Below are 278,236 nucleotides of genomic sequence, written 5' to 3'. Positions count from 1 at the left end.
ACGCTGTTATTAGGGCCTTTCTTTTCAACAGGTGAAGAAACCAAATGACTTGCCTAGGGCCACACAGCCCCTTAGTGGTGGGATTTGAACTCAGTTCTCATTGCATTCTCCCCCCCTGTGCCACCTGACTGCCCCCGAAGGTTGAGCCAAGCCCCTACAGGTCAGGAGGCGGTTTCTAAGCTGCCCAGTGTCTGGGAGGCAGCTGGAGCGCCGGGCCTGGCCTCAGGAAGCCTTGAGCTCCGATCTTTCCCCAATTGTGTAAAGTCACTTCCCTTCCTCAACTCTAAAGTGGGGACAGCAGCCCCAGTCTCGAAGGGCGGTTGTGAGGAGCAAGGGAGAAAATATTTGAACAAGGGGTTAGCATGATGCCTGGCATACAGTTGGTGCTACATAAATGGTATAATAAGAAATCAGTGCCCTGTCCCCTTCCTTCTACCCCTCCGGTGCACCTGGCTGCCACCACATCTGTCACTCCCTCTTCCTTCTAGAGGAATTGAAAGGCTGCCTTCTTCCAGGCTCATGCTCCCCGACTCTCCCTCAGCCCCTTTCAGAGCTTTCTGCTCCCTCGATTCCCCCAGGCTGCTCTCTGTGGAGTCACCGATGCTGCTCCTTCTGGCCAGAAGGAGCCACTCCATAAGAACGGCCAGAGTCCGTTCTTCAATAGGATTTTATTTTCCCAATCCTTGCAAAGGGAGTTTTCAACATCCCCCTCTGGAAAACACTTGTGTTTCCACAAGCTGTGGCCCTCTCTTTCCCCCATTCTCCTCCTGAGACGGCAAACAATCTGATAGAGGTTAAACAAGCCCAATTCTTCTAAGCATATTTCCGTATCCACCATGTTGCATAAGAAAACTCCGATCAAAAGGGGAAAATATGAGAAAGGGAAAAATCCATCAAACAAACAACAAAGCTTTGATCCACATCCGTCGCCATGGCCATCTCTCCGAGCACTGGGGCCTCCCAGAGTCCTCCTGGCAGCGGGCCCTTGGCACGGCCCAGGGGCCGAGTGTAATTCCGGTTCTGCCCCAGGCCAGCAGCAGGTCACTTTCCATCCCAAGTCTATCGGAATTGACCTGAATGACGTCACTGTTGAAAAGAGCCACGTCCATCACAGTTGATCAGCACATAATCTTGTTGCTGTGCCCAGTGTTCTCTTGGTTCCGCTCACTTCACTCAGCATCAGTTCCTGTCAGTCTCTCCAGGCCTTTCTGAAATCCTCCTGCTGGTCGTTTCTTACAGAACAATAATATTCCATAACATTCATATGCCACAATTTATTCAGCCCTTCTCCAACTGCTGGGCATCTACTCAGTTTCCATTTCCATCCAGCCCCAAACATTTTTTGTACATGTGGATCCTTTTCCTTTTTTTATGATCTCTCCCTCTTTTTATGATACAGACCCAGTAGAAGCACTGCTGGATCAAAGGGTATGCACAGTTTGATAGCCCTTTGGGTACAGTTCTGCTCTCCAGAATGACTGGATCATTTCACAACTCCACCAATAATGCATCAGTGTTCCAGTTTTCCCACATCCCCTCTAACATTAATCATTATCTTTTCCTGTCATCTGAGAGGTGTGAGGTGGTACCTCAGAGTTATCAGTCTTTTCCTTCTTTTTTCCTTTTTCATTAAATACTGTGTAGTAAATAAAGTCAAACAAAGCAGAACTACTTCCCGGCCTCATCGTGCACTTCTGGGCTATCCCCTGGCCTCCAGGAGGCAGGCTCCCGCTGTTCCCCATCTTTCTTCTCTTGTCCTGTCATTAGCCTCATTGATTGAGTTCTTCACAGTTGTTTTTAGCCACCATGGCTTAGTAACAGCATGCACTGTTCTCCAGGTTCTGCCCATTCCACTCCATATCTGTCCCTTCAAGTTCTCCTGGCTTTCCTGGAACGCTTTGTTCATCCCCCCACCCCCACCCCCATAGCACAATAATATTTCATTACATTTATATAACATAATTGGTTCAGCTCAATCAGCCTCTGGTGGACCCCATTTTGATTCCAGGTTTTTGCCACAACAAAAATAGCTGCTTTAAATATATTTGTGTGTGTGTGTGTGTGTGTGTGTGTGTGTGTCCATATGTCTGTACATGCCTATGAATCCTTTCCCTTTCTTTTGAAGGAAGGGAGTATATACTTACTAGTGGTGTCTCTGTGAAAAGCTAGGCAAAGTTTAGTGACTTTTTAAAGAATAGTTCAAACTACTTTCCAGAATGGCCGAACTAGTTCACAATTCCATCATGTGTATTAGTACACCCTTCTTCCCATATTCTTGCATGAGTTCAAATCTGCCCTCAGACACTTAACTACTGTGTGACCTTGGGCGGGTCACTTAACCTCAATATCCTCGCCAAAAAAGATAAAAAACAAAATTAAAAATTTGGGGCATCTGAATAGCGCAGTGGATAGAGCACTGACTCTGGAGTCAGGAGGATCCATACTCCCTCCCAAAATGATCATTTTCTTTTTTTTTTTTGTCATCTTTGTCAATCTAATAAGTGTGAGGAAAAAGCTCAAGACATTTTAATTTTTATTTCTCTTATTAGAGACTAACATTTTTCATAAGGTTGGTTTTAATTCATTTTAAAATTTTTCATATGCTTGTTTGTAGCTAGCTTTTCTTCTTTGGAGAAGATCCTTTGGTATATATGCATATATATTATATTCACTATTAGTTACTTATCTAATGAATGGCATTGATTCCCTACATATTTTGGACATTAAACCTTTTTTTATTATAGCTTTTTATTTGCACGATATATGCACGGGTAATTTTTCAGCACTGACCCTTGCAAAACCTTTTGTTCCAACTTTTCCCCTCCTTCCCCCGACCCCCTCCTCAAGATGGTAGGTAGTCTCATACATGTTAAATATGTTAAAGTATATGTTAAACACAATATACGTATACATAGCTATAATTATTTTGCTGCACAAGAAAAATCGGACTTAGAAATAATGTAAAAATAACCTGAGAAGGAAAACAAAAATGCAAGCAAACAAAAATAGGGAGTGAAAATGCTATGTTGTGGTCCACACTCATTTCCCAGAGTTCTTTCTCTGGGTGTAGCTGGTTCTCTTCATTACTGAACAGATATTAAACCTTTATCCAGGAAATTGGATAAGAAAACTTTTTTTTCCCATTTAACCCCCTCTCTTCTAATTATCACTGCATTGATTTTGTTTGTGCAAACTCTTTTACATTTCATCTAATTAACCTTATTGGTTCTGCCCTCTGCAGTCCCTGTAATTTGTTTCATCAACAATCCAGCTGGTGTTAGTTGAGAAAGGCATTTCCTTCCTTGCTCCCACAATTTATGTAGGATATAACTAGGAGTAGCTCCTAGGGAAAATGTAGTAATTTCTGAGAAGTTTTCCTGGCCTTGAGGTGCCAGGAACAGTGCTGGCTGTCAGAGAACAATCTGTCGATCAGGAAACCATAGAATTCAATGATGGGAGCTGCTCCACCTCTATTCAATACTCTTCAAAGAGCTATAGAATCCAATAATGGGTGCAACTCCACATCTCCCACTCCTCAATTGTACCTCTGAGTCATACAATTAGCACATCGGGGACTTGAAGCTGATCTCTATTTCTCTTTCCAATAAAATTATCTTCTTGCTTCTGGCTCTTTGCTAAATTCCCTTGGAACTTAGCCTGAAGAGAAATAAATCTTTGTCCCTTAACTTGAAGATAAACCGAATTTGTGAATTTTTTTTGCCATACCTGCCACACCCGACCCGGGGACCCTAATATTGTTGGGGTGTCTTTTACCTCAATATAACCATTAAAATATAAACCCCATCTCTTTCTGGAGTTTGATGTCTGGTGTGAGATGTTGGTCGAAAACTAATTTTTGCATTCTAGTAGCTTTTATCTAGTAGTGAATCCTTTTTTTTTTTTTTTTTTTTTTTTTTTAATTTAATAGCCTTTTATTTACATGATATATACATGGGTAATTTTACAGCATTAACAATTGCCAAACCTCTTGTTCCAATTTTTCACCTCTTACCCCACCCCCCCTCCCCTAAATGGCAGGATGACCAGTAGATGTTAAATATATTAAAATATAAATTAGATACACAATAAGTATACATGACCAAAACATTATTTTGCTGTACAAAAAGAATCAGACTCTGAATTATTGTACAATTAGCTTGTGAAGGAAATCAAAAATGCAGGTGTGCATAAATATAGGGATTGGGAATTCAATGTAATGGTTTTTTGTCATCTCCCAGAGTTCTTTCTCTGGGCGTAGCTGGTTCAGTTAATTCCTGCTCCATCGGAAATGATTTGGTTGATCTCGTTGCTGAGGATGGCCTGATCCATCAGAACTGGTCATCATATAGTATTGTTGTTGAAGTATATAATGATCTCCTGGTCCTGCTCATTTCACTCAGCATCAGTTCGTGTAAGTCTCTCCAGGCCTTTCTGAAATCATCCTGTTGGTCATTTCTTACAGAACAGTAATATTCCATAATTTTCATATACCACAATTTCTTCAGCCATTCTCCAACTGATGGACATCCATTCAGTTTCCAGTTTCTAGCCACTACAAAAAGGGCTGCCACAAACATTCGTGCACATACAGGTCCTTTCCCTTCTTTATAGTATTGTTGTTGAAGTATATAATATATAATATATATAATGATCTCCTGGTCCTGCTCATTTCACTCAGCATCAGTTCGTGTAAGTCTCTCAAGCCTTTCTGAAATTATCCTGTTGGTCATTTCTTACAGAACAGTAATATTCCATAATTTTCATATACCACAATTTATTCAACCATTCTCCAACTGATGGACATCTATTCACTTTCCAGTTTCCAGTTTTTAGTTTTTAGTGAATCCTTAGACCAGGATTTGGTGTCTATACTTATTGAACTCTAGTTCTTGAAAAACACAAAAAAACCTTGTATGGACCAGAAAGAGTTCCCTTTCCCTCTTTCCCTTTCCTCTTCTGTCTTCCCTCTTCCTTTTCCCCTCCCCTCTCTTCTCTTCCAGAGTTATTTCTGGATGAATTTGTATGTTTGCTTGTGGCTGAATTAGGAAATTCATGGGGCAGCTAGATGGCACAGTGGGTAGAACGCTGGCTGTGGACTCAGGAGAGTCTGAGTTCAAATCCAGCCTCTGATATGTCATACCTACTAGCTGTGTGACCCTAGATCAGTCACTCAATCCCAATTGCCTAAACAAAAATACAAAACAAGAAAATTTTATCCTCATTAAATAGCCCTTTATGGGGACTCATAGTAGGGAAACTTCCCTTACTTGTGCCTCTGTTCTGTAATTCTCAGGGGAACTGCTTGGGGCCCCTCCTCCTGCAGATACACAATCCTCAGAGAGGAGTGACTTGACCTCTGGGTTTCTTGGCTGTCATGCCAACTCTAGCCACTAAGGTGCGCTGTCTCGGGCAATGATGTTGGATCAATTATTTGGGTATCCTCACGATCTCATTCTACTCATCTTTTCAATGGCGCTCAGACAGAAAGAGCCCTGGGAGAAATCCACATTCTGCTGATGGTGTTCCTTGATATTCTATGTTTTATGGACTATAATTGCACAGATGGATCAAATGACGATTTTTTTTTTACAGTCGAATAAAACAATTAGGATGACAACTCATCCTCTGAACGCTCCCCGAAGGCATCCGTCGTACTGGATGTCGGGAGGACATTAACTGTAGCCTGTAGCTGTTATTATTGTCATTGTTGATGCTCCTAATAAAAATGAGAGCTAACCGATGTAGAATGCCTTCAGCTTGGCTAAATGCTTCACCTACGTCATCTCATTTGATTCTCCCATCAACCCTGGGAGAGAGGGATGCAGACACAGCATTAGCCACACTTGGATTAGGAATCAGATGTTCCGGGTTCAAATCCTCACTTTATCCTTTACTGCCTACATGACCCTGGACATGTCCCTTCCTATGAAATAAGGGAGTTGGAGTAGACGGTCTCTTTGTGCTCTGAGTCTATGAGTCCGTGAGCCAGGGCCTGGACTGTCTGTACTGGAAAGAGGATAATGGATAATGCCCCAGGAGTAGAGATCAGGGATGACCTCGGGTGGGTGGAGGAGAGTTTACAAGCCATTGGGCAGCATGCTGCTTTCAAGGTGGGGGGGGGGGATGTTTAATTGCTTGTGCGAATTACTCCTTGGGCACCCTCCTTGCATAAGCGTTGTAAATGATGCATCATGCAAGAGATACATGACTGAAGCATGGGGGAGTATGGGAGCACAAGCACAATTCGGGGTAAGTTGTAGGGAATGGACATTTTTTCACTGGGGGAAGAAATGTCTCTGCCCCAGCCAGGGACTCCACTGTCTTTGCCTTTTCTTTCCTTCTGAGGCTGCACCCTGATGGAACCCAGCCACAACTCCTCCGGGCTCTTCCTCCTTCCCATTACCTTCATGACTTAGGGTGAATCGAATAATCAAAGCTAGTTTCTTCTTGCATTTCTTCAGGATTTAAATAGATAATTAGGGAGAAATTGGAGTACACGGGCAAGGAGGAACACGGAAATTTTTGTTGTTCAGTTGCCGGCAAAATCTTTGTGAACTCGTCTGGCGTTTTCTTGGCAAAGCTACTGGAACAGTTTGCCACTTCCTTCTTCAGCTCATTTTACATAAGGAAACTGAGTCAGAGAGTTTTTAAGTGACTTGCTCAGAGTCACACAACTATTAAATCTCTGAAACAGGATTTTAAATCAGATCTTCTAAGGTGGGGGCAGGCAACTAGGTGGGACAGGCCCGGATCAGGAAAACCTGAGTTCAAATCCAGCCTCAGATTCTCTGACTTAGTCTCCTTATCTGTAAAATGAGAACAATGAGGGCATCTCCCTCTCAGGGTTGTTGGGAAATTAAAATGAGATAATATTTGTAAAGTGCTTTGTAATCCTTAAAGCCCTCTGTAAATGCTAGCTAATGATTACATTGGGATACTCTGTTAGAACTTTAAGAATCTCTGAGGCTTATTTGGGTAAAAACATTCCTCCTTGCAGGGTCTGAAGGAGAAAGCCCAATCGGGCCTGGAGTTATCATATCCCAAACTGGTACTGAATTTTTTTTCTGGTGAGGGAACAAGGCGCTTGGAGTTTCCAGTTGAAAAGAGAGCACATCTTGGAGTTTCAAGCCATTCCATAGGAACACCAGGCCCAGATCTGCAACTAAATGAGACCCCTTAAGTTTGAGCCACTGGGAGTGGTCCCGGGCTAATCTTCAACTCAATAGAGAGCGAGACCACATCTCTGGCCAGGTAACTGGGAAGGTCTTCTTTTCCCAGGGGAGGAGCTGAGACCCCAATCTCCCTTCCTTTACAGATTAAAGGGGACACAATTTCAGGGTTCACTCCATCAAGCCAACGGTCAAAGGGGTGGCAGCAGCTTCAGTGATAGGGGGAATCATAGATTTTGAGCTAGAAGGAAAATCAGAGATCGCTGAGGACAGTTGATAGACGGAAAACTGAGGCCTAGCGATCTGAAGGGACTCGCCCAAAGGCACAGTGGTAGAATTTGAACCCAGGATCTCTGACTCTCAAGCCATTGCTATCTGTCATAACAAATGACAACTACATTCAACAACAATACTATATGAGGATGTATTCTGATGGAAGTGGATATCTTCAGCAACGAGAAAATCCAATTTAGTTCCAGTTGATCAATGATGGACAGAATCGGCTACACCCAGAGAAGGAAATGAGTGTGGACTGCTTGCATTTTTGTTTTTCTTCCCGGCTTATTTTTACCTTCTGAATCCAATTCTCCCTGTGCAACAAGAGAACTGTTGGGTTCTGGCCACATATATTGCTATCTGGGGGAGGGGGTGGAGGGAGAGTGGGGAAAAATCTGAACAGAAATGAGTGCAAGGGATAATGGTGTAAAAAATTACCAATGAGTATGTTCTGTCAATAAAAAGCTTATAATAAAAAACAAAACAAAACCAAACCATAGGACAACCATTGTTATCACACCACCTTCTCTTTTATCCGATGGTGTTTCTCTGGGGTACTCTAGAGATTTTTTTCCTCTAGAGCCAGTGGGTAGGGGGTCCAATGACAGAGACAAACTTGCTTTGGTGGGGCATGGGTTTGCCTACTGACCTTTTTTATTTCCCAGTGATGGGGTGCAGTTTCTAGGAGAAACATGTCAGCGAAGAAGTCCCCTGACCTTTCAAGTGCTTCTGTCCTAACAACCTGTGGATAATTCTCAAGTCGTCTGCCTTTAGAATCAGTGATCCTGAGGTCCCTCGACCTTACAGTGCTACTGTTCTAATAATCTGTCCATCAATGATTGTAAAACTCTTCTGGCCTAGGAAAATAATAATATTTCTTCCCTTAGACTTTAGGGAAGCTATGTTAGTGATCCTGAGGCCCTGTGACCTTAGGATGCTCTTGTTCTAACAATGTCAGTTGGGTTTAGAACAGTCCTATAAACATTACTATCAGATAATCTGTTGGTCAATGATAACCAAGTTCCTGAGACAATAGTGAATAGACCATCCCTCCACCCTACCTGGAAGCCATAAAATTAGCAAATAAGTAACAGGAAGCTCTGATCTAACTTTAATCTATCTCCTTTCTCTTGGTTCTTTCCTAAATCTTTGCCCCTTAACTCAGAGACAAACTGAGTCTGTGGATTCCTTTGCCAGACCTGCGACACTGACCTGGGGACCCCTAACATTGTTGGGGTGCTTTATCCCTCAACACCAGCAGAATGAAAGCTCCCTGAGGACAGGAGCTGCTTCATTTTGTATAGCCCAGAACCCGGTATGGTGCTTGTTAAATTGAATTGTACTGGGCTTCTACTTGCCACTAAACATAACTCTCCATTGCTATTTCCCTTCATCCTGTGCTCACAGAGAGGGGCTTGGTTGTTGTTTCCCTCAATTTTCTGGGTGGGGGCAAAAGAGAAATGGGAAATTCCCCAAAGCCAGCTGGACCCCTTTGGTCCTTTTCTTTAGCCGTTGTTCACTTGTGTCTGACTCTCAGACACCCATTTGGGGTTTTCTTGGTAGAGGTAATAGAGCCATTCACCATTTTCCTTCTCCAGCTCATTTTACAGATAAGAAAACTGAGGCAAACAGGGTTAAAGGACTTGGCCAGGGTCACAGCTAGTAAGTGTCTGAGGCCAAATTTCAACTAAGGTCTTTGTGACTCTAGCCTGGTGCTCTATCCACTATGGCTCCCAACTTGTGCCATAGGAATCATTAACATAGGGTTATATAATCCTGGAAAGGTAGCCTAGAGATAAGTGGTAGTTGAATGCCAGAGTAAGGAGTTTGTTGTTTATCCTCGAGGCAATAGGGAGCCATGGAGAGAACCAGGGTGACGGGATCATAGACATTATATACATTAGGATATAAATTAGGTTACTTTTGCAGGTTAGTAGATAGTTCAGGCTCTTACAGTCATTTTCAGGTTCTCTTTGTAGCTCTTTCTGACCCTGATTCACCCTCACCCAAAGCTTCCTTGCTATCCTGTCTTGGGGTTTTCGTTCAGGGCTACACAGAGGATGTTGCACGAGAAATTTCCCAGGGAGTGAAGTGGGATGGGAAGGACCCAGGTCTCTTCTCTGGGAAGTAGCTGGGCTCATACTCCCAGGTTTTCAGTGCTATTTCTTTCCCAATAACTAGTGTGTCATAAAATATTCCAAGTGGGAACCACCCCAGACTCTCAGGAAGATGCTGGGCTGGTACAACAATTTTTTGCCCCAGTGGTCTGTGAAATCCTTCACAAAATTTCTAGCCAGACGGCTAACCCTGTTTAGCTACGGAGGAGTGCCTGGTGCAAGGTTCAGCTGGCTCTTGGAGAAGGTGCGACTCCTGAATTCAATTAGGTCAGGGTTCATATATCGATTTATAAATCATAGATTTACATTTCTATGAAATCTTAGAGATTGTATGGTTTAGAGGCTCTGGGCTCACTCTTCCAAGCCAAATTCAGATCATTAAGTCAAGTTCTCAGAGGTCAGTTAACTACTTAGTCCCTTGGGCTTCTAGGATTAACAACAAGAACTTGGCGTATGTTTTCTAATACTAGCCTTTATTAGCACCCCCATTTGATATCCCATTTCTAGCAGAGTTTTGGGGGGAGAACTGGATTGTTTTTTCTTCCTCAAGGTTCATTGTTCACTTAGCAAAAAACTGGGGGCTAGTGGTCAGAGTTACTTGGGGGATGCCCTGAATCAAGTTATTTTGCCATTTCTGGTGAGGACCCCACTTTTCTGGGATGCTGGATCTGTGGGTGTCCGCTACAAAGGTGGGATAGGCATGGAAGAGGCTGCTAGAGTAGGATTGTTTTGGGGTTTTTAGAGGTGTTTATATCCTCAATATTGCAGAAGGAATTGGTGTAACATCTGGCCAGGATTAAAAAGTCCGCTTCTTTCTGTGTTGCTCCTATCTCTGCTCCTGTTTCTGTCTATTTGTGAATTTGCCTCGTCTCTGTGGTTCAGACCAACTTGGATTTGTTCTAAGTTGAGCTTTTCTCCTTGGAGGAAAAGTTGGAGGCTCAAGACTGTCCTGATTTGATCACCATCTTGATTAAAGATCTCTGCAGTTTGTGGGTATGTCCAACCTCTCTGATATTTGCTAGGCTCCCCTTGGTTTTTCTCTAGATGGGGACCTCCTGTGTCCCCAACTTCCCGAGTCCCACGATCCTCTCAGGACCCCAAGTGCGTAAAAGGGTGTGGCTTATTGGATCAGCCATCCTGAACCCCTTTCCCCTTCAACCCTAATGGCAGAAGGACCAAAAGGGAAGTTTTCAGTCACATTAAATTTGGGGCTGTGTGTGTTTAAATTGGAATTCTGATTCTGTATAATTACTATCAACTAGTGTGTGCTAAAATTGTGAACCTGTTTATTCTGGTTTAAGAGCTTAGAAACCGGGATGCAAATACTGAAGCATTATCCCGGAAATTTAAATCTGTATTTGATATGATTAGAAGCAAAAACCGAGTCACGTGTTTGTGTGTCCCAATTGGATGAAATTAGAGTATTATGTAGCTTTCTACATTGTACACTGTGCAATTGTAAAATGTTATGAGCTATGTTTTAAAATTTGATCAGTCCCATTAGACACGTGATTATTTTATGATGTTTTTGCTCAAAATTATTTAGTTATCATCTAGGTTCTGAGTTTTAAAATTGTCTTGTTTCTTTAATAAAAAACTATTAGTTGGGCAGCGAGGTGGTGCAGTGGAGAGAGCACCAGCCCTGAAGGCAGGAAGACCCTAGTTCAAATCTTACCTCAGACACTTAACACATCCTAGCTGTGTGACCCTGGGCAAGTCACTTAACCCCCACTGCCTCAGCAAAAAACAAACAAACAAAAAACTATTAGCTGAAACTTCTCAGTAGATATTTACCAAGTTAATGGGTTCTTTCTGCGGTTGCAATATTGGGATAAATTATTCTCTTGTTATTTGATACAGTGAAGACTTTACCTAGACGGATTTTATTCTTGGATCTATGAGCCCGTTCTTTGTAGCAGCTAGCAAGGTCATGAGCCTTGGAGGTGAGCTTGGTACGGACTGTGAAATTCCCATACAAGAAAGTACAGATGAAATTTAGGATCGAAAATTCTGTTGTAGTTTTATTGTAGCTCAGTTGTCATAATTCTATAGGAAGGCATAGTCCACCCTTCTCACTGAGTGTGGCTGCTCCTAGCCGGGCCTGAGCCCTCCCCCACCTCCCTGATTACTGGGAGAGATAGGAAGCACCCCACTCTGCTCAGCCCTTCTTTGGGCCCCGCCCTGCTGGTCCGATGAAATGTCTTTAATTTTAAACATTTCCCCAACAGGACAGTTGCTCATTCTTCAATCCATCATGTGGAAGTTAGCAGTAGCCTTCTACCAAGCTACCCACCTTGGCACACTTAGAAAAAACCCCTAGGTGGCGCAGTGGAGAGAGCAGCAGCCCTGAAATCAGGAGAACCTGAGTTCAAATCCAAACTCAGACACTTAACACTTCCTGGCTGTATGACCCTGGGCAAGTCATTTAATCCCAATTGTCTCAGCAAAACAAAACAAAACAAATAAACAAACACAACAAAAAACAAAGCCCTCTATGGCTACCTTTACAAGGTGTTAATAAGTGAATGTTTGTTTTTATTTTTCTAGTCTGTGGTTGTTGTTTTTAAGAGCAAAAAGATCATTTAGATAAGATTCTATATCTAGGTTCTACTACTTAGTGATACAAGGAAAAAAATTTTTTTAATTAAAGTTTTTATTTTCTGTTTTTTTTTTTTTTCCTGAAGCAATTGGGGTTAAGTGACTTGCCCAGGGTCACACAGCTAGTAAGTGTTAAGTGTCTGAGGACAAATTTGAACTCAGGTCCTCCTGACTTCAGGGCTGCTGCTCTAACCACTGCGCCATCTAGCTGCCCCTAAAGTTTTTATTTTCAGAACATGAATAATTTTGATCTCCCAAATCCTGTTCCTTTCTATAAGGAATGATTCCCACCTATTTCTGACTCTGGCAAGGGAGTGAAATTCATCTGTGGTCTTCATACCTGAAGTCAAACAGCTAAGGATGTTTTGTCCCCTCTGCTTTTCTGTCTTATAGCAAGTCTCCATATTCAGAGCAAGCGAATTTTAAGCTTTAAATTCCTTCCTCCCTCTCTCCCTCCCTCCCTTCCCTCCCTCCCTCCCTCCCTCCCTCCTTCCTTCCTTCCTTCCTTCCTTCCTTCCTTCCTTCCTTCCTTCCTTCCTTCCTTCCTTCCTTCCTTCCTTCCTTCCTTTCCTTCTTCCCTCCCTCCTTTCCTCCCTCCCTCCCATCCTCCCTCCTTCCTTCCTTCCTTCCTTCCTTCCTTCCTTCCTTCCTTCCTTCCTTCCTCCTTCCTTCCTTTCCTTCCTTTCCTTCCTTTCCTTCCTTTCCTTCCTTCCTTCCTTCCTTCCTTCCTTCCTTCCTTCCTCCTTCCTTCCTTCCTTCCTTTCCTTCCTTTCCTTTCTTTCCTTTCCTTCCTTTCCTTCCTTCCTTTCCTTCCTTCCTTCTTTCCTTCCTTCTTCCCTTCCTCCCTCCCTTCTTTCTTTCTTTCTTTCTTTCTTTCTTTCTTTCTTTCTTTCTTTCTTTCTTTCTTTCTTTCTTTCTTTCTTTCTTTCTTTCTTTCTTTCTTTCTTTCCACTGCACCACCCAGCTGCTTCCAATCTCCCAGTTTTCTCTCTGAAAATGTGTGGTCATTAGGTAAGTGACTGTTTTCTATCATTGGGTAGGTGAATATTTGGCCTGGTCATCTGCCTGTTACTAGAGCTATATCTTTATTAGAAATTAGAAATATGTTTGTACAAGGTCTCTAAATCTTTCAGACTGTAAGAACCGTTAGCTACTGAGTGACGGTCTGGGAGACCCGGCTGCTGTTCTCATGCAGCATGAGAGAATTTAGTGCAGATTTTTAAAAATGTAAGTTGAGAGGTTTTGGTTACATCCACATAAAAAGTCAATTTTCTTGGTGCTCTCTCAGGCTACCCCTGTCCCTCCCGGAGGGCTCTGACAGCTCAGTATAGAAGAAGTTTTGTTCCCCCCGGGACAAAGTCTGAGCTCCGTTATCCGGAACATTTGGTACATGTGTCCTTGGCCACCCAAGCGACCCTTTTGCTGTTTGTAACACTCCTAACCTCTGCTTCTCAGGTTTGTTTTAGGCTTTGGTCACTTTCAAATGAGCAACATTCGAATCTGCATTGAGCAACTCCAGGCCCTGACTCAGAATTCACTGCAAGAGCTCACTTCGCTCCCCTCCAGGCCTGCGCCTCCAAAAGAGCTCGGTGTCTCTTCCCAGCAGAAAGTAGTTTCCGAAGGTGAGCTCATCGCCCCATAACCCAAAGGACTTTGGATCCTATCTGTTTGGAAGGAAACTGACTGTTGAGGTGAATGCACCCCAGCAAACTAGCAGCCGGTGTCTGAGTGGGCCCCAGTAAGGTGCTAACTGGCTTTGTGTTACTCTCTGCTATTGTGCCCCCATGTGTACTTGGTGTGTAACTAAATTTGTGCCCCCATGATATCGCCACACTTTGGGTCCAGTTCTTCTCTGTAACACTCCAATCCCATTGACCGCTGTATTTCACCATGTTTCCTGTGTTTCTGGACACTAACTGGTGTCCCAGGATTTGGCCTTAAAATTTCAGGGTCCTTCTGTTTGGGGAAACCCCGATCTACTTTTCAAAAGATTTCTCTAATAAATGAAAAGAGTGGGGAATGAAAATAACATCAAAATGAGTGTTAGGTGTGATTAGCAGAAGAATTGATCAAAATGGATCCCTGAGGCAACAGGCAGAAGGCTCTGATTGAGATCAGTTTAACTGTAAAGTTTGGGGCAGTTGGTCTAGTCTGAGATCCAAGTTTTGTCAAACTCCTGGGACCCACCTCTGGAGAGATCCCAGTCCTGTCCCTGAGGTTATGTTTTCCCTCTAAAATCTACTTGTGAGCTGCTCCCTCCATTGGGCCCCCCACGGCACTCTGCCTTGTGCTGTCCTCCTTCCCCTTTCCTCGTGTCCTGTGGTGTCTCCCCTAACTCCACTGTGCTTCCCAGGCCCACTTCTCCCCCTTGCAGCTAACTCTTTTAGGGCGCCGAGTCCCTTTCAGGATTTAGCCCGCAGCTAAGGACACGTCTCAACGTCACGAGGGGCTCCCTTCCTCCTGGGTAATTGTGAGTTGCACTGAGGAGCTTGTCTTTCATACACTCTCTTGCTCTATTTCATATTTACCCTTCCTGGTGCCTATTGTATCCCTTCATTTTGTCTGTAACCTCTTCTCCTAAATAAATCTACCCTTTGCCCAAGAGAACGGCCACTGGGAATTCCGGCTCTGAGGCCTGTGCCATCTGGGGCCAAACCCCACATCACAGATCACATCACAAATACATCTTCTGACCTTTTGAAGTTTTCAAAGTCAGCCTCTGATCAAAGGAGTTGGGGGGGGGGTAGACAGAGGCTCTCTTTGCCCCCAAACAATTCTTTCTCAGGGGCTTGGCTGAAGCTGTTCCATTTCCTGGTGGGCTTGCCATTAGAATTTCTGACTCCTCTCTCTCTCTCTCTCTCTCTCTCTCTCTCTCTCTCTCTCTCTCTCTCTCTCTCTCTCTCTCTCTCTCTCTGTCTCTGTTTCTCTCTCTCTCTTTCTGAGGCAATTGGGGTTAAGTGACTTGCCCAGGGTCCCACAGCCAGGAAGTATTAAGTGTCTGAGGTCATATTTGAACTCAGGTCCTCCTGACTTCAGGGCTGGTGCTCTCTCCCCTGCCCCATCCAGCTGCCCCCTCTTCTCTTTTTTTCTTAAAACCCCACATGACTTGGTTGACAGCCAGTCCTAATTCACTTCCTACGTAGCATCACAAAAATATTTATTGCAGCTCATTTTGTAGCGGCAAAGAACTGGAGCTAAGAAGATTCCATCGATTGGAAAACAGCTAAACAAATTATGGCACATGAAAAGGGTTTGTGGTGGCCCTTCTTGTAGTGGCAAGAGACTGGAAACTGAGTGGCTGCCCATCAGTGGGGGAATGGCTGAATAAATTGTGGTACATGAATGTTATGGAATATTATGGTTCAGTAAGAAATGACCAACAGGAGGATTTCAGAGAGGCCTGGAGAGACTGACGGGAACTGATGCTGAGGGAAGTGAGACGAACCAGGAGATCATTGTACACGGCAACAAGACTGTATGATGAGCAATTCTGATGAACATGGCTCCCTTTGACAATGAGGTGATCCAGGCCAGTTCCGATGATCTTGTGATGGAGCCGTCTGCACCCAGAGAGGACTGTGGGAACTGAGTGTGGATCACAGCATCGCACTCTCACTGTTTGTTGTTTGTTTGCATTTTATTTTCTTTCTCATTTTTTCCCAGTTTGATTTGATTCTCCTTGTGCAGCAAGATAACTGCATAAATATGTCTGCATAAACGTGTGCATTATGGCCCATGTATACCATGGTTTTCATTCAATTAACCTCACTGATATGGTGGATTGATTAATTCAATGCAGATATTCTCTATCAGAGGCAGCTGGGTGGGGCAACGGTTAGAGTGTTGGGCCTGGAGTCTGGGTTATCTGAATTTAAATCTAACCACAGATGATTATTAACTATGGGACATTGGACAAGTCATTTACTCTCTGTCTGCCTCAGTTTCCTCAATTATAAAAGGATCATAACAGCATCTATCTCACAGGGTTGTTGTGAAGATTAAATAAGACAGTATTTGTAAAAATCCTTAGCAGAGTGCCAGGCACATAGTAGGTGCTTAATAAAAGCTGATTGACTGATCATCCACTCATGACTCTGACTGGCCCTTTGGTCTCCTTTACCCAATGCCCCAGAAGGACGTGGCTTCCCACTGAGTGTGAAATGTCACCACACTTGGGTTGACCAAGTCAACAACAGAAAATTGGTTTTAGAGCCACTAATAAGATACCCAGAGGTGAAGGGAGCCCTTTGGGGGAAGGGAGTTCTGTTCCCTCTCTCACCCCAGGAACAGGCCAGAACTCAGGCCACCCCGGCCATCCAGGTGCATATACACATGTCTCAAACCAGAATAAGTAAGGAAGCCTCCTCAGTCTCTCTGGTTTTTACTCCGTTCTTACCGAATTTTCAGGGAGTGGGATGAGCGGAGCTTTGAGGGGCTAATGTGTGGAGCTGGGCACATGGAAGTGTTCATGGAACCAGAGCGTGGGGCTGGCGTGTCCCACACATGAGGAGTAAATGGAGAGAAAATGATGGAGGGAGAGCCAGCCAAGATGAAGTGTGTGTGAGTGTGTGTGTGTGTGTGTGTGTGAGAGAGAGAGTGTGTAAATGTGCATGTGTGTGAGTGTGCATGTGTGTGTAAATGTGCATGTGTGAGTATGTGAGTGCATGTGTGAGTATGTGCATGTCTGTGTAAATGTGCATGTGTGTGTGTGTGTGTAAATGTGCATTGTGAGTGTGTATGTGTGTGAGTGTGTAAATGTGCATGTGTGAGTGAGTGTGTAAATGTGCATGTGTGAGTTTGTGTGTGTGTGTGTGTGTGTGATCATTTTGTTCTGGCCAGCACTGCTCTCCATAGAAGTTAAGGGTCATTTCTCCCTGTTTCCTTTGCTGAATTATTTGGTAAACTCTGGGAGGGGTACAGAGTATGTGATTTTTATTACTCATGAACTTCTTTGGGACTCAGTTTCCCTTTCCTGAAAAGAGATAAGGTCTGTCTCTCTGACCCCTCTGGGTTCAAAATGTGCATGTTTTGAAAGGACTAGCAATCCTTCTTTGAATGTTTTAATTATTTTAAGATTTTTTCCATTAATAAGGATCATTTTCTCTCTACCTAATTAACCAAAACTTTTTTGAAAAGGAAAGGCAATCCTAACAAATGAGTATGGCCAAGCAAAACAAATCCACACACTGGTCACGTCAAAAAATGATATTTCCTTCTGTATCTCGAGTCGCTCATTCCTCTGAGAGGATCTAGGTAGCAGGTTCCATCATCGAACCTGTGGTTGGTCATTGTGGCTGTTCAGAGTGCCCGAGTCTTTCCAAGTTATCCATCTTCCTACAGCTCTTTTCAGCGTATCACTTGTTTTCCTGTTCTGCTCATTTCATTGTGTGTCAGCTTATAAAGATCTTCCTTATTTTCTCTGAAACGATCCCACTTTGTCATTTTGCCCAGGTAATATTCCACGATGGGCCTGTGCCATAATTTAGTTAGCCATTTTTCAGTCGACGGTACCTTCTTAGCCTCCAGTTCTTTGCCATTAGGAAATGAGCTGCTATAAATATTTTCTGGTAGTTCTGAGTCTTTTTCTCTTTTTTTGATCTCTTTGCAGCGAGATGGCTGGGTCAGAAGGTATTCACACTTTAGTAGTTTTCCGGGCATGGTTCCAAATTGCTTTCCAGAATGGCTGGGTCAATTCACAGTTCCATCAACAGTGCATTAAAATCCCTTCCTCTCATTGTAATTTTTCTCCTTTGTCTTATTTGTCAAACTGGTGGAGATGAGGTAGAACCTCAGGGATGTTTTAATTTGCGTTTCTTTAGTTATTATGATATGAAGCTTATTTTTTTTCAATTGGCTGTTGATAACATGGATTTCTTCCTCTAAAACGATCCTTTTTGATCATTTATCTTTTAAAGAAAAACAATTAAATGGAAATTTTTTGAATTCATTTTTTGTTTTCGGCTCAGAATTCTCACTCTCTGCTTTCCCTTGAGAAAGCAAGAAAAATAAAACCCAATTACAAATATGTATTGTCACACAAATTCCCCCTCCTCCATTTTGCCATTTATCTAGTGGGGAATGGCTCCAAAAACGCTTCCAAAACAACATATGCTGATAAACAGGATGCAGGAATGATGACGATCCGATTCTGGCTGGACCCGGGAAGGGCGTCTGAGGCCACGGAGTTCAACCTGTGCCCAGAAGAGAGGACCCTCTCCAACACACCTGGCAAGCGGCCATTCGGCTTCTCGTCTCCAGCCGAGATCAGCTCCCCGCCTCCCGGAGCAGTTAATTCTGATTTGGGGACTTATTTGGATTTTTGTTCATTATTAAAATGTTCTTCCATTCATGCGATCTAAACTGCCTTTTTCACCTTCCAACCCCAACTCCCCCCCACCAGGACGCCTGGTTCTGCCCTCTGGGCTAAGCAGAGCAAAGTTAATTAACCCCTCCTTCATGGGACTGCCCTTCACATACTATTCTAACTTCAAGGAACCGCTGCAGGGAGCTCTAGGTGCTTATATACAACTTAAGCACAGCTTAGCTTTGCTTTATATCTTCAGGGACTAGTTCAGTACTCAGGGGACCCAATGGATCGGGTACGTTAGTGTGCTCGATTCAGCACGTTAGTGTGGTTCTAGAGCCAAAGCTTGATGCTCAATCACTTCAGTCATGTCCGACTCTTTGTGACCCCATTTAGGGTTTTCTTGGCAAAGATACTGGAGGGGTTGGCCATTTCCTTCTCCAGCTCATGTTACAGATGAGGAAACTGAGGCAAGCAGGATGAATTGACTTGCCCAAGGTCTTACAGCTTGTAGGCATCTAAGGTCACGTTTGAACTCAAGAAGTGAGGGAGCGATACTCATCCCCCTGCTCAGGGAGCAACATTTGCCGATTTGGGATTGCTGCTGGAAGCCAATGAGCTGGAAGCTGAATCTCTTTTTTAAGGGTCCACCGAGTCATTGTCTCCTGGGGCCCGGCTGCCAATGAAGGGATCGCACCATTGTCTCAGAGTGCCCACATCTGCGAGCATGAAGGTGATTTTTGAAGCGGGTTTGAGACACAAATCAACAGAGGGAGACAAGGAGGCCATTTTCCAGACACAGGAAGGCCTCTGTAGAAGAAGAGAACTTGGAGGAATCTGTTATAGAGAGAACAAGAAGAGATCTTTGCTAGGAAGAGTAAAGAGGGAAGAAATGGGTTCAAGGCCCATGGAATTAATCTGAAAGGGACCAGGGAGCCACTAGAGATTCTTGATTCCCTTTTGCCCATGGGATCAAAGGCAAAGCACTTGGCATGGCATTTAAAACTCGTCACAGTCTGGCTACTTACTGCTTTCTCAGGCTTATGGCACATCATTCTTTTTCATGGACTCCACCTTCTGGTCAAACCGGCCCATCTGCTGTTCCTTGAATTTTGTTCTCCATCTTCCACCTCAGTCCCTTTGCACATGCAGTCCCCCAGGCCTCGAATGCCCGCTTTGTTCATCTTCACTTTTTCTTTCGAGGTTCAGTTTAAGTGATAATCCTATGGCGGTCCTTCCTTGACCTCCCTTAAAGTATTAGTAAATTCTCCCTCCTTAAATTTCCTCATCTTCTTATTTGTGAACATGTTGTACTATTTTCAGTAGAACGTAAGCTCCTAGAGGGATGTAGTAGATTTTCAATTTGTCTTTGCATTTCCAGCACCTAGGACAGTGCCTTGTATACCCAAGGCATTTAATAAAGGCTTTTATTTCTGACTGAATTGAACAGAGGGAGATGATACATTGTTTGAGGATAGAAGCACGGTTTCTTCTTCTCTGCAGGACCACAGAGGGTGGCACTATCTGCCTTGGGTCTGGAAGGGGCAGATGGAGAGAAGTTGTCTAGAGTGCTACAATCTAAGGGCTCTCCTGGGCAAGGAAAGGGCCTTCTTCAGTCTATTGGGAGTCAGAGGAAACTAAACAAAGACAAGGACAAGAGCTTTCTTCCCGGAACCTGCCAGCTGATTGCATGTCTATGGTGACCATAGGACCTCTCGCCACAAGGCTCAGAGGCAGGGGCTTGGGAGGAAGTCCTGAAATAGAATTGCTATAAAACCATATCCCCGAGTAGAGCAGCTCAAACCCAAGGAGACTGTTTCTCTCTCCCTCCTCTCTCTGTCTCTGTCTCTGTGACTGTTTTTCTCTGTCTCTATATCTCTGTCTCTCTTCTTTCTCTTTTTGTCTCTCTTTGTCTCTGCCTTTGTCCTTCCTCTCTTTATCTCTGTCTCTGTCTCTTTCTTTGTCTCTGCTTCTATCTCTGTGTCTTTCATCTATGGGTCGGGGCTGAGAGCCCACAGACTGCTGTCTCAAAGACGGGAACCTTTACCTGAAACATAACATGGATGCCAGCTTGCATCCCGAGTTTGTGGGGTCCCAAGTTGTGGGCACAGCAGGGGATGTTGCTGAGGGGATTGCTTGCGTATTCCTTTCCCCCCAACCGAAAAGAAGAGGCTGAGTGGATCAGTGGAAGGATCGCTCTTTGGAGTAATAGAACAGAGGTTCAAATCCCATCTCTGTCATTTACTATTTGAGTGACTTTGTACCAGTCTTTTTATTACCATGGGCCTTGGGGTTTTTTGTGTGGATAAAATGAGGGGTTGGACCAGAAGGCTTCTAAGATTCCTTTCATCTCTAATTGCATGATCCTATGAGTGTTTTGAGGTGTTTAGGTGGTGCAGTGGTTGGTGCAGTGGATAGAGTGCTGGGCTTGGAGTCAGAAAAACTTGAGTTCAAATTCAGCCTCAAAACTTCCTCACTGGGCAAGTCATTTAATCTCCTTTTGCCATTGGGGGAGGAATGGCAAACCATTCCGGTGTCTTTGCTGAGAAAACCCTCATGGATAAAGGGCCATGGGATCCCAAAGAGCTGGAACTGATACGACTGAACAACATATCTTCCTTGGGACTCCATCTGCAAGGCAGACAGAAGACTCCCTAACAAGGCATCTGAACATGGTGATTGTCACAGGGCCGGGTACTGTATCTCTGCAATTTTGGTTCTTGCAGTCAATGTGTTTTAGACTATGATGTGAATGTGTTTTCCATTTGGGTTAAGCTGAGTTGGGAAGGAGATCAAAATCCTAATTCATGATACATCCAATTTGTGAAAGATCAAGGTCAAGGCTGAGCTGAGATAGAGTTGTGACTCGGATTGTTTGACTCACAGACTTTTCTAAATGGAGCTGCTCCCATCATTCAATGCTCTGCTTGGATTTATTCTTTGTTTTACTCTCCCAATCTCAGTAACACTGAATTTCTGACTGTCCAGAGGTAACCACACCTTTCCTCAACCACATTTCCCATTGTTTCATCGCCATCCAAACTCAGCCCCGCCCCTACAATATATTGCCCTGCCTGTCATGTCTGTGCCCCCTGAAACTCCTATTCCATAATGAACAAGTTCCCTTTTAGACTCTTTCAACTCATGTCCTTTCTATTCTCCGGAGCCCTGGCTCCCCTTCGGTGACACTGCATTCATGAAATCTTAGATGCAAATTGAAAATATCAAACTGAGGTGAAAGGAGCCTGGCCAAGGGAGGAGGGAGGGAGGGTGTTTCTGTACTTAAGCAAACTTCCCGAATCTTTAACTGCTTCCGCTCCTATTGCCTGTTACCCAACAGTCTCCAGGACCTTCTCCTTCCTTTCTCAACAAGTTCACGGTTTCCCTCTCTACTCTCTTCCCCTCCTTGTAGGGGACTTCAACATTCCCATAATTATGTTTAGTCAAATACTCTAAGCTTCCTGTTCCTCAATCTACCCAAAATTCATGACTCACTTCTCCACTCACCTCAGTCACCCCAGGGGATGGTCACACCCTGGATTTTGCCGTCACCCACTGATGCTCACTTCCTTGATGAAGAACTCTGAAATGACTTTATCTGATCATCATCTCCCATTGTTCCATCTCTCTTTGAACCTCCCTCCTAACCCAACCCCTTATTCTCCTTGTGCCTCTATTCCCTCCATCCTTTGGTACTTTCCCAGGCCATGGTCCCTGCTGCTCTCTGTTCCTCTTCCTCTCCAAACATGACAGTCAACAAGTGATTAAACTCCACACCCTCCTCCACACTCAAATCCCTCACTTCTTATCTATTGCTTCTCCTACCTGGCTAAACCCCCATCACAGATTACTCCCATTCCCTGTCTCTTCCCCTCCCACTCAGGGGCCATTGAAAGAACTGGAAGAAGACATTCAGTTGAGCTGATGGGGAAATGCTACTGGACTGAGCTTTTGCTGCATCAAGAAAGTCCTTTAATTCCTTATTAATTATCAATTAATTAATTCCTCATTGATTAATTACTACTCACCACAATGGCTATTTCAAACCATCTCTCCTTTTCAAATCATCCATGGGATCTCTTCTCCCTAATCTCTCAGAAAAAGACTTCACCTCACACTCTTTGGAAGAAACTGGTACCATTCACCGTGACTTCCCCCTTTTCCCCTTCTCCCAATCCTTTGGCAGCAATCCTTATCCCCTGCCCACCTTCCCTCCAGATCCTGATGGAGAGCTGGCTCTCCTGACCAATGCCAGCTTCTCCACATCCTTGATCCCAGCTCCTTCTTCCTTCTCCAGAAGACCACTGTCTATGAGCCCTATTCTTTTTGGTGTTTAATTGTTCCTTCTGGGTGGGGTGGGGGCAGAGGAAAAGCAGGGACTTGAGCTCCCCCAAATTTTCCCCAAAACAACTTTAAGTAAAAATATTTGAAATAAATGTCTTAACATATTTAACTTGTATAGGACTGCTTGCCAGGGGGAGGGAGGGGAGAAGTCGGAACAGAAGTGAGTGCAAGGGATAATGTTGTAAAAAAAAACATTACCCAGGCGTGGGTTCTGTCAATAAAAAGTTATAATAAAAAACAAACAAACAAAAATAAAATTCACTAATCTAAAAAAAAAAGAAATAAATGTCTTAAGAAAAAAAAAAGAATCCTTCAAAATTAATTCTGGAGTGACAAAACCTACAAAAGGACAGGGGGATACAATTTTTCAGCCTGAGACAGATTGTCAGGAAAGGTTTGTTGTATCTCTTGGAGGTGGGAGTGCAGATAATATCCAGGCGAGCCAGCAGCAAGCCTTGGGGACAACTAAATTGGCAGTAGCAACTTCTGGAGCTCTCAGCCTACAGATGGTAAGGGTGTCAGTCATCATAACTGTGAAAAAAAATCTTTACATCAAGTTTCTCTAACAAAGATCTTATTTCTCAAACCTAGAGAAAAGTGAATTAAATTTATAAGATTGTAAGTCATTTTTCCAATTGATAAATGGTCAAATGATATAAACAGGGAGTTTGGAGATGAAATAATCCAAGCTATCAAAAGTCAAATGAAGAAATCTTCTAGATAGATTGATTAGAGAAATGAAAATTAAAACAACTCTGAGGTACCATCGCCATGCCTATCAGTTGGCTAATAGGACCGAAAGAGAAAATTACAAACGTTGGAAGGATATGAGAAAATTGAGACACTAATGCATTGTTGGTAGAGTTGTGAATGGATTCAGCTATACTGGAGAGCAATTTGGAACTATGGCCAAAGGGCTAAAAACCCCTGCATCTTTTGAGCCAGCGTGAATTTATAAATTCATCCCGGGAAGATTTTTAAAAAAAGGAAAAAGATCATAAGCACAAAAATGTTTAGAGCAGCTATTTTTGTGATGGCAAAGAATTAGAAATAGAAGGGATGCCCATCAGTTGGGGAATGATTAAACAAGCTGTGGTATATGATTGTGATAGAATTCTATTTCACTGTAAGAAATGATGAGAAGGATGCTCCCAGAAACACCCGAGAAGAGTTATGTGAATCGATGCAAGGGGAAATGATCAGAACCAGAAAACACTGTATACAGTAACAGCAACACTGGGATGATCAGCTGTGAATGACTTAGCTATTTCCAGCGATACAAAGATCTAAGACAAACCTAAAGGATTCACGATGAGAATGATACCTACCTTCAGAGAAAGAACTGGGGGAGTATGGATGCAGATCAAAGCATACTTTTAAAAACTTTATTTTTTTGTTTCTTTTTCTTTTACAACATGGAAAATATGGAAAAACACATGGAGGGGAAGCTTGAGAGAGTACTGGCCTTGGAGCTAGGAGGATCTGAGTTCAAATCTGTCCTCAGAAACTGACTCACTGTGTGACACTGGGCAGGTCTTAACTCTGATTGCCTCAAAAAAAAAAAAAAGGAAAGAAAAACGTGGAAATATGTTTTGTATGACTGCTCATGTATAACCTATATCAAACTGCTTGTCTTTTCAATGAGGGGTCAGGGATGGGAGGGATGGTAGGAGAGAATTCGGAATTCAAAATTTGAAAAAAAAAGTGATTACAGTTGTTAAACTGGGAAAAATAAAATACTATTTAAAAACCCTCTCAATCTGCTGTAGACATGTTGCATAAAACATATTCAAGCCTCTTTCATCCTTTTAAAATTCTATCCATCTATTTATCTCTCTATCTACCCACTTACCTATCTAATCTCTCTTTTGAGCACCAGTCTGAAATCACTAAGCATACATAGGCCCATGGCTCATGGCCATGGCAAAATCAACATATTCAATATAGAATTCCTTATCTTTCTCCTCCAAGATTTCCCTCCTTCTGAACTTTCCCTTTTTTGTTGAAGACACCATCATTCATTCCTCAAGTGTCCTAGGTTTGCAACATTGCTTTTATCCTCAATCCTCCAGTTTTCCTTATTCCACAAATCCAATGTATTGTCACCTCGTGTGATTTATATACCCACAGCATCTTTATAAATGTGTTCTTTTCCCAGAGATATTTTCCCGATTCAGGCTGTCATCACTCCTTGTCTGGACTTCTGAAACAACCTTCTTCTAAAAAAAAAACAATTAGTATTTTTTCAATTAGCAAAATTAACCTCTCCCTCCTGCTCTCTACGCCCACCTCCAGTTGAGAAATTAAGAAAGACAACACCCTCATTATAAACATATAGTGAAGCAAAAAGCTTTCCAAATTGGTCATGTAAAAAGATGTCTCATCGTGCATCCCGATTCTTCCACATCACTACCAGGAGGCAGGTAGTTTGTTTCATCATTGATTTTTGGAATTAGAGTTGGTCATTAAGCTGATCAGAGATCCTAAGACTTTCAAAATTGTTTGACATAATATTGTCATTGTACAAATTATTTTCCTGGTTTTGTTCACTCCACTCTATCAGTTTATAAAAGTTTTTCCAGGTTTCTTTTAGGCCATCCCATTCATTTCTTATGGCATAATTCCATTCATATATGATAAGTTGGATTGAATATTCCTCACCACATGCTACTAAGTATTTGTATGAATTGGGGCAAATCCCTTCATCTTTCTTCTTGAGATGAAGGGTTTGGAACAAATGACTTCTTAGACTCTTACTCTCTAGCTCCACGATCTTAAGAGGTAAAGACTAGAAATGGGATTTGAACCCATGACAACTTGTTCCAAATTACTACTCTTTCCAGCCTACCCTTAGTCGTTTATGTCATTTTTGATCCAAATACCCCCAACTCAAAGCTGATTCAAGTCTTTAGAGTGGCCTAGTGGGAATAATAATGTCATATTTGTATAAAGCTCACCACACATTATCTTGTAGAATTCTTATCACAACCTATTCTACAGATGTGGAAACTGAGAGGGTAAGTGTTGATGTTTTTGTTCTTTAAAATGTGGTGTTTTTTTCCCAAAACACAGCCAGGTGATAAAAGTTCAGATCTTTTATTGTTTTCTTCAATATAGCCTGGTTAGCTCAGAGGCCTATCTCTCTGCTTGGTTCCAAGAGATCTTTGTCCTTGGCTTCTGCCTCTGCCTTCTTCAGCCTCCAGCCAGCACCAAGTTGGAAGATGCAATGAATCTCTTTTGCCTCGAAGATAGGGCTTGTGGGCTTCCTCCCAGAGTGCTCCTCTCCGACCCCAGTCAATGTTCCCAAGAAACTCCTCAGCTCTAAGAGCTTCCTGTATATATATGATCTCCCAAAGGTTAACTCCTCCTTCTGGAGAGAGAGGGATTCTGGGTTATCTCCCAGAGTGCTCTCTGGCCCTAAGGGAGGTGTGAATTCAGATATTTCATACTAATCCCTGAAATCTCCCAAATGTGTGAACTCCATTGAGTACTTAGATACTTATGAGCTCCCTAAAGGTGTGAACACAAGCATCGTTTCTATCAGTTGTACTTAGTACCTTGTTTCAAGTTCCGGCCCAAAATATCTTCTTCTAAGATCAAATCAATCATATTAAACCATTACAAATGAGATAATTATTCTCTCTATCAACTCCAATGGCTTAACAGTTTGTAAAGATTCCAACAGGTAAGTGAAGTTAAATGAATTACCCAGGCGCAGACGACTGCTAAGTGTCAGAGGCAGAGCTAGAGTCTAGGTTTTCCTGATGCCATGTCCAGAGTTCTTCCGGTCATAGTATAAGAATATAGCTCCATCACAGCCTTTGGCTGTGCATTCAAAGGCTGTATAACCCAGCCAAGTCACCCTGATTATTGTGGTTGGCAGGAAAATATTCCCGAGTCTATCCTTGTAATTCTTCTAGGCACAGTATTGCAGGCAGATCCCAAACCTGAGCTTCTGTGGCCTATCTTGATCATAGCCCTTCCGGGCTGCCATCCATCTGCTGGTTAGCTGGACTTTCTGATTAGGAAAAAAATATGGCCTAACAGGGACCCAGATTCTGATCATCATCCTTCCCTGCCCCAGGAATGATGATAACAATCATTCCCTTTTCTTCTTCGGATTCCCACACAAGCAACTCCTTGGATGATCCTGACCCTGAGGGTCTAGAATGAGAACTAGATCTAGAATAGAAGCTCGTTTCTTCTTCCCGGCATCCTTAGAAAACCCTATATATAATTTTTTTAAAGAACATTGACAAACTGAGAGCAGAGGAAGTCACCGAGGGCCATGAATTTATATCACATGTGGATATATTGAAGGGACTGGAGATATTTAGTCTGGAGGAGCCTGAGGGTGGGGGACACGAGAGAGGCTTCCTGTGAAGAAAGGTTTAGGTTTATGCCTTTGACTCCAGAAAGAAGGCCTAGGCAGAGTGGGGAAAATTACAAAGAAGCTAATTTAGGCTGAATGTCAGGAAAAACTTTGTAACAACAGGTCAGAGTTAGCAAGTACTGACTTGCCTCACTAGAGACCTGCCCGGCACACATTGGGTAGGTTATGGGGGGATTTTGGGGGGCATCTTCCAATTCTCAAAATTCTCCGATTCTGTGATCTTGTTGCCCGTCCCTCTGGCTCTATTCAGAAAAGACGGCTTCTGCAGCGCTCAGGAGGGGCCAGTGTGCCTGGGGACTGAGAGCACAGGCTTTTTGCCCAGCAGAGTAGGGAAAGCAGGGCCCGGCAGGCTCTCACTCCCTTCTGCCGCCACAGCCTGTCTCTGGCAGATTGAGACGATGAGCTCAGTCATGGAAAGGGGAGAAAAGCACTTACTGCCAAATCTGGGATTACAAAGGCAGCTATAGTTTATGCAGCCATCCAGCTACCCAGGATCCGCGCTCAAGTTCTTGCCAGAGACCACCCCCACCTTGCCATCACCGATGCCATCTTTCTCCCCATCTCCCTGGGGATTCTAAAGTCCTTGGTGAAGGAAGAATTGGACACGGTAAAGACCCAGCCCACTGTGTCAGACTATCAAGGCAGGAAGCCCAGGGCTTTTATTCCATTCTGCACGTAGGAGGGCCTTTCAGAATCCTTTCAAAACTACTCAGATTGTCTTGGCAGGAATCTCTCTATCACACTATGAGTTTGTGTTTTGAGTGTCTCTGTCATCATAATAGCTTGTTATGGTAGGATTCTATTTTTTAAAAATTTGCTCATTCTTGCAGCCAACTTCCTGACTGCGGACTTTTTGCTAGGATCAGGCTCCCTGCATTTTTGGAGGGACTGTCCGGGATGCCGCCGCTGTTGCTTTTTTGGAGTATTGGGTGCTGTGCTTATTCTGGCCAAAGTCTGGGGGCCTACAAGTTTTCAGGGTCATCAATTGGTCTGATCCGGGGCAAATATGAAGACTGTCCTCCACGATCTGAACTCTGTAAGTCTCTGACCTGGATTTGGGCCTAAATAAGAGGCTGTGGGCTTGCCCATTTCGGAGTTCCAACAGAGGCGGTTTGCTCGACTCAGCCTCTATCAGCCTCTGAAAAGCTCTGTTGTTTTAGGGTGACAGAAATATAGGCTTTTCTTTGATTTAGGATTTCTGTCCTGGTTATTCCTCTGTGGTACTTACAATGGGCTAGAAATTTGAACTGAGACTCTTCTCTGCTCCTCAATTCTGAGTTTGTTCCTAGATCAGTGCAATGTAGATCGGTGCCCCTACTCCTCAGCTCTTCATTTAAATGTTATTCCCTCCCCCCCCCCCCCCCCCCCCCCCCCGCCCGCCCCCATTAGATTGTAAGTTCCTTGAGGGCCTAAACTGGCTCTTTTCTTTCTTGTATCCACAGTACTTAGTCTGGCACATAACATATGCTTTTTAAATGTTTATTGGCTGACTGACTGATGTACTTTTCCCTCGTTATCTCTCACCTAGAGTGTTATCCTTGGCAAAGATCTCATTCCTCTTCAATCCTGCCTGCATTGCCTGTAAAACAAAGATTTTCCTTAATTACATCTCATTTTGAGTATTGCTTTCAAATCTGGGCACCATATTTCAGGAAGTACTTTGACCAACCGGAGCATTCAAGAACTGGTAAATTTGCCTTGAAACTATGCCTGGCTAAAGGATATGGGGAGGGTTTTCCTGGAGAAGAGAAGGTTCAGGGAACACTTGAGAGCTGGCTTCCAGTATTTGAAGGACGATTGACTGATTCGACTTGTGTTATGTGGTCCCAGGAAGGAAGAATTCTGGGTCAATAATCAAAGCTGTAAAACTTAAACTTGATGCCAGAAAAAACTCCCCAACAATATCTCTCCCATCTGTCTCCTCTCTATTCATATCCTATTCAGGCCCCCATTATTCTCCCCCACCCAGATTATTATTATTATTTTTTTTATGGTGAGGCATTTGGGGTTAAGTGACTAGGAAGGGTTAAGTGTCTGAGGCTGGACTTGAACTCAGGTCCTCCTAATTACAGAGCCAGTGCTCTATTAACTCCCCATCTAGCTGCCCCTTTCCTCTGATTTATCAAAATAGATTCTTGACATCCTCTCCTTTTCAAATTCATCCCCCACAGTTACTCAGTGATTATCTTAAAGTCTAAGTGTGTCCAGGTCACTCTCCTACTCAGTAAACTCCAATGGATCCTTGTCTTAGGATGAAGCAGAAACCTTGGTTTGGCTTTTGAAGCCCTTCACGACCTGGCCTCAACTAACCATTTGAGATGTATTGTACATCATTTGCCTTTTTGCACTCTATGAAGCAGTCGGTCTGGTTTCCCATCTCTGGCCCTTTGCCCAGGTCACACACTGTACCCTGAACATTCCCTCCTCATTCTTGTTAAGAATCCCTTGCCCACGCTCCTCTAAGTTGCCTTCAGACACGCTCCCTCAGTGCATTTATTTGAGGGGTATTTCCCCCTCTGCCCGCTGCTCTTCTTGTATCAATGTCCCTTTTATCCCCCCTTTTTGGGCAGATAAAATGTCCGTGCTGTCTGGGTTATTATGAGGATCAAATGAGATAATTGCTGCCAAATGCTTTGTAAAACTTTATGAGATGGTGCTGTGGCTAGAGTACTGGACCTGAATCAAGACCTGAATTCAAATCCTGACTCAGGAGTTTCTGTATGTGGCTTTGATGAAATCTTTTACTATCTCTAAGCCTCAGTTTTCTCACCTGTAAAAGGGGATAATAACCTTACCTACCTCATAATAAGGGTGACTAGGGGACACAATAGTACACAGAGCACTGGACCTGGAGTCAGGAAGACCTGAGTTTAAAGCCAGTTTCAGACACTTCCTAGCTGTGTGATCCTGGGCAAGTCACTTAACCCTGTTTACTTCAGTTTCCTCAGCTGTAAAATGGAGACCCTGGAGAAGGAAATGGCAAACCCTTCCAGTCTCTTTGCCAAAAACTCCATAAAAATGGAGTCACAGAGTCAGACACGATTAAACAATGATAACAATAGACAACAAACAACAACGAGAGCAATAATACAATAATAATCATTTATATTATAATAATAAGTAATGAACTCAACAGAATTCCTGTGAGGAATTCTTTGTCAACCTGAAGACATGATGTAAATATAATAATTTTATTATATAATATAATAATATTATTATATATAATATATATAATAATAATAAATATAATGATAATTACTATCATTAATTAATTAATTATTGGCTAATAATGGTAATTAACTAAGAGAAATGTTGGTTAATTAGTATAAATCAATGTCATTATATATGAAAATAGAAATATACATATAAGAAGCTGTGCTTATTCTAAATATCCTTCATGCATGTAATCTCACCCAACAAAACACCTCCTCAAGCGTGGAGTTTGTTTCATCTTGTGCCTGGTGCACAGTAGGTGCTTAATAAATATTTGTTGATTGTTATAATGTTAATCATAATAACTATTATTAATAGTGCTTAAAATATGCAAAGTATTTTACAGACATTATTTCATTTGATCCTGGCGTATTTGGAAGGGTCAGAAGTGTCAGGTGACTTGTCCATGGTCACATGACTATAAACACCAGCGGTGAGATTAAAACTCAGGGGCTTCCTATATCCAAGTCCAGACCCCTTTGTTCTGGACGATATAGTTCAGAACCGAATCTAAGGTTAGAAAAAGTTTTTCAATTCTTTATGATAACGAGCTTTCCCAAAAAGTCAACATAGGAAGGAAGTCAGGCCTTGGATATAAAGCTTGGTGGTTTCCTTTCCCCATTAAAGAAATATTGATCCTTGCACCTAAAAATGACGTCCCTTAGATGAATAGTACTTAAGGGAGCAGGTAGATATAATTTTAGCCTTAAAAGAAATGATTAATTCTCTCTCTTTAATAATCAATTATTGAATTAGGACCAAGATTTTTTTCAGAAGTCCGTAGGTTGTTTGGGCTCTGAAGGACATCGCTGATCATGAAATTGGATTAACTTTCTCAACAGTTTTGTTTCAACTCCACTTGGGTTCTATCGGCTTTGGGTGGAGATAAATCCTTTATTAAATTGCACCAAACTGGGAGTGAATGACACGATCCCCCAGCCCCTCATTAGAATAGGTGCACCTTCATTATAATAATCATTTTCTCTCATTCCTTGTTAACCCATCAGAGTTGATTGGCACCCTGAGGAACACCCACTCCTTCAAGGGCCCATAAAGTACCCAGTGGGTTCCATGATTGGTCTTTGGCACTCTAGAATGTCTCAGACTTCTTTTTATTAATCATATGCTAGTATCATTAATAAAATGATGAATTACTTTAAATATTCCAGCCCAGAAGCCAAGAAGCCCCTCTCTGTGAGGAAAGTAGAGTAGCCAGGCTCGGGCCTAACTTAGCCAAGCTTGCATCCCCTCCCAGCAGGACTGAAGGCTCCTTTGGCGATGAGTAAAGGACCCTAGAAATGTCTGTCCTGACCCCATAGGGGGCGAGCCACCTACAACCCCCCATACGATGTTAAGGAAATTGAAGTCGAGGACATGTTATGGCCAAGCTATCCCACAGAATACCAAGTATCAGAGAAAGGTTTGGAGTCCATGTTTCCTTGATCCTCTGCCTAAGAACTCAGTCCCAATTAAACCATCTCTATAAAATTCAGCTATTCTTATTCAGGGCACGTGTTTCCGCCGCTCGCCAGAGGATTTGGTCAACACTGATGCCAAGGAAGGGATACGTGCTCAGTCCACTCTCTCTCTGTCCGCTTGACACTCAAAGCCCTGTGCTGCTGCTTGAGGAGTTGGGTTCAAATACAGACCCATGAAACCCTGAGAAATCAACTACTTCCTTTCTCTCTGCCTCCGAGAGGCATAAAACCAGGGGAATGGCCTGGCTCCCCTCCGGCTCTAAATCTTCAGGGAGACAGTTTCCTCTCTGTGTCCCTCCACAATAAAATCACAGGTCTGGAAAACAACAACAACCTGAAGCAGTGAGATTAATCTATCCACCGACCACCAAGCAGTTATGAAACCCAAGGGACAAAAGTAAAAAATAGTCTTTGTTCTCACCGCTGATAACACTGCTTCAGTAGGAAACTGAGTCGAGTCTCACCTTGGGAAGCTTTCAAACATTTGATATGGTAAAGATAATGATAATAACCGAGGACAATACTAATTATGATAATTATTAATAACAACCATTTTTTATTTGGTTGCTGGAAAGTTTCCAAGAGGGAAGATTCGTTCCCTCAGGAAGAGAAAATGGTGACCTTGGTGTGAATGGGCTCAATGGGGCATCCTTTATTCTACCGGCTCCAGTGCTGGGGAGAGGGGTGGGGGTTCTCCATTTTATTTTATTTTATTTTTTACTTATTTTTCTTTTTTTTAATTTATTTTTAATTTTATTATTTTTCTATTTCTTGCAGCAAAGGCATAATTAACTTAGAACACAAAGCATCTAGTGAAAGGATTATGGTCATGTCTGACTTTCTGAGCTCCTATTAGGGTTTTCTTGGCAGAGATATTGGAGGGATTTGCCATTTCTTTTTCCAGTTCATTTGCGAGATCAGGAAACTGAGGCAAACAGGGTAAAGTGACCAAGGTCATTCAGCTATGAAGGCTGCATTTGAACTCAGGTCCTCCTGACTCCTGGTCCTTAACGATAGGATGATCATCCCCATTTCACAGAGAAAGAAACTGAGGGTTAGAGTCCTAAGGACACCCACTTAACAAGGAGCAGAGGCAAGACCGGCCTATGGTCAGGGTTGCAGGGTCTCTGGCTCTGTGGCCAATATCTTTCCACTTTTTTGCCATGTTAATACCCTGCGTGAGAATCTTCCATGGCTCCCTATTCCTACAGGAAAGAAAAGGCCTTTCTCTGTTTGACTGTGGTCTGAGCATGCTCAGATGGTCCTCCTTAACCTGGGGGGAACTGGAGCCTTGAGTTGCTCCCCTTGGTGTAGGAGTCCCCTGGAAGAACTCGAGCTTGGCGCGCCACCTGGTGGCTTGCTCAGGAAGCGCACCCCCGGGAGCTGGGCGTGCCCATTGATTGCCTGCTATTCCACCCGCACCGATCCATCATTTCGGGCTGGAGGGCGCGCTGGGAAGGGGAGTGGGGAGAGTTCTCCTGTGGGCGGAGATGCCTGAGCTGGGCCTCGCGGGAAGCCAGTGCTTCCAAGCGGCGCAGAACGGGGGGCACAGCCTGGGCAAAGTCCCAGAGCGGGGAAAACAGCAACTCTCCTGTATATTGTGGCATGGGACAAGCTCCGGGAGCCGGGAAGCCTGGCGCTTCCTTGTCCAGATCGTGAGAGAAACGAGTCCCTCGAGGTACCACGTGCCCAGGGCTCTCCGCCGGCGTGGCCAGGGCCGCCCGGAACGGCGATGGGCCTTTGGAACCTTTTAGAACCTTCCGTCGGAGAAAAATGTCACTCCTGGACGGGGATCGACCTGCAGCCAGGTGGGCCCGAGGGGGGACTGACAGGATCAGAACCCGGACTGTGTTAACGTCCCCGTCCAAGTCCTTCGTGCTTTACACACTTACTGGGTGGTTCTAGACAAGTCACTCAATCTCTCTCTGCCATCGTTTAGGGCGGGGGCATGGTAGATCTAGAACAGAAAAGAATTCTGGGCCTTCGAAGCCAATCTGGGGACTGGGAGGTGGAAGGGGCTCTGCCAAGGAACCCCACAGGAGTTCTCAGAACCCGAGTCACTATGGTTCCCCTTCAGCACCCAGAGTCTCATGGATCTTTCCTGAAAATGGAAGGAAAAGGCAGACTCAGACCAAGCCCTCCAAGGCATAAATCTCCACCTCCTCACTCAGTCCAATTCTCTCATTTTACAGGTGGGGAAACTGAGGCCAAAAAGGTGCAGAAACTTGATCAGTATTCTAATGTGGCAGACTTGGGATTTGGAGCCTCTGACTCCATCAGAGATAGCTTTGGTTTCCACATCACCAGTGATTTACAGAGAATCCCTCCTTTCTTTCCCTCCTGGAGAGCAATCCTTTACAATAAAGATTTGTTTTTTCTTAAAGCTTTTTATTTTCAAAACATAAGCACGGATAATTTTCCAACACGGACCCTTGCAAAACCTTGTGTTCCAATTTTCCCCTCCATCCCCCGACTCCTTCCCCTTGATGACAAGTAATCCAATATATGTTTAACAGCAAAAATATATGTTAAATCCAACATATGCATATATATTTATACAATGATCTTGCTGGACAAGAAAAATCAGAGCAAAAAGAAAAAAGAAAACAAAATGCGAGCAAATGACAACAAAAAGAGCGAAGGTGCTATGTTATGATCCACAGTTCCCACAATCCTCTCTCTGGATGTAGATTAGATTTTTTTTTTAAATGGGAAAAAAAAGACTTAAGAAAAGCCAACTAGCATTTGGAAGAAACCTGATGATAGATGCAGAATCCCATCTCCATAATTAATGATAAAAGTAATAATAATAATAATAATAACTAGTATTCATAAATCTCTTTAAGGTTTGCAGAGCACTTTGTCTCATTTTATCCTCACAACAACCCTGGAAAATAGATGTTCTTAAATATGGGACTATCCAAGGGCCCGGCTCTTCCTCTAGGTGGCAGCTAAGAGACTCAATGGACAAAGCACAGGGTCGAGCATCCAGAGAGCTAGAGTTCAAATCCAGACTTGGCCATTTTCCAGCTGTGTGATCTTGGGCAAGTCATTTAACTCTGACTCCAGTATTTTTCATTGACCTTGTAATAGATGCTGTTTCCATTAGCTCTGTTTTACCAGTCAAAGAAAGGACCTCAGAGGTCATCCAGTCTGATTCCTTCATTTTACAGATGAAGAAACCGAGTTCCAACAGTAAACTTGGCTAAAGTCTTCCAGGGAACAGGTAGCAGAGATACCTCTGACCCCATATCCAGGGCTACTTCCATTATCCCACATCATCTCCCCATTCTGAGGGGTATAATGGCAGCCTTTGGGCTGCAGCAGAAGATTGTTCCTTTTAAGGGAGGAAAACAGGGGGGCTCTGGGACCACTCTGCCCGTATCTTCACACGGATGCTTTTTACAATTCTTCCCTTTGCTCTTATATCTCCTCTTGGGATTGCTTTGCGAGTCAGCTAAGCCACCAGAGGCCATTAGTATGCTGTGAATGTGCCAGGAAGTGGCCTATGGGAAATTTCTCCTAGTTGATGGACTGCTGATTCATCAGGCCCGAGGCTCTCTCTCGTCCCTTTCAGCTCTATTATTTCCTGTGATGACTATAAGTTTGACTGTTGGGTAAAGCCCCCTGCTCCCACTTAGAGCATAGTTGGATGAGAAGACCACTGGCTCTTAGTCTTGATTATTGCTGCCTGTATAAGATGAGTAAATTGCTTGGCTTCCCTCGCCTCAGTTTCCTCATCTATAAAAATTAAGTGGTTGGTCTAGATGACTTCTAAGGTTCTGAGTTCAAATTCCTTGTTTCTATCCCACATGACCTTGGACTGGTTATGGATTTCCTTGAGCCTCAGTTTCCCTATCTGTAAAAACAAAGTGGTTGCACTAAATGACCTCCAAGATTCCTTTCAGCTTCTGGGTTCTACACTTGTGGAAGGTATACTTACACCAACATAATGAGAGAGGCAGGGTTGTACTGTGGATAGAGTCCGAAGATCTGGGTTCAGGTCTCTTGTTAGCCACTTGTTAGTATCAGCCCCAAAATATCGGGGTCTCTCGAGGTAAAGGATCTGGAAAAATGCCCTCGTGCTGTGAAGGCTCGGGGACACTCGGAATTTCAGATTGAGCCCCAAACTGGGCGCTGGCTGAGTCTGATGTGAGAAAGCAAACACTCCCCAGAATGTGAGCCAGACAAAGCCCTCCCTTTGGTTCTTCCTGGACTTAAGTTTTAATCAAAAAAGGAATCAGATGGAACTTTGTTCTGACACAACACAGGTTTGCAGTAAGACTAATGGGAAACAGGATTCCTCACATTTGTCATTAAATCCAGCCTTTTCTCCCCAGCTGGGGAGCTCATGGCACTGGGAGATGTCATTGGCTGAGCAAATCAGTGTGATGTCTGAGATCCTGATTCCGGGGAATGAGCAGCAGGCAAGCTCCTTCCTGGGAAGAGGTTTTTTTGGGGGGGGAGGGAGGGGAAGGCAATTGGGGTTAAGTGATTTGCCCAGGATCACACAGCTAGGAAATGTTAAGTCTGAGGTCAGGTTTGAACTCAGGTCCTCCTGACTTCAGCTGCGCCACCCAGCTGCCCCTCTGGATACTTCTTGGCTTCTGAAGCACTGTCCTGACATTAGAAAGGAAACTGGCCACCCACTGATGCCCCCTGTTCTTCAGAGCTGACCATGACATGTTAGTGGGGAGAGGATGAATTGACAGATCTGTCACTCACTTCCCCAGAATCCTGAATGTGTGATTGATCTTCCTGTACTATTGACCCCCATCCCAAATCTCAGACTTCCATGGCCTTTGCGGAGTTCTTGGATCTGACCTCAGAAGAGTTCAGATCCTTAAAATGTTGTCCCCTTTATTCCTTTAATGATAAAGGAATACCTCTCACCACTTTGCGGGAGACTTTGCTGCTGCCGTTCCGACAATCACTCCTGGGTTCGTATCCTGGATAATACCACGCTCCCTGCCAATTTCCTCCACTCCCAGTGGCAACTCTTCTATTTGAATGAGACAGACCTGAATACGAGTCAGCTGGACGCAGACCCCTGCCTTGATGGCTGGCTATACGATGGGCATTTTTACTTCTACCACTGTGACTAAGGTAACAGACCTTTTCTGTTCTTGATGCTTTCTGTTCTTTTCAGATTAGAGGAATATGAGGTTTTGATCATTTTTTATTTAAACACTCTTATGTAGCTCTTAGGGGTTTTCAGGTATTTAAAAAGCAATCCAGGTACTTAAAACAGTAGTTCAGGTACTTTAAAAAGGAGTTCAGGTACTTAAAAAGGAGTTCAGGTACTTAAAAAGCAGTCCAGGTACTTAAAACAGAAGCTCAGGTACTTAAAACAGAAGCTCAGGTACTTTAAAAAGGAGTTCAGGTACTTAAAACAGAAATTCAGGTACTTAAAACAGAAGTTCAGGTACTTTAAAAAGGAGTTCAGGTATTTAAAAAGCAGTTCAGGTACTTAAAACAGAAATTCAGGTATTTAAAACAGAAGCTCAGGTACTTTAAAAAAGAGTTCAGGTACTTAAAACAGAAGTTCAAGTACCCAGATAACCCAGATAACCCAACCCAGGTTCTAGATAATTTGTGTGTTCAAATGCACTAAAAACAACATAGTTTATGAGCCTCCAGCAATGTGTTTGCTTTTACTGGCCAACCAGAGGACACACAATTCAAAGCAACAACATTTAAATATTTAAATAAATAGACATACTAAAGGAACATTCATAGAGGGGCACACACATAGGGGAACATCAATGGTCATAGAATAGCATGAAGAGCACTTGTGATAATAATAACAATAATAACTAACATTTATATAGCACTTCAAAGTTTTCAAGTGCTAAATGTATGCGTGTTTATGTGCAAATATAAATCTCATTTGAGCCTATGTTATCTATCTACCCATCTATCTATCCATCCATCCATCCATCTATCTCTCTTTCTATAGAAGGACACACTGAAAGGGAGCACTTATGATCAATGTGTATTCTCTCTTACAGGAGAACATCGGTCAAGATCCACACATATAGGACACGCGTCAGTAGGAAACAAAGGGGCAGGAGCGAATAGAGGGAAGAGAGAGACTAGCTGTGACCAGGGCACATCAGGATAGCTCCTATTTCCGCTGGGCTTGCTGCCCCTGGACGTAGTGGGTAGTCTCTGTCGGTAGAGTGTCCATCGAGTGTTCTTAACAATAGCTACTAATAATTATATAGCTCTTAAAATTTTGAAGAGCACTTTATAACTATGATCTCATTTTAGTATCACAACAATCCTGGGAGAGAGGAGTTATGATTATACCCATTTTATAGATGAGGAAACTCAGATTGAGAAAGGTTAGGGAATTTACAGAGTTACATAGCTAGTGAGTATTGTGAGAACTTTTAGGATCCCTTGCTGGCCACTGCATTAAGGCTGCATAGAATTCAGATGAGAGGCAAGTCAATTTTTAAAAAATTATTTATTTATTTATTTTAAACATATTACTTTATGAGTCATGCTGGTAGAGAAAAATTGGAGCAAAAGAGAAAAATCCATGGGAGAGATTTTAAAAAAGTAAAACAGAAAAAAGAAGGGAACAGAGCATGTGCTCATTTATAGTCAATCTGCAGAGTTCCTTTTCTGGATGCAGACGGCGTTTTCTGTCCGAAGTCTATTGGGTTTGCTTTGGATCATTTAACTATTGAGAAGAACCGAGCCTTTCGTAGCTGATCATCCCACGTTCTTGCTGTTACTGTGTACAGTGTAGTCCTGGTTCTGCTGGTTTCTCTCAGCATCAGTTCATATAAATCCTTCCAGCTTTTCTAAAATCAGCTTGTTCATCATTTCTTATAGAAAAATAATGCTCCATCACCTTCATGTACATATATGTGCATGTGATATTTAATATAGTATGGGTGTCTGGGTGTATATACGTTTATCTGTGTGTGTCGCTGCTCAGTTATTTTTCAGTGACGTCCCGCTCTTCTACCTGAGTCGTTTGCCGTTTCCATCTCTAGCTCATTTTGTAGTTAAGGAAATTGATGCAACCGGTTAAGTGACTTGCCTAGGGTCACACAGCTAACAAATGTTAGAGACTCATGTAGAATGAGATGGAGAAGGAAATGACAAACCATTCCCCCAAGATCTGAGTTCAAATGTAGCTTCAGATGCGATGTGCAACTTTTCTTTCCAGATGGAGAATCTTGCCTCAGGAGAATAAATCCCTTTAGAATACAGAATAATCTGGTAGTTAAGGAGACACCACAGGTTTTTCCTCTGTTCTGAATCTTATTTCCTCCTATTCATTAATTTAGGGCTAGAAAATCTTTTACTTTCCGTTGAACCCTTTATCATAATAATTTCAAAATTCTATGTAGCGACGTCCCTCTCCCATAAACACTTATTTAGTACCAACTCTATGCAAGGCACTTTGCTGAGCACTTTAAAAGTATTATTTCATTTAATTAATTAATTAATCTCATGGGGTTTACCCACATTTTACAGAGGAGGAAATTGAGGAAAAGATGGTTAAGTGACTTGCTCAGGATCACACAGCTAGTTAAGGGGCTGAAACTGGAGTTCAACGCAAGCCTTTCCGCCTGCAGCTCTGGTACTCTATCCACTGCAGAGCCCCCCAGGAGTCCCCAGCTTGGAAAACTCAGCTTTCCAGGGATCCTGGGCCTCCGAGGCTAAATTGTGGTGCGGGTTCAGCTCGGTGAAAACGCTCAGCAAGGGGCTGAATCACTGGCTTCCCCGCTTTCCCCCTAGTTAATTGGCTCCCTCATGTAACCAAAGGGAAGGGGGAGGGGACCCCCTGGGTCAATGAGTTCCACTTTAATCCTTATTTCCTTCCAAACTCCTGCTGTTCTTGTATAAATAAATTGCCAACAGCTGCCCTACATCTAAACCTGAAATAAAACATGAAATAAAGGAAGCTCTTGAGGGAGAGTGAAGTTGGGTCTTGGTTAGAATCATGGGCCTGGAATCGGCAAGTCTTGGATTCAAATCTTTATTGAACCTGGTGAAGGCAAAATGCTTGTTTAGTTGCATTTCTAACTTTCAAGTCTCCAGCACATTTCCCTCCATAGAACCCTGTGAGAGGGAAAGGGCAAAGGTTAAAATCCCTATTTTGTATAAGAGGAAGTTTAAGACTCAGCTGGAAGGGATGTTAGAGACCCTCGGATCCAAATTTCTCATTTTCCAGAAACTGAGGAAACTGAGTCCCAGAGAAGTTTAGTGACTTTAGGGTGCTGGGAAGGACCCTTGACTAGGGAGGCTCAGCCTGATCGGGCCTCTAAGAGTTCTCCTAAGCCTCTATACATGATCTGGGATCTGCAACCAAGGACCGGACCTCCCTTACTCTCCGGTTTGGAGGCCGTTTCCCTCCTTGGGATGAAGGCGAGCCCTGCTGACCCTCCCCGCCATTTCTCTCTCCAGCCGGACAGACCATGGAAGTGGCTTTTACAGTGTTTGGGGCTGGGGTCCTTGGCATTTTCATCTACAGAGTGGCCCTTTACCCCAAGGTACCAGGCAAGGCGAGGGCGCCCGGTGCGGTTTTCTTGGGAATGGCCTAAGGGAAGCCCTCCCTCCTGGGTCAACGGATAAACATATTGAACTGAACCGTGATTTCCTTCCTTGCCCAGGGCTGGATGTTGTGCAAACACTCATTCTGGGGGTCCAGATCCTCTTCCTTGCTGGGTGTTGGGTGAACTGTATGGGGCCCTCACTCCTGAATGCTCACAAGTGAGTCTGCGGTTCACTAAGTTACGATTCCTCACTACAAAGAAAAGTAGTGTATGGTGAGCAAAAAAGAACAGACCAGAAATATAGCTCTTTATATAGGAATAGAAATATAATATAAAGCGTATGAACTAATGGAAAGAATAGGACTGATCTGAAATCTCCACACTTCCAGTTCCACACTAATAGAGCAACTTGATGAGGAAATTGAGTAGAAGTCCAGCTTTCATTTCAAGTATAATTTGCGAGTTCGTGATCAAAAACTCGTGCTTGATCTGATTCATTTGCTTTCTCCTTCTCTGAGTAATCTATTGTGTCTTTTCCCAGAAATCTCCAGCACAAGAGACAAAGGTCTTCTGGATAATTTGCTTGATCAAGAAAGACAATCTCCTGCCAGGGAAGTGGGAAACAAGATGCCTGATTGAATTCAGAAAATCCTTGTGTTCTTTTAAAGCTGGTTCCCTTTTATTGGGCTAACTTGGAAGAGTTAACCGTATGTCGATTGTTAGCCTTTGCTCCCGAAGAGCTCCAAAACGACATCACCATGGTGGAGTCGGAGTACAGAGGGTCCCACTGGCTGCTCAGACTCAAGCTTAGCACGTTGCGCCACAGGTTGGGCACAGACAGTCCCTCTGAACATTTGGAGTGGAGATGGTTCTAAATTGGTGCCACTCACATCTCTTTTATTTTATTTTATTTATTTAATTTCTATTTTATTATTTATTTATTTTATAGCTTTTTATTTACAAGTTATATGCATGGGTCATTTTTCAGCATTGACAATTGCCAAACCTTTTGTTCCAATTTTTCCCCTCCTTCCCCCCACCCCCTCCCCTAGATGGCAGGTTGACCAATACATCACATTTCTTTTAAGCAATTCTGCTGTGTTTGTAGAGGACAGAGCCTTCTGAGATGTGAGGGGATATGCTGGGCTCCTGTGTCAGTGTCTTCCCTATCACAAATTTTTTCCAAAGTTCTTCAGAGACTCAAAGTATTCTTATATCTCTTCTTCTGACCTTGATGTGAGGGCTTGCCTCCTATGGGTTCTCTGTCTTTTTTTTTTTTTTTTTTGCTGAAGCAATTGGGATTAAGTGACTTGCCCAGGGTCACACAGCCAGGAAGTGTTAAGTGTCTGAGGCCAGATTTGAACTCAGGTTTTCCTGACTTCAGGGCTGGGGCTCTATCCATTAAGTCACCCAGCTACCCCCAAATAGTCTTTTAATGTACTTTTGCCATTTGAACAACATGGTCAACATGTGCTTTCTGCAGCAGAGTTTGAATGTTTGGCAATTGAGCTTGAGAAAGCCCCTTGGTGTCTGGTATCTTACCCTGCCGGGGGATGTTTAGAATCTTCCTCAGATAATTCACCCAGAAGCGATTCAGTTCCCTAGCGCGGTGCTGATAACCCGTCCAAGTTTCCCTGCCATCTGACAATGAGTCCACCATGGCTCTAGAGCTCCAGTGTGGCCACCTGCCCTCTCCCCTTTTCCCTAGGAGCCTCCTGAACACCGAGCCAGCTCTGGCAGTTTGTGCGTCATCTGTGTGGATCCCTGGAGAGAAAACTGCCGAGGGAAGGGACCTGATCCACAGCTTTCAAAAATCTCTCCGTTTGCTCTGAGGGTTCCACACATGGATGACGGCTGGTGGAAAACCCTTGTTTTCTCTGTGCTATTTGATAGGCCAGAAGTATATACACACATGCAGAAGATATATTAAAGATATACCATATATTAAGATATATTATGTTAAGATATATTAAAACCTTCAAACTTATATCAGCATTTATTAATTAACCAATTTGATAAGACAATGTGGAAATCAACTTCCCCTCGCTACCCTCTCCCCACCCCAGGACCCATTCAGATTTGGGGTTTTGACAAACTCTTAGGTTGTTTAAGTTGTTTAGTCTTCATGTTTTTTTTCCCAGGATGAGGCTTTCAGTTCATGCCTTTATACTCCTTTTCTTTTTAAGGTGCTTTTCTTTCACCTAAATCAGAAGATCTTTCCTAGATCATTGTCACACAAAACAGAAAAATCCACTTTTCTAAAACCCGCGTTGCTAAGGCTCCAATTGGAGCAGAAATGGGCTGATGGTTCTTGGGGACGAGGATGGTTCTTGAGCGTTCCCTCTCCTTTAGTTACAGATCACTCTCGGATCTCAGAAGCCTTCTGGAAAATCGAAAGCTGCTGGACAGATCCAGGTAGTCCAGGAGAAGGGAAAGACAGCACTAAGTGACTGGGAATGTTCGTCGGACTGAACCAGCACCAGAACCAAGGAAATCCAACTTCCCAAAACAAGCTCAAAAGCGAATTCTCTGGGCAGGAAATCCCCGCAGCTTTCATGGCAGACTCACACAGACCCAAGCTAAGTTCAGAAGGCACAGAGCTTCCGATCAATAGCAAACGGCCTGCCCGGTCCGGCCTGCTAAACAGGAGGATCCCGGATCACTTCAAAGCAGACACAAATATACCAAGATCCAAGAAGCTGGCTTAAAGGCGGGGAACATCTAGTCTTAGATATCAGCAGTGGGGGTACAGGGAGTCTGGCTTGGGAAGGCAGAGAGAAAGAAAAAAGAGGAAAAAGAAATTTATGGGGCAACTGGGTGGTGCAGTGACTAGACCACTAGCCCTGAAGTCAGGAGGACCTGAGTTCAAATCTGGCCTCAGACACTTAACATGTCCTAGCTATGTGACCCTGGGCAAGTCACTTAACCCTGATTGCCTCAACAACAACATCAACAACAAAATTACACAAGAATCTTCCTCAGAGATTTCACATAGAGGAGATTCAGCTTCTATTTGCACTTTCATGTGTACCCATCTTTGTTACCATACATTGAAATGCTTATTTTATTCTATAAATTAAAAATAAATTATTAAAAAAGGAATCCGAACAATTATCCAATGTTTAGCCAGCCTACATTAAACAGCTCAGCTATGACAGGGACAGTCAGCACTCACTTGCAGAGAGCTCTTCCCGAAGAATGTGTTGACCAAGATGGGCCATCTCAAGTTCTCTGACACTGGGAGCCCAGATAGGGGACCCGTCCTCACTGAACCCCTTTTTAGAGTTCAGAAAAGGAACCTGGGATAGTTCCCAGCATGTCAGATACTAAAACTGAAGTGGTGAAGAATTCATTCCTCCTCTTTTTTTCTTTCTCCTCCTCCTATTTCTTCTTCTTCTTCTTCTTCTTCTTCTTCTTCTTCTTCTTCTACTACTACTACTACTACTTCTTCTTCTCTTTCTCCTTCTTCTTCTCTTTTTTTTTTGCTTAGATTAGGCATTCTTTATTATTACTTATAGGGAGAAAACCTTTAAAACACATATATGGAGTCTTAATGCTCTGAAGAAGCTTCTTCCTTAAAACAAGGGGGAGGATTTCCTAATCCTTGAGGACAAAAAATCAGACGAGAGTGCTGCGAAGGTAAGAGACTGATGGGGGTGTGTAAAAGTGAGTCAGTGAGACTCGGCAGCAAAGCGGAATTTTTTGGAACATTTGGAGGCAGAGGTTTGAATGAATAAATGATGATAATCAATAGTGAGTCAGTAAGCATTTATTAATCATCGATTTTGCGCTAAGTGCATGCCGGGGAGAAAAAGAAGGGTCAGACAAAGCCCCTGCCCTCAGGAAGCTCACAAGCTAATAATGGAGACAACATGTAAATGACCACGTGCAAACAAGCTTTATACAGGATAAGTGGGAAATAAGAGAGAAAAGGCCCTAGAATTAAAGGGCACCAGGGAACACTTCCTGTTGAAGGTAAGAGATGGAGATGAGGAGGGGGAAATTCCAGATTTGGGAAAGTCGGTGAAAAAGCCCAGAGTCAGGAGATGGAGCGTCTTAGAAAGAAACAGCCAGGAGAGTGATGTCACTGAAGAGCAAGGAGGGCCCATGTTATGAAGGGCTTTGAATGTCAAACAATTTTGTATTTTATCCTGGACATGAGAAGGGGCCCCTGGAGTGTGTGTGTGTGTGTGTGTGTGTGTGTGTGTGTGAGAGAGAGAGAGAGAGAGAGAGAGAGAGAGAGAGAGAAAGAGACAGAGACAGAGACAGAGAGAGACAGACAGAGAGAGACAGAGACAGAGCGATATGGAGGGAGGGAGGGAAGGAGACAGAGAGACACAGAGAGAAGATATATATATATATATATATATATATATATATATATATATATATATATATATACAGAGAGAGAGAGACAGAGACAGAGACAGAGACACACACACAGACATGGTGGAATCTGTGCTGTAGGAAAATTTTAGAGGCTGCAGGGAGGATGGACTGGAGCAGGGAGACTTGAAGCAGACAGATCCCACAGTAGCTCTCCAGGGCTGAGGTGACAAGAGCATGACCAGTATGGTGTCAGTGTCAGAGGAGAGAAGGGGCAGAGGGGAGATAGCGAGTTAAGCAATTGCTTTGCATTGTTTTGCCTGGAGACTGCAAAGTTCCCCAGGAAAAAGTCTATTTCTTTATATTCCTTCAGGGTAGCAATCTTTAACTTACCCACAGGCCTTTGCAGTAATGTCAAACTCTGTGGAAGCACAACCAATGAGGCAAGTCTAGATCCCCGTTTCCATAGCACTATCTAAGCAACATCCCTCTCTTCTGCGTGTGCTACCCTCCCCCACTGTCCTTTGTGCATCCTTTCCTTTACTAATCTCTTTGAGCTCGCTTGGCACTAGGAAGAGAAAAGACCATGTGCTTTAGTGGAAAGAGCTCTGAATTTTAATCAGGAGAAAATTGAATTCAATTCCCAGTTCTGCTACTATTAGGTATATGACCACCTACAAGTCAGCTAACATTTCTTTGTTTTTCAAATGATTTTTATTTAAATTTTTATTTTAAAATTATTTTTATGTATATGTATTTGTATTTAATTTATTATTCTTTTAAAATACTTTCCTTTTTAAACTGAGTTCCAAATTCTCTCTCTCCCTCCTACATTCTTCCCTACCAACTGATGAGGCAAGCGATATGATATCAATTATACATGTGAAACCTTGCGAAACTTATTTCCATATTAACCACATTTCCAACAAAGCAAGAAAAATAAAGTGAGAAAATTCTACTTCAGTTTGAACTCAGAGTTCATCAGTTCTCTCCTGGAGCGTATAGCATTTTTTTCATCAAGAATTCTCTGAAATTGCCTCGTATCATCGTTCTGATCAGAATCGCCAAATAATCGTTCACAGTGGATCAGCGTCACCACATTCCCGTTACTGGGCACAATGATCTCCTGTTCTGCTCCCCGCACTTTGCGTCTGCTCGTGTAGGTCTTCCCCTGTTCCTCTAGAACTATCTTGTTGTCATTTCTTATAGTACAGTAACATTCATCACAACCATATACCACAACTTATCCCGTCATTCCCTAATTGATGAGTGTCCCTTCAATCTCCAATTCTTCACCACCACAAAAAGTGCTAGAAACACTAACTCTTCTGAATCTGAATTTCCTCATCTGTAAAATGGGGAGAATAATAACTGAAGTTCTTACTCACAGTATTATTGTGAGGGTCAAAGGTGATGTCTTCCATGACTTCTGCGTGCCTGAAGAAGGATGGCTCCGGAGGGATGAGGGCCTTCAGCTCTAAAGGATTCTGAAGCTTTTCTTCTAAGGCCGGCGGTTTCTCAAGGTCACCCAGTTAGTAAATGCTAGAGCTGGCTCTCAGACCAATCAATGAGCTTTTATTAGGCACCTACTGTGTGCCAAGGACTCTGCTAAGTGTTAGAGATACAAAAACAAAGATTCAAAACCTTGCCATCTCTAGCTTATGTCATGGTCATCTCCATCTTGCTGGAGGCTTGGGTGGTCCACCTTGGTAAAGAGAAGGGCCACTTCTTCTGGTGAGACAGGGCTGAAGGAAAAGGCAATGGTGGAGGGCGTCAGAGCCCTCTGAGATGACAAAGGGAGAAAAGGGAACTCGGGATGTGAATGGCCTCAATCTCTTCAGTGCCATAATATGAGGCAAGGTTCTCAGCTGAGGGAGAAAAAAAAGGAGGAATCATGGGAGTTGAGAAGGTTTGAAATGGGGGATGACAAGGCTTGGAAGGGTTGCTATGGTAAGATGGGGAATGGGTTAGGGGAATATAAAGGAATTGCCTTGTACAGCAAAGGCCCGTCTGAGAGTATGAGACATAAATTTGCAGCAGACCCTGTTGGAGGATTTGTGATTTTCTCCAGTTTCATTCAACAGCACATATATCGGAATAAAGGCGATGATGATCAGAGTAATTGAAGGCTGGAAGGGCAAGATCAGTGATAGGATAAGGAGAGAGAAGACTCTCAAGTGTAAAGTTGAACTGGTTCCCAAGGGGTCAACGTGTCGAAAGGAGGAGAGGGAAGCCATTGAAGGGGCGATGGCCTGGGAAAGAATGAGGGGTGGAGGGATTGGAGGTCACAGGGAAGGTGAAGAATAGGGGGAGACTCGGAATGACCACAAATGTCATCAGAGAAGGGAGTTTCACCTCTTCTTGGCCTTTTGGGTAAGATCAGGAATAGAGAAGGGGAATTCAGAATTCAGATTCAGAACATGGAAAGGAAACACTCGGGTCAATGGCAGGATCAAGGGTATGCATCTTTGTGGGTAGCTGAGATGGGAGGAGGAGGAATTGTGGGAAATGTGGAGGAGTGCCCTTAAAGCCCAGCGTCGGAGGCTTCGGCTCCTAGAACCCGGCAGAGTTGAATTTGCGTTTCCCGGCCGTGGTGAGTGCTGAGCATCGAGGTCCTTCCAGATTACCCCAAAGTCTGTGGCAGAAAACAGGATTTTCTCCCTCTCCCCATCCCGACAAAACCAGCTCATTTTATGTGCAGCCACTTTGAGAGGGGGCTCGTCTAAGCACGATTATCCTCAAATTACTGTGAAACAACTGAGACCCAGAGAAGAAACTCCTTAGTCTTGGACGTGTCAGGCAGGAATCCAAATCTCCAGTCAGGGCTCAGAGCTCCTTTGACTTAAGATTCTCTTAAATGCCCTCTGCCAGCCTGGCAAAGCCCCAAACACAATACAGCGAGTGAACCAGAAAGTGCTTGGAGGCGGGTAAAGGCACAGGAGTATTTTCACTCTCACACAGGGAGCCACCTGTACACAAAATGGAGAACAGTCCCGACGGTAAAGCTTGAAGCCCGTTGCTGGGTACCCACGTGGCAGGGCTGCTTCCCAGCCGTGTGTGGTCCGAGCATCCTCTGAGTCATCTGTGGTCAGCTCTAGGAGTCACACTGCAGGAGGGACCCGGGCAAGAACCACAGGAGGGCAGCGAGGCTTCGGGAGGCTTTATATGAGAGGGCCCAGGGGGCATAGCCCTGGCTCTGGGTCTGGAGTAAGCAGCTCTGAGTTCCGATCCTGCCTCTTGGTATCTCTGTGATCTTGGTTTTTTTCCAGAGCCTCAGTTTCCTCATCTGAAAAATTAGGAGGTTGAACCAGGTGGCTTCTGCTGTGCCTTCGAGTTCCATGTCCATGAGCCTCCCCATGAGAACCTGTGCTCTCCCTGGTAACTTCTCAAGGAGCAGAGGGTCTTTGCTTTTTCCTCCACACATGAAGCTATGGAAAAGCAAGGGAAGGACTTCTGGGTTCGAAAGGGACGTGGAAGCCAGTAAGTCATTGGCGTAGGGATGGTAATTAAGCCCCAAGTTCCTGTCGAGGCCACTGAAAGGAGAGTGTAGAGAGAAGAGAGCAGGGGGGGGGCTCTGGGACAGGTCCTGGGAACAGACACAGTTAAGATGCATGATGACCAAGCGGAGGATCCTGAGTAGTTGGGTAAGGAGTAGAAGAACCAAGAGAGAGCTGAGTCACAACAACCCAGAGAGGAGAGAGTATCTGAGAGGAAAAGGTGCACAACAGTGTCCAAGGCCTACTACTGGTTAAGGAGGAGAAGGACTGAAATAAGATCACCAGATTTGACTATTAAGAAATAATTGGATATTGGACGACTAGCCAGGTGGGGGAAGGGGGGAGGGGATTGGAACACAAGGTTTTGCAAAGGCTAATGTTGGATAATCGTCCATGTGTACATATATATTAATATATAATATACATAATATATATATATAAAATAATTGTTCAGGCAATTAGGGTTAAGTGACTTGCCCAGGATCACACAGCTAGTACGTGTTAAGTGTCTGAGATCAAATTTGAACTCAGGTCTTCTTGATTTCAGGGCCACTGCGCCATCTAGCTGTCCCCCATGCATATGTTCTGAAAAATAAAAAAGCTTTAATAAAGGAAAAAAGAGAGAGATAATTGGTGCACCCTACCAGATTCCTTTTTCTAAGTTATAGTCCTAATACCTAAACTGGAGAAGGATAAACACAAACTACAGATTTTTTAAAAGTTTTTTAAATTGTTTTATTTTTTTCTGATTATACATGTACATTCATTTTAAACAAAACACATTTTTTTTAATGAATTGTGTTGGGGGAGAAAAAGCAGAACAAAAGAGAAAAACATGAAAGAAAAATAAGCAGAAGAAAAAGAGGAAAAAAAGTGAACCTAGCATGTGTTGATTTACATTCGGTCTCCATCATTCTCTCTCTGGATGCAGATGGAGTTTTTTATCCAAAGTTTATCAGGATTGCCTTGGATCACTGAACCGCTGAGAAGAACCGAGCCTTCATGGTTGCTCATTGTATAATCTTGCTGTCACTGTATACAATGTATTCCTGGTTCTGCTTGTTTCGTTCTGTATCAGTTCATGTAAATTTCTCCAGACCTTTTTAAAATCAGCTTGTTCATAATTTTTAAAATAACAATTATATTCTATATATGCTCATGTGGGTCCTTTTCCCTCCTTTATGATACAGTCCCAGTAATGGCCCTGATGGCTCAAAGAATATGAATGGTTTTATAGCCTTTTGGCCCAGACTATAGATTATCACCAAGTATCTTTAATGAAAATCGATTCAAGCTTTTAAAATAAAATTTTGCCAGAGACAGTTAAGAAATCATTCAAATGAGCAAGTTGGATTTATATTGGGGATAGAAGGATGGTTCAGCATGAGGAAAACAATCATCATAATCATATTAAAAGCAAAAACTTCCAAAACCACATAATTATCTCTATAGGTACAGTTATTTCAATAGAAAAAAATCATTGACACGACACAATCCTCGTTTATGCCAAAGCTCTATAAAATATAGCCAAAGAGAGATATTTTAATATCATAAGTAGTATAATATATCATTTCTAAAACCCAAAATAGCATTATATGCAACAGAGATACAAGAAGTTTTCTTAACAAACACAGGAGTAAAACAAGGATACTCTTCACTTTTATTTGACACAGTTCTGGGAGTGCTAGAAGTAATAAGAAAACAAGAAAAATAATAAAAGGCTTACATATAGGTAAGGAGGAGTTAAAACTATCCCTATTCGCTGAGTAAGATGATGTTTACTTAGAAAATCCTGAGGAATCAGCTAAAATATTGATTGATATAGCTAATAGCTTTGCAGGTTATAAAAGAAACCCTCAAAACCCAATAGCATTGAGGCAGTTAGGTGGCAGAATAGATAAACCATTGGCCCTGGAGAACCTGAGTTCAAATTCAGTCTCAGATATTTCTCAGCTGGGTGATCCTGGGCAAGTCACTTACCTCTATTTACCTTAGTTTCTTCCTCTGTAAAATGAGCTAGAGAAGAAAATGGCAAAGCAGCTCCATATCTTTGCCAAGAAAATCCCAGATGGGGTCGTGGAAGAGTTGGACTTGACTGAAACAACTAAATAATATCAAAATAATAAAATGAATGAAGAAAGCTAAAAGATCTAGAAATAGCAAGGAAGAAATGTGAACAATTAGGGATAAAAAGGAAATCATACTTCTGGACGTCAAATTGTATGATAAAGCAACAGAAATCAAAACCACCGGGTATTGGTGAAAGAAATAGACAGATAGAGCAATGTAACAAATTAGATAAGAGAGAAACACACATGATTTAGTAAAGAACTCCCTTTTTGATAATAAAAAAAAAAACTCCTGGGAAATATAGATAGCAACACGGCAAGAATTAGGTTCAGAGCAATACCTTACATCATATTCTATGATATATGACCTTAATAGTCACAGATACCAATTAAATTAAAGATACAGATTAAAATTAAAGATTGTACTAAAAAAAATTAGAAGAGAAGCAGATCATATATCTCTTTTAGCTTTGTGCAAGAGATGTATTCTAAAACAAAAAAGGGATAGCTGCAATTACATGCTATAAAATAGATTACTTTGCATGAAACCGGGAGAATTCTGCACAAGCGAAATTAATGTACTAAAGATAAGACAAGGAGCGGAGTGAGAAAAAATCTTTGTATTGATTTTCTCTAATAAGGGCTTGGGATGCAAGATTGCATTTACAATTTGCAAATACACACACACACATATATATATGTATGTTTCTATATCTATCTATTTAGACCCACACACATTATATATAATATAATATAGATAAATGTTAAAGGATATCGACAAACATTTCTCAAAAGAAGAATCGCAAACTATTAGCAACCATATGAAAGAATGCTCCAAATCACTAATAAGAGAAATGCAAATCGCAATAACCCGAGGTTTCATCTCACACTGTGCAAATTAGCAAAAATGACAAAAGCTGGAAATGGTCAATGCTGGAGGGATTGTGGGTCTCTTGGCCCCCTAGTGAATGGTTGGTGGAGTTCTGAATCACTGTAACTATTTTGGAAAGCAATTTAGAACGGAAAATGAAATGACTAAAGTGTCCAAACTGCCAACGATGCTTTGCTCGCTTCACTTTGAATCAGTCCACAAAAGGTTTTTTGGAGAGCTTTTTGCTTGTCATTTCTTCTAGTACAATAGTATTCCATCATGAGCAAACACCACAGCTTTTCCAATTGTCCAACTGAAAGGCATCCCCTCAACTTCCCATTCTTTGCCACCAGCAAAAGAGCTACTATAAATGTTTTTGTACATATAGGTCCTTTTCTTTTTTTAAAAAAAATATTTTTAGGATACAGACTAAGTAGTGCCAGTAAGGGGTCAAAGAGTATAGTTTTTATAGCCTTTTGGACATAGTTCTAAATTGCTCTACATAATGAGAGAATCTATTCCCAACTCCATCAACAATGCATTAGTGTTTCAATTTTCCCACCTCCCTCCAATGTTTGTCATTTTCCTTTTCTGTTATATTAGCCCCGTGGGGTGGTACCTTCGAGTTATTTTAATTTGCATTTTTCTAATAGTAGTGATCTAGAGCAGTTTTTCATATGATTATAAACAGCTCTGATTATTTTGTTTCAAAGCTTCCTGTTCATGTACTTTGACCATTTATAGTTGGGGAATTGCTTTTTTTTTAATATATAAATTTGATACTGTTTTCTATGTATTTGAAAAACAAGATCATTATCAGAGAAGCTTCCTGTAAAATTTTCAGATATGGTCACTGTGTATTTCTCTCTGATAAAGTCCTGAATGTTGGGTGTGCTGGGAGAGAAGAACCGAAGAATTGATCCCTGAGGCAGGCAGGGAGAAAGCCATGTCCTGTCGGAGATCCCAATCATGTGTCCAAGGTTAAGTTTTCACGATAAAATCTACTTGTGGCTGTGCCATACTCACTGCCCTCCTTTGGGTCAGTCCACCACTGGAACTCTGCCTGGCGGTGTCATTACCCTTCCCCCTTCCCCATGCTACATGGTGTTTTTCCTAAAGCCTCTGTGCTTCCCAAGCCCACTTCTCCTCCTTACAGCTAACTCTTTTAGGGCGCCGAGGCCCTTTCAGGATTTAGCCTTCGTGCCCCACCTCATGGCGGGACTCCCTTTCTACTGGGTAATTGTGAGTTCCACTGAGGAACCTGTCCTTCCATGTCCTTCCATGGTCTCCCCTCTATTTCATATTTACCCTTCCTGCTGTCTCTCCTATCCCTTCATTTTGACGGTAACCTGTTCCCCCAAATAATTCTACCTTTTGCCAAAGAGAACGGTCACTGTGAATTCTTTACATGACTGAACCCCACATTTGGTGCCCACCACTATCTGTATCTACATCAGCCACATTATCTCCAGTCCATTTCCTTCTGTTTATCGTACTCTTTCACCCTGTCCACTCTCAAAAATGTTTTGCTTCTGACTGCCAGCCGCCTCCCTAAATATTCCTTCCCTTCTATTAGCCCCCTGCTCTTACCTACTTCTTCTCCTACTTTCCTATAGGATAGGATAGATTGCTTCTGACTGCCGCCTCCCTAAATGGTCCTTCCCTTCTATTAGCCCCCCTTCCTTTCTTCTCCTACTTTCCCATAGGATAGGATAGATTTCTACACTCAATTGGGCATGTATGTTATTCCTCTTTGAGCCAATTCTGATGAGAGTAAGTATTAGGAGCTTCTCTCAATTCCTCATCTTTCTTTCTTCTGTGAAAGCTCTTTGGGGCCTTTTATATGAGATAATTTATCCCAATTCTATCTCTCCCTTCCTCTTTTTCCAAGTGCATTCTCTTTCTCACCTCTTAATTTTACTTTAAGATATCATTCCATCATATTCAACTCACCCCTAAGTTCTCTCCTTCTAGATGCCCTAATAATGAGGAACTTCTCAGGAAGTATCACCTTCCCCTGTAGAAATGTAAACAATTAAACCTTATGCATCATTTAGGAGTTCTCTTTCCTATTTACTTTCTTAAGGTTTCTTTTGAGTCTTGTATTTGCAAGTCAAATTTCCTATTCAGCTCTGGTCTTTCATCAGGAAGGCTTGAAAGCCCTTTATTTTATCGAATATCCATTTTCCCCTTGAAGGATTATACTCGCAGGGATTCTTGGGTATAATCTTAGCTCCTTCGAGCTCTTTCAACCCCTTCGAAGCTGCTACATCCTGGGTTGTTCTGACTGTGGCTCCAAGATATTTGAGAGGCTTCTTTCTGATTGTGTTGTCATGGGAATGGGCAGTAGTGGGTGATGAAATGAAAAACAAAGCTCACAGCCTCTAAGACTCATTGTTGCTGGACAAGGGTCTGGTCTTATCTTTTAGTAGACATCACAATTATTTCCCTATATTAGAAGACTTAGCTCATGGGAGGGAGATTTGACTAGTTCTTAATATTCTTTTTGGTCAAAACCAGTGCGATGGATAGAAGAAGTTTCATAGAGGCAGATTGAGGCTAGATGGTGGAGAGAAAACCTCCTAAGAATTAGAGAGATCTTAAAATGTCATGGCTGAATTGATCCATGATGGACAGAAGCAGCTACACCCAGAGGAGGAACACTGGGAATGAATGTAGACTACTTACATTTTGGTTTTTTTTTCCCCTGGATTATTTTTACCTTCTGAATCCAATCCTTCCTGTGCAACAAGAGAACTATTCGGTTCTGTGCACATATATTATATCTAGAATATACTGTAACCTATTTAACATGTATAGGACTGCTTGTCATCTGGGGGAGGGGGTGAAGGGAGAGAGGGGAAAAGTCGGAACAGAAGTGAATGCAAGGGATAATGTTGTAAAAACTTACCCTGGCATGGGTTCTGTCGATAAAAAGTTATAATTATGAAAAAAGTCATGGCTGCCTCAGAAGATGGTGGGTTCCCTCTTAGTAGGGACCTTCAAGTAGAAATTGGAGGGTCTCTTGTCAGAGATGCTCCAACTATGGCATAGGGAGTCTTGCTCAGGTTTGGATAGAGTGGGATGGCTCCCAAGGTTCTTTTCACTCTGAGAAGCCTTTGTTTAAAATGAAAATAATGGTAGTTCCTTAATTGTCTTCTTATGGACCTAATAGCCAAGGTCTTCAAAAGTAGGGGTAGGGGGAGAGAAACAGAGAGTCAGAGAGAGACACAGAGAAAGAGAGAAGCTTTTCTACTCATCTACATTTTTTATTTTGCTAAATATCTTTCAATTAAATGTAAAAGAATTTTAACAATAATTTTTCAAAAGTTGAATTCCAATACAGATTTTTATAAATGTAAATTTTGATCAGAATTCTGAAGCAAAATTATTAATTAGTTTAAAATGATACACATTTTAGAGAAAAATTTAAGTAAGTACAACCATCTGGGTGCAATTAGCTTCCATTCTCATTCATCTTCCACTGTTATGAACCACTGCTTAGATGTGATCCTGGTTCTGTACTTTCTGGCTAGAGCAGTAATAAGTCATCCAGAAACTTTCTTGATATTTGATCTCCCCGGTACCATTCCGTGGTTCGGGCAGCATCAGGCAGCTTGGTATCGACGTTCTTGCAGGCAACTTCACTCACTTATCAGAGGCTTCCATCTGTTCCAGCCACGCGTGAGATTTTTAACCTTATTTGGCTGATGGCACTAATTAAAAAAATAACCTTACCCCGTACTCTGGCTCCTCCATCGCCTTCTTTCTTCCTCTTTTTTTTTTTTTTTTGGTGGCGGGATGCTTCTTCCCTCATAGAACATGAAAAGTGCCCAGGGAGTCTGTCCATCAACACCATGAATCCTCATGATGACCTTTCTCTAATTAGAGGGGAATAATCTCTCCCTCTCTCCACCTGCTCATTCATTCTGCTCCATCCCATTGGATATTCATTCACCTTTGACTTATAGCCAAGAATCCTCTGATCAGACAAACTCAGTGGGTAAGGAAAAAACCCTGCTTTTAACAAAAGGAATAGACTTTCCTGCAGTAGGCACTGCAGATCCCAACATTTACAAATTTCTCTTTTATGTTAATCACAGTCGTTTCTGGGGCTCTTGCAGCATGGCGGCTGGTTCTAGGCTTAAGAGGTAAACAGCCCCCGCTCCCAGAGGCTGATGGTCCAAAGAGGGCACCACAAGGACAAATGGAAATAAGAAATGCAGAGACAGGCAGTAGCTCCATCCAAACTTGGGGAGGGAGGACGGGAGAAAGTCAGGGAATCAGGGAAGGCTGCCCACAGAAAGTGCTGCCGAGGAAGAGGAGAAGGTGGAGGGGAGGAAGGAGCACGTTCTAGACACGTGGGACAGCCAGAGGGGCAACGTTGCTTGTGAGGAACTGAGAAAAGGACGGGTGGCTGGGTCATAAAGTGAGCCTAAGGTCCCATGACTTGGGTTGTGGAGGGACACTTGTTAATTGGTTCTGATCCATTAAGCACGTGGTGAGGAGTCACTTTGATCAGGGATGGAGCTAGAGCTGAGCACCGTTCCAAGGCTCTATGTCTGGGTTTGGCTTTTTCCCTCCTGACATTGGGATGTGGAGGAACAAGCTGAGCTCTGATGAGAAGGAGATCTCAGGCCTCTGTTCCTTCTGGAGCTGCCGGGTGCTGCACAATTTTAAGCCTTTGGGTGCAGCCCCAGATTGCTCTTCAGCATGGCCGGACCAGGCGCAGCCCCACCAACAGCGCATCAGTGGCCCTGTTTTTCTCCATCCTCTCCAGGATCTTCCTTTTTTTGGTATCAGTCAGTCTGATGGGGATGCAGCGAAACCTCAGAGTTATTTTAACGTGCATATGGCTAATCAATAGTGAGTGAGAGCATTTTCCCACGTGATTTCTTCTGAAAACCACCTGGTCAAAGCTATAGCCATTTATCATTTGGGGAAGAGGAGAGCATAACGCTTAAAAACATTTAAATGGAGCAGCACAGATTTCTGACAGAGGTGGGGGCGCTTCCTCAGTAATAATCATTTCACCCAAACGGAGTGAGATGGAGTTCAGAGGGAAAGAAAATCTATGTGGACGGATATGATCACTGAAGGCTTCCTGGAGCAGCCAAAGGGAAAAGGCCCCGGGAGGGGAATGCATTCATTAACGGCAGGGAGAAGAAGTCATGCCTTGTTAAAACACAGTCACTCTTTAAATGTGAATATTCGCAGATGAGACAGTCCCGGCTCAGACCAGAGTTCAAACTATTTGAATGATTTCCATCGTGACCCGGCTGGTTAACACGATGTTGAATTTTAACACGAAGAACCTTTTGGATGTAGTGAGGAGAGCAAAGTCCCTCCGGTGAACCTGGTCCCGGAGCTTGGAGTCGGCGTGGATGGAGCGCATGGAGAACAGATGGGTTCTTGGGATACCAAGTCGTTAATAAGCCATTTTCCTTACCCTAGTACAACCAGAAGGTTAAATGGGGAAAACGACATTCTGGGATTGGGGGAAGGCAGTTATATATGGATAGAAATTGAATATAGGAGCAATGAGATGTCTGGTCAACCTAAAGTAGCTCAACCATATTAGATAAAGCTCAGCACGGTGCTTAGCACAGAGCAGAAGCTTAATGAATGCTGGCTGATTTGTTGACCCCTCCCCCCAAAGATGGCACACAGGCCGGGTCTCTTTGACAAGACAGTAGGCAGCCCACAGATGTTTTATGGTCCTCCCTTTCTGCTCTTCTTCCTTTGACCCCCACCCCAAGTGCTGTGGACATGCTGGCGAGGCTCTCTCTATGTCGATAGACACATCCCTGCCCCGTGTTGGTAAGTACTCCCTTCCACACCTCTGGGTTTGGAAAGGAAAGAGGCTGGTCCATGGCTAAAGAAACTTCAACAGAAGTGAGTGCAAGGGATAATGTAAAAAAAAAATTACCCATGCATATATATTCTATCAATAAAAATTATAATAATAATAAAAAAGAAGCTTTAAGACGGCTCCCATCCAAAGTCCTACTATGTGCAGCTCTCCCTGTCCCAGAAACAAGCACTCCCTTTCAAAACCTCCTGATGGTGAGACTAAGAATAAAGGACCAGCCTCATCCCCGATTCCCAGCCCTTTCTGTTCCTCTGTCGAAGGTTTTTCAGATGATTGAGTGAATGAGTCTCTGTCCTTTTCACCTGCAATGCTCATGGTGAGGAGCTACCAAAGTGTCTGCTAGTGTCTGCCCCGGATAATCGGATGATACGGGTGGTGAAAGTGGGGACGACAGACGTGTCTGTGAAATGAAGCAAACTGGATTGGAAGGAGTCGGTTTCACCAGCACAATCCAGGACTTCGAGTCATTTGGATGTTCATCTAACATGGGATTTTTAAAATTAAAACTTTTTATTTTCAAAACATACTCAAGGATAATTTTTCAACATCGATTCCTGCAAAACTTTCTGCTCCAAATTCCCCCCTTCCCTCCCACCTCCTCCCCTAGATGGCAAGTAACCCAGTATATGGTAAACACGCATATTTATAGCTATTTCTACAATTATTATAACCCAGGATTTATTAGACGCTGATTAAATAAACAAAGGCAAGTGAGCAGACATGTACCCGGACTGATTTTCCATCACCGTTAGCCCAGTGTCGGTTCTGGTTCTGAGGACCTGCCCGGAACGTGACCTGCTCAATTCAAGAAGCCCACAGAGGTAAGACAGGTAGAATCTTACACTCAGGAGAACAAAGGAAGCTGGAGCCTTTAAAAATGCATCAGTCTAGGCTGAACAAAGAGTGCTTCAGACCTGAGTGATTCAGACAAGGCCGGACACCAGGGTTGGCCCAATGCCTTCTGGGGCAGGGGTGACGTTTAATGCACTCACCAGTCTTTTCAGAGATCTTCATTTATATATTTCCCCTCTTTCTCTTGGAAAGAGAGCCCGTCTATAGCAAAGTCAGAATTGGTTAAATGACCAGAAAATGTCCTTTTCTGCCAAGGGCAGCATTAGGAAGGAGTGGACCATGACACTGCAGGAATCTAGCCTGGTTTGGAGTCCTCATTAAGCACTCATGTCCCAAAGTCTCCCCAGGATGCTGAGTCACTGAGCAGTAAGGATTTTTCTCTAACCCCTTCTCCTCTGGCTCTTAAAAAATAGGGAAGCCAATTATCCCCGTGGGGCTTTCAACAATGGAGAAATTGTTCAAATTTGGTAATTCAACCCAACAAGCATTTATCCAACTGGATTCAAGCCAACCTAGAGACCCGGCCTAGAGTCCTTGCTCTACAAAACTGTGGCTGAAGCGACAAAAGAATCTGTTAAATACAGTTTGGACTGGACCAGTCTCGAACTGGTGGACAGCCAAAGCTGAACAAAGCAGGGCAGAAGGGGGTGAGTCAGAACCAAATAGTGTTTTAACTTCAGCTGGAAGAAAATGACTTGTAAAGGAAATCCACTTTCCTGGGAAGGAGAGTTTGAGGGCCGATGGAGGGGGTAGGATTTTTTAAGTATAAAATCACAGAAGTTTGGGCCACAATATGGTCATTCTTGGGTCTTGAGTAAGCAGTCTCCATAGCAGGCCCATGTGTGCAAGCATTTTGGGAACAGTAAAGGCATTCTTGGGTCCTGTGGGAACAGTCTCCAAGTCATTAGCTGTAATGTTCTGGCTAGTTTTCTGGAGGTCTTGGTTTCAGCAGAATAATCACCACAGGAATAGTCAGGAATAAAGTCCAAAGTCTGCCTTCCTTCCTTCCTTCCTTCCTTCCTTCCTTCCTTCCTTCCTTCCTTCCTTCCTTCTTTCCTTCCTTCCTTCTTTCCTTCCTTCCTTCCTTCTTTCCTTCCTCTCTCTTTCTTTCTTCATTTATTTATTTATTAGCATCAATGAAATTTGTGATTTCTCAAGTCATTAGGGTCATTGAGCCTTCTGATCATTCAGCAGGGTACAGAACCAGAGTCAGCGTGCTAGGAACAGAAGTGGAGTACCTGGATCACTTCACTCTGGAGTTACAAACGCAAAGAGATTTGATCAATCACTTTCTGCTGCAGCAGTTCAGCTGTACTTTGGGTCAGGATCCCCTGGGAAATGGGACGATTATTATGAAAATCATAAACTCCAATTTGGGGATTTTGCTGTGGCTGAGATTATCTATGGGGTGAGTACAAGGGATTGTTGTTATATCACGCTCAGGGCATAGCTTGCTTGTTGGGCCTTAGCTCTGGAAAACAGGGTGTCTCCTAATATCTTGACATTTCCCTGTTTTGGCCAGAGGAAGGGGATCTGAAAAAAAACCCTCCCTTCTGGTCCACAAGCCTAGATGCTATGAGAGGCCAGTTGAGCCAAGATAAGATGTCCAGGGGGTTAGGAAGTATGTCCCAGGTGTCACTGGTAGTCACTGTTTGCCTGCAAGCAGAAAAGAGAGGAGAGCCAAGAATATAGAGGGAGAAAATGCCAAAATACATTTGAGTCGGGGCCTTGGTGGTTGGGCACATAACAAAAGGAAAGAGGGGAAAAATTAGGATGGGGTCATCAGCCCTTGTTTGGAATCTTAGGCCAGCTATTTCATCTGATTGTCGACTACTTTGGGATCTGCACTAGATGAACCTTGAGGTCCCCGGAGGGTTCCCCCATCAACTCAGGAGCAGAGGCTTTTTTCAGATGATCCAGGAGTCCACAAGTTTGACAACCATAGGTGTAATCAGAAGGACCCTGAAGGGGTTGATAATTATGAGAAAACTCCTTGTATCAATCTTTGGATGGTACACCCTCCTAGCCACTCACGGCTAGGTTCAAATAATGCAATAAACTTCTCCTCATAATTCCCATAATGACAAAATTACATTGTCAGTTACAGATCAAATACTTAGAGCGATCAGAATGGATTAGCTCTGAGAAGGGAGATTTACATGTCACTGAGGTAATCAAGAAAACTTAAACATATCATCACTATTAATTAATATCAATTCTCCCTATATTCTAGTAACCCATTGTCAGCGCAATCCCTCTAGCCAGCACATTTTGAGATGTCTCGCGTAGTTGGGTCCCTAGATATCATTTCTCGGACAATAGGCTTTCTTTTCCGAATAGCTCTCTGCTTCCCTGGTTCCTAGATATTAATATAAATTAATATATTTTAGTACAATCATTTCAACTTGGTTCTTCAATTGTGAGACTTCAAAGAATTCCAGTTTACCTACCATTTGCTGAATCTCTTTACCTTAATCCTTTATCTGAAATAAAAATCTTTTAAAATTTATGTAAAATGAACTCATCTGCCTTTTAAATTTATCAGACAATAAATTAATAATAGGAAAAAAATTCACTTTCTCTACATTATCACCTCAATTTATGTGTGCCTTCCATAATCCTTAATTAATAAATCCTTAATCCAATTCTGAGAATTTATTACCAAAATATGCTCAAAGCCTGAATTTCCGCGAGAGATGATTTTGGAAGCCGATCGTATACGTCTGTATATAGTTCTTAGAGAAAACAGTCTAATCCCGTTGCTTTTCTCAAAATGTATTATTCCACTTAATTAGAAAACTTTCACATTATGTTTTTGTTATTACTTTGTTTAATCATTTGCCCCTTAGGAAATCAGGTTATCATCCTTATATTATAATTTGACTATAAATACAGGTTAAAATGGTAAGATGCTCATATTTGCATCCTATTATAGTAAATTAGAAATATTCCATTATCAATCTATTACTTAATAGATTTAATATTGTACTTAGAAAACTTCTTGAATATAGAAATTTGGTATGAAAGGAAAAAGAGGAACATAATTATACTAATGTTATATATCACAACAGAGGGAAAATCTCCTTGGGCTCTGTTTGATTCCAGGCATAAATTATTTCTGACAGTCAATCACAGGGCATTAAAAGCAAGGCTCCGAATTAATCAGGGGGAATAGTGTCTCCAATTTTACAATATGAGAGAATTTAGAGATACAATCATACTACAAACAATATCATGTATATGAAATGAAACTTCAGGTGACATCAATCGCGTTTCCAAATTATATGAAAATCCTTAATCTATTTCCTATGACATCTGAAAACCATTTTAGGCTTATGAGGTGTGGAACAATTACATTCAATTAAAGAAATAATAATAATGTCATGCTCAATATATACCAGTTACTGTTTTACGTATCTTAAAAATCATTTTATAATTTTGATCTCATAAGAATCCTGGGATGTGGATATCGTTAGTATTTTTCTCTTTACAGATCAGGAAACTGAGGCAAACAGAGATTAAAATAATGTGCCCAAGGTCACCCGACTACTACATTTCCGTAACTGGAACAGAGAAGGGTGGACTCACCAAGGGCAGAGCCTTCCTGGCTCCCCCACCTCCTACTGTCCAACTGGGAGCTTCCAGGGCACCAGTGGCTGGGCCTGCCGAGGGAGGGGTTTGCATGGAGACCCTGGGCTTTGTGGGGATGGCAAAGGGCCCTGGTTGCAGAATGGGGCTCCCAGCTGCTGGATCTTTGGTGGTAGCTCCTGGTGGCAAGCATTGCCAAAAAGAAACAAGGAACAGATGAAGAATGTCTCAGAAAGGGAGTGTGATACGGCGGAAAGTGCTCTGGACTTGGAAGGACACTGGGGTTTTCCAGTATTGGCTCTCCCTTTTACTTGCTTAGCTCTATCATCCTGGACAAGCCATTTTACTTTTCCGAGTCTCAATTTTCTCATCTGTTAAAAAAGGAATAATAATAACAAATGGACTGTGAACCTCACAGTGTCCTTGTGAGGTTTAAATCAGAGACTGTATTTGGGAAGCACTTTGTGGAGGAAAAGAGAAAGCTGCCTGGAGGGGAGTGTGACCTGGTACAGAGCTCCCTCCCTCTTCCCTGGCTCCCTCCACAGCATCCCACACCTGACCCCATGCCCAGGAAGAATTTGTGCCCCAGGGCACTGAACCCAAGAGGGGGGCCGTTATGGAGCTGGCTTTCCGGAAAGCCCCAGCTTTGCTTCCCTTCCCCACCTTCCTCTTTTCTGTAGCATTCCTGCTGGCATCTCCCCATCATCCTGTGGGCCCTTTCCTTTCCCCATCCCTGAAGTTCTAGAATCATGGAGCATGATGAAAACACTAGCATTGTGCCTGGATGGGATGTGCCAATCTATTCTCCCAGGGCTCCCTTTCAGCTTACTGGGCCAAAGTTTCCTATTCCTGGCCAGCAATGACCTATGTATGGTTTCCCTTATTAGAATGTGGGCAAGAATTATATTTATATACATATCTCTAACCCTTTGCAAGCTCTCAGCACATAGTAGGTGCTTAATAAATTTCCATTCATTCCTTCAGAAGGCAGCACCCTATAAGTAACTCTCACATCTCTCCTTTTCTCTCTGTTCCCTGCTTAAGGGCCTCACCTCCACATCCCCAACAGCCTCCTAATTGGTCCCTCTGACTCAAAGCTCTCCCTGTCTCTGGTCTATCCTCCATAGTTCTAAGCTCAGATCGTGTCATTCCCTTGTTTAAGAACCTTCCCTTTGGCATTCTGGGCTTTAGGGTAAAATACTTTAGCATTTCAAGTCCTTCCCAATCTGACTTTCTTTCTAGAAATATTAGCTTACTTCTCCTTGTGTACTACATTTCAGCCAAATAGACCTAGAAGTGGCTGGAGTCAGGAAGAACTGAATTCAAACCCTGCCTCAGGCACTGGGAAAATCACTTGTCTGTACCTCGGTTTCCTCATCTGTAAAATGCCTACCTCTTCGGGCTGTCGTACCGGCTGGGTTAATCTAACGCACGATGCTGCTGAAAGCAGCCCCACTTCGTGGATCTCAAGGTTTTTGCAGACCTCGGTTCATTCGGTGAATGGATTCAGGTTTTGTTATCCCCAAGGAAGGAAGCTGAGACTCAGAGATGGAGGGTCACAGGGATTCGAAGGGCAACGTGCCTTCAAGAAGAGGTGATCCAGGGCCCCTTCACTGAAGTTCCTCAGGGGGTCCCTAGGCTTGGGTAGGAAAAATGCCAGCTTTATTTTCCCCATTGGCATTTCCCTCAGTTCTTTAAATACATGATTTTGAGAAGGGTCCATGGCTTTCCCAGACGGCCCCCCAAATCCTAAGGATCAAAGTGGGATAAGGGGAAATGGCCTTTAGTTGCCAAAGAGGAATCCCAAGAGTGCTGAGACCCAGGAGCAGAGTCAGAGGCCCAGAGATTGGAATCTTCAGGCAGATGCCCACCCACTGGCTGGGAGGCACCTGCAGGGATGTGGGTGAAGTGTTTATTTACGTCATGGCCTGTGCCAGGGTTAGTTAACCCCAGGGTTAACCGGGACAGGAAGAGGACTAACCTCTGTCCTACAATGTAATTTAGTAACAGGGTGATCTGGGAACAAGAGGCAGTTTGCTAACATCTCCCTGCTTGGATCTTAGCTTTCCCATGGATGCCAGAGTCTGGCATTGCCTCCAGGCTGGCCCTCCCTTGGTTTGAGCCGGAGCCACCAGGACCCTCCCGGAGCACCTGAGCCAGGTAAACAGAACCTTTGCGAGTCCTGAGCCCCTCCCTGAAAGAGCTTCTCTGGACAAACCGACATCAGGGCTCAACTCGAGGTCAGTGTGTGGGCGACCTTGAGGGTGTAGATCTTGAGGGAAACCAGAGCAAGGTAAGAAGCAGGTGCCACCCAGGCTCTCCAGGCTCCTTTACAGGTGTGGAAACCGAGGCCCCCGCAGGGGAATGGCGAGGTCCCATAGGCACTGGCCGAGCTGAGACTGGACTAGGGGCCTCTGACCCTGCAGCCCATCCGGAGCACTCCATCTGCCTCTCAGGGCTCACTCGGGAAGGACTGCCTTGTCCCTGCATCCCCGGGCATCTCCAGCCAGGCCCCATGGCCTTTGCAGAGCTCCTGGAACAAGTTGGCAGCCTGGGGAGATTTCAGATCTTCCAGATCATCTCTCTGGTTTTTCCCATTGCATTTGTCACCTCTCACAACCTGCTGGAGAACTTCACGGCAGCCATCCCCGCCCATCGCTGCCGCATCCCCTTGCTGGACAATGCTACTGCCTCTCCCAATGTCACTGGGGGCCCGGGACCTGAGGCTCTCCTGAGAGCCTTCATCCCGTTGGACGAACACCAGAAGCCGGAGCGATGCCGTCGATTCCTTCACCCTCAGTGGCAGCTGTTGGAGCCCAACACGTCGGACCCAAACGCAAGTGTGGCGGGCACCGAGCCCTGTCTGGACGGTTGGGTCTACGATCAGAGCAACTTCACCTCCTCCATTGTGTCTGAGGTGGGAGTCCCCTCCCTTTCTCTCTTGCTTCTTCCTTCCAACTTCTTTCCCCCTCCTCCACCTCCATTTGTAGCTCTTTGGAGCTTCACCAAACACACATAATTGGCCCGTCCACATGGCTTATTTAGGATTCGTTCCCATCACGCTCCCCCTGACCTCTCCCACTCTCGGTACAGAGGGCCTAGTGAAGCTTTGGGTTCCAGCACCGGTGCTGCTATTAGTGACCTGTGTGAGCTTAGGGAAGCCTTGTCCTCCCGGGCTCAGATTCCAACTGGGTAAAGGGAAACGATCCTTCCCAGCTGACATGGGGGGCCCTTCTCAGCCCCGGTGGTCCATGCTCCGGGGCCCCCCAGCCCCGGCAGTTGCTGAAGCAGCTCCTCTTAATCTCTGCTGTTGGCTTTCCTTCTGATGCAGTGGAACATGGTGTGTGATTGGCTATTCCTGAAGCCCATGACTCAGTCCATATACATGGCGGGCATCATGATTGGAGCTCTCATATATGGCTCCTTGTCTGACAGGTGAGTGTTTTCTGCTTTCTCTCTGCCCTCACCCCCATTGAGTGCCCTTGGCCCCAGTACCCGGTACCTTGGGGGGCTCCTGCCCATCCCCCTCCAGGCCATGGCATCTTTGTCCCATGGATTGTCCTAGATTCGTTCTTGTGGCACAGGTTCGGGCGGAGGCTGGTGCTGAGCTGCTGTTACCTGCAGTTGGCAATCAGTGGCACCTGTACTGCGGTTGCTCCCAACTTCTCCCTTTACTGCTCCCTCCGTTTCCTATCAGCCTTTGCTGTGGCTGGCATTATGATGAATACCAGCACACTCTGTGAGTATGACCTCATGAACCTGCTCCAAACCCTGACATCGAATCTAGAGACCTCCCTTCGGACCCAGACCCCAGAAGTGGCGAAAGTTGGTCGAGGTTCTCCTCGCTCTTTGGCGTGGTTCAGATGCCATTTCTCTAAGCTCTGAACCTCTTCCCCACCTAGAACTTAGCTTTCCATTCTAGTCTTGTCAGTGTCCTCATGTATGCAGATGTTCTAATTTACATGGTTTTTCTGTGTCCATCTCTCATCTTCCTTACTAAACTGGGGACCCCATTGAAGGCAGGGAATGTATCTAAGTTTAATTTCTCAGTATTTAGCACAAGGCCATGCACATAGTAGGTCCTTAATAAATGCTTCTTGAATTACTGAAAGACTCAAGGGAAGCTTGCATGAGGAAAGTATGGAAGGTTGACTGAATGGATGGATGAGTGGATGATGGATGGAGAGATGAGTGAACAGATGGAAGAATGGATGGTGGGTTGAATTAATGAATGAGTAAATAAATGGATAGATGGAAGAATGGATGGTAGGCTGAATTAATGAATGAGTAGATAAATGGATAGATGGAAGGATGGATTCATCGAAGAGTAGGTGGATGAGGAGATGAATTTATAGACAGATGGATTACATAGTGCAGAACACTACAGGAGAAAGCCATTCATTTGTGTTGACTGTATTCACGAGAAATTTATGATTTATAATTTCAATTGGATCATTACTGCTGCATGGTAACACTTTTATTTTTCCATGATTGACTCTTGATCCTACTCTCCATGGATATTGTTCCAAAGCCTTTCCGCTTTCTTTTCTTCTTCCCACCTCTTCTGGGCAGAGAGCCTTGACTCCTATTCTTCTGAGCAAATAGAGGCTTCCTCTTCTCTTCCACTCCATATCCCGAAGCCCCTCTTAGTTATTCCCCACTTTTTCTTTCTTTCTGAAGGAGGGGTGACCCTTTTCTCCGGCAAAGCTAAACTCTTCACTCGTGCTCTTGATTCCATCTCCCTTCTTCTCAGCTAGGACCTTGGCTCCTCAGACATGTTTTTCTTCCTCTCATCTTCAGTCCAAGCTTATCCACCAATTTCTCAACTGTAAATGTGTCCATTCTTTCCTCGTTCTGAAAAACGATCTTACCATTCTTGGACCCCGTTGTCTCCTCCAGTTACCATCTTATGTTCCCTCCTTTTCACTTGGAGCCAAACTCCAAGAAGGGGCTTTCCTCCCTTAGTTTCTTTTATTATCTCCCCACACCTTCCTCAGTTCTTTGCAGTCTGGTTTAGGACCTCATCACTTGATTGAAAGAGCTCATTCCAAAATTATTGATAATTTCATTCAAATTGAACGGCCTTTTCTCAGTTCTCCTCTGTGACGTCTTTAACATTTTCTATACCACATCCTTCCCTCCCAACTGTATCTTATATTCTCTGTATTGAATTATTCCTTAGTCTCCTTTACTAGATCTTTCTCCTCTTCCATTTACGAAGATAAATGGATAGTGCAGTGGCTCGAGCACTGGATTCGGGAGTTAGGGAGACCTGAATTTGAATGTGACCTCAGACACTTACTAGCTATATAAATCTGGGCAAGTCACTTAACCTCTGCCTCAGTTTCCTCATCTGTGAAACTTGGATAATATCACCTCCTTTCCAGGGTTGTTGTAGGGATCAAATGAGATAACATTTACAGCACTTTATAAACTTCAATGCACTATCTAAATGCTGACTATTATTATCCAACAGGTGTTGCCCAAAGATCTTTACTTTTTATTTCTCTTTGCTCTTTGATTTGATAAAGCCATCCACTCCCGTGAGTTTGTGTGGAGGGCTGGAACTCTGGAGAAGTACATCTGAAACAAGGTGTTAACTCAGTGGAATTGATGAATAATGGTTTTCTAGTTCCCATATATACTTAGTACTCAACATGGTGATGTCACGGTTCTCTAGTTCCCACATATACTTAGTACTCAGCACGGTGATGTCATGGCTCTCTAGTTCACACATGCTCAGTATGCTGTAATGATGTAATTAGAATAAGGTATATAAGGGCTAAGAAGGACTAGAAGAGAGACATTCCATCTTTGACCATCCTCCTGTTGGCTCTCCTGCCTCCTTCAAGTTTGAGTCCCTCTAACTCTAACCCTGACTCTAATTCCCATAAGTTTGATAGCTCCCATATCGAAATATTTAGTGTACCCTCTCTCCCGAACCCCAGTTGCATGTTGCCACCTTCCTGCTGGACAGCCTCCTCTCGATGTCCCATAGGTATCTCCAAAGTACAGCTTCTTATCTTTTCCCCAAACCCCTTTTTTCCAGAATTCCCCACTTCTATTGCAGGTACCGGCATCCTACTCTCTGAGGTGGGCAGGTTCAGGATTACCTATTGTCCCTCAGCCCCCACCGTCATTTCTTTTCTCTTGGCTCCTCGCAGCATCTTCTGCCCAGTCTCATCCTTTTCACACCCCACCCTTGATGGCCCCCAACCTGGTTCAGGTCCTCCTCACCCCTCACCTGCTAGAACTGGATGTCTAGTTGATACAGTTACCTTTAGCGTTGTCCCACTCTACAGCTGCCGGTGATATTCCTGACACATGTATCTTTGACCAATCCACTCTCTACACTAAAAAAATCACTGCTGCTTCTGGGAAAATACAAATGCCTCTGGTTTTCATTTATTTAAAACCATTCCCAGTTTGGTTTCCACCAATTTCTTTAGTCTCGGTTAGTGAATTGTGGGAATTGAATGAACGGCACCGACTATCTTGGAACTCAATTCTGGATCGAGCTCAGGAGCCCCTTTCTACGGTTCCCCCCTCCCCCACTCATAAGTGCTCTCTCCCTCTTGAAAGTCCGCTGCCATATTTCATATTTACTCACCTGGATAAATATTGTAAGCCCCTTCCCTTGGGAGAATATGAATTCCTTGAAGATAAAGATGATTTCATTTCCAAGTAAACCCAGAGGCTTGTACCTAGTAATAGACGTTTGTCAGACTGGATTGAAGTGAATGGATAAATGACTGAGTGAACGAGGGGATGAATGAAATGAATAAATGAATGAAATCGTTCTTGTGTCTGGGTTTCCTTTCAGTGATGGAGTGGACGAGAACCCAGGCTCGAGCCAGAGTGATGACAATAAATGCTCTTGGCTTTAGCTTTGGCCAGGCCATGCTGTCGGGGGTCGCGTATGCCATCCGAGACTGGTACCTCCTCCAGCTGACTGTGTCTGTGCCCTTCTTCCTCTTCTTTCTGTCTTCGTGGTCAGTGTCATTGACGGGGGGAGGGGGCTCCCTTTGGGATGGATTCCTTGCGGCTAAGGCGACCCATGTGGGGAATTCCTCCCTCGTGGACGGCAGTGAGACGGGCCACAAGTGACCAACACTGCCGTCTCTGTGTTGTCCACCCATCATGGCCAAGACACCTTGTCACTTGGCCATCGATCACTTAAAGTACCCAGGAAAAATTGGTGCAGTTTGATTGGGGGAAACTGAGACCCAGAGCAGGTGCCTGAGGTAACGGCAGAGCCGAGGCTAGGGCCCAAGCCACCCGAGTCCCGATCCAAGGCTCCTTCCGCCAAAGCTCATCACCTCCCCATCCCATCTGGCACAAGCAGGATGTTTTCCAGTGCCCGCTGAGATGTCTGCTTGGAGAATGCATGAGCCAGAAAGGTGGCAAAATGCCAGCAGTGGAGAGGGCCATGTGTTCTCACCTTCAGAACCAGCGGGGCAGGTGGATCCTATATGTTACACAGGTGGCTTGCCGAGTCTGCCCGTTGGCTCATCATCACGGGCAAAACCGATCGAGGGCTCCATGCGCTCAGAAAAGTTGCAGGAATCAACGGGAAGAAGGATGCCAGAGACACTTTGACCACCGAGGTAAGGAGGAAAGATCAGGCTCCTTTGGGGCACTGAGGAATGGGGCTGGACGTATCCCACTGGGCCCTATTCTGGTCCATCAGGCAGCCTAAGAGTTGGGCAGGGTGAAGTTCTGCTTGGCCCCTCCTCCCTTCCTTCTCCCCCTTCCCTTTCTCTCCCCCCCCCCCCAAGGGCTCCTGCTGGATCAGGATGAAATTTGAAATCAGAAAACTAGCTGGGAAACGGTGAGCAAATGTCTTCCTGCCTTTGAGCCTCAGTTTCCTTTAAAAAAAAATCTGAGTGGGAAAGAACCTCAGAAGTCATTTGATCCAAATAATTTCTGACTTTTATAGGTGTGTATGTGTGCATGTATACACACATATGTGTGCAGCTATCACTTAATATATAAATTATATTCATATCACATTATACATAACATATAAACCAAGGTCATTCAGGTTCCACACACATATCTCTCTGTTATGTACATATGTGGACATGACACATATTACACCTCCCCTCCCCCCCCCCCCCCCCCCCGCAGCCAGTCCCCCCATTTCTGACAGCTCAGATTCTAGGAAGTTTCCTGCTCCTTGCCAGCTTCTCTCACTGCTCCCAGGCCCGGTCCCGTGTGCAAGGGGAGTGTTACACCTCTCCTTGCCAGGAGCAGCTATTAGCTATCAGTGACGGATTCCCCCCCCCCCCCCCCCCCCCCCCCCCCTCCTCAGCTTCTCTTCTCTGAGATAAACTTTACACTTTACATGTGGGGAAACTGGGGCTCAGAAAGGCGAGAGTTCTGGGGGCCCCAGACAGCGACCACACCCATGTTGTCCCTGGGGTTTTCTTGGCAAATGATCCTGGAATGGTTCAGCTCTTCCTTCTCCGGTGATTAAAGCAGAGGCTCAGGGGGCTCGCCCGGGATCCCGCAGCAGTAAGTGTCCGAGGCTGCATTTGACTCCAGGGCTTTAATGCACTGTGGCACTCCCTGCTGTTGGGCAGTTGGCGCTGACCCCAACCCTATGGCCTAGTAGGCGCAGGTCCTAGAGGAGGTGGGATTCTGTGTTCTCTGGGCCTCCTGGAGGCTGCAAAGCCTGGAGGCTTCAGCTCCAGAGACTCCCAACTCTTTCCTCCCCATCCTCCACCTTCTCTCCAGTTTTCCCCAGGTTGGGGACAGTGGGGGACCCTTGTGCTCTTTGTCCGGGGCACCCCCTGGTGGCCAGGACTAAGCTCAAAGAGTTGGAGCATGTCATCCAGGCTCATTTTATGGAGGAGGACTAGGAGACCACACAGGTGGCGCAACTTCCCCTGGGGGACATGGGCCAAGGGGTGGAAGTGGGATTGGAACCCGTGTTCAGCCCCACCTCATCTGTACTGAAGGGTGGGGGGAGGGACCCCAGCATCCCAGGCAGAAAATCCTAGTGGTCCTTGAGTCACAGGCAGCTGCATCTGATCAGTGTCAGGGCAGAAGTGCTTTACAGAAAGGGAAACCAAGTTCCAGAAAAGGCACAGGACCTACAGGGAGGGTCACAAAGCAGGTCATGGCAGAAGCCGTAGTTCTGACTCCCAGGCTAGGACCTTTGTCTTGAACCCTGGCCCAGAAGAGGCCATGGGCCAGGACAACAGAGTAAATTAGGACCTGGAAGGCCCCGGTCCAGAGAGATCTCTCCCAATGACAGTCATAGCCATGAAGATGGCGCTTCTTCTGAGACCTGGGGGTCACTATGGCTTCCAGCTCTTTCTCTCCTCAGAGACGGCCATCTCCTTGGTGTCCCCCTTCCTAGATCGTGCTAGCCACCATGCAGGAAGATTTAACGACAGCCAAAGTTCAGCACTCAATGGTGGATCTCTTTCGAACCCCTGAGCTGCGCAAGCGGTTTGGCTGCATGCTCTCTCTGTGGTGAGTGTCTCTGCCCCACTGGGGGCCTTAGAGAACAATTCCTGGCTTCCTAGTAAGAAAGGTCCTAAGCCTGGGGCGGGGGAGGGACCTTTCTCAGCTCCCTCGCACCCATGCCAGCCTGGCAGGAGAGGGGGCAAAACTCAGCCAAGCTATCCCAGCCTTCCCGGAGCCAGCTACCCGTAAATAAGAGTGCTCACTGGGCGCCCTGCCTCAGCAAGCCAATACGTTCCACATTGCCTGGCAGGTGGGCCTGTTCTGGGAAGTCCCAGCAGCCTCCATTAAACCAAACCGCCCAAGCTTGGGCTGGGGGAACCTGAGGCCAGAGAGTGTCAGAGTTGGGAAAGAAAGACCTCAGGCTAGAACAAAACCAGATTTGGGGGTGCAGGGGGAGGTGTCAGGACAGGACCTGGGAGGAACCTTAAAACATGGACTGTCTCCGGTGGGAATAGGGGCCCTGGGCAAGCTGGAGAAGACCCCAAATAGCCACAGTGGGCAGGGGGAGAGGGCCTCACCACCTGCTCTTCCTGCTGCCCTCTCTCCTAAGGTTTACCTTTGGTTTCACCTTCTATGGCCTTGCCCTGGACATGCAGAGCCTGGGGAGCAATATTTTCTTGATCCAGGTGCTCTTTGGGGCCATTGACATCCCAAACAAGATGGGCGCCTTCTTCGCCATGAACCACCTGGGGCGGCGCATAACCCAGGCGGGTTCCTTCATCCTGGCCGGCCTCTGTATTCTGGCCAACACGGTGGTACCTCCGGGTGAGTCGGGAACACTCCCTTTGTGCAGCTCACCAAGCGCTTGTAAGCACCTACTATGTGCCGGGCACTGAGCCGGGTCCCGGAAATACAAAGATAAAATGAAATGGAATCCTCAGTCTACTGTGAACAAGGCCCTGGGTCTCTGACCTTCGGTCCTCAAGGACTAGGTTCCCCTCATCCTTTGGGGCATTAATGTGCCAAGGAACTGTCCAGCACCTGGTTTTAGTGCCCAGTCTCAGGAGCATCTGTGGGGCGGATGCGAGACCTCAGCTCGGCCTCTGATACTGGAGATTCTGGGAATGACCGGCCAGGGCCATTCCTGTGGCCCCCGCCCAGCATCCCCCGGGGGGAATGATGGCGCTGGGCAGCTACGCCAGCGCTAATAATGACAACTGGCAGGGACGGAGCCCTTGAAAGCGCCAAGTGCTTTATACACCCCGTCCCATGGGATCCGGGCAGGTACAGGTGCGCTTGTTAACCCATTTTACTGGAGACAAAGCTGGGGTTAACAGCAGGAGGTTAGCGTTCACGGAGGGCTTTGAGGTTTACAAGGTATTTCACAAAATGATCTCAACGTAAGGCAAACCCGGGTCTTCCTGAGTCTGGCGCTGCCCTCCCTCTTCCAGAAGATGATCCATTTAAAATGGGAAGGAAACTGGGAGGCCATTTAATCCGGCCCCTTTATTTTACATCTGAGGAGACTGAGGCACAGAGAAGTTAGATTACTTGGCCGAGGTCCCACAGACAATAAGCGGAGGAGAAGGGATCGGAACTCCATGCTTTCTTTCCACCTGCTTCTTGCTCAGCAACAAACTTTCGTGAGGTTTCTGCTGTGCCCAGGCACTGGGCTACCTGCTGGGGATGCAAAATGGACCGTCCCCTCCCTCAAGGAAAGCACGCGCCCCCCCAAGCACGCGCCCCCCCAAGCACGCGCCCCCCCCAAGCACGCGCCCCCCCAAGCACGCGCCCCCCCCAAGCACGCGCCCCCCCCAAGCACGCGCCCCCCCAAGCACGCACACACTGTGCTGTTTTATCCAATTTATGGAGATAAATGTAGAGAGACTCAGAACATCCTCTGCCGTCTGGGAAGGAGCTGACTGAGGCAAGGGCACTTGAACGTGGCTGCCTGGGCTCTCCACCCCTCACACATCCCTTCCCTCCCCCTCCCCCCTTCCCCGCCCCTCCCCCATCACGCCCCGCCTTCCTTCCCGCCGTTCCCCACAGAGCTGCAGACCCTGCGGGTGACCTTCGCCGTGCTGGCCATTGGCTTTGTGGGCTCCGCCTTCACCACCCTCGTTGTCTACTGCAGCGAGCTCTTCCCCACCGTGCTCAGGTAAGGGCAGAGGAGGGGGCGGGGCCCGGAGCCGGGGGGGGGGGGGGGGCGGGGCCCGGAGCTGAGGGGGAGGGGGCGGGGCGCCTCGGAGCGGGGCGGGGCCGCTGCTCCCTCGCCAAGGCCTGCTGGCCTCGAGCTGCCACGTGGCTTCCCGGCATGCTCAGCCAGGGCGCGAGGCGTGAGCCGGGCCCGCGCCCGTGTCTCCTAATTCCCTCTCCACCGGCGACGCGCGCGCGCGCGTGCACACCCCTCCCCCACTCCTCCCCTCCCAGCCCCGTCCGAGGCCCCGAGCGTCCTCTCCCGAGGCCACGTTCTCCCCTGACCCTTGGCCCCCGGAAGTGTAACCGGCTGGCACCACGTGCATGCACATCTGTGCCTCGGGCGGCCTCCCCGGCTCCCTGGCTGTGGCTCACACAGCTGGGGCTTCCGGACTCCGGGGCCCGGCCTGCTCCGTGTCCCCACATCCCGGGGCCTGGGCGGCTGCCAGGGAGGAGCCCCCGGGGGCGGGAGGCGGGGATGGGCGGTGCTCCGGGGGGGCGGGGCCCAGGGGCGGGTGTGGGCGGGGCCCGGGTCCAGGGTGGGCGGGGCTCCGGGGGCGGGGATGGGCGGGGCTCCGGGGCGGGATGGGCGGGGCTCCGGGGCGGGGACGGGCCCCGGGGGCGGGCGACCTCCCTCCCCGCGAGCCGCGCCCATCGGCCCCCCTGCCCCGCAGGATGACGGCCTCGGGCGGCTGCCAGATGCTGACCCGGCTGGGCTCCAGCCTGGGGCCGCTGGTGCGGCTGCTGGGCCCGGTCAGCCCCTTGCTGCCGCTGTGCGTCTATGGGGGGGTCCCGGTGCTCGCCGGCCTGGCCGCGCTCCTGCTGCCCGAAACCCTGCACCTGCCGCTGCCCGACACGGTCCGCGACGTAGAGAGCCGGTGAGCGCGCCCTGCGGGGGCGCTGGGGGGGCGGGGCTCACCCGCGCCCGGCTGCACGGCCCGGGGGTCCCCGAAGCGCCGCCGAGGGGAGCCGGGTGTCCTGGGCCCGCACCTGCCCCGGGGCAGACGCTGGCCCTGGCCCTTAAGCGGCTCATCCTCTGTCGGAGGTGACGTCTACACCTGGGAGTGCCGGGACACAGCTCCCAGGCCCACGGCAATTAGGAGTCAGTCCAATAAAGGGCCTACTGTGTGCCGGGCACTGCTGTGGGCGAGACACATAGAGACGAAAACTCACAGTGCCACGGAAGGGGGAGGGGCTCCCTGGGCCCCGTCAGTTGGACTGAACAGGCGGGATTAGCCTCAGCTTTATCAAGAAAGAGACTGATGTTCAGAGTTTCACCTTTGCACTGAGCCAGGGGCGCGGGCCAAGGCTCAGCCAGCCCCGAAATGTCAGGGCTGGGACTAGAACTCAGGTCTCTGGAGTGCAGAGTCCGTGCTCTTTCCCATTACCATTCATTGCCTTCTGGGGGGCTTCTTCCCTCCCTTCCTTGCTTCCTTCCCTTTTGTCCCCTTCTTTCCTTCCTCTGTCTCCCTCTATCCCTTTCTCTCTTTGTCTCTGTCTCTCTCTGTCTCGCTGTCTCTGTCTCTCTCTGTGTCTCTATCTCTGTCTCTCTCTGTGTCTCTCTGTCTCTGTCTCTCTCTCTCTGTCTCTCTGTTTCTCTCCTGTCTTTGTCTCCCTTTCTATGTCCAATCCTGACTATTACTAATCCTTCCAGCTGGAAACCCTCTGACAGCAGCTTCCCTTCCTCTCTCCCTTTTTCTTTCCAGAGTGAAAGGTGCCGAGCCAGAGCCGAGCACTGTGAAGTCCACGCCGTTCTAGGACCGCTGGGGGAGCCCCAGCCCCGAGAGCCCACGAGCCCCGGCAGCTTGGGGAGTGCTCACTTACTCGAGAGTGGGGAGCACTCACGGGCGCTGCCCTCTCGCTCCCCACCCTTCTCACCAATCCCTGGGATTCTGACCCATTGGCATCCTCCCATCAGCCTCCTCCCTCTGCTGCCCAAGAGCTGGGCCTGCTTCCAACCTTAGCCCCGGATCTTTCTCTCTCCCCTTTTCCTTTCCCTCTTCCCTTCCCCCCCCTTCTCCCCCTCCCCCTCCCTGCACCTCTAGTGTGGAGGATGGGGCAGGGGAGCAGGGCACTAACTTTCACTGCTGATGGGGGCTTTCCTAAGACCTCCTCTCTCCCCACACAAGGAGCCCCTTCTGGCTTCCCTGCTGACCAGTGTCCTGCTTCTGCCTTGGACGGGCCCTCAGCAGAGCCGGTCTGTATCCGGGTTAACAAACCTTTACCGAATGGATGCGTCCTAGTCCTTCCCAGTAGAATGGAAGTTTTGGGAGGGCAAGAAATGCTTTGTTTAGCCCCCGCAAGCGCTTGGTGCATAGTAGGTGCTTAATAAATGCTTGCTGCTTGAACGACTAATAGATACCACTGTAGGAGAGGCCCCGGGCTGAGCCTGGCTCTGTGCTGAGTCTGAGTGTCTGCAGAGGGGACCCCAAAGCCTGCGGAGTCAGAAACAGCCCCCCCCAGTGTACAGGTGTGTGTGTGTGTCTGTGGGTGCATATGTGTACATCTGGGTGCGGACACATACAGAGGCCCAGATTTAAATGCAGAGACTGACATCCGGGGAGCAGCTTCCAAGGCAAAGCAGACAAGCCCCTGGCCGGGGTCGCTGGGAGGGAGGAGGAGGGGGTTTTCAGCTGGACAAACAGGTTTTCTGGGGGCAGCGGCCCCAAAACTGGGCCTTGGAGGAAGGAAGGAAGGGTCCCGCGCCCAGGCAGTGAAATGGGTGAAGGGTTTGCATTCACAGATGGGCAAGTTGAGGCGGGTGACCTCACCTGGCCTGGCTGGACACAGATTGTATGAAGGAGCCACCATGGCCAGAGATCTGGGAGAGTCTCTTTCTCACATTTACATCCCAGTATTTTTGTCTTCTTTTAAGATCCAACTGGGGGGGGGGGGCAGCCGGGCTGTGCAGTGGGTAGAGCCCCAGCCCTGAAGTCAGGAGGACATAAGTTTAAATCTGGCCTCAGACACTTAACACTTCCTGGCTGTGGGACCCTGGGCAAGTCACTTAACCCCAGTTGCCTCAGGGGGAAAAAAAAGACTCAAGTGAGCTTCCCCCCCTCCTCTCTGGTTCCCTTAGCTGCCAGCATCCTCTTCCTCCTCATGCCAGTCTGTATTTATCTCTGCACATTTTATGCCCTCCATGTGTCACACACCCCAGTTAAGGAGAGCGCAGGTTCCCAGAGGGCAGAGCTCCCCATTTTTGTCTCTGGATCCTCATCACCTAAAGCAGGAGCCTACTAAATGCTTGTTGAATCGAGCCCAATCAGAATGAGGAAGAAGAGGATTTCTGCCTTTGCCCATTTGGAAAACAGGCAAAAGCTGAGAGCCAGTGGAGGCAGAGGAGGGTGGAGGAGGGCCAGGTTAGTGGTGGAGGAAGAACAGGAGAGATCCTGAGCTGAGAAAAACACAGGAGGCCAGGCCGGCCTCCCTCTCCGGCCTCCCAAGATTCCTTGTTTCTTCTGCACTCTTTTCTGGGCCTCTGGTCTACACTGGCCAAGCAGGTTGGGTGGTCCGGCCTCTGGGTCTGAATTTGCTTTCCTCCCTTCCTAGCCTTCCTGGCTCCGGGACTCCTTCATCCCGACCAGGCTGGACTCTGAGCTCTCTCGGGCCGTCCGGTTCTGGTCCTGGGATTCTCCCATCTTCCCCGGCTCTCTGACCCCCGGAGCCTCGGTCTCTCCCCCGCCAGCTCCCCCATGCTCGCCCCTCCTCGCCTCTGCCTGGGAGGTACATGGGAGACAGGGAGGCTCCTGGGAGTCATGTTTCTGGGGGCAGGATCGGCCCCGGGAAGGGAGGGCCGGGCTCCCCGCCCGCTCCCGCTGCCGCGCCAGGCCGGGCCCTGTGTCACCATATGGAGCGGGCCACGGGGGCCGAGCAGCCCTGGCTGACGCAGATGAGCTGGGAGGTCAGCCCGCTTGTCCCAAGGTGCTCCCTCCTCCCTCCCAGGCCTGGTGCCCAGGGGTCACCGCTGCTGGCAGGGGGAGGTGACGGCCTGGAGCTGGCAGGACGCCTCCCCAATCATCACCCCCCCAGCTTGCAAAGGAGGGTGGGCACTTTGGGACCAGAAAAATCCAAGGGGGCCTCTGGGCAAACCTGCCGTTCTAGGAGCTTGCCTCAGTGGCAGAGCCGGAGCTGGGGGGGGACACAAGGAGGGGGGTAATTACCAAGCACATGCCCCCCCTCCAAGGGCGTAGAGTAGAATAGATGCAAATCTCCAGGGGATGAACCTCTAGCGGCAGGTTTTTGGAGAGCAGTGAGGAGATTTATGCTAGGGTGATACTGGCTGCCTGAGGGGGACCCCAGTCAGAGGGCCGGGCCTTGGCCTGGAAGCCTCAGGGAGGGGGCTCTCGCACTCCCCTGCCCACGTAGCTGGGAAAGGGACCCGACTCTCTCTAAGGTCACGAGGGAGTGAATCCCTCAGTCTGACCTTGGCCCCAGCCCCTGCTCCCGCTCTCCCTCTTCCTCTGCTTCCTCCTCTGTCTCCCTGGTTCCCTGTGCCTGCCCCAGAAGTGCAGTGAACCCAGCATCAGGAAGATCTAAATTCAAATCCAGCACAGACACTTCCTGGCCGAGTGGTTTTGGGAAAAGTCACTTTGTGTCTACCTCGGTTCCTCATCTATAAAATGGGTATAACAATGGGACCTACCTCTTGTTGGCTTCTATGCAATGTACGGGGGCTGTGAGGATAAATATTCCCATTGTTATTCCCCCACACAAGGAAAGACCCCTGCCTGAGCGGGGGCTGTTGGCGTTTGGGACGGTGGGGAGCTCCCCGTCACTGCCTGGCTCTCAGTAAAGGCCGGGATGTTGCAGGTAGGTGTGGGAGGGTCCAGCGCTGAGGTTTTCTGACTGGTGGAGGGCGAGGGACCCCATTCCCTGTGGGACTTTAGGCCAGGGCTCTTAACCTCTCCGGTTTGTTTTTTTGGGGGGGGGGCTTTTTTTTTTTTGGTTTTTTTATGGGCTTTTTTTTTTTTTTTATGGGCTGTTTCTCCCAGGAGAGCTTAAAGCCCTTGAAGGCAGGAGCCACCTTTCCTTTTCGCTTACAGTGGAACCCCTCCCCCCCACCCCCCACCCCCAATGCTGGCACAGAAATGCTGGTTAGCTCGCTGACCCCTCCCGGACCCCTTCGGCAGCAATCTGGAGAAAGCTCCATTCCCAGAATCCCGGTCTTAAAGCCGTTCCATCAAAGGCGGAGGATAATAAAGGAGCCCAACAGTTTGGAAATTAAAATGCCATTTTCCCGGCCAAGTTCAAGGCTGCCCCGAAATCTGCCCAGGGACCCCTGGAGCCAGATCAAGAACACTTTCCTAAGCGGAGGGACCGGTCACGTCCGGCTCAGACCCAGAGGTGGAAGAGGAAGCCGGGGACTGAGTGTCAGAGGCCTGGATGGGGGTCAATGTCGGGGGAAACCTCAGCTACCGGAGCCAGCAGTGGGAGGGAGGGAGCTCCTCAAGGGAGACCTTTAAACAGAGCCTGCAGGGACCACTTGCTGGGGATGGATGGTGGGAAGGGGGCCGACTGTTAATTAGGCGCCGGTCAGGTGGGAAGGCCCTAGGTGTCTCTGGGAGATTCTGCGACTGCCGACTCATGTGACCTCCATGGGCAGAGGACGGGGGCTGAACTGCAGCATCGTTAAGTCCTCCCAGCTCTACTGTCTGTGCTCTGCTGATCATCAGCACTCTCTCCCGTGGGGCCCACTAAGGCCGGCCCACCCACAGGCCAGAGCTATCCCGAAAAGGGCAAGGAGCCTCCGTCCCCCAGCTCTGGGGGGACAAAGTCGGCTCTCTCCCAGGAGGCCCCGGCCAGTGGCAGAACCCCAGGGAGGGCCCCAGCCCCTCTGCCCGCTCAGCATCCCAGGGAAAGCCCTGAGCGGGGAGAGGAGGCTCAGAAAGGGGTCTCTCCTCTTGGATCCCCCCTCCTCCTTTCCCTATGGGTGGGTGACCTCGATTCAGGAAGACACTCACTGCTAGCCAGTGTCCCCTGGGGACATCAGAGCCACCAGCGGAGGCCCCGAGGAGGGAACCAGGGCCGTCCTCCAAAATGGCCCTGGCAGACCCTGAGCCACGTGGCCTTCCCCCTCTTAGACTAACCCCAAGAGGGTCTTCCTCCCCTCTCTCTCCCCTCCCCTATCTCTCTGCCTCTCCTTTCTGTCTCTCTGGGTGTGTCTGCGTCTGTCTCTGTCTTGTCTTTTTCTCTTTTTTTTCAGCATCTGTCTTTGTGTCTTTTCTTTCTGTGTGTCCGTATCTATTTCTCTTTCTCTCTCCTCTGTCTCTCCTCTGTGTGTCTCTGTCTCTCTTTCTCTCTCCTGTCTCTCCTTCCACACCCACTTTTGTCTTTTTGTGGTCAAAGAAGCCCCTTCTCAGATCTTCAAGCCAAGGCAGGACAGCCGCCTTTGGGTGCTCTGCCAAAGGGCTCTTTGGGTATGAGCTGGACAGGAGGGTCCTTTGGAGCGCTGAGAGCCTGGGAGAGAGGGGGGGCAGGCAGCAAGGAAAGCCGGAGTGGGGAGTGGGGACAGTAGATCTGCACCATGTTAGGTTCTGTCAGCAACCAAGGCCCAGCTCAGACTCATCATCAGCTCTTTGGGGGCAGCCTCATTCTCCCTGTTGCTGTTTCTCTCTGTCTCTCCCTCTCTGTCCCTCTTTGTCTCTCCCATCTGTCTCTGTCTCTATTTCTTTGTATCTCTGTCTTTCTTTGGCTCTGTTTCCCTCTGCCTTTGTCTTTCTGTCCCTATCCCCCTGTCTGTTGTTATCTGTCTCCCTTTGTCTCTTTTTCTGTCTGTCTCTATCTCTCTGTCTCCCTGTCTTTTTGTCTCTATCTCTTTGTCCCTCTCTCTCTATCTCTGTCCCTCTTTGGCTCTGTTTCCCTCTGCCTTTGTCTGTCTTTCTGTCCCTATCCCCCTGTCTGTTGTTATCTGTCTCCCTTTGTCTCTTTTTCTGTCTGTCTCTATCTCTCTGTCTCCCTGTCTTTTTGTCTCTATCTCTTTGTCCCTCTCTCTCTATCTCTGTCCCTCTTTGGCTCTGTTTCCCTCTGCCTTTGTCTGTCTTTCTGTCTCTATCCCCCTGTCTGTCGTCATCTGTCTCTCTTTGTCTCTTTTTCTGTCTCTATCTCTCTGTCTCCCTCTCTGTCTTTTTGTTTCTATCACTGTCTCTGTCTCCCCGTCTCGGTCTCGGTCTTTGTCTGTCTCTGTCTCTGTCTCCCTTTCTCCTGCAGAGTCAGTCACAGTACAGAGGGGCACCTGCTGCTGGTCTCCAGCCCTTGTCCCCGGGGCGTGGCCATGGGCTGGCCCTCTCCCTTGCTTTCACTCTCAGGGTCCCTGGCACAGGGTCCTATGGGCCTCTCCTCTGGGAGCCTGTTCTTTAGCTCGAGAACCTAAGGCAGAAGCCAGTGGCCATTCCATGGGAGGCCCTCGGAGATAATGGAGGCACAGAGAAGGGTCCCGCCCGGGAGTCAGATCACCTGGCTTCTGGTCCCCCTTTGTGAGCAGTGAGTCTTTGCCCATCACCCCAGTTCTCTGGTCTCCTCCCCTTGGGGTCTGCACGCTTGCTTTTCACTGGAGTCGGGAGCTCTCTCCACCACGGCAACATCTGCCTTTTAATTTATCTGACAATTGCTGAGCATTTATTTCATGCACCAGACACTGGGCTATATTTAAGAGAGCTGCCTGGGCTAGGATAGCTCAAGTCGGTCACCCAGTGGCACCCATCCCATCCCATCAGAGACGGCGCTGGACCCCAAGTCTATTTACCTGGGTCTTTCCACAACAAAGACTTCTCCTCATATCCATAAGGTGCGGATGATAATCCCTGCCCTGTCTATTTACAGTCATTGTGAAGACCCAGTGAGACGGAAAGCACCACGTAATTATAAATGTCTTGGTAACGGTGGCAGAATGGATAAAGGGAACAAAATCGGGCGGTGGAGGTCAGTCACTGCCTGCTCCGCGGCGGGCCCCCGATCCGATGCCATTTGTGGCCTGACTCGGTGGAACAGAAGGACCGCAGACTGAGGCATTCTGGTCATCCCTGTGCCCGTCTCAACTGCCCCAAGGTCAAGGGCACAGTGGGCCAGGATGGTTCCCTGGCTCTTCTCTGACCACAGACTCAGCTCCCTTGAGGTTTTCCCTTTGAACAGGTTGAAAAAGTGCCGTGACTATCACTGGAGAGCTCTGGCCTCCTATTGGGGGGAAAAACTTAGGGCTGGGGGAAGTGACACGGTAGGGGCTTGGGCCCAAATTGGGGGCCTGGCTCTTTCCATGGGTGGGGAGCGGCCTGGGAAGCGAAGAAAGCTTCCTTTCCTCCTCTAATCCGGCTGCCTCTTGATCCTTCCTGCCTCAGTGTGGAAACTGAGGCAGAGGAAGCTGGGAGGGAGGAAAGGAGGGGGCTCCGGGCCCTCCCCGAACAAACCGCACAGGGCCAATGGAGTTTGGAAAGTTTCTTTTGTTTCTCCCACACATTTCCGGAATTGGGGTGTTTTCCAAGACTCAGACACATTTGTTAACAAAGAGAGAGAAAGAAAAAATAACAATGGGGGACGGGAGCCCCTTCGGCAGAGAACTGTCCCCCCAGCAAGTCCGTGGGGCCGTTCCTCCCGGCTCCCTCTCGCCCGGGATGCCACAGGTTATTGATATCTAGATAATTGTCTTTAATATATATCTGCATTTTCCTTTCCCCCCCCCCCCCCCCCCCCCCCCCCCCCAACCCGACACACGCACAGATGCTCTTCTCTGCCAGATCCCGAATGCACGTCGCCCGAAAACTCAACTTGTCAAGAGACCTCCAGGTCCTCCCCGAGGCGGGCAGGGCAGGGCACCAGTCTGTCTAGGGAGCCTGGCCTCTGTGGCTAAGCCTCCCTTCTCTGCCCGGAGTCCTGGCCCTAAGGACTCACCCCAACACACTGTGCCCACCTTCCCCCATCTTGACCCAAACCCCATCGAAGCCCAACCCTTCCCACGTGGTACTGCCAGCTGCTGCTGCTGCTCCCACAAACCGAAACATGGAGGGGGAGGGGAGGGGAGGGCAGAGAAGGAAGGAAAACATGAGAAAAGGGAGAGGGCAGGAAAAGGGAGGAGCAGAAACAGACATAAAGGGAGGAAGAGGCACAGCCAGTGAAAAGGGGGGAGGGGAGGAAGAGAAAGGAGAAAGAGAGGGAGAAAGGAAAGAAGAGGGAGAGGAAAGGAAAGAAAGAAAGGAGGAAGAGAGGGAATGAGAGGAAGGAAGGGAAAAAGGGAAGGAAAAGTAGGAAGAGAGGGAACGAGAGAGGAAGGAAGTGAGGGAAGGTGAGAGGAAAGAAGAAAAGAAAGTAAGAGAGGGAAGGGAGAAAAGAAAAAAGGGATTGAGGGAAGGAAGGAAAAAAAAGTAAAGAGAGAGGTAGGAAGGGAGTAAGGGAGAGAAGGAAGGAAAGGAAGAAGAGAGAGGAGGGAGAAAGGAGGGAAGGGAAGAAGGAAAGATGGAAGAGAGGGAAGGGAGATAGGAAGGAAGGGAGAAAGACAAGGAAAGATGGAAGAGAGGGAAGGGAGAGAGGAAGGAAGGGAGGGAGGGAGGGAGAAAGAAAGAAAGGGAGGAGGAGAAGAAGGAAGGAAAGGAAGGGATTAAGGGAGAGAAGGAAAGAAGGAGGAATCGGGGAAAGGAACCGGACGAGAAGCGAACACTTTACAAAACCCCTGCCTGCCTTCCCGCCCCCACGCCCCCCCTAAATAAAATCACCCCCCCTTTAAAAAAATAAATCACTCCGGGGCCGGGTGGGAGGGGGAGCTCCCCGGGCCGGGGGAGGGGCGGCCAGGAGGGGCGTTCCTTTCTGCCTCTGCCCTCGGCGGCGCCTCTGGGCGCGAGGAGTCCGCGGCGGCGGCCGCTCACACGTAGTACTCCTTGTCCTTGTTCTTCTTGGCCTTGCCGGGCGCCTTGGGCGCGGCGGGCGCCTTCTCCTTGACCACGGCGCCGTTGCTCTGCGCCGAGTTGCTGATGTAGTTGCGGCTCTGGTCCACCTGGTAGGAGCCCTCGTCGCGGTTGCGGTACTTGTACATGGCGTAGAGCAGGATGAGGATGCACAGCGCCGCGGCCGCCACGATGCCCACCACCATGCCCGTGGTGCTGCTGGACTCGCGGATCACCTCGACGGCGCCGGGCGGGCCCCGCTCCCCGGGGCCCGTGGGGTTGGCTGTGGGCACACGGGGGAAGCCGGGGGCCGCCGTCACGCCCGGGGCCGGGGCGGGGGGCGGCCGGCGCGGCTCGAAGGCGGTGGGCGCCCCGGGGCCCCCGGCCGCCGCCACCGGCGGGTTCTCCAGCAGCGGCTGCAGCGGGTCGCGGTGGTTCATTTTGCCCGCCGGCAGGTTGGGGGGCAGGGCGGAGGGGGCGAGCAGGACCCCCGGCGCGCCCGTGGCCCCGTCTGTCCTGAGGTTGGGCCGGGGGGGAGGAGGCTTGCGGGGGGACAGGAGGGTGGTACGGTCCGTGACCAGGGGGAAAGTGGTGTAAAAGTCTTCGTCGTCCGTGGGGGGCAGACTGGAGTCAAAGACCTCCCCCGAGGCGAAGCCCGAGGCCTCGATGGGCTCCTCGCAGTCGCTGTCGTCCTGCTCCCCGCCCTGGCACGGGGGCGGCCCGGCCGGGGGCCGCCGGGCCCCGGGCGGGGGCAGGGTGTCTTGGGTGGCCCCCATGCCCGTGAGGAAGGGGTAGAAAGTCGGGGGCGGGGGCACGAAGGGGGAGCGGGTGGCCACAGGAGGGGGGTCTAGGGAGTCCTCCGTAATAATGGGCAAAATTAACTCGCCTCCTAGAAGAAGAGAGAGAAGAGAAAAGAGAGGGCATCAGGGGCAGCCGGCGGGGCTGGGCCTGGGCACAGAGAGAGAAACAACAGGCCTTTACAAAAATCGCAAATCGGTTCCAATTAGCTTGTCCGAAAAGGCTGCCTAGGGCTTGGACCCGGGCCGGCCCAGGGGGCCTTACGAGGCCCGGGCCCGCCCACGGGAGGGGCTCTGCGCTGTGGGTTCTCGGGTCTTTTTTTTTTTTTTTTTTTTTCTCTTTCAATTTTTGGTTCGTTTTTAAGAAACCAAAAGGAAAAAACAAGAAAAGCAAATGGAAAAGAAACGAAAAAAAAAACGAAAACAAAAAAAGTCTACTGCTTTGGTTACTTTTTTTTTTTTGTCTTTTTTTTGTTGTTTGTTTATAAAACAGCTTTAAATAGGTCAACAGCAGCATTGGCACAAGCCTACTGGCAAGGGGGGGCACTGGCTAGTTTCTCTTTGGGGGGGGGTCTTTGTGATCGGTTTGGTTTTTAAAAAAGAAGAGAGCATACCACGGAATTCAGGTAACTTACATCAACAAATAGGCCCAGTGATTTTAGCATGAAGAAAAAAATTACAAAACAGAGCTGTGTAAGAGGGTTCTCCCGGATGAAAATAAAGACAACTTTTTTTTTTTTTCTTTGCTTTGCTTTTTCTTTTCCGTACAACTCTTTCTTTCTGTCTGTCTGTCTGTCTGTCTTTCTGTCCTCTGGCCCTGGCACCTCCCTTATTCACCACTTGTCTCCTCTCCCTGACTCTCCCCCTCTCTCCTCACTGAGCAGAACTGGAACTCAGGGCAGACCTAAGGGGTGGGGGGGCCACAGTCTGAGGGCGGAGGGGAGGGGGACACCGAGGCTCCGGGTGCTCTGGCAGGGCATGAGAGATGAGCGAGAAGGGAGAGCTGGGCGAGTGGGGATGGCTGTGGTGCAGGGTATGGGGAGCCACCGGATGACCGGGAGTTGCCCGGGCACCAAGGGGAAGGAATGGAAGGAGGATGAGATAGAAGAGAGAGCTGGGGGAGTTGGGGTGTCTGAGCAAAGTACTAGGAGAATGGGGCAACCAGTAGGGATGCAGCCCCAAGGGCAGCCAGGGGAGGGCCTGAGGTGTGGGCCTGGGTCATATGTGAAGGTGAAGGTGTGTCTGAGGGTGAGGTGAGGCTGGAGAGCCAAGGTCAAGAGCACAGGAGGGGGAGGGGGAGGGAGAGACTACTCCTGAGCTGGCCCTGACTACCCAACCTCCTCTCCGCCCCTTCCCACTGCCCCTCTAGCCTCCCCCCCATCCCCAACCCCTCCCCAGAGCCCCAGCTATAGAGATATATATAGGGCTGCCCCAGGGCTCGGCTGCCTCAGGCCCTTTTAGGAAAAACAATAACAAACCAACAGAAAGAAGAAGAAAGCAAAAAAAGGAAAGGAAATATATATACACACACAGCCGTCTAGGGGAGGCTCCTGCTGGGAGGTGGGGACCCAGGGGAGGTCATAGAAGGACTCGCCCTCCCCTAACTAGGGCTGCTAACTGAAAACCCACGAATGGGCGGAGGAGGGAGCTGACTACTTGTCTGAGCTGTTGGAGCACCACTCCCTGTATCTCCTAATGAGCCGGGCTACCCTTCCCAGCATCTCCTAGGATGAGAACTACAACTCCCATCAGCCCCGGTGAGGACCGTCACCCCTTTCATCAGTAGAATGGGGGAAGGCTACCTCTCCCATCTTCCCCTACAACTTCCATCATTCCCTAGGCAGGACATGCTCTCCTGGCCCCCTCTGAGTTGGGGACTACATGTTTTTCGATGCCCTCAGTGGACAGAGCTCTTCCACTTCCTGTGACCTTCTCTCCATTTAGGGACTCCAACTCCCATCATCCCAGGTTAAGATACATCTTCCATTGCCTCAGAATAGCCACTCTTCCTACACCCTGCCCAGATTCTGGACCTTTGGCCCCTAAGCTGAGCCCTTTAGGAGTAGAAATCTTGCTTGGCTAGAGGAGGAGGCGCTGGAATTCTCATAGCCGCTATTTCCTCTGATCTTTGGCCATTTTCTCTCCAGAACAACTCTCCCGACTCCTGGGACTTACTCTCCACATAGATTTGGGGAGCGTCTCCTCCAGGAAGCCTGCCTGGATTCACACTCCACAGCCTGCCACCTCTAAAGACAATTGGTCTCTGACTCCCCATTTGTTCTCAAAATGGTCCATCAGAACCAGCTTCCTCCCAGCCAAGCCCTGGGATGACCAAGCTCTGAGCCAGATTATGGGAATGGATGAAGGCTAGCACAGTGGGAGGGAGTCCTGGAGCTCCTGGAAATGGGCTTAAAATGGCACCTTCGCAAGCTCTTTCTAGCAGACCCTTCAGGCCCCTCTCCCACCATCTGCACTCCAAGACAGGGTGCCTGGTGAGGCAGGCCGCCTTCTGCCTTTGGGTCTTTGCTGCTGGAAAATGTCATCTTCCTCCCACTCCTGAGAACCCATTTATTTCTACACAAATCACATTTATATGTCACAGGGTGACAGAACCTCAGAGCTAGGAGGGGCGGCGGAGACCGAAAAGCTCCATCCCTTCCTTCTGCAGATCAGGAGACCGGAGAAAGGCCCTACCCAGTCCCTCAAGAGACATCTTGCAAAGAGCATTGGATTGAGGCAGAACCTTCACAATGGTTACCTCAGAGAAGAGGAGGCTCGGGGTGGGGAGGGAAGACGTGGCCGGGCTACCACACGGGATCGAGGTCGGTCTTGTTCTAAATAACCCCTAAGGACAGAACTCTGAAGACTTGGTGAGGGTTGGCGGGGGGATCAGTTCAGGCTTTATGTCAGAAAACTCTTCCTCATGTCGGAGCTGGTTATCTCGGGCTGCCCGAGGAGCCAGGGGGTTCTTGAGCTCCCAAGAGGAGGCTGGAGGATCACACAACAAGGAGGTATGGCCCACATACAGGCGGGCCACTGGGGTCCCTTCCAACTCAGAAATCCCGTGTTTCTAGGATCTGATTTCCGACTGTGAGCTAGCTGTAAGAGCTGGCAAGTCAACCCCCCACCAAAAAGTGCGAGTCACCATAAGCCCCCCCCCCCCCCCCCCCCCCGGTCTCATCAGATTCCCTATCACTAACCAGCATGCCCCTGGATCTGGACAGAGCCCGCCTTGATCACTAAGCTCTAAATCCTCTCATTTCCTGTCACTGACAGACTCCGCCAACCTCCTCCCTGCCGCCTGCCCAGATCACCCAGCCCTCCTCCCGCTCCATCTTCAGAGAAGATATTATGGCATGGCGAGGGACGCCCGGTGCATGGACTGGCAGCCTGCTCAGTGGGAGGCTCCTGAGGGCAGGGACCGGGCCTTCTATTTGTGTCCTCATGTGGAAGGGAATGAGATGCCCAGGAAGCTCCTGATCTAAAAATTGCAGCTTGGAAAAGGGCCCGAAAACCAGTAGGTTAACCTGTTGGTCACAGGAAGCTGAGTGAGAGAACTCTATGATGGCCTGGGACAGGGCAGGAGCCTGAAATCTCCCTAGGATAAAGGGAGGGACGGGCACAAAGGGGGAGGAAATGCATTTAGCACCTGGAGGCCTGAGTTTAAATTCTGCCTCTGCTGTTCGCTGCCTGTTTGATGCTGGACAAAGACTCTCAGCTCTTTGGACCTCAGAGACCAGAGAACCATGTTCTTATAATAAAGGGATGACCTGTGAATGTGGAATTAAACTAGCTCTTGACCTGAGGGCAGCAGCAGGAGCAAAGGTGGTGGGGGCTGCTTCCACAGGTCGTAGACCCCCGCTCCTTGGAGGTTTGGAAGCACTTGCGCTTATCAGACATGTTCTAGTGGGGATTCCTTTTAGGTTGGACTAGAGACCACATACTTGCTGGGTGACACTGTTTGCCTCAGGTTCCTCATCTGGAAAATGAGTCAGAGAAGGAAATGGCAAGCTAGTGTTGGACACAAGTGAGAAGATCGGGGAGTCTCCCTCCAGCTCTGAATCTGAGACTCAGATCTGTGAGCAGTGAAAGGAAGAGTCAGATTGGAGGATCTCCAAGACGCCTCCCAGCTTACAGTCTGATTCTGTGAAATCTGGCCCCTTGGACATAGAAACCAAAGCTACACGGAGTAAACAATCCTGATACTTATGGGATCTTCCCACTTATACCTAATAGCTAAAGCTGGCCAATCTGAGCGCCCCCTCGTGGGACCAGCCGAGGGACAGAATCTCGTCTTGCTCCCCGTGGGCTACGTGCCCCGGAGCTCCAGACTGAGGGGGTCTTGGCCAGCTGGAAGCCTGGGGACAGACACAGCCACGGGGAGTGTTTCAGGGAGCACAAGGTGCAGATTGTCAATCTCCATTTCTAGCTCAGCTAGTAGCAGAAGTGGGTCATGACGGACCCCCAAATTTCTTACAGAAAATTCTACTCATAAACACTCATCTCCTTTCCCCAACTAATGTGGACACCTCATTGCTCCCAGTCTCACTCAGAAAATGTCGCCACTTCCACGCCTTTCCCTTGACCCACAATGCCTTCTTTTTCATCTCTGACTTATGGAAATATTGCCCATCCTATAGCTCCAGTCCAGGCTCCCCCTGCTCCTTGCAGAGCAATCCTCTCCTCAGCTCTTGAGCCGTGCCATGGCGGTTGCCCCACAACGGCTCACATTCTGAGACAGCCAGGTGGCAAGCGGAGAGAGCGCTCGTTCAGGAGACAGGAAGACCTGAATTCTAATCCAGCGGCAGACAATGACCAGCTGTGTGACCCTGGACAAGTCACTCAATCTGTTGCCTAAAAGAGAAGGTCCCTCCTGGATCACCGCCTTGTTGTAGCTCAATGAAACTATGAGCCGTGCCGTGCAGAGCGACCCACAATGGACAAGTCGCGGTGGAGAACTCCGGCAAAAACCAAAGATGATCCACCGGAGAGGGAAATGGCAAATATGCCAGTGCGCTGTGATGCCTCCATTTTCCGCACTCTCTCTCCCGCTCTTTGCGCTCCCGCTTCCGACCTTCACTGCTGCAGTGAATTCCCCCTGCAGTGGCCATGACATGCACAGCGTGCACTGTACATCCCCCGTGCCTGTCTGTTGTGGTGGCTGCTGTTACTGTACAAGGCCGCGGGCCATCAGTTCTCCATCTTCTCCATCTCTGTCCCTTCCCCACACTACACACCCGGACCTGGGAACTCACCTCACCTTGGTATCACCTCACACTCTGTCTCTGCCCCCTCAGCCCAGTGCTGGAAGTATGCATTGCTAATGCGAGTTTAGGTCAAATGTCACTTCCAAATGTCTCCAAGAAAACCCCAAGATAAAACTAGTCCATGGGGTCACAGAGAGTTAGGGCTTAATGACCAAACAAACCTTGTATTCTAGAGTGATGAGCAAGAATCCATCCCTCCAAGATAGTGTGGTACAATGGAAAGAGCACCAGGCTGGCATCTAGAGACCTGGGCACCAACCCATACTTGACATTTATTTTCTTGGTGGCTTTGGGTAAAATCGCTTCCCTCTCCAAGCCTCAGTTTCTTGATTTGCAAAGTGATGGGACTGGACTAAAAGACCTTTTCTTTTTAAGGATAAAAGTAAATATGGACAAATGTAAAAAGTCTGCATTTGTTTTCTAAAGATGAACTTCTTAAGAATAAGATAAGGAAAATGAGACGAGAGAGAAGGGGAGTCTGAAAAAGTTATGGGGTTTTAGCTCAAGCTTAATGGCAATTAAGAAAACAGAGAAAGCAAAATCACACTGGAAATTATGGTCCCACCTTCCTCTTGCCCTGACTCAGATCTATGTACTATGGGATGGAATTCTGGGTGCCAGATACTAGGAAGGACATTGAAAAGCTAGAGAGATGGCTCAATGGCTTGAGTGCTGGACCTAAAGTCAGGAAAACCCGAGTTCAAATCCAGCCTCAAGCCTTTCCTAGCTGTGTGACCCTGGGCAAATCATTTGTAAGTGCTGTCTGCCTCAGTTTCCTATACTGTAAAATGAAGTACTATATGCTGGTCATTATTACCTCTTAGAGAGCAAGTAGAACCTAAGAACTTGTTCTGAGAGAGAATGGCTTTCTCCCTTCTCCCCTGCTCCTCTGGCTTTGGTCTATGTGAGTGGATGGCACCATCCCTGGCAAGGGGATGTTGTCATTAAGCCCTTCTGATGCCCACCAAGCCCCCAGACCCACGCTCGGGCTGATCCTGGGCTGCCGATTGGTGGGCAGGGGCAAAATGGGTCAGCCCTAGATATCAGCCAAGGAGAGCCTGAGTCAGGTGCCAACCCTCGAGACCAGGCTCGGGAAAAACCCCTCCTTAAAAGCCCGGGCTGAGCCCAAAGCAAGTGGCCATCCTGGACACAATTTGGGGGAAGTAATCTCAGCATTTCAGATGCGAGGACAAACGTAGCTGGAGATACCGGGGCAAGTCTATTGGCTACGGTAGATTTGGGAAGGGCGGATTTCGGAGTTCAAATCAAGGTGAGGAGATTTCACAGGCTGAGAATTCACAACAGAAACTGGAGCTTCTGAAGAACAAAATTCTAAACCCTTAAAAAACCCACATCTCTGGTGAGAAAGAAAAATGGGAGCCGGGAGTCAGGAAGCAACCTCTGTGCATGGGCTAAAACCAACAAATCCTCATTATGAAGACACAGACCCAGGAGGGGGAGAGAGCCGAGGATGTCTGCAAAGGACACCAGAACCCCCGTGCGTCAGCAATCATGCAGCTTCAGAGGAACTGAGGGGGGGAGACATGCTGCAGAAAAATCCAGGGGCCTTTTGAGCTTTCCTGGCAGCAAGGGAGGGAGGGAATGAAGTGATGGAAGGCTCAGAGGAGATGGGATAATGAGAATGGAGCAAAAAAGAGCAGAATTTTTTTTTTTGGGGGGGGGAGTTTCTTCTCCTACCAAGGAGAATGAGCCAAAGAAAAGAGGAACCAAGATAGTCAACAGAGAAATGGAGCAATAGGAGGAAAGGGAACCCCCTTGGAACCTGGGATTGTGGAGAAAGTGTAGTTGAGCCTGTGAGCTACTTCATGGAGTCCTGAGAGATTGTGGCCAATATGGAGATGCTACAGAATAGTGGGGAAAGTGAAAGAGTCTGCGAGAAAGTGAAAGAGTGTGAGAAAGCAAAAGTCTGTGAGAAAGCAAAAAAAGTCTGAGAAAAAGTCTCTGTAAAAAAGAGAAAAAGTCTGAGAGAGCGAAAAAGTCTGAGAAAAAGTCTGCGAGAAAGAGAAAAAGTCTGTGAGAAAGTGAAAAAGTCTCTGCGAAAAAAGAAAAAGTCTGCGAGAAAGAGAAAAGGTCTGCGAGCCTGAGCTTCAACTCGTGAAAAAATTCTAGCAAGTGTTGGTGAAAGGAAGGAATGTGCCTCCTGAGAAAGAGAAGCAGCAGTCACAAAGAGCCAGGGTCCATGCGGGCCTGGGGAGAGCATGGGGCTCAGAGGGCTATTACTGGTAGGATCTTGGAAGGCATTGAGTTCAGCCCCTTTGTTTTACAGATGAGGCAACTGAGGTCCACAGAGGTTCAGCCGAGTCTAGCGGCTGATCCATTACAAAGATCAGATGAACCTTACTTTCTCTTTATGACAAGATTACCAGAGAGACTACAGACACCTGGGTTTCAGCAAAGACAAAGTCTCAATATCCACGGGGATCAGCCGGAGGGATGTGGATCCGGTGCGATGCAGTTAGGTGGATCCATCACTGGCGGGACAGCTGGGCTCAGTCAGCTTTGAGTACTGGAAGGCCCATTGGTGGGTAAAGTAACTCATCTCTATCTACAAACCAACTCCTCCTCTAGACAACTAATGGCAAGGGAACGATTTCTGTCCCCGCTCCTCGCTATCGCTTCTCGAGAGAACGCTGGACGAGTTAACCATTCATGAGGCAAGTTCCTCTGCAGGCTCCACAAAGAACTCTCCCCTGCATTTCCAAGCTAAGAGGCCCAGTCTAAATCACTTATCGACAGGGATGAAGGAATTGTCGCTATGTCCATCGCAATGGGAGGGATAGCGACCACACTGTCTAATGGAACTGGAATCCCCAAAGATGCCCCAGAGCTAGGACGATAACCTACACATGAGGAGATACGTTCTAACAGGGAAAAGTATCTTTTAAGAAGTCAAAAGCACAGGATGGAGGAAGAAACACTGGCTGGCCAATGGTCTACGTGAAAAAGATCTGGGACTGGGAGTGGGCCGCAAGCTTGATAGGACTCGACAGCATGATGAAGTAGCAGCCAAGACGTAACTTGACCTTGGGCGACATTAACAGGAGACTGGCCTCCGGAATGAGGAAGGCGACTGCCCCAGTGACAGTTCTCTCTGGCCAGAGCCCAGCTATGGATTATTGTGCTCCATTTGGACTATTCCATTTTAGGAAGGATGTAGATGATTAGAATATTTTCAAGAGAAGGCGGGTAAATTCAAAGCCATGTGATGTAAGAGACCCCAGTAAAGAGTGTTTAGCCAGGAATGAGAAACTTCAGAGAAAACCCTGCAGAAGAGGGATTAGATTGGTTCTGCCTAATTCCTCTCTCTCTCTCTCTCTCTGTTGGGGGATGGGAGTTAGGAGGCGACCACTTCAGGTGGATCCCAAGTAGGACATAACAGCTCAAGCTGCTCAAACCATCTTGACTCTCTTCTGACTACAGAACTTTCTCCCACAATGCGCCAGAAGACTTGGGTTTGGAGCCCCCCGATGTCACTTCCTACCCATGTGAACTGAGATGTCATTTGAGCAGCCCAGGCCATGGTTTGCTCCCATAAATGTCGAAGAGTAGACCAGATGGTCTCTGAGGCTCCATTCCAGGTCCAGAGCACTGATTCTCTGCTCCTTTCCCACAATCCCTCTGGGAAGATGGCTACCCAACATGGCGCCAGCAAGCATCTCCATGAGCTTTCACTCTGGTGGGGATCTTCAGGCCAGACTTCTCCCCCGAGTTCCAGACCCATCTCCAGCCTCTTCCCTGGATATCAAGCCCAGCACATCTTAAACGAACCCCCCACCTCCCCGTCTGCGCGCCGTCGCCTCTCACCATATGGGACGAGAGCAGCCTGAAGGTGAGTGGCCAGTTTGGACATCTCCAGGGTATGGAGCAAGGAGCCGTGGAAACTGCTGCTCCCATGCCCATTCCCATCATGCTCTTGTGCACAGAGCGTCACCAACCCTAAGCAGACCCTGGCAGGCAGGGCCACCTCCCGATGCTTGGGCCATGGAAACAGACTCATTGGACTTCCTGCCTCATCGCGGCTCTGCAAACCAAGCTCCCCACAGCAGCCAAATGGATATTCCTAAAGGGCAGCTCCCTGCTGGCTCCCTGGGGATGGTAGGAAACATTAGCTCTTGACAACCTGGCTCCGGGCTCTCTCTGTAGATAGATTACTCTCCCCTCCTCTCCGGTTCCAGCCCAAATGGGCCACCTACTGACCCCCCATGTGATGTCACGTAGCCCACCTCCACACTGGCACATGGCCCCCCCGCTCGGGATGAGCTCCGTCCTCATCACCTCTTGGCCAGAATTCCCAGCTTCCTTCAGGGCCAGGATCCAATGTGTCCTCCTACACAAACGCTTCTGGATCCCAGTTGTTGGTGTTGGCCCATGAAGTCATTTTGGATTTAATTATACTGTTTGTGTCATTCTCCTCCTTATGGGCAAGCAGCACTTTGCTCTGACTGTAAGCTTGGAGTCTGGGACAAGGTGCAAGCTGAGTAAGTGTTGGCTGACTGATTCAGCAGCGCGTACTGAAGCGCCCACTATGCACACTAAAGCGCCCACTATGTGCCAGGTTCTGGGCTGAGTCCTGGGGAAACCGAGAAAGGCAAAAAGCTTTGCCCTTGAGGAGGAGGGAAAATCACATGCAAACACCTCCAAGTCAGGTACAGGTCCTAGACAACGTAAATCATTGACAGAGGAAAGGCGCTAACGGTGATGAGGAGTGGGAGTGCTTCTTGGAGAAGGGGAGACTTGGAGAAGGCAGGAGAGAGAAGAGGAAAAGGAGGATTCTGGGTAGGAGATGGGAGATGGAGAGTTGTGTACAAGCAAGGGGCAGGAGGACGGTGTCCTAGATCATGGAGTATGTGGAAGGGTCTGAGGTGTAAGGAGACTGGAAGTGGGGCCAGCAAGTTATGGAGGGCTCTAGAAATCAGATTTTCTGTTTGATTCTGGAAGTGATAGGGAGCCACTGGAATTTATTGAGTGGGTGTGCGTGATTGTATATGTGAGTGTGTGTGTGTGTGTGTGTGTGTGTGTGTGTATAGAGAGATGGAGAGATGGACAGAGATAGAGACAGAGACACAGAGAGAGACACAATAGGGAGAGATGGAGAGATGGATGGGGAAGAGAGAATGAGAGAAAGAAACAGAAAGAGAAAGAGAGAGAGAAATAGAGATACAGAGACAGAGAGAGACAGAATAGAGAGAGCTGGAGAGATGGACAGGGGGAAGAGAGAATGAGAAACAGAGAGAGACAGAGAAAGAGAGACACACAATAGGGAGAAATAGAGAGATGGACAGAGAGAAGAGAACGAAAAAGACAGCGAGGTACAGAGACAGAAAAATAGAGAAACAGAGACAGAAACACAGAGATAGAGACACACAGTAGAGAAAGATGGAGAGATGGACAGGGGGAGGAGAGAATCAGAAAGCCAGAGACATGCAGAGAGAGACTGGGAGAAAAGGAGAGGAGAAAGGGAACGATTCAGAGAGGAGAGGAGAAGCGGGAAGAGGAAGGGAGGAAGGAGGATCAGGTCTGTGCTTCAGGGAGACCGCTCTGGATAAAATATGATCTAGATGGGGAAAGCCTGGCCTGGCCATCCCTGCCTGCTCTGGTCAGGGACTACCCGCTGAGCCGCCTTTCCTCTGTGGCCTCGGTTCGCTCTCTGGTGCCCGGCCCATGGTGGTTGTTCAGTAGTTTCAGTCACGTACGACTCTCCACGACCTCGTCTGGGGCTTTCTTGGCCAAGAGGCTGTAGTGCTTTGCCGTTTTCTTCTCCAGCCCATTTGACAGATGAGGAAACTGAGGCAACAGGGCAAAGTGACTTGCCTGGGATCACACAAGCTAGCGAGTATCTGAGGTCAGACTCGAACTCGGATCTTCGGGTACTACTGCTGCACCTAGCCACCCCCACCCCCACCCCCCAGCGCACAGAGGGGCCGACCCGGACTTCACGCAGGGGTGACAGCGGCTCCCTGGCAAGGGCCAGCTGCTCCTTTTTCACTGACCCAGGGTCCTGCTCGGCCTTGTCCCCCACTGCCGGCCAGGCTTCCCCTCCGCCGCAGTCGTCGTCTTCTCCCCCTTCAGCCTTTTCTTCCTGGAGCTTGACTCCGCCTGTCTCCACTTACCCCATCTGAGCCCCAGTCGTGGGGTCACCAGGTAGAGCTGGAGGGATGCTGGGGTCAACCGGTCCAAACCCCTCGCTTATGTGTGAGGAAACTAGGCCGGAAAGAAGCGGTTCGTCCAAGGTCGCCGTCACGTTACCCGCGTCCAGATTTCCCACCACTGGGCCCCGCACTGGGCCCTCCACTCTTCATTTCCCCCTTCGGCTGATGCTCGTTGCCAAACTATGTTGGCCTCCGGGCTGCTCTCCACTCTCCCGCAAGGATTTTCTCTCCCAGCTCACAGTTTTCTCTGAACCCCAACCTTCCTCTCACACGTGGGGACTCAATATCTGGTCTCTGCCCTTCCAAGCACCCGAGACCCCCAGTTTGTCACCTGCATCACCTGGGACCTTCACGGACAACACTCCCCCTCCCCCGATAAACATCCCAACTGACAGATTGGGGACCTTTCCATAGCACGGTCCCCCATAACTGACCTCATGACTGAGAGTTTGGGATATTTGGGATTAAATGACCTGCCCGGAACCACCCCTGGTAAGGGTTAAGTGTCTGAGGCTGGATTTGAATTCAGGTCCTCCTGACCTCCGGGAATGATCCAAAGTTCTAGTCATCCTCTTCCCTAATATCTTCCTTCCTCCCATCTCTCTCTTTTTAAACCTATGTCTACTATGACTTTTCGTCTCTTCATCCCTCTGGATTTAGCAGTCCACCATCTTTGTGCTACTTTCACTACTTTCACTGGACTTTATGGCTGACCGAATCCCTCATGGTTCTTTCCTTGAATCCGCTTGCCCACTCACCAGTCTTTAGATCCCCCTTAGCTCTCCTCCCCATTGTCCACCTCTGGCTCACAGTTCTCCTAGCACACATTTTCTCTCCTCTCTAGATGAACAACACTAAAAACAATGGGTAAGTTTTGCCCAAAACCTCAGCCGGGCTCTCCCTTCTGAGGCCCCACCAATTTTTTGCCCCCCAATTTTCTCCTTATCACCCTCTCTATAACAGCTATCCTAAAGGTCGCTTCTTTCATGAAGTCCTCCATGGCTCCCTCACCTTTTAGCAGATAATCTTGCCTCTCACTTTGCTTAAGAAATGGAAGCCACCTGTTCCGAGTCCCCCCTTTTTTCCACTTTCCCACCCCAGCACCCCAAGTTATCATCTCCACCTGGATTTTTCATCTGCATCTCAAATTCAACAGGACCACGAGCTCATTATCTTTCCCTGTAAATGCACTTCTCCTTCACACTTCCCTGTTGCTGTGAAGGACCACTCTCCTTCCAGTCGTCCAGCGCCACCTTGGAATCATCACCGACTCATCCACTTTTCTTACTCCTGTCACGGTCATGTTGCTTCGACCTTTCCAAATCCTCTCATGTCCGGTCCCATCTCCCCCCCACCCCCATTACAACTCCTCTTGCTCAGGCCGATTTCAATCTCATAATGGTTTCCTAATTGGACTTCCAGTCTCTCCTCTCTCCAATTCTCCATAAAGTTGCCAAAATGGTCTAAGACAATTCGGACGGCTCCCTTCCCTCAGTACTGGGGACTTCGCCGCCGCTGGGCCGTGGGGTCCTATGGTCACACCCTACTTATCCGGGAAGCCCTGCATCCTACCATCTACTCAGGGAAGAAGTCAGACCACCCTTTCTGCTCCGGATCTCACACCTCTTTAACGCTCTCTGCCCGCGGCTCACCCTGGTTGGAGGGTAGAGAGCTCCGCTCGGGACGTCCGTTTAAGGACACCAGGGCATCCTTTCCCAGGCTGCTGCGCTGCTCTGGGCTCCCATCATATCCCCAAGCCGGCTTGCTCTCCCCCAACTTTTCAGCTTCCATTTGTTTTTTCCCGTTAGGATTGGAAGCTCAAGAGCCGGGGCTTTTTGTTTGCACTCCCCAATCTAGCACAGTGTCTGGCACATACTCAGCGCTTAATCAATGTTTATCGACTGACAGACCGGTTCCCCGAGGCAGCTGGTGAAACAGGATAATCGGCCGAAGCTGGAGTCAATAAGTCCTCAGCTGAAATTTGATTTCGGACACTAACTAGCTCTGTGACCTTGAGCAAGTAATTTTCCTCTATTTACCTCCGTTTTCTCAACTGTAAAACGGGGAGGGAGGAGAATAATAATAGCATTACCTCATGGGGACCGTTGTGAAGATAAAATGAGGTAATAATATTGGTAAAAGCACTTGGCACAGTGCCTGGCACACAGCAGGCACTACATAAATGCTGATTCCCTTCTCTTCTCCCCCCCCCCCCATTGCCCCACTGCCTCTGGTATCAAATACACTTTTCCGCTTGACACCGAGCACCCCTCACGACTGGGTTCCAAGCCACCTTCGCAGACTTCTTTTACGTTACTCACCTTCCCACCCTTTCCAGCCCGGCCCCACCGGCCCATTTGCCGGGGCCCCCTTCAGCTGCCTCGCCTGCCAGCCTGTATTCCTGAAGGCGTCTCTGTCTCACAGCTGCAGCTCTGGGCCAGCTTCCTAGACCCCAAGACGGCGTTTCCTTGGATCTACTCAATTATCAACACTCTTCCTCTCCCCAGATGGTACGTACGCAAGGGATGGAGTCTGTGCACCCTGTCCCAACGGGGCGTGGACTTTTCCAGAGGAGAGACTCCTCTTGGTCTTTGCCCGGCTGCCTTTTTTTACCTCAAATTTCCCTGCCGGAAATCTTCCCGCCCCTTGTGCAATTCCTAGTTAAGAATAATTTGTGCCTTCTCATGCTCATTCTGCCTCCCCTTTGTCTTTGGTCACCCCGAGTTTTAATTATTCAGACACTGCAGTGCTCCATGACTCACAGCCACATCCCATAGTTCAAAGGAAACTGGTATTGGAAAAAAGGTGGGCATTTGTTTCAGGGAGAAGCTTGGGGTCCTTAGAACTGTGAGGTTTTTCAAAGTCAGCCTCCGGGTATAAAGGCTCTCATTAGAGAAATGTATGATGGGAAAAGAATACGGGGAGAGACAATCAATGGACAGGCTCCAGGTGTCCAGCGAGCTCGGCACATCGGGCGGGATATGGGCAGGAGGGTCATGGGCCAGGCTGCAATTTGCGTCACCGGAGGAGAAGGCCACAGCCATGGCACTAGGGATCCAGAGGAGCCTTCCCGGGATCCGGCACAAGATCCTGCACCTAGTAGGTGCCTAATTCTGCAGATCTGAACCGGATCCCAGGCTCCTTTGCCAAACCATCGGCCATACTCTCCTTGCCAAGATCTCCCCCTGTCTTTCTCAGTCTCCCTGTGTGTCTGTGGTACTTCATTGGTTTAAGGAGGGTCAGAGCCGTAGAGAGAAATTAGCCCAAGCTTCTCAGCTTATCAATGGGAAATGGAGGCCCAGAGAGGGGGAGGGCTTTTCAAGGTGACACCTTTTAGCTCCCCAAGCAAGCCTTTCCCATGTCCTGGGGCTGTCGGCGCTCTCCCTGGGCTCACTACTACCAAAACTCCCAGCTCTCCTCCTTCCTGTCCAGCTTGGACTCGGTTGCTGACTCCTAACGGGAAGTTCTGATCCTGCCCACCAGCCGTTCCCAACCACCAACGGGATTTATGCCGAAAGACCAGAAACCCTCTTACTACACCCTGCAACTGCCCAGTCCTGTCTCCCATTCACCCCTTTCTTGTGACACACACTCTTCCCAGGCTGGGCCCTCGCTCCTACTTCTGCACTCGTGTCCAAACTGTGCCCCTGCCTGGCAAGCTCCTCTCCTCTTCATCCGATTTCTCCTGCTCCCTCCGGCCCTAAGCGCAAGGCTCACCTCCCCCAGGAAGCCCTCCCTGACCACCCCAGGCCCCGGCGGTCCCTTCCTTCTCTAACTCCCTGGGCACTTACAGTCTGGACCCCAGTTTGCTACAGTCACACGTGGGATTAGTCAGATGCCAGGTCCAGAAAGCCCGGGGAGCAGAGCACTCTTCTGCATGGTTGGGATTAAGAATCACCATTTATATGGCTTTGGGGTGTTACACACTACAAGGCATTTCCACGCTGGCTGTGCCATCTGGCCGTCACTCCTAAGAGCCCTCTGGGAATGGGCGACAAGGTCCCCTTCTCCCATTTTACAGAGGAGGAAACTGAGGATCAGTTTCTTTTTACAGAAAACTGTGACCCAGAAGAGAGAAGGCAGCTGGCTAAGATCCCCGATGGCTGGACACAGGGCCAGGACTCGAACCCAGCTCCCATCTCTAACAGCAGTGAGTATTTTTCCCTGCCTCAAGCTACTTGGGGTGTCTCTTTCCCAACACGGCTGGGCCGGAAGCTCATCAGTCCCTCATTAAAGGCGACTGGCCTTCCCTCTCCGAGCCTGGGAATCGAGACATCCAAGGTCACCCAGAATAACAGGATCTGAGTCCCAAGGGAGCCAAGCCCACCTGGCGCCGCTGGCACCTCTAGAGCGCCCGCGGGAGCCCGGCCAACAAGCGCTTCTGCAGCTCCCAGGCCCCCGGTCCCGGCCGCCCACTCCCCGAATGGCCCTTGGGGGGCAGTGTGGCCTGACGGACAGTGTCAGAGATGACCTCAGGAAGACCTGGATTCAGATCCTGCCCTGAGTGACAGGGGGAGGGGGGAAGGGCCAAGCCATCGTGCAAAGCTGGGAACTGCCCTGTCTGTACTGAGGCAACCTGGACCAGCGGCCGGGGTCCCCTCCTTCTCTGAAGACCTGGGACCCCGGGGGGGTCTCGGGCACATGACAAGCTGCAGGCTCGTTGCCCATCTGCAGAAACTGCCTACACCTGTCTGGACCCAGAACGGAGCCGTTTCTCACAGGATGGGGGGAGGCTTGAAGGAGAAAGTACCTGGCCCAGCTTCCGCCATTTTGGTTAGAATGCGCTCCTTGGAGGCAGAGGTGATCGTGTCTTCCCAGTGCTTAGCACACAGTAGGTGTTTAATAAATATTTCTCAAGTTAGACTGAATCGTGGGCTTCAGAGAAGGTGCCCTAAGCGCGGTCAGAGCTGGATCCCGAGTCAGATAACCCGCCTTCTCCAGCCCTGCTCTCCTCCTTGCCCGCTGGGATGGCTGGGCCCCTGGGAGAATCCCACCAGCTCCACAGCCTCCTGTCCCCTCAGGCCTCCGGCCCCTTACCTGACCACCGCTCTTCCCTGCCAAGCGTGGCTCCGCCCTCCCTCCCCTCTCCCCCTGCCCTAGCTCCCACCCTGCTCCTGAATGAAGGCCCTGCCTGGGGCCGCTCCCATCCCCGTTACAGTCTCAGCCAAGCCGGATCCACTCACACCTGCCTCATCAGCCCCTCTCCCCTCCCAGCAGCTCTTGCAAACCTTTCATCTTTCTTCAAACCTCCTCCGCCTCACACTTTGCTGGGGAAAATGGAGTCATTCACCAAGAGCCCGCTCAGGTGCCTCTGCCGCGCCTCCTCCTCCATTCCTTCCTTTTGCCAAGGATGGCCCCCTCCCCAGCACCATCCCCCCCCCTCACTAATCCGCAAACTCCTTGTCCACTGGCTCCTTCCCTGCTTGCTTCGGAGGTCTCCCCGACCCCTCTGTCCCTTCCCGGAGCTCTCCTCCCTTCCTGGTGGGAGAACTTCTGGGGAAGGTCACCCACAGCGGGCGCGTCTGCTCTCCCTCTTCTCGGCCCCCCAGGACGACTTTCTGCCTCATTGTCTCGCTCTTTCCAAAGCCACCAATAACGTCCCAAACCCAGCGGCCGTGGCTCAGTCGCCATCGCGCCTCTCGCCCTCTCGGCAGCCACCATCTGCCCTCTTTCATTGCTACTTCCTGTCCAGTTCTCCTCCCATCAGCCTTTGCAGCATCTCCATCTTCCCCCAGCTCACACCTGCTAACAGTAGGCCCTTTCCCCATCCCCCTCCTCCCGCTTCGCTTTGATCAGCTCCCACAGACCCAGTGATCATCGCTAAGCTGAGAACTCCCAGGCCTGCAGAGGAGCCCTGACCTCTGTCCTGACCCCCAGCCTGGCTTCCCAAATGGTACCAAGTGTGGTCAGCTCAGAGCCGCCATGTTCAGAACTGGTCATCCTCCCCTCCTCCCTCACTGTGGGGGGCACTGCCATCTCCCCAGTCACCCAAGCTCCAGAGTCACCCTCGACCTTCGCCCTCTCTCGTCCTCCCCGTCCAACGCGGAGCCAGATCCTACTAATTTTGCCTTTGCACCATCTCTCACATCCCCCCGTCTCTCCACAGCCTCCATCCCAACCGGGCCCTTCCAGCTCCTGCTCGGGGACTTCTCATCAGTTTCCCCGCCCCCGCTCCAAGCCCTTCTCCTTGCTTTGTCGCACATGTCTGACCATGGCAGCCCTTCCCCAATCAGCCCCGCGGCTCCCGTCACCTCCAAGGTTAAATGGAAAAGGCCGGGCTGGTGCTCGAAGCCCACAGTAGCCCCCCCTTATTCCAGTCTTCTCACACCTGGCGCCATCTGAGAGCCAGGACCCCTGCTCCCTGCTGTTCCCAGCACAAACATTCCCTCTCCCACCTGCATGCTGCCCCCCAAGCCTGGAGGAGCCTTCCCCACCCCCAGGAAGCCCTCCGGGATTGTCTACATCCTGTCCTATAGCTACCTCCCTGTGCCTATGTGGCTCCTGAGTCCATCGGGGCCCCTGAGAGTGGGGACTGTCTTTTGCCTTCCCGTGCTCCCAGTGCCCGGCCCCGTGCCCGGCCCATGGAGACGCTCCCTAGTCCCACCTCCTTGCCTGGCCTTGCTCCCTGGTGGCCGGGGCCGAGGCGCCTTGGGGTCAGACCCTGCCCCAGCCACCGAGTGGTCTGAGGTTTGCATTGCACCATGGGAGGTGAGCACGATTTTTATTCTCATTTTACAGATGAGAAAACTAAAGTCAAAGGAAGGAAAAGCACTTGCCCAGGAGCATCTGAGGCGGGTTTTGAACTCAGCTCTTCCTGCGGGAGCTGCTTTGCCACGCTTCCTAGCTTGGCTCACTTTAGGCAAGCCAGGTAACCCTTCTCAGCTTCAGTTTCTTCATCTGTAAAATGGGTAATACCTAGCTCACAGGACTGTTGTGAACACAATGGTGGGAAATACTTCTAAGTTTAAGGTGGTACAAAATGCTAATTATCCTCATCATAACCATAACCAGGCTCCCTGCTTCCAGATCTGCCTGGCCATTGGTGACACTGGACGAGCCCCTTCCTCTCTCTGTGACTCAGTTTCCCTCTCTGTCAAAGCAAAGGGTTGGCCCTGAGGTCTCCCCTGACTATGATTTCGAGCCTTCAGCCTTGGTATTGGGATCAGAATCACTGAATGTTCCCCAAGGTCCTGCTCCGAGTGGCTCTGCCATTAGTCCGCCCCCACTGCATTTATGCCCACCTGGGGCACCACCTCTCCCTCTGCCTTTCGGTGTGTGCGTGTGAGTAAGTGTGTGTGTGCGCCCTCATGCTTGCAGCCTCACATGTATCTGGGGAAGCGGGAGAGCAGCTAATGAAGCATCAGCTACACTTCCCAGTGAAAATTCCCTGTGGCTCTGCAGATGACCAAGTGATTTCAGAGAGCTGGAGGGGGAATTACTGGCTTATTACGGATCCAATTAAGGAGTCTGTGGGCTCCCTCCGGACTCTGCAGCACCCCTGGGTAAGAACTCTGTCTCAGTGGCCCAGGCCCACGTGTCCGCATGAGGCTCCCACCGGCTCCTGGTGGACTGCAAGGCCCGTGCCCAGCGGTGACAGCCATTCCCAAGCCCGTCCCAAGGAAGGACTGGTCCCCTGTTTCGAGGGCCCGGCCCTGTTGGCTGTCTGTAGCTCAGAGCCTCAGCGTTCGCCTAGCCCAGTCCTTTAAGAAAAGAGGCAGGGAGAACCTTATGCCAAGAAGAGCTGCTAGCCCTGAGCACTGTCCAGAGGGGACCAGGTAGCCCGGAGACTTTGCAGGGGGGCTCCCTCCCCTTCTGCCTTTTAGAAAGGAATGATCCCTTTTGGGGAGTTATTCTCAGGATCGATTTTGGGGTCCCTTCCAACTCTCAAATTCTGATTCTACTGACACTAAGAGCTAGAGAAGGGAGCGGCTCCAAGTCTCAGACGTAAGAGTCAGGATTAGAACGCAGGCCTCTGACTGACACCAGTCCCCTCTCGGAGAGGCAGCGTGCTAAGCATGAAGACTGAAGGATGGTCAGGAGGGCAAGTGTCCCTTAGGGAAAGATCTGATCGCGGTGAGCTCTGTGCTCCTGAGCATTCAGGGAATTGCGTCCCTATCCCTTCAGCCGAGGTGACACCTCCTCCAACAAGCCATCTTGGATTATTTCCCATCCAGGTGAAAGTGAGCCCTGTCTGCTCACTCCTTCTAGCCTCTGTGAGGATTTCCCCAGAGACTCTGAAGGGCTTTCTGTTTAGGTACAGAATAGATGCAGGACTGGATGTACCCCAAGACGCCATCTGCTTTGGGATTCTGGGAGATGTTGAGCAACAGAGTCAGGCTCCTAACAGATCTGAAGGAACCTTAATATTCATTTTAACTCCTCATTTTATCATAACCAGAAAAAGCAAAGATTAAAATCTGACATAAACAGGAGATGAGGAAAGTGAATCCCAGACACGAGAAGTGATTTCTCTAAAGCCGAACGAGTGATCACAAAACGGGGATTCCAATTGGGGTTCTTTGGCTCCAAATCTGTACCCTTTCCCTTAGAAGGAAAATAGAAGATATAAAAAGGCCTCCAGGCAGTTCTATAATGAAAGATCTGAGCAATGGATGTGGTCTTTGAGAACGCTCCGCGCCACTGCCACAGCCTCTCGGGAAGCGAAAAGCCAAGTCGTCCCTCACGGGGCAGCCTCTAGCTGGACCCTGGGAGTGAAGGAGATGAAGCCATTTGAAATGTAGATGATGGTCTTTTTCTCCTCGATCTAATATAATTCAGCAAGCGTTTATGAAGTTCCTATTAATGCAAAGTACTACTTTGCCGGAGCCAGAAGGGCTGATGAGTAGACCAGAGGCCAAACCACCATCTAGCATCGAAGAGGAAGCTAGGGAAGGGTTGGGCTTGTGGTTGCTTCTTCATATTCCTCTATGGAAGGCAGACAAGGGGAATGAGAGCGGAGGGATGCAGACGGAACAGTCTTGAGACCTCTCAAGAAGGGTTTCCCCAGCCCAAGATGGAGCTGTGGTTGGGCACTGCTCCTGTGGACCCAAAACTTCCAGAGGAGATTCTCAGAATCACAGGGTCATGAAAATGGGAAGAGAACCAGCCGTGACCTGGTCAAATCCATCCATGAAAGGAACCCCCACTATGGCACACAGGTGTATGCTATGACAAGAATCTGTCTCGATTTAAGGTCAGCCATTGAAAGGTAAAGCTGCTCATTGGGAGGAAGAAAGAGGAGGACTCCGATGGAATCCCAAGAGGAAAACATAAATGCTCAGCTCTGTCCCTAGGTAGGGCTAAAACAAAGAGACTTTGACAAGTGACTTAATGCCCCTGCGTGGATGCTGTCTGGAGACTGGGAAATGAGATCCTGACCTGGGGATTTTTCTCCTCCCATCCCACCCCGAGGCTCAATAAATCCTTCTAAAGCAGGAAGGCCATTTCTCCCCCAAGAAATGTCGCTGAAGTGCTGCTACTGGGTTTATGCCCCAAAGAGATACTAAAGAAGGGAAAGGGACCTGCATGTGCCAAAATGTTTGTGGCAGCCCTTTTGTAGTGGCTAGAAACTGGAAACTGAGTGGATGCCCATCAATTGGAGAATGGCTGAATAAATTGTGGTATATGAATATTATGGAATATTATTGTTCTGTAAGAAATGACCAGCAGGATGAATACAGAGAGGCCTGGAGAGACTTACATGAACTGATGCTGAGTGAAGTGAGCAGAACCAGGAGATCATTATATACCTCAACAACGATACTGTATGAGGATGTATTCTGATGGAAGTGGATTTCTTCAACAAAGAGAAGATCTAACTCAGGACAGAAGCAGCTACACCCAGAGGAGGAACACTGGGAAATGAATGTAAACTGTTTGCATTTTGGTTTTTCTTCCTGGGTTATTTCTGAATCCAATTCTCCCTGAGCAACAAGGGAACTATTCAGTTCTGCACACAGATATTGTACCTGGGATATACTGTGACATATTTAACATGTATAGGACTGCTTGCCATCTGGGGGAGGGGGTGGAGGGAAGGAAGGGAAAAGTCAGAATAGAAGTGAGTGCAAGGGATAGTGTTGTAAAAAATTATTCAGGCATATGTTCTCTGTCAATAAAAAGTTATAATTATTTAAAAAAATAAAATTAAAAAAAAAAAAAAGAAATGTCGCTGAGACAGACTGAGAAAACAAAAGGCTCGGAATGGGTGTCATTTTTAGCAGGAGGCCTTTCCAGGTTCCCACAGCTCCTAGTCCCTTCTTGTCTCCTCCACAAACAGAACTATTTGTGTGCATGTTGTCTCCCCTATTAGAATGTAAGCTTCTCAAGGCTCTTTTCACTTTCTCTTTGTATCCCAGTGCATAGCCCAGAGTCAGTAAGTGCTTAATAAATGCTTGTTGATTGGTTGACTTGGGCCCTTCTCACTGCTCTTTGACTCACTGCTCCCCATCCCTGTCCCTGTGCATGTGGTAGAAGCCCTGAAGAGGGAGAGGGGCTGCAGACCTCAATCTGTCCCTAATTCAGTGGGTGGGCTGGAGCATCGCCCTCCCCTCTCCAGATTGGACTATGTGAGCTCTCAAGGCCCTTCAAGCTGCGACACCTGGGCCGCCTCACTCCCTTTGCGCTAGTGCCCAGACAACCAGAAAAGGCAACAGGAAGCGACTGCACACAGGTGGGACCCGTGACTCCCAAAGGAGGAGCTGCCTGGCAACCACTGGCATGGCCAACTTCAGCACCAGAAGGGAGGAAAGCTCCCATGATGGGTACACACATGGGATAGTGAAGGATATGGGGGGGTGGGGAGGCTCTGCTCTTGTGTGAGTCCCCACTGGTCCCCAGGAAGGGATGGAAGGGGTGCAGGAGCCCTGGGGTGCCTCGTGTGCCCACCACATACTCAGCTAATGAACAGAGAGTTTCTTGCGCCCTGGGACCAACAGGCTGGCAAGGACGCCCCCTGGGAAGGTGGCTCGGTAGCTGCCTGAGACAAAGCTCAGCTCCATGTACATGCAGCCTGTGTGTTTTTGCTGTGTGTGTGCGCGCATGCATGTGCATGTGTGTGTGTGCATTTGTGTGTGTGTGCACATGAACATAAAGATTTGGAATCTAGACACATGGATCTGGAGCCTAGATCTGTTACTTCTTGGCTCTCTGACCTGGAATAAGTCTCCACCCCCACTGCCCCTTCCCTATGCCCTGATCACATGACTCAGTGGATCCTGAACTACAACTGCCTCTACTGAGAGGGGCCCTTGGCTTCATTTGGAGCTGGGAAGGCCTGGGCTGGGAGCCCCTGGACTCAAAGCCGGACTTGGTTCTCAGTCACCACTGCTGAATGGAGACCTTTTCTCCTATCCCACTGGCTGCCTCCTAATCTCCCTTCTAAAAGCCCCGTGGAGGCTGAGAGTGAGGGGTGGGTTCCTGAGCTTCAAGACCTGGGAAGGCGGCAATGGCCCCCACTTGGAGCCCTACTCCCCAGGATGTCAATCATCCATGTGCCTGACTGCTGCAGGAAAAGATACCGCTTTAGGCTGGGAAATCACAGTTCCTTTGGAGACCATGAAGGATCCCTCTCCTCTATCCAACTTTCCCCCTCATCTTCCCCCTTCAAGCCAAGGAACATGCCTTGGCCAGATGCTTGGAGAAGGCGCATTTTAAAGGCAAAGAGAAGAGAGAAATGCCCCATTCCCACCTGAACAAGCGATGGCTCTGAGAGAGAGGAGCAGTAGAAACACCCCCGGAAGCTGGACCACGTTCAGATAATCATCAGACCTCACTTAAACCCAGCTCACGAGACATCACCCTCCAATGACCATTTCTCCATGACTCCATTTGACCAAAGAACAAACAGGAAGACCCTGCTCTCTGACCATTCCTCCATGACTCCATTTGACCATGAAGAATAAAGAGAAAGACCCTATGCTTTGACCATTCCTCCATGACTTCATGTGACCATGAAGAACAAACAGGAAGACGCTGCGCTCCAAGGAGGTGCTCCCCTAACCCCACGGGTCTCTGCCCCTTCTTTGTTTCATCTGCTGCTCTCTCTAAATACTCCAAGCTGCCTAAAGTCTGTGACGTTCATCCTTCAGCTCTCTGTTCTCTCTCCGAGGAGCTCACACACTCTCATTCATGGCTTTGAACATCAATTATCATTGATATGGTGCTGAAATACAGAGAAGCCCTTAGGCTTATCAGGACGCGTATGAGTGTTTGTCTCAAAATGAAATGGCCCCAGATTGCTGCTCTATCCTCCAGTTAATTCATTTCTTCTCCTTGTCTGCCTGCCAGTTCACCTTCTCCCCGGCGTTAGCCCGCATCAGGCTCTCCTCGCTGGCTTCTGATTTACGGCTTCTCATTTAGTGTGGAAAGTGGATCTTCAGGCTTGTTAGAATTGGGTATAAAATCGGGATAAACACGCTCTCCTATAATGGCCATCTTACAAAATAAAGCCTGTGGTTTTTCAGCCCATTCCAGCAGTTTAAAAGGCCTTTTCTGCTGTGAATGATTGAAATCGCTGGAAACCCAGCCCTAGAAAATGGGGGCAGGAGGAGCGGGCTGGATTTTGAGCTAGAAAGCCAAGAGCAGGTCCTGGCTCTGCCGTGTCTGAGATGGAAGAGTCCGGGCAGTGGCTCTTAGTGAATAAGAGGAACTCAACCAGTATTTGTTGAATTCTTCCTTCCGAATTCCCTTTCAGCTTGTGAGCCCCATGGGGAAAGAGACTGTCCAGCCTAAACTTTGTGTCGCCACCCCCCCCACCCCCACCCCGGTGCTGCATACAGTTGGTGTTTAATAAAGGCTTGCCGAGCTCGAATACTTGATGTCAAAGATTCTCATTATCCAGGCTGAAATTCTCAGAGCCGCCTTTAACCCTTTCTTGCTCTTCTCCCTCAACTCTAACTGGTCCCCGAACCCTGGCCAGTGTTAGTTCCAATTCCACATTTGTTGGGCACCTGCTCTGAGCCAGGAACCGCGCACATCTAATCCCAGCGTGGTTACCCTGGGCTACAGAGGAGCCGCCGGGTTCTCAAACGCTCCAAGAGCAGAACATCGGTTCTGGCAAGTCCCAGCGCAATGCAATGGCCGAGCATGGTCTTGAAAACTGAGGAAGGCTCGTTTCTGAGCTAAACCTCAACAGGCCCCTCGTTAGTCGGCTGGCCCACTGGTAAGTGTTTCTTTGGCCAGGGATCCCACCAGGCAAAGAAGACAAGGTCCTAGCCCTCAGAGAGCTCGCATTTCCCGGGAACAAAAGCTCCAGTTGCCTCTGGCCCCTTCCAGTGCCCACCGACACCATCCTGGCTCAGGGAGTTATTTCTCAGCCATCGCCTCCTTACCGATTTTCTTGCCTCAGTCTCTCTCCTTTGCCCCAAACAATCTGTCCTGACCCCCCCCCCCAATGCTACTTTTCACCGAATCTTCCCTGGCTGCCCACGGCTGCTGGCCCGATTCTGCCTGGCCCTTCACCCGTCTCCACACACCACCAGCTCACAACCTGCGCCCCTGCCCGGGCATCTCCTTCTCTGGAGGGAGCTGGGCAAACACCGATCCTCCCTATGCCAGCCGGGCACCCAGCAGAGAGGAAGCGCTCGACAAACTGCCCACTAGCCAACTGCTTGGGGGGCACAAGCCCCCCTGCTCCGGGACAGTTTGCGTGGTCTCTCTCTCCCCGGGAGACTTTAAATGAGACCATGTTTATTAAGCACTTCCCGAGCTTCAGAGCACCCTCCATATGGCAGTTATTCGCTGCCATTTTACTGCCCCCCCCCCCAATCCTATGACGTTTATGACGAGCCTGTGATCTAAGAGAGAATGTCTTCCGGAAGGTCCCTCTCTGTATCTGCACACAGTAGGTGCTTAATAAATGACTGCTGACATTGGTGACCTTCTCTCTGTTCTGTGCTGTGCTTTAACGTGGGTTTACAAGCAGTTCATGGTGAGCCCCCGAGGGCAGGCGGCCGTCTCTGGCCAGTTACAGAGCACAGATAAAGCCGCCCGGGCCTGGCCTCTGGGGAAGTGCCCCAATGGCCGCACGTGCTGCTCTCCCTAACCTGGGCTCAGTCCCTAAGGCTGGGAGGAGGCGGGAAGGGAGCGGACGGGAAGCCCCAGGCCTGGCCTCCCCACCCCCTGCAGCTGCGGGCACGGGTCGCCCTCGCCCAGGGCACTGACAGAACCTCTCCCGACTCCCGAAGGCCCCAGACAACCGCTGGCTCCGCCCATGCCCCTCCACGCCCCCACCCTGACGCTGGTGGATCCCCCAGATCCCCAAAGGCTCCTAGGAGATGTCCTCCTCTCAGAGAATGATGCAAGTCAGGTCCCAGCCCCCACCCCCTCCACACAGGAGCTCATGGGAGTTGTAGTTCAGCATCTCTCGGGAGATTCCTCCTATCTCCCCCCTCCCCCCCAAACTACCTAAGCTTTGATCCCAGAAATGGGAGAGGAAACCCTACATCCTCCAACGGCCGAGCCCGGCTCCATCGGGCGTCTGTTTGCCCCCTTTACAGGGGGTGTGGGGGAGGGGGCCGTCTGAGGAGGGGCTAAGACCTAACAGTCCTCCCTTGGGGCGGGGTCCCGGATCTCGGGGGGCCTGGGGTGGTCTAGGGATGGTCGCCCCCTCCTCCCAGCTGAGTCAGAAGGCAGGGGTCCCCGGGGGAGGGGGGAGAGACACTCACCAGTACTAGGCTCACACTCCTCCAGGTCCTCGTCATCGCTGGGACACTCGGCCGAAGCTACCAGGAGGTCATCTGTGTTCTGCTGGGAACAGAAGGGGGAAGGAGGGGGACAAGGGACCCAGGCCGGGTTAGAGCTTCCCAGAGAGCTGAGCGGGCTTAAGGCAGGGGAGGGGCTTTCCTGAGGGGGGACGAGGGGAGGGATGGCGGACCTGGCAGAGGGGGAGATACCGGCCTGAGACCACCTGTAACCAGGGGCTCCCACCGGGTGGCTTCCAAATGTCCACCTTCCCTGGAGGCTTGGGCCCGGTCCCCTCCGGCTCTGACCTGCCCCGTCCTAGGGCCTCTGCCCCCTTGGGCAGCCTAGGAGCCTGTGAGCGGGAGGGGGTGGGGAGGGGCCCACCTGGTCTCCCTTCCTCAGCCACAGAGAAGGAGGCCGGAAAAGGGGGAGCTCGAGGACTCAGTGGGGCAGGGCAACCCTGACTGAGGCAAGCCGGGAGGGGGGGAAGGGTGCAGCCCCGGACACCCCAGCTCGGTGCCTGGGGCCCCCCCCCTCCCCCGGCCCGGCCTTGGCTCCTGCCCCTCCCCCTCCTTTCCTGGCTCCCCCTCCCCCCTCCAAGCTGGAGAGAACCAGGCCGCACACACTAATTAGGGCTGTGGTTGCCATGCCAACCAGAGCCGACTTTGTCAGCATTTTCTCTCCTTCATGTCTGTTCCCAGAGTAATAGAAAGCCCGGAGCATGTGTGTGCGTGAGGGGAGGGGGAGCGGCAGCTGAGGGAGACAGGGCCCGAATACCAAGCACCCTCCGGCCCGGGATAAGGAGGGGGGAGCCTGGAGCCGGGAGGGGGAGCACCTGGAGGGGGAGCACCTGGAGGGGAGCACCTAGAGGGGAGCACCTGGAGGGAAGGAGCGAGCAGGTGGGGCGGGGTGTGTCAGGGAGAGCCCCTCCCCTAAGCCGTGACCTCAAAGTGCCCTTGCCCTGCCAGCTCCCAGGCCACACCCACACCGGGCCCCTCCACACCCAGGCCCCCACATCCCTCCCATCAGCCCCCCCCCCCCGGTCCTCCTTACCTTGGGAAAAAGCAGGGACCACCGGGACGCCTTCCCATCTTTACCTGCCCCTCCCCTCCGGGGCACCGCCCATCCCCCTCTCCCCTCACAGGTGGGCCCAATATGGCCCCTTTCCCTCTTCCAAGCACTACTTATGGGGGGGGGATGGACTTGGCTTTCCCCTCCCTCTTTCAGGTGGCTGCAGAACTGCCGCCCCTCCCCCACCGCTCCCGCAAAGAGGGACCATCTGTCCACTGTAGCTACCTTTGCTTCCCGGAGAAAAATGGCCTCAGGCCAGGCCTCCAGTCAGCGGGCACCGAGGGCCGGCCTGGACACAGGCCGGCCCAGCTCCATCTGTCCCCCCCCCCATTCACACTCTCTGGGGGGGGGCCATCAGCTGGCCTCCAAGGTGGGGCAATGAGAGGGGACAAGGGGGACAACCCCTAAGGCCGAGCCTGCATGCGAGGGAAGGCTTCTGCCCCGGACCGCCCGGGGTCCAACAGAGTCACGGTCAATCACCGTCCTCCCGCGTCAGCCCCTCAACGCGGTGCAGCTGGAGGAGATGGCGGCCAAAGCCCCGGCTGCGGCCTTCCATGCCCCAGGCTCCCCCGGTTCCCACACTCTGAACCTAAGGTCCTCCCAGTTCTGCCCTTCCGGGCCCTTTGTCCACTGTTCCTTCCAGCAGGGCTCCAACCCACAGAGCCCATGGTTAAATTTCTGGCCTGAGCAATCGGCAAACTACCAATCGGGGCTAAATTATTGTTCTGGGCATCAGAGAAGAGATCCCAGCGCAGGTCAGAGTTTTAAAAGCGGGTCCTGGTTGTTAAACATTTACCCACAGACCCTTCTCCCGACTCTGGGGGCCACGTCTGATGTTCGAAGGTCTCTTGCAGCCTAGAGATCCTACGTTCTTGGCTCTGCTGCTAACAGTTCTCCTCGAGGGCGAGAATTTTACATTGTAGACCCCCAGCTTCTCCATCCCTGGAAAACTTCCTTCTGTCACATCCCCCACAAGTGACCACCTAGTGAGACTGAAGGCCTGAGATGTCGTTGGTCCCCATCATCTAAGGCATCTCTGGGGCCTCCGTGGCTACTGTTGAACAGCCCTGGAGTCGTCTCCCTCTGCCTTAAATCCACCCTTGGGACTGTCTCTTTCCCTGCTGCTCCTGAGCACACAGATCAGGCCTAATCCCTTTCAAATACCAGAAGAGAAGCTTCCTATCGCACCCCTATCCCCACCTCTTGCTCCTTCAACACATCCCTCCTGGGCGGGAACTCAAGCTTTTCCTTCACCATCATGGTTGTCATTCTCCCCCAATCCTTTCCCAAATATTCCCAGACCTGATCATGATCCTTCCCTCCAAGGAGGCCTGAATGGGACAGAGGACCAAAGGCCACCCATTACCCCGTCATCACGGACTCTGCCTCTTGATCCCTTCTTGGTGATCACATCTGACCCTTGACTTTGATCAGAACTACAATCACAAGAATCTGTGTTGGACGGGATCTCATCCAGCCCAACCTGGGACAAGACAAGGCTCTTCCCTAAAAACCCAGTATCTTTTATTAAAAACCTCCTGTCCAATCGAGCCTCCCCCATTTTTGACCTTGTGAGATTCATTTTCTGAACCCAAGTGTAAGACCTGACATTTCTATCTATTCAAGTTCGTCATGTTCTATTGGGTCCAAGTTCTAAAGCACTGGGTTCTGAATCCTGCCTCCCGACAGTGGTCGTTATCCCTCCCAGATCCGCGTTGCCTAAAAACGCAACAGGCCAGCCGGCTATGAAGCCTTCATCTGAATCATTGCTCAAAACTGTAAGCAGGAGAATAGGAGAAAGTGAAGCACCGTCTCCGGTGCATTCGATCAGAGACTTTCTTCCAAGCCAACGTCCCACCTGGTATATTTATGAGTGTCGAACCCATATCTCCCAGTTCTTCTAGACACAGATTCTGCTTTGCAGAACTTCAGACAGACTCTACCTACAGCCGGTCCTGGATGTGCCCGAGTGGGGACCCTGTCTAAAAAGCCAGCTCTTCCTGATTCCGGCTGCCCTTTCTGGGTCATCACTAATCATCCCCTTAATAAGACAGCCTAGAATTTTGCTAGGAAACCAAAGCAAACCCACTGGCCTATTGGTGCCTTTCAAATTTTATTCTCTTCCCATCGATTTGTAAAATGGGAACATTTGCCCTTCTCTGGTCCTTCTGTGCCTCTTCTGTTCTTCATGATCTTTCAGGGGTCAACGATGGCAATTAAGCAATTACATCTGCTCGTTTTGTCGAGAAAGGAGCAATGCTGTTCGCTTGGGCTGAGGAGCTCATCAAAGGGCACCTGTGGGTCCCGATACTATAGCCTTATTTAACTTGGGCACAAAGTCCCTCTCAACCCTACTTTGTCTGTCCTTTTCAGGACAAAAAAAAAAAAAATGGCATTAAGCCAAAAAAAAAAAAAAAAAAAAAAAAAACCGAACAAAATGAGAACTGAGCCGCCCTGCCTTCTCTCTTCCATCTGTCATTATTGTCCATCTACTCTGAGCAGGAGTCCCATTCTTTCTTTGACCAGCCTCTTTTTCTCCAATACAGGTTTCTAAAGAAATACCCTTTTGATGTTCATATGTGTGTGTATGTGTGTGTGTATGTGTGTGTGTGTATGTGTGTGTGTATATATATATATATATACACACACACACATATATGAATGATTGGGGTGCCCTACGTGAACCTCTTTAGATAACCCCCCTTTTCTTCCTTCTCATAATTGTTACTCTTGGAGTATTTGGAATTTTAGAACTTCCTGGACTAATTATCATGTAGACACAGGTACTTTACCCATCCTTCCTTGGAACCCTTTGACACCTGCTCTCGCCAAATCCAAGGGGATGTGGGACGAATCCTTTTTCTTTATCACAAGCTCCGGATACAGTGACTCTCTGCCTTCAACTTTTGCACCTTCTTACCCTAGCAACCAATTCTCCCTTGTTGGTGGGAACCAGATTTAGAATAGATTGTCCCCTTGTTGTTTCCTCCATCTTTTGAAGGTGAAAATTGTCACTTACGTCAAGACAAAAAAAAAAAAAAAAAAAAAAAAAAAAGATTGGCTGCTTTTCACTGGATTTAAAGACAGGAAGTTCCAGCAGATGTCCCGGTAATTGAGGGGCATCCTTGCTCCTCTTTGCCGTGCTTCTGATCTATTTCCTGAACTCAACCATTTTTTTCCTATCATTTCATCTAGAACAGGCTCCAATTCTATGACAATTCTAGCTCTATCTTCACCCCAACTTTCTCCACTGAGCTTCTCCAGCCTCATTTTCCTACTCCCCACTTCCTAGCTTTCTTAATATGAAAATATCTTCCTTAATAATCCACATTACCCTGTCCTTCCCTTCTCTTCTTTTTACCAATTCTGTTTTTTTCAATAAGGTATATACCTTCTAGAGCTATATCTCAGCTGTAGATCCCCATTTACCAAGTCCCAGTCATGCTTATGAGGTAAATCTGTCTCCTTGCATTAGGATGTCTAGGTTCATCTTGCTTTTCATGTGAAATAAAAAGAGATAATACAAATAAAGCATTTAGTACAGTGCCCAGCATACAATAGGTGCTATATAAATGCTTATTTCTATTCCTTCCCTTCAACCCCCAGCACTCCTTTTCAGACATACAAGCTCCCTCCTGGCTCAGATTCTGTTCTTTAAGGTCCTTCTCAGCTCTCACTCTCTGTTCTAAGGTCTTTCCTGGTTCTGACATTCTAGGTCCTATGTCCCTGTCACCCACCGCCACTTCTGACATTCTATTTTCTCCATCCCTCCTAGCTGGAGTGTCTATGGGCTCCATCTGGTGCAAGGGTTCTAAACTTGAGGTCCGAGAACCGGCTTTTTTGAAAACAGAATTTTTTTTTATCGCTGTAATTCAACATATTCCTTTTCCTTTACAAACATAATTCTGAGAAAGGACTCAGACTTCAGTGGCCTGCGGACCGGGAAGCTCAAATGGTTAAGAAGCCCTACTCTGCTGGAACATCCCTGAATGACAGCACAGGGCCTGAGGACAATGGACCGAACTCCCCAAAACCTGCTCTGGAGACTCTGGATCAGCTGAGCAATGACCAGACACATCGGAAAACTGGACAAGACCAGCCACATCCAGAACTGCCCCCCCCAATCCCATGGGGTATGGACTGAAGGTAAGAAAGTCCTGACTGCTACTTCCCAGCTCTGTGACCTCGGGGTCTTCTTCATTCTTCACTTCATCTATGAATTTCTCATGACAGAAACAAGGCGTCCCAAGAGGTACCAGTCAGTCAGGAATGGCCGGCGGCTTCTCGTTGGGGAAGAACCGCCAGGCTTGGGGACAGCAAATAGATTTACTTTGGCTGGACTAAAAGTCCATGAAAAATGACTCGTGTGAGATAAAGCTGGGAAAGAAGGTGCAGCCTGGTTGTGAGGAGCTGAATGACTTCATCATGGGGACCACAGGGAGCCCTTGAAGATTGTTGAGCGAGAGAGTGGCACAGTGAGATCTGTGATGAACGCTTTCTCGGCCCTGATTAAAAGGCCCTGATTCTCGGCCCTGAAGAGAGGGTAAGGAGGTGACTAAAATAATCAAGGCAAGAGACGCTATGACTCTGACCTCCGACGGGGCCGTGGGAGTGCAGAGAAGGGGACAGAGGTGAAAGATACAGGGGAAGAATGACTGGAGATGGGGAGTGAAGACGAGGGAGGCCCCGGGTGAGTCTGAAATGACCACACTCGGTTACGAGAAAGGCCACGGGGTCCTCGGTGAAGCAGGGAAGGGGGGGCAGATTCAGGGGGGCAGATTCAGGGGGGCAGATTCGGGGGGGCAGATTCGGGGGGGCAGATTCAGGGGGGCAGATTCAGGGGGGCAGATTCGGGGGGGCAGATTCGGGGGGGCAGATTCGGGGGGGCAGATTCGGGGGGGCAGATTCAGGGGGGCAGATTCGGGGGGGCAGATTCGGGGGGGCAGATTCGGGGGGGACGCTTGGCTCACGTTAGGGATGCCAACGAGGCGCCAAGGTGGGGAGTCGAGCAGGGAGCGGGAGCCGTGGGGCTGAGCCAAGGGAAGAAAGCGGGATGGAGCCGATGTTCCCGAGGAGAAGTGGGACCAAGCGACTTAGAAAGCACTGACTGTGCGACAGGCGCAGGCCGAGCCCGCAGCAAGAACATAAGGAAAAAACCAAGTGGTTCTTGCCTTCAGGGGCTTCCATTCTATGGAGGGGGTGACGGACAAATGGAAGCAGAGGAGGTAACCAAGAGCCAAACCCTGAGATGGGGGCGGGGAGGCCAGGGGGAGCCTCCATGATCGGGGGCAGAGCAAGGGCCCAGAGGGAAGGGTCAGGCAGAAGTGTCATGGAGGCCGAGGGAGGGAGAGCACCGGGGAAAGGCGGGGCCCATGCAGAGAGCCAGCAGGGATGGGGACTGAGAAGGCGCCCCCTGTTGGGCAGGTAAGGTGTGGCGGTGCCCTGGGTGCTTCAGTATCGCGGCCCTGTTGGGGGGGAGGGGGAACAACAGGAGGGGAAGGCTCTCTGGGACGTGGGCAGTGAAGGCGGGACACAGAGGCTTGAGGGAACGACAGGGTTAAGTGGAAGGCTGGGGTCTGAAGGACGGAAGAGATGGGGGGCGTTTGCAGCCCCCAGGAAAAAAGCCAGGAGAGAGAATGATCACAGAGGTCGCTCCTGGAGCCAGGGAGGGATGGGATCAGGGACCTAGCGGCAAGAGTGTCTCTGCCTGGACCTGAACAACCTCGGGTGGGAATCACTTTTCCTCTCAAAACCTCAGACTTCTCATCTGCAAAATGGGGATGCTGGAGCTCACCTGTCCTCACCAGACAGTATTTGTAACTGGGAGCCCAGCGGCTGAACGATTCAGCCGCCCGCGCTTCACCTGGCTGTAAAATCATGGCGGGCCCTGCAAAGCCAGCAGCCGGGGAGGGGAAACGACTGGTCCGGAGTCACACGGCGGCGGCGAGTCCGCTCCCTCTCCCTCCCGCCCCTCACTCACCTGAGGGCGCCGGTCCTTCCCCGAGCCGGGGGGAGGCCGGCCATGGCCGTGACGTCGCTCTGAAGGCCCTCGGGGTGGGGCAGCAGCTTCCCGGTCCCCCTCCCCGCCCCGTGCCCACCGCCCCGGCCCAAACTGACCTGGGTGGTGCTGTCCCGGAGGGTGGGGGAGCGGCCCCTCCGCGTGGTGGTGGTGGCCATGGTGGTGGTGGTCTCCATGATGGTGGTGGCCATGTCGGCCAGCAGGGTGGTGGCCGTGGTCTCCGCGCTCAGCAGCACGGACGGCCCCTCCCCCACCAGGCGCAGGTGGCCCTCGGTCCGCACATTGGGGTCGCTCTCGGCGGCCAGGGCCAGCACCTTGAGCCCATTGTAGTAGAGGCCGGACACCTGGCCCTGGAAGGGGCGGCCCTGGTCCCGGCCCCCAATCTTGATGGCAGCCTGGCTGTTGAAGATGGTCAGCTGACGGCCTGGCGGGGGAGGGGGGAGGGGACCACAGGAGGGGGGAGGAAGGGAGCAGGAGCGGGGGCAGAGGCCAGAGTGGAGGGAAGAGAGAGGGAGGATGAAAGGGGACGAGGGGGCAGCAAGTGGGCGGGGGGGCCGGGCCGGGAGAGGGGTGGGGGGGCGGTAGAAAGGGGGATGGCAGAGAGGATGGCAGGGGCAGGGGAGACAGGGAGAAGCACGGGAAAGGGCAGGAGGGGGGGTGGGCAGGGCCAAGGACAAACAACCGAAGGGAAAATCCTCGTCAGCTCCGGCCCTGCCCCTGCCTTAGCCGAGCCGCAGGGTCCCCGGGCAGGGCCCCCTCACACACGGCCCGACTTCGAGGCCGGCTCTCACCCCGGCTCGGCCCCCCCCCCTCCTGGCTCACGCTGCCTCTCCTGCCCCCCCCCAGTTCTTCTCGCTCCCGGCCTGGCGCCCCCTCCTTCCTCCCCCAGCAGTCAGGACCCCAGCTCGGCCTCAAAGGGCAGCAAGGAAGAGGTAGGAGCCCCTCGGAGCCCCTCAACCCATCCCTCAGGCTACAAACGAGGGAACTGAGGCCCAGAGAAGTGAAGGGATTTTGCCCAAGTCTCTGCCCCCCCCCAATCAGGCCACCCCTGGGCCCAGGGGACCCTCCCAAGGAGCAGAACCAGGAGAAGCAGAGAGGGAGCAAGAGTAGCTCAGGGAAAGACAAAACAGAAAAAGGAAACGAGGGGAAAGGAAAGAAAGGAGGAGAACGAGCAGGAGAGAAGGGGTCAGGGTCAGAGATACAGAGAGACACACAGAGACAGAGAACAGAGACACACAGAGACAGAGAGATACAGAGAGACATAGAAACAGAGCAAAGATACAGAGACAGAGAGAAGGACAAGAGAGGGAGAGACAGATGGAGTACAGTGAAAGAGAGAGACAGAGACAGACACAGAGACAAAGAAACAAAGAAAAAGATATAGACACACACAGAGACAGAGAACAGAGAGACAGAGAAAGATGGAGATACAGAAACAAAGAAAAACAAACACAAAAGACAGAGAAAAACAGAGAGATGGAGCCAAAGAGACAGAGAGAGAGAGAGACAGACACACAAAGAGACAAAGAGAGAAAAAGAGACAGAGACACACACAGACAGGGAACAGAGAGACAGAGACAGATGGAGATACAGAGACAAAGAAATGGACAAAGAAAAAGACACACGCAAAAGACAGAGAACAGAGAGACAAAGAGAGAGACAGAGACAGAGACACAGAGAGAAGAGAAACAGAGACAGAGAACAGAGAGACACAGAGACACACAGAAACAGAGCAGATAGAGACAGACACAGAGGGAGAGACAGAGATGGAGATTCAGAGACAAAAAGAGACACACACAAAGACAGAGACAGAGATACAGAGACACCCAGAGAGAGCCTGGCGGCAGATGGACAAGGGGAGTGAGAGCCCCCTGCCCCCATCCCTCCTCCTCTGAGCCTTCTCTCTCCTCTCGCTCCCTCCTCTTCCCACAGGGAGAAGGCCATGCGCCTGCCTCCCTCATCCCAGGGGCCCGGGGCCGGGGGGAGCAGGGCCTCTGCCCCCCCAGATGGAAGCCAAGCACCGACACGGATAAACGTTAAAGGGACCTCACTTTGCCGGCAGCCAAAGGCTCCGCTTTGCCCGCTGGGCCCCGGCTGGCCGGGCGCGCCCCGGGATTGGCACCGGGGCCGGCTGTTTTGTTGCTTTTGCTTTTTAACTGATCTGGGGGTCGGTTTAACCCTCTGAGTTTGCTGCGTTTGTCATTTGGTTTTTAGAAAATCGTTTTAATTGTGTTTAAGCTTAGGTTTATCTCTGGTTTGGGGGGTGGGTTTGAGGGGGGGCGCTGGAGGTGGGGCGTATCGTTGGCCCCCTTCTCCCCCAGTCCTTCAGCTCCTGCGCAGGGGGCGGTTTAAGTCCTGGCTTAGCCCTCGTTTAGCCTCTGGTTTAGCTTCTCTTTAAAGATCTGGTTTAGTGTTAGGGTGTCTGCTCGCCCGCCCCACCCCCAGGGGTCCTGGGCCGAGGCTGGACCAACTTGTGACCCGGCTGCTGGTGGTCCCTGCTCGAGCCTCCTGGGGTCAGTCACCCCCTCCCCCCCAGCGGTTTCTGTCCCCCCGCCTTCCTCAGTCTCCTAGCACGTCACCCAGGGCCCAAGGCCCTTTTCCCTCCATCCCGGGGGGCATCCCGGTGCCCGGCCTGCGGGCAGAGGTCCCGGGGTCAGCTCAGCGCTGCCCCCACGGCCTCCCGCCTGGCTCAGGAGTGCTCAGGAAAGCACTCGGTGCTGCCCTCTTTTCTCTCCCCTACTTCTCTCACGTCACTTTGGGGGGGCTCTTTTTGCCCCCAATCGAGCTCCCCGGCTGATGCCCCTTGATCCTGGCTCCCAGGGTAGCAGAGCACTTCCCCCAAGCTCAGTGCGGGGCTTTCAGTCCCATTTCACAGATAAGAACACTGAGATTCAGAGTCCTTGTCAGGATGCGAGCCAGTGAGGGCCGGCTAACAGCGCTTCCTCCCCAGCATTCCCTCCGCCAGGTCAGAGCCATCTCGCCCAGAACCCCTGAGAGGGGCTGAGGCTCCGGTTACTCTCTCTGCCTCCGCGGCTGCTCAGCAAAGAGACCCCGGAGGCCCTCAGATCATCACCTAACAGGGAGGGAAACTGAGACCCAGCCAAGCTTTGCTCAGGCGGGCACCGCCGGCAAGGATCTGGGGGTTTGAACACAGATCCTCCTGACCCGCATGCAGTCTCTGTCCCCTTGGAACCGGCTCCCGGTGGGGGGAGCTTCCCTCACACTGCGTCCTTCCTTCCTTTCCTTCTCGAGGGTCCCCTCGGGTCACAAGCCAGCCCAGCCCCGGCCCGGGCTCTCTCTCGGCCACTGATTCCGGGACGGGGGTGGCTGACGGGGAGGGGGCCCTGGGGCCCTGGGCAAAGCTGCCCGAGGCCCCAGCTGTGCCCCCGGCACACTCCTCAAAGGGTTAAAGCTTGCCCAGCTGGAGAGCATCGGCCCAATGGGGGCTCGTGGCTTTGAGTGGTCTGTTACAGTCCCTTTAACTTTTGGTCCTGCTGCGGGTTTATCACGTCTGGTTATCGGCATGTTTAGTCCCCACCTGGGGGTCAGGAAGTGACGGGGTTTAGTCTGGGGGGTCCCCAGTGAACATTTAAAAGCAGAGTTATCAGCTGGTTAAGTGGACTTTTAGCAGCTCTACCTCCCCCTCGAGTTTAGCCTTAAAGGTACAGAGCTCGCCCTGCCCCACGTGGGGCCTGAAGGGTGGGAAGGGGAATCACAGAATGGCCTGACTCCCCCGGGGTCCCCGGTTCTGTCTGCGGCCGGACGCTCCTCCCGCCCAGCTCAGGGAAGGGTCCCTGCCCTCCTGCAAAGCTCCCTTGTCCTTTCTGCTCTCGGGACCACTTTCCCACGCCTGAGGGGGCCCAGGGGGCTGAGGGGGCCGGGCCATCCCAGGCTGCGGGTGCAAAGGCAGCAGCCCCCTGCGCTCCTCTGGCCCCAGTCCCTTGGCAAGCACTTTCTCTGTGCCAGGCCCAAGCCCCACCCCTCCTCCTCCTCCCGTCCTGCTGTCCTTTCTCTCCTTCCGACCCTCTGCTCCTTCCCTCTGATCTCTCTCCATTCCCGGGTCTTCTGCACTCCTCCCATCACAACCCGGCTCTTGAGCATCTCTGCTATCACTTCTCCCATAAACCCCTTGCTCTGCTACGTTCTGTCCCTCCTGGGGGAGCCCTGCTGCCCCCGGGCCTCCTTCCCTGCTTCCCATGAGCCTCCTTCCCCGCTGCCCCGGGACACCTTCTCTGCTGCACCCAAACCTTCCCTGCTCCCCTTGGGCCCCTCCCTGCCTACAGGCTTCCAGAATCTCCTTATTCGGGGCAGTGGGATTCTCTGGGCCTTAACCTCCCCTCTGGGGCCGGAGAACCTCGTGACGGCTGCGGGACAACGTCGGCAGCGGTGAGGAGACCGATGCTGGGGAAGCCTCCTGGGGCCCTCCCCGACCCGACACGGCCCCGGACAGGAGGAAGCCCAGGGGGGTCATCGGCCACTCTGTCCTTCTCGGGGGAGGGGGGGGGAGGGAGAGCTCTGCACCGTTAAGAGTGTGGTTTAAGTTAATTAATTAATTCTGGTTAATTACCTTTGTCGAGCAGCCACTCATCTACTACTCGACCAAGCCGGTAGGGGATTCTCTGTCTAGCAATCGCCAGCCGTTCGTTATCAAAGTTTCCTTGGAAAAGTTTAGAGAGACAGTAGTTTTCTCAGACACAACGAAGTCCCAGTGAATTAAAAGAGTCAATCATTCAGAACTCAGGAGTCGGAGTAAGCGGCGGCGGCATCCAGCCGGCAGGGGCGGCGGGGACAGACCCCACGCAAAAACGAGAGGCCACCTCCCCGATCTCCCCCCGAGGCCCTCCCGGGACCCTGGGCGGACGGCCCAAACCAAGCATTCGGAAGGAAAGAAAGCCAAGAAACCCCAAGGAGAAGGGGAGCCGGAAGGTCAAAAGTCGGAGGTTAAACAGATTTAGAGGATGCCCCCAGAAGAGTGGGGGGCTGGGGTGGGGAGGGGGTGTTTAGCGGCTTTAGGTTGGGGGCAGGGGCGGCAGGCGGCCCTGGCCCAGCTGGTTACTGAGTTTAGAGTGGGGTTTAGTGGGGGGAAGGTTAAGCGAGGTTTATGCGGCATTTAAGGGGGGCACCCAAATTTACATGGGGGTTATTTCCTCCCCACCCCAACTCCCCCCCCCACTTCCCCTTCCCACCTCCTTCATTCCACTCCCTCCCCTCATCCCAAAAACCAGGGCCCCGGCCCTTTCCATTCCCCTTCCTTCCTCTTTTTTCCCACCCCCCCTTCCCTTCCCTTTTCCCCATTCCCCCCCACTCCCCCCATGCCCCATTCTTTCCCCCATCCCCCCTCCCACCCCCCTCTCCCTCCCACTCCCCCCCTTCCCAGCCTCCTTTCCCCCTCTTCTCCTATTTCCCTTCCCTTCCTTCCTCCCACCTCCACCCTCCGCTATCCCAGAGCCTCCTCTCCCCTCCCTTGCGTTCCTCCCCGCTCCCTTCTCCCAACCTTCTTTACCCTCCCCAGTCCCCCTAATTTCCCAAGCCTCCGTCTCTCTCCCCTTGCCGATTCCTAAGAGCCAGCTCCCCATCTGCAGAGCGCACCTGTTCTCCTACCTCTCCCTGAGGAGGATGCGAGGGGGAGGAGCCCCTTGGGAACGAGAGAGAGTCCCAAGAGACAGTGGGGGCAGGGACAGAGAGAGCCACAGTGGGCGGACCTTGGGGGCTCTGGTCAGTGGGTGTCAGTCAGTCTTTACAAGCACCTACTATGTGCCAGCTCTCTGCCCTCCAGGAGTGAATGTGCCTGTCAATCATGTGTCGGAGGGCGTTGGTCGCCGGGCCCATGTGTCCGAGGACATTTGTCAGCGTGCGAGCCTGTGTCCGCGGGCGTTTGTCAGCACGTGTGTCTCAGGGAGCTCATCTCCGAGGCCGTGGGTCCCTCCTGCTGCCGGGCGGCCCTGCCGGCCTCGGGGTCCCTGTCCGCCTCCCGGCTGCACAGCTGGGGTCTCCGTGGGCCCGAGGCACGACGGGAGCTCCCCGACCCTCCCAGGCCCGGCTCCTCCGGAGCCAAGCACTGCCCCGGGTCCTATGTGTGTGAGTGCATGTGCACGCTCGGGCTCCTGGCTCACTTGTGCGTAACCATCATGCACTGCCACGTAGGTGTCCGTGTGCTCAGGTGGGGGGGGGGGACTCCCACCGAGAGATGGAGAAAAGGATCGGGGATGGCAGCTGCCTCTTGCAGGAGGGAGAAGGGAGAGTCAGGAGACGGCAACTGCCCCCCCCCCAGTGTGTGGGAAGGGAAGTGGACCCTCGGCAAGAAGTGCTGGGGGAGGTGGGGGGCCCAAGCCACCCCCTCTGGGGGCCAGGAAGGCTGCAGAGGCCGGGGCCCCCAACAAAGGTGGCCAAGTGAAGGGCCATTTTACAGGTGGGGAAACAGAGGCAGACACCTGCTAATAAGTAAGTGCTGGGAGCTAGAATGGGCCCTCAGGGTCTGAGAGCTCTATCCCTGGTGCTACCGGGCGGCCTCAGACACTGGGCCATGGGTGCACATCATCACATAGATGTGTTCTGTGGGTGCACACACGTGCGCACGTATGCAGTAGTCGTTTAATAAATGCTGGTTGAATGAGTAAAGTCTGATTTTCACAAGGTGTCTACCTTCTCCCAGCCTGGGGTGGGTGGGGAGGCTGTGTCCTTCCAACTGTTGGAACTTAAATCTGCACAGGGTGCGAAACCTCCCAGGGCGGAGGCAGAGGGTGCCCACAGGCCCAGGCCCAGGGGAGCCTTTCCCGCAGCTTCAATTGTGGGGCCATTCAGGAGAAGGGCAGCCCCTGAGGGCAGGACCTTGTGGGCTGACTCTGGGTGTTGGGGGGAAGGGGAGGGGGCGGACCAAGCAGGGGTCCTCAAACTCCGGCGGCCAGATGCGGCAGCTGAGGACGATTATCCCCCTCCCCCAGGGCTAGGAAGTTTCTTTAGTTAAAGGCCCACAAAGGTTTTGTTTTTACTAGAGTCTGGCCTCCCACAGTCTGAGGGACAGTGAACTGGCCCCCATTTAAAAAGTCTGAGGAGCCCTGCGAGACTCCGGCTGACCTCCCTGATGTTCCCTTCCCGACATTCCCTGCGCCAGGCCGGAGCCGGGCATCGCGGGCAGCGTCAGGCTCGTTTTATGGCCCAGGATCACACAACTAGTGTCTGGGGCAGGACTGGAACCCAGGCCCCGGGGCGTTCCCACTCTGACCTTCTCCGGTGGGGGGGAGGGGCGGGTCTTTGCCAGGCGGTGCTTTCCCGTGGCAGTCACAGCCGGGATCCCTCCGCTCCAAGCGGGTGTCAGGCTCCGTGCCCGCCCCTCCCCCTGCGCGGACGGGTCTGTTTGGATCAGAGTGTTGGGGCCGGGAGGGGGGAACCCGGGAGCCCCGGTGCGCGCGGCCCCACGTGGGAGCAAGTCTGGGCTCCCGGCTGCGCGCGGGCATCTTGGGGCTGTCGGGCCCCTCCCTCCGAGGCTCCAGCCCCGAGTCCTTGCTGCAGCTCCCGGTGTGAGTGAGTGTGAATGAGTGTGTCAGTGTGTCTGTCTCTGCCTCTGTCTGTCTGTCACTCTGGCTCTGTCTCTCACTTTCTGTTTGTCTCTGTCTCTCAGTCTCTCTCGCTCTATTTCTCTGTCTCTCTCAGTCTTTATCTCTTGGCCTCTTTCTGTCTCTAACTCTCTGTCGCTCTCTCTGTCTCTGTCTCTCTATACTGTCTCTCCCTCACTGTTTCTCTCTCTGTCTCTCAGTCTCTTTCGCTCTATTTCTCTGTCTCTGTCTCAGTCTTTATCTCTCTGCCTCTTTCTGTCTCTAACTCTCTGTCTCTCTCACTCTCTCCCTCTCACTGTCTCTCTCTATACTGTCTCTCCCTCACTGTTTCTCTCTCTGTCTCTCAGTCTCTCTCCCTCTATTTCTCTGTCTCTCTCAGTCTTTATCTCTTGGCCTCTTTCTGTCTCTGATTCTGTCTCTGTCTCTCTGTCCCTCTCACTGTCTCTCTCTCTCTCTCTCTCCTGCACCCCAGTCTCTGTATCACTACCTCCCTTTATCTCTCTTCTCTCCCTCCGGTGTCTCCATGTCTGTTTCCCTGTCTCTCCATCTCTCCTCTGCCTTTTCTCCCGTGTTCCGTCCTCCATCTCCGAGTGCTTACGATTTCTGTACCTCCCGCTGGGGGCAGTTTTTTTCCCATGGCTGCGTCTCTGTGCCCCTGCCCCCTCTTCTTCCCTCTCCCTTCCCTCACTGCCCTGTGTCCCTCTCCCTTCTCCCTCCTTTTCTCTGCCTCTCCCTGTCTCTCTCCCCTTTATTGTCCCCCCCTCCCGTCTCTGCTCTGTCTCTCCCAGACCAGCCCCGTGGCTCCATGGGTATTTGCCTCTCCCCCCCCCCCAAGGCCAGTGCCCAGCATCAGTGTGACAATGAGACTGCCCCCAGCCTTCTGCTGGCCTGCCTATAGTCCCCCACCCTCCTCCTTCTCTGGCCTTCCCTCCCGCCCCCAATTTTAGCCCCATCTCGGCCTTTCTGCTTCCCCACATCAGTAAGAAGCTCATCCTGGCACTTCAAGGTCTGAGAGTAATGTCAGCTGAGCCTCCCAAAGCCCCTAAGATGGAAGGACTAAAGAGACTTATTCCCATCTTCCAGCTGACAAACTGAGGTTCGGAGAAGTTCTGTGCTTTCCGCATGTCCCTCACAGCTGGGGAGTGCCAGAAGCTCGTCTCTCCTGACTTCACCATGCCAGGCATTTCCCCAAGCTCCCCGTACCCAACCCCAAGCCCTCCTCATTACCTCGCTCCCTTGTCTTAGCCTCACCCTCCTCCTCCCCCATGCCCCCACGCCCACTCCCTAGTGCCACCTACCTGCTGGGTAGCGCTCGTTCACTGGCCAGCTGTCCACTTGCAGGGTGGCGTTGCCCCCGCTCCGGGTGAAGCGCACCACGTGGTACTTGCCGTCGCTCACGATGGCGTTGGGCTCATCGATGGCGATGTCGTCAGTACCCACATTAAAGATCACCCCCACGGTGCCCTGGTCCTGGTGGCCAGAAGCAGGGGTCAATACCCAGGAGAGGCAGCTGGGCGTGAGGGGGGAGGGTCAAGCCAACCGTCTTCCATCCATCCATCCATCCATCCAATCCACTCATCCCTCTATCCATCCATCCACCCTTCCATCCATCCATCCATCCACCTTCCCTTTCATCCATCCATCATCTGGGCACTCCAGTGGCAGCCACTCCAATATAATGGAAAGAATCAAGTCCTGAGTTCAAGTCCTCCTGACTCTAGCCCTGACCGCCTGCGTGACTATGGATAATCCCCTTAATTTCTCAAGCCAATGAACAATGACCAGCACCCAACTTGTCCAGCACAGGGAAAGCACCTTATAAATGGGAAAGCTCCAGGGACAAAGGGGAGTCACCCCTCCTTCCCACCTGGCAGGTGATGGGGCTACGAGAACACGATATTTCCAGCATAACCATCAGTGGTCGCTGATGGCCACACACTAGCAAAAGGGATTATGTTGGCAAAGGGCTCTGCAAAGCCCCATGGTCACATCAGCTCTTGTTCTCCTCACGGAAACATTCGCTGTCTTACGTTTCTCTTCCTTACAAGGAAGGGTTCAGCCTGAAGAATGGCTATTTCCTAACATGGTCACGATACAAAAATCAAATAAAACCCCTTTTCCAAAAGAGACAAGAGATCACTAACATTCAGCAAAGGCTCCTGGGAAATCCTGGGGGGCAGCTCCTTATCTGGGGGGCCCCTTCCTCACCCCCAGTCCTGCAGACACTTAATCGAGGTTAGCTGGATCGGTGTTTGCTGGCCAGGGTAGTGGGAGATGGGGGGGCCGAGAACCCCCCCCTTTGTCCTCCACGCTCCCCGAGCTCTCAGGAGGAAAGCCCCGGGGTGGGGGTGTCAGGTAGTGAGGAACAACTTTGCTCTCCTGGCAGTTTCCAGGCCCCTAACTAGGTCACTGCTCTGCAGGGGGAGGTAGGGAAGCTGCGTGTGGGCTCCCCCGTTCCCGGGGGAGCGTGGGCTGTGGGTGGGCCTATATGTGCTTTTGGTGGGGGGATGTCTGGGACGGACAAACGGGCTTGACGAATAAGCCGATGATGGGCGAGATCCCACTCACTTCCCAGGGAAGGGGACGCTGACCTGGGAGGGGGGGGCTCTTCCCTGGGGTGGGGGGGAAGGGGGCAGCAGGAGCCAAGGCAGGCTCCAGCAGAGGAGTGCCCAGAGCCCCGGAGAGAGCCCCCGTCCCAAGCCAACCTCCTAAAGTAACCCAGTCTAGGATGGAGCCGGGCCCTGCCAACGAATCACAACTACCTGCTTGCCTAGAGCTCGGCCCTCTGACTCCCTTTGCTCCTGGCTCTCCATCTCCCAAGCACCCCTAACCCTCTGGGACAACCTCCAGCCGTGACTCGAGTGCAGCCTCCATCACCTCACAGTGAAATATTGCAATGGCTGCGGGGGGGGGGGGGTCTGTCTGCCTCCCCTCCCTCCCCACTCCTGTCCAGCTTCCCCTGGGCCCCCAGAGTCGTCCCCAGGACCCTTCTATCCAATAATGGCCAGGGCTCCCTCACCTCCAGGATCACACAGAGCCTCCTCTGCTCAAAGGCCTACCCCAGAGCTCCTCCCTTTCCAGCTCCTCCCCCTCCCTAGTCCTCAGGGATACAGTGACCCTGGGGACTCCTTGCCTTAGCTCTCACCTGCAAACACTCGGCCGCCCCATCCCTGCAACTGCCCCCCTCCGGCTTCCTGGGCTTTCTCCAAGGCCTGGTTGGACTCCACCTTCTCCAAGTCTTCCCTGGGCCTCCTATCTGAGGCTATCTCTACTTTCTTCTGTGTGAGGGTGATGTCCCTGTTTGCATGTTGTCACCCCATTAATCAGGCTGGGAGCTCTTTGAAAGCAGGGACCTTTCTCTCTTTCTTTCCTTCCTCTCTTTTCTCCCTTTCTTCCTTCCTTTCTTTCCTTTTCTTTTTTCTTTTTTCCTTTCTCTCTCCCTCCCTCCCTCCCTCTCTCCCTCTCTCCCTCTCTCCCCCTCTCCCCCTCTCTCTCTCCCTCTCCCTCTCCCTCTCCCTCTCCCTCTCCCTCTCCCTCTCCCTCTCCCTCTCCCTCTCCAACACTTAGTACAGTGCCTAGCACATGGTAGGTCCTTATTATTAATATTTGCTTGACTGATTCTCCCATGAGTGTGAGGGGCACCCCCAGCAGCACACTATAGACAGTCATCCACATCCATTGACCCCGAGAGCACCCCAACACTGACTCTCCATGCCCGGCTGTGGCTCCCTTTTCTCCCAGCCACATTACTCTAGCTCCCAACCTTTTTCTGCAGAAGAGGAAAAGCACCAAGGATATAGTCTCAGGGGGACAGAGGGAGATTCAAGCCCGACTGACCCGCCTGACACCCACCGCTAGCCCCCTCCTCCCCGGGCCTTTACCGCCAGCCCCAGAAGCGAGACCGTTTTCTTCAGACCCCTTAAGAGTAGAGATGTGGGTTAATGACTTCTATAGGACTGCAGTGGGCAAAGCCCGAGATTTGAACTCAAAGGATCTGAGTTTGAGGCCTGGGTCCTGCCCCTCACTAGCCTTGTAAGTTCAGAGAAGTTGCTATTTCCTCTCTGGGCCTCAGTTTCCCCATCTATAAAAGGAAGAGGATTAGACTAGATCACCAGGGTCTCTTCCGGTTCTAAAACCCATGACCCCTTCACACATCTGCTGAGCACTGAATTAAAATGCCCAGAGATAAACTGAGCCAGGGGCAGGGGGGACTGGGCTGACAGTCAGGAAAAGCAGAACTCAATCTTGCCTCTGCTACTGAGCCACCGTGTGCACCTAAAGCTCCCGGAAGCTCAGTTTCCCTGGCTGTAAAATGGATCGTGCTAACACTGCTCATCCTGATGGTGAGGAGCAAAGGGGACTGTGCTGGCAAAGGGCTTTGCAAAGCATCATGGTCACATTGGCTCTTGTTCTCCCCACAGAAATAAATCATGGATAAATACAGACTTTGGACTTCACCAGGCACTTCTGAGTTTCTTAGTCACTGTGGCAAATTTAAATAATGACACCAAGCAAAACAAGCTGGCACCTTCAAGCTGTGAGACTCGAGGGGCAAGAGTCAGAGCTGAAACTAGGGTGAGGTAAACGGGGCATCGCCCCATTTGCTGACTGGGGCAGGGGGAGGGTGTGCCCTTCCTTCTCCCAATCCTCTGCCTCTGGGTGCTCCTCCGTGAGTCAGGAGGGTGGGCCCTGGGAGAGGATGAGCACAAGGTGAGGGGGAGGAGGAGAAGGCGCCGGCTGCCCCCTACAGACATGATCAGACTGGGGAGTACTCAAGTTGTCCATCCTCCCCAGCCCACCCTTCAGCTAATGCTGTCCCGGGTGCCAGAATGCCCAACTACAGCTTTGGCAGGTTTGACTTATTACTTCCCTCAAATACCCAATATTTAGTAAGTGCCTGGCATACAGGTGGCACTTAATATATGCTTATTGCATCTGGCTGGGTTGAGTTGGGTTGATAGGTTCCACATTAGGGCTGGCTCAGCCAGAAGCCGAGGGCCCCCAAGGTCTCGTATCTGGGAGGGCGACAGTCACGAGCGATGGCTTTTCTAGAACCCTGGAAGGATCCCAGGGGGTCCTGGGCCCTCCCAACAGCTCCCCGGACAGGTGTTACAGGGGCAGAGGGAGGCTCTGGGAGGAGAATCCCCGCCCAGGGTCCCACGGCAGCGAGCTCTCGCTGCCAGCTGGGGAGGGGAGGCCGGATTCCTGGGTTCCCAGGCAGCAGCTCTGGGGGAGACAGTTCCCCTGTGCGGCTCCTGACGCGGAGTCAGTTGTCACTTCTGTTAAAGTCATTAATTCCTAATTCCCCAATTACCTCATTAGGCGGCGGTGGGGAGAGCGGGCCGCTCCTACAGCAAATAATTATGGGAGTCAAAATTAATTTGGCAAAGTGGAGCGACGCTTTATTAGAGACGTCAAATTGCTTTCCTCTTATTTCACTGCCGCCTCCCCGCTCTCCCGGAGCCGCTAATGAAGCCGTCGTGGGAGCCGATGTGTCACTGGGGGCGGGGGCCCGGGCCTCTTGTCTCCCCCAGGCGTTCTCTCCCCACTTTGGGGCTGTCTCCCCTGTGCCCTCCCAGCCCCCACTCTGGGCCCGGCCCCAACCCCGTCCTCCCGTGGCAGCTCAGCCCTCACCCAGGCCCTGCAGGCCGGCTCAGGGAGGGCCGAGGAGGCACCTGGGAAGGGCTGGGCAAGAAATGCCTGCCGACTGACTGACTGACCCGTGGGGATGGCCAGGGGATTGGGGATTCTAGCCCTCTCGTCTCTCCGAAGGATGTGGCTCAGCCCCCACCAGCCCCTCGGGGAGCCCCAAGTCACATCCCAGAGCACACACAGGTCACCCAGGGAGACGGAGCACACACACTCAGCAAGGCACATGGGCATTCACACATGGGCACACAGTGCTTGGTATTCTGTCACAGAAGGATCACATCTGCAATGGGGATGTCCCACAGGAAAAGACCTACCCCCTCCTCCCACACATGGAGCTCTTTACAGACTCTCTCTGTCTCTTCTCTGTCTCTTTCATCTCTTTTTCTCTGTCTCTGTTTTTCATCCCTCTTTCTCTCTCTCTCTCTCTCTCCCCCTTCCCTCCCAGACACGCATACATGCACAAACCCACACCCACACCTGTGTCTTCTCCCAGCATCCCTCAGTTTGCCTCACGCCTCACTCTTAACTCAGCTCCTTCACCTTCATCTATATTCCCCATCCCCTGTCCTGCCAGGTCCTGACTGACCAGTTCCACTCTGACCACAGGACCATTTTCTCTTTCTTCTCCTTCCCTACACACCCCTGACTGGCGAGGACATTGGATTATTCTGTGAGACAGGTCAGTGTATCAGAAAGCGTACTGGACTTGGAGTAAGTAGGGTTCAAATACTGGCTCTGGCTCTTATAAGTTTCATGACCCTAGACCTTTTCTGAGCCTCAGTTTCCTTATCTGTAAAGTGGGGATAGTGCCCTAATGTACTGGTCTCAGTGGGCACAGTGAAGCTATTTCAATTGAATGTCAGTCTGTTGACTTCTACCACCCAAGGTGCCTTGGGGCAGGAAGGGGCCACTGGGAACACACAGGGTCTATTCTCAGAACTGCGAGTCCTGAGGTTAACTGAAAGGGATTTTTTTTTTAGAAAACCTAATCCACACCCCTTCTAAAGGTGGGGGGGGGGGGAGGGGAGGAAGGGACTCGCTAAAGGTTTCCCAACTCCAAATCCATTGCTCCGCACTGCCTCCGTGCAGGCCCTGCAGGCCTTCTGCCTCACCCAAGCCCAGACATTCTGCTCTTTGGTCCATCGGCCTCCCAGAACAGGGGCCTGGAGTCTGCTCTCAGATAAAGGCAAGCAAGGAGGCAGTGAGGTCAGAAGTGGACTTCAGGGTCAGAAAGGCAGGGTCAGAAGCTCTTTTACAGAGAAATAAATTGAGGCTGAGAGTGGTGAAGTGACTTCCCCAGAGTCACACAGCAGTAGCCAGAGGAGGTTCTGATTTGGGGGGAAGAGAAAATATAAATCTCAGTGATCTGTCCAAACAGGGGGTGCTGAAAGGATGGGGGGCTGCAGCCAGCAGTAGGACTGGGATCAGAAGAGGGAGAAGCCCAGGGACTCTCAGTGAGCTGTCCAAACAGGGGGTGCTGAAAAGACGGGGTTACTGCAGCAGGCAGTGGGACTGGGATCAGAAGGGGGGAAGCAGAAGAAATCTTAATGAGCTGCCCAAATAGGGGGTGCTGAAAGGATGGGGGGCTGCAGCCAGCAGTAGGACTGGGATCAGAAGGAATCTCAGTGAACTGTCCAAATGGGGGTGTTGAAAAGATGGGGGGCTGCAGCTGGTAGTAGGACTGAGATCAGAAGGGGGAAAAGCACAGGGACTCTCACTGAGATGTCCAAATAGATAGGGGTGCTGAAAGGATGGCAGCTGGCAGTGGGACTGAGATCAGAAGGGGGTGGAAGCAGAAGAAATCTTAGTGCGCTGCCCAAATAAGGGGTGCTGAAAGGATGGGGTGTTTCAGCTGGCAGTGGGACTGAGATCAGAAGGGGGAGAAGCCCAGGGACTCTCAGTGAGCTGTCCAAACAGGGGGTGCTGAAAGGAGGGGGGAAGGGGAGGCCTGCAGCCAGCAGCAGTACTTGGGAATCACTTAATAGGCTGGTTGGAGGCCTCTGACAGTTGGTAGAATTCAAGGGTCTTATGACCACTGTGTCCAAGTCACCCATTTTACAGACCAGTGAGGCCGAGAAGCTCCCACAGGGGGTGAGTCAGCCCCAGGGCCAGGCTCCTGGCTCCAAACTGATTGTAGAGTTAGATTAGAGCTGGAAAAGGCCGGGGGAGGGGTCTATTCTAAAGCCTTCATTTTAACAGAGGAGGAAAGTGAGGCACAGAAAGTTCGGTGACGCCTGGAACCTGGATTTAGAGCTGGAAGGATGGTCACTGATGAGCCTCGCCCTCCCATTTTACGAGGAGAACACTGAGGACGAGAGGGCGCTTCCTGACTCCAAGCCCAGGGCTGTCCACTGGCCCATGACTCCTCAGGAGGGCACCGGGCTGACAGAGCCAGGGTCCCCGCCCAGACCTCCCGCCCCAAGTCCCGTGCCCCCCCCCATGCAGTAGCAGACATGCGGGGCTTCTCCGGGGGCATGATGGGAGGAAGGGGCGGGGGAGGAGCCTGCGTTCTGGGGAAGGTGGGGGTGTGAGGAGGAAGGGAAGCGGGGCCCAGGGTCCTTACGATGTGCAACTGCAAGTAGTCTCCGAGGCCGGAGGCGCTGTCCACGCGCACCAGCACGGCGCTGCGCTGGTGGGTGCTGAAGCCCACGGCCAGGCGGTCCATCCTCGTGCTGGGCCGGTCATTGGGGGGCCACGTGTAGGTGATGAGCGCCCCGCCCTTCCCGAAGATGTAGGTGGTCCCGGCTGGAGGAGAAAAGAGAGGGGGAGGGGCGGGAAGGAGACAGGGTCAGGCCAGCAGGACCAGGGCCTTGGGCTCTGGCAGGAGCTCGGGGGACTCGGGTTCTGTCCTCGAGTGGTCCTGGGGAGCAGCCACGTCTCCCTTAGGGAGCTCTGTGTGTATGTGTGTGTGTGTGTGTGTGTATCTGTGTGTGTGTGTGTGTGTGTGTGGAGCCGCCTCAAGAATTCTCATTTTAGTTACAGCGACGGAGCAGGGGAAGCCGGAGCAGAGAATTTGGGAGGAGGCCATGGGGGGAGGGGATTCTCGGGGGGGGGGGGCAGAGCCAGGCCGGGCCGCCCGGCTCCCGCGGCTCCGCCTCCTCCCCCTCCCCCAGTGCCCACCAAGGTGACATTGACAACAGGGGGCTGAAGCCCAGGAGGGTCAAGCGATGCAGGTGCGGGCGCTCCCCAGAGGCTGCGGGGGGCTTTGTTCTGCTCTGACTCATAGGCCGCACAGCCAGCCTCCTTCCCGGGCTCGGCCGGCTCCGTCCGCCCCCTCCCTGTCCTCCCTCTCCTCTGCGTCCCTTCCCCCGGGGCCGGGACACCTGGCCGAGCGCCGCCCCCCCCCCCAGCAGCAGGTTCTCGTCCCGGTCTGGGAGCCCCAGCCCCCCCCCCGCCCCCTCTGGACTTCAGGGCTCCTGCTATTGGGAGGACCCAGGGAGGGGCTGGCAGGGGCAGAGGGCATGACGGGAGCCTTCCCTCCCTGGGCAGAGGAGGCCCGAGCGCCGGGGGGAGCCAGGGAGAGCGGGCCAGACTTGGCAGGCTCCGGCTCCCGGCCCACCCCGCCCCCATCTCTCCTCCCCCTCCTCTCCCTCTCTCTCCTCTGCACCATCCGGCTGCCGGGGGCGGGTGTGAGGTCCCTAACGATCAAGCCCCAAAATAAACCCCATTAGTTGCCATGTTCCCTCCCGTGGCTGCCTGGGCTCTCGGGGGGGGGAGCTGGGGGGGTGCCCTGGTTACCGGGAGCCCAAACTGGGCCGGGGGCAGGGGGGCCACCCTCGAGTCCGTGAGCCGTAAGGGGAGCAGATGAGAACATAAAATCTTTAATTAAATAATTAGCCTTGATGGGTCTCTTCTGGGCACTTCTGCTGGGGGGAGGGGGCCGAGGGCAGAGGGAGACGTCCAGAGTCTCGGAGGGGTCGTCAGGGAGGGGGATTCAACTCAACCCGGCCAACAGGCTATGTGAAACGCCTACTGTGCGCTAGGTGGGGAGAGGCAGGAATGATGGGAGATCCCCTTAGGATGAGAGGAAGGGAATTGTAGGCTAGGTTCCTCAGGTTCTGTGAGGGCTAATGGAGACTGCTGGGAAGGAGATAAACCTAAAATCTGATTGGCAGAAGCTGCCCGGGGGCACGGGGCTGGCTGGCACCCTGGGGACCCGGGCACCGGCTCGGGCACTACGGGTGAAGGAGACACGGGAAGGCTCCAGTCTGGGGAAAAGGGGGGGCAGCGGGGTGCCCCGTTGGTAGGGCAGAAGGGGACTGATGTAGCACCAGGAGAGCAAACAAGTAGGTCTGCTCTGGGTGCCGGGGGGTGGGGGGGGAGAAACTTTCCTCATCCCCTTCCTCTCCCCCCCAGCAGGCCGATGCCCCCCAGGTAAGATGGGGGCCTGGTCACCCCAGGTGAACCTGGGCCCTCAGGGCTGCCGCCCCCTCCACCAGGAGGGCACAGAAGCAAGGGCCCAGTGAGAGGGCAGGGGGCCCTGGGGGCAGGGGCAGGGCCTGGCTCCCGGGGCCGGGAGGGAGGAGGGGGAGAGGAGGCCTCAGCTGGAAACAAGCCCCTCAGCTCCTATCACTGCAGCACTATGGAAAATCGGCTGTTTCCATGGCAACCCTAATATCCAGAGTCCTCCCTCTCCTCTCCCTCACTCACACACTGGAAGTCCAATAGAGGAAGGCGGTGCGGAGGGGAGAGCCGGGCCTCCCCCAAGAGTCCCTTTCCTCCCAGTGGGCAGCCCAGAAACCTTCTCAGCCTCCTCCAGGGCCTCGAATTCTGTGCTTCCTCGGTGGAATCGGGGGCCCCCAAATATCACCCTAGTCCTCCACGAGCCCCCCCAGCTTCAGGGGGGCCAATCCCTTTCCCCGGGCGTCCCAAGGCACCCTCGGAGACAGGGATTCTCGGCCGGGAGGAGCCCACGCCCCAAGACCTTCCCCGAGGACCAGAAACAGGCCCTGGAAGAGAGGCCCCCCCGGCCCCCAGCAGACACGGGAGGGAGGCCGGCTCTTCCCCAGCCCAGAGACGAGTCCTCCCAAGCCTTGGCCCATTCCGGCCTCCGGCTGCCATGGTTCCGACCCAAAGGCCAACCCAGAACCGGCTCGCTGGGAGAACCCCCCCCCCCCAGGCTGCTCAGAGAACTGGACACACCCAGCTCCACACAAAGAAAGAGCTCACACCCACAGACCCAGACCAGAGCCCGGAGGAACATGTGAGCGGCGCGTGCACACACACACACACACACACACACACGTGCACCTGTACACACGGGCCTGCCCGCGGCTCTGTCCTCGGTGCTGGCCTCCCCTGCTTCCCCACTCCTGGACCGCAAGCTCCCCCGACGCCCCCGTGGGGGTCCCGGCCCCCCCCAAGCACTTGGTCTCCAAGGTGATTTACTAGCCCAGAGGCTCCAAATGCTCTGCCAGGGCGCGGCTCGTTAAAGCCGGAGGGACGGTTATTGCCATGGGGGGGAGAGCTCCTGGGTAGGGGAGATGAAAGATGGATGGCTCACTGGGCCCAGGAGGGAGGTTATTCCCCGGGGGAGCCATTGATCACGCCATCGGCCGCCATATTACCCAAGGGCTCCCGGACTCCACAGCCAAGGAGTGGGAAGACACAAAGTCAGACAACCCCCCCCCACCCCCGCCAGCTTGGGCTCTGGTCTCCCCCCGGGGGCAGCCCCTGGGCTCCCAGGCAGGACAAGTGCCTTCTGGGGCGTGTCCACACAGCCGAGACCAACCAGGATGAGACCCCCTGAAGAGATCCACACAAGGATCCCAGTGAGCCACAGGATCCATCCACCCCATTCCCCATCTCATCGACAGGGCCCAGCGGCGCCTTCAGAAAGCCAGGCCCCGGAGCAGCATTTTGCAGAGTTGCCAATAGCCAACATGCTGAAGCCTCCTCGTGCCCACGATATCCCAGGGACAAGGGGAGGCAGCAGGCCCAGGTAGCTCCAGAATCTTCTCCACTTCTGCCCAACCATCTCCTGAACCCATCCAGGCCATCCAGGAACCCGCCTGCCACCAAAGTGACCAGGGCTCCCCCGTCCAGAGCCCGGTGGCAGTGCCTTCCACCGCAAAAGGCGGCCAGCCAGCCGCGGACCCCGGCCCAGAACCACCTGCCCCAACGCCTCCTTCTGGGGGCAACAAGTCAAGGCGGAGACCGACCTTCTCGCCACCAGAAGCCCCGGAAGTCGGCGCCCCCAGCCCGGCCCAGCTCCTCCCCTACTCTCACGGCAGAAGGCAGGGTCTCTCCTCCTTCCTACCCCCAGACCAAGCCAAGGGTCCGAGCGTTACTCTGGACCTCAGATCCCACAAGGACTGTTAGGTGCCTGGCTCCCCCAATCCCAAACCCACATAACCATCTGTATCCACTCTCCACAGCCCAAGGGAGAGACCCCCCCCCACACACAAAATCAAGATACACAATTTGTTGCTTGGGGCGGGGTCCCCAATCCAGGACTTCTGAAGCCACTGAATCAGTGTCCTCTCTTCTGGACACTGGGGGTTCAAGAATCATCAAGCATTGAGACCTGAATGAGGAAGGGGAGCAGGGGCTCCACAGCGGGAGGGGGATGCCGGGAGCCTCTCGCTGAGGCTAAGTGCCCTCCCTCCACTGGCAGCCACCCTCATCCCATTCTCTGGACCCAGGTGTTCTGGGCCTCCCTCTCCTCCAAGACAGCACCAGGCACATGAGGCAGCTGCCAGTGAGTGTCTGGCAGGTCAATCCAGGTGTTATATAATTGGAGAGCAGGGTGGGGATGGAGGGGGAAGTGAGGGGGAGAGACAAGGAAATTGTGAAGAAGAAAGAATGGGTGGGGATGGGAAGGAGAAGGGGACGAGGAGAAAAGGGGGATGGAGAGAAAGAGCAGCTGCCACAAGCAGCAGACGTGGAGATTCCCCCCCCCTGGAATGTGATCCCCCCTGCTTCCCACCAGGAAGGGCCAGGGCAGGAGGGAAGCCTGACCTATTTTGGGTGAAGGCCTCCCAGACCAGCTCATCCTTTCATCCACTGGGGTGGAGTCTCAACTGGAAGGAGTTAACTTAGTCAAGGCTCAATCAGAGTGAAAGCCTTGGTCTCCAGCTCCCTTCTCTTTCTGTCTCTCTGTCCCTGCCTCAGTGGGTGTTTGTCTGCCTCTCCTTTTAGGAGTCCTTTGCCCCCTCCAAGGCCTCCCTCTCCCCTTTGGAGTTTTCTTTTCGATCTCCCAGAACCTCCATTTTCTCTCCCCTTCTCTTCCTCTCTTGCCTATCTTCTCCCTCACCACCTTTCCTCTCTCTCTTCTTCCATTTACCACATGATTTGGAAAGGGGAAGCTTGTCCCTTCCCTTCTTTGGGGCTCAGTCTCTCAAGCCCCCAAAATGCAGACATGGGTGCTCTTGAAGCCCTGATGTTCTGATTCGCTCTCCCTGCTGGCTCTCCAACTCCTGGTACCCCTGTCCTCGCTTCCCCTGACTTTCTCCTTCCTCCTGCCCCATCAGTCCCACTTCCCATTCAGAGCTCCCGGGCTCTCTCTCTTTCAAGCTTCTTGGGCTCCATCCTCAAATGGCTGGCTTCTCTCCTAGCTTCCCTCCTCCCTCCTGCTCCATGCTTCTTCCTCCACCCGTGCTGTCTTCTCCAATGCTTCCCCAACCCAAGGAGCCTGGGCCTAATCCTTGGCAATGCTGGAGACCACAACTGGTCGTGGAAGAGACAAAGCTTCCACTGGGAAAGGGGGCTTGGAGTGCAAGGATGGAGAAAGGAAACAAAGAGGGGGGGGGGAGATGAAAAGGAAAAGATGGTTACAGATGAAAATTCATGAAGGTTCAGGGACCAGGAGGACCAAGCAGGAACCTGGGAGACAAGTGGTGGGAACAGGAGATAGGGGACAGAAGGGAGCCAGAGTAACAAATGTGTGCACGGGCTGGGGAGGAGGAGATGATGGAGAAAGGAGCGAGACGGGGGGGGGGGGGCACTAAGAATGGAGAAACAGGAAAAACAGGAGGAGAAAGAGAGAGGTGAAAAGGAGAGAAAGAGGATGGGAAAGTTACGAGGAGGACAGTCACAGGGTGGGAGAATGGGTGAGAGAAGTGGAGATCTGAGGAGAAAGGGGAGCACCAAGAGGGGAACAAGAGGAAGCAGAAAGGGGAGGTGAGCAGGGAAGAGGTGAGAGAAGCCAGGGAGACGGCTGGGGAGTGAGAGTGGTCAAGGAGAAGCAGGTGAAGAAGAGCAGAGACCTGGCAGGTGAGAAAACATGGCTCCCTCCTCCATGGGAAGCGAGGGAAGCGAGATGGGGCAGAGAGATGGGGCAAGATGTGGCTACTGTGGAAGGGCAGAGATGGAGGGCAGAGGGGACGGAGATCCGAGAAATGAGGTCTGAGGGGATGGCCGTGGCCAGGAGGTCGGGAGCAGAGATGAGAAGAGACAATGGGGGAGAAGACACGGGAGCAAGGGGATAGGATACAAGGCAGGCGGGGAGAGAGAAGATGTGGCAGGAGAATTAGAGAAAGGCACAAGTGGGAGAAGGAGGGAGCTGTCGTACTCAACAGTTGAGGCAGGGATGGAGATGAAGGAAAGAGGGCAGCAATGGAGGCCACAGGGAGTGGAGGCGGCCAGAGGGACAGAGACAGCAGAAAATGGAAAAATGGGGGAGCGAGGGAACAGATAAAGATGGGGCAGAAATAGGTGTGTGAGGGACTGACGGGAAGAAAGGGAGAGGGCGGGAGGTGGAGGAGGGATGGGACATGAGGCGGAGATGGAGGCGAGGCCGGAGATAAAGGGGAAGTGGGGGCAGAGATGTGGCAAGGAGAGGGACCCAAGGGGCCATGGGGTGTAAGGAGGCAAGCCGAGGGGGGGACAGAGACAATGGCAGTGCCGGTGGGATAGAGAGGGAACCGCGAGAAGACACAAGTAGGAGCAGAAAATGGGGTGTCAGGGAGCGGAGGGATGTGAGAAGAACGAAGAACGGAGGGGAAAGGCAGGGGACCGAGGGGAAGTAGAGCCCCGTGAAGGGGGCTGGGCAGGCCCAGGCCCAGGAAATCCCGGGGAGAAATGGGGGTGTGAGAATGGAACGGGTGAGAGGGAAGGAGGGGGTTTGGGGAAGGCGGGAGGGGAGGGCCGGGCCCAAAACTGGGGGGTTAGGGCCTGGGCCACCGCCGAGGGGAAGGGCTGGGCAAGGTCAGGAGATGGGCCCTGGGGTGAGGGGTGGGGGAAGGAGACAGAGGGTTGGGGTCAGGGGAATGGGGCCCAGGGCAGGGAAAGGGCGGAGGCCAGCATGGGGGAAGGGGCCCAGTGGAAGGAAGGGGGGAAAGGCCGGGGCTGTGGAGAGTCCAAAGGGGGCCGGTTGGGATGGGGAAAAAGGGCCCGTGGACAGAGAGGGTTGGCTGAGAAGTGGGAGGGAGGCCGAGGTCAAAGATGGGCAGGGCTGGAGATGGGAGGCAGAGGTGTGAGGGAGGTCAGAGGAAGGGCTGGGGTCGGGGGGGGGTCAGGATAGAAATGGGCGGGATTGAGGCAGGCAGGATGAGATGGGGGTGGGAACTGGGGAAGGAGAGGTGGGGAACAGGAGAAAAGAGGTGGGTGTGTGGAAGCAGAGACACGAAGGAAAGGGGACAGACGCTGGCCTAAGGAAGGCAGGGGGGTCCCAGGCAGAGCAGGGAAGGGGTCCGAGGATGGAGCTGGGAGGCCAGAGGCAGGGCATGAGGGGGTCAGCCGGGAGGAGGGGGGGGTGAGAAGGAAGGGAATGGGTGAGGGGGGTGGAGGTGGAGAGGGGGGGGAAGGGGTGGGAGAAGGGAAGGGGCCGGCAGAGGGGTGTAAGGGGTGCGGGGAAGGAGGCAGGGGGACAGCTGGGCGAGGCCAGCGGGATCTGGGGAGGCAGGGCCCGGCCGGGAAAGGGCGGAGGCGGGGCAGGGCCCAGAGGGCCGAGGAGGAGGGGCCGAGGAGGGGCCTTACCCGTGCCGCCTCCCGGGAGGGAGCGTTGTGGGATGGGCACGGTGCCGTGCTTGCTGTGGAAGTGGTGGACGTGGTGGGTGGTGCTGAGGCTGGAGGAGACCCGGGCCCCGTCGCCCTCGCCCGCCCCCAGCAGCAGCAGGAGCAGCAGCAGCAGGAGCGCCAGGGCGGGGGGACAGGGCGGGCACCCCCCGGGCCCTGGGCCCCCGGGGGGCATCTCGGTCGCCGCCGCCTCACAGCCCCATGGCCGGAGGCCGGCGAGGGGGGGGCCTCCGGGCCCCGGGAAACCCCCCTCCCGCTCCGAGCCCCGACAGGGGGAGGGAGGGGAGACGGCGAGGGGGACCAGATCCTGCTCCTCCGGCTGGAACCCACGGAATCAACTGGATCCCTCCAGGCTCCGCGGGGCGGCGGCAACGTCAAGGTCCAGGACGCCTGGGTCCATCGCGGGGGGAGCTAGGGGTCTCCCCGCATTTTCTTCTGGCGGAGGGAGGAGGGGTCGTCAGATGCCAGGGGGAGCGCCCGGAGGAGGGGGCATGGTGCCGGGGGTGGAGAGGCGGGAGGGGGAGGGAGAGCGGGCGGAGGGGGGGGAGATCCTGCGGAAAAGCAGAACCCAGAGGAGAGAAGGGGAAAGGGGGATGGGGAGGAGCGGCGGGAGAGGAGAAGCGGGGCAAGGAGGGGGGGCACCGGAGGCGCCCCCGGCCGCCGGGAGAGACCCCTCCGAAGGGAGGAAGCGGCGAAGCAAGCAGGGCTGCCCACGGCCCGACGCCGGGGCCGGGGCTGCGGCCGGGGCCGGGGCCGGGAGAGGAAGGGGCGAGGAGGGAGCGGCCCCCTCCCCGGGGGAGGAGGGGGAGCAGGGGCCAGGGGCAGAGGGGAGGAGGGGGGGGCAAACCCGGGGACCGGCGAGGGCAAGGAAGGCGCGAGCGAGAGGAGGAGCGCGAGCGATTCCGGCGGAGGCTGGAGGCAGCGGAGTGTTGCTGCAGAGGCAGAGACGGCTGGAAGGGGAGAGAGGGAGAGGGAGCGAGCAGAGCCAGTGAGCGCGGGAGGGAGGGGGAACGCACGAGGGAGGGGGCAGGGCGGAGGAGGCTGCGCGGCTCCCGGGCTCCTGGCGGCGCTGGGCAGCTCCTCTGGATGCGAGATGCTCTGCTCCTCTCCTCTCCTCTCTCCTCCTCCCCTCCCTCCTCTCCTCCCCTCTGCTCTTTTCCCCTCCCCTCTTCTCTCCCCCTCTCCTTTCTCTCCCTTCCTCTCCCCTCCCCTCTTCCCTCCCTCCCCCCTGGGCTCCCTCTGTAGAGCTTTCTCCCCCCCCTCCCTCCCCCTACCACAGGGCTGATGCTGCCTGTTCCTGCCCCTGCCCTTTACCCCCCCCCCAATCTGACCAACTCCCTCTGTTCCTCCCCCCCTTGGCCCCAAACCCCTCCCCCACCTCCTTCCCTGCCCAAGCGTCCTTGGCCTTCCCCGACACGGGCCCCGGGGGTTTCGGCAAGGGCCCCGGCACCCCACTGGGGCCCAGGGGACCCACTGCACCATCGGAACAGCTCCCTCTTGGTTTCCGGCCACACGGGTGGGGTGGGGGGAGGATCAAACTTACAGGTGGGGGGTGGGGGCCTATCCCGGTTCCCTCTTGGCTCCACCGGCCCTGCCCCTCCGAGCCATTCCTCACCTCAGATCCTACAACAGCCCCCCCCCCCCAGGCCCCCTTTCGTGGAACCCTGGGCTGCCCCTGGAGAAGCCATTTTTGTCCCTCGGGTTTTCTGCCCAGCTTGCCTGACCCCTACCAGGTCACCGGCTCTTAGGCACGTGTTCCACCCTCACCGGCCTTGCCCTTAAAGTCAGAGCCAAAGCGGGGCTATCCCTCAGGCCCTGCCCCAATCCCTTCCTCTCCCCGTGCCCGCAGCTCTGCCCCCTTCCCAACATAGAGCCCAGAGAACCAGAGCCGTGGGGGTGGGGAGGGCGCTCAGAGGCAGCCAGTTCAACCCCCACATGGGGGGAAAACTAGAAAATACGCCCAGTTCTGAGAACTGGCCCTTCTGGCCAAAGGCCCCTGGCCTGTGATGTCATCAGATTAAAAACTGATAAATGGAGTCCCCGATTAAACAACCTTCTCGCCACCAACCACGTACAGGCGAGGAAACTGAGGTCCCGCTACATTAAGTGACTTGCCCACAGTCAGAGCTGGGAAAGGAAAGTGAATCCCAAATGGAACCTTCTGGCTCCAAATCCCAGAGTGAAGGAGGGGGCGGAGAGAGCTGCTGCTGCCCATTCTCCCTCGCGCCATCACCAGGGCTAGTGGGCAGCTCCTGCTGATAGAAGGAGAAGAGGAGGGGAGCGGAGCAGCAGGAAAAGGAGAGGATGAAGAGAGGAAAAGAAAAAGAGGGGAGGGGGGAGAAAGGAAGGGAGAGAGATGGAGAGAGAGAGACAGACAGAGAGAGACAGAGATGGAGAGAGAGACAGAGAGAGACACAGAGAGACAGACAGAGACACACACACAGAGACAAAGAGAGAGACAGAGAGACAGACAGAGACACACACAGAGAGAGACAGAGACAGACAGAGATACAAAGAAATAGAGAAGGAGAGAGAGAAACAAAGAGAAGAGAAGAGGGAAGGGACAGGAGGAAAGGAAGGGCCTGGAGGGAGGAAGGGAGAAAAAGGAGAGAGGCGGCTGCAAGGGTGGAGAAGAACCTGTAGGAACTGGTTTCTTATCGATTTCAGATTCATTTTTGGAGAGAGAAAGAGACGTGGAACTGTCCCGCCCTCCTCCGGAGTGGGGGGAGCCCCTTAGCCCCTAGTCCTCAGCTCAGGAAGCCCAAGGACTTCTGGGTCCTCAGCCCCGGGAGCGGGGGCCCTGAGATGCGAAACAGCTGGGGGAGGGAGGGGAGAAGAGGGAGCCCCGGGCCCGTGCTCCCTCTGCACTGCCCGGAGAGGGGGAGAGGGGCGAGGGGGCCCCTCTTGGTCCTGTCCCTCCCCCTCGCACCCCCACCCCTTCCGCTCGCACAGAGCCCGTGCTCTGGAATATTGACTGACACAGCTCGGAGCAGCCGCCAGCAAATTTATGGCCCCGGAGGGAGGGAGGGAGGAGCCGGCGGTGAGAGCAGAGGAAGGGGAACCGCCTGGAGGCCAATCAATACCAGCGAGTGGGAACCGGAGGAGAGAGACTGGGTGGGGGAGGGCTCCGAAGGGGGACGGGGAAGAGACGGGGAGGGCTCCGATGCAGGGGGGGGGGACCAAAAGGGGGTCAGAGAAGGAGAATCGGCCCGGCAGACACCCAGGGAGCCCGCTCGGGAGGATGGAGACCGAGAGCCACTGAGCATGCGCAGATGTGCGCCCGTGGGGGAGGGGGGCTAAGCCCGGCTTTAGAATTGCAGCTCTCCACAGCCAGGACCGCTTTCCCTCGCCCTTCCTCTCCCCTTAACCTCTGGCTGCCTCAGTTTCTCCCTCCCTGGGGAGGGATGTGTGCTTCCGCGCAAGCCGAGCCCCCCCCCCCCCCCCCCCCCCCCCCCCCCCCCCCCCCCCCCCCCCGCCCTGGGAGCTTCCTGCCTGGCCAGGCCCCAGAGGACCTCAGAGCCGCTCTCAGCCAAGCCATCGCCCCCCCCCCATCCCCCGTCACCGCGGATGCCATTCTCTTTTCTGACAACAACCGGGGAACGCGCCAGTGCAAGAGAGCCCGGGGGGTGACTCTCGCCTCTAATTCCTGTGCTCTGTGAGCCCGGCAGGTCACCAGGCGCTCTGAGCCTCAGATCTGGAAACTGAGGCTAGAACTTCTGGGGGCCCCTCCTCCCGGGGCTGTTGTACCTTTGATGCACAAACCTTAAAGGCCCCCAGTTTCCTCATCTGTAACATGAGTTGGACTAGATGGCCCCACCGGTGCTTCCAGCTCTGGAGCTCCGTCCCTACGCGTGACCTTGGTCAGATCATTTGACATGTTTCCTCATCTGTTAAATGGGGAAACTGGATTCTGGTCCAGTTGTGTCCAAGTCTTTGCGACCCCACCTGGAGTTTCCTTGGGGAAGACACTGGCGTGGTTTGCCGTTTCCTTCTTCCGTGAGGTCCCAATTACAGATGGGGAACTGAGGCAACAGCTAATGAGGGTCTGAGGCCAGCTCCCCTCTCTGGATGTCTCTGCGCTGCTGTCCCGTGTGCAGAGCATCCCTTCTCACCCCTTCCAGGCGATGTCCTTGTTTCCTTCAAGCCTCCACTAGCAGCGAAGCCTTTCCCCCTGCCCTCCTTCCTACAATGGGCTTGCGCTTCACTTCCATTGAGTCTCAGAGGCTCGTACATGGGGAGCACCTTGGTGGAGAGGGCACAGAGCCTCTGCTCTCAGCCCAGATGCTCCTGCCTCGGACAAGTCACTTAACTTGCCACCCCAAGCGGCTCTTCCAGACTCAAAAGTGCAGAGAGAGGGCAGGAGAAGCTCCCACCTGGAGCTGATGAAGTTATCAGTCAGATCCAGGCAAAAGAAAAATAATCGTATATATGCATGTTACTTCTCTGGATCGACTGGACTCCTTGAAGGCAGGGATTAGTTAGCTCGTCTTTATCTATGTCCCCCAATGGCTGGACTGATGCTGGCCCTTACTGGGCATCTCATAAATGCTTCTTGGTTCACTGATTGTGCCCCTGTGTTCTCTGGTACCCTTCAGATTACTGGTGGGAGAACCGAAGTAATAGACTTGTGAAGGGCTTGATTTCCAAGTGTTTCTGTAAATCTGCCCTGACCAAAGGACCCAGGGGTCCTTCAGAGCTCTCGCTAATGTCTACCTGTCCCCATTCCCCGAGAAATGAGGGCAAGGATTTGACTTCTCTTGATACATATCCCCAACAACTTGAATTACCTCCCATAAGCCTCCTCTTTTAATCTCCCCACTAATATTGGTCTCTCACACTTTCAGTCTCCCTCCCATAAGCCTCCACTTTTAATCTCCCCACTAATATTGGTCTCTCACACTTTCAGTCTCCCTCCCATAAGCCTCTTCTTTTAATCTCCCCACTAATAATGTTCTCTCATACTTTCCATCTGTCTCATTCCCCCATGACTTGACCATTTGAAAGCTGACCCCTCAAAGTCCTGGAAGGATAGAAGCCCCCACCAATGCTCCAGTGAGGGCGGGATTCCCAAACTCCAAATCCTATCCTCAAACCCTCCTCCTCGTGAGGTTCTGAGAGTGGCTGTGTTCTTTATTCTGTTCCCCCAAACTCTTAGGTCTAATGTCCTCCATCCCTCCCACCTGATCCCGAGCCAAGTGGTTCTAGAGCCCAGCCTAGAGTACTAGTGTGGGTGTCCCCCCTCCCCTTCTGTGAGTTTATGGTCATAAGGTTCAGAACTAGAAGACAAATCAGGAATCGTCTGTCATTTTATAGATATGGAAACTGAAGTAGGGAGAGGAAAAGGCCCCTAAGTGGTCCCCAAGTGGAGGAGGCAGAATTTGAACCCAGATCCCTGTTATCTTTGCATCTGACAAAATCTCCACTTGGTCACCATGCTGCTTCCCAGGCTCCCATAACCTTGGTAGGAAAAGCTTATTCAGCTTGAGGTGGATGGGACCCACCACATCTTATCTGGCCTTTTTATGTGATGTATGGGGAAACAACAACAAAGATAGGAAGTGAGGGGCCGCTAGGGGGCACTATAGTGGATAGAGCAGCAGCCCTGAAGTCAGGAGAACCCGAGTTCAAATCTGCCCTCAGGCATTTCCTAGCTGTGTGATCCTGGGCAAGTCACTTAACCCCAATTGCATCAGGAAAAAAACAAACAAAACCCCCCAAAACTACAAAGATATGAAGTGAGCTTTAGCTCAAAGCAATTCTGTGGGTCAGGATCATGGCTCCCGACTCTGGAGCCCAAAGGGATGTCAGAGACCATCAAGTCCAATTCCTTCACTTTACAGATGAGGAAACTGAGGCCAGAGTGACAGGGTGTGCCCACGACAAGGACATCAACCATTTGAAACAGCCTTTGAACTCAGGAGTCCTAGCTCTATATCCGGTATTCTCCCCCACAATGCCAAAGGGAAGATGCCAAAAACCAAAAGCAAGCCGACGGAGAGGAGGAGATGAGGGGCTTGAGGTCTGTGGGGTGGAGGCGAGACCGGGAAGTGAGAGACCGAAGGAAGTTGTTGGGAAAATTACCACCAGGTCTCTCACGTCCCTAGAGGCCGATCCCCGCCATTCCAAGAGAACGGATAGCAGCCCCCATCATGGACTAGAGGCCCAGCGACCTGCGAGGGCTGGGACCCTCTTCTCCTTCGTTCCTGTCACACTCGTACCCAAAGGCACAAGACCACAAATAGCCGGGCCTTCTCGACGGCACTTTGGGGACTGCCGCGCTCGACCTGCCCTCCCCCCTGTATCCCAGCTGCCCAGTTTCACCCTCCCCAGAATCCAGCTAAGCTGCTCCTTTGGCCCACGGTCCTTCACCTCCTCTCTCACCCTTGAGAGGACAAGAGGTGATACCGAGCTTAATCGGGAGCTGGAAGGGGCCCCAGATCCCGCCCCCTCACTTACAGAGAGGAAGTACGGATCTGAATTCAGATCTTTCAGCTCCAAATCCAATTTTCCTCATTACACATAACTCAAAGGCAGTCGGCCCATATAGACGCCGACTAGAAAGAAGTGCAGGACGCGGGGCCTGATCAAGACTTTCTCTCCTCCACTCCACTTAAAAATGAAACCACTGGGGCAGCTGGGTGGCACAGTGGGTAGAGCACCAGCCCTGAAGTCAGGAGGACCCAAGTTCAAATTTGACCTTAGATACTTAACACTTCCTGGCTGTGGGACCCTGGGCAAGTCACTTAACCCCAAATGCCTCCACACACACACACACAAAAAGCCAACCATGAGAGTCACTTGATGTGTGAGGCACTTGCCCTCCAAGGAGGAGAAGGCAGTCTTTCCGGCCTCTTCCCCCTTGCCCCGCATCAGGCTAGGACATTGTAACCTCTCAGGCCAAAGGCTCTGAATGCCTGGGTGAGAGGGACTAGAGGCAGCAAAGGACCTCAGCGCCATCCAGCCCAAACCATCCACCCCTGCCCCCGGCGAGGACTCGCTGGGATGGGAACCCAGGCCCTCCCATTCGGTCCAGCTAAAACAAGGAAAACGGAGCCCAAATCAGAGGGATGCCGAGCCTCCCAGCAGAGCCAGACAAAGGCAGGGCCCTCCGAGGTCCCTGATTGGGCCAGGAAGCCCCATTCCAACAGACTGGGTGACAGACAGGATCTTTGGAGGCGAGCATCATGGGACCACGGGCGAGGAGCCACAGGAGGCTTTAGTGGTCACCTGGGCCCAGCTTCTCATTTCAAACAGGGTAAAATGGAGCTAGTTGATGCGACTAAGGTCACAGCAAGGGCCCCAGGCCTTTCGGGCCCAGACACAGGCCTGGAGGCGTTTGCACGCTGGGTGTGCTTGTGGGTGTGCACGTGTGTCCGTGTGCTTCCCCTGTCTCTGACATGACCCCCCCAGGCCCACCCCAAGAAAGAACAAAGCAGGTCCCCCCTTCTCTGTGCCGGCTGCAGGCTCACAGCCCACAGCCCAGGCGCTGCAGAGATCAATGACGCTGCAAGAGTGAGAGCGGGGACCTTTGGGGGCCCCCACCCCAGGGAGGGGCAGGAAATACAGAGGAACACTGCTGCCTCCCACTGGGTCCCCACCAGCTGCTGGAAAACAGCTGCTCAGGTTGACCTTCTGGAGGAAAGAGCCAGCTAGGAAGGGCTGGCGAGGGTGCCAGGGGCAAGGAGAGCGGCGCATGGGGGAGCTCTGCAGTGTGGAGCTCTTTGGGGGAGGGGTCAGAGGAGGACAGAGTCACCCCGAGAGCAGGGCTCTGCATCCTCAGCATCTGGCACATGCAGTAGGCGCTTAATCAATGCCTGCCGGATTTAACTAAATTGAACAGAGAGGGAGATGCCACTATTTGGCCTCTGGAGAATTTGTGGAGGTTGCTCTGCAGGGCACAGGAAGCAGCCTCGTTATCCTGCCTGGCGGAGGCTGCCAGGGGCACCTCTGAAAGGCAGCCTCTGACCGATGAGTGGCCAGGGTGCCCGAGGGCAAGGCTGGCCATCCGTGTGCAGGTGTGAGCGGTGCAGGCCAGTCCCCTCTGCCCCCTCCATGGGGCCGCCTCTTGGCCGGATCCCCGTGAGTGCCAGCCCCGCTGCCACATGCCCTTGCCTCTTCTCTATCTACTCTCCCCATTGAGCTCGTCCGCTGCCGGGGACACAGAGTCAGCCCCGGAATCTCTGCGGGCGCCAGTCCCACAGCTCGCTGGCCTCCCCTAGGCCTCTGACGGCCGCCTCCAACTTGGCCCACCCCAAACTACTGGCTCTCTTTCCCAGAACCTTCCCCTCCTCCCCATTTCCATTTCTGTCGGCTGGCAGAGCTTCGTGTCACAGGAAGTGCACAGGCCAGCCTGGCCTTACTCCTCTGGGGACCCTCTCCTCCAGCCTTCCCTCCCTGCCCATGTCCTTCCAGCTCCCTTTATGGGCTGCCTTCCACCTTTAGAATATAAGCTCTTAGAAGGCAGCAATTTTCTTTCCTTTCTTTTTTCTTTTCTTCCTTTCTTCCTGCCTCCCTCCTTGTATTCCTTCCTTCCTTTCTACCTCACTCCCTTCCTTCCTTCTTCCTCCCTCCATTCTTTCCTTTCTTTTTTCCTTCCTTCCTTTCTGCCTCACTCCATTCCTTCCTTCCTTCTTTCTTTTTCTCCCCATCCCTTCCTTCCTTCTTCCTTCCCTTCCTTCCTTCTTCCTTCCCTTCTCTCCTTCTTCCTTCCCTTCCTTCCTCCTTTCCTTTTCCCTTCCTTTCTTCTTCCTTCTTTTTTCTCCCCATCCCTGCCTTCCTTCCTTCTTTTCTTCCTTTCTTCTTTCCTTCCTTCCTTTCTGCCTTACTCTATTCCTTCCTTCCTTCTTTCTTCCTTCTTCCCCCATCCCTTCTTTCCTTCCTTCCTTCTTCCTTCCCTTTCTTCCTCCCTCCCTCCCTTCCTATCTGTACATCACCTAGCACTTGCACAGTGCCTGACCCAAAGCAGCTGTCTGATCGTAGCTTTCTTGACTTGACTCTCCCCCCACAATTCCCTCAGTTGCCAGCTCTTGCCCATCCTGCTTCTCGGCTCCTTCTCCCTCACGTAGCCACCCCACAGTTACCTCATCCCCCTTGTCTGGACATCGCGGCGGCCTCCCGAGCGGCTCTCACAACAAGCCAGATTCCTGAAGCTCAGATCCGACTGTGTGCCCCCCCCACCCCGCTCAGAAACCCCCACTGGCTCCCTGGTGCCGCTGAGATAAAACCTCCCTTTGGCATTTAAAGCCCCAGGTCATTTCCCATCAGGTAATTCCTCTTCGTTCCCTCCACCTTCCAGTCCCGTGACATACCTCGGTGCCTTGGGGTCCCTGCTTTCCTCCACAGCTCAGCTTAAAGGCTGCCTCCTGCATGAAGCCCTCCCTGATTCCCCTAACTGCTGATATCTTCTCCTCTCTCTCCCCAGGAAAATGGCCTTGTGTTTAATTAGCAGCTATTTTGTCCTTTGATAGAACGTAAACATCTGAAAGGCAGGGGCTGTTCTTGCACCTCTGGCACCTAGCATACAGTAGGCGCTTAATAAACGCTTGCCACTGGATTGATGTTTGTAATGAGTGTGAGTGTTTTGTGTTTACCAGCACATGGGCACGTGTGTGTGTGTGCCACGAGTGTGCCCGCCCGGAGGGCTCCCTGGGCCCATTTTACTGTTGCTCGGAGTTCAGGGAGTTCTCTGGGCAGGGACTCTGCCATGCAGAGGCTGCACTGGGGGCCCGGAGGGGGACGGCGGGAAGCAGCAGGGAGCCCCTGTGAGAGCCGGGGGCTCGCCCGTCCCTCTCCCAGCAGGGATTCCGGGTGGCTCAGCCTGCTGCCCTGGGGGGGAGAGGTGGCCCAGGGAGGGGCCAGGACAGCCTCACCTACCCTCACCTCCCTCAGAGCCCCCTCCCAGGCCCCGACACGAGCGCTGATGACCCCCTCTCCAGCCCCCAACCAACTCACGGTCATTGCAGATGGGGCCCCCGTAGGAGGTCATGGTGCAGTCACAGGTGAAGCCGTCCCACTGCTGCAAGCAGACGCCCTGGTTGGCGCAGGAGTCCTCGGTGCAGGTGGTGCTGGGGCCTAGGAGCAGCGGGGGGGGGGGGAGGACACCCCGGCCTCAGCTCCTTGGGGAGCGCCCACCCCAACCCCCAGCAGGAGCCCCAAACCCACAGGCGGGGGGACCCAAACGCCTAGGCAGGGGGCCCCAAACCCACAGGCAGGGGGACCCCAGCTCTGGGGGCCTTGGGGACCAACAAGGGGTAGCTGGAGTGGTTTTGGGCCAGTCAGAGGGGCAGAAACTTAGAGCTGGGATGGAGCCGGGGGCCCCTGGGGGCCCTTAGAGGTCCGTCCCTCGGACAGCAAGAGCAGGACTCAAAGGGCCTCGAAGCCGGGCGTCCGGATGCCAAAGGAGGCTCTTCTACACCATCCCCTGCCTGGTCTTTTCCCCACTCCAAGGACTCCCATTGGGGACGAAGGGGCAAGGGCCTTGTACGGCCACTGCCCAGGGCATGGGAGCCCCCGTCGGGCTGGCTCCCGGGTGGGGTCCCCGTTCTCGGACCCCGCCCGTGCTCACCATCACAGCCCCTCTCCACCTGCCCGATGCGGTGCAGGGCGTCAGCGATGAGGTCCGGGAGGCGGCCGTTGAGGTCCACCGAGGCGAGGCAGCCCTGAAAGCCGTCCCGGGAGGCCACCAGCTTTGGCAGGTTGTTGAACATGTTCTTGCTCAGACCACCAATGTACAGCTCTCCTGCAGGGGCAGGAGAGGCCGGGGCTGGAGCACGGGGCCCTAGGCCCGAGGAGGGGGGGGTGCCTCCTACTTCCCAGCATCCTCCTCCAGACCCCGAGTGTCCTTCCTCTCGGCCCCTGGAGCCCCCCCAGACCCCAAGCATCCCTTCTCTCGGCCCCAGGACCCCTCCAGATCCCGAGCGTCCTTCCTCTCGGCCCCCATTTCCCTCCACACATCCATTCCCTTCCCAGGCCCCAGCAGCCTCCTCAAAGGCTTCCCTCCCTTCCCAGGGCCTGTTCCCTCTCCTTTCCTGCTTGGCTTCGCCATCTGTCTGCTTCTCCCTCCCTCCCAGAGGAGCCCAGGTGCCTCGTCCCACAGGGAGGGGGAGCAGCTGGGGAGCCAGCTCTGCACTTTCTTGCCCCCCACTTCCCGTTCCCGGCAATCAGAGCCTTTCAAAGTGGCCTCTCTTCTCCCCACCCCCACGCTTGCTCTCCCGGCTCCTTCCCCCGTCTGGAAGTCTTCTCCACACACCCCCCTCACTGCCGTACCAGGTCTTCCTGAAAAGCCACAGGGGATTAGGGACCGAGGCTCTGTGAACCTTCCCTTCTCCAGCGCTCATCTGTCAGAAAGCTCACTCCTCCACCCCAGGCCCTGCGTTAAGCACTTCACCACAACCAGGTCCTATTATTATGCCCATTTTCCAGATGGGGAAACTGAGATGAGCAGGGTTAAGGGATTTTCCCAGCACCAAACAGCTGGAGTGTCTGAGGCCAGACCTGAACCCGAGAGCCCAGAGCTCTGCCCACTGGGCGACCCGTTCTCTCAAAAGGACTCATTCCTGCCTCGACGCTCCCACTTTCCTTCATCACAGGCCACTTGTGTTCCGGGGAACTGGACGGACCATCAGACTGGCCTGTTTGTCCCAGAGGGCCGGAGAGGAGAGAAGCTGGCGGGGGGGGGGCAGCTGAGGCTGTCAGGAAAGCCTTCCCAATGGGGAGAACCGCTCCTAAGGAAAAGGGGCTGCCTGGGAGGTAACGAGGTCCCCCCTCACCGGGAAGAAGCCGGATGGCCTGGATCATTGCCAGCGTCCTTAGGGACTCCTCGTCTAACCAAGGGCCTGATGTTAAAGAAGGGGAAACTGAGGGCCACTTGTGGACAATGGGTAGAGATGACCCCAGAGGTCAGATGGGCTCAGACAAGTCCAAAGGTCAGGAGGGATCAGACGATCCCAGAGGTCAGGTGGGCTCAGATGACCCCAGAGGTCAGGAGGGAATGAGACGATCCCAGAATCCCTTTCGGTCCTGAGACTCAACCAGTGGAATGCTGCTGCTGGGTCCCCCGAGCCCCTCACCCCCACGTAACCAGGAGCCCCATCCCACTGGCCCAAGCATCATGAGATCCCTTCCTCCCAAAGACAAGCTGACAGTGCTATTTTCAGCCCTGTGCAGCTCAGCCAGCCCACACTCCTGCCCACCGCCTCGGCCCCCACGGCCGCATAGATAACGGAGCTGACTCAGTGTGGTGGAGGCGACCACAGGAGGCCAGGCTTGCAGCTCCAAGGGACCTGGGAGGAGCCGGGGCTGGGGCTGGGCCTCAGGGGTCCCGGGTTTGAATTCTGCCCCTGCTCCCGGGTGAGTCCCCTCAGCTCTCAGAGCCCCGGTCTCCTCCAGAGAGGAGGCTAACGAGATTTGGCTACGTCCCCCAAGAGGCTGTTGTGGGGAAAATGTTCCCAGCGCTCCTGGAAACGGCAGCACTTGTCATTGACTCATTGATTAGGATGTGGGCCAAGCTTGAGGCTGTTCTGGGCTCGGGCGGGGGCAGGGGAGGGCTCAGCCCCCTCTCTGGGGCCCAAACTAAAGGGCCTACTGCTCCAGAGAGGGACCAAGCTTGGAGCCACCGAGTCACGGGCTTCTAGAGCCAGGGCGGGAGGCCATCTCGTCAGGGAGAGATGGATCTGAATCCTTCCCTTGCTCTGTGACCTAGGTAAGACCTTCGCTCTCCGAACCTCAGTATAATCATCTATAAAATGGGTCTGCTAGTGCCTGCAGCGGGCCTCTCATCCCTTCAGGCCCTAAGCCACTGCCGGGGACCTGCAGTCAGACAGATTCCCCACGGGGCTACTTAGGGATGCCGGGCACCAGGCAAGGTTGGCCACCCCCGCTGCCTCACCCCACAAACTGCCCAAAGTCCAAGTCCTCAAATGTTTGAGAAAGGTCCGGAGCCTCTCTGAGACTGCCACGGGCCTAGTGCTCTCCCCCGCCTCCCTCAGGTCGACCCAGGGACTGCATCGGGCTCTTTCTCAGAGAAGGAGACCTGGGCTGGGCCGGCTTGGACATCTCCGCGGCAGGGACGGCACAAGAAAGGCTCCCCCTACAACCCCCAGGGCCGGCCTGCGCAGCCCCGGGCAGCCCTAAGGCAGCCATGTCCGGGCCGGGCCCTCCAGACTCTGTAGCTTGGGGAGAGCCCCCTAAACCCTGCTTTTTCTCCAGGTCCGTCAGGACCATGGACAGCTCCCTCCAGCAGCCGACAACCAGTCCCTTCACTTACAGATGAGGAAACCCAAGGTCGGAGCCTTCCGGTGGATGGGAAAAAACAAAGCGTTTAAAAGCGCCCCCTGCGTGGGCTTGCCCGGTCTCGCTCGGTGGGATTCACACTCATGTTCTCTGGGATCCCAGGAGGATTATGGGGAGGGATCCGAGGCAGGAAAAGCCGGAAAGGGGACGGGGAGGGAAGTGCACTGCAGCAAGGGGAGGCCTGGAGGGAAGGGGGGTGGGCAGCGGCCTTGCCTTCCTTGCCAGCTACTCTTCCTACTGTACATGCAAAGTACTGTTGATACTGGAAAACGATCGTGATAGAGTTCTGCAGGAGCACTCCCAGGCCAGGGCTGAGGGATGCTGAGTCATGCAAAAAGGGGAGGTGGAAGTGGCAGAGGCGGTAACCTGAGCCCAGAAAGGCCCATCGGTCACTGGGCCCAGGGGAGGCCCAGCATCCTTTGGGGAAGGATCCTCTCAGCCTGGAAATGGCAGCTTCATAAGCAGTCCAGCGGGGGACTGAGCTTGGAAGAAGGGGGGGGAGTCCACCTGAGAGGTCAAAGGGGAGGAATATACAGTGATATAGAGAAGGGGGGAGGGGGCAGGAAGGAAGATGGCGCTCTCCTCAGGGCCACCTGGCTGTTGATAGAACTAGACAAAGAGCTTGGGAAGCTTGGGGAAGAAAATGAAGGCATCGTGAGCCTCCGATGTCCCTTCTCCACACCCGAATCTCCACCCACCCTCTTCTCCCCTGCATGAACTCTGAAAGGGGGAGAGGTCCTACTTTTCTAACTTGTCCTGGGCTAAAATCCACAAAGAGGCAAATTAGGCTTCGGGTCACACGATAAAATGGTGGAAGAGCCCTTTGAGGGAAGCTCCCGCAGGAAGATGCAGGGCAGACAAGGTATTTTCCCAAAGTCACAACAGCAGCCAGCGCCAGAGCCGAGATTGGAACCCAGGTCCTCAGGTTCCAGATCTAAAACTCTTTTCACTGCATGAGCATCATAAAAACCCTACATTCAGAGTTGGAAGTCCATTTTACAGATGAGGAAACTGAGGCCTTGAGAGAAGAAGAAAGTCACTCAAGGTCATATGGGTAGCGCCTCTGCATAGGGAAAAATTGAGCAATGAGAGGCTGACTTGGGAGGTAGAGTCACTCTCTCTTTAACGCTCTTCAAGAAAAGACTGGAGGATTTCTTGTTGGGTCTGCTAGAGAGGGGAGTCTTGGTCAGGGACGAGTTAAGCTTGAGGCCCCTCCAATCCCTCCTCGCTCTGCGGTTCTGTGGTTCTTTGATATTTGGGTACCCAATGCCATTCCTTCATGTCTCCAACAAGAGTTTACTCCATGGATCATTTTGTTCTCATTTGGAATCTCTTTTCTCCTGGCTCCCTTCCTGACACCCACAAACATGGCCAGCTCTCTCCCATGCTGAAAAAGATCAAACCTTTGATTGATTCTGGCACCTCCGGAAGGTCCTACCCCCTTCCTCCCTTTCATGCCAAGCTCCTTGAAATATCTAGCCTTGCTGCTCCTACTTCCTCTCCCTCCCAGACTAAAAATCCCCACGCCCTTGCCAAGCAGCTTCTGGCCCCAGCTCTCGACTAGAGCAGCATCCCCAAAGTTACCAGATGGCTCCACTACTAAAGTTCCCAGCCTCCTTTTACAACTTTCGACGGTAACAGTCACCAGCCTCCTCGATACTTTTTCTTTCCTCCATCGGATTTCCTGAAACTCCTGGTTCTCCCTCTACATCCTGGACCACTCAGGTTTCCCCAGTGGATCATCATCCATCTCCTATCCCATAAACACAGGTGCTCTACCAAGGGGGTAAGTCCTTCCTCTATCCCTTTTCTGTTGATGATCTCATTAGTTCCCACAGATCCAGGGATCATGTCTGGACTCCCTAGAATAATGGGCCAGAACTCTGAAGAAATATACTTGGGCAAGGATTCTTACAACAAGGTGCTAATTTGGAGGAATCGATACGACGATGGTTATCATTTAGCACGGTGATGAATAGTTCTCTAGCTCAGTACATGTACTTAGTCCTTAATATAATTCTACAAAATTCACACCTATGAGGATATAATTATAATAGAGTATAGAAGCTGGGACAAACTCGGCCAGACATTCGTTCCATCTCCCACCCTTGGGGTGGCCGGCTTGTCCTCCTGCATTTCTGCCACTGAGACCAAGGCCCGTCTGAAGGGCCTCCAGAAAGCTGCCCAGCCCCAGACAAGGAGATGGACTGTGAAGGAGACAATAAAGAACTTGGACTTTATCCCTGGATATTCCCTGGTGATTTCTCTGCTGAAAAGAAGGCTGATCCAGAGCCCTCCAGAAAACCAACCGGAACATTCCACTAGCCTTCCACTAAGTGCCTGAGCGACGTCTCCTCCCGAATACTCCTCCAACTGACATCTCAAATTCAACGTGTCCAAATAATTTTCTTCCCATACTTATATGGGAACTCTCCTAAATCTATCCAGGGCACGACCGTCTTTCCAGTTACCCAGAACCTCAAAATCATTTGGAACTGAAGAGTTAGCAAACTCTTCCTCGGCCCCAAAAATCCAACCACCTGATGATTCTTGTCGATTGTACCTCCTCCGTACTCCTTGTGTCCATCTCTCTATTCACACAAAATCCCAGAATCCCAGAACTAGGAGAGACGTGGGCAGGGACCCAGTCCAGTAGCGAGCTAAATAAGAACCCGCGCACAACCGACTGCACAAGTGGATTACAGCCTTTGCTTGTGAGGCAGAGTCCAGCACCTCTGGAAGCGACCACTAGGCTTCAGGGCAGCGCCAGCAGCTAGGGAGATTTTCCTGACGCGGAGCCCCAACTCGCCTCTTTCTGCAGCTTCCCCACCCCGATTCCTGTTTGTCTCCAGACCAAGCAGAGCAAACCTCTCTATTCCATGTGATGACCCTTCACGTACTTGAAGACACCTGCCATATTTGCCATATTTCCCATGAGTCTTTCATCTCTACAGGAAACATTCCAGATTTCTTCCATCGGTCTTCACACACATGACTCTCCGGCCCATTGTGATCTGACTGCCTTAAGCTCAGCAACATGTTTCCTGGCTGTGGCACCCAAAGCTCTACCCAAACTTGACGTGTGGGTTTGACCACAGGGGATGAGGTTCATGACCATTAGGTCTCCATAAAACTGGAGCCTAACTCACCCATTTGCTGCCAGATCCTACTGCGGACTGACTCATTGAGTTTGCCAACCACTAAAGTCCCCAGAACTGCTTCAGGCAAACTCTTGTTTTACCAAGACTCCTTCAACCTGTACTCGTGAAGTAGGTTTACTTAAAATCCTCATAGAGGGGCAGCTGGGTGGCACAGTGGTTAGAGCACCAGCCCTGAAGTCAGGAGGACCTGAGTTCAAATCTGACCTCAGACACTTAACACTTCCTGGCTGTGTAACCCTGGGCAAGTCACTTAACCCCAATGGTCTCAGCAAAAAAAACAAAAAACCTTATAGAACCTTCACATTTATCCCTATTACATTTCCTATGAAAGAACACAGCCAATCCAGATGTCTGGAGCACTGCACTGGAGACCACCCTTCTCAAACCCATTAGTGACTATCTCCCAGGGCGGGCAAAACACTCGCCAGACTGCGCTAACCCACATTTCTCCATCTCTTCCAAAAGAATAACGAGACGCTCCAAGGGCACGTGACAGAGAGCTTGCTTTGTTGCGATCTAGGTAAACGAGACCTCCAGCACTACCCAACCCACTTAGTTAATCATGCCATGGGAAAAGGGCACGAGGTTCATCCACCTTGCCTCGTACTCAATGAAGTCATGCTAGCTTCCTGTGCCCGTCACTTCTTGGCGAGTGCTCATTAGCTGCCGTTTTAATAATTTAGTTGGCCCCAAAGAGGGTTCTCTTTGCCTCTTTTTCATTCTCAGCACTTAGCATGTGCTCGGGACACAGCAGATGCTAAAGAAATGCTTCTTGACCAGACCCGATCTATGATTTCATTGCTGTAAGAATTTCCCAAAGAGGAAAGCCTCCAGACCAATGCAAAAGCTTCCTTGATTTCAAGTTTTCGAGAGTCGCCTGGGACGTTGAGAGGTAGGACAATTTACCCAGGTCTGTCAGAGGCACAGGTCTCCATGACTGCCCACATGCTGCCTTTAATAATATACCCTCGGGCAGTGGATAGAGCCCCAGCCCTCAAGTCAGGAGGACCTGAGTTCAAATCTGGCCTCAGACACTTAACACTTCCTGGCTGTGTGACCCTGGGCAAGTCACTTAACCCCAATTGCCTCAGCAAAAATAAATAAATAAATAAAATAATAATGATAATATACGATAGGACAGCTGGGTGACGCAGTGGAGAGAGCGCCAGCCCTGAAGTCAGGAGGACCTCAGTTCAAATTTGACCTCAGACGCTTAACACTTCCTGGCTGTGTGACCCTGAGCAAGTCACTTAACCCCAGTTGCCTCAGCAAAAGAAAAAAAACAAAAAAAAATAATAATAATATACTCTAGGGCAGCTGGGTGGCGCAGTGGTTAGAACCGCAGCCCTGAATCTCTAGTCCTCTCATTACCACCTATTTTCCTTTATTATCACCATTTCATATATTCTGATTACCATTCCTCTCCCTTCGTGATCTTTCTCTTTTTTTCAATAAAGTTAACGAACAAAAGAAAGGAGCCAGCCTCCGTGATCCTCAGCGTTTCCAGCCAGACTCACCATTCGGAGACTCAGCACTTCTTACCACGTAACTTTTTGCTAAATGTTTCTCTGGCCCCCCTTGTTTCCATCTCCACATAAACTTACATGTATTTTTAAACCTCCAAGTTGAACGATGAGCTCCCTATGCGGCCACGTCAGCTCTTATCAGCCCAATAGCTCTTTTCCTCCTTGTTGAAATGGTTTCCCTTTGTGGCCTCAGAGTTTCGTCCCTGGGAATTAATTCCCCATTCCTCCTGAACTGACTTCCCTGTGGAAGTTTAAGCCGTGACATCCTATCTATTGTTCCTCTGGATGTTTTGAGATCTGTTCTTCCCCAGATCTTGGGCCCTTTGTGCAGCTTCTCCTCAATCCCAGTTTCTAAGATCCCCATCATTCAGACACAAAGGAAAGACAATAGAGGATCATGGGAGAAATCTTGGGGAATCCCAAGGAGATTTGGGGGAGAGAAGTAAAGAGGGAATAATAAGAATCTATGAGAAGGATACAGAATGCCACAGGAAGAAAAAATGGGGTAAATCATAAAACGGACAAAGGAGACATCATGGGAGGAATGAATGATAAAGGAGTCTCTGTAAAATAAAATGGAGGCTCCGGCAAAAATAAAATAAAACATAAAATGGAGGGAGAGTCGAAGAGAGGCAATAATGAAACAGCACAAAGAGGCTAAATGGATTTGATGGGGTAGGGAGATGGGAAGTCACAGGAGATATAATAGGGGTGATGAGAAAAATGATGGCGATTCCCATAAAGAGCATGATCGAAGTATCCCAGAGAGAGATAATCAGGGAGACACTGAAAGGATGGTGGAAAGAGTCGTGGGGGAGATGACGGCAAGTTGCAGGGAAGACAATAAGAGAGCGAGGGGAAGATAGATGATGGGGCGTTATAAACAGGAATATAAAGGGGTCGTGGAAGGGCAAACAAGGGGTCAAGGGAAAGTCACTGGGTAATCAGAGAAGAGATTATGAAGGTCACAGGGAGAGCTGTGGAGTTGTCTAAGTATCAGTGGAAGGTTAGATTGAGGTAATGGGGCACAGGGCAAAGAAGAAGAGGAGAGGAGCATTTAGGGTTAGGGTCACAGAAGACCAAGGATGTCTGGGGATGTCACATGGAGGGAGATTGGGGGGACATTGGGAGTCAGAGAGGTCAGAAAAGGGATTCTGAGAGGTCTCGGGAGTGATGGGGGACACAAAGGGAATTATGGGGGGAACGCGGGGGGAATGGAGGATCAGGGATAACCCTCTTACCTTTGAGGTCCAGGTTCCGGGCGCCATTGGAGTGCTGTGTGACTGTGCGCGAATCAATCTTGAGCGTGTGCACGTTGCCCGGGTCCCTTGATACCACCACATTATGCCACTGGTTGTCATTGACGGGCTTGTCCGAGTTCCCCTTCATCAGAGATGGGCCATTTCCCAGGTCAAACACATAGTGGATGTACCTGATCAAGGTGGGGACAGAAGACACGGGTTCATGTCAGGGAGACAAGGGGACAGGGAAGGGAGAGTTAAAACCATCCGGAGAACGGGGGAGGTGGTCAGAGAACGAGGGGGACGTGGGGACGGCGGCAGGACGGGGCCAGCAGAAGAGATGGACTCAGGTTCCAGGAAGTCCAGGAATGGAGAAGGGGCCCTCCAGTGGTGAGAATAAAGAGAGAGAATGGAGGAATCTTGCCATGGAGTGGGACCGGAGGGGAACAAGGACCCCTAACAAAAGCAGGCGTCGGGGGTGGATCCCCTACCCTGGGAGAGATGCTGGGAGATGGACTCCTGAGCCTCAAGGGAGGGACCTGGAAGGGGAAGGGACCTTTGACTCAGGGAAACTACAGGAGGCTGGGGGGGGGGGGGGGGGGAGAGGGAACTGCTGAAAGCCCCAGCAGAGCGCTGAGTAAGAAAGAGGTGATGGAACACTCAGCAAAGCAGGCTGATCTGTGCTGGGCAGATGGAGGGGCTCTAGGGCTGGGACCCAGGAGGCCGCAGCATCTGACGCCTCATCCATCAGAGAAGGAGGAGCAAGTGATGGACATCCCCAGGAAGGAGGGGGCGGGATATTTACTGGATCAAAACCTGGGACGGCGCTCAAAGACATGCAGCCTTCCCGGAGCATTTTACAGATAAAGGAGCCACATGCACAGAGGGAAGTTCCCAAGATCACTAGGGAGCAGAGCTAGTCTACTAGCAGACTCAAGACACGTTCCCTCCCTTCTCTTCATTCCCACTCTTTCCCTTCACTTTTACTTCTAGACACGCAATCCCTGGTGGAGAGGCCTACCAAGGTGAGGCAAGCACGGGAGCAAGCGGCGGGCACGGACCTGGGAGTGCGGCTGCTGTGGAGACTGCCAGCTGAGTTGTCAGCCGCCCTTGGTGCCAATGTGGGGGTAGGAAGCAGGCACTAACCAAGTGCTTAACTTGGGGACTGAGTTGGACAGGAGATACATCATTCCCCAAGCTTCCGGGGAAAACTCCCAGGAGAAAGGCTGGATCTCAGGAGGAAATGAAGGAGACTCCAGGCAAACATCTGGTTCCAATCTCTCTTTCTACCCTAATATCTGATCCTACTCTCTATAGTCCGGGAAATCCAGTTCTCACCCTGCCTTCCCCATCTCCTGGCCTTCCCCCCCTTGATCCCCCATGCTTGGGAATAGGATTTTCCCTCTGCCTCCATCCCAAAGAGTGGAGGCTTTCCCAGGAAGTCTTCCCTGACTCTGAAGGCCTAGATCTGCCCTCTGCATTTATTCCATGTTTCTTAGCTACATGATTATCAGTTCTTAAGGGAAATAACTGTCCTCTATTTCCCAGTCCCCAGCACAGGGCCTGATCCAGTTGGGCGCCTAATAAACGTCAAATTGAAATGTGAGCTGAAAAGGCGATCAGGGAGACTCATTTTTGCTTTTGAGTCTCATTGTGCCGAGCGGATATGCAGCGTTTCCTAAATGCTGAGGTGAATAGAACGGAGTTAGAGTGAAGGGGGTGGGCCATCCGTGCCCACCGGTGGCAGCTTTGTGTAGTGTTTGTATCTGATGGAGTCCTTTGTATCTTCTGAATTTTTATGAGGTGAAAACAAAGGCTGGCCTGCCCACGTGCACTGTTATCTCCAGTGCTTGTATGGGGAACCTGTTGCAGTCGGGAAACCTGGACCTGAGCTATATTTAATCTTGATTTTGGAGATTTCCTGGGAGTTTGTTGCTGGGAAAGGTGATATAGTGAATAAAGAAACTTGGGATCAATCTTTAGATTATACCTGATCAATGTGGGCCCAAATTTGGGGGAACCCTGGGCTACAGAGAGATCCCTGAAGAAATAAAAGGGGATGGGCCTATAAATAATGGATTGGGGGGTTGGGGTACCATGATACCCATGCCACGTGTCTGCCACCAAAAGGGAGCCCAATCAAGGCAGAGGGACATGCCCATGGTGATACAAGGCAGGAGGGCCCCGGGTGGGGGGAGTCAGCTGGCTCACCCCTTGACCAGCTCAATAACGATGAAGTCGTTGCCGTTGCCCGAGTTGAAGAGGAGGAGTCCGTCGGGAGCTGTGGTCTTGAATTGAAAAAAGAGATGCATGGAGGCGTAGGCTTGGAGCGTGGCGAGCGCCAGGTAACTGGCTCGACTCTTAAAGGTGACGGGGTCGGCCACGATGGCCCGCAGGCCGAAGCGGGCGTTGAGCTCACAGTAGGTGATGTCGCCGTCTTTGCACTGGTCCATGTAAGGCTGCCCGTTGAACAGCAGCCCGCTCAGGTGCCCAATGAAGTTGGAGGGCACCACGGAGATGAAGCGCCGCTCTGTCATGATGCCCGTCTCGATGTTGTGGAACTCCAGCCTCGTGTGGGCACCGGCCATCTGCCCTGCTCCGGGGACACAGAGGAGAGCAAGGAGGATCTGGTTAAGGGAAGGTCCCACCTGGGGTGGGTGCTCACGAGTGGGGAAAGGTCTCTGGGCCCTTCTCCAGATCCCACTTTTAAACACATAAAATACAAAGGAAACCAGTTCTCTCGAAATTCAGTGATCAACGTATTTCTAAAAGGAAATACTCCAAGTCAAGAGCCCCTTATCCTGTTCAACCATCCTCATTCATAGAAGGGGAAACTGAGGCACAGGGAAGGGGGGATCCCCCTTCCCATGAAAGTTTTAAGTTTCAGAATATGGATTTGAAGTCACCACTTCACCCGTTTGACCCAGGAGATTCCCAGTGTCCCAAAGGTGGGAAGAGGCAGGGGGAGACTGGGTGGAAGGCGAGCAGACTAGGAGGGTTAGAAGTTTGGAGACTCTGAGGTCATCTTGCCTCAGTTTACCAATGAGAATCCTCAGGCACAGAGAGACCCAAAGTCACCCTGGCAACGACAACAGAGCTGGGATTTGAATCTCTGACTCTGATGCCAACGTCCTGCCCACTGCACCATGCTGCCTTTCCTGAGGTCATCGAGTCATTGAGAATGGGCCCGTTGAGAACCCGTGGGGGCAGGAGCAGGAGAGCCCGCGGGGTGCTGGGGAAGGGGCTGCGCCCACAGCTAGAACACCCATGGGGGGAGCCAAGGGGCTGCGCCCACAGCTAGAAGGGAGGCACAGCAGGAGCCAACAGAAAGGGCCACCCCACAACCCAACGTCAGAGCCACCTACCCTCCACAGTCACGTTGTCCACAGACAGCTCGATTTTCCACGCCAAAGACCACCCGTGGCCACCTGTTGTCATTAGCTTGTGTCCGCAAAGGAGGGGGCCCCTTTCCTTGGATTTGAGGGGGTGGGGTGGGGGCCCCACACCAACCCACCCAAAATTTTCCCAGGGTGACCACTGTAACCAGACCAGAAGCAAGGAAAGTGAGCCTGGAACCTGGTCCCAACCAATAGACTGGACAAAGTCCCCCAGGTCCCCCCGCAACAATCCAGTCCCACGCCGGATGCCCAAGGCCACCCAGCCCTTCCAAGCCCCCACAAAGGCCCCGCCCTGAGCCCCCCAGACGGGTTATTCCGGGCCCCACGAACCCCCCTGCCTCCCCCCAGGACCCACACAACCAAACCCCCCACCCACCAGGCGGGACCCTAAAGCCGGCCGACAGGCAGGCCTTCCCCAGCGACCCACCGCCTGTTCCCTTTTAATAGCAAAGGCCGCCATTTTGCCCCCAGTGGCCAGTTTGGGGTTAAAGCCAAAAAACCAAAAACACCCTGGCCGTCCAACAGCCAGGGCCCTTCCCTGGGGATCCCGGCCCGGGCCCCCACTGGGGTGTTACAAACCCGGGACTTCCACACAGCCCCCACCCACTCCACACACTTAACCAATCCCACACCCTTTCCACAATAACCCCCACAAACCCCACCCCAATCCCCAAAACCCCTCCCAACAATCCCCCCCCAATCACCACAATCACCACCCACACACAACCCAACGCCCTAACAAAACCCCCCCACACCACCCACCTTATACAAATCACCACAACCCAACATCAAAAAAAAATAAAACCAAAAAATTACCAACCAATCACAGTTTCCAAATCCCCAAACCCCCCACAATCCTCACAACACTTACATGACACAAATCAAAAAAAATATAAAATAACACACCCATCATACACACCTAATAACACACACACTCACACAATCACCAATCACAATCATCAACCCACAATCACACAATCATCATCAAAATCCACACCAATACACAACATCACACAACACCACAAAAACACCAAACCACAAACAACCCAATACACAATCACCACATCACACACCACACACAATCACCACCAACACTTACATCACACCACCACAAAACAATAATACAAATCAAACTAATCATACACCCCTAACCTCCAAATACATACAAAAAATAAAAACAATACAACAATAAAAAAAAATAAAAAATCAAAATAATAAAATTACCAACAATTAAATAAAAAATTAAATAATCAAAAACACACTCATACAATTATAACAAATCAAAATCACCAATAACCCTATACCTTACAATACAAAATCACTTCACATCACACAATCACTACACAAAATCAACACCACAATACAACTACACCAATCACCACCACACACACCTCCACAATCACCACCACTACACTTACATACACACACTCACTCACACAATCACACACATACACTCCATACACTCATACAATCACATACACACAATCACACTCATGCACAATCACTCACTCACAATCACACACACCCCCTCTGTAAGGACAAACCAGGGAAGGGCCTGGGGATGGGGGCACCCACCTACCTGCCACGCCTCCCTCTGCGCCCCCCTGGCCCCCCAGTGCCCCTGTCCCCTCCGAAGCCCTCCTCCTGCCCGCCTTTCCTGGCCTCCGCCTTTCCCCGTGGCCATCCCTGAACTGAGGGACGGGCCCTGCTCCCGGCAAGGGCGGGAGGTGGGCCGGATCCTCCAGGCCGGCCCCTTCCCAATGTCCACCCCCGGGGTGTCGGGCCCGCCCCCCAGGCCCTTGGGAGGCCAGGCTGCTGCTGCCCCGCCCTTGTTCCTCCTCCCACCCTCCTGGGCCCCCTCCCTCCTGGCCCCCCCCTCACTCCTTCCCCTCCCCGCCCCCCCGGCCCCTCCCTAGGGAGCCCCTCGAGCCCCCTTTCCCCCCTGCCTCAGAGAAGAAGGGAAACCACTATTCCAAAAGCTCCAAAGGGGGGAGAGGGGGAGGAGACAAAAAGAAGAAATGGTTTGCATCCCTCCAGGGAGGGGGTCTGGGGGGGTCCCCTGGGGCCACTTTCCGGGACAGCTGGGCGTCCCTCCCTCAGCCCTGCGGGCCCCGCGGGCGGGGGAGGGGCGGGGGCCGGCCCCTCCCTGGGGAGAGGGAGCCCGGGAACCGTGCCAGCGGGGATTTTGGAGTGGGACCCCTGGGCCCCGGGCCCCGCGCCTGAGGGGGCGGGGGAGCAGGAGGAAGCCAGGGCCCCGGGCCTCCGGGCCTGGGCCGGGCCCGCTTAGAGGCCGGGGGCGCGCTCCGGCCCGCAGGCTCCAAGCTGAAGCGGGGGCTCGGCCCAGGTGCCCGCCCGTGGCCCCGCTCGCCAGAGCCGCAGGGGCGGGTCCCGCCCCCCAGAAACCTTCTTTCTCCCCCCGCCGCCCTGGGGAACACCAGGCTCGGGTGGGGGGACCCTGAAGGCCCTCCCTGGGGAGGGGCCCGGCCCAATTTGGGCCGAGGCCCGGGCGACCTCCTGGGGCGTAGGGCCGTGCAGGGACGGGAGCCGGCCCCGGGAGGTTCCCCCCCAGCGGCGCCCGCCTGGGGGCCCCTCCTCCTCCCGCTGCCCCCACAGACTAAGGCCGGGGGTCTCTGGCGTTCCCCTGGCCCCAAGAAGGTTCCCGGGATCGGGGTTCCCATCATTCCCCTGTGGCTCTGGGGGTCGAGAGCGCTCGGGCCGTAGAGCTGAGCTCCACACGACTCGGTCAACCGCGGCAGAAAAGTGGGGGGAGCAGCCGGGATCCCAGCCCTCAGCCCGGCACTGATGGGGGAGGGGGTACAAAGGGTTCTGGGAAGGCCAAGCGAGGGGGGCCGAGAGGGGCCCAGGGCCTGCTCCCAGGTCCAGGAGGGGTTAGGCAGGGCAGGGGGGAGGGGCGCTGAGGAGGAGGCTGGGAGAAGGAAGGGGGGAGGGGTACTCGGGGAAGGGAAGGGTCCGGAGGGAGTGGGTCTGGAGCCGGACAGTGGGCTGAGGATCAGGGAGAAGGGGCTCCACGTGGGGGAGGGAGGCCGGCCAGCACAGAGCGGGAGGGAGGACAACGGAGGGTGGGAAGGGGTGCCAGGCTCTGGGGTGGGGTCTCCGGGGGCTCTCTCGGGGCCAGCAGAGTCTTCACCAATGAAGGGTCCAAAAAAGAAAGGGAGCGAGGGCAGCACGCCGTGGGGAGGGAGAGGAGGTCCCAGGACGGGAGCCTCAGTCCCTTCCTCTCCCACGCAAGGAACAGGGCAAGGGGCAGGGGAGGAAGCCCCTTCGTCTGGAGAAGGAAGCTGTGCGAGCCCCCCGGCCTGTGGGGCCGTGGAGACCGGCCAGGCCCGCGGGGATGACCCCCCCCCCCCCAGCCCCGTGGGGAGCGGACAGAGAGAGCGCAGCCAGAGCGGCGGCCACAGCCACTCAACAAAAGCCAGGTCACCGTCCCTTCAGCACCCGCGGCAGGTGCCCGGGCTGAGCATGGCCCTGGGGGGGAGGGGTGGTCTGCAGCCTGCCCCGAGGGTGTGACTGACCCAAGGACCCCCAAGGGAAGCTGGGAAAGGCGGCAGGTGGGCTGCTGGACAGCTCCTCTGGGAGCCTCTGCTGAGGAGGAGGGAGGTAATGAGGAGGGGGCACCAGAAGGCACCGGGCCCCAGCAGTCGATTCTGGAGGTAGATCACAGACCCGGAGCCGCCTGTCTTCCTGGGATCATTAATCTTAGTTGTCAAGAGCCCACACTTATTTTTCAGATGGGGAAACTGAGGCCCAGAGATAGAAAAAATGTTCCTAAGATTCCCCAGGGAGTGAGAAATTTTGATTCTGCTGTAGGATATATGTCTGCATGAGCTGAAAGGGCCCCTGTTTTACAGATGAGGAAACTGAAACCCCGACCAGTAAAACAGCAGAGGGGGAGTCTAACTCAGGTCCCTGACTCCAGATCCGGCAATCCTTCCCGGCCCCTAGTAGGGGCTGTGTCTGAGCCTCCATCGCTCCCTGCTCGGAAGTGTGAGCTTTCCCTTTTATTTTTCTACTCGCAGAGTCTCAGGCCCAGAGCTGGGGGTGACATGTCCAAGCTGACGTGGACGTTCTAGGCCCGGGTTCCTCAAGCTGACATGGACATTCAGGATCTAGTCCCCCAGGCTGACACGGACGTTCTGGGCCCGGGTGCCCCTGGCTGACACGGACATTCAGGATCTGAGTCCCACAGGCTGACACGGACGTTCTGGGCCCGGTTACCCCTGGCTGACACGGACATTCAGGATCTAGTCCCCCAGGCTGACACGGACGTTCTAGGCCCGGGTTCCTCAAGCTGACGTGGACATTCAGGATCTGAGTCCCCCAGGCTGACACGGACGTTCTGGGCCCGGTTGCCCCTGGCTGACACGGACATTCAGGATCTAGTCCCCCAGGCTGACACGGACGTTCTGGGCCCGGTTCCCCCTGGCTGACACGGACATTCAGGATCTAGTCCCCCAGGCTGACACGGACGTTCTAGGCCCGGGTTCCTCAAGCTGACGTGGACATTCAGGATCTGAGTCCCCCAGGCTGACACGGACGTTCTGGGCCCAGTTCCCCCTGGCTGACACGGACATTCAGGATCTAGTCCCCCAGGCTGATGCAGACGTTCTGGGCCCGGGTGCCCCAGGCTGACACGGACATTCTGGGCCCGGTTCCCCCTGGCTGACACGGACGTTCTGGGCCCGGTTCCCCCTGGCTGACGTGGACATTCAGGATCTGAGTCCCACAGGCTGACGCAGACGTTCTGGGCCCGGGTGCCCCAGGCTGACACGGACATTCGGGGCCTGAGTCCCCAAGGCTGACATGGATGTTCTGAGCCAGGATCCCCAAAGATGACATGGATGTTCTGGGCCCGGGTCCTCCAGATCCAGCACTTGAGGAGAACACTTGTGGAAGAAGCGGGGCCGTGGCCCTGCCCTGTCCAGGGTCAGCACTGTGCTTGCCCTCAGCAGACATGGCCGTGGGCAGGAGAAGGAGCATCCTGGGGAGGTCGGGGGCCCAGAACAGAGCCTGAGGACAAACCCGTCTCGCTTCTGCCTTTGTGTGCCCTGCACCGTGGCACAGGGCCTGCACATAGTGGGCGCTTTATAAATGCTTGCTGACTGCTTGATCTCCCAATGGGGTTAAACAAGAGACCTTAGGGGTTCCCTGAAGCTTTAAGTGCCCAGAGTGGCCAGGTGCCCACCACCCGACGGGTGCTTAATAAATGTGCACCGACTGAGTCTCCGGGTGGTAGGTGATTGGGGACCAGCTCCCAGGCAGCTTCCACATAGCCCTTCCTGCTCAGCCTCTCTGCTGCCTCTTTGAAGCCCCTAAGCTCACCTCCCCACAGATGCCCCAGTGGCTCCTCCTCCCCCAGGAGCCCACAGAGTAGCCCTGGCTTGGTCATCACCCTGTATCCACCATCCCACTGCCAGTGTACCCAGGGAGGCCGGCAGAGGCTGAAGGAAGGTCAATTTCTGGCCCAGCTCCAGGCTTTCGCCCTGTGCGAGGGGAGCTGGGGAGGAGCCTTAAAGCCAATGGCTTCACACCCTCCTGGGAGCCCCATCAACTGCCCTCTCACTCCCTATGTCCCAAATGACCAAGAGGAGGAAAAGGAGGAGGAAGAGGAGAAAGGAGAGAAAGGAGAGAGGGACAAAAAGGAGGAAGAGAAGAAAGAGATGGAAGAGGAGGAGGAAGATAAAGGAGAGAAAAAAGAAGGAAAAAGAGGAGGAAGAGGAGGAGGAAGAGATGGAAGAAGAGGAAGATGAGAAAGGAGAGAAAAGGAAAAGAGGAGGACAAAAAGGAAGATGAGGAGGGGGATAAAGGAGGAAGAGGAAAAAGAAAAGGAGGAAGATGAAAGAAGGAAGAGACAGAGGAAGATGAGAAAGGAGAGAAAAAGGAGAAGGAAAAGAGGAGGACAAAAAGGAAGATGAGGAGAGGGAAAAAGGAGGAAGAGGAAAAAGAAGAGGAGGAAGATGAGGAAAGAAGGAAGAGACAGAGGAAGATGAAAAAGAAGAGAAAAGGAGAAGGAAAAGGAGATGGAAGAGGAGAAAGAGGAAAAGGAGAAAGGAGGAAGAGAAGGAAAGCAGAAAAAAGAGGAGGAAAATGAAGAGAAAAGGAGGAAGAAAAGAAGGAAAAGGAGAAAAGGAGCATGAATATAAAGAGTAGAGGGAAAGGGAGGAAGAGATGGAAGAGGAAGAAGAGGAGGGGTCTTCCACCTAGATAAATGGAAGGTCTAGGAGGGACCTTAGCTACAAACTAGCTGAACCCCTTCATTTTATAAAGGAAAAAACTGAGCCAGAGGAAGGAATGAACCTCCCTGAGGTGCCAGGGGAAGTGGGGATGATGTCAGAATTCAAACCCGGGCCTTTGCCTCACACTGAAAACCTCCTGTCACGTTCTCTCTGCTGCTTATTTCCAGGCTGAGAGCGGGGGCTGAAACGGGGGCCCTTCCTTGCGTCTCCAGTGCTTGACACACAGTCGGTGTTTAATAAATGCTTGCTGACCTCCCCAGATTAGCCCAAAGGAGCCTTCGTCCTGTTCCAGTGACTTGTCCTCCATCCTCCAGGAACGTCGCCCTGGGCCTCTGCTCCCCAAGTTACTTTTTTGCTCCACAAACAGGAGCCGACTTCCCAGGCACCACCGGGTGAGAGTGAGTGGAGGACCAACAGGGACCAGGGATCACTCCGGATTCCCCTCCGGGACACAAACAAGGCGCTTTCTCCTGGTCTCTCATCATCCTTTTCTCTTTCTATCACAAAGACCCCAGTTTGAATCCTGCCTCTGACCTTGTGCAGCTGCGTGACCTTGGGCCAGTCCCTAGACTTATTGGAGATGCCATTTCCACATCTGTAAAATGGACTAATGAAGTTTGACCCATCTTGGAGACCTGGGAGCTGTCATTGTGGTCTTCCCCATCCTGGAGGGCCCGCTCAGAGCAGTGAGGGCAGCTGGCCACGGGAGGTGGCCTAGGGGGAGAGAGATCTGGAGCGCATGGTGCCCCTTGGCCAACAGGAAGCCAGGCTGGCTCCACCCACAGGCCCAGCCCCCCCCAACTCGGTGCCCAGCTCTGGGTCCTGCCAGAGGAGCCTGGGGTGAGCTGGCACGCGGGCCTGAGTGACAGCTCTGGAATCCCTGACCCCCAACGGTCAAGGGCGGATGCTGGCAGGGAACGTGACCGTGCCCAGACACACGCGGGCAGACGCTGCCATCGCGGCCGTGAGGGCGGGACCACAGGCGCAGGAATCGCCCCGGGCCGTGTCCAGCTCGCGCTCTCTCTGGCCGTGTCCACACCACAGCCCGGACCCGGGCTGGCTTTGCCCCGCCCCCCATCCCTCCCGGCTTCTCCAGAGGAAGGGGTGTAGGACGGGGTCGAGGGCAAGGGCAGGAGCGGGACCGGAGCGGAAGGGGGGTTACCAAGGTTGACGGTGAGCTTCATCTGCCCCCCATCCAGTTCCAGGCGCAGCGTGTCTGCCGACTCCTTGGAGGTGGTGGCCATCATGAGGCCGTAGGCGCGCTGGGACATGAAGCGCAAGGACACGTCCTCGGCCTCCGTGTGCATGGCCGTGGGCAGCATGATCTTCATGTACATGGAGCCGTCGTAGCTCAGGATCAGGGCCTCTGACTCCTACGGGCGGGGGGGCAGGGGAAGAAGAGAGAGAGAGAGAGAGAGAGAGAGAGAGAGAGAGAGAGACAGACATAGAGAGACAAAGGGAGACAGAGATACAGAGACAGACAGACAGAGAAAGACAGAGATGGAGAGAGAAGGGAAGGAGGGAAGAAGAGAGACACAGAGAGACAGAGACAGACAGAGAGATAGACACAGAGAAAGAGAGAGATAGAGAGATGGAGAGATACAAAAAGATAGACAAAGATAAAGAGACAGAGATGGAGAGAGAAGGGAAGGAGGGAGGAAGAGAGACACAGAGATAGAAGCAGAGAAAGAGACAGAGACAAGGGAAAGAGAGAAAGAGAGATTACAAAAGGCTGACTTGGAGGAGGAAGGGGGAGGCTGGAGAGGGGACCAAGACGGGGCAGGAGCAAACCTCTGGCAGGAGGGGAGGCCGGGCTTAGCGGTGTTGGAGAAGTGCAGCGTGGGCGACTCCAAGGTGGGAGAGAACGGGGATGAAGTGTGGGGGGAGAACAAGAGAAGGGAGGAAGGATAGAACCGGACGGGGGGGGACGACACTTTGAAGGACAGGAAGCTGCAATGGGATGGGAGGGCATCTGCCTGGGAAAGAGCAGGACTGGGTGGGCGGCTGACAGGGAGAAGGGTGGGGCTGGGCATCCTGAGGGGACCTGGGGGTGGGGGAGAGACTAGAGTGTGGGGGGGATCCTAGTAAGAAACTGGAAACTAGTGGGGGAGGTTTGAGGGTTCGAGGGCAGGAGAGACGGGGGCAGAGGTTGGGGGGCCACTGGGGGGCTGGGAGGAGGGCGAGGGCCCCGAGGGAGGCCAGGACTCACCTCTCTCACAGACCCGGCCCAGGAAGCCTGTCCCCACACAGTCACAGACAAATCGGTTCCAGCCTTCTCGGCAGACCCCCCCATTTCGGCAGGGGGCCGTCCCACACTGCTTCAGCGTCTCTCGCGAACAGAAGGGGGCGACGCCCACGGCCCCCTGGGCTTCGGCCAAACTCCGCAGGTCGCGGCTGCGCCCGTCGATGAAGAGGTCCCGGACGCAGCCCACGTAGCCCGCCCGGAGCGCCGCCGTCCAGACTTCGGGGGGCAGGGGCAGGTCCGTCCGCCCCCCCTCGGGGAGCCCGCCCAAGTACAACTCACTCTCCAAGTCCAGGATCTCACTCTCCCCGCTGGCCAAAAAGGGGGTGCTTCTGCTGTTCACTGAGATGGAACCTGGAGGGCCGGGGGGAGGGAAGGAAGGAGGGCGTCAGTGGTGTTGGGCTGCCGAGGGTGGACAGCAGCAGAGGGAGAGAGCCGGAGAAAATGCAGACGCGATAAAAACGATGAGAAAGGGACGAGGACGACGAGCTAGAGGGACGATGGACGGAGGACGGGGCAGGAACGGGATGAACGAGGAACAGGGAAGGAAAGAAAGAATAGGAGGTGGGGAAAGACTGCTGCTGCATGGGAAGGATGCGAGAAAAGGCACAGGGAGCGTCCTCTACCGTCCCTTGGGAACACGGGATTTGACAAACAAGGTTACAGGATTTGCCTGGGTCTGGATTTGAACCCGGGTCCTGACTCCAAGCCCGTTTGACAGATAAGAAAACGAGATTTTGAACAAGTTAAATGACAACTTTTCAGATACTTGAAGACAGCCCAGACCCTTCTTGGCCACCATCTCATCAATGTCTTTGTCATGGCAGCCAAGCACGGCGCTCCAAATGGGGTCTCACCCCAGATTTGGGGATAAGAACTCATTGTTAAAATTGGAAACGAGTATGGAAAAAACTAGGCATCGACCCACACTTAACACGGGACACCAAGATAAAGTCAAAATGGGTTCATGACCTAAACATTAAGAATGAGATTATAAATAAATTAGAGGAACACAGGACAGTTTACCTCTCAGACCTGTGGAAGAAAAAGGATTTTATGACCCAAGAAGAACTAGAAATCATTACTGATCACAAAATAGAAAATTTTGATTATATCAAATTGAAAAGTTTTTTGTACAAACAAAACTAATGCAGACAAGATTACAAGGGAAGCAATAAACTGGGAAAACATTTTTACAGTTAAAAGTTCTGACAAAGGCCTCATTTCCAAAAGATATAGAAAACTGATGCTAACTTATAAGAAATCAAGCCATTCTCCAATTGATAAATGGTCAAAGGATGTGAACAGACAATTCTCAGACAAAGAAATGGAAACTACTTCTAGCCATATGAAAAGATGCTCCATGTCATTATTCATCAGAGAAATGCAAATTAAGATAACTCTAAGACACCACTACACACCTGTCAGATTGGCTAAGATGACAGGGAAAGATAATGCGGAATGTTGGAGGGGATGTGGGAAAACTGGGACATTGATGCATTGTTGGTGGAGTTGTGAATGGAGATCCAGTCATTCTGGAGAGTAGTTTGGAACTATGCTCAAAAAGTTATCAAACCGTGCATACCCTTTAATCCAGCAGTGTTACTACTGGGCTTATATTCCAAAGAAATCTTAAAGAAAGGAAAGGGACCTGTACAAGCATGAATGTTTGTGGCAGCTCTCTTTGTAGTGGCCAGAAACTGGAAACTGAGTGGACGCCCATCAGTTGGAGAATTGCTGGATAAATTGTGGTCTATGAATGTTATGGAATATTATTGTTCTGTAAGAAACGACCAACAGGATGATTTCAGAAAGGCCTAGAGAGACTGACAGGAACTGATGCTGAGGGAAACGAGCAGGACCAGGAGATCATTATATATTTCAACAATACTATACGATGATCAATTCTGATGGATGTGGCCCTCTCCAGCAATAAGATGAACCAAATCAGTTCCAATAGAGCAGAAATGAACTGAATCAGCTACACCCAGGGAAAGAACTCTGGGAGATGACTATGAACCACTACATAGAATTCCCATTCCCTCTATTTTTGTCCACCTGCATTTTTGATTTCCTTCACAGGCTATTTCAAGATCTGATTTTTTTTTTGTACAGCAAAATAACTGTTTGGACATGTATACATATATTGTATTTAACTTATATTTTAACATATTTAACATGCATTGGTCATCCTGCAGATCATCTGGGGGAGGGGATGGGGGAAGGAGGGGAAAAGTTGGAACAAAAAGTTTGGCAATTTTCAATGCTGTAAAATTACCCAGGCATATAACTTGTAAATAAAAAGCTATTAAAAAAAAAAAAAGAGGTAGTGGGGAAAAAATGGGGTCTAAGCATGGTGGGGATTACCATCCCCCAGGCACGTTCTATTTGTACAGCAGCTGGTGTTGCCCCATCCACCGCTGCCCAGCATCTGAGGCTCAGGCTTCCTCTCTACCCCAAGCCTTGGCTTCTCCTCAATGATTTCCATGTGTACGTTAGGAGATCCCGTCTCCCATTTCTTCAACCGTCTCTTCCTATGACCTTTAGTCTCCCTCAGAGACAGATAATCTCAGCCACCCATAGGGAGGTCCTAGCTAGGACCATTACCTAAAATCCCCTTCAAGATCTTAAACTCCCAGATCCCCTCTCTGATCCCAGCCCCCTCCCCAACATCTCCCCCTTAAACTTGCTCTTCCTCCTAGCAGACCCAGCCATGATTCTCCAGGAATTTCACTTTCCTTCCTTCCAAATCCAACCTCCCAAGTTACCTGGCTCCTCTTTCTCATCCCTTCCTGCCTTCCCCTTCCCCACATCCCCTAATCCCCCACCCTGGGGCACCCTCCCACCTGCCTTTTCCTTTCCTACTCTTGAACTACTCGTGGCTGTCGGAGGATGTCTCTGAGGAAAGTGAGCGCACGCAGATTCACCTGAGACCTCCATCGGGCCTTCAATTCTGCCTTCTTTCTGGGAGCTGCCTCTGATCATGCTTACAACATCGGCTGCTCCAGCCTTCCTCCTCTCCCCCCAAGGCCTCAGTTCTGCCCCAGACCCTTCTCTTAGCAAATGACCCTCCACCGGGCATCGTGGGGCTCCCCTTCCAAGAGACAGACGTTGTTTTTGTTTTTATCCTCAGCACCTGGGATGGCTTCTGGCACATACAGGGAGCTCAATAATTGCTAATCAAATGGAATTGAATTCATCTGAAGTGCCCTTCAACGCCTCAAAGCCATCCTAAATCATGATACATTATCTTTCTGTGATTCAGCACCATGGAAAGAGGGATCCCTTTTGGTTGTCCAGATTAATCTCACCATTTGTTCTTTCCCATCTCCTTTAAGAGATGTGATCACTACTCTCCTCTCTTCTCTTCTCTCTTTATCTCCTTCTCTCCTTCCCTCTCTGACCCTTTCTCTCTCTTCTTCTCTTTTCTCTCTTCCTCCCTCTCACTCCTCTCTTTTCTCTTCTCTTCCTCCCTTCCCCCTCTCCCTACCTCTGTCTCTTTGTCTGTTTTTGTCTCTCTCTCCCTCCCTCCCCTCTCTTTTTCTATCAGTATCTCCCCTTTTTGATGCCACCCCCGTTCCCTTAACTCCTCGTTATCTAACCTCTGACCCCCCTCACGCCCCTGAAGCTGCTCTTTCAAAGGTCACCAATGACCTCTGAAATGCTAAATCTGATGGCCTTTACTCAGCCCTCATAGTGTTCGCCACAGCAGCCTTTCAGGCTATTCTTGTGGACGGGATGAAGACATGGTAAAATCTGAAAATAATATGAATCAGTGGAGTTAGAACAGTGGGAATGTTCAGAATCAAAGAGTCGTCATTCGGGAATCAATGTCAGTTTCAAAGTCTCTAGTGGAGTCCCTCTAAGAGCTATCTTCAGTCATGTGACTTCAAACATTTTTATTCATTATCGGAATATTACAAAGTTGGAAGGAGTCGCCAACACGCTGGATAACACAGAAGGGCCCAAAAAGCCCTTTGCAAGCACGAATAAATCAACAAGCATTTATTAAGGACCTACTATGTGCCAAACGGTGTGATGGGCAGTGGGGTTACGGAGGGAAAAATGAGACAGTTCCTGCCTTCAAGAAGCTTACATTTTACTGGGAGAAAACCACATGTTCCCAAATAAACTAAATTTTTTAAATTTTAATGAAGTTTAATTTTAAATAAACTAATATATTTTAAAAAGCACTGTTGTGGAGGGAACCCTAACAACTAGCGGATTCCAAAAAGGTCTCTTCAAAGAGATGGCACTTAGAAAGAGCACAGAAAGGAACGAGGGGTTCTAAAAAGGAATGGTAAAGGAAAGAAGACATTCCAGGCACAGGAGATAGCCCTGGGCAAAGGCCCGGAGGTGGTAGATTTACATTGACCAGTCTGATTGGAGCTAAGAGAATGTGAGTAGAAGCTGACAGAACGAAACCAAGTAAGAAAAAAGGTGAAAAATCTTAATCTGGGTTTTAAAAAACCCTCCCCACTTCAAGATGAGGGAAGCAAGAAGTTTCTCCAAAGTTTGTCGAGAAGTGTGACAAAAGATGGTGAGGATTTCAGGCTGGGAGACTCGGTGGGATGGAAGGCTGGGTTACGAAGGGCCTGGGATCCAGAACCAGGGGGGCGACCATTCCACTTTTCTCTGCTCTGGTCACATCCCCTCTGAAGCCATTTGAGGAGAGAAAATGACAAGCCCCGGGAGCATTCAGAGGACACAAGCTGGATGGAAAAGGGCTGGAAAATCACGTCCAGTGAAGACTGGTGGAAGGAACTGGGAACGTTTAGCCTGGAGAAGAGAACACTCTGGGAGCTGGCCATCCCCGAAGGGCTGACTGCTCTGTTTGGTCCCAAGGGAAGAGCTTGGAAGAATGAGAGAAAATGCTTTCGGAAGAGATCTGGCTCTGCTAGGAAAAGCTCCCTCTTGATGAGAGCTGTCCAGCAGCGGGATGGGCTGTTTGGGGAGGTCCTGGCTGGTATCCCCTCACAGTAGGGGCTTTCAAGCTAAAAGCTCATGGCCATGTATCTGGGACGTCATTGGGAAGATACAAGATGTCTCTGGCTACCTCTAGATCCCTCTCCATTGGGCATTCCGGGTTCTCTTCCATAAGTGGCTTCCATATGAGAGCTCCCTCCAGGACCCTGGTCTGGTCAGATGCCCTTCACCCTGTTCTCCCCTCCCATCCGTACCTCCAAAGACTGGCCTTGGAGAGTCAAGATCCTGGGCTTTGAAAGCCCAGCCGCGGGGCTGAGCTGTTCCACTCAGGGAGAGCCCGGGCTGTTTAGCAGCTCTAGCCCCAACCACACTTCATCCTAGCCATCTTCTGGGCATCCCCTGCCCCCTGTGTGCTTTCCCACCTCCCTTTCCACGTCTTTCTCTGGGAATCGTCATCAAGTGTTTCCAGAAATACCTCCCGGTGCTTCTGAGAAGGACACAGCAAACAACTTTCCCAGAGTTCCATTCACCCTCCCAGTCACCTTCAAGTCAAAGGCATCCCTGTCTGACCCTGCTTCCCCACTTCCGTGTGTATTATCTGGGTCTGTAAAGTCTTGATGGTTAGGATTATCTCACTTTTTTATTTGTTTGTCCTCAGATTTTAGCATGATACTTAGGACATTGTATGGATGGGTAGATGGATGGACAGACGGATGGATGGATGGATGGATGGATGGGTGGGTGGGTGGATGGATGGGTGGGTGGGTGGATGAGCACTTAGTTTGCGTTCAATCAGGAAAACCTGGGTTCAATTCTTGACTCAGACACATCCTAGCTGTGTGGTCCTGGGCAAGCCATCTAACTTCCGTCAGCATTGCTTGACCTTCTTTGTGTCTCGGAACTCATTTGAAATCTGGTTAAGCTTTTAACCACTTTTCAGAATCATGGTTTTCAACGCACATTTCACAGCATCACAAAGAAAACTGATTACACTGAAACAGAGTTCTCAAAAGATTAAAAAAAAAAAAAAACAATTCCTCAGCCCCACGTTAGGAGCCCTCACTTAGGAGCTTTAAGATAACTCTCTAAAGTTATGGACTGAAAGGTGCTGCCCTTGATCAACTGAAGTTTCATCACTTAAACATATGAAACCGTCTGGTCCCAAACTCCATCCCTACATACCAAGTGCTATGTTAAACAAATGCCTAATGAATCTCTCTGTCCGTGTGCCCCGGGTTCTTTCGGCCCCACCTGAGAACTTCTTCCTCCCTTTTCCTTTACCAGTTTTCCTCCTTCCCCCTAAGCAAAGGCTCCTTCGCCTCCCCCCAGGCCCTTCTCCCTCTCCTCTCCCACGTCTCTCAGCGTTCGCCCATCCCGTGCAGTCAGTAATCCTGGAGCTGCCTTCCTAGTCTCCCTGGCCGGCCTTAACTCCCATCTCTCCTCGGTGGCTCCCACCTGGACCGGCTGCCAGCGTCCCAGACTCGGCCAAAGCCATCATCTTCTCCTATAATATAGATGATATAATATAATGGAATATAATATAATATAATAAATAGGTTGCTCTTTCTTCTGTCTCTGCTCTTTCTTACACCATTTTAGGGCATCGCCCAGGCCTGGCACCTCCCCGGCTCTTGCTCTGCCTTCCCTCCAATCTACTGCCAAACATCGGCAATTTCACTTCCACAGCGCCCCCATCTGTTCTCCTTCTCTCTGCTCCCACAATAAGCCCCATTCTCCTTCCAGGCTCTCTCCTCTCCCCTTTCTTCCTCCTGGACGGCTCAGTCACCTCTTCATCGCTCTCCCTTTTCCCAATCCCTGCGTGCAAGATGATACTCCTCGACTGTCCGACGGTGACATTCCCCTGCTCGAGAAAATCCATCCCCTCCCTGCAAAATCAAGCGAAAACTCCTTTGTTCGGGGTCGGAAATGCTTCCCAAGAGGGCTCAGCCCATCCTTCCAGGCCAAGTGAGCTCCCTCTCATTCTCCCTTCTGGTCGCCCGGTACGGGAAGTCCCTTCTCCTGCTGGATCCCAGCCTGGAAGCCATCCGGCTCCCTTCTCTGCTCACTTCAAAGTGCAGCCCAGGGGCCGTCTCCTCCTTCGGAGACCCCTTCCCTTTGCTCCTGCCTCCCAATGACTTCGTATTCGCCTCAGATCTCGTATGCACGTTCTTTTATGCCGGCGTCTCCTCGGATAGAATGAAAGCTGCTTTCTTCAGAGCACGAGTCGTTTGGTCTTGGTCTCCCCGGAGCCTTCCAAGCTAGAATTGGTCTGATCAGCTCCAGTCGGACATCCTGCCTCCTGACCCCTACATAATGATGTCATCCTGGTCCTCTTCCAGCATCGAAGACAACAAAGAGTCCCAGCAAAGTGCCCACAAAATGCAGGGGCCGAGGAATTAGCGCTGATTGATCTTTGCCTTTAAGGCTCCTTCTCTTCCCTCAAGGCACAGCTCAGGTACAAACCCCTCGGAAGAGTTCCTTCATCACCGTACCTGAAAGTATTCTCTCTCTCTGTCTCTGTCTCTCTGTCTTTCTCTCTCCTCTCTCTGTCTCTGTCTCTCTCTCTCTGTCTCTTTCTGTCTTTCTCTCTGATTCTCTCTGTTTCCTCCAGCGTTCCTAGGGCTCTCTTTTGTCTGCCCCAAATGGCCAGGAGCTATGACCCTTTGGGAAGTATTCTAGGTCTCCAATGAGAGGGAGGAGAACTCCAAGTGATCCTTATGAAAAACCAATCAATTATGCCCCCGACAGTGTGTTCTGGGGACGCAAAGGCAAAAGTGAAATACTCCCTGCCTTGGGGGAGCTTTCCTTCCGTCCGGGAGGCCACACATTCATACACAAGAGTCAGAGGGTGTTTCCCATTCCCCCAACGGCAATTAGGGCGACTAGTGAGACGTTCTAGGTTTTAATACCTCCAGGAGAGGAGGAGACTTCCTTGGCTGAGCCAAAGAATGAATCCAAGGTGGTAATTAGGTGTGAGAGTCTGCTCAAACAACCGAAGGTGCAAACAGGATGCAAACCGTTTAGCTAATTATGGTGGGAAGAGTCCAAGTCCTAGCTTGGATGATGTCAAACGACGGAATGTTCGGAGCCAATCAGGATCTCGGCTTCGGAATATCCGACAAGGCGACCCCTGCCGGGCCGTCCCAGCAACAAGGCGATCCCCATGGGGGTGCTCCCAGGGATATCCCAATGACAAGGCGACCCCTGTGGGGCGTCCCGGCGACAAGGTGATTCCCACAGGAACATCCTGGAGACAAGGCGACCCCCGTGGGCCGTCCCGGCGACAAGGTGATTCCCACAGGAACATCCTGGAGACAAGGCGATCCCCGTGGGCCGTCCCGGCGACTTCTTGGGCATTTAGCTGCCTGCAGCTGCTTCTCCCTCTCTTCCCCTTTCCACTGGCCGCGTCATTGAAGAAACTAGAGAAATCATTGTTAAAGAATCGGGAGGGACAACAAGAACTCGATGGGAAGTCTCCCTTCTCGATGCCGAGAACTGCAGTTCAAGACACTATGAGGGCCCAAGGCTCATAGCCCAGCACTCACCTGGTGGCTACTGGACAACACTCCCAAGCGGAGAGAAGGATTTCCAATAAAGACGCAGAGGACTCTCAACTTGGGGATCTCTAAGCTTGAGCACTGGATGGGCTTGTGGGAGAGCGTGCCCCTGGTTGGGGGCGTGATTTTTATTATTATTCTTACCCGAGTCAATACCCATATGTCTCAAGATAGGCAAATTAGCACTTATATGATTTACATGTTATAATTATATTAAATTAATAACTCCCTGGCCGGCCGATTGATAATCAGTGGGGACGGCAGCAGTGGGTGTTCTTAAGCAACGTGACTGAAGAAATCCCCCCCTCAGGGTTACCCCTAGCACCCCGAGCAGAAGTGCTCCCAATCATCTTTTAGGGACCCAACACTACCAGCCTTGGCAGGAATTGGGAAGTCGCTGCAGACGGGTGTTGCCTGAGCGTACACGGCATATAAACAAAGTGAATTTGTCGTTGCCCAGTTATTCCAGTTCTGTCTGACTCTGTTTCTCATTTGGGGTTTTCTTGACAAGATACTGGAGGAGTTTGCCATTTTCTTCTCCAGCTCATTTAACAGATGAGGAAACTGAGGCAAACAGGGTAAAGTGACTTTGTCCCGAGCTGGGAAGTATTTGAGGCTGGATTGGAGCTCAGGAAAATGAATCTTCCTGACTCGAGACCCGGCACGCTAGCCACTTCACCCCCAAAATGCTCAAGCAAAGTGAAGGCCCTGAGAGAGAGGACATGAGCAACTAGGGGAGCATGAGAGGTTTCTATGGAGAAGGTGGTGAGAGACCTGGATCAGGGACCCTGGATAAGACATATTAACTTCCCTAAGCCTCCATTTTCTCATCTCTAAAGTGGGCATAAGAACAAGCATGTCACAGACACATGGCTTTTGCTCGCTGGGCAAGAGGCACTTTGTGAACCTTCTCAGGCTCTGGCACCGGAAGAGACTGCTCTTGTGAAGGGTCAGAGAATGAAGGAGAGCGAATAGCGGCAAGAGTGGTGAGCAATTTTGGTTCAAACCCCACCTCAGATAACTGTGAGATCCTGCCTCAGTTTCCTGATCTGTAGAATGGAGCTAATAATCTTTGGGGTACCAACCTCCCAGGTGAGATATCGTTTACAAGGTTTTTGCATATCTTGATGTACCATGTAAGTTCCTTAAGAGCAGGGGCTGAGCCCTGAAGTCAGGAGGACCTGAGTTCAAATCTGGCCTCAGACACTTAACACTTCCTGGCTGTGGGACCCTGGGCAAGTCAATTAACCCCAATTGCCTCAGCAAAAAAAAAAAAAAAAAAAAAAAAAAAAAAAAAAAAAAAAAAAAAAAAAAAAAAAAAGGAAGAAAAGAAAAGTAGGGGCTGTTTTTTACCCTTATTGGTATCCCCAGTTCCTGGCACATAGTAGGTACTTAATAAATGCTCACTGATTATGTAAATATCAAATTTTCCAATCATTCCTCCTATTCCTCCTATCCCATAGGGATCTTTCCCCAGAATATAGCCTCTCTTGTCAGAGGGGAAGGAGGCAGTGGAATGGCAGGGTGAGGTGAGGGAAGGCTCCCCAAGTTGACTCCCCTCTATTCAGACTGTCTCACTTGTTCATCTCCAGCCCGTGCCTTCTTGCCTCTCCTCACTTCTGCTTAGACTCCCAAGCTTCTCCCAGGGCCAGAGGCTCAGGACACAGACAGGGCCCCCCATCAATCCTGATGTCGCTTGGTGTTTACAGGCCGGGGGGCCCAGAACATCCTCCTAACAGAATGCCAGGTCCCGGAAGGGGGGACCGTCTCTGATCCTTTCAGGAAAAGTGCAGGTCTCGAGTCAGAGGGCCTGGCTTTGAATTTTGGCTTTGGCATTTTTTATCAGGATGACTTACGTCCCTTGGCCATAGTTTCCTGATCTGTAAAATGAAGGGATTTCACCAGGAGATCTCTAAAGTTCTTTTTAGATGTACGTCTATGGTCCCATGATCCTCATCATTTGTCAAATATACAGTAGGTGCTTAATATCGTCAAATATACAAATATACAGTAGGCGCTTAATAAATGCTCGTTTCATCGGCTGGATTGGAAGCAAGCGATGAGGAGGAAGTCAGGGAAGAGGGCTTGATGTTTTCAAAAGGAGAGACAAGGCTATAAATGGATGGAAGGAAATGGAGGGAGGGTGGGAAGGAAAGATGGCGGCAGGGTTCTCCCTCCTGAGGGCCCCCTGACCTTTGCGCCCGTCCCTCTGGAAGTCCACGTGGCACCACTCCCCGTCGTTGACCTTCCGGTTGGACGCCCGAAGCTTGATGCCTCCGGAGCCCATGTCCAGGAGCAGGTAGAGGTAGCCGTCCAACAGCTCCATGGCGAAGTAGTCGGCCCGGGCCGCCCCGTGGCCCCCTTGCCCGCCTCCCGCCCGCCGGCCCTGGCTGAAGAGGAGCAGCCCGTTGGGCTCCGTGGTGCGGAAGTCCAGGCTCACCGAGCCCGTGCGCTTGGCGCTCCAGCGGGGCAGGGCCACGAAAGCCTCGGGGCTCTCGAAGGTCACGGGGTCCAGGGCGGCCACGTCCTCGCAGCGGAAAGACAGATCGCCCTGAAGCTTCATCTTGGGGTCCCCTTCCCGGGCCAGCCTGGACAGCTCCAGCTTAAAGTCGTTGTTCTTATAGACCACCTGCAGGGGACACTGGAGTCAGAGGCAAGGGGCCGCCCTTCCCTGCCCTCCCCCCCTTCCCCAGAGGGGTCACTCTGCCGCCGCTCCGGCTCTCACAGGCCGGGGGGGCGGGGGGGGGGCTGCCAAGGTCACCCCTCCCCCAGCGCCGGAAGAGGAAGCTGAGAGCCAGAAGATGGAGCTTTCCTTGGTCATTCAGCTTAAGAAGCAGAGTTGGGATTTGAACCCAGGGCCCAGACTCCCCTCCCCTTCCCATTGCTTCCCTTCACAGGAGGAGGCCCATGAGCTGCCATCCCAAGTCCCTGCCCCATCTGCCGGAGGGGTGGCAGCGCGGGCTCACGGGGAGGACTTGAGATCTGGAGTGAAAGACCCTCCGCTCCTGTCGGGGCAAGTCACTCTCCAGGCCTCGGTTTACTCGTGTGTAAAATGGGAGGGAGAGAACAGAGGGTCTCTGAGGTTTCTTCTAGCTCTGAGCCTAAGAACCCGTCGGCCAATGAAGGTGGATAATCCCTCCTCTGGGCCTCAGTTTCCCTCTGACACAGGAAGTCATAAGGATTAGACGAGGCTGAAAGCTTTAGAGCTTTTCACCAAATTCAGGTAATTTTGACCCGGAGGCCCCGAAGTTATTTTTTAAGGTTATAACTGCTCCCCACAGCCCTGGTTTCCCCCGTGATGCTCCATGTTTTGCTTTCTGTACTAAAAAACCTCGCTCTGAGAAGGGCTCCGCCAGGCGGGGCCGGGGAGACACGGAGAGGAGCTTCGAGGCCTCCCCAGGGAGAGCTGGATTCGGGAGCGACCTCCCGGGGCCGGATTTGGGGGGCTCTGAGCCCGGAGCTGCGGAGACCCCGGCCCGTCCCAGCTGCCCACGGGGCTGCGGCGAGTTACCGTCCTATCTGTGCTGGGAAGGTGGGGAGGGGGCGGGGGCGGGGCCACGCCGGCCCCTGACCCAGGCCACGGGAGATTCCGGCCCTTGGCCCACTCACATCCTTGAGACATCCCATGAAGTTGTTGCTGACCGGGGAGCCCGGCAAGTCTGCCGTGTTGGGGCTGCCCCCGATGTAGAAGAAGTCGTCCGAGCCCAGCATGGTGTAGTCCTCCTGGGTGTAGCCGGTGGTGGTCAGGATGCCGTCCACTGAGATGGTCACCTGTCCAGCCCGGGCCGGGGGGAGGAGGGGGAGACACAAGGAGACAACAAGGCATCAACCTCCTGGGCGGAGGCCGGGGCTGGGCCGGGGGGCGGTGGGGGTGCTGGGGGAGGGGCCCCATTTTTATGTCTGCTTGTCTCAGAGGGGGAACAGTGGGGAGGGGCGGGAGGGGGAGGGAGGGGCGGGGGGAGGAGCACAAGATTTGATGGTCTCCGTTGGGCTTGGTCATGGGGGGACGGTGGAGAAGGACAGAAAAGCAAACAAGTCTCCAAGGAGCACCCCGAGGTCCTGATTGGGGGGAGGGGCGGGGAATCCCTTCAGGCTGGCCCCAAGACTGACCCACCAACAGGCCTTGCCCCTTTAGGGGCGCCTTCTGGCCTACAAGTCATAGAGGGGCGGGGCTGCCATTACCCTCTATTCCAACTTCCAGGCCTCCTAAAGGCCAGAGACCCCTCACCCAGCCTTGGACAGGGGAGTCAGGGAAAAGGGGATGAGAAACTGAACGGGTGCCCTCGGAATCACAGAGCTGAGGGCAGGAGGTGGCCCGGGAGCCCCTTCCTCATGGGCAAGCGGAGAAACTGAGGCAGGGGAGGGGGCACAGAACCTGACAACCCGGGTCCAGGCCAGAGGCCTCCAGATTCAATCCCCAGGCCAGGGGATCCCTTCCTGCTGACTCCCTGCAGTGCGCGCTGCTCCCCCTTTCCCTCTCCCCGACTCCCAGGAGCCAGCCCCCCCACGGGAGGTTTCTTGGTGGCCCCCTGAAGGGCAGAGTGGGAAAGGCCGGGATCCGGGTTCGAAATGTTGGCTCTGGCTCAGAACCCCCTCTCTAAAATAGGGAGTCACGCTCTAGCATTTGGCTTCAGATTTTACGATCCCCCCCCAGTTCCTAACCCCAGGGACGGCCCTGACCCCAAGTGACCCCAGCTGGACCTGGAGGCGGGGACACGGGGTTCTCCTGGCCAAGCAAGTCCCCTCCCCCCTTGGGCCTCATTGGGCCAATCTGTAAAATGGGGGTGGGTGACCGATCTCAGGGTCCCTCCCGGCTGCCCCTCCAGCTCCAGGCTGGGCAGGGCTGGGCTAGCTGGGGGTCCAGAAGCACTCAGAGACCGTGGCCCGAGACAGAACAACCGGGGCCAGCCCGGCTCCAAGCAGACTTGCTAGCCGGATGGAGGGACTCCAAAGCCAAGGCCGCCCCAGGCTTGCTGCACTGGGCTGGGTGGGCAGGAGGCTCATGGGGAGAGAGCTGGGGAAGGGGCCCCAGACTCGGGGAAAGAAATTTTAAGGAAGATGCTTATGGCATAATGGACAGGAGGAGGTTAAAGGGCCCGGGCCAGAGAAGCTGGAGTGGGGGCACGGGATCCCCAGGTTCCACCGTCTGCCCTGCCTCTGTTGGACCCCCATCCCCTCCTCGCCCACTCATCACCCCCCATATGCGCCCCAGCCCCTGCCTCAGTTTCCCCTCTCTGAAAGGGCCCGTGGCGGGGGCAGAGTTGGGGGGGAGAAGCGGCAGTGCAGCCACGTCCTGCGAGACCCCCCTCCAGCCCATACGCACATGCCGCCGGCCATCTTCATCCTCGGGCCTCGGGGGCCTTGTCCACAGAGGTCGAGGGGGGGTTCAGGGCAGGGCAGGGAAGCAGAGTAAAGGGGGAAAGGAGCCTTTTCTCGGATGCTCTCCGGGCTCCACCAGAACATGTTCCGAGAGCCAGGGACCGGGGGGGGGGGGGGGGGCTGCCCCTGGGAACCATCAAACCTTGTGCTGGAGGAGGGCTGCCTGGAGGGGGGGGGGGGGGGGGGGGGGGGGGGGGGCGGCTGCCACGGGAGGGAGGCTGAGCTGACAGTCTGGGAGGGCTGTTGGGGTTTTGGTGTCTGTATTACTGGTTGTTTCTGGTTGTTTCTTGTTTTTATTTTTTTAATGGGGGGAGGCCAAGTTGGAGAGTTTATTTCCTCTTCCCCCTGTGGGTTCGGGGGGGACATTGGGGAAGGGGAGGAAAGGGCTCGTTAGTATGAGTCACGAACACGTGCAGATGAGGTTAGAGCGGGCGAGGAAGGGTCTCGGGGTGGGAGAGGCTGGGGGGGTTCGGGAGGAACAGGAGCAGAGGCTGAGGTAAGAACGAGAGTGAAAGTCAGTAGGAGCAGAAATGAGGAAGAAGGGGGGGCACTGGGACAGAGTCCGAGGTGGGGGAAAGGTGGAGGCCAGAAGTGGAGGTTGAGTTGTTGAGAATGCTGGGGCTGGGCTAGAGGGATGAGGTGGAGAAGGAGCCACAATGGAGGCCGAGATGGCCCCTCTTGTCACTGATCCCAGGCCTGCTGCTCCTTCCTCTGCTCCCCAACCTGTCCCTCTCTCCCTCTAGGACGTCACTGACAGACAGTCTGCCCCCCTCCACCGGTCAATCTACCCACAATGCTTTTCTGTCTAGTGTCCCTGCTCCCAGGAAGGCGGGAGCCCATGGAGGGCCCAGAGACCCAAGGCTGCCCCTCCTCCTTCTCCCCACAAGGTCCAGGGGCTTCCCAGAAGCCCCTTCTGTCCCTCAGCCTGCTTCTGGGTAAGATGGCTCTGAAGCGCCCACCACAGAGGCGCCCGGAGGAGGTGAGGAGACTTCCTCCCACTCTCATAAACTCCAGGAAAGGAAATCTGAGCTTCCCGTCCTCTGCCCAGTGACTCAACCTTCCATCCCATCTGAAGGTCTTGGGCTGTAATGGCCTCTTCTCTTCTTTTCACTGCCCTGCCCTCCTCCTTCTCTTCTGGTCCTTCTCTCAGGGGGGTCATCCCCCAGAACCCTCCTCCTCCTCTCAGGCCAGGGGGAGTGATCCCCCAGAACCTCCTCCTGTCAGGCCAGGGGAGGGATCCCGAACCTCCTTCTCCAGGCCAGGGAGGATCCCCAGAATCCTCCTCCTGTCAGGCCAGGGGGAGTGATCCCCCAGAACCCTCCTCCTCCTCTCAGGCCAGGGGGAGTGATCCCCCAGAATCCTCCTCCTGTCAGGCCAGGGGGAGTGATCCCCCAGAACCCTCCTTCTCTCAGGCCAGGGGGAGTGATCCCAAATCCTCCCTCCTGCCGGCCAGGGGAGTGATCCCCCAGAACCCTCCTCCTCCTCTCAGGCCAGGGGGAGTGATCCCCCAGAACCCTCCTTCTCTCAGGTCAAGGGAAGTGATCCCCCAGAATCCTCCTCCTGTCAGGCCAGGGGGAGTGATCCCCCAGAACCCTCCTTCTCCTCTCAGGCCAGGGAGAGTGATCCCCCAGAATCCTTTCAGGCCAGGGGGAGTGATCCCCCAGAACCCTCCTTCTCCTCTCAGGCCAGGGGGGAGGATCCCCCAGAACCTCCTTCTCCAGGTCAAGGGGGTCCCCGAACCTCCTCCCAGGCCAGGGGAGTGATCCCCAGAATCCTCCTCCTGTCAGGCCAGAGGGAGGATCCCCCGAACCTCCTCCTCCTCTCAGGCCAGGGAGAGTGATCCCCCAGAATCCTTTCAGGCCAGGGGGAGTGATCCCCCAGAACCCTCCTTCTCCTCTCAGGCCAGGGAGAGTGATCCCCCAGAATCCTTTCAGGCCAGGGGGAGTGATCCCCCAGAACCCTCCTGCCCTGGGGGGGCCTCCCCTCCCCGGGGTTGTCCTTCGCTCCTCTCCCAGACCTGATCTCCAGGGGAAGGAGGCAAGCTATTCCCCCCCCTCCTCTCGCCCTCCCCCTAACCTGGGGGTTCCCCACAATCTCTGCTGACAAAGTGGAGGAATGGAGAGAAGAGACGGGAGTGGGGAGATGTGGGGGGGGGAGAGGGGTTCAGAGCAGCGGGAGAGAGTCGGGGAGAGGGACGGGCGGGGGCGGTGAGGAGGGGGACGGTCGGTGGGGAGGGTCGGGGACGGGTCTTTGGGGGAGGGGGAGATGAATCGGATTAGTAACCCTACTGTTCCCTCAGACAAAATCAAAGTCCAGACACAAAAATGGCGGCTCGTTAGTAGAAGCGGGAAACGGGAGTGCAAACCCCTCACCCCCCCACCCCCCGGGCCACGACCCCCAGCTCCCCTAACCCCCCCGCCCGGCTTCCGAAGGGGCAGGGGCCGGCTGGGGGAGGAGAGAGGGAGGGAGGCGGAGCGCGTGCCACAGCAGCAGCCAGAGCCGGGGGCGCACATGCGGGTTAGGGCCGGGCCGGGCCAAGCCGGGACAGCCGAGGGCTCGCAGCCGTGGACCCGGGCATGCAGCGGGGGCGGGGAGCCGAGAAATGGAGCGGGGGAGGGGAGGGTTCCTTCCAAAAGGGGAGGACAGAGAGGAGGCAGACGAGAAACCGAGGGGACCCTCATCCATGCGCACACGGAGACCGAGGCACAGCGCCCACTCACTCTCCCTCCCCCCTCCCCTCTCTCTGCGTCTGTCTTTCTGTCTCTGTGTTTGTCCTTGTCATTCTCTCTCTCTCTCATGGTATGTATATGTGTGTGTCTGTCACAGCTTCTCTGTCTCTTTTTTCTGTTTCTATTTCCATCTCTCTGTCTCTGTCTCTGTCTGTTTGTCTCCGTCTCTCTCTCTTTTTTCTGTTTCTATCTCCATCTTTCTGTCTTTTCGTCTCTGTCTCTATCTCCATCTCCCTGTCTCTCTTTATCTCTGTCTCTGTCTCTCTTTCACTGTATGTGTGCGTGCCTGTGTCTGTTTCTGTCTCCCCTTTCCTCTCTCCCTCCTCCTCCCCCTTCCCTGTCTCTGCCTCTCTTTCCCTGTCTCTGTGCGTGCCTGTGTCTCTCTCTCTCTCACACACACACACACTCACACACACACACACACACACAAGCTCACAGCACCACGGACAGCTCCCAGCACATAGAAAAGCGCTTCCTCCATTCTTCCCCATTGGATCAGGGGATTTGGGTCGAGGGGCCCTCAGAGCCTCCCCGACCCGACTTCTTTTATTTTCTGACAAGGACACAAGCCCAGGAGGCCGAGCTGTCCTTGGCGACAGAGCCCGGCTGGGAATCAAGGCCCCCTGACTTAAATCTGGGGCTCTTCTAGGTATCCCTTCACTTCCTGTTCTCAGGCTCTCAGGGCTTTCTCGGCCCTTTCAGGGCTAGGATTTTGGGGGGGGGGGACAGGAGAGTGACTGAAGAAGATAACGGGGGCGGCTTCTGTGTTTTCTCGGGGCTTCCCTGCCGTCCCTCTGCCTTGTGCTCTGCTTCCTCCTCCAAAGACATCACTGGAAAATGGAATTTTGGTGCAGAGTTCAAAATCCAACTCTTGATTGTCAGATAGTGGACTTGCCTTTCCTCTCTGAGCCTCGACAGCCTCAACTGTAAAATGGGGGTGCTGGATTCCACGAAATCTGCCTTCGAGCTCTCAGCTTGTCCATGCTGCGTTAGAGAGGCAGTGAAGCATTGTGGGAGGAGCACCGGACTTGGACCCAGGAAGACTTCAGTTCAAATGCAGCCTCAAATGGGTATCATCTCTCTGAGCCTCAGTTTCTCCATGATAACGACGATGGCACCTGGCTAAAGGATTCTTGCAGAACTCACACGAGACAATGTGTGTATAGCACCAACTTCGGGTCAGTCATCAGCATGAGAAACTAGTGACGAGTGTCCAGGACTCAGGGCCCAGCCCCGTGATCAGAAAATACTTGATATAGAATCAAAAGAGGGGAAGAAAATCCATTAAGCCTCATCTGCCCCCCCCCTCCATTTCCCATCCTCCTCCTCCTCTTCAATGGAGAGCTTCCCTCTAGCCCAGGGTTCTCAAAAGTGAGGTGCAGAGAATATTGCAAGTCTTTCCAGAGGGTCCACAAGTTCCAAATTAGTTTTTCTCTCTAATATAGTTTCCATAAATGTAAGTCACATTAAACAAAAATTCTCTGGACTTCCAATCTTTTGAATAGTGCAAAGGGATAAGGAAAACCAGAGTTTGAGACCCGCTGCTCTAGCCTCTGGGAAGGAGACGGGCACCTGTGGGAAGTGGGGGAGGGCAGAGCCCTGGCTTGGGGACCTGACTGCCACTTACTGGCTTCAACCTTAGGCGTGTCATTGCACGAGAGCTTGAGTGGCCTTTAGGGACCGAGTCCGGCAATTTCACTTTGCACATGAGGAAATGAAGACAAAGAGAAGCTAAATGACTCCTCCGGATTCACAAAAATCCCAAGTAGGATTTGCCTGTTTTCCAGACAAGGTTCTCTGAATCCAAAGCCAATGAAGGCTCTCACCACTGTACCACACTGCCTCCTTAGATCATAGTTTCCTCAACTGTAAAATAGAGTTAGTAATATTTAATGGCACCCCTCCCAAAGTTATTAGGGCAGCCCTTTGTAAACCTTAATGCTTAACTAGAAAAATAGGAGTGATTTAGAAGAATAAGAAATGCATGAACGTTCTATACAAAGTCAAGGCAGCACTCCTCAGCCAAAAGGGCAAACAGCTGGAGCACACCAACAATGCCCCAACTTCCAGAGGAGATTCTGGGGCACCCCCTGCCACCTTCTTCACATTTCTCTCCAGCCCGGGCCAGGGAGGAGTCATTTCCAGAATGCTGGAGCAAGGCTCCCAGAAGGATCTTGGACAGTGAAGAAAAGACTCCGTGGTTCCTTTCTGGGCGCAGGGGGAAGACTCAGACCTGTGGGCCCTGAGGACACCGGCTCCCCCAAAGTTAGAAATCATCCACTTTGCACGTGGGGAATCTGCAGCCCGGAGGGGAAGTGATTAGACCAAAGTGATAGGCCTAGTAAGCATCAAAAGGAAGATGAAAATCCAGGTCCTCAGACTCCAGACCAGTTCCCCATCCACATCATGCTGACCATTTGAAAGGGAAAGGAGCAGCTACTGTGACAAGTGGCGGATCTCCCACCGCTGAAGTTCTTTAAGACCAAGCAGACACTAAGATGTGCCTGGTCGGGGGTCTGGCACATAACAGCTGTTTAAGAGATGCTAGTTAATTTGATGCTGGCCCAGATGCCTCTGAAGTCCCCTCCGGCTCAGAGATCTGAAATACAAAGAATTGGCTCCTTTCTCTTTGGTCATCCAGAGGATCCACCGCATCCAAAGCATTACATCGCATCCGTTTGGGCGATCTGGGGATCCACTGACCGTCCCAGAATCTCAAGGCTAAACAGGAGACGTCAGAGGCAGCTAGTCTAATCTCCCTTCCGTTATGGGGGATTCCCCACCCAGAAGAGCCGTTCCCTTCTACGGCTTCCACGGCCTTAATTGTTGGGAAGGTTTTCAGGTCTGCAGCTACTTCTCTGTCGCTACTCCTGGTCCTCTTGTCCAGGAACAAGAAAAAGAAGTCTTGTCTTTTTTTTTTTTTTTTTTTTTTTCATGTAATGACTCTCAAAGTCGAACATGGAATTCCTCCCATATCCCCAAACCTCTCCTTTTCCAAACTAAACTTCTCTAGTGCCTTTAATCAATCCTGATCTAGTGTAATTGCAAGGCCATTCACCATTGTGATCACCACCAACTTCCTGACATCCCTCTTAAAAACGGGTGTCTAGGACCCAGCACAATATTCCGGAGAAAACAGCAGGATCATCGCATCCCTATTTTTGGACACTATTCCTTGCTCGGTCGCATCCAACTTTTCTTGACCCCATTTGGAGTTTTCTTGGCAGAGATGCCAGAGCGGTTTGCCATTTCTTTCTCCGGTTCATTTTTATAGCCTGGGACCAAGGCAAACACAGCTAAGTGATCTGCCCAGGATCACACAGCTAAGAGGTGTCTGAGTTCAGATTTTAACTTCGGTCTTCTTAACGCCAGCCCATGGAGCCCCTGCTCCATCCAGCTGCCGAGGGACTGGGGGATCCTGACTCTGCCATCTTTGCTCCGGCTTTGAGAAACATGTTACTCGTGCCTTCATCCAAGTCATCAATAAAGGTCCGGAATAGCTCAGAGCCAAGGACAAAATTCTAAGGCGGCCCATCGGAGACTCTTCCTCGCAAGCATTAAGCCATAAATGACCATTCTTTGGGTCCAGTCATTTACACAGCACAGATTTAGAATGAGAAAGGATCGAGGTTTAGGAAGCATAAGACCTTGGACCATTCACTTCCCCTCGATTCTCCTGTTTAACAGATGAGAAAACCGAGGCTCAAAGAGATTAATGCTAATGCCTTTAAGGCAGAGACCCGCCAGTGTCCCACAAGTCCCACACATGGGCCACCGACTACAAATTCAGTACTCATTCTGCACTACTTAACCAAGAGGCAAGCACTTATTAAGTGTCACCATGTGTCGGGCACCGTATCCGGAGCAAAACCTAGTTCTGAATCAGCTGACTATGTCCTGACTACTTCCTAGCTCTCCATTTTGTCAACAAAAATAGCAGGAGAGGCTCTGCCAAATGTTTTGCTACAATCCAAGTAAGTTGTGCCTGAAACCTCCCCAGGATTTCCCAGCCTCCCAGCCCCGTCCAAAAAAAGGAACGGGGCCGCTCTGCCAAAGCCCGTTTTTGCCGGAGCCGTGCGCATCTCCCTCTGATCGTGGCTGCCTTTTCTAGGGACCGCTCACCGTCCCATTATTTTACGTTCCCAGAGTTTTTCCTGGGATTGACACTAACGGCTCCCCACGAAGCTTCCGATCTGCAAACTCACTCTGTCCCCGTTTTGGGGAGGCAGGGCGTTGCCTGTCTTAGGGCCGTGCGGGGCGCCTCGCCCACCCTCCAGGACCCTTCAGAGACCCTTGGCAGGGGGCCTAACATCTGCCATTTCTTCATTTGCTCATCAGGGCCGGTGACTCCTCAAAGGCAGTCGGAGGCTCGTGTCGTTCCCCTATTCAGACTCCCGCTCCTTGTGAGTCATTTCAGTCCTGTCCCTATTGTACGATGGAAAGGAAAATGGAGTCTTAATCTAGAAATCTCGGTTTAAATACCAACTGAGCCACTTACTGACAGCGTGACCGTGGATAACTCATCTCACCCCTCTCCACCTGTTTCATTTCTTTCTAAATTTTAAAACCCCTTCCGGCTCCGATCTATGTTCTATGTTCTAGAGTCCCTCCCAGATCTGTTTTCCAGAAGAGTCCAGTTCGTGAGAGGGCAAGGAGAGTTCCAGGCTCTGCGACGGTGACTTATCCTCCGGGGTTTGTCCTGAAGAGAGACCAATAGTGTTTCAGAAAATAAGTCTGGAGGGGAGGCGCTCAGGCGTTCGCCGGGGATGACCGCATTTCCTGGCTCCATTAGGAAGGACTTTCCCAGTCTTCTCAGCGTCCCAGGGATGAGGAAAGGCCAGGGGTCTCCACAGAGCAAAATGGGGGCCGGAGGAGTCGGGGTACTTGCCACATATCCCACGGGCCAACCAGTGGTGAACTAGAATGAAGCCTCCCTCCTAACAAGCCCACGAATTCCGCTAGCAGCTCACATTTCTGGGGGGCTTCAAGGCTTGGAAACCGTTTGGGGAGTTACCTCGTTTGAGTGGGTGCTATTAGCAGCCCCATTTTACAGATGAGTGGACTGAGGCAGCTATTGTCACAAGCACAATGTGAGCGGAAGTCCCCCTGGCTCCAAACCCAAGCTCGGCTCTCCCTGCCTCTGGCTCCTCATCTTCCCTGGACTTGGGTCCAGCTGGTCCCTGACTATGACACTGTTAGGGGAGATAGGTTGTAAAGGTCTCCCTGGGCAGGCGAGGAGGGGACTTGGAGCTGGGCCCCTTCAGAGAGGAAGATCCCTAGGATGAGGGACTATGGACGGAGAGGAGGTTCCTGGCTGCGTCCTGACCCCTCTGGGGTCAGTGGGGGGCGAGAGGGGCGTACTCCACTGAGACTGGGTCACAGGGAGCTTGGAGCAGCGGGGACAGCGAGGAGACAGCCACGCTCGGAGTGTGGATTCCTTGCTGATGGCTCTGCTTCCCTGAGCCTCGGTTTCCCCATCTGTAAAACGAGTATGATGACATTTAATGGTCTTCCTTACTGGGGTGGTGAGGGGAAAACCCCAGAAGTTAGTAAGTGGGAGCCATGAGCCTCGAGAGAGCCGGGGCTCGCTGGGAAAGACTCACTGAGGCAGAAGGCGGGTTTGGGGCATGGGTGACTTCACAGAGGATAAGGTGCCCGGTCTGGAATCAGGAAACGTCTGAGCTCAGATCTGGCTTCAGATACTTCCTAGTGGGGTGATCCTGCTTGCCTCAGTTTCCTCACTTGTAAAATGAGCTGAAGAAGGAAATGGCAAGCCCCTCCGGCATCTCTGCCAAGAAAGCCCCCAACGGGGTCTAAATAACCACAAAATGGGTTTAGGCTGGAGCAGCCTCAGCAGCCCCGTGGGCCATGGGAAGGGGAGGGATCTATCCTGGGCTCCCCTGCCCTGCAGCCGGTGACCCGGCCCACTCGCTGAGGGTTAGGTGCTGTGTCTCTGCCTCACAGAGGGGCCCCCGCCCCCTGGGCACCTCCTGGCACCTGGCAGGGAGCCCACTCGCACCCACGAATCTGCCATCCCCCAAGTGCCTCGGACACACGCCCACTCACAGCGCCAAGGACAGTCTCACCCACGCGGCCCCACCCCCGTCTCTCATGGACTCACGCCACGCACCGCGTTCAGCCAGTCACACGCAGCCACAGACATCACCGCCAGCCCCCCCTGCTCAGTTGCAGCCCCTGGGCCACCCCCCCAGATCTCCCTTCTCCCTACCCCCCAAAGAGGAAGGAAATCGGCCTCTTCCCCAGGGTCATGCAGGAGAGGGGCCAGAGGAGAGGAAGGAGGGGGAGATGGAAAGGGAAACAGAGAAATGTTAGTGGGATGCAGAGGGTCTAGAACAGGACCTTCCCTTTGGGGGAGAGGAACCCTTCATCCTCATATTAGGGGACCCACCCCCAAAAAAAGGACCCCTTTCTCCCACCAACCCTCAACCCTCATGAACCACCCCCAGATCTCCGGGAAAAAAACACCTTCCCCCTGGTCCCAAGGTCCCCACCCCCTATTCCCCACCCCAAATCCCACCCCTGCTGGCTGGGGTTACCCCAAGGGCCCGTCCCAGCTGACAGGGCAACAACATTATAAAAAGCCCATGGATTTTGAACCAAAAAGCCAAACAAAAAGGAAAAATAAAAAAAAAAAGAAAAAAAACAACAAAAATAAAAAAGGGGCTGGGGGTGGCCTCCCAAGCGGTGGGAGGCCCCCTTTATTCTCCTGGGGTGAAACAATCCCAAATTTCATTTCCATTTTGACTTTGACAAGAAGGAAAAAAAAGGGGGGAAAGAAGGAGGAGGGACAACGGAAAGGAGAGAGAAGCAAAATCCAAAGGTCCCGAAAACCAATTGGAAAAAGAAAAAAACCAAAGGGGAAAAAGGAAATAAATTAAAAAACCCACGGCAAACCAAACGATAAGACAATTAGGGAATCTACCATAATAGTTTACCATAGCCAATCCCTCTGCAGGGATGTTGGGGGAGGGGAAAAAAAAAAAAAAAAGGGAAAAAAAAGAAAAAAAATAAAATGACCAACAAAAACTGGAAAGGAGGAGAAAATATATCCTTTAATTTGGTTGTTCCAGGCCCCCACCCGGGGTTCATAAAACCTGAAAAGAAAAATCAAAGTTTTGATGGGGACAACAAAAAAACGAGAAGGAACTTGAACCCCTCGAGTCCCACGGCTGCTTCTTCCTTCCTTTCTTCCTCCCTCCCCCCCCGCCATGGATCCCCCTTTTTCATGCCCTCAATCCCCTTCCCCGGAGAGCCGTCTGCAGAGAAGGGGGAATAGGTAGAGATCTTGGTTAGTAGAGAAACAAGAAAAGAATCAGGACTGAGAAACCAAAGACTAAAAAATGGTCAACATTCCATAGATGAGACAGAAAAGGTTAGTTCGGTTTTCCGCCCCCCCCCCCCCCACCCCTCCAGCCCCCCCCCAGCCCCCGCCCCGCCCCCAGCCCCCCACCAGGTTGTAAGCGTGTTAGTAACACACACAAGTCAGTAACGGGGTTATCCAACAGAGAGGGTTGAGGGGGATGGGGGAGGCAGGGCGGTTAGGAAGCAAACCTAACTATGCGTATTAGTAAATCCCGTCAGCTGAAATGGGGAGGGAGCAGGGGTTGGGGGGAGGGAAGGGGGAGGAGGGGGATGTGAGAGAGGGAGGATCTATCGGGAGGGGCGGTTGATTGGTGGGCTTATGGGCTCAGGGCTGGCCGGATGGCTTCCGATTCAAAGAGCTGGGATTGGCCGACTAGGCGGCCAGTGGCCTGCTGGGGTCTCGGACAGCGGGCGTCCGGTCAGTGACCGTCCGCTTGTTGACCGACTGCGGAATGGCCCTCAATGGCTCCTTGAAAACCAACTGGCTGGTAGGGACATGAAACTGTTTTATTGGGGGCCTGGAGGATGTTCCAAAGCGACAGAGTGGGGGAAAGGGGCGTCTGCTTGTTCTGTGGGCAAGGCACGGGAATAAGTATTCAAGGAGGCAGGGGGGTCCCCCCCAGTCCCTCTCCTTTTGGTTCCTTCTCTTCACCAAGAATGGAAGAGGAAGAGTGAATCATTGTGAGAATTAGGACGCCATTTTTCCAAGCATAACTGGAAGGAGCCATTTTCCCAGTAATTTCCAAACATCCCAAACCCTCCCCTTCCCATATTTCCCTCCCCTCCCATTCCTCCCCAATAACCAAACTCCACCCTCTCAACCCCTCATTCACTTTTTCAGAGCCCCACCGGCTCCCAAAGATTCCCATAATGCTTTCCATCAGCCCTATTCCCTCTCATCCTTCTGGACATCACCTTCCCCGTCACCCCCTGAAAAAGAAAACCATCTGATCTGCCCCATTGTCCAGCTCCCATCTACACCTCCAGATCCCACTAGCCTTTCCACGACCGGCCTGGGGAACACATTCTCCTTGTCCCTCGTGCTCCATGAGTGCTCGCCCAAGGCCTGGCTGCCTTCCACAACCCTCCTTCCTCCCTCTGGGTCAGCCGTCTTCCCCAGGGCTCCCGGAGGGAGTCTCTCCACGCTCCCTTTGGAGAATGACCCCGGACGTGAGAGCCAAGGACACGGGAAGGACGACCCCGGGATGGCAGGGATGATGGGGCGCTGGGCAGCTGGGTAACGAGAGCGCTACGAGAGGGGCGGGCCATCGGGAAGTGTTGGCAAAACCACCGGCCTCGGGCTAATTCGGGAAGGCGATGGCCAGGGTCCCCTGAAATTACCACTAATGGGATTCCATATTTAGTGTCGGGGAGGAGTCCTAAAGCACCAATATTAATCAGCAAGTGGCACGTAAGTGCTCTAAGCATCTCTAACACGAGGAGGGACCACTCTGGGCCATACAATTCAGAGAATAATCATTCAAGTTCCTTCTACAGGCAGAGGGGTGGGAAGCTCAGCGGTCATGCACCTGGCACCTGGCAAGAGGAAGAGTGGGAGTGCCGTAGGGGGGCAAGGCTGTGAGTGAAGAGGCTGCCACCTGAGGGCATGAAGGATGTAGCTCTGGGCCCCTTAAGCCAGCAGTAAGGATGGCCTGCAAGGTGGCTCCAGAGGCCCGTCCTCCCAGGCCGCAGGACAAGCTCCGCGACCAAAACTCCGGCCGCTGGTGGTTGTGTAAATCCAGGAGCATCACAGGGACAGAGACTAGGCCCGACCGGCTTGCCCAAAGTGGGCTCAAGGTGGAGAAAGACAGAGGAAGACGGCTCCAGAGACTGGAAGCCAGGAATTAGGGACCTGAGCATCTCCCCCCTGGAAGGTCGTGGTTCTGAGAGGCTGCGGGTGCCAGGACGAGAGCGATGGGGGAGGGAGAAAGGGAGGGAGTCGGAAAGAAGCGGAGGTGGCAGGCAGAGGAGCCCCCCATAGGGCAGAGGGAGATGTGACGGACCCAGGAAACAGCTGCTGAATAAGGATCGGGGGCAGGGGGGTGGTTCCGACTGCTGGGATCAAGCCCACAAGAGCAGGAGATGTGGATCAGAAGGGGGAGAAGGAGAAGGGATGCGATGGCAGCTGCGAGAGGAACAGAAGAAGCCATCCACCACGGAACTGAACCCTGAAGTACCGGGGCAGGGGATCCCCTCGAACCCTGAGCGAGACCTTCCCAGGGAGGGCGGTGACCGGTCGAGAGGTTGGAAGAGGGATTAGGCCCAACTACGGACCACAGAAGGTCAAAGGGGGCTTCAGGGGCTGCCTAGGCAGGTGAGGAACTGGTTGAGGGATTTTGCCCACCTGTAGACCACACAGGGCCAAAGGGGGCTTCGGGGCTAGCTGCACCAGGCAGACAAGGTCACTGGGCTTGACCACAGTTATGTGAATCCAAGTAGTAAAGCCAGAGTGTAGGCCCAAGCCACCCTCTCTGCCGGTGGGATTCCCATCGAAAGAAGCCTGTATTTGGGATCAGAAGATCTGGGAGCCATCAAGCTCTATCCCCTAAGAACCCACATGGGGGGAGTGCCTCCCTCAAGCCCGTCTCCTATCCATCACGCGAGCTGGCTGTTGTAGGTGACCTTGAAGGCCATTTCCTCTCTGAGTCTCAGACCCTGTCGGGATCTTTTCCAACCCTGCCGTTCTGTGCTCCCCGGGAAGAAGGGCAGTGACAGGGTCAGCTCCAAGAGGCGCGGGTGCAGGAACAAGAAGGAAATAAGAGCGCGTCCCTCCAAAGCAGCGTGGGACGCCAAATTCAGGCTCAGACCTTCCTTACCCTCGCCCCGGGCCTCCTCACAGCCTCTGACATCTCCCTATGAGCGTCAGAGACACAAGGGCCCTCCCAGACTCATGCCCCCTCCCAAGCAGGGCCCATCTGGGATTTTTGCCCACCGGGGTCACCAGGCTGGACTGGCCAAAGACTGACCCTGGAAGCATTCCCCTGCCCTTGGAGCGGTCTCCTGCCCCCCACATCTGAACGGTTGCTGACCGACTGGCAGCCTATAGAAGCGTGTCGGTATGACTCGGCCGTCACTGGCTCTGTTCCAAGGAAGGAAGATCCACCAGGTCTTAAACACAGGACCTGAGGATGCTGGGATCTCTAAGAGGTCGTGGCCATCATCTAGCCCAACCCTTCCTTTGTATGGAGGAGGAAACCGAGGGTCGGGGAGGGAAAGCTCTTGCGACCTTGGAGCACCACAGAAATATGGGATAATCCCACTGGAGGGACCAAGGCTGGAAACGGAGCCGGCCTTCCCAGGCTCCTCCTCCCTATTCCAAGGCAGCCCAGCCTGCCGCCTAACGGGCCACGCTCCAGTTCCCATCTCCATCCTGGACGGAATCTCCGTGAGGGCAGGAAACGGGCCGATCTTACCCAGACTTTGTCTCCCTTTTGCCCTGTGCCCAACCCAGATGAATGTAACAAAGAGGGCGGGAGGATTCTCCAAAAGGGCCCGTCGGCGTCGGTCAGGACAGTTCTAGCCTCCATGTTGTGCCTCGTTCTCCCTTCCTCGGAATCTGGTGATTCCGAGATTAGGGCCCGGGCTCGGGGAGGACTCTGTGATTCATTGCTCCCTGTGCCTCTCCCAAGTTACGTGTAATGTCTGTAATGTACATGGTCAGAACCTTGGGCAGCGGAGGGTGGCTCCGTGGACAGCGCTGGGGCCGGAGTCAGAAAGACTCGGGTTCCTGGGTCCGCTGCGGCCTCAGACGTTCGCCAGCTGGGGGATCAGGGCAGGTCATTTAAGGCTCTGCTTTGGTTTCCTCATCTGTAAAATACACCGGAGGAGGGAACAGCGACCCTCTCCAGCATCTTTGCCAGGAGAACCCAACGGGGTCATGGAGAGCGGTTCGTGACTGAATAACGAGCATTTATAGAATATTTAAAATTTATGGAGCATTTTGCAAGCGTGTTCTTCTCTACCACAAGTCTGTAAAGCAGGTCTATGGGACCCCCATTTTACAGATGAGGAAATCAGAGATCTGATTTGAACTTGGTCCAGATCACTATGCACTAAGCCACCAGCAGCCTCAGATAAAGAGACTAAAATTGAGAGGCTTCCGAGCCAGGATTTGAATTCAGATCTTCCTGGCTCCAAACCTGGCGCTCCATACAGGGCACCAGCTCCCTGTCCCTGACAAGCATTTATCAAGCACCTACTGTGGCGCCGCTGGGCTCGCAAGGCAAAAGCCTGGTCCCTGCCCATCTCGTGGGGGAGACAAGGAGCTCAGCAGGGGGCAGTGGAAGGCAGAGACAGGGCCAGGTGTCAGGGCCCCTTAAATCCCGGTTACTTGTCTCCCCTTAGACCGTCGCCCCCCCAGGGCAGGGACTGGTTCCCATCTCAGCCCCGAATCTCGCCTTGCACATGGCCTTCCTAGAACAGGCTTTTAATAACCCTGTGCGGGCGTGGGGCTGGCAGCCCTGGCGAAGCCGTCACGAGGCCCGGGGGCGGGATCCAGGGAGGGACCCCAGCCACTCCCCATTCTCTGCCCCCCGGATCGCTTCTGAGCGGCCACCTTGTGATGCTAATGAGTGGGGGCTATTCTGGGGGCCGATCCCTCCTAATCTGGCCTGGCTGGCGGCACTGTGAGCTCGCCACTCCAGTTAAAATTAGCTCCTGGCTCGGGGAGAGCGAGCCCTGGCTGGAGCAGCCAGGCCGGGGCAGGAGCCGTTGGACAGAGCAGGCCCCGGAACAAAAATAGGCCTCTCGGAGCCCGGATGTGATCAGTGTAGGATGGAGGGAGGGGGCTTCGCGGGCCGGGAGCGGGGGAGGGGTGGGGGTCCCCCGGAGCGCAGCTCTCCCGGCCTCCTTCTGACCGTCCTGCCAGGGCGTCTCTCCCAAGGTCGTGCTTCCCCCTCCTCCCTCCTGCTGGCCGGCCTTCTGGCCGCTCTTCCAGGAGAAGGAGCTGAGTCTCTGGGTGGTGGTGGCTGCTGCTCTTAGCCCAGGGCCAGCCCTCTCCCATTGGCTGGGCCGAGCGCTGGGGAAGACTTGGAACGGGCCGCACCAAGTGTCCTTGGCCCCCGGCCACCCCCTCCAGCGGGCCGGCAGCTGGTGCCGCTCCCCGCCCGCGCCACTCTCCTCGCCCAGCCCCAGGGCACCCGCTCCCATGACCCCGCACGGGGACACGGGGACGGACCCCCCCCTTCTATTTTGGTCCCTGGCTCCCGTCTCTGCCCTCGAGCTCCCCAGTCCTGGGGCATCCTCCGGGCTCAGCCCGGCTCCTCAGTCCCCCCAGCCTGGGTCCCCAGGAAGAAACAGAAATAGAGGGAGGAGCGTCTGGTAAAGGTCAAGGGTCCGAGCCGGCCTCGCTTTCCCCCGGGGCCTCAGAGGCAGGGAGGCCAGGACTGGTGGCTCTGGGACACGCACCCGAAGCCCTGCCCTCAGGCCCCACCTCTGTTCCTGGTCTGTCAGGACAGTCCCTCCCAGGGCCCCTGGAAGTTCCGAGTTCCCTGACTTGTCCCTCCTGTCCCTGCTACCTCCAAACCCACCTGAGCTGCTTAATTACCAAGACTCGGCAGACGCTGGCAGGTGGGACAGTCAGGGCCAAAGTACAGGGAGAGAACATCATGGAGGCCAAAGGTCAAGGAGAAAGCGAGAAGGGGCCCCTGACTGGGACAGACCCCAGGAGGCCCCTGTACAGCCAGGGAGTCCACGGGCGAGTGCTCTGCCCGCTAACCCGGCGAGGCAACGGGGGTGGCCTGGGGGCGGGGGCAGAAGCTCGGGCCGGGGCAATCTCGGCTCCAGGCACAGAGAGGACGGGCGCGGAGGCCACAGAGAAGGGCAGTGGGAGCCACCTCCGTGGCTGTGGCAGAGGCGGGAAGTGAGCAGCCCCCTCCCCAGCCCGGCTCCCCAATGGAGGCGCTACGTCAGCCAGGGAGGGGTCAGGCAGCGCAGGAGCCGGGACGGAGCTCCGGCGCGGCTGGGAAGGGCCTGGCGCTGCCAGGAGGATGCCGGCCTACAAGAGACAGCGGGCCCAGCGGGCAAAGGGGAGACGGAGCTCCGGCCCCAACAAGCAGACAGACGGAGCGGCAGGACCCCAGGGTCTCTGCCCAGGGAAGGGGAGCGTCTCCATGCGGGAGTGTCTCTGTGCAGGAAGAGCACCACTGTGTGGGAGGAGCACGGGCCACAGCGGGACAAGACGTGTCGGGGCAGAAGATGGGGGCAGCTAGTGGGGCACAAGAGAAGGGCCGGAGGGAGCCAGGCCCCAATGGGGGGCCACAAGGGGGCGGATGAGAACACTGAGTGGTTCCGTCTTGTCAGGGCTCCTGGGTTGCCCACGTGAGCCTCCCAAGGGGCACCTATCTGAGCATGGGTGTCAGCTCCTGGGGGCAAGCGCTCTGAGGGGGCCTGCCCTGGCCCAAGTGCCATCTCATCCCTGCCCAGTCCCCACTGGGCCAGACCTCTCTCCCTGGCCCCCAGCAGCCAGGCCCTGTCCCCCCCTCACCTGGCAGCCAGGCCCTGTCCCCCCCAGCCTGACTGACCACCCGAGCTGCTCCCGATGACTTCCCCCTGCCCGCTCCAGGCCTCGCTCACCTGCTCTTGGCTCCCCCGGCACCGCCGAGCCCCCGCCCGCTTCCCTTGGGCCGCCTCAGGCGGCCCCCGCCCCCTCCCGCCCCCCGGCGCCTCCCCCGGACCCCCTACCTGGCGCAGGTTTCGGGTGACCCGGACGTCGTGCCAGGCGTTGTCGTTGAACTTGCCGTTGACGGGCTCCACCAGGGCCTCGAAGGCGCCGGATCCCAGGTTGATGACGAGCCAGACGGCGCCGGACTTGAGGGACAGGTTGACGTAGTCGGCCGACTTGCCCGTGTGCAGCATGAGGCCGTTGCGCTGCAGGGTGCGGAAGGCCAGCGTGATCTCATCCGTGCTGCTCTGGATCGGGTTGTGAGACAGGTCGTAGCAGAAGAACTCGTTCCCCTTGAAGGTCGCCACAAACTCCTCCTTCCCTGGGGGGGGAGGGGGCCGGGGTCACCGAGGGGACCGCGCCCTCGGCCCCCAGACTGGTCCCACCCCCGCCTGCTGTGCCCCTCGGAGCCAGGGGGGCTTCACACGCCACGGCGGCTGAGAGCTTGGGGGGTGCGGGGGGCACCGGGGGCCTCGCACGTGGGGCAGGGGGTGTCGGGCCTGGGGGCCTCGTTCCAGAGGCCGGAGGGAGGAGGCTGAGAGTGCGGCGGGAAGGGCACGTGGGCAAAGGGAGCCGGAACCTCCCTGGGCCTGGGGCCAGCTCCCAGGAGCCCAGGCTTGGGGGAAACAGCTTCCTGCCCCCTACAGGGCCTCCCTGCGTGCACAGGGATCCGGAGGGCTGGGGCAGGGGGGCTGGGAGCGATGGAGTAGGAGCCGGGAATGTGTGAGCAAGTGTGCATGAGTGTGCAAACAGGGAGTGTGCCAGGGCGCGAGTGTGCGAGGGAGTGTGCAACAATGTGTGGGCAAACTGAGTGTGCACAAGGAAATGTGTGGGCAAATGGGCATGAGTGTGCAACGGAGTGTGCAAGGAGGGATGTGTGAGTGTGCACAAGGAAATATGCAGCAGGTGTGAGTGTGCAATGGGATGTGTGGGCAGGTGGGTGTGAGTGTGCCAAGGGGAGTGTGCAAGTGCATGAGTGTGCAAGGGAGTGTGCCGGGGCATGAGTGTGCAAGGGAATTGCAAGGAGGGATTGTGAGTGTGTAACAACGTGTGGGCAGGTTGTGAGTATGCACAAGGAAATGTGTGGCCAGGTGGGCATGAGTGTGTAAGGGAGTGTGCAAAGGGGGCAGTGTGGCACAGGCCGGGGCTGGGAGGCCCTGGCAGGCCTGCTCCACCCCCGCCGCCCACCAGCTCCGCACCCTGGGACAAGGGGCTGCCTGCCGGCCCCTCCCAGCCTCTCTGTGCCTCAGTTTGCTCCTCTGTAAAATGGTCCCGGCCCTTGGGGGTGTGGAGAGGCTCAAGGACAAAGTTTTGGCAAGCGGGCGTTTTGGAAGCTCGGTCCTGAGCCGCCCGTGGCTGCGAACACGGACACCGGCCCCGCCCTGGAGGAGCCGCGTCCACACGGCGCAGAAACGCGCTGACAGTAACAGCGCTGGCACCTAGAGGCGGCCGGAGCCCCGAGCCCGGCCTCGGACACTTCCCAGCGGGGTGACCCTGGGCACCTCGCCTCGTGTGCCTCAGTTTCCTCATCTGTAAAATGAGCTGGGGGAGGAAGCGCCCTATTTCTCTGCCGGGAACCCCCCCCCCAGGGGGCAGCGTTGGGAGGGCCTGAGGTTTGTGAAGCGTTTTATGTACTTGATCCTGGCCGTCTCCCTGAGAGGGTCTGAGGCAGGATTCGCATTCAGGACTAGAAGTCCACAAGCAGAGTACACAGGAAGGCAGAGGAAAGGGGGAGCACCGGCCGGGGGGGCATATTCCCAAGGCCCCCAAAGAGCAGGACCCCAGAAAGCGGCGGCCCCAGCGCTTCCCAGGGAGGGGGGAGGTCGCCAGCTGGAAATATGGCGGCCTCGGCTTCCTCCCCTGAGAAATGGGGCCTGGATGCCGTGGAGCCTGAGATCCAGGGTCCGCTGCCCCCCTCCCCCTCCCCGGCCGGGCGGGCTGCCTGCGGCCTCCATCCTCGCTGCCTCCCGGATGCCAAGGCACCAGCTGCCACCCAGGGCTGGCACAGAGACCCACTGCAGCTGGCAGCGCCGGGGGTGGGGGAGGGGGGCTCTGTGTCCCTCCCCCCCCAGGGCCGCCTGGAGATCCAGGGCAGGGGGAAGGAGCCCAGCCTGGGGGAGGGGGGCAGAGCGGGAGAAAGCAGGAGGCCTGGGAAGGGGGGAAGGGAGGGGACGGAGCGAGAGGCCGGGAAGGGAAAGGGGGGCAGGCACCGGGAGCCGCGAGGGGAGCTGGGATTGGACGGGAAAGGGGGACAGCAGCCTCCGGGGAAAGGGCCGTGAGTCCCTCGGGCCTCCTGTTTCCACAGCAACCGGAGCCTGCCCCCATCGCTGGAAAATGGCAGGAAGCGAGGGCTCCAGGGTGAAACGGGGCGCCCTGTGGGGAGGGGGCAGGGAGGATGGAGAACGTGGGGCACGAAGGAGAGGAGGGCGACAGGGCCCATGGAGCAAGGGGCTCCCAGAGCCCCCCACACCCGGGCCTCTGACACTGGGAAGGAAACAGCTTCAGCAGACCCCCCCAGACCCAGTGCCCACCTCACAGAAAGGGAAACTGAGGCGCAAGGGGACTCGACCGAGTCACTTCGAAACCTCAGAAAAGGCTCGGTGTCCGGCCTTGGGGGAGGGCGGCCCCTGGGAACCCAAAAGAGGAACCCAGGAGACGGAAGGGGAACAGGATGTGAATGTGATGGGCAGCCGTGGGGGAGGGGCAGTGGTCAAGGAGAGGGCTGGGGGAGGGGTGACCTCAGTGGGTGACCGAGGGGGGGAGGAGAAGGAAGGGTGCCACATTGATGTGACAGCTCCAGGTGCCCGAGGAGCTGGTGGCCATGGATGCCCCTGCCCCCTCCCACGTAGCCAGCCTTCAGATCTAGGGAAGGGGGGGAGACTCCAGCTCCCATCACCCTCCCTGAGGAGGGGGGGGCCTTACTGCCCCCTCAAAACGAGCCCAGACCCAGAAACCAAGGGGACTCTGGGCAGTCACTGCCCCAGGGGATGATGGGAGTTGTAGTCCTCCCCCAAGAAGGCCCCCACTTGGGGGGCTCCCTAGGCCTGAAGAGAGATCCTTGAACTGGGGACCTTGGAAAGGATGGAGGATTCAAATCCTGGCTCTCTCAGGCTGCTAAATGTCTCCCGACCTCAGTTTCCTTTTCTGAATCAACCTTGATTGACTGAATAGTTTTCATTTGGTCTTTGGAATCCCCTCCCCTCAAACACAGTCGGTGCTTAATGCATGCTGATTGGACGGGCCTGAGGTGATTTACATCATTGATCCCAGATGGAGAAATGGAAGGGACCTCAGGCCAAACGGTCATTGAACAGAGGAGGAAACTGAAGCTCAAGGAAGGGTCACACTGAGAGCAAGCATCAGAGGCAGCACTGGACCCCAGAATGGATCACTGCAGAGCAACGGTCAATAAGCACTTATTAAGTGCCTGCTGTATGTCAGGCCTAAGTTCTGGAAACAAAAAAGGCCAAATATGGCCCCTGCCCCCAACAAGCCCCCAGGCTAGTTGGGCTCAGACCTCAGATCTGTCATTTACTTGCTGTGTGTCCCGGCTCTCCCTGGTTAACCCCTCTGAGCTTCCAGCTGCTCAAGGCCCAGGGTCACAAAGCCAGAAAGTGTCTAAGGTAGAATTTGAATTCAGGTCTTCTGCACTCCCAATCGTGTGCTCTGTCCATTATTCCATTCAAGAAAACCGAGCCTGTGGCCTCCCCGAAGCCTCCATCTCCCCGTTCCCACCCCTTCCCTTCTCCTGGGCCGGTCCTCGGCCCCACATACAGCAGGTGGTTAATCAGTGCTCCTACAACCCGAGGCTCCCAGAGCTAGAAGGCATCTGTAAGGAGGCTCCCGACCCCCACTGGGGACACCCTCCTCTGCCTCCTTCCCCCTGCCTGGCGCACAGTAGGTGCTGCCATTTGTTGGGCTCTCCCAGATTCTCTGATCTGGGGTTTCGAAAGGAGGGGTCGGACGGGCTGGGGTCGTGGTTCCGAGAAAGCGTGGGAGGAGCCCTTGGCTACCAGGAGGTCCGAGCGGCACCCACGCACAGAGGGGTCACTGACCTTTTGTTGGCTGGTGCACGTCACTGGCTCCTCCTCGACCGGCCCCCCCCTCGGAGAACAGTAAGGACCCTACTGGAGAAACAAAATGGGGAGTCAGGCACTGGCGGCTCCCCGGCCACTCCTGCCCAGGGACCTCCCTGGGGGGGGGGGCAGGAAGCCCCCTCCAGGGCCAGCCCCAGAGAGCACCTTGTGGGAGCGGCAGGGCCATGAGCCTCGGGGCCTGAGAAGGGGGGCCGGGGGTCCTCACGCACCCATGGGTGAAGCCACCAGGCCCTGCCGCTGACTGCGCTGCCCCGCCAGGGCCCTGGCACACGGCAGGCCGCCACTTTCGGCCATCCCCCGTCCCTGACTCCCTTCCACTGGCCAGAAGCTTGCCAGGACCTCCCGTGCCTGGGTCCTGCTCTCCGGGCGCTCTCCCGCAGGCCCACAGTTCCTACCCCGTGGCACAAGGCCGGCACCCGGACACACTAGTGGCTAACCTGGGCCCAGAGGCCTCCCTGGCTGGTCTCCACGTCCCCATCAGAGAGCAGGGGGATGAGGTCCTCCCCGCCCCAAAGGAAGCCTTCCCACACTCGTCTTAATCGGGGCGTGCTCCCTGGCGCGGGCCTCCTCCTCCTCCCGAGGGTCCCTCAGTTTGTACGTCATTTGGCTTCCCCAGGCCGCGGCAAGCTCGCGGAGGGAAGGGCTGTCTCTCTGACTTCTCAGAGCCTGGCACATAGTGGGCGCTTCATCAATGGTGCTGAACCCAGCTGAGGCTCCTGCTCATCCGCCCACCCCCTAAGGCTTCCTCTCCCTCTCCTCTCCCCATCTCAGATCAGCTCCATCAAGGGGGGAGCCCGGGCCTCGGGGAGCCGTCTCTGCCTGGAGGGAGTTCCCCCCCCCCGGGCTCCGACCGCTGGCAGGGAACAGCTCCCAGAGGAGCTGAGGGACCGGGAGGGGGCAGGAGCCAGGAAACCCCCTGCCTGCCCCCCTTTTCCCCCTCATCCCCCCCTCTAGCAGTTCCCCCAGGGCTCCTTTGCTCCCTTTCCCAGGCCCCAGGGGGGCGGTTTGCTGTCCTGGCCAGGGAGTTGGACCCCGGAAGGCTCCCTGGGGCCCGGACACCAGGAGTAGCTGAGACCAGCCAAGGAGCCGCTTGGACACCGGAACTCTGCTTGCAGGCTCTTGGGTCGGGGCTGGGGCAGGGCCGCCGGGGCTCCCTCAGCCTGCTCCTCCTCACCCTGACAGGCAGGGCCCCACCAAGGGCCGGCCCGCACCTAGTTACTTCCCCGGCTAAGCTTGCTGAGCTCCACGGAGCTCGAGGACTCCCCTGTGGGGGACGGGGCTCCCGTTCAAGTTCTGGGGAGAGACCCAGCGCTGAGAGCCGGCAGGGACCTTAGGGGTCATCTTGTCCAGCCCCCAGCCCCCCCGCCCCGGGATGCGGAGGAGGCTCCCGGGGGATGCTCGGCGGGAGGGCCCGGCCCCCACTGAGCGCCCTGTGTGGGGCCCCCAGCCCCCCACGGGCCGCAGGAGCTGGGCAGGGGCCGGGCCGGCTCGTCTCCAATACATGCCTTTCTCTCTTCAGTCAGGTTGAGAAACAAAAGAATGAACAGAAAAGGTGGGAGAGGAAAAGAAATCATCGTCACAAAGGGCAGAGGATGGGGGGGAGGTGGCGGGGAGAAGAAACCACCGAAAACCCAAAAAGAGAAACGAAGAAATGCCACCGGGGAAGGGAGGGACGGGTGATTGGAGACAGCGGCAGGAGCTTGAACATCTGCTGATGTCAGAAACCAAGGGGGAGGGGAGGGGTGGGCAGCGAGGAGCGAGGGGGAGCACGGATGGAGACAAGCCCCCACCCCCAGCCCAGCCCCCCAACAAAGAAAGGGACAGACGGACAGACGGACAGACGGACAGACGGATGGGGAGAGGGGGAGGGGGAGGGGGCAAAACAAAATCCAGGGGACTCGGGGAGGGGGACAGATCCAAACCAAACCAAAACTTCATACCTTCACTGTTTAACGTCAGGTGAGCCGGACCTTGGAAAAGGGGAAGGAGAGAGAAAGAAAGAGGAGAAAAAAACAAAAACAAAAATAAGAAAGAAAAGGAAAAAAAAAAAAGAGAAGAAGAAACAGAAAACACGAGTCATCAAAATCGGCCAGAGAGAAGGGGTAAGCTTTTGCTGCCACAATTTAAAACCCTTTTTAACTTGTGACAGGCATCGGGGGGAGAGGCCCCCAGCCCGGGAGCCGGGGAGGGGGACCCGATGCCGAGGGCAGGGGGGAAAGGAGTGGGAGAGACACAGAAGCAGAGAGAGAGACAGAGAGATGGAAGGAGGGAGGGAGAGAGAGAACGAGAGAGAGAAGATAAAAAAGAAAAAGAAGAAGAGGAGAAGAAGGATAGAAGAGGAAGGGAGTGTGTGTGTATATAAGAGAGCAAGGGAGAAAGAGGAAGAAGGAAAATAAGGAGATGTGTGTGTATGAGAGGGAGAGAAGAAAGAAAGGAAGAAGAAAGAAAGAAAGGAAGGAAGGAGGGAGGGAGGGAAGGAAGAAAGGAAGGAAGAAAGAAAGAAGGGAGGAAGAAAAGGAGGGAAGGAAGGAAGGAAGAGAACAAAAGAAAGGAAGAGGGGAAGGAAGGAAGGAAGGAAGGAAGGAGGGAGGGAGAGGAGGGAGGAAGGAAGGAAGGAAGGAAGGAAGGAAGGAAGGAAGGAAGGAAGGAAGGGAGAAAGAAAGGAAGAAAGGAAGGAAGGAAGGAAGGAAGGAAGGAAGGAAGGAAGGAAGGAAGGAAGGAAGGAAGAAAGAAAGAAAGAAAGAAAGAAAGAGAAGGAAGGAGGGAGGGAGGGAGGGGAAGGAGGAGGAGAGGAAGGAAGGAAGGAAGGAAGGAAGGAAGGAAGGAAGGAGGGAGGGAGGGAAGGAAGAAAGAAAGGAAGAAAGAAAGAAGGGAGGAAGAAAAGGAGGGAAGGAAGGAAGGAAGAGAACAAAAGAAAGGAAGAGGGGAAGGAAGGAAGGAAGGAAGGAAGGAGGGAGGGAGAGAAGGAAGAAAAGAAGGAAGGAAAGGAGGGAAGGAGGGAGGGAGGAAGGAAGGAAGAAAGGGACAAGGATAGGAGAGGGAGTATGTATGTGTGTGAGAGACATAGAGACAAAGACAGAGAGAGAATGAAGGAGGCAGAGCTGGACACTGAGTCAGGGACAGAGACGGGGAAGCGGGAGGACAGAGAGTGAGTGATGGAGTTGGAGAAGAGAGAGAGCCAGAGGCCGGAGGGGCCCGAGAGGCAGAGGGGGCTGGCAGAGACGGCGGGAGACCGTCCGAGGGGAGGCACAGAGACAGACAGAGACGAGAGAGGAGCAGAGACAGGTCAGAGACAGCGAGAGCGGGAGGCCGAGGGCTGAGAGGGACCGGGAGTAACCGGGGCTTGTGGCGGGAGTGAGGGGAGACAGGAGGGTTTGGTTTCTTAATTTCTTCTTGCCGAGGGGAGAAAAAAAAAGGAAAAGGAGGAGAAGCACGGGCAGGGGAGATGCTTTTTTCCTTTTTCTTTTTTTTCTTTTTTTTTTTCTTCCGAGAATCGGACAGAAAAAAAAAATGGTCAACGAGAAAAAACGATTCGGATGGAGGAGAAAATAAAACACACAGAGAGATTCAGAGCCACCTGGAGAGAGAGTGCGCTGCCCCTCCGCAGAGCAGGCGAGCAGCCGGGCAGTACCCCTGGCCCGGCCCTGCTCCTCTGGAGGCTGCCCAGATGTTGGGGCTCCGGGGACAACGGAGAGCAGGAGGCCGGCCAGGGCGAGCTAGAGGGGCCGGCATCTGTCACGGGCCCTGGGCCCTCCGGAAGCTTTGGGGCTCCAGGTTGGGGAGCAACCAAGCGTGAGAACCAGGGGGGCTCCAAGATGCTGCCCGGGAGACCCCAAAGCGGCCCCCGGCTGTGGAAGAGGAAAAGCTCGCTTGAGACCCCCGGAGGAGCAAGGGGATGTCCCAGAGTCTTCCAGGGTGGGCTGTCAGCGGCCCGGGGACCCCAAAGAGAGCCCAGCAGGCCAAGGGGGATCAGGGCCCCCCTCACCCTTCCTGAGCAGGCTCCCCACGGCCCCCAGCCCAGCCCCTCCTTCCTTCCCGCACTCCCCCCGGCCACCCTGGCGTCTGGGCAGGAGGGAGGGGAGGGGACTTCTCCAGCAGCACCGCGTTGCCCTTGGAAACGGTCCCGGTTGCTGTGGCAATGAGCCGGCGGCCCGAGGGGAGCTGGGGCCGGGATGCGGCTTGTCAAGGTTACGGAGCCCCAAGGGTTTCCAAGATGGAGCTGAGCACGAGATGCCTGGGTTCCTGGCGGGCCAGGCCACAGGAGCCGGGAGGGGAGCAAGCCCATGGGAGGCCCGTCCGGCTAAGGACTGCGACCCCCCCAGGCTCCTCAGGGGCTCCCCCGGGAACCCCCTTCTGGGGAGGGGCCTTTCCTGGCTCCCAGAAGCCCCGCAGCCCTGGAGCCCCATCTGGCCATGGTGGCTGGGGAAGAAGGAGGACAGAAGTTGGAGCTACAAGGCGGGAGAGTCCTGTATCGGGGCCAGGCTGGGGGGCACGGGGTGGGGTTGGGTCCGGCCCAGCCCTGGCTCTCCCGACTCCTATCCCTCCTGCCCCTGACACCCGTTCCCTCCCGCCTCTTGGCCAGATCCTGGGCCCCCGCTCGCAGCCCCCGGCCCGTCTCCTCAGGCCACAGTGGCGGGTTGTGGGCCCATGGTGGGGGGGCTGAGATGGAACTAATGCTCCTTCCCCCTCCCTGGACCCCGGTGCTGCCCAGCTCCTCCACAGCCTCATTAGCATGCGGTACTCTCCTCCCGTCACCAAGGCAACTGGCTGCTCAGCTCCCTCAGGCGTGACGGCACCAGCCATCTTGGCGGAGGGGGGGGCCTGGCCCGTCTTCCCCAGCCCCTCAGCTTCAACGGCCCAGCCCCCCCCCCCAGCCCAGGACAGCTGCCATTCCTCCTCTAGATGCCATCCTGCCCTAACCCGGGACCTGATCCCCAGAAGAGCCCCCAGCGGGGTCCCCTGCCCCCCTTCCAGGCCTGTGACCTTCCTCAGGAGCCCCCGGGCCCCCCAACCGTTGCCCACCACACACGTGGCCGGCCCACAATTCCCCAGCAGCCCGTTCCTTTCCCTCCCGCTGCCCGGCCCCTCCTCGTCGCCCCCTTCGCCGCCCTGGCCCGGGCAGCTGGCAGTGATGGATGGCACTCGTTGGGGTCTGGCCTGGAGTGGGCAGATAAGGCGCCCCTGCCCATGTCTCTGTCACCCTCTGTGGGAAGGGGGAGGAGACGGAGAGACGTGCCCGAGTCCCTGGAGGGCTCAGCCCTTGGCCAGAACCGGGGGGGACATGTGACAGAATTCTTGGGGTTCCTGAGCCTGACCTGGGAGCAGGAGGGGGTTCTGAATGTGGCAGCTCTTACTGGAGCATCCCCCAGAGCCATTCACTCCAGGCCCACCCACAGGGGACCCCAAGAAGGCTGTGGAGGGTGGGCAAAGCGAGTGGGATCAGGAAGGGAGGGGGCCTAGACAGGTGGGACATGCTCCCAGAGCTCTGAGCACGCCCCAACGGCACAGGCTGGCACGGGCGGCAGCCCCGGGGACATGATCGGGGCACAGAATGGGGGGCCCCAAGGGGCGGGCCGGCCAGCATGGGCTCCAAGCCCCGGCACCCAAAATGCACCTGTTGGGACCCCGTGTCCAGACACCCCCACACAGCCCCCCCCCAAACAGCTGGCCAGGCTGTCCTCCCTGTGTCCGTCTGCCTCCTTTCTGCCTCTGTCTCTCTCTGTCTCTGTCTCTCTCTTCCTTCTCAGAGCATGATCCGCCCATCATCTCCTTCTTCTCCCAGGTGGGAAAGACTTAAATGATTTTAAAAACCTACAGCCTCTTCTCCCATCCCCTCTTCTTTTCCTTGCTTTCTGCCTTAAATTTGGCTCTGGTGGTCCCTCCTTTCTTCTTCTCTTCTCCTTCCCTCCCTCCCTCTCCCCTCCCCTCTCCCCCTCTCCTGGGGTTCCTCTGGTCCCTTCCCTTGCCCCTCCCTCTCCTCCCCTCCTCTCCTCCCCATCTTTCCAAAAAGTGAGTTCCCCTTGGGGGGGGTTTCTCCCTGGCCCGGGGTGTCCCTCGGTTTCCCCCCCCTCCCCCCTCCCTCCCCCCTTCCCTTCCCCCTCCTCTTCCCTTCCTGGCCCCGCCTCCGCGGGCCGCCCCCCAATCTCCCCTGCCCTCACCCCTTGCCTGGGAAGCCTCCTTTGCCTTCCCCTCCCCTTCCTCTTTCCCTGCTCCCTTCTCCTTCCTCCCCCCCTCCCTCCTTCCCGTGGCTTCCTCCATCTCCTCTCCCCTTCTCTCTCCTTCTCTTGGCCCTTGTGAGAAGACATCCCCAAGGCCAATGGGCCAGTCCGCCTTTCCTTTTCCCTTCCCAGACCAAAGATGGGGCTCAAGAGCAATCGGCTGGCCACCCTGCCAGAACAGGGAAAGGTTCGTCTCTCTCCCCTCCTCCTCCTTCCCCTCGGCCGTCCTGCCCTCCTCCCGTCTGTCCCAGACGCCAAGAACCTGAGGGAAGAGCTTTTTAGGCCGAGCTGAGACCTCACTCACCTTCCATGGGCTGCTCCTCTGCAGGAAGACAAGGTTCCCAGGAGGAAAAGAGAAAGGAGAAAGAGAGAGCCAAGCATTAGAGGTGGGAACAGGTTCCCTGGGGGCTGGGACGGGGGGTGGGGGGAGGCAGCGAGGCAAGGGGCCCAATGTGTGCCGGCTGCGGGCCTTCCTCTCCCCTGCCCACCTTCGGCTCACAAACGCCCCGCATGGTGACCTTGGCCGCTGCCACAGGAGCCGCGTGGGGTTGTGTGGGGCCGGAGGAAGGAAGGAAGGTGAGGTCGGCCGGCAGGGGGAGAACAATAAGCACCTGGGGGACAGGCCGCGGCCTAAACCTCAAACCGAACTAAGGATTCTGGGATGAAGGAGAAAAGGGGGGGGGGGGGGGGCGGGGGGGGGGGGGCCAGCCGGGGCAAAGGCAGGGGGTGAAGGAGGGCAGCAAGAGGGCCATGCACCCCAAGGCCGATCCCTGCCCTAGGGTGGGGAAGGGACCGGACAGGGAGGGTTTTCAAAGGCAAACCCGGGAGTCTGTGTTTGATCTTGGAAGGAGAGACCCCGAATGTACCGAACAGGGGCTGACCCGGTGCAGCAGCGGAATCAAGGATGGCTTAGCCAGGAGGGAGCAAGGCGGGGGGACAAATCAGGAGGAGGCAGAAGCCGCTGAGTCGGAGGAGAGGTGGGCAGGTGGGCAGGGGAGTGAGGAGAAGGGGGTGGAGGCAAGAAATGGGCAGAGAGAGAAACGATAATCCTGGTGGGTGGCACAGAGCGGTGGGGGGGGGAAGATGGGGGCCGGGATCAGGAGGCAAGAAATGGGCAGAGAGAGAAACGATAATCCTGGGGGGTGGCACGGAGCTGGGGGGGGGGGGGGTGGGGGCCGGGATCAGGAAGAAGTGACTCATCCAGAGCACACGAGGCTACTGAGTGTCTGAGTCCTGTTCGAACTCAGGTCCTCCAGACTCCAGAGGAATGCTCTCTCTGCCCGGCTGCCCCCCAAAACAATAACAGACTGGATATGGGAGGAGTCACCATGTGAACTGGATGTGGGAGGAGTGAGAGTGCAGAGTCAAGTTGGGAGTCCAAGGAACTGGTCGGGCCCCTCAGGGAAGTAACAGGTAAAAGAGGAGTCAGGGAGGGGAGGGCTCCATCTTGGCCATGTTGAGTGAGAGAAAACATCCAATTGGCAGCTGGGGATTTAGAACAGAAGCGACAAAGGCTGACTTGGAGGCTTTGAAACAACAGCAAGAGGACACCTGGGCTCGGCTCGTGCCAGCCTGTCGTGCCTATAACGTCATTCCCATTTGGATCCAAAAGGAACACAGTCCCTACTGGTTTTCTCCTTCCGGGACCTCAGCTGACGCCCCGGCCCGCTAGGATCCCTCGGGTCCTGACTCAGTGTGAGTCACCCCTCCTGCCTCCACGTCACCTGCAAGTTCGATAATCAGGTCATCTGTACGCTCCTCAAGTCTCCGACTAAAACATTAAAACAGAGATCCCGGGGTCCGGGCTGCCACTGACTACTCACTACTGAAGGCATTCAACTGTTGGAAATCCATCATTTCAGGAATCGAATGAGATGCTTTATTGATACTTGACTAAAAGGCGGCTAACTATGTCTCTCATATGCCAGAGGGCTTGTGACACACTAATGCATTGTTGGTGGAATTGGGACTGGGTGCAATAACTCTGGAAAGCAATCTGCAAACAAAGCAACTAAAAAGTCCATGCATTTTGCCTCAGAGGCCACTGGCTAAGCATCTACCCCCAGAAAGGTCAGCAATAAAAAGAAAGCTCCCACACGCAGCCATTTCCAGCAACATTGTTTTGGGGGTTGCAAAGAATCGGGGACGAGAGACGCCCATCGACTGGGAAACTAAACAAGTTTTGGTCCATGAATGTCACGGAATATTCCTGCACCAAAACAGATGATGAATGTGATGAGTATGGAGAAACATGAAGAAACAGACACGATCTGATGCAAAACACAGTAAACAGAGCCAAGGAAACAATCTACACGATGACTACAGCAACGTCAGAGGAATTATGAGAGCGACTCTTGGGAAATTCTCAAGAACAAGCTTGTTCCCAAAGAAGAGAGTGGACAGGACCCTTTTACCCTCCTCCATCCTCTGCAAGGCTTAAAGCATGGATCTCTGGGTAAAATAGCAGTTTGGGGTCTGGGGGCATGTTTTCATCAGTTTTACTGATTTTTTTTTTCTGTAACATTCAGGCAGCTTTCTGGAGAACCTCGAGACCAGCCTTGATCTTAATGGAGGAGTGCAGGAAGCAGGAGAGCCTCCAAGAGGATGGTCAAAGATGGAAAGTCTCATTTCCAGTCCTTCTCAGCCCTTAAACACCTCAGCGTGATCACATCATTACAGCACACTAAATATGTGTGAACTAGAGAACCACTCCATCACCCTGCTAAGTACTAAGTATATATGGGAGCTAGAGAACCACTCCATCATCTTACTAAGTATTAAGTGTATGTATACTAGAGATCCATCACCTCATCAATCCCACTGAGTTAACACCTTGTTGTAAGTATCCTTGTTTCAAGTATACTTCTCCAGAGTTCTGGCCCTCTACATTTTTTTCTTTTTTTTTTTTTTTAAAGAAAAAATCCTTTGTTACAAGAGATTGGCTCTCCAGAGAAAGGATGCAAACCAAGTAATATAAAAAATAGCAATAATTTATCTTTTAAAGGAAAAGGAAGAAATGAGCCTAACGAGTGCAACAGGCTCGCCAGACTAATTCATGCTCATCTCAGTGCCATTATCATTGTTTTCAAAGTGTTTAAGCAAGAGGCAGCCCTTGTCTCCTCAGACCTGTCCCGTATCACCAGATGCCAGCGGATCTCCAGTCAACATCAAAACTCAACAAGGCCCAAGGTCAACTTAAGGTTTTTCCCTACAAACTACCTTGATCTGCCTCAGTGAAATTATGTTGGCTTTCTGTGATCATTTCCTTTGCTAGCCATCTCTTTACATAGTAAACACTTAATAACCCTTTTTTCATTCATTCATTCATTTTGTGACGATCCTTTCCAAAATTTTGTCAAGAACTGAAATCAATGTGACTGGTCTATAGTTTCTGTTCTCTTCCCTTTTGTAACGTCAACTCTCTCTTTTTTTCTCTCTCTCCTCCTTTTCTCCTATACCATATGTCTCCTGCTTCTAAGACCTGAACTATTAGTAAGCCCTGGAGAAAATGGGAAGCTTCAGATAAAGATGGAGAGAAGGCATTCCCTAGAGGGAGGAAACATTCAGAGGCAATGGAATTCATTGAGAGGGGTCAACGGATAATACACTTTGGTTGTAACGTAACCAGGAACTCTGGGTGATGAGGCTAGAAAAGCATGTGGGAGTTCGACTACAGGAGAAAACTTTGAATGCCAGGAGTTTGCATTTCTTCTCAGTGTTAGAAAATACTAATAGCTCCCCAAAGTCAGCAGGACCTGAGTTCAAATCTGATCTCAGATACTTGACGCTTCTTAGTGACCTTGGGGAAGTCACTTAACCCCAATTGCCTCAGCTCTGCACCCCCCCCAAAAAAAATACTAATAGCCACTGAATAACATAATCTGCTCCCTTGTTCCACAATAAGTCTCCTTTCACCAGCAGTAATCAAGCTAAGGATGTATGGCCATCACCAAAGGTCACTATAGAAGGGACTCCTGCCTGGCCAGGAAGTCGGTCTAAATGGTCTTTAAGGTCCCTTCCAATGTCAAGAAATCTAGAATTCTATTCCCATCGGCAGCGTCACTCAAAGAAGAACATAAGCTTCTTGAAGGCAGTAAGGTTTCATTTTTTGATCTGAATGTCCCCCAAACGAATCAATCAACAAGCATTTATCAGGTGTCTACTCTGTTCCAGGCACTACTCTAGGTACTATGGGTATAAAGAAAAAATTGGGGCAGCGAGGTGGTGCAGGGGATAGAACACCGGCCCTGAAGTCAGGAGGACCCAAGTTCAAATATGATCTCAGACATTTAACACTCCCTGGCGGTGTGACCCTGGGCAAGTCACTTAACCCCAATTGCCTCAGAAAAATAAAAGAAAGAAAAAATTGGAACTATCCCTGTCCTCAAGCAGCTTACACTCTTCTGCAGAGGGACTAACACCTAACAACTTAATGAAAGTCTCATGGGGGGTTAATGATTTAAGATTTATAAACTTCCTTCCTCATCACAATCCTGGGTAGTTATTATCCCCGTTTCACAAATGCAGAAACTGAGGTGCAGAGGGGTAAAGGGATTCCTGCTAAAGCTCACACAACTAGAAAGCATTTCAGCGGAGCCTCAAACCCCAATTCCCCTTGATTCCCCCTTGTTTTTGAGAGTTCCTCTGTGCCATGTGAATTTACTCAGTGGCTGGAGGGAGTCACTGATGGTTCTTGGGCAGGGAGGTGAGAACGACAAAGATTATTCTAGCAATGGGGTGAGAGAGCTGGGAGTACAAGATCAGTCAGGAGGCTATTGCAAGCGGCCGTGGACATGGGGAGGAAGGAATGGGACTGATGGGAGTGGACGGGGCCGGCTCCTATGGGCTCCAGAGAGCCAATTGTTAAATTTTCAGAAGGAGCATTTATACTTGGGAAATCAGCCACTGCTACAAACGGGGGCTCAAGTTATTGTTTTGTTGATTTCTGGGCTTAAAAAAGCGAAGGTAAAGATATTAATACAGATTAAGCTTGAAAATATGCCTTGGGTATTTCTTAACGGGGTTGGTTGTTAAATATTTATCAGCACGCCACGAAAGGTGGATAAAATCTCCTGAGCGCGGATGTGGGGAGAACAAGCTCCGGAAGACTAATCTCATCTGTCACGCCAGACCCCTGGCCCAGGCCCCTCGGGCCTAGGAAGAAGGTCGCTGGGATCAGGGGCTGCCCTTGGACCCCCATCCCTGACTCAGCAGCTTCTTACTCGGCTCCTGGCTCCGTCACTCCCAGGATGCCCGGCTGGGGTCAGGGGAGGGAAGGAAGTTCCAAAACCCAACTCTGCTCCCTCGTGCTCCCCCGCTGCCTTCCTGCTCTGTTTCTGTCTGCACTCCTCAACAGCCAAGGGGGAGCCCCAAAGACACACATCCCCATCGCCGGATCCGCCCCCACGAGACAGACTCATCCACACACTCCCCCTCGGCCAGGAACCACCTTCGTCTCTGGCCGCTCCCGGCACCTTCTCCCCAATGTGCCCACGGAGGGACCCCAGCTCCCACAACCCTCGTATCCTGGAAAAGTTGTTGCACGAGTTCCAAAACGCTGGCGTCCCAGCGTGAAGACGCAGGGAGAGCTGCCTCTGTGTGGGAACCCTCCTTTGGGGAGGGAGGCCTCTGGGACAGAACGGGGCTCCCCCCTTAGGTCTGCCTGAAGTGAGCCCCAGAGATCCAACTGCCCCGGGGGCAGGGGGACCCCACAGTAAGCCATCCCCAAAGCCACTGGCAAAGTGGGCACTAGCACTCCTGAGGAGACGGGGCGAGAGCCGGGGAGCGAGGGAGCCTTCGGAGGGAAAGATAACGAGCGGCCCCCCTCCAGCCCGGCCTCGGAGTCTGCCAAACGTCTTAGAGATGCTCCTTCCAACCACCAGGCAAGCTGTGGCAAAGGTACCGTTGTCCCCAACTGACAGGGGAGGAAACTGAGGACTGGCGAAGTAAGGGGAAGAGCCAGGAAGCCCAGCGGTCTGTCTCCTAGACCAGGGGTCTCTCGGATCCCCGGAGCAGCTGCCTGTGAAGTCAAGGACCTTCTTCCCCAATCCTGACTTTAAGAGCACAGCATAAGATACGCTCAGAACACTGCTGGAACGCAGGGAGCGGCATCCATTCCCCAAGTCCGTGGGCCCTCGATTACGAGTGCCGGAGCTAGACCATAATGCCTAGGGATAGCCCAGAGCCATTTCATTTTACAGATGAGGAAAGGGAGTGTGGGAGAAGGTGAGGGACCGGCTAGTCGCTCCAGCTGGCAAGTGGCAGCGTCCGTCTCGAAGCCCCCTACCCTTCCCCGGGGGTTCTCTAACTGCTCACCACAATTTTTTCTGGGGGTTCCCTCTCCTCTCCTCCCCTAAGCACTGATTAAGCACCCACTGTGTGCAGACCCCGGCCACTAGACACTGCGGGCAACACGAAGACGTCCCTGTGGAACTCAGTGTCTCTCCCTGCTGATCCACATGGGGATAATCACAAAATTCTACCCATATGCCTTCCTTTCCACCGTTGTCCCTGCTTCCTTTTCATTCCTGCCACTCCCCTGAGCCACACTCTCCCCACCTGCTCCGGAATAAAGTATCCTCCGATTATCCTTGGAAGGGCCTTGGAGATCATGTCCAAAAGCCTCATTGTACAGATTGGAAAACTGATGCCCCGAGCTGGGACACGAACCCAGAGCTTCGGACTCTCAGACTCTCCGTTCTTTCTCCAGATGGAGAAAGGCCCAAAACATCGGCCTAGAGCTCGGGAATGGGCTCTTGTGACAAACGTGCTTCTGTGCCTTCTGGACGGCCTCTCTTTGACCTTCGAGGCTCCGGATGACCACACTCTAATCCGCCTTCTTCCAGCGCCAAGCAGGTCCCATTCCCACCTCCACACCTTTGTCCAAGACACTTCCCCTGGCTTGGCTGTAGCCCTGCCTTCCTATCCAGGCTCAGTCACCTCTCAGGGCCCAGCTCACTTCCTTCAGGCCATCCCCAAGTCCTGCAGGCCGGACACGACGACTGCGTCCTCCGTGGCTGAGGGAGCTGGTCGTCCGCACCCCTACTGGGCCTTTCCTCACAGGCTGCCGGCTTTGTCTGCATCACCTTCCCAACTAACTTCTCAGAGGCGGGAGTCGTGTCACCTCTGCTGAACTGAGCCCAGAGGCAGGAAGGCGTGGAGAGCCTCAGCTAGAGGCTGTCACAGGGCTCCGGACAGCCTCGGGCGCTCAGAGTCTCCAAACTCATCCTTTACACAAAGTTCTAACTCCCTTCCAGACTTGCCTGATTTTCTAAAAGACGGGCAGCTTAGAAGGGGGGCGAATACTAGAGGCGAGCCCAAAGACAAGTTAAACTCGGAGGCAGACAGGGCAGGAAAAGGAGGAAAAGGAGAAGCAAGAACCCCCAGCCATGCGGGACCTTCCAGTGCAGGACAGACAGGACAGCCCCTGAAGGGGCTGGGAGAGCCTGGGGCAGCCATGGCCATTTACAGTGAGAAATCACAATCAGTTCAGAGACTTGTGCCAGCCGATCAGAAAGATTTCCTTCCCAAAGGGTTAACAACTTTGTTTTGTTTCTTCTTTATTTATTTATTGGTTAACTAACTTTTTTTTTTTTTTTTTTTTTGCTGAGGCAATTGAAGTTAAGTGACTTGCCCAGGGTCACACAGCCAGGAAGTGTTAAGTGTCTGAGGGCAGATTTGAACTCAGGGCTGGTGTTGGTTAACTATTTTAACATGGCATTTGGTCCCCTGAGCCCCTGGCGCATGACTTCCAAGAGCACCTTCCATTTACCCTTTACATGCCTTCAATACCCATAATTGTTTGGGGGTTGTCTCTTCCATTACCGGGAGTTACTTGGAGTCAGGGACTGACGTTTGCCTTTCTTTGTATCCCCAGAGCTTAGCCCAGGACCTAGCACATAGTAGGTTCTTCACAAATGCTCCTTGGGCGACTATTGCTCTCCATGAGCAGGAAATTATGTGGAACAGCCCATTCTGCAAGGATTCCAGAAGATGAAATTTGATCCTACTCTGCCTTCTCCACAGAGCCCAGCACAGGAATGGGCGCAGTCGGAGCTCGGTGCTTATTTACAGAACGAATGAATAAGGCGAGAGCCTTCTCTCCTGTGGGCACCAGTTTCCCATCTGTGCAATTAAGGGGACTAAGAACTCCAGCAAGCTAAGACCTTAGGAGTGAGTGCCCCGATCATACACTGCCTAGGTAAGAGAGAGAGGGAATGGGAAGGACTTAGTTCTGAAAATATTGGGAAGGAGGAGGGGGGGGGGAGCTGTCCTGACCTTGAATGAAAAATTGGCTGCAGCCAGCCCTGAACGTAGGATTTGCTGGAAACCTTCCCCCCTCCTCCCTCCCCCAATTCATGGAATTTCCGAACTCCAAGAAGCCTCAGGATAAAGTCCCAGACCTGGAGTCAAGAAGCCTTGAGACTGAAAGCTGCCTCTGACATTCATTAGCTGTGTGACTCTGGCCAAGCAACATCTCTGAACCTCAGTCTCCAAATTTCTAAGATTGGTATGATCATAAAATCCCCCCAGAATGGTTGATGTGAGACTCAGCTGAAATAATGGGCTCTCTGCAAACCTGAAGGGCTGTGTCCTCAGTCTCCTCATCTCTAAAATGGGGATGAGCATAATCTCTCCCCAGAATGGTGGATATCGTGCACCTATTCTCCTCTGACTGTATACCAAGCTCCTTGAGGGCAGGGACTGGTCTCTTTCCTCCCCCATCTCCCTCGTGGGCTCTTGCCCAAGAGACCCAGTGCAGGGCAGTGTGAAAGGGAAGGATTGTGGTCAGAGGGCTGGCTCTTCCCCGGCCCTCCTGCACAGGGAGTAGCTTCCTAAAGCCTGTGCTGGCCACCAGCTCAGTTCCCCTCTCAGGTTCTCAGCCGCCCTCTCCCCCTCCTGGGTGACGTGCTCCCGGCCTCCAGGTCTCTCCCTGGCCTAATTCTGACAACCCATTTCACAGCACTGCAGCCCACGAACCCTCTGCTCCGGCCAAGCCGGTCTCCTTCCTGTCCCCAAGGTCACATTGGGGGCAAGTCGCTTCATTTTCCTAGGCCTCAGTTTGCTCATCTGTCAGATGGGGGCAATCACACTCCCCTTTGCCCCAGGAAAATGTTTTCAGTTCAAACTCCACAAGCATGAATCTAGTGGCCACTAGTTGCCAGGAAGTCCCCCCTTCAAAGAGCCTCCTTTCTATTTGGGAGACATAATGCTGACACTAACAGGCCAAGGCAATTCTCCTGGAAAAGAAAGACAAAGGGCTACAAGAGGAAGCCTCCCTCACGCCTGGGGGAGGGGAGCAGGGTCAGGAGAGGAAGGAAGTGGGGGAGGAAGTAGCTTTGAGCACCAGACCGAGAAGCGGGAGAGCGTTCCCAGGACGGAGGCCAGGCCGTCTGTGCACAAGGCGTGAGGCCGGAGTTGGGGCGCCGCGTGGGGAACGGCAAGGACGCCGGTTCTGGAACACAGAATAACCAAGGGGGAGCGACGTGAGCTCTCTCTGGGAGGCCAGGCTGCAGCCAAAGTCCCAAGGGCTTCCAACCCCGGAGCAGCCTCTAGTTTCTCCTGGAGGCCATAAAGGCCAGGGGAGGGACGCCGTCTGACCCACCCTTTGGAAAACTGAAAACTGGACTGGGAGAAGGACGGGGACCTTTGCTGAGGTGAACCGAAGGACCGAGACAACCAACCCCACACGCGGGACCCGTTGTGCCCTCGTTATCACAGTCAAGAGGGAGGGAGAGACACAGAGACAAAGGACAGAGACACAGAGAGACAGCAACAGAGACAGAGACAGAAAAGGAAAGGCAGAAAGACTGGGAATGAATGAGTACGCACATGAATGACTGAATGAATGACTACATGGATGAATGAATGAGTACATACATGGATGAATAAATGAATGAATGAATGAGTGGCTACACGGATGAATGAATGAATTTCGTAAAGCACTTACTAAGTGCTTACTATGTGCCCAGCACTCTACTAAGTGCTGGAGATACAAATAGAAACAGACCTTACAGTCCCTGCTCTTAGGGAACTCACAGTTTAAGTGAGGGAAAAACGAATAAAAGAGAATTAGCTGCAGAGCAGATGGAGACAAGCAGAGCCACAAGCAGAGCCAGACAGAGACGGAGATTCGAACAACTGCGCGCTGACCCGCCCTAGACTATGGATGCGCACCTGCAGCCTCCCTCCTCCTCTGATCTTCCACGGCCGCCCTTACGTGGCACTGGAGAAGGAGCACGGCCTCCGGAGATCAAGGTACACGGTCCAAAGCCCGCCCAGCCCACTTGCTCCCTGCGGGGAATTGCTGGAGCCCTTTCTCCCAGGCTGCACCTCAGTTTTCTGGCCTGGATAATGGGGGGAGGGAGGCTGGACCATGTAACCTCCGTGGCCCACTGCAGTTCCAGCTCTATGAGCGTGAGCAGAAAGCAGACCTCATTTCTACTTGATCACCTGAAGTTTTGCAAACACAAACCGCCACGTTTCCCTACGGAGCATCACAGTAACCCGGCGGTCCGTGCCCCCCGAGGCAGAAGGGCTCCTAGGTGTGATTGGACCTAGTCACTCAATCCATAATGTGACACTCACACGGACACACACTCATACATACAGACACACTCACATACGCGGACACACACACAGTCACACAGGAAGTCACCAGCCCCAGAGAGGGTTGGAATATCAGCCTGACAATTTGCTCCCCTTGTTACCCTCAGCAAGTCCTTGATCCCAGCCGGATCTCGGGGGAGGTGATGCTGTGGTTCGCTGCAGCTCTGAACCATGAGGCCGGGAGCCCCTCTGGCTGGACAGCTCCCTTCTGGGGCAAACTCTTCCTCCCTTAGAAGTGGCTACTTCCGCTAGCCTCCATTACAGAGAGGGACCTAAGAAATGGGGATCTCTATTCGAGACCAGATACGAGTCTTGTTCTCCTTGGGGGGCCTCCATTTTCCATCCAGGCTCCCCTTCCCCAGTCTACCAGGAAGAAAGCTGGGGATGGATAACAGACGGAGGCTTGGACAGGGAATTGGGACACGGGTCTCGGCTCTGGTGTTTACCAGTTTTATGACACTGAGCAGAGATCCCTTCTTTTCCCCGGGCCAGTTTCCTCCTCTGTAAATTGCACTAAATGACCTCTGACCTCCCTTCTGGTTCATCCAGAGGAGGCTTTTGTGGAGGCCCCGGGCCACGCCTGGTTCCAAGGGGTGACCCTAACTTTGAGTCATTCACGTGGAGCTCGGATTCCTCGCCCGTTAGCGCAGGGGGAGGGGGGCTTGGGGGACGGGGCAGGTCTGAGCTTCTGGGTGTTCCTCCAGACCCATCATTCCCATCAATCGGCACCGACAGGATCATGTGGGGCACACGCTCACACACACACTCACGCACACGTAGACACACGTAATTCTCTCCTTCGATCTGCTTGGGTTTTCAATACATGAGTATCCACCTCTTCAATCAATGCAGCCACACACACACTCACACACTCGCAGTCTCACAGCTTACAGAACACCTGAACTCCCGGGAGGAAAGGTGTGAAGGTGACGAATTAGCGGGCACACACAGCCCTCGTGTCCCCGGCACGGCCGGCCCGCGGCCACCCTGCCAGTCCCCGTCCCCCCCCGCGGCTGGCACGCGCGCCGCCCCCGCTCTCTGTGTGCACACAGCCCCACACTCGCCTCCTGCCACAGCGCGGGTGCACACTTGTACGCCTATGGAAGCAGCCCCGAGCCAGAGGCCCCTCCCCCGGACAAGAGCCTCCTGGGGCACTCACACTCACACACACTCACACTCACACTCACACACACTCACACACACCTGTTATATAAACAGCTGCCACTGAGAACAAAGGACAAGGAAGCTGACTGAGGGTCCTCCGGAAACGGGGGGGGGGGGGTCAGACCCCCGCCCCCTCCTCCAGATCAGGCACTAAAATGGGGTTTCACACCCTCGGCGACCTTTGGGCAGAGCCTGGGTGAATTCAAGCCTCTCTCCCTGCCCCCAAAACAGGGCAGAAGAGACCGAGCCGAGCTGGGCAGGCGCCTTCCCCCCCCCCCCCCACTGGCCACAGCCTCTCAGTCCTATAATGAACATGTAATTCACCCCCTGGACCAGTCTTCCCGCTATCCTCCCCCGCCCGCCAAGGGCCCGCACAAGGACAAGGCCGCCGCCTTCCCCGCCCGGCCTGTCCTGCCCCCACCCGCTGGGGAAGCCGAGGAAGGAGCCTCGGCAGGGGCAAGGCCTTGCCGGACCTCTCCGCGTGCACGCGCACATCCCGCCCCCACGGGAGCGCGCCGGCCATCCCGAAAGTCACTGCCAGAGACCCTGCCCCCCCCCTCAGGAGGGGAAGGCCCGTGAGCGCCCCGGGGGGGGGGGGGAGAAGCAGGCGCGCGGAGGGGGAGGGGAGGCCGGGGTAAGCGGGGGCACAGAGGTGGGGCCCATGGCTCGCACAAGGGCTGGGGGAGGGGAGGTCACAAGGTGGGGGCTTCCCGAAGAAGGCGGGTCTGGGCCGGGGCCCTTCTGGGACCCGCTGATCCCAAGGGGGGCTTCTGGGTGGGGGCTCAGCCGCCGGGGGGGCTCAGGAAGGCCCGGAGGGACCAGCAAGTGTGGCCCGAGCCGCAGAAGCCCCGCCCCGTGCCCGCCTTCCCTCGGGCCTCCTCAGGGGCAGGGGCAGTGGGGGCGGAAGAGAAGCGGCCCGGGGGCGGCCTCTCGGGAGGTGCAGGGGCAAAGAGGGGCCCCGGCACCGGCCCTTAAAGATGCGCTGCCCGCGGCCAGGCCGGGGCACCACCGCTCCCCGCAGCCAGGGGGCGCTGTGGGCGAGGGCCCGAGGGGAGGCCGGGCCGGGCCGGGCCGGGCCTGGAGGGAAGGGCCTGGAGAGCGGGGGCTCGGCCTGGCGGGAAGGGCCGGGAGAGGGGGGGCTCGGCCTGGCGGGAAGGGCAGAGGACAGCGGCGCAGGGACCCCGCGCCCCCCCCCCCCCCCCCCCCCCCCCCCCCCCCCCCCCGCCCCCCCCCCCCCCGCCCTCCCCGCGCCCCCCGCCTCACCTTCGCTGCAGAACTTGCCGCCGAAGCCCGTGTGGCTGCAGTCGCAGCCCACCTCGCCCGGGCCCAGCACGGTGCAGAGGCCGCCGTTGGCGCAGGGGTTGCGCGCGGCGCAGAGCGGGTCGGCGGCCCCGCCGCGCAGGCCCTGGCTGCCCAGCAGCGCGGGCGGCCGCTCGCCCAGCTTCAGGTTGGCCAGGAGCCCGCGGAAGGGCGGCTCGTACTTGACGGTGCTGAGCGTGAGCGCCGAGAGCCGCACGTCGGGCGGGACGCCGCCCACGAACAGGTCGCTGGCCACCTCCATGTGGCGCCGCTTGGAGCGCACCTCGGCGGCGCGGGCCTCGCCGTCCACAGCCAGCGCGGTGCGCCGCGCGTCGCGCGTCAGCAGCACCATGTGCCAGCGGTCGTCGGCCACGGGCGTGTCCAGGTGCAGCGTGGCGGGCTCGGCGCAGGAGAGCGCGAAGCGCAGCCGCAGGCGCCCCTCCACCAGCAGCAGCTCCAGGAAGTCGCAGTTGCCGCCGTCGTCCAGGTAGAGCAGCAGCGCGCGCGAGGCGTTGGTGCGCAGGCTGAAGCTGAGCTCGCCGCTGCCCGCGGCGCCGGCCCAGCGCCCGTAGCGCGCCCACTGCCCGGGGCCGCCGCCGAACTCGAGGCCCGCCGCGCCGAGGGCCAGCGCCAGGGCCAGCGCCAGCGCCCCCGGGGGCCCCGCCCCGGGCGCCCGCCCCCCCATGGGGGCTCCGGCTCCGCCGCGCGCTGCTCGGCCCCGCCCCGCGGCCCCGCCCGCCCCGCCCTAGGGCTTCACAGTCGGAGGGGCATGGGGCCGGGACGGGGGCCGCCGCCCCCGGGCGTCCTGCGGCGCCCTCGCGCTCCCGCCCCGAGGCTCACTGCGCCATGGCCCCGCCCCCGGGGGCGGGACTCCGGGAACGGGGCGGGCGGCGGTCGCTGGGGGCTCCCCCGCCGGTCCTGGGGCAGGGGCCGCTGTCCTCGGCCGCTCGGGGCGGGGCCTGCAGAAAGAGAGGGAGGAGAGCGTTAGCGGGGCCTCAGGAGGGCTCGGACCGGGGGACCCTCCCCCTCCCGGCCTCGGACCCGGGGACCCTCCCCCTCCCCGCCTCGGGGCCTCAGGGCTCGGACTCGGGGACCCTCCCCCTCCCCGCCTCGGACCCGGGGACCCTCCCCCTCCCCGCCTCGGACCCGGGGACACTCCCCCTCCCGCCTCGGGGCTTCAGGGCTCGGACCCGGGGACCCTCCCCCTCCCGGCCTCGGACTCGGGGACCCTCCCCCTCCCCGCCTCGGGGCCTCAGGGCTCGGACTCGGGGACCCTCGCCCTCGGGGACCCTCCCCCTCCCGCCTCGGGGCCTCAGGGCTCGGACTCGGGGACCCCCCCCCTCCCCGCCTCGCCCTCAGGGGCTCGGGCCCACGCTGCGGACGGGCCGCGGACTCCGGCAGAGACCGGGCCCCCACGGACGCAGGCTTAGCGGGGAGCGGCCACGGGCGGAGAAGGGGGGGGTCGTGGGGGCCGGGCCCGGCACCCGGGCTGAGGACCCGAGAACCGGGTAAAGCGGTGGGGAGGGAGACCCCCCCCCCCAGCAGGACCTGGGTGGTCCGGAGACAGCCCGGGGAGAACCCGGTAATTCCAAGAACAAAAGAGCGAGCGGACAGTCTGGGGGCCAGAGACCCGAGCAGGAGAGTGAGGGGGGCGGAGGGACCGGGAAACATCCTGGAGAGCCCAGTAAGGAAGGGACAGGAGGTGCCCAGACAGTCCCAGGATGAGACGGAAGGGCGCAGTCGGAGCGGAGAAAGGGGGGGCATGAGCAGCCAGAACCAGAGGCAGATCCGGGGGTGCCTGAGGACCAAGGGGCCGGACACAAGTCCCACATTCAGGGAAGCCTTAGAGGCCGAGAACCCAGATCTGGACCCTCCGGCCACACCCCCCGGGCTCCGGGGCAGGGAAAGAGGACTCTTCAACCGCCCGGGGAGCTGCGGGGCCGCCGGGCTGCGCCACTCCCTCCTCCACTTCCCCGTCCCAGCCGCCCCCACCTGCCACCACCAGCTCTCATCAGCCCCTGATGCCGGAGAATGAAGCCGCTAAATAATTCATTGGCATTAATTAAATGCCGATTCATCAATGGGCCCAACGAGTAGCCCGGGGCCAGGGAAGGGGAGAAGGGAAGCAGGGGGCCCAGGGAGCAGCTCCCCGGTTGCTCGGCCTCCAGCCTCACCCACCGCTTCCCGCCGCCTCCCCTGAAAAAGGAGCGCTCCAATTCCAAGGTCCCCCCCGCCCCCCCCCCCCCCCAGCTTCCCTAGATAGCTGATCCATCCTCCCACTTCCATTTCCTAGCCCCGGGGTCCCACCCCCTCCCAGAACCCAACGGGAGCCAGGCTTCAGCTTCCCTCCAGGCCCGGGCTGACCCCTGTAGCATCAGCCCCCCCCCCCAACACTGGGGGAGCCACCGAGCATTAGGCAAGTGGGTTCATTTGCATAAAATTGCCTTTCTGAAATGATTACCCTTGTAACGGGCTGTCAGAGAGCAATTTATACCCCAAGCCCCGCCAGGGAGGGGAATTTGCATCTCGTTAAACTCCTGAGTCGTAATTATTTATATCCAACAACCCTCCTGAATATTGCATCGATTTTATTTTGGGGAGGGAGGGAGGGAGGAAGGAAGTGGGGAGACTGGGGAGGAGACAGAGATTGGGGAGAGAGGAGGGAGAGGGAGGAGGGGCCAGGAAGCTGGAGCCCGCAGGCTGGAAGGAGGGAGAAGGAAAGAGCAAAGGGGAGATGGACAGAGAAAAGAGCAACACAAAAGGCCAAAAAAGGGAGAAAGGCTAGAAGGAAGTAGCTGTGGGTAAGAGCTGACGGGAGAAGAGAGGGAGGAGGAAAGGAGCCCAAGGGGAAGGGAGAGGGGTAAGTAAGAGGCTGAGAGTGATGAGGAGAATGGGGGGGGGGGGTTGGTCAATGTAGGGACAGAACAATGGCGGGAGGAATCCAAGAAGAGGCCACGAGGAAGTGATGACGTGGGTAGAGGAAGAGGGAGAGAAGCAGAAAGTGGAAGGGGGAGAAGGATGATGGGAACGGAAGGATGGAAACCAGGAGTGGGAATCCAGAGCTTTAGGCCCCTCCCTTCGTTTTACAGAGGAGGAAACTGAGGCTCAGAGGGGGACATGATGATTAACATTAGGATAAAGGATAGAAGGGAGATTGGAACCCAGGTCTCCTGCCTCCAAATGCAGCTATCTCCTCCTATTTCCCTCCCCAATCCCCCTGGAGATGTAGGAAAGAGGAAAGGAAGTGATGGAGGAGAGGTCAAGAGACAATGAGCAAGCCTAGGGAAGGCCACGTAGAGAAGGGAGGCAGCCTTCTACACTTGCTACTCGCCCCTTGGGCACAAGCACAAGGAAGGTGAAGTGGACAAAGGAGCTGGCCTTCTACACTTGTCCCTTGGCAAGCAGAAAGATGATCCTTCAGGCCGGGGCCTTCTTGACTGCTCACACCCCAGCCAAGCTCTTCCTTGAGCCCTCCCCCCTCCCTCCTGGGACCCAGGCTCAGCCTAGAACACAGTCTTCTGACCCCAGGCCCTTCTCTGGCTAGCCTTCCTCTCCTTCCTCCCCTGCCTCCCTCTCCCTCCCCTGCCTCCCTCTCCCTCTCCTTCCTCCCTCTCCCTCTGCTTCCTCCCCTTCCTCCTCCTCCCTCTCCTTCCTCCTCCTCCTCCCTCCCTCCCTCTACTTCCTCCACTTTCTCCTCCTCCTCCCTCTCCTTCCTCTACTTCCTCCTCCCTCTCCTTCCTCCCTTCCTCCTCCCTTTCCTCCTCCTCCTCCCCCTCCCTCTCCTTCCTCCTGCCCCCGATCTTCCTCTCTCTTTCGTCTTCCTCCACTCCTCTTTCTCCTTCCCCTGTTCCCCTTTTCCTATAGTTCTTCATCTTCATCCTCTCCCCTTGAGCTCTCCTCTTCTTCCCCTCTCTTCACCACCCTCCTCCTCCTCTCTCCCCCAGGGACCACCCAGGCCCTGAGCCTCTGAGCCCCAACTCCCCCAGACGGCTGGCAAGGGGTTATATATAGCCACTCCGTTTTTCGCCTCCTCATTGGGTAATGGGGGATAATTAACATGCTCGGGGCTAATTAGCCAATCAAATTAAATGCAGCACCTGCTCCCAAGCTGATTGATGCCCTTCCCTCCCCCTGCCTTTCCCCCACGCCAGGGAAGGGGGAAGGGTGTCCCTGGGGAGGGGGAGGAGAGCAGAAGGTGGAATCTAGGAAAGGAGAGAAGTGTCCCTTCCCAGGCTGACAAGGGCCTGTCAGGAAGCCTAGAAGAACCATTGAGCTTCCCAGCCTGTCCTTCCCCTCCCTGGCCTATTTCTCTGGGGAAAGGAGGGAATAAGCATGTATAAAGCACCTACTATGTGCCAGGGATTATGCTAAGTGCTTTACAATTATCACCTCATCTGACCCTCACAAGGACCCCACGAGGTAAGCGGCGTTTATTGTTCCCAGTTTACACGGAAGAAAGGGAGACAGACAGAGGTTAAGCACTTGCCAGGGTCCCGTGGCGGATTAAGTCTCGGGCCACATCCGAACCCTGGGCTCCCTGACTCCGGGTCCCCACGACAGCAGCGGCCGCCCCTCCCGGGCTGTCTCTGAGTCTGCCTCCCGACACCCCCACGCACCTGACGCCCTCCCCTCCGGACTCTATTTTAGGGAGGGAATTAATTAGCTATCGATTTCCACTGGCTGAGGGAATGGGATTTCGTGTTGCTGTCCACATGCCCCAGCTCAGTGAGGGGTTTGGGGGGCGGGGAGGGAGAGGGCTGCACAGACAAGGGGATCCAGTCAACGTGAGTGTCAGCTCCAGGCCCTGGGAGCCATCTCTCTCTCTCACTCGCTCTCTTTCTGCCTCTCTCTTTCTCTGTCTCTCTCTGTCTTGTCCTCTCTCTGTCTCTCTCTCTCTCTCTCTCTGTCTCTGTCTCTCTCTCTCTCTCTCTCTCTCTCTGTCTCTCACACACACACACACACACACACACACACACACACGGCATATTCCCGCACTCATGCTGACAGCCCCTGTGCAGAGCCGGGCTTGCCCTAGAATAGACTGGATTGTCACCATGACAATCGCGGCCAGGAATAGGGAAACGAGGGGAGGAAAGGTCTCTGGGTGAGACCGGGAGACTAGACAGCGGGATTCAAGGGAAGGGCCCAAAGGTTTGGAGCACTGGGCGTATACGAGGAGAGGAACGGGGCTGGGAAGTGCCCCCCCCCACCTTCTGGGGACGACACAACTGTGCCAGGCTCCTCTGGGCCAGGGCTTCTGAAATATTCCCCACTGCTGACTCCTTTTTGCCTGAGAAATTTTCATGTGACCCTGAGCGTGCAGGTGTATAAAGTAAGTGAACAAGTCAGATATTCACTGATAATCAATCACCATTTCTCGGCCTCCACCTCCCGTTACAAAGCCCCCTGTGGGGTCTCGAAGCGCCATTTCAGGAGCTGCCTCCGATGCCACAGATGGGAGAGGAGGCGATCTGGAGCTGAAAAATCTTAGAGTGAATTATTCCCCTTTTTAGGCCATATTTTCTCTCTGAATAACGAGGGAGGGGATGTTAAGCCAAAAGATGCTTCCAGTCCCGTATCCTGAGAGCCGTCCCCAGTTCTGATATTCTACTTTCCAGTAGAACTTTGCAGTTCTAAGGTTCTGAATTCCAAGCTTCCTCCCAGTGTTGACATTCTCTGCTCTAAGCCCCCCTGGTTCTGCCACGCTGGCTTTAAAGCGCCTCCAGCTCTGGTGCCCTGGATTCTGAGGTCCCTCCCAGCTCTACATTCTCTGCTCGGTTGTCCAAGGTCCCCTGCAGGGCTGACAATCCCTGTTCCATTTGAGAGGAAGGAAAGCTGGGCAATCTCCCGTCTCAGGTGGGAGACCCCGGGTCGTGCAGGAAAGGTTTGGAGGAGCCCCGAGGCAGTGGGGGACTGACCCTTGGTCCTGTCGCTCCTGCCTCCTGTGCTAGTGTGGGGTCATGGGCACAGAGGGTGCTGGGGGGTACCCACAGAGTGGGAGGGAGCCCCGCTTGGATGAGGAGGGTGTGACTCAGCAGGCCGGGCATGCTACGTGTGAAAGGTCCGGCGGTTCTGCACCCGGGCTTGTGGAGGGCGGCAGCGGCCCGGCGGTGGAGAGCCCGGGTGGGACGGGGACATGATCCTCGGCCTTGTTCACCTCCTCCACCCATGGGCTCATTCTGGGCCGTCTGAAACCAGGGCAAGGAGCAGGGAAAAGGGGGTGACGCTGCAGAAGCCCTTTCCTGCCCGGTGCCCCTGACCCGGGAGCCTCCAAGCAAGCATCGCTGTTTCCCCAGGAGGAGAGGGAGCCGGTGGCAAGCTCTGCTGAACACCTGGGTTCCCTCCGTCCTGCCCCCTGGAGAATAGCTGAAGAGGCAGAGGTAGCCCCCGGTGCTTCGAGAGGCTCAGCTTCCCAGCACCTGCTCCCCTCGCTTGGCCCGGGGCTCCCACCTGGTCAGGCTCTGCCTGCTCCCCACTTCCTCTCACCCAGGAAGTCCCCCTGGCTCTCTCTGTCCTCCCGGCACCACGATGGCCACCAAGGTGGCCGTGGCGTGGCCCAGTCTTGTGATGTTCGCCGAAGGAATGGGGAGGGTTAGCCTGAGCGCTGCCATTTCCATGGCATCGGGGGGGGGGGGGAGATGAGAACTGGGCTTATTCTGCTCGACCCCAAAGAGAAGAACCGGCAGCAAGAATCACTTAGGCTCAACTCAAGCCACTAGGTGTGACCTAGGAAGGGCCCTGAGCTACAAAGACAAGGACCGGACACACCTGCCCTCCGGGTGCTTCTGCTCCACCAGGAGAGTGCAAGAAACACCCAGGGAAGCCGGACAACATGCAGAGCACTGACAACTCGCAGGGAGAAGGTGGGAGCCAGAGAGCTTTCCCGAGAGGCAACTCTTCCTCCCGCAGATCCTGGAATGAGGGGCCAACGATGCAAGAGATAAAGTCGGGGAGACGCAACACACAATGAGGGCTGGAATCCTCCTACAAGGGCAAGGGGAGCCGGGGCTTGGAAGGCCAAACAGAGGAGCCAGTTCTCCCCTTAAAGCCAAAAGGCAGCCAGAAAAAAGCAGGAGAACCAGAGGGTTAAACTCATGTTTTAAGAAAATCACTTGTGAAAAAAAAAAAAAAAAGAAAACAAAGGAAATAAAAACAGAAATAAATCATTTGATGGACTTGGGGCTTTTCAACAACAAGGTGATTCAGGCCAGATTCAATAGACTTGTGATGGAGAGAGCCGCCTGCCCCCAGAGAACGACCCCGGGGATGGGATATGAGTCAAAGCACAGGATTCTCACCTTTTTGTAGTGGTGGTTGTTTGTTTGTTTGCTCGTTTTTTTCCCCTTTTGATCTGATTTTTCTTGTGCAACGGGATGAATGGGGAAACACGTTTAAAAGAATTGCCTATGTTTAACCTACTGCTTGCTGTCTATGGGAGGGCAGAGGGAGGAAGGGAAAAAAATTGGGAACCCGTGGTTTTGCAAAGGTGAATGTTGAAAACTATCTTGCCATGGATTTGGAAAAATAAAAAGTTGTTAAAAAAGAAAGAAAGAACGGAGGGAGGGAGGGAGGGAAGGAGGGAAGGAAAGAAAGACACTCCCTTGGGCAGCTGCTTTTGGAGGCTAGGATGGAGATGGAAGGATATGGAAGCTACACTGGAAGGGTCCAGGCCAGAGGCAAGGAGAGAAGGGACTGGGCTGTAAGAGATGACAAATACGGTGCCTCCAGAGAGGCATAAAAATACAGGAACACAGAACAGAGGGAGAGAAAACGGGAGACACAGTGGCCACATGAACACGAAGCAACTGGGGCAAAGTTTCAAAGAACACGCTCCCAAAGAAGAGATCCAAAAGACCCCTCTCCTAATTTGTTTCAGAAGTGGGGGTCTGTGGGTGTGGAGCAGTGAATGCACCATCAGGTTTTTGGCTGTGTCAGTCAGGTTTTACTGAACTGCTTTTATCTTCCATTTTCTTCTTTTCTAAAAGCAAATCTTGTTTATAGGGAAGGGCCCTCTGGAGTGGAGTGCCGGCAAATCTGAGCCACAATATCCATCAAAAGCTCTTTTTAAAAGAAAATTTTAGCAACTGACTGGATGGAAAGCAAGGAAGGGGTAAAAAGGAAGAAGACCCCAAGAATAATACCAGGGTTTGAACTTGGGTCCTAGAAGTTTATGCCTTAGACAGAACCGGGCAAGTTAGAAGGAAGGAAGAGCTCAGTGGAAAAGAAAATGGCTCCCTTCCGGAGCCGTGAAGCGTGAGCTCCTGGAGGACTCTGGGGGAGCGGCCGGCGGCTGGAGGCCCAGGCTGGAGCTCGGGAGACAGATGAAGGCTGGATATAGAAATCTGGGATCTTCTGGAGATAATTGATCTCTGGAGAGCAGATGAGATCACCCAGAGAAAGGCAAGGAGAGGGGCCTCTGCCAGCCCTGAACTAGGCCCAGGCCAGCATGCAGGACCCGGCTGGTGAGCCAGCAAACGTGAGTGCCCGTTCCACGAGGGGCAGGGGCTCCCGTCCCCTTCCCCGAGCCGGCCGAGCTTCGAGATCCGGCCAGAGAGCCCATGGGGGCACCTCGATCGCTCTGGGGCCCCTGCACACGGTCCCTGCCAGCCCGGGGCCTGGGCCGCTAGTGCCAGATGGCTGGAGCTTCCCTCTCAGGGGCTCCTGCCTGCTTCTGGCCGGCCCAGGCCCTGTTGTGATCTTGGGCGTGGGCCCCGTGGCACCTTCCAAGGGAAAGGGGGCACGCTGCCATCCAGGGCTGGCCTCCCCTGCGTGCCACATGACTTAGAACAAAAAGTCAGGCAGGCGTCCCCTTCTGCCCCAGCGCCAGGGTCCGCTCACCCCAGGGGAGGGGCGGGGTTGGGAAAGAACCTCCCAGAACCAAAACTCTTCTTTCTCAAAGCAGGAAATAGAAGCTCAGAGAGGTCAGGGCTTGCATAAGGTCGAATTAGTGACAGAGTGGGATTTGAACACAGGGCCCGTCCCCAAGCCCCCTCTCCCAGTCACCCTCACAGTATGGACCAAGGAGCCAGAAGCCCCCAATGGCTCTGGCTCCCCCGTGGCTATGGAGGTTCCGAGGAGGCCCCCAAGGCCACCAGGACACTGTACCCTTCACGGCCTCCTTGCCTCTCCTCCCCACAGACCCACTGCCTCCATCTGCCAGCAGGGCCCCTCCTTCTGCCTCGGTCTCCCCCCAGACAGCTCTGCCAGGAGGCTGCTCCAAATCCGGTCCTTCCCACATTTCCGGAGCCCGGAGCAAGGCTGCTGAGCCAGTGGCCACCCTGGGTCCGGCGAGCAGGGCCGGCAGGGCCCGGAGCTCCATCTCTCTCTCACCCCCTCCCCGGCCCTCGTCTCTGAGGTCAGCACCATCCCACCACCCGAGCATCCTAGGGGAGACCCCGCGAGCGTCCACCCCCGGGTCCTCCAGAGAGCAGACAAGCCGGGGCCCCGAGAGTCAGGAGGGAGGCCTCTCAAAGCCCTGCCCTCCCGGAGGGCCTCGGTTTCCCCAGGCCGTGATCTCCGGCCAGTCCCGGATGGGCCCAGCTCCTGAGGATGCTCCTGACAGCCCGGAGCCCGCCCACAACCGCCCTCCATCCCCTGATGGCCTCGCTCCCTGGCAATGCTGGCCCCCAAGGCCCTCCTGTCGGGCCGGGAGCAGAGGGGCGGGGACCCAGGAGAAGCCCATGCTTCCTGGTGTGCCTTTCAGAAGGCTCAGGGCAGTGCAGCCCAACGAGCCTGCTCCCCATCGCCCTGCTCCCTCACAGGGAATCCCCAGACCCAGCAAGGAGCACTGGCTGAGGGAGGAGGGAGCCTTCCGGTCTCAGGGTCCACAAACAAGCACAGAGAGGAGATCCCCGGGACCCAACTCCGCCAGGCCTCTGGCACTTAAAACAACTGTCACTGTAACTGCTTGCCTCAGTTTCCCCAACCATAAAAGTTAATCCCAGCATGTCTCTCTGCCCTGAGATCTCATTTGTAGAATAACTGAGGAAGTGCTTGGCACATAGTAGGTGCTCAGTACATAGTAGGTGCTCTTTGAATCATTATTCCTTCCCTTCCACATGCTCTAGGCCCCTGCTGGCTCTGATTGTCACGTGGGTGATCCTGGGAGGATCAGTTTTCTCCCCTGCACAAGGAGGAAGCAGGTCCAGTGGCCTCTGGGGCCCCCTACAGCCCCCAGCTCCTCAGGCAAGGCCCTCTACCCTGTGCCTGTAACAGAGCGGAGACTCTCCGGGGGCAGGGGCTGCCCAGGCCCTCGACCCGCTCAGGCTCTGAATGAGCAGGTGACGGTGGGGTTTTGCCCAAGGAAGGTAGAAGGACTAGGGGGCGATGGGAGGGGGGTCTGCCCACACCACGGGCACTCCTCCCAGGGGACCACGGGAGCAGTGTCTGGCAGGTCTAGAGAGGCAGGGCACTGGGGGGAGGGGATGCCAAGGCCCAGGAGGAAGGCAACCTCCAAGGGACCCGAGGGTGGCTTAGAGGGGGTTGACAGCTGGAGGGTAGGGGGAGGTGGAGCACACCCCGGGGCCCTGCGAGGGGCTCACAGGAGTATGGAGAGGGGGAGACTGGAACTGGGGGTCTGCAGGGGAGATGGGGGCAATGTGATGGGGGGGGGGGCGAACCAGCAGCATCCTGGAGAAAGGTTCAACAGTCACCCAAGCCCTGACCTCTCTCTTGTAAAGTTTGTGAGGCCCTTCACCTACGTCACCTCATGCAAGGTTCCTAACAACCCTGTGAAGGCGGGGGTTAAGCCCCTTAAAGATAAGGAAACTAGGGGCAGCCGGGTGGCGCCCGACATCGGGGGACCCGACACATTTAACTCTTCCCGGCTGTGAGACCCTGGGCCGGTCACTTAACCCCGACCTCCTCAGATAAGGAAACTGAGGCTCGGAGGCTTGCCCCGGACACTCAGCTAATGAATGTCTGAGGCAAGTCTTTGTCATTTCAAGGTCAGTGCTCGGTCCCATTCCTCACTGCCAGCACGGAGCTAGTCTGAAAGGCCCTGGGTCTGTGGGTCTCAGTTTCCCCATCTGTAAAACGGAAGTGGGGAAGAGTAGAGCAGGTGTCTCCAAGGCCCCAATTCTAGGTCTGTGATCCTATGATTGGGCAAGTATGTGTGGGATGGGGGAGGGGAGGGAGAGAGAATGAGAAAGAGAGAAAGAGACAGACGGACGGAGAGAGACTCAGAAAGCGAGACAGAGAGACTCAGAGAGGGGGAGGAAGCAGCCCGTCCACGTGGGGGCGCGGTTCTCAGGAAAGCCGTGTTGGGAAACACAGGCTGGTTGTGAACGTGCCGTGGGGCCGCACGAGACTGGAGTAAAGTGTTGCTGGCGCGTGTGCAGCTGACTCAGGCTGGGAGCGTGTGTGCACCGAGCACGGGGGCTCGCGGGGGGCTCCTCCTGGCGGGGGGCACGGGGGGAGGGTCCGTGCTGCGAGGTCAAGCGTCTCTCGGACCCTGGCTGCGTGACCCTGAGGAGGTCATGTGACCTCCCTGAGACTCAATTTCCCCATTTAATAAGAAAAGGAGCGGGGATTTGACAACCTCTGGGATGTCTTCCAGCTCAGAATCTATGATCTCATGACCTTGTTCTACAAAATGAGGAGACAGAGAGAAAAGAGGAAAAGAAGGAAGGGGAGGGGGAGGGGGAAAGAGAGAGAAAATGTGAGAGGATGAGAGAGAGAGACAAAGAGAGGGAAGAAAAGGATGGAGAGAGAGACAGAGGCAGAGAGAGGAGAGGGGATGTTGGGCCGGGGCCTTTTAGTTTTCTGTGGTCTGCAGATGTGTGGAAGTGGGGGGGGGGGGGAGAAAGGAACAAGCATTTATTAAGCACCTATTATGCGCCAGGAAGCCACTAAGCTGTGCACGAATCTCACTGGAGCCTTGCAAGAGCTTTGGGAAGCCCGCGCTACCGTTGCTATCATTTCATGGCTATGGAAACTGAGGCAGGTGACGCGCTTGCTGAGGGTCACGCGGCTGGCAAGTGTCCCGAGGACTCCAGGCCCTGCTCTCCAGCCGCTGTCACCAGCTTCCCCTTCCCCAACCAGGGAGCGGGTGGGAGAGGGCTAGGGCCCCAAAAGGGTTGGGGGAGGGGGCGGTGAATGTGGGCACAAATGTCTCGGGGACAGAGCCCAGCCCACGGGGATGCAGCCCCGAGTGTGTGTGTGTGTGGGGGGGTGAGTGTGTGTGCTGGGGGGGAGGGCTGCGCTGAGGGAGGCCTGTGTGTGTCTGAGCCCGGGCCGGGGGCGGAGTGGGTGTGAGCGGGTGTGTGCCCGGGAGCCGGGCACCTGTGGGAGGCCGCCGTGTCTGGCCGAGTGTGGGTGGTGAGCAGGACGAGGAGGAGCCGATGCACAGGTGTGTGTGTGTGTGTGTGTGTGTGTGTGTGTGTGTGTGTGTGCATGTGTGTGCACCCGCCCCGGGAGCAGGAGAAAGGGAGCGTGGAGGTGGGCGTCGGGGGCGGGGCTGGCTCAGTGTCACCGTGTCTGTGTCACTGGGTGTGGGCCAGGGGGGAAGCTGCAGGATGGGGGGGCTGCAGCCCCCGGAGATCCAGGAGCCAGCCCTCAGCCCCAGCCCCCCACACCTAGGAGCACCATCCCTCCATCTCGGGCTTTTTCAGGGATCCCTTCAGCCAGCAAGCGAGCAGCCCCCCCCCCCAGACTGCCTCCTCTCCCCGGGGTCCACAGCGAGGAGCCGGGTCAGCCTTAGTGCTCCAGCCCTCGCTCCCCCGTGTTCCACATCCCCTCCGGGTCAGACCCCCAAGACCCCTGAAAGCACCTACCCAGGAAGAGCCGGGGGAGACTGGGACCGGGCAAGCCGCCTGTCCCCCCTCCCCCCCCTCTAATTCTGTGTCTCTCTCAGAAAATATACAGAGACAGAGAGAGAGAGAGAGATGGAAGGGGGAGAGAGACTGAGAGAGTGAGAGAATGAGAGAGGAGAGAGAGATGGAAGAAGAGACGGACAGGGAGAAGTCCTAAGCCGTAGGAGATGGGAGTCAATGCACTAGGAGGCCAGCCCCCTCCCGACAAAAAATAAACCAGGCACTAATGTGGGGAAAGCGAGGGGGAGGGGCACGCGGAGGGGGAGGGGCAGCAGAAAGCCGAGTGAGAGCATCTGAAGCACAAGGCCTGAATTCCCCCTTCCCAAGGAATAGTGGGCCCTCCCATCCCTGGGAAGAGTTTGGGGTACACACGGTCCTCAAAACTAATGAAACATCGGAACTGGGAGCCCCCGACGCCCTCCCCACCCCCGGCCAGCTGCGGGCTCCCACCCCCAGGAAGAGGCCTCTCCAGCCTTTCTTAACTCCTCCCTCCCGGAGGAAGAGCAGGAACCCCGCTGGCCCCTGAAAGCCAGCTCTGCTCCCCATGACCCTCCTCGGGCGGAGGGAGCACGGCCAGGCTGCCGCCGCCCCCCCCCCCCCCCCCCCCCCCCCCCCCCCCCCCCCCCCCCCCCCCCCCCCCCCCCCCCCCGCCGGCAGCTTCCTCTGGCCATAACCTCCTTCTGGCTGCCGCCCCCGGGCCTCCTCCTCCTCCCCATCACCCCGGGCTCCCTATCCGGCCGGTGCAGGCTCAGGTCCCTCCTTGTCACCCGCTCCCAGCCTTCCTCCTCCTCCCCCTGCAGCCTTCCCCTGACCACAGGCTTCCTTCCTTTCCCAGTCACCCCATCTCGCCTGCTCTCAGCCTCCGTCCACCCCCTTCTCCTGCCTGGGAGACACCCCGACTCCTGGCGGGTAACCTCCCCTCTGCCTGGCTCGAGCATCCGCTCCTCCCCGCCCCCCAGCTCTCCTCCTCCACTTACTCCCAGGCCACACTGGTTTGAAGGCAGTGATTTCCCCGTCTCCTTCTCCCCCTCCCCTCCATGACGGTCTCTCCTCCCTTCCCACTAATCCCGGTCCTCTCCAGCTTCTCCTCTGCAGACCCTTCAGAAGACAACAGCCCCTGCTCCCCTCCCCCTCCGGGCACTGCCACAAGCGGGGAGGGGGCGAAGACTGGGGGAGTCCTCCCGGGCTCCAACATCCGGCCCCCCACCAGCTCCGGGGGAAACCTCTAAATCAGCCCCCCATCCATCGACTCTCAATAAAGCATCCGATCCACAGACCCCCCCCCATCCACCTCAAGTCCAGCCCCTCCCATTCAGGCGTTCCCCCCCTCGCAGTCTTCTTCCAGATCTCCAACCTTCCTGACCCCCTCAGCCCCACCCCCTCTCACAAACGCGCCCCCCCCCGCAGCTGCTCCCCCGCCCCCGCAGCCGAGACCCCGGCCTCTCCCACCACCACATCCCCCCCCCCCCCGCCGCCCTCCGTGCTCTGGCGCCTCCCCCTCCCCTCCCCCTCTCGGGCCCCCGCCCCTCTCCGCCGCAGCCCCCCCCCATACCTGGCTCGGGGGGTGCCGGAGGCCCTGGGGCCACCCCGTCCCGGGCGGGCCGGCTGGCTGGCGGGGGGGGTGGGGATGGGGGGGCAGGGAGAGTCTGGAGCCGGGAGCTGGCGCGTGCTTCCCCTCTCCTTCCCTCGCTAGCCCCGCCGCGGCGCTCCGAGGATGCTCCGTCAGGGAGGGAGTCAGGGCGGCTGCTCCCGCCGCCGCATCCCTGCAACAGCGACTGACGGCAGCATCAGTACCAGCGCCCGCGCCCCCGCCCCCCGCGCCGGCTCATTGGGCCACACGGCCTGGACGGACGCGGCGAGCGGCCAATGGGCGGCCGCGAGCGGAGACGTTCTCTCCCCCAGCCGCCGATCCTCTCCTCGAACCCCTCGTCTGCTTGCCTGCTCCCCGAAGCCAGGCGTCCGGGCTCCCAGCTCCCGGGGCCCCCGCCTCGTAACCCGGGGCATGGGAGGTCTTTGGTCCCAGGGTCCCTGCTGCAAGGGAGACGTCCTGACCCGGCCCCCGGGACCCCTCCAAGGATCCCCAGCCAGGAAGGTGGCACAGGCGGGGGTCCCAGATGCCCCCCCAGTCCTCCCGGGCAAGTCGGAGGCTCCAGCCCCTCCCCGGCCCTGGAGCTAGGGATGGGGGGAGGGGGCCAGGCAGCGAGCGCCCCGACTCTGGCCAGCCCCACATTCCAGCCTCGGGCTGTGGAGCCCGGCAGGGACCCCGAGTCTGGCTGCAGGCGTGTGATGCCCACCAAGGCAGCCCCTAAGAGGCCACACTGTCCCCCGGCCCCTGCTCCCCCCGCGCACCAGGGAGGCCTCCCTGGATTGGGACTGAAGCCTCCAGAGGAAAAAGAGGGATGCTGGGGTGGGGGGGCAGCCTCTGGGCCGGACCCCGAACCAGAGGAGAGGAGATGGGGGGAGGAGCACGTGTATCTGGGGTTCCCCCTCCCAGGTCAGGAGCCGGGATTCCCCAAACAGACCCAGGAGGGGAAAGGAGAGGGGGGTCTGGGAAGAATGGCAGGGAGCTGTCTCCCTTCTGCCTCCTCCCCCAGGCCCTGTGGTGAGAGGCCAGGATGGGCAGCTGCTCTGTGTGCGCGTGTGATTGTCTGAATGTGATTGTGTGTGTGTGAGTGAATGTGAGAGTGTGTGTGTAGCTGCCGTGATGTCCCACACTTTCAGTCACTCCACACCCCCCTGGGGCCCGTGGTGGGCAGGCCCTGACCCGTCTGGGGGCAGGTTCGCGCTCGCTTCCCCTCAGGGTCCCGGGTCTCCTTTCTCCTCAGCTGCCTGGCCCTTCCTTCTCCAGGGTGGGCAGAGGGGGCAGGTCCGGCCAGAGCCCTGCTCCGGACACAGACCAGGGCCAGCGCGCGCCTTGCCTGGCACTTAGTAGGTTTCCAAGGCCCCCGGCCCGTTTCCAGCCTCATGGCCCCGTGGGTTTGGGTTCCAAGGCCCCCGGCCCGTTTCCAGCCTCATGGCCCCGTGGGTTTGGGGGTAACAGTTGAGGAGCGTTTGTCTAGGCCTGTGCCCGGTGACCTTGGGGAGAGCCGTCCCCTGCCCACGGCCGCCGAGGGGAGCGCAACAGTAAGAGTGCTGAGTCAGGGGGGCCGGGAGAGCGAGGCCCAGGCCTTGGGAAAGGCCCCCCTTTTGCCGCCCACCCTGTCCCGGGCCCCACGCTCCTGCAGCCCCCCCCAGCACAACCCTTCTGAGGGGCTGAAGGTCCCCTCGTGCCCTCGGTCTCCCCCAGTCTCCTAAACAACGTCCTCACACTCACACCCCCCCCAGACGTGAGGCCCTGCAGCCGCTGGCTAGGTCAGGGCCCGGCCCTGGGAGAGAATGTGGGCAGAGGGGCTGAGCCCCCTCCGTGCCCTCCCCCCTCATTTGTCTCTCCTGGCTGTGGCCGTTCCCCGCTCCCTCCACTGTCCTCCCCCAGCCCCACCCCACCCCCCATCTCCAGGAACTGATCTTAACCATCAAGGGCAGGAAAGGTCGGGGCTGCAGCCCCTCCCTCATCTCTTCCACCAGGAAGTGGGCCTGCCCCTGCCCCCAGGACCCCAGGCCCAGCCCCACCCCCGGTTATGGGGAGGGGGGCCCACGTGGCCCCTCCATTAAAAACAGTCCAGCTCCGGGCACCGAAGCGCAGCCCCCGGGAGCCGCCGGGCAGGGCGCAGAGCCCGGGAGGGGCGCGGAGGGCCGGCCACAAGGGGCGCTGGGGGTCCCGGCAGGGAAGGCGGCAGCTAGCCCGGCTGGGAAGGGAGGCAGAGAGGGAGAGCTGCCAGGCGAGGGGGAGCGGGAGCGGGAACGGCTTCACAACACAATCACCGTCTGTTGTTATAGCAACTCGGCCCCCAAATCGTGAAACGGATATTACAGCCTGGAGAGGGGGAGGGGAGAGCTGGGGGGGAGCCAATGCAGAGGAGGCGGCCCCAGGGTGGGGGCCAAGCCAGGGCCAGGGCCCATTCAGCACGAACTTCCTCCTCCCCCACCTCGGAGAGTCATGGGGGGGGCCGTTGCGCGGTCTTTGGGGTCGTTCCCATCATCCTCTGCGTACCCCAAGAAAAGCCCTTGTCCCCCCCATTTGCCGAGTCTGCAGGTGCAGCCTTGGGGAGGAGCCTTGCCCCCAGGCTCCCAGGGGAGGGGCCGCCGCCCCCCCAGTTCTGGAGCACCCTGCGCGTCCCCAGCGCCAAGGTCTCCATGCCGAGGCTCCAGCAGGCGGCTCCCGAACCTCTGGGATCCTTGCCCACGGCAGCCGGGGAGGCAGGGGCCAGCCGGAGGCTCAGAGCCTGAATCGATACACATTTCCTCTGAAGTCCTCCCCCCCCTCCTCCTCTGGCCGTGGGGCCGGGACGCCTGGGTCCCAGGGGAGAAGCAGCGGCCGCCCCTGGGGGGCCTCCCTCCCCCTGGGGCTTCCTCCAGCCAGCTCCTTCCCACTGCCGGGGCTGGTGGCCCCTGTCTGGGACACGGAGAGGGAATCCCGGCAGTGAGTGGGAGGCCGGTCTGGACAGCTCCTGAGCCTTCCTGCTGCTGGGAGCCTGCGGGGCTTCCCTGCCTGGAAGGTTCCGAGAGTCTGTGGGTCCAGATGGTGCCGCTCCCGAGAGTCTGGGGCCCACAAATCAAGGCCTCCAAGGGGCTCCGGGTTCCGAGCTTTCAGAGCCCGAGACCCGGGGCTGGGAAACACCTGATCCCATCAGCCTTTGGGGTTGGGGTTTTTTTATTCCATCTGAAATGCAAATATTCACAAGAATTTGTACAACCTGGGAGACCCCAAGCCCCCTCCTCCCGCCCCCCCCCCCAGTCCCCCAGCAGCCCCTGCTCTCCCAGGTCCACATCTCTGGGCCGGTGGGCGTCCCTCCTGGAGCAGGGGTGGGTCCGAGCCAGGGGAGACCTGCAGAGGCAAGGAGAGACTGCCAGCAGCTGGAGGGGCTGCCTGAGAAGAGGAGGGGGCGCCCCTCCCCCCAGGCTCCCCTTGTGGGAGGGAGGCTTGTGGCTGAAGCTCAGGGCCTGGAAGGCCTTCCCCGCAGAGAGCCTTCCCCCAAGAGTCTGGGCCTTCCCCCCCTGCCCCCCTGAGGTCTTCTCCCGGCCCCCAAAGGCCCTTCTTTTTAAAACACGACTACCTTTATGTATTTATTCGTTTATTTATTTGTTTGTTTGTTTTGCTGAGGCAACTGGAGTTAAGTGACTTGCCCAGGGTCCTACACAGGAGGAAGTGTTAAGTGTCTGAGGCCAGATCTGAAGTCAAGTCCTCCCCACTTTCGGGGCTGATGCTCTAACCACTGCGCTCCCAGCTGCCCTGAGACCTATTTTTTTTCTTCACCATTGATTTTATTATGGAAAACCCTGTCCACGTTACATACAAAGCCAGTTCTTAGTTCTCAATCCGTGCTATTGGTAACGTTAAGGAAATGCTCATTTGTTTCTATGTTTCTTTGTTGTTGTTTGTATATTTAATAGTATTTGATTTTTTTTTCCAACCTCACGTTCACAACACTGTCTCAGGTTTGGGGCTCCCCAAGGACACACCTGCTACAAGTGGATGTCGAACACTCCGTCCTCCACAGCTTGGACGGCCTCTTCTTGGATCTCCGGAGCTGAGGGAATGCCCAGGGAGGAGTCAGTGGCACCCAGGGAGGAGTCAGTGATGTCCAGGGAGGAGTCAGGGGCACCCAGGGAGGAGTCAGGGGCACCCAGGGAGGAGTCAGTGATGTCCAGGGAGGAGTCAGCGGCACCCAGGGAGGAGTCAGCAGCACCCAGGGAGGAGTCAGCAGCACCCAGGGAGGAGTCAGTGATGTCCAGGGAGGAGTCAGCAGCACCCAGAGAGGAGTCAGTGGCAGTCAGTGGTGCCCAGGGAGGAGTCAGCGGCACCCAGGAAGCCCAGCGGCCCCTGCTCCTCATTCACCCAGAGGCTTCCCAGATCCTCCCATCGCTACAATAAACAGGATGGGGCCCAGGGGCAGCAGAGGCCGGGAGTCTTATCAGAGAGGGGCAGGCACTTCCCCAGGGAGCTCAGTGGCTCCTCCAACCAAGCCCTACATCCTTCCAAACTAAGAGCTCCACCCCATCCCCTGCCACCCCAAGCCTTGTCACTGGAGTCCTCCATCCCTCCTCCCCTTCCAGATAGACCCTTGACCCCCAACCCCTAAGGATGGTAGTTGGCTACCAGCAGAAGTAGGTCTTCATGCATTTCCCCACCAAAATAAGAGTTCCTTGCTCTACTGAAACGTCTCCCAGACAAAATGTGTCTTGGGCCCTGAATGCCAAAGAAGTACCCGTTTCCCAGACTCCTAGAACCCCCCCCAGGTCTCCCCCTCCTACCTGGCGGCCGGGACCCTCGCCTACCGGGGCGAGGCAAGGAAAAGCTAAACGCTCGGAGGTGAGTGTGGGGAGGGGAGGGTGCGGGCGGCCCCTCCATGCTCACGCTCTGGGCCCGGCGCCGGCACTCCACCGCGAGCCGATCCTTGCACTGTTTGTGGCAGCTCACTCCACAGGCTGGACTCAGGGAAGGGAGGGGGTCAGTGCTCAAGGTCTGCCCTTCACCGCACTGCGGGCGTCCTCGTGGCTGGGACAACGGCCCCCCATTGGGGTCTTCTCCCTACCCACAGAGGGACTCCTCCCCCCAACTCCCCCGGGGCCCCCCTCACCTCGGCATTTCAGTCCCTGTTTGTAGATGCCCAGGATCTGAAATGAAAGGTCGGGACCCTTAGTCTGGCATTCAAGCTCCTCCCGGCCAGGCCCGGGTCTCTCTGCTTCTAACTCCCAGCTCTGACTCCAGAACCCCCCACAGCCCAGGCTCCTGGCACTCGGGGTCCCAGCAAAAGGGAGCCTCATCCCCCTTGGCGGCTCTGGGACGTGTCCGGAAAAGTGGGCATCCGGCCTCCACGAGCCTCGTTCCAGCCCCAGAGGCTCGGTCCCCCGCAGGACGGCCCGGCTTGTGCCCCGGGAGCCCACGGTCTCCTTCACCCACCGTGTCTCGGGTTGGGCTGAGCTGGGACGGAGGAGGGGGCTCAGGGCGGGGTGGGGGGAGCAGGGGGCTCACCAGGGCCTTGCAGTGCCTGCAGGCTACGGGCCTCAGGGAGCTGCTCTCCTGGAAATTGTGCACAAAGCCCATGCGGCCCCCCAGCACAGAACTGGAGCGCAGGAAGTAGGAGACCATCTCCTCCCGGCTGATGCAGCCGTCCCTGCGGGGACAGGCGATCAGGGCCCGGGCAAGCCTCCAGCCAAGGCCTGTCCCCCCGCCCAACGCCGAACTCGGAGCTTGGGAAAGCTGGCTTCCCTTTGTCCCCTCTGATTAAAGAGCCGGTCCTCCGCATGCTAATGCAAGGGCCGTGTTTAACCTACTTAAGTTCTCAGAGGTTTTAGCAGGCAGAGGAAGGATGGCTAACTACAGGCCATTCTTCTCCCAGCATTAAAGCAGGGCCTGCAAGAGGGCCACGGGCCAGCCCCGGAACCTGCCGACAGCTAAGGCTGTTCCACGGCTAACTGGGCCGCTGCCGCGACCTCCCTCACTGGTCTAAAGCAGGAGGGGTCACTTCAGTCTGAAGCCTGTTCCCTTCCCATCAAAGCAGGGGCTCCCGGGCTCCCCGGAAGAGATCACTCATGCTCCCAGAAGCCTCTGGGAATAGCCCACTGAGCTTCTGTCCCGACCCCCTCCCCAGCCCCAGTCCGGCCCCAGATCCTGCCCCAACCCCCTCCATGACCCCCTCCCCGGTCCCGGGGCCCGGCCTCACTGGTTTTGGTCCAGGTCCCCAAAGGCGATGAGGTAAGGGAAATTCCCCCGGATGATCTGGAACTCCTCCTGGGAGATGTGACCGTCCCCATCCACATCAAAGTTCCGGAACACGGACTGAGGGGGAGCCGGGGAGACACAAGGAGAGGGTCACAGTCAGCCTTCCCCTTCCAGCCTGACCTCTGCGAGTGCGAGCGGCCCAGCCCCCCACGGCGCCTGTGGCCCTGACGGCCCGACTCTCCAGCCCAGGCAGAGTCCGGGTCTACAGCCTGGGAGAGTGCTGGCTGTGGCTCCTGCCCCAGGGAGTGCTCCCCAGGGCTGGGAGGGGCTGGGGGGTCCTCCCAAGAGCCACTCCTGGGTCACGCAGGCTCAGAGAGGAATCAAGTCCCCATCTCCTGTAAAACGTCCCCACTGCTTGCGGACTTCTAGGCACGGGGGTCTCGCTACCTCCCGAGGCAGCCTTTGGGGAAGTTGGGATGATCTGGGAGCTTTAGCTTGGGGGGCCTGACTTTGGCTGGGGGCACCGCCCTCAGGAGGAAGATTCTTGGGGGATGTTTCGCCTGATTCTGCATATTTCTGACAAGGATTTTGTTTTTCTTTTTTTTCCCCAAGGCGGGGGTGGGGCGGTGGGGGAGGTGGGAGGAAGAGAAAATAGATTTTTGTTCACTGGAAAAAATAAAAGAAAGAAAGAAATTTGCTTTTCTGCAACTTCTCCCACGGCTCCCAGTGCTGCCCCGGGGGGCCAAGTAGAAGAAACCTGCCCCCGCCCCCTTCCGCCAAGAATCGTGCCCAGGAAGGCTCCCGTATTCCCTCCCATCAGCCTTTGCTCCGCCAACCCAAGCATCCTGCTTCCTGATTGGCCGGGATCTCCCCCAACCTGGCCAGAGGCTCCCCAGGGATCCAGGGAAGGTTCCTGCCTCACCTCCACCATCTTCTCAATGTGCTCCACCACCAGGGCTTGGTCCAGTTTGGGTTTGGCGGCCGCGGTCCACTCCTCCAGGACTGGGGGTCGGGGGGCCGGAGTACTGCTCGCCGGGCTCGTTGGCTGCAGGAACAGGCGGGGCCTGAGCTGGGAGCCCCCGGTTGGAGTCAAAGGGGCGGGGACTGCCCCACGGGCCATGCGGAGGGCCAGGGTCTGGGATGGACAAGGGGAAGGGCCGGCTCACCGAGGACTTGGAGCGTGGCTCTCTCTGCAGGGAGAGCTGGTACAGCTCGTCTTCAGTCTGGTACTGGTCCAGAGACACCTGGAAGGCGTGGGCCCATCACACTCCAGTGGGGAGAACCCGATTCGGCCCGGAGCCAGTGCAGCCCAGTGTGATCCCCGAGCTCCGAGGGGGGGGGGGCGCCGGGTCCCACATGATCCCCGAGCTCCGGGGCGGGGGGGGCACCGGGCCCAGGCTCACCGTGAGCAGGCTCAGCAGGTCCGGGTTGGCTTGGATGGGCGGCCGAAGGCTGGTCACCATGGCCAGCTCCTCCAGGATGGCGAAGAGCTGCCGCATCTTGGCCCCATTGAGCCGCGTGTGAGCGGCGTCCAGCCAGTCGGGAAGGGCCAGCTGCAGGGCCACCAGGTCCTTGAGGTGCACGCCCAGGATGGGGAAGCGAAAGCCCACGCAGGCCGCCAGCCGCCGGCGGTAGTTGCTGTAGTTGCCCGTGGCCGTCACCAGCTCCGTCAGGCCTTCCCAGAGCTGGGGGGGGAGGGGGGTCAAAGGCCAGAAGCTCGCCACCAGCACAACCAGTCGCCCAGGGGTCAAGAGCCAGACTGCCCCTTCCATATGCCCTCATCTGGGCCGGGAGGGGGGCCCCAGGGCAGAGGTCAGAGGGCAGAGGCAGCCCGGCCCCCCTCCCCCAGCCATACCTTGACGGTGTCTGGGCTGACGTGGCTGTGAGTCTCCTTGAGCCGGGAGATGGAGCTGTGGCTCAAGCCCCCGACCACGGCCATGAGAGTGTTGAAGTTCTGCAGCTGGAGCAGCTTCTGTGGGCCCCGGGCAGGAGATGGGGGAGAGGCCGCAGCAGCGGAGTCCGCAAGGCAAGGAGCACAAGTGAGACACGAGGCGGAAGGGGGGGGACAAGGGCCGGGCGGACCACAGACAAGGGGCGCGGGTAAATGAGCAGACAACGGGATGAAGCGCGTCCTCCAGACAAACAAGAGGAAGGGGCGGGGGGACAGAGGCATGGCAGGAGCAACAGAAGGATCCAGGGATAGGTTAAAGGTTGCTCAGACACAGGGGCAGGAGCCGGGAGGGCAGCATAGGGACGGGCAGGAAAGGACCACGGCGAAGAAAGGTGGACGGAGAGCCCGGGGCCCGAGCCAGAGGGCCCACGGACTCAGCAGAGGGAGCGGGGGGCTTCAGGCTGGGGCGGGGGGCCCCCGAATCGCTTCTCCCCCAGCCCCGATGCACCTCCTAAAGCTTATCTGTCCATCCAAGGGGCTCAGGGGTAGGGAGCGAGGGAAGGAAGGGGGGGGGGCGGGAGCTTGTGGGTCAGCACCTCGGCCACGTGGACGAAGTGGGTGATGACCTGGGCCCGCTGTGGGGCCGTGGGCTTGCTCAGCACCATGAGCTGCACCCACTGGGAGACGCTGTTGAAGAGGGAGATGAAGCGCTCCAGGACGGGGTTGTCCACCGTACACCCGTGGGTCACGAAGCTGTGGTAGTCCTGGAACTGCGGAGAAGAGGGGCCTGAGCTGTGACTTCTCCAGTCTCCCCCTTGGCTGGCCAGCCCCCTGGCAGTTCCCCACAGGAGGGCACCACCCACAGGGCACCAGCCACAGGAGGGCACCACCCACAGGGCACCGGCCACAGGAGGGCAGCGGCCACAGGAGGGCACTGCCAGCTGGCCCCTGCCTCTGCTTGGAGTCATGCCTCAGGGTCCAGGCCTGACGTCCCCCCCTCCCCCCGTGACTTCTGCCCAGACTCCCCTTATTCCGGACCACCCTTGGCCCGCCCCGCCTCCTCTCCCCCCTCCCCCCCGCCTCCCCTGGCCCGGCCCGCACCAAGATCTTGCGGAAGGAGCGATACTCCAGGTAGGTGAGATGCTCGGCCAGCTCCAGTGGCTCCAGGTGGTCAAACAGTAGGGACATCTTGCGCTTCTTCTGGCTCACGGGGTTCCGCTGGGTGACCTGGCGCTTCCACTTGTAGGTGGGGCTGCGGGTCAGAGGCGGTCGTCAACAGCCGGCCTGCACCCCCCCTTCCTTTCCTTCCCCCCCCCCCCCCGGCCCCCCCCCCCCCCCCCCCCCCCCCCCCCCCCCCAGCGCACACACTTACACACTCTCGATGTCGATGAGGCTGCTGTGCCGGCGGTTCCCCTGGCGGTCCAGCAGAGACTTCAGCTCCTTGATCTGTTCTGCCAGCTCCGGGTTCAAGTCAAACTCGGCGGGGAAGGCAGAGATCCAGTACCTGGGGCGGAGCAGGCGCCCTTCGCTGATCCTGCCCCGCCCTGGCCCCAAAGAGTCCCCGGCGCCCTCCCCCCCCACCCTCCCTGCCCCTCGGGCCGGGAGCCCGGGGGATGCCCCGGGGCTGGGAAGCTCAGCGGCCAGTGCAGGGCAGGCACTCACCGGACCAGGTGACAGGTCTTCACCTGCAGCGAGTTGGAGTTCTCCTTCAGGGACTGCTGGTAGGTGAGGGGGAGTCAAGGAAAACGGAGGGGGGGGGGCTCACGGGGTCACGGCTTTGGAGTGGGAGTCCCGGCCCCTTCCGTTACAGCGGGGGACACTGCGGCTCCTAGGGGTTCAAGGAGGGAGAAGCTTCCGGGATTTCAAACTCCCAAGGACCAGGGCGCACCTTCCAGTGCCGAACTCCACCCAGGTCCCTGGCACCTCACGGGCCCTCCATGGGTCCGGGGCGGCGCGCCTGGGGCTCGGAGAGGAGGAGGCTGGGCCCCCAGCTCAGGCTCTGACTGGAAGGGGAGAATGGGGCCGGGCTCTGGGGCCGGGGAGATGGGGGCACCCTGGGGTTTAGGGCCAGTCAGGGCCTTAGAACAGGAGCGGGCAGCGCCGGGGCCTTAGAACGGGAGCGGGCAGCGCCGGGGCCTGAGAGGGCCTTAGAACGGGAGCGGGCAGCGCCGGGGCCTTAGAACAGGAGCGGGCAGCGCCGGGGCCCGAGAGGGCCTTAGAACGGGAGCGGGCAGCGCCGGGGCCTGAGAGGGCCTTAGAACGGGAGCGGGCAGCGCCGGGGCCTTAGAACGGGAGTGGGCAGCGCCGGGGCCGGTCAGAGCCCGGCACTGAGCGGCCCAGGAGGAGGAGAAGGTGGGGCCAGTTCCCTGGGGCGCCTCTGGGGCCACTCCGGGCAGTCGGGACTGGAACAGCTCGTGCCCCGGCGCTGCCCGAGGGCCCGGACGGAGCGGGGGCGGGGCCTCGGGAAGGATATATGTGCAGCAGCTTGGCAGCCAGCTGGGAGGAGGGGATGTACCACGGGTGCATCATCAGGAACATCCGCACCAGCTGCGGGTCTCGCACCTTCCCGGAGTCATCTGGGAGGGGGCAGAGGGCGGCCTCCTTACTCCGGGCCCCGCCCGCGGCTCTGGCCCCGCCCCCCACCCTAGGGCCCCGCCCATGGGAATGACTCGGAGGCCACGCCCCACCGGGCCGGCCGAGCCCCCGCCCCGCCCCCCCAGGACCTCCAGGGTTAGGGATCCAAGGAGGAAGGGAAAGCCCCAGCTGGAGCGGAAGGAGCCCGGTTCCCTCGGGCTCAGGAATCCAGAGGCCATTTCCTGAGGGCGAGGAGGGAGGAGAGACAAGGGAGGACACCCCCCCTCGCCTCCCCCCAGATAAGCGTCCCATCGGCCGGAAACAGTCCCCTGAGCAGAGAGAGACTTCCTGCAGTCTCCTCCAAGCAGCCCCCCCAGCGGCTCAGAGGGGATCCCCCGGCAAACTCGGCCCCTCCCAGGGGCACTCAGGGCCAGGAGGGCTTCTGGGGAGCACTGCAGCTAACCCCCCACGGGACAAAGTGGGGAAACTGAGGCCGGGGAGATGAGAGGATGGGGGAGCACAGCGAGACAGGCAGAATGGAGAAACTGAGGCCGGGGAAATGAGAGGATGGGGGGGAGCACAGCGAGACAGGCAGAATGGAGAAACTGAGGCTGGGGAAATGAGAGGATGGGGAGGGGGAGCCACACAGCGAGCCGGGGTAGTGGGTTTGGAGGTCAGCGCCTGGGCCCTGGGGTCCCAAGCTCACTAGTCCTCCCCGCTGCCCCCCTGGCTCCGCTGTCCCTCCAAGCCGAGGGCTCTGGGCGGTCCGGCTCTTCGGGGTCCTTTGGTTGTGGGGAGCGGGGAGGACGGAGGCCCGGGGGCCGATTCTCCCGACTCACCGAAGGCCTCGATGCAGCCCTGCAGCAGCTCCTCCACGGTGCAGCCCTTCTCGAGGTCCAGCGTCCCCGACATGTCGCACCCCCGGGGCCCCGGCTGCGTCCCCTCGGAAGCCTTGGCTCAGAGCCCTGCGCCCCCAGAAGAGAGAAGAGCACTGAGGGGGCCGCAACGTCCCGCCTGCAGGCAGGAACAGGGAGGGAAGACAGGGCCCGCCCCCTCCCAGCTCCCCCCCAGCTGGGGGGGCCCAGGATCCCCCCTCCTTTGGCCAGTTCTGCTGAACGGGCCATGACCCAGGGATTGTGTAACGCTCTGCGGGAGAAATGTTCCCTCCTGAGGCTTCCGGGCAGGAGCAGGGGGATGGGGGCCACGGGCCCCTGGGGCCAGGCCAGGCCGGGGATGGAAGAGCCACGGGAGGACCGTGAAGACTGGGCGCCCACCCCGCCGCCGACCCCCGGGCCCAGGCTCAGCAGCGGGGGGAGGGCCGGGCCTCCTCTGAGCCCCAGGAGGCACCTGCAGCCTCCCCCAGCCCCGGCACGGCCCCTCCTTCCCCCCCCCCCCAGGCTTCCAAAGCTCCTCAGCCTCCCTGCCCCCGCAGGGTTATTTTGGGAACTGGGAGCCTGAAGGAGCCTTAGAGGAATTTCTCCCCCAGTGGGTGGGAGGACAGAGCCAGAGGCTGGGGGGGAGGGGGCAGAGAGAGGGGGAGAAGGGAACCCAGGCTCCCAACCCCGAGGCCCGCGGACAATGGGCTGGAGGGAGCCCCCCGGGGCTGCACTCAGGGAGTGCAGACACATTCCTGGGCCCCATGAGTCAGTGGGAGGGAGGCCCAGGGCCTGGGAAGGACGAGCGGGGCCGATCCCGAGCCCACGGGTCCTCCCGGGCGCTGGCGGCCCCCTCGGGAGCCCCCTCCCCTCCCCAGGACCAAGCCTTGGGCGGCCCCCACGCGCACCCCAGCCACGGCTCTCCCAGCCCAGAGCCCAGCGGCTCGGCTCCCAGCATCCCCGCAGAGGGAAAACGAGAGGGAGCGGCTGCCGAGAACCTTGGCCAGCCGGGCTCCCCGGAGCCAGGAATCGGGCACCCCCCCAAGGCGGGCATCCTGGCCTGCACGCACGGGACTAGAGACCGCCCACCTCCACCCCCCTATTTTACAGAGGTGGAAACTGAGGCCCGAGACCAAAAGGGCCCAAGTGACCCCAGTGATGGGACAGGGCAGAGCCCAGATCCAAGCCGGTGGAGGGAGGGGGAGAGGGAGAGGGAGGGTTCTAGAGTAGGAGACCAGGGCTCAGGCTGGCAGGAACCCACCCATCTCTCCTTCTGACGAGGCAGTGTGGGGTGCAGGAAAGTCCCACGAGCTCGGAGACAGTCTGGGTTCAAATCTCATCTCTGCCTTTTACTTTGGGTGTGACCTTGGGCCCTAAAATTAGGGGTGTGGACCTGACAGGCCTCCTAGGCTCCCCCACATCTCCAGCTGTGATCTGACCCCCTTTCTCCGGGCCACGGGAGGTGATCTGGGGCCTCGAAGGCCCAGTGACCGTCGTCCCCCCTCCCCAGCCTCAGCAGGTGCCAGCGGCCAGAGTTACAGTGGCGTGTTTCAGGACACCTGAGCACGTGGCCAGCTCCAGGCTTGGGCAGAGGCCGGGCCCTGGCACCGTCAGCACCGGGCAGCTCACTCTGCCGCAGCTCACGGGTACATGGCTGGCCACCACACACTCACAATCACACACACTCACGTGCAATCACAAAATCACACACACACACACACAGTCACACACTCACAAAATCAATCACAATCACACACGCACAATCACACACACACAATCACAAAATCAGTCACAATCACACACTCACAAAATCTCACAGTCTCAGACACAGTCACACTCACAATCACAAAATCAGTCACACACACGCACAATCACAATCACACACACAATCACAAAAACCAGTCACAATCACACACACTCAAAATCTCACACACAGTCTCACAGACAGTCACACTCACAATCACAAAATCAGTCACACACAATCACACAGTCACGCACAATCACACAATCACACACACATAATCACAAAATCAGTCACACACAATCACAAAATCAGTCACAATGACACACAATCACAAAACCAGTCACAATCACACACACTCACAAAATCTCACACACAGTCTCAGACACAGTCACACACACAATCACAAAATCAGTCACAATTACACACAATCACACATACACAATCACAAAACCAGTCACAATCACACACACTCACAAAATCTCACACAGTCTCACAGACACACAATCACAGCCACACTCACACACTCTGTCACACCCACACCTGGCGGAGCCCGGTCAGGAGCTCCAGCCCACCTGTCTTGGCAGTGGGAAGGCGCCCCCCCTCTGGCCGGCATCCTGACCCTGCCGCTGGGCTCTGACGCACCCCCCTTGCCGACAAGTCCCCTTCCTCCCCTCTAAGGCTCAGCCCGGCCGGCTGCTCTCCCCCCCCCCCCGGGGCGTGACCTCCCGGGACCCTTCCCTGGGACATGAGCGAAAGGGCCCCCACCTTAGAAGCCACAGCCCCCCTCTCTCAGCCGAGGCTCCCCGCCCCCCGCCCTCCCACCTGCTCGGGGCAGGTGGGTCCCAGGCGGAGAGGGGGTCCCACAAAAGCCCCCCCCCGTCCGGTGCCCCCTGGTGGCGGGCCCACCGCTTACCCTGCGCACTGCTGGGTCCGGCAGCTGCCCCCTGCAGGCTTCCGCCGCCGGGGGGCCAGAGGGAGCCGAGCCTTCCTCCCCCCGCTCCTCTTCCTCCTCCCGCTCCCGCTGCGTCCTCTGCTCCGTTGCCCCTTCTCCAGTCTCCCGAGGCGCCGGGATTCCCCTCCCCCTGCCCGCGTCCCACGCACGCCCGCGGATCCCCGCGCCCCGGCCCCTGCACCGCCGCCGTCCCGGCTCCTTCCCCGGCGCTCGCTCTCCCGGCATCTCCCTCTCTCCGCCCCCTCCCGCAGCCCCTCCCCCTCGGCTCCCCGCCCCCTCCCGGCCCCGCCGCCCGAGCCCGATGCCGCTCACCCGCCGGGCACACGGGGCGCCGCAGGATGTTAACCCGCGCGCCGCCGGAAGGCCCGGGACCCCCGCGGGGGGCGGGGGCGGGGGGCGGGGCCCGGCCCCCCCCCCCGGGCCGGGGAAAGGGATGGGGGTCCTCGCTGAGGCAGGAGAAGCCCCCGCCCCGCCCCCGCCGCTCCCCCGGCCTGGGGTTAAGGGGAGGAAACTGGGGGAGGGACAGGAAGAGGCTGCGGTGAGGGGGGGCACCACGCCCCGAACCGGCCCCGGTTCCTGTTCTCGAAACAAACACAGTTCCCACGGGGCCGCCTCCCCGCGCCCTGACTCCGGCTTCCTGCGGGGGGGCGCCCCTGGGGCCCAGCGCCCCCGACCCCTCCCCCATCCCAGAGCCGGGAGGAGGCGCGCGCGGGAGCCCGGGGCAGGGGCAGCGATGAGGAAGCCCCGGACGCCTGGGCCCTGGGGGCGGGTGGGGGGCAGCCGCAGCCGAGAAGGGAGCTTGGGGGAAACCGTTACATGGTTTCCGGCGGTTTGGGCTCCAACGTCCCGCAGGGAAACCACCGGGCCCGGCCCTCCCTCTCCCCGGCGCCTCCTCCCTCCTCCCCCCGGGCCCGGCTCGGCCCCTCCCGCCCGCGGGCGCCCGACGCTCCCCCCGGGCCCGGGGCCGTCCTTCCTCCTATTGGCCCTGCGGGGGGCGGTGCCTGCGCCGGGCTGGGCCCGGGGGTGCGGAGGTTTGGGGGGGGGGGGGCCGCGACTCCCCACCCTCAGGCCCCGCGCGGCCCCGCCCCCGGCGCCGGGGAAAAGGCCCGTCCCAGGGGAGGGGGCGGAGGCGGGGCCAGCCCCCCCTCCCCAAGCCCGAGGGCCTGGATCAGGACCTAGTATGGGCACGGCGCGGAGAGGCGGCCGGACCGAGGCCAGGGGGAGGGCGGGCCCTGCCGCCCAGCCCGGGAGCACCTGTTGGCCTGGGGGCGGGGCCGCAGCCGCTCCCGCATCCCCCTCCCACCCCCCCAGGCGCGGCCCCCTCCCCCCACCCCCAGGCGCGGCCCCCTCCCCCCGGGCCCAGCCCCCACACACTCAGACACGGACTCTGCCTTTGGTGACACTTTTAATTGGTGACGTTTGTGCTCCAGAAAGTGGGCGGGGCCCTGAGCCGACCCCCCCCCCCCCCGGGGCAGAAGGGCCCAGGCACAGCCCACCGCCCAGCATAAACAACAAGGGGAGGCAGGGGGCACGTGGGCGTGTCGGGCCCGGAGATGCCCCCAGACCGGGCACGGGGGGCGGGGCCGCCGGCTCAGACCACCTCGTCCGGGGCGGCCAGGCGCTCCCGCGTGGGCTCCACGCCCCAGATCTCCCGCGCGTACTGGGCAATGGTTCGGTCGCTGGAGAACTTCCCCGACGTGGCGATGTTCCTGATCACCATCCGGGTCCATTCCCGGGGGTTCTGAGAAAGCCAAGCGCACTGCTCTGGAACCCGGACCCGGGCCCCACCCCTCCGCTCAGGGCTGGAGGCCCCCCGCCCCCCGCCGGGGCCCAGGAGTCCGGGGTCCCAGACGCACCTTGTACAGATTGCTGACTTTCTCCTGGCACTGGATGTAAGCTTCGTAGTCGGCAAAGACCTTAAAACTGGGGAGGGAGAGGAAGCCGAAGTGGGGCCAGGAAGGGGGATCCCATGTGTCGGCTCTGGCCCTTCTCCCCCTGGAGAAACAGGGCCACGGGCGGCCGCCCCCAACCCCAGGGCAGTGACTTGTCCGGGACCCCTTCCCCGGCCCATGCACACAAGGACCCGCCCCCTCCCAGCAGCCCCTGGGCTCCCCCGCGGCCCGGGGTGACCGCACCCAGCCATGCCCACCGCCCCCGCCCCCTCGGGGTCACCCCGCTGACCGGTCGTGGTGCATCAGCATGTTGACGATGTCCTTGAACAGGTCGGGCTGTTTGGGGGAGAAGAAGCCGCTGCTGAGCTGCTCGATGATCTGCCGGAGCTCGGGGATGCGGTCGTAGAACTCCTGGGCGTTGTACCTGTCGGGGAGGGCCACGGGCTCAGGCCATCGCGCCCCAGCTGCCCCCAGCTGCGGGGCTCTGCCAGCCCGATTCCGGCGCTCCAGCCCCTCATCCCGGCCTTCGGAGCCCCCTGGCTGATTCCGGGGCCCCGGGCCCCTCATCCCGGCCTTCGGGGCCCCCTGGCTGATTCCGGGGCCCCGGGCCCCTCATCCCGGCCTTCGGGGCCCCCTGGCTGATTCCGGGGCCCCGGGCCCTCATCCCGGCCTTCAGGGCCCCCTGGCTGATTCCGGGGCCCCAGGCCCTCCTCCCAGCCTTTGGGGCCCCCTGGCTGATTCCGGGGCCCCAGCTCCCGGGCCCGGGCTTCAGGGCCTGCTGATTCCGGGGCCCCGGGCCCTCCTCCCGGCCTTCGGGGCCCCCTGCCTGATTCCGGCGCTCCAGCCCCTCATCCCGGCCTTCGGGGCCCCCTGGCTGATTCCGGGGCCCCGGGCCCCTCATCCTGGCCTTCGGGGCCCCCTGGCTGATTCCGGGGCCCCCTGGCTGATTCTGGGGCCCCGGGCCCTCATCCCGGCCTTCGGGGCCCCCTGGCTGATTCCGGGGCCCCCTGGCTGATTCTGGGGCCCCGGGCCCTCCTCCCCGCCTTCGGGGCCAGCCTCCCCAGCATACCCCCTCTGGTCGAGCCGGTCCACGTCCTCCACCCTCATTCCGAAGATGAAGAAGTTCTCCTCGCCGGCCTCCTCGGCCATCTCCACGTTGGCCCCGTCCATGGTGCCGATGGTCAGCGCCCCGTTGAGCATGAACTTCATGTTGCCGGTGCCCGAGGCCTCCGTGCCCGCCGTGGAGATCTGCTCGGAGAGGTCTGACGCCGGGATCACTGGGGGAAGGGAGGGGGGTTACGGGAGGTCCGCTCCCTGACGGGAGGGCCTTGGGGTCTGCGGGAGTGGTTCCCGCACTGGCGGAGAGACTCCTCACCCTGGAGTTCCCGCCACGAGCCAGTTCCCAGGTCTACCAAGGACTTGGACAAATAATGGCCGAGGCTGGGAGGGGCAGCTGGTTCACAGAGCGAGTCGGGCTCCCCACAGAACCCAGCTTGGGGACAAGAAGACCTTTGGGGGAGGGGAGCCTCCCATCTTGTCCTGGGGCCCAAGCTTCCCCAGAATATGCTGGGGGGCACAACCAGAGGGTCCTAGTGGACAGCAAGCAGGATGTGGGATTCTGGGAAGAGGCGATGGTCCCCCTGTCCTCTGCCATTGTGAGACACCCCCCCCAGGAAGGGCCATGGGGGGCATGAGCTCCACCTCACACCGGGAGGGGGGGCTTCAGGCAAGAGCCGGACCGGCTGTGTCTCACCCACGTGCAGGAGGGGGGGAGGGGGCTCCGAGAAGGGCGCCAGCAGTGGGGGACGATGGGAAAGGCCGAGTCTGAGGTAAGTCTGGACTGCTCCAGGCCCGGGCAATTACCCAAGCCCTGGGGTTCCGGGCTGGGGACCCCACGGAGCCAACGGGGCTGGAGCACTGGGGGCGGGGAAGGGGCCAGATGATCCAAGCAGCCAGGAACAGAGGGTTTGATCCTCAGGGCAGCTGGGAGCCACTAGAGTCTGAGGAGTGAGGGGTGCCTGCCTTGGGTAAGTCAGCTTGGTGGAGGATGGACTGATGTGGGGAGACGGGGGCAGAGACACTGTCCGGGCACTGGGGGGGAGGGACTGCACACATAGGAAGGGCGCGTGTCTGTGAAAGCAGGAATGACAGGACTTGGGGCGAGGGGACGGAGCCAGGCGCCCACACTGAGCTCGCCAGTCGGGGTGACCGGGCGCTTGAGCCATTCTGGATCTGGGGGACGACTGAGCCCGGCTCCCCTCCTGAGCCCTGCTCCTAGCCGGCGCAGACCGGGCCCAGAGACGCCCCCCCTTCCTCTCCCCCCCTCCCGGCCCAGAGACACCCCCGCCCGGCCCGGACCTTTCTCGGCCAGCGACACGCGGTAATTCTCCAGGAAGATAACTTTGAGCCGGTCCCCGACCACGGGGTCGTTGTTGACCACGTCGCCGATGGACGTGATGAGTTTGATGATCATTTTGGCCATGTGATAACCGGGGGCTGCCTGGGGGAGGAGACCTTGGGGTCAGAGCCCCGCCCCCTCCCAGCCCCCACTGCAGCACCCCCGGAAGTCAGAGGCTTTTGTGGCCCCCTCCCCCGGCGGCCGCTCTCCCAGTACCCCCTTTCCCTGCAGTGGGGGACTCACCTTCCCCCCGATCATCACCGTCCGGGGGACAAAGAACTTGTTGGGCTCCTTCTTGATGCCTAGGACAAAGAAGGGAGCGCTGGGGGCGGCTTCTCCCAGGGGACCCCGAGGCCCTGGCCTGACGTCAAGCTCCGGGCGCCCCAGGGCGAGGGCGGGGACCACCCCTGAACCTCAGCCCGATTTCTTCCCCTCGCTCTGGTCCTGACTGCGTCTGGACGTGGGCCCCAGTCTGTGCCTCGGTTTCCCCGGTTGTAACAGGGCCAAAGTAGCGGCTGCATCCTGGGCTTGTGAGGGGCAGCTGAGGACCCTCAATGACCATTTCCCAGAGCCTTAGGCTCTGTCAGTCCTGGAGGTGCGACTTGTCTCCCTTCAGCTCTGCCCTCCTGCCAAGCCCCGTCACCAGCATCTGCCTCCCTCCCTCCCGGGGCACCGGGAAGACCAGATGGCTCTTCCCGGGGGATGCGAGGCTGCGCGTGTCCCTGGGGTGTCATGGCTACAGGGAGCTCCTGGGACTCCCCCCAGGGAGCATGAGTCACCTCTCCATTAATGATGCTCCCCATGGCGGCAGTTACCCCACGCTTTCTTCTTGGCCTCCAAGGACAGCTGGAGGCCAGTGAAACCCTCAGAGGCTCCCCGCCCTTTCCTTCCCCGTGGCCCTGCCGCCGGGCCCTGTACTCCCAGCTCGGCCCCCCAGCCTCCCCTGGGCACCCGGCCTTCCCCCCAGAGCCCCGGCCTCTCAGGAGGCGGCTCCCACGCAATGGCTTCTGTCTAAGCTTTTTCCCTCAACATTCAGTCAGGGAAGTCACGCACAAGTTAAAATGCCCATTTTGTGGATGACAAACCGAGGCTGAGGGAAGCATAGCCAGCCCTTAACCCGGAGATTCGGCCTCCTAGTCCCCTCACAGCTCCAGACTATTCGTCCTGGCCCACGCTCTCCCTCCAGGCCGGTGTAAAAGCCTGGCTAGCCTCAGTTTCCCCCGGTGTCGTTCCCCAAGGCATTTGCTCTTCTCACGGCCGGTGATGCCAGCCCGCCCTTTCTGGGGCCCCCCAGGGTCTTGCCCACAACAGTTCTCAGAGGCAGAGTCCCAGGGCCTGAACTACAAGCCTCATTTTTTACAGAAAGAGAAACTGAGTCTTGGAAAGGTGAAATCCCCTGCTTACATCACCCAGTTAGCAAGCGGGAGAGGCGGGACCGGAACTGAGCTCTGCTCACCCCAGGGTCCAACCTGCGTGTGTGTGGGAATATGCTACTGTTTTACGGTCCTGAGCCTTTACAAGGGCTGAAGGAGCACCTGCCTTGAGCCCTGCCCCTTGACACTTAGTAGCAGTCCCATACCCTCTAAACCTCAGTTTCCCCCTCTGTAATATGGGCGTAATAGTGCCTCTCCTCCATTTTGGCCCTTAAGATCCTTCCCAATCTGCTTGCGCTCTCCCCTTCCAGACTCATTACATCTTCTCCCCCTCACACGTGCCCCGGGCCGGCCAAAGTGCCTCCATTGTCCTCCCAGCGATCCCTCGCCTCCTTTACAGCCCCGCTGCTCATGCCTCCCCCCAAAACGTGCTCATGTCGCTTCTTTTTAGAGAGACGTGGCCTCCCCCAGAATGGAAACTTGTGGGGGCAGGGGAGCCTCGCTCAGACCTTGCTGACTGACCCCCTGACCACTAACACCCCCCTCCCAGGGTCGGGGAGGTGGGGGCTGGGAGGCCGGATCCCGCTTCTCCTGGGGGCGCCGGGAGGAAGGGGGGGGCAGCCCTGGAGAGGGAAGGGGCCGGGCCGGGCGCTCACGGTTGTACAAGGTGATGACGTGGAGGCAGTTGAGGAGCTGCCGCTTGTACTCGTGGATCCGTTTCACCTGGACGTCAAACAGCGAGTTGGGGTTGATGTGCACGTGGTACTCGCGTTCCAGATAGGCCGCAAACTTCAGCTTGTTTTCCTGTGGGGGGACCAGGGGTCTTAAAGGGGCTGCCACCTCCCCGGGGAAGCCTTCCAGGCTTTCCCCTTCGCGGTCCCCGTGGAACTGCGCCGTGGATGATGCTGTGGTAGGCCGCCGAGGGCGGGGCTCAGAGAGGGGACCGAGAAGTCCGTTCCTCCCCGGCGGCCCAGAAGCCCTCGGTGGGTCCCCGGAGGCCGCTCCCGCCGGCGTCTCGCCCGGCTCACCTGCTTGACCTTGGCCACGTCGCGGATGAAGGCCTCGTCGTCCACATAGGACAGCAGCTTCCGGAGCTGGTCCAGGTCGGAGATGTAGTCTTCCCCGATCCTCTGTGTGGGGGCGGAAGGGGAAAGCGGCCCCCCGATTGTCAGTCAGCAGTTATGAAGCCCCGACTGCGTGCCGGGCCCGGCCCGGGCCTGGGGCCCCAAAGACAGAGACGCAGCCGTGTCTGCCCCGGAGGAGCTCCAACCCCGGAAGTAAACTCAACTCTGGGATAGTCAGGGACGGAGGACTCGGCCTCCGGGGGCTCCAAGCCTCCTCCTCCCCAGCAGCGCAGAGCCCAGCCCCCCGGGAGGCCTCCCCTGGCCCCCAATCCCGGCCCGGCCTCCAGCAACGCCTCCTGCCGGACAGCCTCGGCCTTGCAGCTAACTCACTGGGAAGCCCAGCCCAGTCACAGCCTCCTCTGGGCCTCCAGAGGGAAAGGAGGCTTGAGCCGCATGGTCTCTAAAGGCCCCCCCAGCTCCGAGGTCCCCTGTTCTGAGCCCCCCGGCTCTGCCCGGCCTGTGGGTGACGGACTCCTCTGCCAGCTGGGCACAGGCCTGGGGCCCCGCGGCCGCCCCCTCACCTCGGCAATGACCTCCGCCAGGCCCGGATTGCACAGCACCAGCCAGCGCCTCGGCGTGATCCCGTTGGTTTTGTTCTGGAACTTGTGGGGCTCCAATTCATAGAAGTCCTTAAAGCTGCAGAGACCAGGGAGGGGAGGGCGGGTGAGCTAACCCCAGAAGGGCAGGGGCTGGCCCGGCCCCCCAGGGGCCTTGCAGGGGCCATGGGAGCAATGGCGCCCGTCCCAGAGGGAGGGCCGGGGTCTGGGCCCACAGGGGTCTGGGAGCCGGGGAATGGGGGGGGGTCTCACATGGTCTTCTTGAGGATCTCGGAGTGGATGCGGGCGACGCCGTTGACCGCGTGGGAGCCGGCGATGCACAGGTGGGCCATGTTGATCCTCTTCACGGCCCCCTCCTCCACGAGCGACATGCGCCGCAGCCGGTCCATGTCCCCGGGGTACGCCGCCGCCACCCGCTGCCAGGGGACACGGGGGCTCAGCCGGGCCGGCAGCGCGAGCCCCCCGGCCCCACCCCCCGCCCCCCACTCCGGCGCTCACGTTGAGGAACCGCTGGTTGATCTCGTAGATGATCTGCAGGTGCCGGGGCAGCAGGGCCTCCATGAGGTGCACGGGCCAGCGCTCCAGGGCCTCGGGCAGCACCGTGTGGTTGGTGTAGGCACAGGTCCGCACGGTCACATCCCAGGCCTGGGGGAGGCGCGGGAGCACGTCGTCCCCCGGCCACGGCCCCCACGTGGGGGGAGGGGAGGACGCGGCTAACCCGGGGCCGGTGGGACCAGGAAGAGGACGGGGCGGATCCTGGCCCTGCCGCCCCCCGCGGGACACCGTCCCTCCCGCCAGAGCCCAGCCTCCTGCTGGGGCCCTGATGCCTTCTGTCTGTGGGAAAGGGGCTGAAGGCCTGGGGAAAGGGGGTCAAAGGGCGTGGGGAAAGGGGCCGGCCCGACCACGGGGAAGCGGGGCCTCCGGCGCGTTACCTTATCCCAGTCCAGCTTCTCCAGGTCCACCAGGATCCGCATGAGTTCGGGGATGGCCAGCGACGGGTGAGTGTCATTCAGCTGGATGGCCACCTGCACCAGAGGCCAAGGGGCGGCGGTCAGCCCTGAGCTCCCTCCCCCAGTGAGCACTTAGTAAGTGCCGCGTGTATACGAGGGGGGAGTCAGAGAGGGAGGGGCCCTGTGGGGGAGCGGGGACTCCTTCCAGCAGGCGGGGGCACAACAAGCAGGACGGGACTGAGGGAGGCCGGCTGCCCTGGGGGGGACGGGGGATGGCAGGGCAGCAAGGAGAAGGGGCGCGGCTGGGGGGGCCTCTGCCCCCCCCAGGAACCTTCCCATCCCCCCCAGGAACCTTCCCATCCCCCTCCCCAGGAACCTTCCCATCCCCCCCAGGAACCTTCCCATCCCCCTCCCGAACCTTGCCATCCCCTCCAGGAACCTTCCCATCCCCCTCCCCAGGAACCTTCCCATCCCCCCCCCCCAGGAACCTTCCCATCCCCCTCCCGAACCTTCCCATTCCCCCCCCCCCAGGAACCTTGCCATCCCCCCCATCCCTGCCAGAAGCCCCGGGGGAGGCGCCACCTTGTCCGGGAAGGCGTCAAAGCTGGTGCGCACGGGGTCCCGGGAGCCGAACTTGGAGGACTTGAAGCGGCGGATGATGTCCTGCAGCGTGGCGGCCACCACGAAGTACTCCTGCTTCAGCCGGAGCTCCTTCCCCTCGAAGAACTGGGGGAACGGGAGGGAGGGTCAGCGGAGGGGGCGGGGTCAGAGGTTGGGGTGGGGGGGGCTGGGCAGCACTGAGAGGCCGCCCCCCAGGCAGGCCGGGCCCTGGGATCCTGCCCCCCCCCGGCCCGACGCCCCCCCCTCCCCCGCCCGGTCCCCAGGTTCTCGCCGGGAGCCCCCCGCCCCCCCCCCGGGAGACGATACTCACGTTGTCGTTGGGGTAGAGGACGCGCGAGATGTTCTCTGCCAGGTTCCGGTCCAGCACGGCCTGGATGTAGCCGCCCACGTTGACTGTGGGAAGCAAGGGGGGCATGGAAGCGCCCGTGGTCAGAGCGCGGGAGCCCCCTTTCCCCGGACCCCCAGGCCCCACCTCCCCGTGAGCGAGCGGGCCGCTGTCCGTGCCCCTCCCCCAGCTCGGAGAGGCGCCCCCTGGTCCCCGGGCCGCTAGGAGGGGGGAGGGGCGGCCCCGGGGCTGGGACGGGGGGGGGAGGGGGGAGGGGGGGGGGGATGGGGGGAAGGGGGGACTCACAGTCTTTGAGGTTGAAGTCGTTGGGGGCCTTGGCGGACCACAAGCGCATGGTGTTGACGGTGTTGTTGCGGTAGCCGGGCACGGGGGTGTCATAGGGCATGGCCAGCACCACCTGGGGGCGCCAGAGCGCGTCAGGGGCGGGGGCTCCCCGGGGCCCCCCAGACCCCGCCCGCTGCAGGAGGAGCCCCCAGGACCCGCCCGCTGGGCACTGAGCTCTCCCGAGGGGCCCCGAGGCTGGCAGTGGGCAGCGACCCAAATGGGTGAGGGCAGCTTCCTCTCCAGGGCCCCCCCGGAAGTCACGGTCCGGTAACTCCCCCCGATGCAGAGGGCATGAAGGGCCAGGCCCACCCGTGGGCCAATCTGGCGGCCGGGGGCGTCTCGGGAGGCCGGGCTCCGCGGGGGCTGATTAGTGCATGGGAGACCCCAAGGCGCGCCAGGGCCGAGCCCCCAGAATGGCCCAGGGCTGACAGGGAAGCGGAAGGGAGGGGGGCAGGCAGGTGCTGCTGGGCCCCAGAGGGCTCCCCCTCAGGTCAGGGTGAACCCACCACAAGGTGCAGTGTCATCTCAGGGAAAGGTATACAGCAGGCATGAAATAAATGCCTGCCACGTGAGCTCTTAGACCCCGGGGCTCTGGTCCTGACCAGGCTGGACTAGAGGGAGTTTTCCACAGAATGAGCTCGGGGCTGACCTCCCCCCGGGACGCCTCCACCAGCCGAGTCGTGGGGGAAGCTTTAACAAAAAGGACCCCCAGGCCTCGGTTTTCCCCTCTGTACAATGCAACAGTCGGATTGCCCCCCAGGCCCTCCCGGCGCCGACGGGGCCCCTCCATTCAGAGAGGAGGCAGCCGGAGCTCGGGCCGGTCCCGCCTCAGGTACCTCTCGGCTCACGCCCCTTCTCCGGACGGAGCCAGTTCCTTCCCTCGGAGGGCACTTCCTGCTGAAACAGGAGCCGGGTTTCCCCCGAAGCGGAGCCCATTTTTAGCTTTACTAGCTTTGGGGCCGGCTCAAAGATCTCCCAGGGGAATCTGCTGACACGCCGGCTCCTCCTTTGGGGCAGGGGTTGTCTTATACCTTTCCTGGCCTCCTCAGTTCTTAGTTCAGTGCCCAGCACACAATAGACACTTAATAAATGCTCATTGACTGAATGACCCTGAACAAATTATTGGACATTCTTAGCCTCAGCTTCCTCATCTGTAAAATGGAAGTAATAATAATAATAAGGGGAGTAATAATAATAATCCCTCTCCCAGGCTTATCACGAGGGTCTGTTGTGAGAGAGATGAGGATCATTAAGTGCCTGGCACACAGTAGGGGCTTAATAAATGTTCACCGACTGAATGACCCTGAGAAATCAGTGAACAACTCTTGGCCTCAGCTTTCTCAGCTGTAAAATGGGAGTAACAATAACCCCTTTCTCTCTGAGTTACCCTGAGGGTTCATATGAGGAGATGAGGTCCACAAGTGCTTTACACACTGGAAGTGCTCCCCAAGAACAAGGTTTGAGCAGGCTCAGGAGCGTCCCCGCTGTTATTTGGCTGAGGATGAGGAGAGGATCAGACAGAGCTTCAGCCCTTGCGGAGTATTTGGTCCCAGCTGAGGGTCTCCCTTCGGGTGTGGGTACGTGCCTCAGACAGTCCCGTGGGGCTGATAGTGCCCTTCTTAGCTGTTTTTAGCCATTTAAGTTACAGAGGACACCAGTCCTCCGGGAAGCCAGCAGTCGTGTCCAAGGGCCTCAGGCTGCCCCAGGCCGGCCCCCCAGCTGGTTAGGGTCAGTTCTCCGGCCTGAGACGAGTGAGCCGCAGACAATAGAAAGGATGGAATCGCCAGCCCCCGCCAGGCAGTCTGCTTAGGTGCCCAGGCCTCTCCGTGGGGGGCATTCCTAATGACCCTTTAAGAGACCCTAAGCCATCCCGCCAATGGGATCCCGGCTCTGCCGCAGCCTTCTCTGAGAACCACCCCTGAATCCCTAGCGTGTAAGAGCGCTGCTTGCCAGCCAGCCAATGAGGCAAAGCCTTTTCAGAAATACGGACGGGTCAGCTAAAGGAGCGTCTCGTTCTCCCTGCTCTGGCCACCCCTGCAGGGCCTGGAGCTCCGGCTTTGGACAGGTTTCTCCCCGATGCGACACAAGGAACAACAGAGGGAGGGACATCCCCAAAAAGGAAAATTTCCATGGAATGGAAAGAAAATCAGTGTCATAGACTTGGAGCCCAAAGGACCTTAGAAGCCACCGAGTCCCACTCTTTCATTGGGCACGGGGGGTGGGGGAGGGGATGGGATGGGGAAACGGGCCAAACAAAGGGAAATAAAGGCTCCTTTCAGAGGAGAAATCTCAACTCGAGCTCCTTGACTTCAAGTCCCCAGGAATGAGCCCATTCCCAAGGGACTGGAAGGGGAAGGACGGAGGGGTCTGTGGGAAGGGAAAGGTGATGCCAAAAAAGTCTGACTTTCTCTCCATCCCTGAGAGCAGCCCCCCAGGGGAGAGGATGGCTTTCCCCGTGGCCGGACGCCTCCAAGTATCACATGGTGGGGTGCCCCCCCCACACCCAACCCGGGCCTGGAGCAGAAAGCTTGCTGCATCTGGGACCGAAGTTTGTCCCCCTGGATCATTTGTGCTCATTCCCAGGTTTCCTTTTCCTTTTCCCTAGCGGAGGTGGGGCCGGGGGGAAATCAGTTTTGGCTAATAGGGAAAAATTGAAGTTGAAAAAGTCCCAAGTAAAATGATAGCGATCAATCGGTGCAGCGACTTCCCCTCAATCTGGATGCTTGATTAAAGGCCCGGCTGGTAAAGGGTCTTGGAGTCTCCCCGGTCTCCTGTGGCCCCGGACGCCCCAGGAGGGGCCATGGTGTTCCCACACCCCCATTTCCAGTCCTAGGGCTTACCTGGGTGTCCACCCACTTGGCGCCCTGGGGTGTGTGCTCCACGCGGCCGTAAAAGTGGACGGGCAGCATGAACTCGGGCCGCGCCTTCTCCCATGGGTTGCCGTAGCGCAGCCAGTCGTCCGCCTCCTCCATCTGGGCAGAAATGGGGCAGGAGGGGGGGGACAGAGCCCCCGGGAACGGGGTCAGAGACGGGCCCCAGCTGGGGGAGGGGGCAGCACAGATGGGGTGGGGGGAGGGGCAGAGTAGGCCCTGGGATCCATGGGGGGGGCGGGGCCTCACCTGCCAGCCCCCGCTGATCTTCTGGTTGAAAATCCCAAACTCGTAGCGGATCCCGTAGCCATAGGCAGCCAGGCCCAGCGTGGCCATGGAGTCCAGGAAGCAGGCTGCAAGAGGGCCACAGCTGGGGGGCACTCGGGGAAGGGCGAGCCCAGCAGGCCGCCCTCCTGCCCCCCCAGCCGCTGCTCCAGGATAGCTCCTCCCTGCCCCCACCCCACGGCTGCCCCCCCACAGCTCCCACCCCCACTCCCGCCACCCCAAGGTCCCCCCAGAGCCCTCAGCCCAGGCCCTGCGCTAACTCACCGGCCAGGCGGCCCAGGCCCCCGTTCCCCAGCCCCGCGTCCTCTTCTATCTCCTCCAGCTCCTCCATGTCCAGGCCCAGCTGGAGGAGACAGGTGGGGGGGGGGGGCATCGGGGGGGGGGGCCGGGCCGTGTCCTCAGCCCCCTCCCCCGGTGCCTCCTGGGCCGCCCCCTTCCCCCGCCCCCCCGCCTGCCGGTACCTGGTAGGTGGCCTCATCGCAGGCGTTCTCCAGGGCCAGGTTCACCATGGTGTTCTGCAGGGTTCGGCCCATGTAGAACTCCAGGGACAGGTAGTAGATCCGCTGGGGATGCACAGGCAGGTTGGCCCTTGTGCCAGCTGCCCACCGGGGCCTCCCGGGCGGGTGGGGCCGCGCCCAGATTTGCCGGCCCTGCAGGGGGCCCCTGCCCTGCCAGTCCCACCCAGAGGAAGCCTCCCCCTGCCCCCGCCCAGTGTTAGGTTTCTGACCTTTGCCAGTGACCCCTGCTACCTGATCCTGCCCCCCTGCCCCCCTCCCCGAGGCAGCTGCTTCCCAGACGCGGCTCCGCCCACAGGTCCCTCTGGCTCAGGGCCAAAGCAGGGGCAGCTGGTCCCTGAGCTGAGCCGGGGCCGTGGGGGTCCGGGGCTGAGAGTCCTGGGGCCTCCCGCCCCCTCCTGCCCCAGCCTGCGCCCCTCACCCCTTTCCCAGAAGGGAGACTCTTGGTGCAGAAGAGCCAAAGGGCAGAGCTGGGAGGGACCCTCGAGGCCCCCAGTGCAGCTCAGAGGAAGAAGCTGAGGGCCAGAGAGGATCCCCCGTCGTGGGACCTGGCTGGCCTTTGCCATTTGGCTCCCACAGAGGGAGGGAGCGGTCCCGGGACCCCCCCACGGCCCCTTCGGGCCCTGACCTCTGAGGCATCTCGTGGGTGTCCCCTGAGCTCCTCAGGAGCCCCCATTGCCCCCCGCCCCCAGCCTGGGTCCCCAGCAGCAGCCCCCCCCCCCATCCCCAGCCCTGGCCACCTTGGGGTCCTTCTCGTAGTAATGCTGCTGGGTGCGGATCCAGCGGCCCACCAGGTGGTCCCGCACGGTGTGCGCCAGCGCGAAGTAGTAGTCTCGGGGGGTGGCCACATTGCGGTCCTTGACCAGCGTGAAGTGCAGGTGCCGGTTGAAGTTCTTCTTCAGCTCGGACACGTTCTCCACGCCCGCCAGGCCGCGCACGCTGATCTGCTTGCGCTTGTCGTGGTCGGACAGAGGCCGGGACATGGCGGCGGAACTGGGGGGCCTGGGCCGGGCTCGGGACTGGTGGCTCTGGAGGCCTCCGGGCGGGGAGTGGAGGCTGCCCCCCTGGCCCGGGTTTTAAGGCTGGGCCTGATGCATTATGCATGGACTGTGGGGGAGGCTGCCCGCCCCTCATGAATGCATAATGGTGGGTGCTGGGCCCTCCCTCCCGGGCTATTTTGGGACCCGCCTGGCTGCCAGCTGCCCCTGCAGGGCCCGGCACCGTCCCTGCCTACGTGACCCACTCCCTGCAGGCCTCCCGCCGCGGGAGCAGCGTGTCCCTCTCCTCCCCCGCCCCAAAGCCAGGGGAGGGTCTCCCAGGCCCATCTCCTTCCCAGGGAGCGGCTGAACAGAGGGACTGAGGAGGCCGAGCTGGCTCCTCCCCGGGGGCTCTGGGGCTGCTGGAGCCACGCGGCCTGGCCGGCGTTGGGGGAGAGGCAGGAGAGCCAGAGAGAAGGGCCAGGGCCAGAGCCCCTTGGGGGGGCCGCGGAGTCGCTGGACGAGAAACCCTCCGCGGGGTACAGGGGGCACCTGCAGCGTGCCCCGGAAGTGTCTGCGGTTCAGAACTGCCAAGGGCCCCCCGGGAGTGGGCGCCCCGAACGAAGGGCCCTCGGAGCCGGCCCCTGTCCCGGGCACGGCTCTGGCCAGGAAGGGAGCCCATGAGCTCATGCCCCCAAAGGCCTGGCTCGGATCGCCCGGAGCAGGTGCTCGGTTGGGGATTGTTCCCATGTTTCAGAAAACGGGTTCTGAGCTGAGCCATGGCTGGGGACAGAGGCGAGGCCGGAGCCAGGGCCTTGACTGCAGGCCCAGAGTGGCAGGGGCAGCGGGCGCCGCGGGCATGGAGGACGTGGCGTGTTCTGGAGGCCGGGCCCAGGCCCTGGTTGAAAACATGTTTTGCAGAGAGAGCCCCCCACCCCCCACAATCCCTCCTGGCGGCCCCTGTCGCTGTCCCTCAAGGAGGCCTTAAATACAGTGACCTTCAGGGAGGGGAGGTCAGGTTACAGGCCTGGGCCCAGGCCAGCTGTCCCCAGCCAGCCTGCCCTCCCTCTCACCCGAGAGCAGAGATCCCTGGGAAACGTAGTCACCAAGGCAGGGAGGCGTCCGGGCGATTCTTCTCCCCCCATCCCCCCCAGGCTGCCCCAGAACCTTCCCAGCCACCCCCCCCCCCCGACTCTGACCAGGCTGGCGGGGGCTGCGCCCTCCCCCCCCCATCCAGCCGTGGGCCGGGGCCTGCCTGTGTGCTCGGGAGGCCAGGCCGAGGCCTATTCTGGGAGCGCAGGAGGCAGGAGGGCAGAAGGGCCCCTTGGGCCCAACATTCTGCAGCCCTCAGTAGGAAGAGCCAGTAGGCAAGGGGGCCGGGCCTTGGTGTCCCCGGCTGTAAAACGAGGGACCGGGAGTGTCGTCACTGTCTTCTGTTCCCGGGGCACCCCTGCCATGACGCTCTCTCCGGGCCCCCACCCACGTACCCCAAGGCCCCCACAGTGTCATCTTGCCAAAGCAGCGGCAGAATCCCATGGTTTTTGAGATGGGGGCCCCCCTTCTATTTTAGGGACAAACTGGCCCAGAGAGGTGACAGCTGGTCCCGGGGCATTACCAGGGACAGAGCAGGGTCGGGCTGAGGCCTCAGGCCTGGGGACAGCCCCCGAATGCTGGGGGCCGTTAAATAAGTGATCTGGGGCACTGGCACCTGTGGGGCTGGGCTCCCTGGGGAACCCCCGTTTCTCGCCCATCCGAGCAGTCATTGTTGGTTCTAAGTCTGTGTATCTGCCCATCGGGGAGCAAGGCCTGGGGTGCCCCTCCTGGGCACACGGCAACCCAACCCATCTGGGATGCCAAGGGCACCCGACCCCGGCCATGGGAGGCCGGAGCAAGGGCTGCTTCTCTTCTGTGGCCCTAACGAAGAGATGGGAAGGAGGGCACCCAAGGAGCCCAATCCTTCCCTCAGTCTTTCCATCTCTAAAATGAGAACATGGGACTAAATGCCAGATTTAGAGAAAGCAATGCAGCCTCACCCAACCTTGACAAAACCAACTTTCTGACAAGGAAACTGAGGCCCCTCCAGCTTCCCCACAGCCGCCCTGAAGCCAGGCCGGCCTCGGCCCCAAATGCCCAACTTGCCCCCAGCCCCTATTGCCCGTTTTGGCTACATTCAGCTCCCTTGTCCCAGAACTTTTGTGGGGACGGACTGGGGGGGACTTCTGGGCCCACAACCCCAATTTCATCATCCCAGAAGGCCGTAGGACACAGAACAGAAAGGGACTCTGGGCCTCTGGCCACCCCACTCCTTTCACAAACAGGTGAGGTGAGGTCCGAGGAGCAACTTCCCGGACGCCAGGGTGGGTTCAGCCAGTCGGGCCCGGCTGCCCCCTCTCCCAGGAGCGAGACCCCAGGGGCCTGGCAGCCACCGCACGGCCCGCACCTGCAGACAGGACACCTGTCTCCGGGTAGCTCTTGGGTTTCTCCACCAGCGCCGGCTGACTCCTGGTAAGAGGAGCCCCGGCCCAGTCCCCACTTGCTGTGACCTTTCCCTGGGGGTATCAGTTCTCAGTTGTCTTTGCGGACCTCGGACTTCCAAGCTGACCCTCCTCCCCTCTGAGGGGGCGGGGGTGGAGGGGCGCTCCTAGCAGGCTTTGCCCATTTCAGGAAGGATGGTCCTGGCAGAGAAAGCCCCGAGCTATTCCTGGCAGCGGCTCTGGTTTTCTCGGGGAGGCTCAGTGTTTCCTTGCCTTGACTTCCTCCTTTGCTGGCCTGGCAAGGGGCTCCTCATTAACCAAATCCCTGATGTGATCAGCAGCAGGAACCAGAGGGGGCAACCCCTGGAGCGGGGCCCCCCCCAGAAGGCTGGGCTATGGTTAAGCCAGTGATGGCTTTGTTTCTAATCCCCCATGGCCCAGCTTTAGAGGACTAATTAACCGCCCCGTGAGCCCACCAGGGAAACCAAGGCAGGAGGGGAGCAATGAGACCCAAGGGCCCAGGAATCCTCCCCCACCTCTTTCCTTTAAAGCTTAAGAGTGAGGGGAGCATTTCAACCCCAGGCTAAGGGGAGACTGGCTCTGGACAATGTCCTTCCTCTCCCAACGGAAAGCAAGGGGAAACAAGGCTTCAGTCTGTTTGGGGGAGAAGGGGGGGCTATCTAGCTCTAGCCCGTAACACCTGAACCCACCCTCCCCAGCCTGGGGCCCTCAAACTCCCCAAAAGGAGAGGACAGTAGCAGTGCTTTCTATGGAGGAGCTGCCCAGAGTCCAAGTTCTGGGCAGAGGAAGGCCGGGGGCCCCAGGCCAAGCAGCTAGGTGGGATGGCCCGCTCGCCCAGAGGGCTCGGGCTGGTTCCCCGCGGGTGCCTGACTCCCCCGGTGAGGAGGGCTCAGCTGCCTTCCCACTCCCTCCCCAGGCTCCAGAGACACAAGAAGCCGCTCAGTGGGGTTAATTTTAGCCCCTCTGTGCGTAACAGGCTGGATTAGCTGGCTTGACCTTTTGGCTCCCCGCGCCGGGCCGTCAGGTGGCCACCGCCCACAGACATAAATCCCCAAGCCCCGCAGCCTCTCCCGGGGGAGAGCCCACCCTATGTGGGGGATCGAGGCCCGCCCGCCCCAGCCCGGAGAACGGAGCGCCGCCCAAAGAAAGAAGAGGCCCGGGAAGGCAGGCTGCTGTTTTACTCAATGGAACATCCCCCTTTTAATGCAGTGTTTTATTGTACACCAAATAAAAGGCCAAAAGAAATTTCTGCAGAGAAAGCGGTGAGGAGGAGAGAGCGCTTTACACATCATTGTCCACATAATCACTCCATGGAGAGGGAAGGGGGGAGGGAGGGAGCAGAGGGGGGACCTTCTCCCCCCCCACCACAAAACATTCAGACATCTGGGACTAAAATAAAATGAAGACGTTCTGTCAGCAGGAGGAGCAAACGGGATCGAAGACCGGGCAGGGGGCCGCCGCGCCGCCGCCGCCCTTGCCAGGGCCCCGACAAGGGGGGGGGCCGTGAGGGGCTGGGCTCTAAAGCCCCCCCTGGCCGAGAAGTGAGGAGCCTGGCCCTGGGCCCCCCGACGCCCTTTCCGCCCGGCCCACCGTAAGGGCAATCTCCATTTGCTCCCTCCGCTACAGAAAGCTAACAATCTAGGCCTGGGGAGGAGGAAAAGGGACTAATTGCAGCAGAAGACGGGGGACAGCATCTCCTTGGACGGAGTCTGAGGGAAGAAGAGAGAAGGAAATACAAAGGAAGAGGAAGAAAAAAAAATAATAAAAAATTCACGATATGGAGCCAGCGCGTTCCGATTCCGTCCACAAAAATAAGTCAGGCCGCTTTGCCGAACCATCCCGTCCACCAGGGGCGCTGCTGAGGCTGTCTCCCCGGAAGGGTCACCAATGGGCGCGGAAAGTCCTCAGTCGCATGGCGCGGGCCACCGCCGCGGGGACGGGTCCTGGCGGCCCCATTTGGGGAGGGGCAAGGGGAGTTGGGTGAGGAGAGAGAAGACAAAGAAGAGACTCGATGCTACGGGGCGCCAGGAGAGCCCAAGCTGGCGCCCCTCCTAACGCCTGCCTGCTCCCAAGCGAGTCCTCAGTCGCCCGGGACAGGCTTCCTCGCACAGCCCAGCCCTGTGCGTGCACACACACACAACATGCGTGCGTCCCAATGTCTGGCTCCATATGGTGAGGTTCGGCGTGTGTTTTAACGAGACCAATTATATATATATATAATATATATATAATATATATATATTTTCTTAAAAAAAAAAAAAATCAAGTCTAGTTCTGTGGTGGAGGCGGTGGGGGAGCTGGAGGCATCCCGAAGGGCGGCATGCCCGCCACCCCCATGCCCATCATGGTGACAAAATTAGAAGGGTCCATGGGAGGCGGAGGAGGAGGGGGCGGGGCGTACATCATGCCGGCGGAACCAGGTGGCGGAGGCGGCGGAGGGGGCCCGGGCGGCAGAGGCGGCTGGACCCCGGGGGGCAGGGGCACCATAGTGGGGTTGCCTTGCATCTGAGGGGCTCCTGGAGAAGCTGCGGCAGCCGCCTGCTGCTGTTGCCATGGCGGGATGGACCCTGTGCCAGCGCTCGTGGTGGTAGTCGTCGTATCTGGGGTGGTAAAGAAGCCCAAGGTCACACGCGCGGGGGCACGCCGCGGCTCTCTGCGGCTGCTGGCTTGGGATTGGGGGGCCGGGGGGGCGCCTGCTCCTTGCTCGGCATGCGTTAACGTGGGGCCGGGAGGGGGAGGGGGGAAGGGCGGACGGGGAGAACAGCATGTACCCTGGGCTCAGCCTAAAGGTCTCTGGGGCTTCACCGAAAAAGCCCCTCGTCACCAAGGCCCCAGTACGGGCAGAGGGGAACACACGAGAACCAGCCCTGACAGCCCTCCCCGGTCAGCGGCACTTTCAACCTCCAGACCAGTCGCTCTTGGCCCCCCGCCCCCGCCCCCCCATCAGGCTCTCAGTCCATGCAACAAGAGCCTCCGGGCCCTGCGGCCCCCCGACCCCTGCCCAGGCCCCAGCACCGGCCAGACCAGATTCACGCCACACCAGACATCGCAGAACCCGACTGCCACACCCACTCTAGGCACCACCCCCCAGCACCCAAATGACATCGTCTCTGAGGCTTAACCCCCCTCCCCGCCCCCCACGGCCCCCCCATCGAGGAATCCCGGACTCACTTTGCTGCCATGGCAAGGGGGTACTGGAAGCCATACTGCTGCTGGGCGGCGGGGGAGGCGGAGGCTGCTGCTGCTGCTGCTGCCATGGGGGAAGAGGGCCAGAGGGAGGGGGTGGGGGCTGCCCACTGGGAGGCGGCGGCGGCGGCATCATGCCCATAGGCGGCGGCGGCATCATACCTGCAGGGTAGGGAGCAACAAGTGAGTTCCCGAGGCCAGGCCACGCTCACGAGTCCCGAGGCAGGGGAGGCGAGCGGCCACATGAGGGGGGGTACCCCCCCATGCCGGACACCCGGCTCCATTACCTTTTCCTTGATGTAGGCGATAGACCCCAGAGCCCACAGGCGTACTTCCCAGGTACTGATCTTGATGGAAGGAAGAGCAGGGACTTAGCAGGACATTTGAACCGGCCGGACGAGACTCCCGCCCCCCTGCGGCCGCCCAGGACTCCAGGTGACCCGGCAAAGCACCCGCGACGGGCCCGCTAGAAGAGCTGATCCCTTCCCGCCCGCCCCCGGGGAGCGGCGCTCCTCCCCCGAGACAGGCCGGTGGAATGCCACGGCCAGGCCCCGTACCCACGCTAGTCCAGTCACTTCGAGAGCGGCTCTCAACCCTCACAGTGGCCTGGCATGATCCCCCCAGCCTACCCCAAATCCCCAAGGTTTCTGGTCTGACACTTACTTACCCATTGGAGGAGGGCCATGGTGCCCAGGTGGGTGGGGCCCCTGGTTCATCGGCGGTGGTGGCGGCTGCATCCAGGGGGGCGGGGGCCCATTGGGGTTGTGCTGCATGGGGTGACCACCGTGTCCCCCCGTCAGACTGGGCAGCGGGTGTGGGAAGTTGTGAGGCCCGCCGCCGGGGCCACCGGGCCCTCCGCCGTGCATCCCGTGGTACGGGCGATTCTCCGAGGGCCCCGAGTTCATCCATGGTGGGCGGCTCTGAGTGGTGGACATGAGAGACTATGTGAGAGCATTTCCCGTCTAGGCCCCCGCCGGCATTTGCTGCTGGCAACATTGCTCTCTCGGGCCGTGGAGGCGGCCCCCAAACGTGGGGCGAGAACCTCAGAAGATCCCTCTGTGTCTCACGATGGCCCGACAACCCGGGAGAACAATGTTGCCCAAATGACCCCGTCAAACCCAACGACCTGGCTCAGCTTGCCCCCAAACCCAAAGGGAAGGGAGCAGCACGGCCAGAAAACAGACCACCCGGCACTCACCGGCGGCGGCGGGTTGTTGGCAGGGGCGGCAGGCCGAGGCGCACTGGCCAGCGGGGCGGCGGCGGGCCCAGAGGCTGAGCCCGCAGAAGCTGGAACTGGAGCTTCGCCCAGCTCTGCCATGAGAGACAGGTATTCCTTGTCCATGCGGGCTTTGTCCTGAGCCGACTGTGGGTCACCAGGCCTAGAAGGAAAAAATAAAAAAGGTCCTTCATCGACATGCAGGAGGCCCAGGCCCCCGGAGCTCACCAGGTCAGCCCTGTGCCCGTCTGTGGGAGCCCAAACCCTCTATTTTACCCACGATGGCCCTAAAGGCGGGAGCCCCACCCAGGACCATCCAGCTGCTGTGCCCACTGCAAGCTGGCCACCTTCCCCAGATTCAGGGCTAGCCAGAGCCACAGCTCAGGCCTGCAAACCAGGGGACCCCTCACCAGGGGGCGCTAAAAGAACACAATCTCCTGAATGATTTCTAAAAGCCCTCGGCACCCCCAATTCTGAACCCCCCCCCAAAACAGGAAATTCTATGAAATAACTATTATCAGCAGAAAAACTGCCACGTTTTTTTGCCAATCTAAGGCGGCATTTAAACTGGTGATCATAGACCTGTCTCCAGCAGCCATTAGTGCCCTCTGGTTTGGGGATAAACACTTCATTCTCCAGACAGAGAAGCCCAGCTGCAGTTGGGGCCACAGAAAGGACAAGAATAAGTGTTGTGACGTCCCCCCCAAGATGCTCACCATCACTGGGGGGATGTTCCCAACCCTCAAGAGTTTAAAAAAAAAAAAAAAGTACAAAGGCCTGCTTCATGCAGCTGGGGTGCTTAGGGGCAGGTTATGCCTCTACTTTGAACTATAGAGGACAGTTGGGGGCAGCACAGGGCTGGATCTGGAGACAAATTCAGCCTTACAAGCTCAGCAAGCCATTCAATCTGCTTGTCTCCTCATCTGTGAAACGGGGGTGCCTGCCAGGGCTGTCGTAAGACCCTGCCTGTCAGGTGCTCAGTAGGTAAATGCCTGGGTTATCCCGGTACTAGTCGGGCCCTTCTGCAGAATCCCACCTTTGGAACTTGCAATCTGAAGCAATGTGGCCAGCCCCTCCGCACTTGGTGCAGACTGTGGTATTGGTGATGCTTCGGGTCTCTGAGCTCTGCCATGGTCTTAAGATCCTGCCAAGAGAGGAAGGTCAACTCCAAGGCTAAGTTCCACTTCGCTCCTCCCCCATCTCCTCATCCCTCCCCTCTAGGCCAGTTCTGAAAACTCCTCCCCCAAGTACCTGTTGTCATCCTCCCGTAGAGTCCCGTTAAGGCGGGCTAACTCTCGAAGCTGCATCTTCCGGAGATCATTCTGGTCCTCTGGGGTTTCAATGCCTTGTTTCAGAATGTTCCGGATCTAGAAAATTACAGGGGTCAAGAGGCAAAAAGGGTAGAGGTCAAACAAAAAGAAGAATAACATTCAGCAATATAGCAAAGGAAGAGCTGTTATCAAACTATTTGTGTGTCTTAACAAAGAACAAGAGAAGAACAGACTCTGTGGATGAAGCCATCAAAAAAGTGCTTATGATACCAGAATCCTGGAATATTACTGAGCTTCATGGAAAGAAAACCTGAGCATGTATATGAAAATACATCCAATTAAGGTGATCAGGCTTTATAAAAGTGCCTTCCTTTTGATCCAGCAATCTCACTTCTGGGTCCCAAAGAGATCATAAAAGAGGGAAAAGGACCCATCTGGGCAAAAATGTTTGTAGCAGTCCCTTTTGTGGTGGCGAGCAACTTTTGTGTTGGGTAATGACTGAATAAGTTATACGAATGTTATGGGATATTTTTGTTCTATAAGAAATGACCAGCAGGAGGATTTCAGAGAGGCCTGGAGAGACTTAGATGGACTCATGCCAAGTGAAGTGAGCGAACCAGGAGAACATTGTATATAGTAAAGAGATGGTGATGAGCAAGTATGATAGACTGAGCTCTCCTCAGCAATGCTGTGATTCAAGACAATTCCAGGTAGTCTTGGGATGAAAAATGCCAATTGCCATCCAGAGAGAACTATGGAGACTGAATGCTGATTGAAGCAAGTTTTCACTTTTTTTTGTTTGCTTTCTCATGGTTTTCCCCTTTTGTTCAGATTTTTCTTTTCCAACATTACTCACATGGAAACTTATTAAAACAATATTATTAAAGTAAAAATGGCCAGCCTAGCCCTGAAGAAAATAAAAAAAAAAGGCCCTTTCCTCCCTTCTCTGCTATCAATTTGCTGAACTCCCCACTTCCCCCTAACTCTTAGCTTCCCTAACCCTTTTGTTGTCTGGGAACAGGTATTTGCAAACAAAAATGATGTGAAGGCTGGCCAGCATTTTTTAAAAAGGGTTTGGGAAAACCTTGCTAATATTCACTTACCTGTTCCACTGCCTTTTTGACATTCTCCATGGTATTGGCAGTAACTAGGGCATGGAGGGGCTCATCCTCCCCGGGCAGCATCTGTCCATCTTTGCGCCCGACTTTGCCTTCTTTCACAGATCCTTTCCCCCGGATCATAATCTTGGCGTTGCACTCCTTCTCAATATTCTTCAACGTGTTGCCCCTATGAAAGAAATCGGAATTATGAGACTAATGTTAGCTAAGCCCCTGGAAAAAAAAAAAGGTGGGTACCAAAGAATGGGGTAAAATAAAAGCAGTGCCTAGAAGACCCTGAAAATCCAAACCACTGCCCGCTCCTCCACAGCCCCAGGGGTTTACTGTGGCCAGTTCTATTTGTTTTCTCTGGGCAAAATGGGGAAAGAAGTAAGAGCAGTACCTACAGAGCCCCTCAGCCCCACCCCAGTCCTGGCCCTAGTCTATAAGGCTTCTCCTCTCCAGACACAACACTCACCTGGGCCCAATGAGAAGTCCCACAAAGTTGATTTCTGGATACTCATCTTGCGGAATCATCACCTTGTCGCTTACCCGGGTCGCTGGAGGTCTACATAACAAACACATCCTCAAAAGCCCGTTCTCGGACCCCCGCTCTTCCCCCGAGCCCACAACGAGATCACTAACGGCTGGCCTCCCATCCCCTCATCTCATGGGGGCAGGAGAGCCAAAGGGAGTCGGGCCGAAGCTTCCGTCCCCAGCCCGGCGCTCACTTGTAATCTGCAGGAGGCTTGAAGTCGGGATTGAGCGCCACCATCTCGGTGATGAGGTTGTGTCTTTCTTCCTCCAGCTTCTTCCGGGTGCGAAATTCCCTTGTGTTGAGGCGCTTCCCCTCGCTATTG

At 54.8% G+C, this 278,236-nt stretch overlaps 6 protein-coding genes across 12 annotated transcripts in view; 2 read left to right on the top strand and 4 right to left on the bottom strand.

Moving 5' to 3' along the window:
- The first annotated feature begins 63,412 nt into the window (after positions 1 to 63,412).
- On the top strand, positions 63,413 to 75,575 carry LOC100928235 (solute carrier family 22 member 12). 2 transcript variants are annotated; one of them, XM_031942092.1, is made up of 10 exons: positions 63,414 to 64,403; positions 64,818 to 64,921; positions 65,071 to 65,225; positions 68,310 to 68,478; positions 68,970 to 69,093; positions 70,854 to 70,969; positions 71,514 to 71,728; positions 72,953 to 73,061; positions 73,774 to 73,977; positions 74,806 to 75,575. In XM_031942092.1, the coding sequence occupies exons 1-10, from the start codon at positions 64,002 to 64,004 to the stop codon at positions 74,855 to 74,857; spliced, it is 1,650 nt and encodes a 549-aa protein (XP_031797952.1). In that variant the 5' UTR covers positions 63,414 to 64,001; the 3' UTR covers positions 74,858 to 75,575. The 2 variants fall into 2 exon arrangements, with proteins under 2 accessions (XP_031797953.1, XP_031797952.1); XM_031942093.1 differs by lacking the exon at positions 74,806 to 75,575 and having other exon boundaries at positions 63,413 to 64,403; positions 73,774 to 73,981.
- A 7,081-nt stretch (positions 75,576 to 82,656) lies between these two features.
- On the bottom strand, positions 82,657 to 239,789 carry NRXN2 (neurexin 2). Of its 4 annotated transcripts, XM_031941609.1 has the most exons (21): positions 239,634 to 239,789; positions 225,234 to 226,228; positions 212,503 to 212,520; positions 207,921 to 207,950; positions 205,939 to 206,010; positions 201,904 to 202,205; positions 183,341 to 183,502; positions 181,925 to 182,360; positions 171,216 to 171,602; positions 170,149 to 170,372; positions 162,720 to 162,825; positions 161,566 to 161,947; positions 159,355 to 159,545; positions 150,701 to 150,874; positions 150,088 to 150,207; positions 132,743 to 132,924; positions 125,826 to 125,997; positions 121,542 to 121,631; positions 117,073 to 117,398; positions 109,869 to 109,947; positions 82,657 to 83,857 (listed from the first exon to the last, which is right to left on the bottom strand). In XM_031941609.1, exons 2-21 carry the CDS (start codon positions 225,952 to 225,954, stop codon positions 82,947 to 82,949), a joined length of 5,085 nt encoding a protein of 1,694 aa, XP_031797469.1. In that variant the 5' UTR covers positions 225,955 to 226,228; positions 239,634 to 239,789; the 3' UTR covers positions 82,657 to 82,946. The 4 variants fall into 4 exon arrangements, with proteins under 4 accessions (XP_031797469.1, XP_031797468.1, XP_031797466.1 ...); XM_031941608.1 differs by lacking the exons at positions 170,149 to 170,372; positions 171,216 to 171,602; positions 181,925 to 182,360; ... (5 more) ...; positions 225,234 to 226,228; positions 239,634 to 239,789 and having other exon boundaries at positions 82,658 to 83,251; positions 109,869 to 109,950; positions 162,720 to 162,743; XM_031941606.1 differs by lacking the exons at positions 121,542 to 121,631; positions 170,149 to 170,372; positions 171,216 to 171,602; ... (6 more) ...; positions 225,234 to 226,228; positions 239,634 to 239,789 and having other exon boundaries at positions 82,658 to 83,857; positions 162,720 to 162,743.
- A 470-nt stretch (positions 239,790 to 240,259) lies between these two features.
- LOC116420093 (skin secretory protein xP2-like) lies at positions 240,260 to 242,407 on the top strand. The gene is made up of 3 exons (XM_031943646.1): positions 240,260 to 240,488; positions 241,122 to 241,339; positions 241,958 to 242,407. Exons 1-3 carry the CDS (start codon positions 240,260 to 240,262, stop codon positions 242,405 to 242,407), a joined length of 897 nt encoding a protein of 298 aa, XP_031799506.1.
- Positions 242,408 to 242,907: 500 nt separating this feature from the next.
- Positions 242,908 to 254,443, bottom strand: RASGRP2 (RAS guanyl releasing protein 2). Of its 3 annotated transcripts, none has more exons than XM_031941614.1 (17): positions 254,192 to 254,443; positions 251,148 to 251,273; positions 250,208 to 250,310; positions 249,397 to 249,459; positions 249,107 to 249,238; positions 248,836 to 248,986; positions 248,331 to 248,504; positions 247,699 to 247,815; positions 247,247 to 247,528; positions 247,010 to 247,087; positions 246,766 to 246,888; positions 245,845 to 245,960; positions 245,154 to 245,295; positions 244,759 to 244,795; positions 244,433 to 244,606; positions 243,641 to 243,708; positions 242,908 to 243,005 (listed from the first exon to the last, which is right to left on the bottom strand). In XM_031941614.1, the coding sequence occupies exons 2-16, from the start codon at positions 251,218 to 251,220 to the stop codon at positions 243,644 to 243,646; spliced, it is 1,830 nt and encodes a 609-aa protein (XP_031797474.1). In that variant the 5' UTR covers positions 251,221 to 251,273; positions 254,192 to 254,443; the 3' UTR covers positions 242,908 to 243,005; positions 243,641 to 243,643. The 3 variants fall into 3 exon arrangements, with proteins under 3 accessions (XP_031797474.1, XP_031797473.1, XP_031797475.1); XM_031941613.1 differs by lacking the exon at positions 254,192 to 254,443 and adding an exon at positions 253,841 to 254,053; XM_031941615.1 differs by lacking the exon at positions 254,192 to 254,443 and adding an exon at positions 252,445 to 252,872.
- Positions 254,444 to 255,267: 824 nt separating this feature from the next.
- On the bottom strand, positions 255,268 to 268,184 carry PYGM (glycogen phosphorylase, muscle associated). Its single transcript, XM_031941611.1, has 20 exons — positions 267,875 to 268,184; positions 267,081 to 267,182; positions 266,884 to 266,962; positions 266,584 to 266,687; positions 266,305 to 266,436; positions 263,426 to 263,537; positions 263,105 to 263,187; positions 262,756 to 262,899; positions 262,156 to 262,248; positions 261,722 to 261,868; positions 261,476 to 261,639; positions 261,188 to 261,302; positions 260,571 to 260,672; positions 260,199 to 260,346; positions 258,413 to 258,471; positions 258,130 to 258,271; positions 256,841 to 257,048; positions 256,061 to 256,195; positions 255,736 to 255,802; positions 255,268 to 255,620 (listed from the first exon to the last, which is right to left on the bottom strand). The coding sequence occupies exons 1-20, from the start codon at positions 268,115 to 268,117 to the stop codon at positions 255,471 to 255,473; spliced, it is 2,529 nt and encodes an 842-aa protein (XP_031797471.1). The 5' UTR covers positions 268,118 to 268,184; the 3' UTR covers positions 255,268 to 255,470.
- A 3,592-nt stretch (positions 268,185 to 271,776) lies between these two features.
- The window catches only part of SF1 (splicing factor 1), a 13,865-nt gene continuing 7,405 nt past the window's right edge, over positions 271,777 to 278,236 (bottom strand). Inside the window, 10 exon segments of the mRNA XM_031941612.1 lie at positions 271,777 to 272,549; positions 273,778 to 273,954; positions 274,080 to 274,139; positions 274,460 to 274,733; positions 274,991 to 275,171; positions 276,045 to 276,152; positions 276,260 to 276,375; positions 277,383 to 277,566; positions 277,855 to 277,944; positions 278,108 to 278,236. The exon segment at positions 278,108 to 278,236 is cut by the window's right edge and continues 24 nt beyond it. Of these exon segments, the coding sequence (XP_031797472.1) occupies positions 272,488 to 272,549; positions 273,778 to 273,954; positions 274,080 to 274,139; positions 274,460 to 274,733; positions 274,991 to 275,171; positions 276,045 to 276,152; positions 276,260 to 276,375; positions 277,383 to 277,566; positions 277,855 to 277,944; positions 278,108 to 278,236 (1,381 nt within the window). The 3' untranslated portion in view covers positions 271,777 to 272,487.

The sequence above is a fragment of the Sarcophilus harrisii genome, chromosome 6 (assembly GCF_902635505.1).
Source record: "Sarcophilus harrisii chromosome 6, mSarHar1.11, whole genome shotgun sequence".
Lineage (NCBI taxonomy): Eukaryota > Metazoa > Chordata > Mammalia > Dasyuromorphia > Dasyuridae > Sarcophilus > Sarcophilus harrisii.
This window is presented reverse-complemented; position numbering and strand designations above follow the sequence as displayed.

Excerpts from the sequence above, each read along its gene's own strand:
- LOC100928235 (XM_031942092.1), top strand. The coding sequence starts at position 64,002 with ATGGCCTTTGCAGAGCTCCTGGAACAAGTTGGCAGCCTGGGGAGATTT. Across the intron at positions 65,226-68,309 it reads GATGAATACCAGCACACTCT|TGATGGAGTGGACGAGAACC; the intron begins GTGAGTATGACC and ends GTTTCCTTTCAG. Across the intron at positions 68,479-68,969 it reads CTCTTCTTTCTGTCTTCGTG|GTGGCTTGCCGAGTCTGCCC; the intron begins GTCAGTGTCATT and ends TATGTTACACAG.
- NRXN2 (XM_031941609.1), bottom strand. The coding sequence starts at position 225,954 with ATGGGGGGGCGGGCGCCCGGGGCGGGGCCCCCGGGGGCGCTGGCGCTG. Across the intron at positions 159,546-161,565 it reads GTTATTGAGCTGGTCAAGGG|GTACATCCACTATGTGTTTG; the intron begins GTGAGCCAGCTG and ends CACCTTGATCAG. Across the intron at positions 121,632-125,825 it reads GAACGAGCGCTACCCAGCAG|GAAACTTTGATAACGAACGG; the intron begins GTAGGTGGCACT and ends AACTTTTCCAAG.
- LOC116420093 (XM_031943646.1), top strand. The coding sequence starts at position 240,260 with ATGGGGGGAGGGGGCCAGGCAGCGAGCGCCCCGACTCTGGCCAGCCCC. Across the intron at positions 240,489-241,121 it reads GGAAAAAGAGGGATGCTGGG|TTGAGGAGCGTTTGTCTAGG; the intron begins GTGGGGGGGCAG and ends TGGGGGTAACAG. Across the intron at positions 241,340-241,957 it reads ACCCTTCTGAGGGGCTGAAG|CAACTCGGCCCCCAAATCGT; the intron begins GTCCCCTCGTGC and ends CTGTTGTTATAG.
- RASGRP2 (XM_031941614.1), bottom strand. The coding sequence starts at position 251,220 with ATGTCGGGGACGCTGGACCTCGAGAAGGGCTGCACCGTGGAGGAGCTG. Across the intron at positions 250,311-251,147 it reads GGGCTGCATCGAGGCCTTCG|ATGACTCCGGGAAGGTGCGA; the intron begins GTGAGTCGGGAG and ends GCCCCCTCCCAG. Across the intron at positions 248,505-248,835 it reads GCTCCTTCCGCAAGATCTTG|TTCCAGGACTACCACAGCTT; the intron begins GTGCGGGCCGGG and ends TCTTCTCCGCAG.
- PYGM (XM_031941611.1), bottom strand. The coding sequence starts at position 268,117 with ATGTCCCGGCCTCTGTCCGACCACGACAAGCGCAAGCAGATCAGCGTG. Across the intron at positions 262,249-262,755 it reads TTGACGCCTTCCCGGACAAG|GTGGCCATCCAGCTGAATGA; the intron begins GTGGCGCCTCCC and ends CCTCTGGTGCAG. Across the intron at positions 260,347-260,570 it reads ACGTGGCCAAGGTCAAGCAG|GAAAACAAGCTGAAGTTTGC; the intron begins GTGAGCCGGGCG and ends GTCCCCCCACAG.